The sequence below is a fragment of the Canis lupus genome, chromosome 18, assembly GCF_048164855.1.
Source record: "Canis lupus baileyi chromosome 18, mCanLup2.hap1, whole genome shotgun sequence".
NCBI classification, from domain to species: domain Eukaryota; kingdom Metazoa; phylum Chordata; class Mammalia; order Carnivora; family Canidae; genus Canis; species Canis lupus.
The window spans coordinates 28,987,281-29,269,461 of NC_132855.1; the positions used below are offsets into that span (position 1 = coordinate 28,987,281).

The following is a 282,181-nucleotide window of genomic DNA, read 5'->3' on the forward strand; positions in this document are numbered from 1 at the left end:
ATATCCAAAGGATGGGATTACTTTTATGTTTAGATCTTGACCATTGCCTTATCCACTTGGTCGGTTACGACCTCTTCTCGCTTTCTTATCCCATAGGAGTCCTTCTTTCTAAAATTTGGGGTTGAGAGCCTAGACTGTGATCTAGTTTTCATTCTCAATATTTAAGTGTATGTACCCCTCCTTTAAGTTCCTTCCAATCCCTGTGCTCATAGAATCAGAAAAATGAAATATATAATACAAGCATATACATACTCTCAGACATTGTAATAAAAATACATAGGTAGCTGATGCTCATTATTAGGATAGTTATGTTCCATAAAGTCCCAGTGAGCATTGAATTACTGAATATAGGACCATCGAAGTAGGAGAAATCTGCATATATATGTACATAGCTTTCATAGATTATAATTTTAAGTGCAGTAAACAACTTATCCCATAGATTTTGTTTTCTTTGTGGTACAAAAGAGAAAACAAGTTTTTAGAAGTGGTAAGCGACTCACCTGAGGCCACCTCACTGACAGGTGCTAGATTTGGGATTCAAACCCCATCTAACTGTCCCAGAGCCTGGGCTTCTTGCACTGCACTGCCCCCTATCCTCTCCACCCTGTGCTCATCCCTTCATATGAGAGCTGAAACCAGCAGGCAGAGTGTTGCTCTGTCCTCTTTCACCTCAGCTGGGAATGTGCTTGTTGGAGCCACCAAAATTTTCACCACCCCCTGGTACTGCGGATGACCAGCGTAGCATGTGCATATCGATTTTGGTGTTGCAAATGAATTTGAGCCAGTGGGCAAATCTACAAGTAGGGAATTCTGAATAAGGAAGATTGTACAAGGATAGAAAAAAGTTTAAAGTGTATAAAAGGGCATAAAGTGAAGAGCATATCTCCTTTTCTCCTCCATCCTCATACACCCACATTATCTCCGTTCCCGGCTCCCTGGTCCTAAGGGAACTGCTTTTATCAGTCGATTATTTGTCCTTTCAGAGGTATTCTTCTAATAGCATCTTGAACAAAATGAGTGGTTAGTGATAGGGGATCTGAATCTGAATCAAAAAACAAGCAAACATGGACAAACAACTTACACTCTAGGCCTTAGCTCCTTGCTGTAAAATAGAGGGGATTACGTTGCCTACTAGGCTGGCTGGGAGCATTAGCAGTTTCATTCACATGAAGCACTTGTCATGGTAAATGGTATGAGTGACATCTGTGAGCTTCACCCACAAGCACTCTGGTCTTCCAACTGTACACACTGCTACAGGAAGGTTCTGATCTTTTTATCCCATTGCCTATGATTGACCCATGTCAATCACATAATCCATGTTCCCAGCCTTGGGTGCAGTTTCACAGTGAAGAATATGTCTGGAGAAAGGTTCACTAACTGTGCTCATTCTGTGCATCTCAAACCAATACCCCTTCTAGTTAGAGGATTTGTGAAAAAAGTCATAAAGATTTTTTTTAAGGACTGGTGTAAATGAAGGTTTAGCTTCCACTACAGCCAAATCCTGAGATAGAGGACACATTTCTTGATTCAAATACAATGGAAAGTGTTGCTTCACCCAGGGTAAGTATCCAGTAATGCCTGAGTGTTTTTTCCTTCTTTCAAGTGGAAGTCTGTCCTTAAGTTGAGAATCCATTTCCTCCCAGGGAAACGAGGCCCTCTGCCTTTCTGAGTGAATTTCAGGCATTGATTCTGCTCAAAATGATCTATATGAAATTAATTCCCTCAGGAAAATCAAACAGCTTTTTTTACCCTAGAAATTATCATTATTTTTCAATTATACATATATTTTCACTTACTAGATGTGCCACTGTTGGCAAAGCCTTTAGGAAGGATTTCACACAGGAGATACCATTTACTTAAAAAAAGACAGGGCTTTATCTGATTCAAATATTTCATGGAGTCAATCAAACAGCATATAAGAGATGTAAAAAATGAAACAGAAGACCATGCCATGGAGAAATGAGTCTGTGTTTGAATCGTTTATCTGCTTAATGTTCCTGGGCAAAGCTCTCTTGAAGCTTGGTTGTTTCTCTAAGAGCTCTGAATACTGGTATTTTCTTGCTTTGTGTATCTTTGGGATTTAATTCCTACTGACATCAAAGGGAAAAATGATAGCATGATGTAGGTCAAGATTTTGTGTTGAGGAGAGTTTCAGAGGCTTGTTAAAGAAGATAAAAAGCACTTCTGTTTTCTCATTTGCTCAGGATAGTTACATATAAGAGGGAACTCAGATTTCTCACAGTTTTAAGTAAGAAATGGAATATCTAAAATATGCTTATGCTTTTTCTGTATCCTTAAGCTTTTTGTAAGTATGTAGCCCCCAAAATACTTGAGTTGAAATCAAGAGAGGCAAAACTGATTCTGGTCATTAAACAAGTCTCAAGACTTTCCGTTTTTGAAGTCTCAGTTTGAGGCTGAAGTTAGGGATGATGGGAGCCTTTTACTGCTTTGCTCCCCAGAATTCCTGACCACAAATATTACTGTGGGTACTTATTGCCTGCCCCCAGCACCAGGATCAAAGTGGGGAAAGAAGCAAATCATTAGATGCTGCCAACTTTATTTCTTCTGACCTAATCAGCTTCACTCCAGCTCATTCTTTCTTGGTAGTCTGTAAGCTCCGCTCTAATTATGCATAAATGCTTTCTGTTGGCAGACCTCGATGAGAGGAAGGGGATATTCTCACTTTTTCATTGGGCTCTGTTTATAACTTGGAAAATTAGTAGATGAAGCATTGTTTTGTTTTTCCATATCTCAATAAATTTGTTCATTATTCTGTGTTCCTCATTATAGTGTTTCCATCCCCTTTGCTCTTAATAGGGAAAAGAGTTCCTACCTGTGCCAAATGATGATTTCTTCTAATTGTGTCAGACTTAGCTGGGAAAAGACAAGGAAAAGGAGAAATATGGCTCTTGTTCCTGGGATGCTTACCGTTTGGCTAGCGAGAACGTGGAATTATTTGCAGTGATACAGAGGTGATAAATGTGGTTGCGGTTTAGGTAAGTGGTTCTCAGCCTGTTTTTCTGCCACACCATATACGTAAATTGAAGTTCACAGATGTGATGTACACCCATGGGTGTAATCATGGTTAAACACAATTCTTTAGGAAGTAGCTGTAACCCCACCCATACTTCCCTGTTTAAGAAAACATCAGAGCACAAGTGAATCGGCATGGTAGAGTTCAAAGAATATCCTTAAATTTCTTCACATTTATTTAAAAATGCCAATTGGTCAAATACTTTGTTACTTTGTCACTGGTAATGAATTACTTGCGACAGGCTTTAGGACTGACTGCCCACAGAGAAGAAGTTGAAAGGTGCTGAGTTATGTACTAATGGCCACTTGGTTTCATAATACTATCAGCAGGCTGTGCCCTGCAAAAAAATACATGTACACATACAAAGTTCTCAAAGAGCCTGCCAGTACCTCTGTCCAGGGCAGAGGGCAACCTACCAGCCTCAACATATTTTCTCGTGATTAACCGTGTTGGGGCTCTAGAGGAACTCTTCACATCTCTTAGCCTGTGTCTTTGATACTCTTGTGCTGGATGCCATGAAACTTAACAGCTCATGTTCCTGCTGTAAGAGAATGACATCTACCTGAGCTCCGAAAGAAGTTTGGTTAAAGAAGTGCTTAGATATGCCCGATCTATTCATTCAGGAACAAAGCATCACTTCTCAGTAGCACCTGCACAGCAGCCTGGCCATGTGACTTGTTTTGTCCATTGGAGCAATAAGAAGTGACATATGTCACTTCCAGATGGAAGCTTTGACAGCTACTGCGCCTGCCACCATTGCTTTTCTCCTTTGTCCTGAGAGTGGCACTTGCTTCCTGGGTTAAGGGTTGGCCTGCAATGAAGGAGGTGGAGAGTTCAATTAAAATGTGTCTGCAAAAAAATAAAAAAAATAAAAAAAAAATAAAAAAAATAAAATGTGTCTGCAACTGACATTAACATGAGCAAGAACTGAACCTTTGTAGTTGTGAACCACAAAGACTGGTCATTTTTTGCTTTGTTTTTAACCAAACATACCTTAGCTGATTGATTTATATGGTGTCACAGAAATACCATCCATTTTATAAAGTTTTAGTTTCGAGTTTGATCTGTCATGTTTCATGGACATATTCCTTAACCCCTAAGAAATTCAGTTTTCTCATCAGCAAGAAAGGAACAAAAAAATAAAATTTTCACCTATGCAATGAGAATATTGTCATTGAAAATATATTGTCAACTCAAAAAAATGTATAAGGAGCAGCTTCTCTAGAAGGGAAACAGTTTTTAGCAAGTGGCAGATCCTCGACCCACAATCCACCTCTGCTCCTGACTCACTTTGAGATCTTGCACTGTGTTACTTAAATCCTCTGAGCCAGTTTCTGAATATGTAAAAAGTGGGCGTGAAAACTAACTATGCAAGTTTGTTCAGTAGTTACTGTTTGAAAAGTGTCAATCTCAGCGCTTAGCATATGGCAAGAACTCAGTATATGGCAGCTGCTATCACTGTAAGAACGTGGGTTGTTCCACTCTGTTGTATATTCATGGTGTATAATCAACAACAGTATTCAACATTTTCAGCATTTACAGATTTAAAGTGTGTGGCAGCTGCTTACCTGGCTGTTTTTCTTTCCTCAAGTCTGATCTCCTTTAGAAGATCATCTTCCCATACTTGACCCTAGCACATAAAAGGTATTAAATAAACATTAGTTGGATTTTAAAAGATTTGGAGTTTAATTGTAGCTGTTCTAAAATAATAAAAGCTAAGAATTTGGGGCTTTATTTTTTTATCTTGTATTTCTCAAGGTCTGGTCTGAGACCTTCTGGTGTCAAAAATTTGAACAATGGGTGAAGTGGGAGTGGGTGGGGCAAACTGTTTGTGAAAATGCAGATTCCACACCGTGGAATCAGAACTCTGGGGGGCTTGATGCTTAAGGAATCTGGATTTTTAATAGGAACTCCAGCTGACTTCTATAAATATTGAATGTTTGACAGTTGCTGTTTCAAATGATAGAAAACTTATATGAAAATGACCTCCCCCCTTCACAGGTGTGCAACTAGAGAGCTTGCACACATGTGGATGCAGTGACCTCCGATCAGATTTTAAGAGTCAGTAGGTCTATGGTCGAAGCCAGGAATCTGAATTTGGAAGAAACATCCTTCCCTGTGGCCCACCTACCCCTACTCCAGGTGAACTGTTGCAAGTGTCTAAACATCAAGCTTTGATAAAGAGGAAACAAGCTTCTCTTTTAGAACTATTATGTTTTCTCTTTATTGTTTGGCTCACTGCCCCTTCCTTGTTGATTCTATATCTTTGCATTTAACTAGAAAGTGTTTGGGAAAAATTTAAAATTCTCTGTGGCTGATTGTACCTCAACTCAGTTGCAATAGTTGGGGAAACGTGAATAGTACAAGATTCTCCTGTGGTCTGTAGTTTTTGGGAAAGAGTCTTCCAAGTGCTTGGAGTTGACTTCACAAAGGTCCTGCCTTATTTGTAACTAGGCTCATATGTAGTTAGCATTAATAAATATGTCCTTACTTGAGATGGATCAGTAATGCACCCGCCCCAGGAGTTTGCTTAAGTGACATAAATCACAGCAACCATGCCCTTTGGTGCTCCCCTCGTCAGCTGCCCCATGGCTCCTTGAAGCTACCAGACTCCAAAGGAGTAGGCAGGAGGCTGTGATAGCAGTGGGGCTTTTAATTCAGGTTTGGCAAAGGGTAGCAGTGAAGTTCTGGAAAAGACTGAGTATTCATCCCTTCTGTTGGGACATTGCCTATATTAGGAGTGAGGACCCCTGGAGACAAGAGAGCATGTGAGCGGAGTTTCCAAGTCCCTGGAGCAAATTAAAGGCTAAATTTAAGAAATTTAAGTTCGTGACGTAAGAGCATTAAATGGCAATGCTGCGCTCTTTTGAGCAAGGCACCCTGTGTGACCACATGGGTCACAGGCCCCTGCAGCCTTCTTTGAATCTAGGGTTGAATCTTTTTTGGTCATCTCTCAGCAGCACAAAGGGAACTTTGGGATTCTCAGGTTTTTTTTCCACGTGTGATATACCTTTATTTACAAACTGCTTCCTTTTCTTAGGTTTTTAATTTTAATTCCAGTAGAGTTAACATACAGTGTTAGATTAGTTTCAGGTGTACAGTATAGTGATTCCACAACCCTGTACATTACTCAGTGCTAATCATGGTAAGTGTACTCTTAATTTGCTTTACCTATTTACCCCATGTCCCCATCCCCTCCGCTTTGGCAACCACCAGTTGTTCTCTATATTTAAGGGTCTGTTTCTTGGTTTCTCTCTCTTTTCCCTTGCTTGTCTGTTTCTTCAATTCCACATGGGTGAAATCATGTGATGTTTGTCTTTCTTTAACTGATTTATTTTGCTTAGTATTTTATTCTCTAGCTCCATCCATTTTGTTGCAAATGACAAGATTTCATTCTTTTTTTATGGTTGAGTAATACTCCACTGTGTTTATATACTGCATCTTCTTTATCCCTTCATCAATCATTGGACACCTGGGCTGTTTCCATAACTTGTAAATAATGCTGCATTAAACATAGAGGTACATGTATCCCGTTGATACATGTGTTTTTGTATTTTGGGGTATATGCCCAGTAGTGCAATTACTGGATCATAGGGTAGTTCTATTTTTACTTCTTGAGGAACCTCCATACCGTTTTCCACAGTGGCTGCACCAGTTTGCATTCCCACCACCAGTGTAAGAGGGTTCCTTTTTCTCCACATCCTCACCAACACTTGTTACTCGTTTTGTTGATTTTAGCCATTCTTACAGGTGTGATGTGATATCTAATTGTGGTTTTGATTTGCATTTCCTTGATGATGAGTGATGTTGAGAATCTTTTCATGTGTCTGTTGGCCATCTAGATGTCTTCTTTAAAGAAATGTCTGTGTCTTCTGTCCATTTTTAAATTGAATTATTTGTTTTGGGGTGTTGAGTTGTGAAAATTCTTTATATATTTTGGATACTAACCTTTTATCAGATATATCATTGGCAAATATTTTCTCCCATTCAGTAGTTCCCTTTTAGTTTTGTTGATTATTTTTATTTTGATGTAGTCCCAATTGTTCATTTTTGCTTTATTTCCATTACCTCAGGAGACACATCTAGAAAGAAGCTGCTACGTTCAATGTCAGAGAAATGACTGCCTGTGTTCTCTTCTAGAATTTCTATGGTTTCAGGTCTCAGGTTTAGGACTTTCATTCATCTTGAGTTTTTTTTTGTGTATGGTGAGAGAAAGTAGTCCAGTTTCATTCCTTTGCATGTAGCTGTTCAGTTTTCCCAATTCCATTTGTTGTAGAGACCATCTTTTTCACATTACATATTCTTGCCTCCTTGATGGTATATTAATTGACCATATAATTGTGGGTTTATTTCTGGGTTTTTCTATTCTGTTTTATTGATCATGCATCTATTTTTTAAAAAGATTTTATTTATTCATGAGAGACACATAGAGAGAGAGAGAGAGACAGAGACACAGGCAGAAGGAGAAGGAGAAGCAAGCTCCATGCAGGGAGCCCGATGTGGGACTCGATCCCAGGACTCCAGAATCACTCCCCGGGCTGAAGGCAGGCGCTAAACCACTAAGCCACCCAGAGATCCTGATCATGCATCTATTTTTATGCCAGTATCATACAGTTTTGATTACTATAGCTTTATAATATAACTTGGAAGTCTGGAGTTGCGAAACTTCCAGTTTTGTCTTTCTTTTTTCAAGGTTGCTTTGGCTATCTGGGGTCTTTTGTGGTTCCACACAAATTTTAGGATTGTATGTTTTAGTTCTGTAAAAAATGCTTTTCGTATTTTGACAAGGGTTTTGTTAAATGTGTAGATTGCTTTGGGTGATATAGACATTTTAGCAATATTTGTTTTTCCAATCCATGAGCATGGAATCTCTTTTCATTTCTTGGCATTGTCTTGATTTTCTTTCATCAATGTTTTATAGTTTTCAAAGTACACGTCTGTCTTTCTTGTCTTTGAGTAGGTTTATTCCTAGGTATCTTATTATTTTTGATGCAAATGTAAATGGAATTGTTTTCTTGATTTCCTGTTGCTTCATTATTAGTGTATAAGAATGTAATAGATTTCTACACGTTGATTTTGTATCCTGCAACTTTACTGAATTTATCACTTCTGGCAATTTTTTGGTGAAGTCTTTAAGGTATGCTCTGTATAATATCATGTCATTTGCAAATAGTGAAAGTTTTACTTCCTACCGATTTAGATTTTATTTTATTTCTTTTATTTTTCTTTGTTGTCTAATTGCTGTGGCTAGGATTCCAGTACCATGCTGAATAAAAGTGGTGAGAGTGGACATCCTTGTCCATTCCCGACCTTAGGGGAAAAGCTCTCAGTTTTTCACTATTGAGTATTATATTAGCTGTGGGTTTTTCATACAAGGCCTTTATTATGTTGAGGTCTGTTCCCTCTAGACCTACTTTGTTGAGAGCTTTTATCATGAATGGATATTGTACTTTGTCAAATGCTTTTTCTGCATCTATTGAAGTGATTATATGGTTTTTTTCTTTCTCTTATTGATGTGATGTGTCATGTTAATTAACTTGTGAATACTAAACTACCTTTGCATCCCAGGAATAAATCCCACTTGATTGTGCTGAATGATTTTTTTAAACATATTTTTGGATTTGGTTTGCTAGTATTTTGTTAAGGATTTTTGCATGTAAGTTCATAAAAGATATTGGCATGTAGTTCCCTTTTTTGTGGTGACTTATCTGGTTTTGGTATCAGGGTAATACTGACCTCATAGAATACATTTGAAAGTTTTCCTTCTTCTTCTATTTTTTGGAATAGTTTGAGAAGAATTGGTATTAATTCATCATTAAATGTTTGGTAGAATTCACCTGTGAAGCCATCTGGTCTGGGACTTCTGTTTATTGGGAGTTTTCTGATTACGGATTCAATTTCATTGCTTGTAATTGGTCAGTTCAAATTTTTTATTTCTTTCTGCTTCAGTTTTGGTAGTTTTCATAATACCCTCTTAAATTATTTGTATTTCTGTGGTGTTAGTTGTTATTTCTCCTCTTTCATGTGTGATTTTGTTTTTTGGGTCCTCTCTCTCTTTCTCTTGCTCTCTCGCTCTCTTTTTGATGTGTCTGGCTAGAGGACATCAATTTTGTTGTTTTTTTCCCCCAAAGAACCAGTCCCTGCTTCATTGGTCTGTTCTACTGTGTGGGTTTTTTTTTTTTGTTTGTTTTTTGTTTTTTGTTTTTTGTTCTATATCATTTATTTCTGCTCTAATCTTTACTATTTCCTTCTGCTGGTTTGGGGTTTTGTTTTTTCTTCTTTTTCCAGCTCTTTTTAAAGAAGACTTTATTTACTTGAGAGAGAGAGAGAGCACAGGCTGGGGAAAGAGGAAGAAGGAAAGAGGGGACAGACACCCCACTGAAAAGGGAGCCTGAAGTGGGGCTGGATCCCAGGACCCTGGGATCATGACCTGAACTGAAGGTAGATGCTTAATCAACTGAACAGGTGCCCCTTTCTAGCTCATTTAGATGTAAGGTTAGGTTGTTTGAGATTTTTCTTTCTTCTTGAGGTAGGCCTGTATTGCTATAAACCTCCCTCTTAGAATTGCTTTTGCTGCATCCCAAAGGTGTTTGAATTCTGTGTTTTCATTTTTGTTCATTTCCATGTAATTTTTTATTTCTTCTTTGATTTCCTGGTTGACCCATTCATTGTTTAGTAACATGTTATTTAACCTTCATGTATTTGTGGTCTTTCTAGATTTTTTTTCTTGTGGTTGACTTCTAATTTTATAGCATTGTGCTAGAAAAAATGCGTAGTATGACTTCAATCTTTCTGACCTTTTTTGAGACTTGTTTTGGGGCTAATATGTGATCTATTCTGGAGAATGTTCCATGTGCACTCAAAAAGAATGTGTATTCTGTTTTAGGATGGGATGTTCTGACTATATCTGTTAAATCCATCTGGTCCAGTGGTCATTCAAAGCCACTGTTTCCTTGTTGATTTTCTTTTTGGACGATCTGTCCATTGGTATAATGGGGTGTTAAAGTCTCCTACTATTATTGTATTACTATTGGTTATTTACTTTATGTTTGTTATTAACTATTTTATATATTTAGGTGCTCTCATTTTGGGTGCATAAATATTTACAGTTGCTATATCTTCTTGCTGGATTGTCCTCTTTGTGATTATGTAGTGTCCTTCTTTGTCTCTTGTTACAGTTTTGCTTTAAAGTCTAGTTTGTTTGATGTAAATATTGTTATCCCAGCTTTCTTTTGATATTTGCATCATAAATGTTCCTCCATCCCCTCACTTTCAATCTGCAGGTGTCTTTAGATCTGAAATGAGTCTCATGTAGGCAGCATATAGATGGGTCTTTTTTTTTAATCTACTGTATCACCCAATATCTTTTTATCGGAGCATTTAGTCCATTTACATTCCAAAGAAATTGTTGACAGATATATATTTTTTGGCATTTTACCTGTTTTGTGGTTGTTTTTAGAGAGTCTCAGTGTTTAACAGGTGTTGTGGAACAGGATTTCTCTTACTGTTCTTGCATGGATAAAGGAAAACAACTTATTGAACTAAAATAATATTGCAAATCAATATGTTTTGTTCTTTTGCTCTTTAAATTTTTGTTCTTTGTTTTTTTTTTGTTTTGTTTTGTTTTCATTTTTGTTATGAGTAATGATTACAAAGTGCTTTTAAAGGTCTAAGTAATTCTTCCCTCTCTGAGGAATTTTTTGTTTTTTTTGAGGACTCCCTGCAGAGTTAAATCTCATATGCCCACAGGGTCAACATGGTTTAATTCATCAGTTTCTATGAAGGGAGACCACATTCACATTTGATGTGGACATATAACATTTTCCACATGTGACCGCAAGGCAACCCAAATCCTCCACTGCAGGAGACATGATTATGAGTTTAAATAAACCCTGAGCAAACAGCAGGTGCTGAGGGTAAATAAAACTATGACTGGTAGGTTCTCCTTGCCCTTGAGGCTTCCATTTAATAATTAATATAATTTTGGAAGCCACTTAAAGATACTCCCTGGGCATCATATTGATAGAGCAATGAGATGTACATCTTGGTTTTCCTTGTCAACTTGAATCCACTTTGTGTGCTGTTTCTTGCAAAGTCAGAGTAACATATGATTTTGTGTCTTTTCAAGGGCATGTGGCTATGTGTGTATATGGTGTTCATTGATCCTAGTGTTTTCAGACCTTTTATTATGAATAAAGTCAAAAGAAAAGAATTGTGCCTGACTCTCTGTTTTGTGTACTACTTTTTACACTGCTTGAAATTGCTAGGATACCAAGTAGATTTATAGTTGGAGATGCTGAATGGCACAAAAATAGTCATCTTCAAAGAGAAAATAAATAAGAGAAATATTCTCAGAAACCTTTAGGTTTAGCAGAGATGTCTTCCAAGGGGGTTATTTTCTTCTGTTTGAAAAAGAAGCCAGAATGGGGGTGATTCTGCTCAGTTTTGAAGGGGTCTGACATGTTAGGAAGGAGAAAGTGCTTTGTGTTAATTATGTTTCCCTTCTTTTATTCTCAGTGTATGTTAATTTTGTTTCATTATTTCTTTATTCCTTATCCATATTACTTGCTATTATCTGACCTACTATATGTTTACTTGATTATTTGTCTATTGTATATCTTCCTCAGTAAAAAATAAAATTCATAGTGGCAGGGACCATGTGTTTTGTTCTCTTCTGTACACCTAGCACCTAGCAGAGTGACTGTTGTGACAAGAATAGTTGACAATAGCTAACATTTACTGACTGAGCCTGACAATATTCTAAAGCACTTGACATTTATGTTACTTGCTCCTCAAAATAGCCCTTGGAAATAAGCAATATTTCAATTCTCATTTTGTAAATGAGGAAACGAAAGCTTAGAAAAATGAAACAAGTTTCCCGAGACTCACAACATTGGTAAGTGAGAGGGCCATGATTCAGACCCAGGCTGAGTGGTTTCAGCATCTACATCTACCACCTTCCAAAGAAGCTTGGCTGCCTTTTTCCTGCTCCCTGCCTCCAACACATAGTAAGCTTTCAATACATATTTTTTTTGGATAGATTAATGTTCAACTGAAGTGTGAAAGTACTGTCTCCTTCAGGGGTGGTAGCCATCAAAGAATGATACAAGGCTGAGGCAAGTTACTGGGAGTGGTTTTTATTCTCAAGCAATCAGGTGTGATTTTTCTCAAAGACAATGTGGAAGCTATTCCCATTCTTCATGCCTGAGCTTCCCCTTTCATGTTCCATCTACCCTCCCCTCACTGATGCGTGGGTTGCCGGGGCAAGGGGCTGCTCTGGGTTCATAGAGACCAGCTTTGGAAGAAGCCTCTCAGGACAGATTTGTGCACACATATAGGTAACTCATTCCCCTGATGTTCTCTGAGTTAGCAGCATTGGCAGTGCCAGTGTGTCCACAGATCAGTGTCCTGGATCTCATCACAGGGTCCCACAAGTTGTTTAGTCCAAGAAATGTTTGGACTCCATTGACTCATGATGTATTTATTTAATGTCCTTCATAAATAGCTCTCTCTGGGGACAAGACTTCAAGTTCTTTTGTCAAACTAAATATGCTTTGAGATGTGTGCGTGTGTGTATGTGTGTGTGTGTGTGTGTGTGTGTGTGTTTAATTACTGTGGCTGGGCCGAAAAAGCATTTGCATCAGCCTTAAAAATAGTTCAGTATACAACATTAATTTCCTTTGTTCTCTGTTACTCTCACACAGCTGTTAAATTGTGAGAGTTGAATGGCAGTAAAGAACATTGCTTTAGAGTGTGTGTGTGTGTGTTTGTGTGTGTGTGTGTATGCATGTGTGGTGTGTATGTGTGCAGGCTTGTGCACCTAAGTGGGCAAAAAAGGAAGTGGAGGTATAAGCTCTATGGCATCTATGCTTCAAATGTCAAAGCACAAAGTTGTTGCTTCAGTTGGGATTGTTAAGCTTTGTAGCTTGTTAACACACATAGTAGAGGATCATTGTACTTTGCATACTTGGGAGTAACATATATCACTTCTACTTGGACATAAAGGTTGCCTTAAGAATCATGTTGCTCAACACAGAAGGCCTTTCCACTAATAAGAAAATGAGCAAAGTAAAAGAGGTCTTTATTTGTGGGTATGTGACAGGCTGAATCTTGCTTCTGTTACCAGGGATGTTGGTTTTATGATCAAGGTGTGATATATGCTCATAAAGGCTGAACAAAGAAATTTAATTTGTGCTTAATAATCAAGTTTTTTTATAAATATAGAGGATACTTCAGATCTCTTCAATACTTTCACACACAAGAGAAGTATGTAATAGTATAAAACTCACTTGGCAGTCAAGTACTCTTATTTCTTATCACATATTCTCATATATGAATTTGTGAGCTTGTATTTTGCTTAATATATCTAAAATAAGGAAATTCCATTCAAGCTTTTAGTTTATATCAGTGTTTTTGGTTTTTAAGCTATCTTTTTTTAACTCTGAAATTCTGGTACAGTGATAAAAGCCCCTTGGAGAGGTAGTTACAGCAGGCATGATTTATCTCACCATCAACTCTATAGGTTTTTGCACTATAAAATCTTGAAATATCTTGGAAACTGTGATGTTATATAAAGACTAATTATAAGGAGTAATGTATCTGATTTGAGTCCATGTTAACTATTTTTACCTGCTAAAAGAGGTTATAATGACCTTTGTACAGGAATAAATTCCTTCTAGATTATTATTTAGAGCAACATAGTTCATTAGTTATTTGCGACAAAATGGAAAAAAGGTATCTCTTCCCCCTTGGAGTCTGCATTTTTGTGAAGGAAATAGCTGATGGACAATAGATGTGATAAATAAATAAAATATACACTAAGTTATGTGATGAGTGCTATGACAAAACAAGGTAGTATGGGGAAAGAGAAATTAGGAATGGGGATGGAAGATGTATGGCAATTTAGAGTATGATGATCAGATTAGGTCTCCATTGAGAAGGTGACATTTGATCAAATGTTTGAAGGAGACAAAGAAACTCGTGTGGATATTTGGGGGAAGAGCATTTTTAGGGAAGGGCAATAGCCCAATGAAATGGTCAGTGTGTAAGCATACCCAGCATGTGTGAGGAACAGCGAAGAGGCCTATGGGGCTGGGGTGCAAATGAGTGAGTAATAGGAGTTGAGGTCAGAACAGAGGGGGAGTTGAGTTGTAGGATCTTTTTTTTTTTTGTAAGATCTTTTAGGTTATGTAAGGGCTTTGACTTTTACTCTAAAAGAAAATGGAGCCATTGCAGGATTTTGAGCTGGAGAATAACTTTATCAAGCTTGTTTAAAGGATAAGTCTGAGTGTACTCTGAACAGTCAAGAGTAGAAGTAAGGACACCAATTATAAGGCTATTATAGTAATTTAGATATCTTAGTTATACTGTAAAACTAGTTACCCCCAAACTGGGTTGCTTCAAACAATAGACATTTATTATCTCACAGTTTCTGTTTGTCAGAATTTGGCTAAGTTGGGTCTTCTGGCTTAGGGTTTCCCATAAGAATGCAATCAAGGTATCAGTTCAAGGCTTGATTAGGAGAGGATTCATTTCCAATTTTACTCACAGGGAAATCAGTTCCTTGTAGATTGTTGGACTGTGGTCTTTGATTCCTCACTAGATATTGGTCAAAGAATACCCTCAGCTCCTTGGCCATATGATCCTCTCCAGGACAGCAAACAAGTAAGAAGAGAGAAGGAGAGGGGCGGGGGGAGAGGGAGATGGAAAGTACAATGTTTTCAGACCTAATCTCTAAATGATACCCTTTAGTTTTATAACGTATTTGTTAGAAATAAGTCATTTAGTCCAGCACACACTCAAGAGGAAGAGATTGTACAAATATGTGAAAATTAGGAGGTGGAGATCATAGCCAGACATTTGAAAAGCTACTTAATAAACTAGGCAAGAGACAGTGCTAGAGTTTTAGCAGTGGAGGTGGTGAGAAGTTGTGGCAAAATACATTGAAAATCTTGGAGCTGTAATCCATGATCTATTCTGTCTGTGACTTCAGGCACCTTGTATAATACATCTAAGTTTTGTTTTTCTACTTTTAATTGAAAGTCAGCTTACTTACCACTATGCAAATAGCTGAAACTTAAAGAGTTTAAACAACTAGCTGAAGTTTGCATACCTAATATATGGTGGACCCTGGATTTAAACCCTGGCAATCTTTCTCTATAGTCTTATTCTGAAGAGGACTCTGGAAAGGATAAAGTATCTAAAACTATTAAAAAAATACAACATGCTATACAGATATAAGTAAATCATGGTCACTAATGTGGGTACAATAATAGAAATAGCTTAGTTTTAAAAATGTTCATTCCAAAAGTTAATGGTGATGTCAATTTTCCTGGGCAGAGAACTTGAGCAGTTCTGGGCAAAAGATGGAGCCCTTCTGCCTTTCCATGTGTCTTGCATGTGTTTCTGTGGGAGTGGAAGCAGAAACGAATTCCTGCTGTAGCCTGTTTCTACACAGTATGGCAGCACTTAGATGCTACCCAGGATAAAGCCACATGGATTTTGATCTAGAGCTCAGTAACTGGGGTTAGTGAAGAAAGAATGGTTGAGAACATATGAAAGGTTTGACTCAATGTGGGATTTCTTCTGTTTTTGACTAGAAGACGTGTAACCCTGACAAGGCAAAATGATCTTACAGGACCCTGCAGTGGCATGTGTTCTAATTCAAAGTGAAATCCACCAGGGGATAAGAAACTCAGTGTAGTAGTTTAGTGGCTGGGCCAGGCTGACTAGTTGTAGTCTGAGTAGAGGCAGGAGAGTATGCAAACTCACACTAATAAAACAGAATGAGGCAAAAGCCTTGGTGATAATTGGCTAATGGAGCCAATGGTGGCCATTCTAATATCAATGTAGAAATTCCAGTTTCCTCATAGGTAGTTCTTCATTGTAGCTTTATTTCCTTCCTTTTATCTCACACCATTTGTATCTTATATTTTATTTTATTTTATTTTTTTTCCCTTTTTTTTTTTAATTTATTTTTTATTGGTGTTCAATTTACTAACATACAGAATAACACCCAGTGCCCGTCACCCATTCACTCCCACCCCCCGCCCTCCTCCCCTTCCACCACCCCTAGTTCGTTTCCCAGAGTTAGCAGTCTTTACGTTCTGTCTCCCTTTCTGATATTCCCCACACATTTCTTCTCCCTTCCCTTATATTCCCTTTCACTATTATTTATATTCCCCAAATGAATGAGAACATATAATGTTTGTCCTTCTCCGACTGACTTACTTCACTCAGCTGTATCTTATATTTTGAAGGAATTTCTTGTGCCATATAGATGAGTATTGCTTTTATATCTAGTCTGACAATCTCTGCCTTTTAATTAGTTTTTAGATAATTTACATTTAATGTAAATGACAATACAACTGGTTTTAAATTTACCATTTTGCTATTTGCTTTTTTATTTGTACCATCTGTTCTTTCCTCTTTTTCTGCCTTCTTTTGGGTTAATTAAGCATGTTTTAGAATTTAATTTTATCTGTACTATTAATTTTTTACCTATACCACTTTTATATTTTAGAAATTATTCTGGGACTTATACACTTTAACTTAGTACCATTGAATTTCAAATAATATCTCTTCACATATAATGTATGACTCATAATAGTATACTATTACTTTCCTTTTCCATCCTTGATGCTACTGTTGTGATAAACTATTTCTACATATGTTAAAGACTGTAAAATATACAGTATTATTATTTTTGCTCAAATAGTCAATTATCTTTTAAAGAAATCAACAAGTGAGAAATGAGAGCTTTTTATTTACTAATATATTTACTATTACTGCCACTTCTCATTCCTTTACGTAGATCCCAATTTCTGTCTGGTGTGACTTTCCTTCTGCCAGAGAAACATTCTTTTAATGTTTCTTATGCTGTAGGTGAGGTGTTGACTCTCTCAGCTTTTGTTTTTCAAGAAAATCCTTTATATTGCCTTAATTTTAAAAGAAATTTTCACAGGGTATAGAATTCTAGGTTAACATTTGTTCACTCTTTTAAATTTTTTTGGTAAAAATACATATTGTAAAATTTACTATCCTAACCATTTTAAGTTTGTAGTTAATAGTGGTAAGTATATTTACATTTTTTTGGAAACAGATTTCCAGAACTTTCTCATCTTGCAAATCTTAAACTGTATGCCCATTAAACAAGAGTTTCCTCTTTCTCATTTTCCTCCTCCCCCAAGATCTAAGCCAAGCCCATTTTGTTTTCCATTTCTATGAATTTGACTACTTTATATATCTTTTATAAGTTAAATCATATAGTATTTGTCCTTTGGTGGCTGGCTTATTTCACTTAGCATAAAGTCTTTAAGGTTTGTCCATGTTGTACCATGTTGCAGAGTTTCCTTCCTCTTTAAGGTGGTGTAGTATCCTACTGTATGTGTATACCATATTTGGTTTATCCATTTATTTTTCCATGGACATTTGAGTTGCTTCCATCTTATGGTTATTATAAATAATGCTGCATTGAACATAGTTGTGCAAACACAAATTGCTCTTTGAGACCTTGATTTCAGTTCTTTTGGATATATGCCTAGAACTAGGATTGCAGAGAGAGGCAGAGACATAGGCAGAGGGAGAAGCAGGGTCTCCATGGGGAGCCCGATTCAGTACTCAATCCCTGGACCCTGGGATCATGCCCTGAGCTGAAGGCAGATGCTCAACTTCTGAGACACCTAGGTGTCCCTTATTTTATTTTTTTGAGGAACTGTCATATGGTATTTCATAGTTATTTCATAATTTTAAAATCATATCAAAAGTGCACAAGGGGCCCAACTTTCCCACATACCCACCAGCACTTGTTACTTTCTTTTTTTGTTTTGTTGTATTTAATAACAGCTATCCTGATGGGTTTGAGGTGATATCTCATTGTGATTGTGATTTGAATTTCTCTGACAAGTAGTGATTTTGAGCATCTTCTCATATGCTAAATGGCCATTTGTATGTTATCTTTGGAGAAATGTCCATTCAAGACTTTTCTATTTTTTAATTGAGTCATTTAATTTTTATTGTTGTTAAGCTGTACTTCTTTATATATTATGGATATTAACCCCTTATCACACATGCAATTTGCATATATTCTCTCCAGTTTGTAGGATACCTCTTCACTCTGTTGGTTCTGTCCTTTGATGAGCAAAAGTTTTTAAGTTTAATGTAGTCCTGTTGGTCTGTTTTTGCTTTTACTTCTTGTGGACATTTGCTTATTCTTTCAACACTCTAAGATGCTCCTTTCTTACCTTCTAGATTAATAGTTTCTGATGAAAAGTCTTTGGTATTCTTATATTTGTTCTTTGTATTTAATGTGTCTTTTCCCCTCAGGCTGTTTTTAAGATTTTTCTCTGTATTAATGGCTTTAAGAAATTTGATCATGATGAGGTACCTGAATAGCTCAGTTGGTTAAGTGTCTGACTCCTGGTTTTGACTCAGGTCACGATGTTGTGGTTGTGGGATCAAGCTCTACGTTGGGCTCTGCACTTGGTGCAGAGTCTGCTTCAGATTCTTTCTCCTTTTTCCTCTGCCCATCTCTCTTTCCTTAAAATGAATATATAAAATCTTAAAAAAAAAAGGAAGAAGGAGAAATTTGATTATGTTATCCTTTAATGTGATTTTCTTTATATTTTTCCTTTTTGGGTTCAACTCTTAAATTTGTGAGTTTATAGATTTTATCAATTTTAGAATATTTTCAACTATTATTTTTTCAAATATTCTTTCCATTCACCTTCCTTTTTCTTTAGAATTCCAATTACATTTATGTTAAAGCTCTTTGTATTGCTCCAGAGGTCACTTAGGTTCTGTTCATATTTTTACAGTATTTTTTCTCCATGCTTTTCATTAGTTTCTACTATCTTCAAATTCACTGATCATTTTCTTAAGCAGTGTTTACACTGCTGCTTATTCCATCTAACAAAATTTTTGTTTCAGATATTTTTCATCTGCTTCTACTATTTTTTTTCTTGGTTATGGTTCATATTTTCCTGCATATTCATGTCTAGTAATTTTTGTTTGAATCAGATTGTAGACCAGGTTCATCTATTTGAGTCTTTTTAAAAAAGTTTTTAAGAGCAGATCTAGAGTAGTCTTTTTACCAGAACTAATTTAACTAATTTAAATTTCCAAAGTGTGGCTTGTCAGTGGTCTCTACTGCATATACCTCATGTAGTCCATGAGGTCTCTGTACTCTGTCTGGTGGGAAGTCAAACTATTCCTGGACCTATGTGAACTTCAGAAATTGTTTAACTTCTAACTCCTGGTACATTTTCTATTCTTAGGTGTTATTTTTTTGTTCTGCCTTATGGTATGTAAGTACATATTGATATTCCATCATAAAACCTATTCAGATTTCTAAAACTTTTTCTCCGTGTAGCTCCCTTTTTTGTAGATATTCTAGGAGCATATTATACCCATCATGGCCTCCTGAACTCTGATCCCTGTCACCTCCACTCAGTGAGATTACAGTTTTGATTTCTACCCCCTGCTCAGCACTTTAGAAAATGCCCTTAGGCAGAAAGTCTTGACAAACATAAGGCTCATTTCATTTATTTACTTTTCTCTCTGAGATCACAGTTCTCTGTTGCCTGTTGTCCAGGTCTGAAAATAGTTATCCCTTATATTTTGTTTTGCTTTCTGGTTATTTACAGTGGCAGGATAATTCCAGACCCTGTTACTTCCTTATAGCCAGAAGCAGTTTTTCCTTAACTGTATTAGAAACTCTCCTCTTACAGATTTTTTGTACTTCAATTATAGGGACCTGGCAATGAGCCATTTAATAAAGAATATCTAAAAGGGTTGAACCAATCAATGAAGGCAAGAATTAGGTTGAACCACATACAATTGATAATATTTGGATAATTTTTAACTTATATGACTAATATGGTTTCACTTTATACATTTCTAATTGGATTAGCCAAGGAGAGCAGACTCAAGACTCAAATAGAGGCAATACATTTTCACTGTGATATCTCAGCCAAGGATGAATTCTTTGTGTTTTAAATGATGTTTGGGATTGTGCATCTGGAAATCTTGGGACACTTGTGTTGACATCATTCTCCAGACAAAGTATTCTGGGTTTGTCTTTGTGAACTTTGGGTTTTTAGGATTATCTGTGTTTTTTGTTTTGTTTGTTTTTGTTTTGAAGGAAGGACTCTTTCTCTGATTGGGTCTATAGTTGATTAAAGAAGTATATCCTTCTTCCTCATAGGCTCAATTGAGTTCTGTCCCAAGACAAGATGTTTATAAGAGGAGACTTCAGTCTTGTTCTCTGCAGCATAATTAAGCACTGTGACCCAATCTCTTTGATCTGGGGTGGGGCTCTAAGCAGGATTGTGGTTGAACTGTTTGTGAGGAAAATGTTCCAAGGACATGTGAATGTTGTTGGCTGTTGGATTTGTGGTTGTGACTGCAAAAAGGAATGGAGGATTTGGGGAACTATGATGGAGTGACAAGACTGTATTGTTGTCTCATGTTAAATGCTCAAAATGGTGAATTAAACTTCGTAATTAGTGCCACAGAAGATTAAGGAAAATCGAAGGTATTTTATTTACAGATAATTACCAGTTGTGGTTTTATTTTTACTTTTTCATAATTTCATATAATAGAGACTACTTCACATGTATTTATAAGAAAAGGTGTTTTATGGGTAACAGATTGCAGTGGATTTTATTCAGCATTATAGGATACTTGCTTATAAGGATTATTTTTTGAGGTTTCTTCAAAAGGTATGATTGAGATGACACATGACCCAGTGGGTTTGTCTTTGTTCTCAGAGTACAAAGACTCTGAGACTAATGTCACCCCTAAATGTTGACATTAGTGTATATCTTATAAGGTTGGAGAGAAGATTATTATCGGTTGGATTTTGGCCTCCAAATTTATATTTTGGAGTTCTAATCCCACTACACCAATATGTGTTCTTATTTGGAGATAACGCTTTTCCAGAGTAATCAAGTTAAAGTGAAGTCATTAGAGTGGGCCCTAGTCCAATATGACTGGTGTCCTGATAAAAATGAAAAGTTTGGACAAAGAGGTATATAGAGGGGAGATCGTATGAAGAGACATAAGGAGAAGAGGGCCATCTATGCAGCAAAGAAAGAGGCGTGGAAGAGATCCTTCTGTTACATGCTCAGAAGGAACCAATCCTGCCGATATCTTGATCTCAGATTGCTAGTCTGCAGGACTATGAGACAATAAATTTCTGTTGTTTAAGCCACCCCATGTTTGGCGCATTTTTATAGCAGCCCTACCAAACTGACATAAGAGTCTGTGCAGAACTATGTATTATAGACTACCAATAGTGACTATTGGTAGGAGGAAGAAGCATGCAAGGAGCAGTGGGCCACCATGAAATTCCTTGGACACTGGTAGATGGTTAGATTGGGTGGGTTAGCAGTCCTTGTTATTATCCAGTGTTTGGATGGATACAAATGCCACCTAGATTGAGCAGATAGGACAAGGCTGCAGGCCTAACCACAGGTTTACTAAGAGCTTATTATTTTGTGTTTGTGAGTGATTTAGAAGAAGAAGTAACTAAGACTCGCATTTTCTGTGTGAGTTTTGAGGGGATTTGATGGCTTCAAAAGAGATTCTTTGGAGTGCATAGATGGTTTGAAAGTACACATAGATTCTCAGAATTTTGCCATTGGCACTTAAGAAACTTAATATCATCCTGGAATAGGATTATTTTATATTCCGCTCTTCTGAAGCATTATGAAATGTATGGAACATGTGTAAATCTTATTTTAGTTAAATATTTATGACTTCTAATGCTCTACCCTATTTGTCTCTCCTCTCTCTCTCTCTCTCTGAATTATGTGGGTGACAGTGTAGATTTTTTTGATTCCTGACTCATCCTTTTACCTACTTGCTCTCTTTTTTTTTTATAATGAAAAAGTTTGCTGCAGTTGAAACTATCCCAATGTACAAAACAAAGAAGGAGATCCAAATATTACCTCCCAAACAATGAGATCGTTTTTTAAAGAGTGGAAGTAAAAAGTCCCAAGACACTCAAGTGAGCAAGTGAGTGAGGCAGCTGGAGGGGCCCCAGGCCTGTCAGCAAGTTGTTACAATTGATGCCCTTCCCCTTATTCTGACCATGGTGTAATTTAAAACTCACTTGGTTAGTGCTTCTTGACTTGATTACAACAGTTCCCAGGCTGTGAGGAGTTAAGCCAAAATGGTTTCATTAATTTGCCTTCTCCCTGAAGATTTTAGGCTTGCTGTTTCAAAGAAAGCTAGATACCACAACCGGCCAACTATTTGGTGAGAAGTTTCTCCTCTGGGAGAAAGCCGTTTGCTTAGATTCCAGTCTTTCAAATGTCAAATGTTACTCATCCCCTCTTGGGTTCTTGCAAGCATGTGTAGTCCTTCTTTTTTATTTTAATTTGAGAATGTTTGCTTCTACTAGTAGTAGCTCAGGGAACTTTTACTTGCTGTTTGAAATCTAACCCTGGTACACAAAAGTATGACTAATTCTCTTTACTGGAATTTCAATGTTTTCATCAAGGCCACAATTTCCATTTCCAATTTTATATAATAAGGGCAACATACCAACTGGCAAACACAATCTTTCTTTTTTGTTGATGTACATCAAAATATCTACTGTGTTACAATAAAAAGGGAAGTTTCATAATGGTGATTTTTGCAACTGAAAAAAGAACTGTGTCCAAGTGTATTTAAAGAGAGGAATGCTCATGATTTGAGTATTTAGTTGAGATATTTACTTGATAAAGTACTAAAGTTAACCTTTTAGCTGTGTGTATGTGTGTGTGTGTGTGTTTTGGTCTTCTGAACAGCAAAACATAAGGTTATCTCTAGGTGAGAGGAATGGTATATATACCGGAGTCATGGCCAATGGAAAGATTTTAGAACAAGATACAAAAATCATGCCAGGGATCCCTGGGTGGCTCAGCGGTTTAGCGCCTACCTTTGGTCCAGGGCATGATCGAGGAGTCCCGGGATCAAGCCCCACATTGGGCTCCCTGCATGGAGCCTGCTTCTCCTTCTGCCTGTGTCTCTGCCTCTTTCTCTCTGTGTCTCTCATGAATAAATAAATAAAATCTTAAAAAAAAATCATGCCATACCAATGACTTAGTTTAGCAATTATTGTAATGGCCAATGTAAAGATGAAAGAATATCAGCTAACCAAAACCAAATTTTCGTCTTTTTCTACAGCAATCCTTTATCACTTCCTTATGTTGTTAATGCTCCAAATATGGATTTTTGGAATGCTGTTGGGAAGAACTCATATCCGGAAGCTCTGGTGGAATGAGATGAGACTTACTCACCAGACAGCTCTTTTAAGGCAAGATCTGACTAGTTTCAAGAAAATATAGATATTAATTTGGGATGGCCTAAGAGTATCCCAAAACCTTTTGCTCAAAAGAATCACCTGGAGATTTAAGAAAGTGTAGATCCCTAGGTCCCATTCCCAGAGTTCCTTTTTCAATGGGTCAGTAGATACCTACATTTTTTTTTTTTTAAATAGGCTCCATACCCAGTGTGAAGCCCAACCTGGGATTTGAACTCATAAACCTGAGATCAAGACCTGAGCTGAGATCAAAAGCCACCCGGATGCCCCTGTATGATCTAATTTGTTTCCAGATTATTCTAGGCATAATCATGATAGAGAACCTCTGGCCCCAGCTGCCAGTTTGTGTAACTGTGGCAGCAAAGAAATTATTCTGAATTGTTGGATCACCTATGTAGGGTCTGCTGAATTTGGCATATAAAGGCAAAGCTCTTTTTTTCTTTGTTTAATCTATAGATCAGCCCCACATCTCCCATTGTTTTTATGGCTTCTTTGATTACTTGTGGAGTCATTCATGTGTCAATTGACAGGTGATCAGCTGAGATCTTTCTTGGAAAAACAATGTCCTGAACCTGGTTGAATAACAGAAACACCTGTGGAGCTACTTGAAAATATGTTTTCTCCAGACCAGAATCATGATCTTAGGGAGACGTCCAGACCTCCATTCTTATGTAAGTCTTATAGTCAATTCTGAAAAGCAATTAATTTTGAGAATCTGAGTTATACTAACAGGGAGAAGTGCTGATTGCCTGGTTTTGAGTACTAATTGAAGCTGAATTGCCTAAACAGAAATCATATTAATTTGATTAATATGATTAAATTGTTAATTTCCCTGTTTTATGATTAGCTTCTAATTAGCATTTAATTAGTAGATATTTACAATAGTCTTATATCCTAGTGAGAAGGGCAGGAGAGATCCTTAACATTCAAAGTATGTAAAAGCTTTCACATACAGTTTAAGGAGACTCTTCAAGTATGGGTAGAATCTGAATAGGCAGTGGAGTTAGGTACAGAGAATTCCGGGTGAGCTGAATGAATGAATGAAGTGACTGGGTTAGAGAATAGAATTCCATGCTCAGGGACAGTGTGTTAATCGAGCAAAGCATATATGATGGAAAATAGTGGAATGTAAAATTGCACAGAATGAATTGGGTCTGGGAAGTAGCTTGAAGTTTCAGAAGCTTAGGAACCATTGAAATATTTTTGTGTGTACACAGGAATAAAGTGCTAGCATTTTATTTTGGGAGGGTGTTCAGAAGTTGGCAAGGCAGGGCTGTGGCATAATACAAAGTGAGAAGAAGGAGCTTGATCTAGGGTAGTGGCTGGGGAATAGGAGGACTGATTTGGTAGACATATAGAAGTAGCCAAAAGAAAGCTATTTCCTTTGCAGCTTATTTGGACATTTTCTGTTTAAGGAAAGGTCATATCATGCAGAAAGCATCCAATAACTCTTACAATTGCAAAATAACTTTGATTAAATTGACTGCTTGTTTAAATGGTTGGCAAAGACATCTAGATGTAGCATTAATGAGATTTTTGATTATGTCCATGGGCAAAATTTTTTCGATTTAGTGAGTGTATAGTCACACTAGTTTGTTGTTTGTATAGCAAGCAGACAACCATTTAGATATTTGAATATATTGTGAATAAGCAGGTAAGAAAAACAAGTATAATTAACTTTAAGCTCTTTGAAAAAAAATTTATTTATTTGAAAGAGAGAAAGAGAGTGCATGTGAGCAATGGTGAGATGCAGAGGTAAAGGGAGGATCTCAAGCAGACTCCCTGCTGAGCATGGAGCCTGATATGGGGTTTGATCTCATGACCCTGAGATCATGACCTGAGAAGAAATCAGGAGTTGGACGCTCATCTGATGAGACACCCATGTACCCAACTGTAAATCTCTTTGACTAGTCTTTTTTTTCCATTATGCATAATGTTTGCAAACATTTAATGATTCTATACACACGGAGTAGTATTTGACACAGATTCAAAAGACAAAGATCCTGGCATTTCCTGGCTTCCTCACATCCTGCCCCTACTTGTCTTTAAGGAGCCATTTCAAAAATTACCTTGTGGGTGAATCTTTCCATGGATGCTCCTTCATTTGCTTCTCCTCCAAATTAATGGCTCCAGTTGCTCCTCACTCCTGTTCTCTCACTCCCAGAGTCCTGACACTGAAGGACTCAGTCAGCATAGGCCTTTGGCTCAAGGCAGCAGATGGGCTATGTAAAAATCAGAGGACTCCTTCTGCTACCAGAGTGACGTAAGGAGACTTAGACTGGCTGGGGTGGAACCCTAGAATCTGGATATCTTGGAGCAGAATAGAGAAGCAACGAGAGTCAGAACAGCCTTGGAAAAATTTGCTTTCAGATGCACACTTGTCAGGTCCCAAGTGTACAAAGTGATTGGAAAGTATGAAAGTAGCTACTTCATACAAATAGACTTCTTGTGCATTTCCACAAACATTCATAGGCAGATTTCGGAAATATACCACTGAATGAAGCTAGAATAGTCTTCGCCCTTACAGAGACTTGCCTCAAACTGAGGTCATTTTATGAAAAAAAAAAAAAAAAGCAAGTTTAGAATCTATACCAATCCGTTATGTTTTTGACCCTATACCAGTCATGTGGGAATAACTTGAATCTTGCTAGAAGCAAAGCGTTCCGACTTTATTAGATTCAATACTGTTTCTTCATGTCTTTAAATATGAAAATGAAATTGAAAGGTAGATATATCTGAGCACCGCAGATACAAAGTGCCACCTTTAAAACTTGAATAAAAACTATAGGATGGGATTTTCTAATGGCTCAGGGGCTTTTTCTCAGAATAACTGTCCAATTTCACTTGTAATTTTTGAAATTCTCTTCGGAAATCTCAAGAGTGCAGTGTTATTAAGTTCAGAAATTTCTTATTTTAAATCTCTCTCCAATCACTTAGTTTAAGTCTCACTGCAGTCATTTTAATCAAAATGTCAAAAATGGCTTCAGTTATTGTGAACAAAACAGGAAAAATAATTTCAAATACAATAAGACCAATTTGAATTTTCCTTAATGAACCATGAAAGCTTCTATCTGGTTGTGAGACTCTTGACTGAGTAACAGCTGGAGATTAGACTTTACACTCATACTTAGATTAATTGAATCTAATGTTAATGTATCTAATGTGGCGGCAGTTAAATAGAATTATAACTTGTCCATGTAATAATGCCTTTTGTCTTCCTGATTCATCTGTGAACTCTTTCAATTCCTCCTTCACTCAGGTATTTGCTCCTCCATGGGGAAGAGAATGGTAGGAGATTCAATCCCAGCAGCGTGCTCCTTTAAAGCTTAGGTTATTTTGGCAGGGAAACATTTGTTTCTTCCTGATCTATGCATCATTGTCTCTCCTAGAAAATAAATTCACTGGACATATAAGTGGTTTGCTGGAAGATTCATTATCATGGTGGTCTTTCTACTCTATACCTTGGCTACACGCTTAACTGGAATTCAAGCCTGAGGTTAGGAGAGAGATGCTCTTCCTTTAAGGATGTCTGACCTAAACTTATAGCAACTTTCCCTTAAATAATCAAGCTAAATTAATAGTTTGATATTTTTGAAAGAAAACGAAGGTTAAGCAGTTGAAGTTTCTGCTCTGAGAAACTCCCCAAACCATAAGCGCATCTAGCAGAAGTTTCATATGTTTTATCCTTCTCTTTCTGGAAGGATGTTTAAAAACTGGATAATACTGTATTAGAAGGGAAATTCACATTTTGGGTTTAGTTTCATAGTGCAACATCTGGTATTTATTATGGGTTCACCTGAGGCTTATTTTATTATTATTTTTCACAATACAGTTCCCAGTTTGAAAGATCATTTAAGACATTGACTTTTGACACTGTTAAAGCTCCTTTTTCCCTGGGCAGTACTGTTAATATCAGATATTTGGCTTTTTTTTCCCCTTCCAGTGCCAAAAACTCCCAGCAGATGTCATTGTAAGTCAGATTTGTTTAGCAAGACTTTTGAAAAAGAGCAAGTAGAATTGTTGCGTGTAGCAATGATATGTGTATTGGGTACTGGATTCACTTCATTCTAGTCTCACCAGGGTGGGGTTCTTATAAAAATGTAAAGAGACTCCTGGGATTCTTGCCTGCCTTTCCATAATGTGGGAGAATTGTTTTCCTTTGGTATAAATTAGAGAACAAAGAGCCACAGCCTTGCACCCAAATCTTTCCTGGGCTGCCCAGCTCAGCACGAACATGGCTGTGCTCTTTGTGGTACAAAAGGGCAGCAGGGGAGGAAACAGTTGCTAAAGCACATAGGTAGGAATCAAGGGGGTTGGGATTTAAGATGAAGCAGCCTCACTGATTCTAGACCCCCAAAGGGAAAATACAGATGGGCAAAAAAAGAGAGAACATGCTGGTGCTTATTGAAAAAAAAAAAAAGGCAAGAGTGAACTGCTTGACTTATTTCATGACTCTCAAATGCAGGTGGAGAAGTTTTCACAAAGGGAGGCCCAGACATAGTGACTTATCTGCTATAATGTAAATAAATGTGAGTCTAAATTCTCATTAGTTTCCACCTTAGATATATAGTAATAATGTTTTTCTAGCTTTATTGAGGTATAATTGGCAAAGTGGTATGTATTTAAAGTGTACAACATAATGATTTAATATGCAGATACATTGTGAAATGGTTACCATGATTTAGTTGACATATCCATGACCTTACATAGTCACTTCTTTTGTTGTTGTTTATAGTGAGGATGTTTATTTACTCTCCGCAAATTTTGAGTATACAATACAGTATTATTAACTGTAGTCCCCAGGCTATGCATTAAACCCCAGAACTTGATTTATCGTATAACTGAAAGTTTGATCTGTTGATCGATATCTCTGTTCTTCCCACCCCCAACCCTGACATACTGTTTTACTCTTTGTTTCTGTGAGTTCAACTTTTAAAAAATGTTTTAGACTTTAAGTGATACTGAACAGGATTTGTCTTTCTCTGTTTAGCTTCTGGTTTATGTCACGTGCCTTAATTCCTTGCAGGTTCATTCGTGTTGCTGCAAATGGCAGGATTTCCATCTTTTTATAGCTGAATAATATTCTATTGTGTGAGTGTGAGTGTGTGTACACACACACACTCACACACACACTACATTTTCTTTATCCATTTATCCATCAACATACACGTAGGTTGTTTCCATGTTTTGGCTATTATTAATAATGTTGCAATGAACATAGGAGTATAGATCTCTCCAAGAGTGTACAAGGGTTCCCCTCCCCTCTCTTCACATCCTCATTAGCATTTATTATCTCTTGTTGTTTTGATAATAGCCATCCTAACAAGTATGAGGTGATATCTTATTGTGGTTTTGATTTGCATTTCCCTAATAATGATGTCGAGCTTCTTTTCATGTACTTGGCCACTTGTATGTCTTTGAGAAGATGTGTATTCAGGTCCTTTGCTTATTTGTTAATCTGGTTGTTTTTTGCTTTTGAGTTGTATAAGTTCCTTATATATTCTGATATTAATACCTATTGGTAGGTGGTTTACAAATATATTTTCCATTCCATAGGTCTTTGCTTCTAGGAGGTTATACATTTGTTTTAGGTTGTCCAGTTTCTTGGCATATAATTGTTCATAGGCCTTTCTTAATGATGTGTTTTTGTGTTATTGTTTGTAGTGTCAACTCTTTCATTTCTTATTTATTTAAACCCTTTCTCCCTTTTCCTGAGTCTAGAGAAGGGTTTGTTAATTTTGATTTTTTTTTTTTAAAGCATCTCTTAGTTTTGCTGATCTTTTCTGTTGTTTTTCTGGTCTTTTTTTTTTTTTTTTGAATAGATTTTTTTCAAAAAGATTTATTTATTTATTTTAGAGAAAGAGAGAGAGAGGAGAGGCAGAAGGAGAGGGAGAGAGAGAATTTACATCAGACTCCCTGCTGAGCATGAAGCCTGATGCAGGGCTCTATCTCACCACCTTAAGATCATGACCCGAGCTGAAGTCAAGAATTGGAGGCTTAACTGACTGAGCCACCAGGTGCCCCTCTGGTCTTAATTTCTCTTATCTCTGATCTGATCTTTGCTATTTCCTTCTTTCTGCTGATTTTGAAATTAATTTATTCCTCATTTTTAGTTCATTGAAGTATAAGGTTGTTTATCTGAGATCTTTTTTCTTAATGTGTTTATCACTACAGACTTTTTTTCAGAAATGCTTTTGCTACATTCCATATATTTTGGTATGTTATGTTTTTATTTTCATTTATTTCAAGATTTTTAAAAAAGATTTTATTTATGTATTCATGAGAATACACAGGAGAGAGAGAGAGAGAGGCAGAGACACAGGCAGGAGAAGCAGGCCCCATGCAGGGCGCCCAACTTGGGACTTGATCCTGGGTCTCTAGGATCATGCCCTGGGCTGAAGGCAGCATTAAACCGCTGAGCCACCTGGGCTGCCCATTTCAAGATTTAAAAAATTTTTCTTTTGATTTCTCCTTTGACTCGGTTGTTCAGGTGTGTCTTGTTTGACTTCAACGTGTTTGTGAATTTTCCAGCTTTCCTGGTATTATTGATGTTTAGTTTCATATCATTGTGGTAAGAAAAGATACTTGATATGATTTCAATCAATTTGTTAAGACTTGTTTTGTGATCTAGTATATATATGAACTATCCTGGAGAATGTTCCATGTATACTTAAGAAGAACATATATTATGGTGGTGTTGTTGGATGGAATTTTTGGTATATGTCTGGTCTTCTGATTTAAAATATACAGATTCATGGTGTTTTCTGAACTCGAAGAGGGGAAGTCTACTTTTTAAAGCTATGTTACAGAATTTAACTTAGCTTCCGAAATCATTGAAGATATTAAAAATAGGTACATGTGTAATTCTAACCTTACAAATTAGTAAAATTATGAAAATTAGTGATGAGGTGATAACAAATTATATTTCCTTGGTTTGCTTCCATCAAATTTAATTCTAGAGTTGTTCCTGGTTTAAAAAATCCTAAGATAGGAAGGAACTATCTCGCAAAGGATAAAATTCCTTTTGAGGTTTTGAGGTGACAGTGGTGGAGGTGGCAATGGAAATGAAGAAAAGAAGATGGGAAGAGGAAGAGAAAGGGGAGAAAAGTAAATAGCTTGCTTACAAGTTGAAATAGCACTTCTTGGAATGTAGTGCATTGCACTTAGATTTCTTTAGGACTCTACTGGGAAGATATTTGCTCATTTGCATTGCTAGTTAAATAAAATAGAATAATAATAAGTGCTGATGATTTAAAGTTTAGATCTATACAAATCCTATCTAGCCATCATTTAAAAAGATTTATTTATTAGAGAGTGTGAGGGTGTGCACTTGCAGGAGGTGGAGCAGAGGGAGAGAATCTTCAAGTGGACTCCCCACTGAGCGCAGAGCCTGACGGTGATGAGGGGGGACCTCCATCCTAAAACCCTGAGATTATGACCTGAGCCAAAACCGAGAGTCAGATGCTCAACTAACTGAGCCACCTAGGTGCCGCTCCTTCATAGCCATTTTTAATTAAAACTTTCTCCCTCTCAAGCATCTGGTCTTATAAAGGAAAATGATGCAATCAACTTGAGAATGACGATTTGAAGGGACACTCATCAGAATAAATATATCCTGTGATAAACAGAGTAAGTGGAAAACCAAATTCCAATTACCATTCATTGTCCATCAGAGAAATTAAAGATAGTGGGTATGTGTAATTCATGTATCAAAGAAGGCAGCATTTTCTAAGAGGATAAGAGTAATTACTTCCATATAACTTAAAGACTTTTTCCATTGCTGAATTTAAGCATCTGGGGAGAATTCCCTGAGCAACTTAAGGCATATTTGAAGATGGGATTGGTCTTTGAGCTTCATGGCCACATGCCAAGGTTCTAACTGCCGCCTTTCCCTGTCAGTGAGATACCGCTTTGGGGTGAGATCTTACATAATCTTGGCAGAGAGCCCCTCATTTTCTGCTTCTGGGTGAGTTGCTGGAGCTGGATTGTTGGTATTCCTGGACTTTGTTCCAGCCTCAAACATAATGATCCTAGACAGTCTGGGGTGGGGAGAATGAGTGCTAGCTTCTAAAAACTATTTTGCAAGTCAGTCAGCTCAACATGCTGGAAAGGGTGCTGAGCTGGGTGTTAGGAAAGTTTGGTTCTTAACCTAGTTCTGCTTCATTGGGTGATCTTGGCTCCCACAATTCAAGTTGAGGCCTCCTTCTTCTAGGCTTAGAAATGCGGACAGAACTTTTAAAAGCTTTTTGGAGAAAAGCTAAACCTTAGTTGCATTTTCTTCTTCAGGAATCCCTTCTAGGGTTTTTGAAGCTTGTTTTGGGGGAAAAAAGTCAAACTGAGTGACATCTAAAATCCAGTTTATGTGTTACATTTTAGAGACCTTGATTCTAATACGTATACTGGCAATCTGCTTTGTCATTGAAGAAAACAGGGCAAAGATGGGCTGAATTTCTAGACCACAATCAGGACTTGAAGTGATAATAGAGCCTCAAGTAGTTGAAGTTTTGTTTATGTTATTTTTTTAATCTCCTCCTAAGAGATTCCCCATTTAGATTGCAAAGAATTTTTGCCATGTGATTTTAATGTGTTTGAAAAGATGAGACTCTGATAAATGAAGCACTGGCTCCAGATACAAAGCTGTTGCTGACCAGGCCACTCTGCATTTCAAAGAAGCCTCATATAGATTTTTTTCCCTTTTTTTTTTTTAGATTTTGTTTATTTATTTATTCATGGGAGACACACAGAGGCAGAGACATAGGCAGAGGGAGAAGCAGGCTTCCTGCAGGGAGCCTGATGTGGGCCTCGATCCTAGGACTCTGGGATCACAACCTGAGTCAAAGGCAGATGCTCAACCACTGAGCCACCCAGGTGCCCCTAGATTTTCTTTTTAACTTAAAATACTGTTATTCCAAGAAATGAATAGTAAATTCTCTGGGCAAAATGTAATAAAAGTCAAGATGAATCTACCTATGTTTCTTTTTCATTTTCTTTTTCTTTTTTTACCTGAAGGATTACAGGCATTTTGGTACCACCTTCCACCAATACAACTGCTACATGCAGTTTAAAAAGGAGAAAAGTCTGACTTTCTGTCTGCTGCTGCAGACATAATAATAGCGATGATAGTGTCTAACACCCCTAGAACCCTGTAGGTACCTGATGACCAAGCTCACCAGGCTCACTAAGCTCTGTAGTCCACATACCTTGTCTTTAATTCTCATAGGCTCCTGGTGAGGAGGTCTTATTATTAGCCATGCTTTACAGATGAGGAAACTGAAGCTTGAGAGATTAATTACCTTGTTTAAAATCTTCTAAGGTTACCAATTATTTTATACTTTTGAGGTTTTTTAAAAAAGATTTATTTATTTACTTGAGATAGGAAGAGGGAGAGAGAGAAGGCATGAGTGGGAGGGACAGAGGGAGAGGGAGAGAGAATCCTAAGCAGACTCCACATCAAGCAAGGAGCCTGACACAAGGCTCAATCTCATGACCCCAATATCATGATCCAGGCTGAAACCAAGGGTTAGATGCTCAGCCGACTGAGCCACCCACATGCCCCTCTTTTTTAAAATTTTAAGTCTACATTTACCAAGCATTCTTTTTATTATTATTATTATTATTATTTTATCATAAGTGTATTATTTAATCCCCATCACTGAATTTGTCCATTTCCGCCACCCATCTCCCCTCTGGTGACCATCAGTTTGTTCTCTATAGTCAATAGTCTTATTTCTTGGTCTGCCTCTCACTTTTTTCCTTTGCGTGTTTGTTTTGTTTATTAAATTCCACACAAGTGAGATCATACAGTATTTGTCTTTCTCTGCCTTATTTCCCTAGCATAATACTTTCTAGATGTATCCATATTGTTACAAATGGCAAGATTGCATTCTTTTCCATGGCTGAATAAGTTCCGTAGTATCTGTGTGTGTGTACACACACCACATCTTCTCTATCTTTTCACCTATCCATGGACACTTGGGCTGCTTCCATAATTTGGTTATTGTAACTAATACTGCAGTAAATATAGGGGTGCATGCATCCCTTTGAATTGGTGTTTTTTGTATTCTTTGGATGAATACCCACTAGTGTGATTGCTGGGTTCTAGGGTAGTTCTATATTTAATTTTTTGAGAAACCTCTGTTTTCTACAGTGGCCACACCAGTTTGCATTCCCACCAAACAGTGCAAGAGGGTTCCTTTTTCTCTACATCCTCACCAACACTTGTCGTTTCTTGTGTTTTTGATATGAGCTGGTGTGAGGTGATATCTCAATGTGGTTTCTATTTGCATTTCTCTGATGATGAGTGATGTTGAGCATCTTTTCATGTGTTTGTTGGCCATTTGTATGTCTTATTTAGATAAATGCTTCTTAATTTGTTCTGCCCTTTTAAAAATTGGACTATTTGGTTTTTGAGCCAAACATTCTATTGAATTCTATATCTCTTGCCTATAAATTCCCTTTCCCTTTTTTCGGCTGAGTATTTGCCATTGAATGGCTCCAGCTAGGAAGTGAGATCAAGTATTTTCATTTCCTAGTTTTCATGGAACTTATACTGATGAAGACAGTTGAGAAATAGTATGTTGCAAGTAATTCTTCAAAATATACGATTTAATGTGACCCAGTAAATGATTTTAAGTATCAGAAGGGTCCATTTTGTCATATGGACTAGATTTTAAAAGGGTTTATCCTATTCTAAGAAAATCCTATGTAAGAGACTCTATATTTATTCAAACAAAAAACGATGAAGTGGTTATTAATTATTCACTTTACAAAACATCTGCTTAAAAAGATTAATAATGGGCCTCTTGAATGTGATGTTCCTCTAACATATTTGGCACAATGATTTGGAATGGATTTAGAATCTCAGAATTACGTTTGGAGGGCGGGAAATGAATGTCTGGCTTTTGTGTTTATGAAACAGGGTTGACATGTTGATTGTGGGAACTGGGAGTAGATGGGAACTCTGTACTTCCCACTCAATATTGGTTTGAACCTGAGACTTCTCATATACAGTTTATTAATTTTAAAAATAAGAAATTGCCTTATTAGAATTTCAATTCTGTGACTTGATATTTGTGTGATCTTGAATGAATTATTTTATCTCTGAGTTTTTGGTGTTTATTCTGTAAAATGAAGATAATAATAGATTCCATACCAATATTGAGAAGATTAACTGAACATATCTATATACCTGTATCTATGTCTAATTTCCCGACTCATGCTGAGTACTCAAAGAGATTGCTGGTTCCTTATCCTTAAGTTACCTTATGTCACATGTGAGGGACATGGTGAGTTTAAAGCAGAACAAGACTGAATCCAAATATTCAGTCCTGTTTAATGCATTTTTCATAATCTCACACACTTCTGAGAAACCCAGCTTTGCGTGCAGTAAGAGATTCCTGTCTGTGCATGTTGTAACTTGTGTGACCTGCGTCATGGGGGATGCTCACCGAGTTGGTTGACAGAAGAACCTATTTGGTGGATTTCATTTGTTAAGATCAACTGTGGTAAATTGTACCAGGCACATTTTCAGGCCCTGTTCAGTTTCCCCATAATCATTTTCAAAAGCCTTAAGCTGTAAGGAGGCCTCATAAGCAGTGTGATAAGGAACAATAGAGTCTTCTCCACCAGAAAGCCTAACTGTGCTCCGTAGTCTGGGAGCAGACTTGAAGCCTAGTGGTTCTGACAGGTGAAAAGCTGTGCCCTTTAGTCATGGATGAGCCACTTCCAGAAAACGATAATTCACTCTATCTTTTGGATGGTTTAATTGCTTAACTGCCAGATGGTTTCTTCTGGTCCCTTCTAACTTTATTATTTTTATTCTCTAAATTGCAAGCACGACTATTCTACAAAGCAGAGGTTTTAGCCTTTTGGCATCAAGAACTGCTTTAAAAATCTGATGAAAACCATGGGCCTGCTCCTCAAAAGATACACGCACACACACACACACACACACACACACACAGCAACCTTTGCAGTATGTTTAAATTGAACTTCAGAGAGCAAAACTCTGCTGTAAAAAGCCTCAGGCATCAAGAATACCTACACACATGAAGCAAAACTAATATTGGAAAATAAAATAAATACCAAGCAGTTGCTTCTTTCTTTTAAGAAACTGAATCCCTAAAATAAGCCACCTTCAAGAAAAATATTGAAACCAAAGGATTATTTCTTACTGGAACTGAGGAGGATTGGTTTTGGGCTGCCTCATAGATCCATGTGTCAAGAATGATGAAGGGTCAGTTAGAACTGTTTCAGCAAAAGTGCACAAACAACGAAAAAACAGCAAAAATGCCTCACCTAACTCTAGCAGAACAAAGACAACCAATATTTAAAATATGTATTTAAATAATAATTCTTGAGAAAGCATAACTTTCTCTTTCCTTCTATCCCAAAAGGCTTACTGAGGCATTATTGGGGCTTTAAGAAACATGTCTAGAAAACACAGCACACACTGTAGCAAAATATCTGATAGGGTGCTTCAGGATGGAAATTTCCAGGTGGGAAACATGGGGTCAGATAAACTATTTGGTACATGTAACCACCTGGAAGATTGTTTTGAGAGGCTGTATGAGAGTGAGGCAAGAATTGGATATAGTTACATAGAAAGCTATTTTTCCTTGAAAAACAAATTTTTCTTAAGTGTTACTTTCTGGAAAAATAAAAGTGGTACATGAAGGAAATAATTACAGCCCACCATTTGGGATAACAGTGAACAGTTTAAACAGTCATGGTAATTTAAACAAAAATGAAGGCAGCAGGTAAGGATGCTAGTAGTTTTCTTTCATAATGAGAATTGGATAGATTACGCTTAAAATTGATAAATCAAGAAATAGCAGACATGCCATTCTTAGAAGTGTGTAAACAAAGTACATGGAAAAATATAGGCATTAAAAGTGCTTAGTTTTTGCACTGAGGTTAGAGAATCAGAAGTGTGAGGCAGTGAATAACCATTTTTTAATATGACTTTTTGAAAGTCATATAATGGACCTTTAAAAAACCCCAAGTTTTACACACACACACACACACACACACACACACACACACACACACACACAAAAGCCATGTTTCTGGACCTTCTTGAGTGATTACAAGTTCTGAAAATACTGAACTCCAGTTCAAGCCTGCCCAGACCTAAGAATTGGCTGCCGCCTGACAATGGACTTGTGTTCTTGATTTCCCTCCCTCAGTCATTCCCCCTCCACCTGGTGGCCTCCCTAACACTTTTGTGTTTTTCAGCCTTCCCTTCCATGAATGTTTTCGTGTTACTGTATGTAAAGAATGCTTACTTGAGGGGTGCCTGGGTGGCTCAGTTCGTCAAGCGTCTGACTCTTGGTTTCAGCTCAGGTCATGATCTCACAGTTGTCAGATGGAGCCCTGTGGTGGGCTCTGCACTCATGGGGGAGTCTGCTGAAGATTCTCTCTCTCTCTCTCCCTTGCCCCTCCCTCCATGCACTCTCTCTCTAAAATAAATAAATAAATCTTAAACACAAACAAAAGAACACTTGCTTGCAATAGTTCCATTATCTTTTATTCCAATTGCCATTTCTTCTTTTAGTTCCATTATAATTTTTAAAATTATATATTTTTAAATCATGCATATTGTGTGATCCTAATCATACAGTATTGTATCTCTAAAGCTGTCCGGAGGTATCTGGAATTGTGTTCACTGAAAATAACATGGGCTAATTTGGGAAGAGAGATAGGGGTGATTTATTGCTTTCTTACTCTGTGATTTTCTGTATTGCTTGACTTTCTTTAAGTAAAAAGACTATTATTTTTATAAAAAACAAAGTCAAAACTTAAAAATAATTTCATCCATTCCCTAATTCATTTTGAAGTTCTACTTGTAGGAAAAATATGTCTTTTTTCTTTTTACTATACCATGTAATTTGTTGTAGGACTAGTTCCTTACCAAGCTAAACCTGTAAGTTTTATCCAACTATATTTGCAAGTATGTAAACTTTCTGAGGTCAAATAGTGTGTGTGTGTGTGTGTGTGTTCATAGCTATACCCCAGTTACCTAAAGCAGTGCCAGGCACATGGTAGGCCTTCAGGAAACATCTTTTGAAAGACTAAATGGATAAAGAACTTGGAATATCTTTTATAAGAAATCATTTGGTAAAAAGTGTTTATAAGAAGTACACCAATGTTACTAAGTATTCAGCAGGCCCTCTTGAAGGAGCTCAAAATATCTGATAATTATATTTTCTCTAAGAACAGTTTTATAAGGCAGATATCAGGGAGTAGAATTTGGTTACATAACTAGCCTTGATTGTTGTTCCCTTCCAGGGCTGCTGACTAGGGTGAAATGGGTGTGGCGCACATTGCCTTTTCAAAGGAGCAGTGTAGGGAAACAATGACTCACATTGTAGTGACAAATAGAAATGACAACCCAGATCAAAAATACCTAATCTATTGGTGAACCTAACTGAGAACTACAAAGGGTGGCAGGGGAGTCACCATGGGCCTAGTGTTGAGTAGTTCCCAGAACCCATGGCTCTGACTTTGGCAGGATCCCTGATACCCACTTCTTTCTTCTTTTTTTTTTTTTAAACTAAATTATAGTTGATATACAATATTAATTTTCAGTGTACAACATAATGATTTGACAATTATATACATTATGAAATACCACCATAAGTGTAGTTACCATCTGTCAGCATACAAAGTTTTCAGAATATTATTGACTACATTCCCTTTGCTGTACTTTTCATCCCAATAACTTATTTATTTTATAAGTGAAAGTTCCCTGCTTCTGTTTATTCCTTAGGCTCTATGGACTGGATCAATTTCCCTTTTCTCTGTAAGCCATGCCTGGCTATGGGATAAGACCATCCCTGCTTCTTCCCTGATGCATGACATTCTCCTTGTCTCTCTGCTCCTATAACAGTTTGGATGCAAGAAAATGTGCTAGTTTAGAGTTTGCATTCCAGATTAGACAGACTTCGGTTTGAACCCTTTGCTGACTTATAGGTTTAGATTAGGCACTCAGTGTCCCGAATGCCTCTGTCTTCATCTATAATAGTATCTACCTATAGTATTATTGTGAGTGACTAAGTAAAAATATCCATGCAAAGCACTTAGAACAGTGTCTAGCAAACAGGAATCGCTCAAGCGTTAGCCACTGCAGCTGACATTGCCACAAGTATTTGTCTATACATTTGTCTCCTTTAGTAATGAACTTTGCCAGGACAGAGATTGTGTCTTAGTCATCTATAGAATTCCATTTGCCTGGAAACATAACTTGAGTGTAGGTGTTGGTCAATAAATCTTTGACTAATAAATAACCGCATATAGATAAATGTAGATAATATATGTATTCATATGTATTCACACATATGAATATATATAACATATATAGATACATGATTCTGAATGAGATAAAATGGCCTTTTGAAGCTCTAGTTTGCTTATGAACATGGATAGCATTATTAGAATACTTATGCATAGCACTATTAAAACCTTGATTTGAATTATATTAGAGATTTCCCCTCATCATAGTTGGAACTTTTCTAAGTTTACTTACTTCTGGCCTCAAGATACCTGGGTATCTTCAGGGCAAGACTCAATCCTCAAGAAAGGATATTGCAATTCCATGTGCCAGGAATGTCACTTCTCTGGGCCAATTTTGGATTAAGCTGAAGAGAGAGGATGAAGTGCTTTGGGACAACTGGGGGCAGGGATGTGCTGCTGGTCACTCCTTATTGGAATGTCTCTTCTATGTTGTTCAACTCCTCCCTAGGGCCAGATTGTTTTTATAGTAGGGAACTTGATGGGTAGTAACACTGACACAAAATGAAAACCCAAGAAGGTGGGATGGAAGAACCAATTTGGGGGGGAACAAAATTTAGCTATTGAAATTGTGAATCTTAGTTGATATTGTATTCAAGTGGATGTATCCAGAAGACAGGGGAGATAATAATATTATGGAAGTAAACAGGTAGCTGATGCCACCAAATGCCATGAGAGATCACAGAGGCTGAGGACTGAGAAAAGGCAGTGTGAAGTCATTTAAAGCTGTTTGAAGCCATCTCTTTCTGGATATTTGTTCATTTCTGGTGTGCATGTCATGCTGTATTATTGGCAAAAAAATCACACAGTCTAGTTAAGATAAGAGTTGGTTTTGATTCTACAAATAAAACCGGGGAGTTGAGAATATTTTATCAGGGATATCCGTAATAGATCTCTGTCTCTGCATCCAGGACAATGTCCATTGAATCTTATTCCATCAGCTCACCATCATCTTTTTACAACTTGCTGTTGGCACAGAAGTCAGCTCCTGGGGATGTAACTGGTGACTTTGATGAGCTCGTTTTCATTCATGTGCAGAAGTAATATTCAGCTATTCAAGTGTTAAGAACTGGGACCACTGGAGCAGACCACAAGTCAAAAAGAAAGAGGAAAAGGAAAAAGATGTGTAAAATTATAGCTGAAAGATTAAGAGAGGGTTTTGTGAAAATGGCAAGTTGGAATGGAGAGAGGGCAGCAGTGGAGGCAGGGAAATGCAAGGTACTAGAGGAAGCAACAGGGAATAAAATGCAAGAGGAGAGATGACGGAACGATATGGAGAGATTGGGAGCTTAGTGTGGAAAATGATACCATCTTCCTCTGAGCCTTGAGAGAAGGAAGAAATGGCACAAATAGAGTCAAGGCCATTCTTTAGTATCAGGACACTTGAGAAATCGTCACATTATTGCTATATAATTACGTATCAATAAGATGACCATTTTTTAGGTTATTATTGTGTGTCTCACACTGTGCTACTTTAATTTCCATGGCAATCATTCTGGTTGGTATTATCACCATTTTACAGGGGAGTAAACTGAGGCTGAGACAGAGTAAATAACTTGTTCAAGGTAAGGAGATAGCCCGAGCCCACACATCTGTCAGTCATCCCAATGTATCATTTTGCCAGTTAGGAAAATCTTTGAAGATCTGTTAAGAGCATGAAGTTCTTCCCTCTGATAAAAAAAAAAAAAAAAAAAGCACAAAGGCACATATACATCACATTTTACATGCGATTGCAGGAATTTCATGACCCACTGAAACTCATCTATGGACCCCCGTGGATGTGTTGACACCACATTATGAACAGTGAGCCAATTTTCAACAAAATAACCTTTAACTGTGTGTTCACTTTCCAAGTCATCACAATGTGATGCTATTCGAATGACATTTCTGTGGCTCCAGACATTTCTGGATTCCAGCTTTGCAACGTCCTCAGAACCCATTTATTGGCCACAAAAGAAAAGCAGTCCCAGTTACTTTTGTTTTCTCCAAACAGTATTTGTTGTCTTGCCTTGTTCATTATCTTTGGTTTCAAATGACTTTTGGCTATTTTCAAAATTGCAAACCATTCTCAAAGGATTCCATTCCATTAAAGAAATCCAAAAAATATGCAGCAGGCTCAGAAAGGAACTCTAAAGGGGCACTTTGGAAAGGAGTCTATCTGAGGTCAAACCTTGAGATAAGGAACTGTTCTCAAATACAACCATATGATAGCAACACGGGCTGTCTGTGGTCATTCTCTTAATTACAGTGTTCATAGCTCATGTATAAGGTAAGATACACCTTTTATAAATATCACTTTGAAAATATACTATATCTGATTATTATAAGTTATCTAGTAAAATTTACTGCTTCAAGAATTTTTTTTTTATTATTGGAAATAGAACTTTGTCCTTGTGTAGGTAAAATTTAATGTCACTTTGCAAATTGAATCCTTCAGTGAAACTGTGTAGAAATAGTCAATGTCACTTGGCCTGTTTGTGTCTATAATCTAGTTAATATTCAATGCTTCTGGGAAGTTACTGAATAACTATACCTATAATAATGTTTTTTAAAAATTGTTGTCATTTCTTGTGGCAATTTTGTGACACCCTCTTTTCTTCTAAAACCTGATTGAAATGTATCTATTTTAAAAATTCATTTTGTTTTGGGAGTATGGTGTTACTCCTTGGATCATTGAAAATAGTTCTAGAACTGTTCATTTAGACTCACTTTGGATGTCTAAGTTATCAATAGCATTAACTAGAAAATTGCTTCTTTCTGACCGCATATCCCTGTGGTGCTTAAAAAAGCCAGGTACCCTCTATTTTGTACATAAATGTCAATATGGAGGAGGGTATGGTTAAAATATCCACAATCTCGTCTTGTGCCCCATCCCACTTAAATGGTGACTGGCTCTGCCGATGTGTGTTTATACCAACTTGATGGGCTTCCCTTCTGGACTGGACTTGAGGGCTGCAGAGATGAGTAGATTTCTCATGTTGCAGCAGACAAATAGGGCACTGATTCTTACTTTTTTTTCATGCCCCCATACACCCATTCACAAGTTCTTATGGGGAACGTAACTTCATCAGTAACTAATTGTGGAGTTATTGATAATACTCCATGTGAACCATAGGGTTGTTTCAAGGCCAGATGCTTGTTCTTACAGTATCACTTTCCTTTTCATGGATAGAGTCATACTAGTGCACTGTGATACTATTGTCAACTACCATTGGCTTAAGAGATAAGTGGATGATGTCTTTCATATTTCCTTAGTACACTTAGTGTCGATTCTTGCTACTCAGGGTATGATCCAGGGACCAGCAACATCAGCATGACCTAGAGCTTTGTTGGAAATGCACAATGTCAGGCCCCACCCCAGACATATTGAATCAGTATTTATATTTTAACTAGATAACTAGGTGATTTGTGTGTATGTCAGATGTTGAGTAACACTGATTTAGATGGTTCTATATAAAGTCCTTCCTATACAGAGAAGTTGCAGAAAATGCTGAATTGCTGTATTTTGGGTGATGGATATTGGAAAAAAAAATCACAGCAGACTGAATAAACACAACATTTCCCTCTTTGGCAAGCATTGGGTATAAATATGTAAAATGGCTAAATTCTGGTATTTGACTCATTCAATTTAGCCTTTAGAATTGGTTATTTTCCCATTTCCATTGCTTTTTATGTTGAATTTGGGCTCTCTTCCGGCTCAAGTGGTGAAACTAACTAAGGCTCATCATCCACATCAACATTTTTAATTTGCTCCTCATGGAAACAAGATTTGGTGGTTTCATCTTATATGAAACCACAATTTTTATGAAGTAATCTAGTTTCAGCCCAAATCAAAGGCAAGGATTAAAGATATGACCAACTGACAAAAAAATATATGGTTAGCTCCAGATGCAATTGCAAATGCAAAGTGCTGTGTCTAAAAAAAACATTCCAAAACTGCAGAACCCTGAAGGTCTAGGTGGAGTTCCAGATAGCACTCTATTATGTCCTAGGCCATTGTTTGATAGAATGTGGAAGTGAACCCCCCCATCTCTCTTACTGTGCTGGTGGGAGAATAAATTGGTATAAGTCTTATAGAATAAAATTTTGGTAAACATGCATCAAAAAGCCTTAAAAAATGAATATTCTGTGATCTAGCAATTCCAGTGCTAAAATTTACTTAAAAATAATCATATGTATAGATTAGTAAGTGCAGTGGTATGTTGATTCTATGAAAATCTGACTACAGTATCTATAGGAAACAAAAAGAATGCTTCTGTTTGCCTGCCATTGGCACTCGTCCTTCTGCTCTCTGTAAACCCTACCCCCACTCCCAAGGCTTCCTCAAAGTAATTGAAGGTCTTTCAGTAAGTCATTTCATCCTACCTGGGGCTCATTTTACTCATTTGGACAAGAAGTTTGGGATAAAGGCAGTGTTTCTGTCTACATAGTATCTATGTAGACAATCTGGGTGAGAATCATTTCACCTGCTTGTATGAACTGCAGGTTCCTGGGCCTGAGTCATCACAACACCCCATGAAGGAAGGATTGTTTTATTTTTATTGAGAGGAAACTGAGGCTCAGACATTCATTGTATATTTGGAAAGAGGTAGTGCTGTGATTTGAATCCACTTCTACTGATTTAATTCCACTGCTTATTCTGTCACTCTAGGTGCTAAGAAAACAAGCAAATGGATAGGTGCTGTGTCTGCCTTTGTGAGCTCACATCCTAGCAGGGAGGATTTTGAGGACTATTGCCACAAACCCCACGTTGCTTCCTAAAATGACTTTTTTTGGTGAAAATGCTTTTATAAATCTTTAGTTTACTACCATGGAAATAGGTTTAGTTTTAGGGTTTTTTCCCCTTCCTTTTTTTTTTTTTTTGAGTTTTAGAAAGAGATTCTGTTCTCCAATATTTAGTATTCAATAGCTAATGAAAATACTACATCTCACTTTTAAGTTACAGACCTTTCTTTACTAGGAATGCATATTTCTCTGCTTGGAAAGATGGTGCTGCTATGAACAAGAACAAGTCTGACTCTTATTCTGTAGGTCATGTCTGCTCTCATCAGATCTGTAAGCCTTGCCTTTATTCCAGGAGACCTGTGGTTTTATGCCTAGTAGTTTCATCTCTAGTAGTTGTGGGTTTGGTATCGCCTTCAACTGTGCTGTTCTGTGTTCTACCTCCATTATACTTCCTGAGTATCTTTTCAACTGTTAGGAAAGAATAAATCTCCTTTAAAGCATTTATTAAAAAATTTTTATCCATCGAGCACCTCTTATGTGCCTGGCTAGCCCTGGGCAAAGCCATGGGGCCAACCCAGTGAACAAATCACCCAAGGACTGGTATCCTCATGGATTAAGAGCACTTTTTCAGCAGGCTACTTTAAAACTCTTTCCCCCTCATTTTGTTAAATGTTTAACTTCACTCTAAGATTTAGTTGATTATGAAAAAAATTAATTAAAGTTTTGTAATATAATCTAACTCATTTGAACTATTATAGTGTGCAACATTCTGTACAATTTAAAGCATTACTTCCAAAGAGGAAGACATGTATTAACTCCCTACGTTAAAACTGTGAATTAACTTTTTTTTTTTTTGTAAACAGACTCAAAGAATCCAGTTGCTTTGAAAATCCTGCCATGCTATTTAATGCTCTTTCAGTATATTTGATCTTCAGTTTTATGGGCTGCTTTGGTTAGTGATGGTAATAGCAGGGAATTATTGTACCCTTCAAGGGGATGAAAGGAAGAATGGAAATGATTAAAAGTAAGTTAGCTTTTCCATGCACAGGAGGTAGGAATAGTGAAGAAGCAACAATACATGCTTAAAATGATTAAGTAATTTACTAGGGCATTTTGAAGCCTCATTAAAAATTAACAAATTGATCTTAATGCATTGCATCTCATTCTTTTGGCAGGTTGCCCAGTGCCTTGAGGCTTTGGCTAATGGGCCCAGACGATAATCTCTACCAAATGGCAGTAACCTAACATTGGAAAAATCCTCTATCCTTTCTGTTAATTCTACTGATGTAAAGACAGAAAAAGGTGGGCTCTTAGGGCGATTTTCACAAATTTTTAACTTTAATTTTTGATTGCACAGAGAAGAAATCTACCAAGTTTTGCTACCATATCTGGGATTTGTTGCCTCATGATGAGATTATAAATGCTTTTGCTGAACATGTAAATTAGATCAGAATAAAAAGTCTAGATAGTTTTGAGCTGCTTAAATTCACCATAATGGCATGGGAAGTGCAAGACAGGTGAGGCAGCGTGGCCATGTTGTGACCCCATAGCAGGTTTAAGGGTTTAAGTCAGAGCTCTGGCCTTGTCCTATTCATTCCCGCTCAGGGACCAGCATCCTCTGGGTGTTTGTTGCACTCATATCAGCAAATCAAGGAGCTTATTGTGAATATCTGTTCTCTGATCAGTAGTTTATCTGCATAGGACACCAAGCTTCTCTTTTTTTTTTTTTTTTTTTTTTTTTTGCACCCATCATTACTTTTTCTGAAAATCTATGCTACCAAGAGTAATTGAATTAGAAAGATCCCTAAAAGAGTCTGATTTAAATCCATGCCTTTTAAGCATGTTTTTTTTTTTTTTTATCCCTGTTTTAGGCTATGGCTTGCCTAAAGACCTTGAACTAGAGCATGGAAGAGAGTTATACCATGTCTCCTCCATTTGCTCATTAGTTTCTCTCCCCTAAACCTTGATCAAATTCTTCTACCTTATTAATTTATTCAACCTGTGTATGCACACATACACACATTCAGTGTATCCTCTACTATTTCTAGTTATTCATTTATAAGTGGAGGGATAATTTAGTGATACTTATTTTATCTTATTATCTTTTTATCATAATAAATATACTCCTTAATCCTCATCACCTATTTAATCTGCCCCCTCTCCCACCTCCCCTCTGGTAATTATCAGTTTATTTTCTAGAGTTAAGAGTGTGGGTCTTGGTTTGCCTCTCTCTCTCTCTCTCTCTCTCTCTCTCTCCCTCTCTTCCTATTTTTTCCTTTGCTCATTTGTTTTGTTTCTTAAATTCCATATATGAGTGAGATCATTGTTTTTCTCTGAGTGACTTATTTTACTTAGCATTATACTTTCTAGCTCCATACATGTCATTGCAAATGGCAAGATTTCATTCTTTTTATGGCTGAATAATATTCCATTGTTTATACTATATCTTCTTTATCTATTCATCTATTGATCGGCACCTGGACTGGCTTTTGGCTGCAATAAACATAGGGGTACAAGTATCCCTTTGAATTACTGTTCTTATATTTTTATAAACTTATTTTATTATTTTTAAAAGATTTTATTTATGAGAGAGAGAGAGAGAGAGAGTTTGAGAAAGAGAGAGAGAGAGAATGAGCAGGGGGGAAAGGTAGAGGGAAAGGGACAAGCAGACTCCCCACTCTGCAGGAAGCCCAATACAGGCCTGGTTCCTAGAACCCTGAGATCATGACCTAAGCAGAAAGCAAAAAATTAATCAACTAAGCTAATCAGGCATCCCAGTATTTTTGCATTTTTTTTTTTTAGTAAATATCCAGTAGTGCAACTACTGGGTCACAGGGTAGTTCTATTTTCAATTTTTTTTTAGGAACCTCCATACTGTTTTCCAGAGTGGCTACATCAGTTTACATTCCCACCAGCAGCGCAAAAAGGTTCCTTTTTCTCCACATCCTTGCCCATACTTGTTGTTTCTTGTGTTGTTGATTTTAGCCATTCTGACAGGCGTGAAGTGATATCTCATTGTGGTTTTGATTTGCATTTCCCTAATAATGAGTGATGTTGAGCATCTTTTCATGTATCTGTTGGCCATTTGGAGGTCTTCTTTGGAGAAATGCCTATTCATGTCTTCTGCCCATTTTTAAATTGGATTATTTGGAGTTTTGGGGAGGGTATTGAATTGTATCAGTTCTTTGTGTATTTTGGGTACTAACCTTTTATCAGATATGTCACTTGTAGTAAATTCTCCCATTCTGAAAGTTGCCTTTTAGTTTTGTTTATGTTTCCTTTGCTGTGCAGAAACTTTATTTTGATGTAATTCCAATAGTTTATTTTTGATTTCCCTTACCTCAGGAGTCATTGAAAAAAAAGTTGCTATGGCTGATGTCGAAGATGCCAGTCTCTTAGGATTTTTATAGTTTCAGGTCTCACATTTAGGTCTTTCATCCATTTTGAGTTTATTTTTTTGTGTGGTGAAAGAAAGGGGTCCAGTTTCATTCTTTTGCATGTAGCTGTCCAGTTTTCTCAATACTATTTGTTAAGGAGACTTTTTCCCTATTGTATATTTCTAGTTACTTATTTTTATGTGGGTGGATAATTGGGGATACTTTTGAAGCAACCTTATGGATATGTCTTTGAAGCATTAAAAAAAAATTCCCCAATACTCCTAGTCAACTCATCCATACCTTATATATTAGCAGTACTTTTTCTAGTAGCATGCACTTTTGAGTATTTTGAAAGCTACCATTTTAGTTTTTTTTAAAGATTTTATTTATTCATGAGACACACACACACACACACACATACACACACATACACACACAGAGGTAGAGACACAGGCAGAGGGAGAAGCAGGCTCCATTCTGGAAGCCCAATGTGGGACTTGATCCTTGGGTCTCCAGGATCAGGCCCTGGGCTGAAGGTGGTGCTAAACCACTGAGCCACCCGGGCTGCACCCGGGCTGCCCGCATTTTAGTTTTCATAGCACTATTACACAACTGTCTTTTCCCACTCATATTTCATGGGTTTACATAAAATTTAATTGATCATACTTGATTAAAATAACCAGTGTGATTAGAATTTACAGTTCTGAGAACATAAACAAGTGACAAGACAGGTTAGGAGAAGTGTGCCCGGGTAGCAGAGGTGGGTGTAGTAGCTCTAAGTGCTCAGTATCCATGTGTGGGTTAATCTGGTGATATGATTAAGAGGAGATGCAGTAAGAGAGTTATAGTAACTGACATTTATGGAGGGTTTGTTCTGGGCCACACCCTGAATTAATCACTTAACATACAGTCTCTCATTTCATTTTAACTGCGACTATGAAGGTTAGGTATTATTATCCCCATTAATACAATGGGGAAAAATACCTCCTCTAACTACCTGGTCCAAAGTCACCACGCCAGCAAGTAGCAGAGCAGAAAAAAACTAGATCTGGCTGTCTCCAGAAACTTTCTTTTTAACCATCACTCTGTATTGTAATAATGCATGTTGACTACAACTCAAGGAAATTCACGCCTATAGAAGAGACCAATGCAGATATCACCAATGAGATCTCTACCTCAGTGAAGAACTATCACTTTTCCCTACTTGGTGTCAGTTTGTTACTATCCTGGTTACAGGAGTTCAGGAGAGAAATTTTGTTGAAGGAGCCTGGGAGACCGCAGGCAAGGCCTCTTAGGTTCTGCATAAAGGAGGCAAATAAACAAAATGTCTCCTCCTGCTCCAAGTTACTGATTAGAAAGTTTACAATTTCTGGAGTGAATGATGTCAGGTTTAATATATATGCAGGACTTACAAAAATTCTGCCAGCTGGCAAATTTCGAAGCTGGGAACATGGAGACTTGATAACAGACATTTGTTTTCTTGTGGTTTTTTTGTCCTGTTGCTCCACCTTGTTCAGTTTAAGTCTTTCAGTCTTGATAAAAGCTTTGATCTTTGATTAGAGAGAATAGTTAGGCTAATTAGGCAATGTTTGTGGGTTTTATTGGCGATCTAGGCAGTGATATGTATATGGCTAAACTGTTGGGTTAACCTGATTTCCCATATATTTTTTTTTCCACTTTTCCTACCTTCAGGAATTAAAGCGTACTTTAAAACTGAGTTTAAACTGAAAAATTGACCTTGACTTCATGACGCAAGTCTTAGAATTAAGCCAGCCATTTGTTTTGGGAGGCTGCTAGAGCTGGCTTGCTTGATCCTCATTCTGTTTAACGAAATCAAGGTAATCCTGGTTTAAAAGATTTTTGGAATCTCCTTTACCAGAATGGGATGCTCTTGCTCTTTCCTTAAAATATTTTGGCATTCCATTCCATAGAACACCTTTATCATCAACATATTTATTTTATACTTTTTGCATATTTTCATGCATGAAGAAATGACTTCTCTCCTTCTTGCCTCTGAGTGGTAACATAGATCAGCTAGTTTAGCCAGAAAGCCTCTCCCTCCTATAGTGCTGTGCTGGTGAAGGCTTAATAATAGGCTCTCCATGGAAAAAAAAAGCCAATGCCCTGACACTGATTGGTAGCATTTGATGATTTCCATAGTGTAAATACTCTCCTCATGGCCTATGTGAAGCTACCACCCTGACACCACTGAATGTGGGGTTGGGAAGAGATGTGTACAATCAGCTCTCGAGAGCTGGTCTGAGCCAGCTTCACCCCTTCTGTCCTTGAATAAAATAGTACAGTTGTGTGGGCTCACTTCTGACAATATCGGCCAGTGGGAAGGCAATGAAAAGCTTCCTCTTGCAGTACTTCCTTGCTGAGTTTTCCAGTTATTGCTCTATCAACTCTTTTACTTATGAGTTCGAATGCCCTTGAAAGAGAAGGATTTTGTTTTAGGGCTTACTTGTGCCTGAATGAATGTGCTTATATACACATATAAATTTATGGTAGAATATTTATATTTACATATGTAAATTGATTTTTCTTTTCTGTTTGTCTTAGGCTCTGGCTTTTGGTGTGAGCCTACCATGTATTCCTACTGTTTTCAAGGGTCTCTAGCCTTGTCTGTCCAACTGGCTCTCCTCAGCTTCCTGAGTAGTGAACTTGGTAATAAAATCAACTGAAGCATAAGTCAATCAGTTTCAACTTTCTTTCCCACTCTGTCCTCACAGATTTCCCTGTGCAAACTGTTCCTGTTGGTGAGGACAGGCTGCAGTGTCTGTGATTTTTTTGCAGAAGGGGCAAAACTATGCTAATGTGATACCAGCCCACAATTTTATGCAAGGCCTTCCAACCATTTGAACAGGATTCCAGGTGCAAGTAAGGTGATTCAAATGATCTTTTAATGACATAATGAAATAGGGTTAACTTTCTGATGCAGTATCTTCTGTTTTTCCTGTCATGTCCTGAAGCTCCCTGTATTAAGTTGTTTAACATCAGCAGGATGAAATCTAGAAGAATACTACCACCCGCTGGTCTTTCCTTTTCAGGACAGGATTTTCAAATTTCAGGTAGGTTTGCTCTTCTTGGATAAGCCTTTCATCCTTTTATATTTGGTACAGAGAAGACCACCGCCAAAATGATGCTGGCGGCTCACACTTTGATAATCCTGTCTGCCTCAAATGCCTAGAAATGATAGACGAGATATGGTAAGAGAAGAGAACAGAAAATAAGTGAGAAAAGACATGCCTGGCTCAAAAAACAAAATAAATATTTTGGGGGAACTCAAAATGTTCCAGAAATGCCCGAGAGTGAGCAAAGTGGATGCTGTTCTCTTTGAAGTTTTTCTTGAATGTTCCCTTCTCAACAAGCCTTTTCTGGACACTGAGCTAAAGCAACTTCGCTTTCCTCCCACCCGACAAGCACCACTCTTCTCCCTTGCTTCATTTTCATCCTTGCCATTTGCTTTCTGTTTTCTTTTTTTATTATTTATCTATTTAATATTTTATTTAAATTCAATTTGCCAATATGCCACTTGCCTTCTAACCAACTAAATATTTTACGAACTTATCATACTGTCAGCGTCAGGAGGGCAGGGCTTTTGTCTCTCAAATATTTGTGAGTGAGTAAATGAACAATAACACATGCAAAGTAGCATCTAGCAAAGTACTAGTATGTAGTAAATATTCAATAAATATTCTTGTTGTTATCATTATTATTACGATTATTATTACCAGAAGAGTCTTGATGCTGGCATGGTCTGATGTTTCCTACCTCATTTCTCTCTCTGTATCTGCCTCCCATCCCTCTGCTGCCTTTGCCTCTGTATTTACTGCTCTTTCTTCCTCCAATGTTCTTTCTTTTTCTACCTCTGTTCAGTATTGGATCTAGTGCCTTGAGCCTGTGGAGAATAGCAGAGGCCACGGCAGACAGCCCAGTTTCTCTGTTTGGGCTGCATGCAAGTGTCTGGTGGCTGGTAGGAGAGAGGGCTGGTGGGGGAATAAGAAAGCTCATGGCATGGATAGAGGAGTAAAGCCTCTTCTTATCCCTCCCCCATGCCCACAGGGTTTGATGTAGTGAAAATTGTTGAGGAATTTCATTTAGCAAGAGTTCTTTCAGCAACAGGCACCCCTGTGCTAATGGGTACTGGCCACCCACTAGTTGTGAGGAACCATTGCATTATAGATCCGGACTAGCCTTGGAACGTGCTCTGGTCTGTTTGCGCTGCTGCAGCCTTGTGGGACTAAACCGGGCTCTGGGGCTGGACAGGCTACTGTTTAACCAGCTCTGTGACTTTTTGAAGGTCACTTAAACTTTCTGAGCCTCATGTTCTTCAATTATAAAATAGGAATTATGCTTGCTTTGCAGGTTGTTAGGACATTGGGAATTTGGTCAGTTAAAAGCTTTTTTTTATTTTTATTTTTATTTTTATTAAGCCTCTACTATGTGCCAGACCTGTGTTAGACAATGGAAATTCAATAGTGAGCAAGAGAAATACTCTCTTTGCCCTCATGGGATTTCTAATCTGACTGGGAAAACAGATATTAAATAGTGGATGGCACAGAGGAGGGCCTCAAAAAATGATAGTTACCTTATGACTCATTTAAAAATGAGGGCATTGCAGTACCAAGAGGTTAAGCAATATGCTCCAAATAGCACTGTTACTGCTGGCAGAGTCAGAACTTTATGGCAAAGCCTACCATGAAAAGTCAAGTATCTGTCACAGAGGCTGGTGGTGGTGCTCAGAACCCTAGTGATGTCATTGGACCTTTTGATTCATTCTGAGGTAGCATTTCCTGACTGAAGTAGCTGGGTCCTTCCAGCATTGCCGGGTATTCCCAGGTTAGACTTCCTTTAGGTCAACTGGAAGAATTTAAAAGCTACATATAGTTCATTTTATGTGAAATTTGTTATGCTTTTATAGGTTCTTGGAAAATCTGCACAAATGTCAGTAACAGAAGTCAAGGGCTTATGTTTAAGTGAGCATCGATCTGTATCGACCACAGAACTGGTACTGACGAGAAGGTCCATTTTGTAATTCAGTGACTCTCACTAAAGGACTCACAGGAGAAATTTGAGAATTTAGAGCCAACAACAATTTTGCTTCCTCTTTTCCAACAATGAGAGCTATGTGAATAATCATGTTTGTCTTTTTGCACAGCCTGCCAAAAGTCTTGGACTCAAAATTCATGTCCAGTCACAGGGAATGCATAAACCCTTGAAGTTGGCAAATATTTTCCTTCTTGTCTGCTTGGTTCTGATATATCTTTCATTTCTATTCTTTTTGTTTTTTTTTTCATTCTATGTCCTGTAACTTGAGCTCATATGCCAAAATAAAGTGTTTAAAACTGCTTTCTTTTGTAGGGCAGAAATTGCCAGTATGGGACAAAAAATAGAAGCATTGAGGGTGGTAGTCAATGGACAACTGTGTTGGACAACTGTGTTGTCATAAACCTCTTCTACCAGGTATCGATAGACTGTTTTGCTGCTGATGGAGTGAAGTTCAAGGACCTATGATCTCTTGGTTGACCTGGATCTGATCTCAAAATGAATGCCTTCCAGTACTTTCCTTCTGTCTTTGTGTACATTTGCCGGCATATCAGATGAGGCATAACAGTTAAAAGCTTTTTCGGCCCCATATTTCCCGTTTATCAAGCTTTGTCAGGTCAGTTTAGTCTTGGCTTCCAGTATGCTTGCTGGGATTACGATTTTGTTCTCAGTGACCAGAGCTACCTTTACCTCTATTTTCTTTACCTTTGTGTACTAAGTTCATGTCAGTTTTCTGTAGCAAGGCATATTTTCTGCAGAATCGGCTCTTCCCTGCTGTTCTTATTGCTGTTGAGAAGAACAAATAAAACATTTGGACTCAGCTTTCAAATAGGAATAGATTTCTATCAAGTAAAGCTCTAAAAACAGCATAAAACTACCTAGACTCTCCCACCTCTCCAGCCTGGGGACAAAAATGAGGTCACAATAAAAATCACAGAGCAGCCAATTTCTGGCCCAGCACAATTAGGGATAGTGCTGTAAGCCAGGGCTTTTCCTAGTTGCAGGGGTTGCTGGCTTGCCCACAATCTGCTCACCAAAGCCCACAGATGATCTGTCTGTTTTTGCTTCGGGGGTCCTGCTGATCTCACTGCTGCTTCCTTTTCTCTATTTCTCCAGTGATCCTCCCCTGACTCGTATTCTTGGGAGCCCTTTTGAGGACAGTTTTTCTGGCACTCTGTCTGCCTGGCCACAGGACTGGCATTGTGGTTGTAGCCACTCCTCTGCTCCTGTTCCATGATCTCCACGGGCCCACTGATGAGTGTTATACCCAGTGGCCAGGCATGAAGCAGAAGAATATTTATCCTCAATTGACTGCAGCCCCTCTAGCATGACTACCCTTTCACTTGATCTGCTCATAGATTAATGGGGCAAGTGTAGTGACTGTTACATGCCCAAATCTGTTCTTTTACTCTTCCATATACTATGACTGCCTACTTAGAGACTACTTTTTCTTTGTCTACCCTGTAGCTAGCTAAGGCCATGGAACTAAGCTCTCACCAATGGAATGTAAGAGCTCCAGTATTTGGTTACTTACCTGAAAGGAAAGTGTCTACCTTGAGCATTAGCTTTCCTCCTTTCCTCTAGGGAATGTTATCCACAGTTATGAGAACTCTAGTGCAATACTACTCAAAGTGTAGTAGGCACCTGGAGAGTCCTGAGGCCCTTGTAGGAAGTCTGGGAAGTCAAAACTATTTTCATAATATTAGAGTGCTGTCTCTTTTATTGTTTTGCATTTGCATTCATGGTGGAAATGTACTGGCATGTGAAACCACTGGTATCCTAGCATGAATCAAGGCACTGAGGCCAACTGTACCAAGAATCATCACATTCTTCACAGACTTGCAGTTGCAACAAACAAAACCAAAAAAAAAAAAATGGCAGTTTCAGTTAAGAATGTCCTTGAAGAAGCATTACAAATAATCACTTTAATCATCCCTCTTGAGTACATGTCTTTTTAATATTCTTTGTAACAAAATAGGAAGTATGCATAAATACTTCTCATGCATATGAAAATATGTCATCTCAAGGGAAAGCACTTGTGTGGATTGAGTTTCAAGTTGAACTAAACACCATTTTTACTTGAAATAATGATTGACAAACTTTGTCTATCCAGGCATTTGGCATATATTTCCTTGAAAATCATCTTGTCACTTCAAGGAATAAAAAAACAGACAGTATTTATTACCAATTACAAAGTTTGAGTTTTCAAGCGATAATTTGAATTTGGGAAAATAGATATCTGCTGCCATGAACTTAAGAGTGTCTCAATTTTTAAAAACTTTTCTGATGAGATCAGTGGTGATATCAGTGAACATGATTTTCTAATATTGTGTAATAAAATATGTCAGCATTTGGAAGTTCTTTATAACTCATGAACCAATAATTTCTAAAGGGCCAATGTATGATGTTACAAAATCATGCATGGGTAAAAGACCCACGGGATATGTTAAACAAGAAATCTTGCTTGTTTGATAAATTTAGGTAAATGTATTCAGTCATATAATTACCACAACACTAGTGGATTTGATTTTACGTAACCGAGTATGAAAAGTTTACAGATGTTTCAGATGTTGTATTGCAACTTTAGAAGCTACTACTTGAGTTTTGGTGTAGTATCAAAGAACAATATTCACAGTGATCTGAAAAGGCTATTAAAATACTCTCTTTCTCATCTATATAGTTGTTTGAAGCTAGATTCTCTTCATGTACTTGAACTGAAACAACCTCTCGCACTAGATTGAATATAGAGTATCACCATCATCATCATCATCATCATCATCATCATCATCATCCTATCTCCTTATAAAGCGAGTCATTGAAGAGACTTTCAAACATATCAAATAATGCTGCTTTTTTACTACTTTTTTGAAGATGGTGATTTTTTTTAATTAGAAAAATTATTTATTTCTGCTCCTTTCGTACATCTTATTGTGCAGAAACAGTCTCACACATATCTGAATAATGTACTGTCACACTGTTTAAAGGCAAAGCACCATAGGTAAAGCTGATCAGAGTTCTCAGCTTATGGGATCTTGCTTCCTGATTTTACATTAATTTTTGAAAGTCAGAAATGTCATCTCCACAAAATGTTAAGGGGCTGTAAGAAATAATCACTTTATTCAATATTATAGTTGTGGAAATGGGAGTATATTTTCTTTAAGAAATGAAAAACTAAGAAGAAAATGCCACTAAACATCATTGGTGTGTCAGTACAGGCCAGCAGGAGAAATACTGTGAGAAGTTTGTCTCTTTGATACCAAGAAGACATTCTAGTTCAAGCTTTAATATGATTCCTATTTCTCACGAGATGCTTCTTTTCTGCTGCTTCACTCTTTTTCCATATTTCACATCAGAGGATTGGTACAGCCTTTAAAACTTCATTAACAGGAGCAAATCCAATATCCACGGATTTCTTGTCAAAAGGCATTTTTTAAAACCATCAGGTAGCCCAGCAGTTTCATTCTCATGAATACTCTAGCCATGAAAAAACTCAATAGGACACAGACGAATCCAATGAATAGAAGGAGAAATCTATTGAGTTTTGGAATGTTTGGTGCATTCAATCCGTCCAGGATTATGAAACCTAAACCTCTCATTGTAAACAGGAAGCTGGATGCAAGTCCTTCCATAATATTGTCCATTTACTCTGTAGGCCAAGAAAGCTACTGGTCTCTGATGTCCATGTTCATCAGTCATAGAACCAACACTTGGAGGTTCAACAATAACATCATAAATTATTCCTCCGGTGATGAGGAAGTAAGACACCACCACCAGAGCATACACCTTCATGGCCCACGGCATGTGCACGCAGGGCGGCTGCTTCAGCTTCAGGTTGGGGTATTCGAGCCCTAAGAACGGGACGCGGTACAAGGTCTCCATGTTGGTGGTGGCAGGGGTTTCTCTCCCGACCAAGATGGTGATTTTTTTATAACATAAGTTAGTTATGTTAGCACGTAATGAGTTTATTATGGTTTTTAAAAAGGAGTTAATAAATGCCTTAATAATTTTTTTAGTTCTAATTTCAAATACAGTAGTTATTATTTGATATTAATGATATAAACAAATCTATCTGGAGTCTTCAATAATTTTTCAGTGTAAAGGGATTCTGAAACCAAAACATTTGAGAACCCCTGAGCCTCATGATGGACTGAACCTGAAACATTAGAACACAGCTGTCTGCTTCCAGACTGGTATAAGAAAGAAGATATATCTCTATTTTGTTTGAGGCACTTGATATTGGGGATCTTTTATAAAGCACCTTGGCTTATATCCTAAAAGATGTATAGTGATCTAATGGATGTAATTAGAATCATAGTTCCCTTTCAACTGCCAGCCAGTGTCCCCCAAATTGAGCTTGTGTACCTTGACTCTTCCTCAGTAATACCCTGTACAATTCAGCAATGATTTTCTTTCTTAACTTTTTAGACAGAATCAATCTTGGGGTAATTGTTAGTCTGGCCATATCAAGTCAATTGTCCTTCTTTTGAAGGGACCTCAGAATTCTGAAATGGTGGATTTTTTAACAAGTCAACTGCCTATAACCACATTCTGTGATCTCTTTAACATAAGGTTTTAATCTGGATTTTGTCTTTGTTCTGTTAATGTCAGTGTGTTTGGTCGAGTTGTTATGGTAATCATATTTTTTTCTGAGACAACAATGAAGGCATGTGGTTTAACAAGTACAGGGTATCATTCAGGACAATGGAAGAATACTTGAATTTGAAATTTTCTGGGAAAATTCATCATTGCTGGTCATCATGTTTATAAGAAAAGTCCCTAGAATTTGGGAATCACATTTCACTGATTTTTCTTAAAACTTCACACAGTGGATAAGATGGATTTACTAAGATGTTTTTTAATGATAGCATTGCTGTCCTATTGCATAAACTCAGGTGTAAATAAACCGCTACAAATCCTGACATCTCAAGAGGGGAGAGATCTTTTCCTACTTTCTCTTTTTTATGAATCACGTTAGATTTTTTAAATTTTTGTTCAAAATATCATGAATGAATGCTCATTTTCTCCAAGATCAAGTCTATTACCCATTCTGAGCATCTAAACTTTTAATAATTTGGCCTCATCCTATACAGCTACTGGAACTCTTAGCAGGACAAACCCTCATAGGAAGAAAGAAGGGAGATGTGTAGATTCCTTGGCCTGATATTAACACAACTCTCTTAACACCCTTAACTCTCTTGCCCCCAGTCATACTCATGTGCACATAAGAAGCCTGAGTCAACTAAACTCTGCCTACTTTCAACCTGATCTAATAGCTTAGCAGTGTTGGAGAAAATCAAGCAACTGTGATGACATTCTTCCTTTAAAATTGTAACCACTTATCTCAAATGGGCAGCCAGCAACCCACTTCTCTAACACCTCCTCTCTCCCACTGAGGTGACATTGTTTCTCTTTTAACTTCCTCAGGTGATGATGACCTTGTTTCATAATTTATTTTAAAAAGGAGAGATAAAACTGACGTGTGTCTGCTCACACATATTTTACCTTCCCTCCTTTTATGATGGGAGAATTGTCCTCAGTTCCTGTCTAAGGACAACACTCCCTACTCCTGGTCCTATTGTTTGTACTCCTATACCATCCCTGAGAAATTGGAGAAAGCATGTCTGTGCTCTCCAGGAGACAGTATTTATCACACATACTCCCATTCATTGTGCCACAGATACATTGGCTTTCTGTCTTTTGACATTTCTATCTCAAGTCTCTTATATATGTCCTTTTCTCTATTAGGGATAGTATTCTTTTAGATTTCAGCCCAGATATTATCTGTTACCTCCTCAGAGAAGCCTTCCTTGATCATAGTACCTGAAATAGGCTTCTGTATCAATTTGCTAGGACTGCCATAATGAAGAGCCACAGACTGAGTAGCTTAAAGAACAGAAGTTTAGGGCAGCCCAGGTGGCTCAGTGGTTTAGCACCACCTTTGGTCTAGGGTGTGATCCTGGAGATCTGAGATCAAGTCCCATGTCGGGCTCCCTGCATGGTGACTGCTTCTCTGTCTGCCTGTGTCTCTGCCTCTCATTCTCTCTGTGTCTCTCATGAATAAATAAATAATATCTTAAAAAAAAAAAAGAACAGAAATTTATTTTCTCACAGTCCTAGAGGCTAGAAGTCTGAGATCAAGGTGTTGGTAGGGTTGGTTTCCTCTGAAGCTTCCCTCTTTGGGTCTTAAATGGGTGACTTCTTCCTTGGGCTATACATGGTCTTCTCTCTGTGTGTCTGTGTCCAGATTTCCTCTTCTTATAAAGATACCAATCATATTGGGTTAGGACACACCATAGGGATCTCATTTTAACTATCTCTTTAAATATCCTATCTCCAAATCTTATCATATTCTGTCAAACTAGGGGCTAAGACTTCAATATTAAGTTCTTGGGGGACAAAATTCAACTCATAACAGCTTTCCCTGGTAACTATCCCATTGTGGCATTTTTTCCATAGCATTTATCACTATCTGAATTTATGTTATTCCTCCATTTGTTTATATGTTTATCTTACCACTAGAATAGAAGCTCTCTGGAGGACCTTCATCCATCAATCTCCTCATGCCTAGAGCAGTGTCTAGCACAAAATAGAAGCTCAGTGAGTGTTCATGCAGTAACAGAACAGACAGAAAGGAGAGGGGAAGAACTATAGATGCTTTGTTTCAACGTGGTGAGGTTTTTGTACTCACTTCTGCACTATTGTTTTTAGTTCTCAAATATTCACTCTGTTAATATGAGTTATATGGCCTTCGAAAAAATGACTTATCTTCTCTGGGTCTCAGAATCCCCATCTGATAAGTGGGGTACATATAGGTTTATTGTGAAGATAAAAGTATTGTTTAATAAATATTAGTTGCCATTATAGGCAATTTTTAGTTTAAATCATCCTCACTGTAAGGAAGAATAAACCTATTTTCCTAGTAGTAGTGTAAGAGGTGAGGGATAGGGCTGATTTATACTTAAAGAATTGATAATCCTTCTCTCTAGTCTTTGTTATTAACAGCAATAGTCCTTTAACTTTTGGAGCAGAGAAGTTATATTTTATTTTCCAAAAGGTTTGAAGTTACCAGGATGTAAATGTGAGGGGAGGTGTGGATAGAGAAAAATCTCTGAGAAAGCTGGAGTGAGTGTAGGGGTGATAATTCTGATGTTGTCCCTGAGAGTGATATTGCCCCAAAGAGATCCTTGAAAGGACTGTTTTCTTCACCACTGGGAATTCCATCAAACTATGGAAAGGAGGCTAACTAAAAGAAAATAGGCCTAACATTATTCCTATTTTAGAATAAACTAAAGCTCAGTGAGCTGACTTGAATGAAAGTCCCACAGATGAACTCTAAGCTAAGTGCTCTTTTGATGACTTTATCTTGCCTTTCCCACACATTTCAGAAATCAATTGAATGGCAAAAGTGCTGAAACCGAAAGAATATTCTAGAAATCCATGTGGAACCTCTCAGAGGTAGATTTGACCTCTAATGTAGGGTGGGGTGACCTTGTAAATAGTTAAGAAATACAATGTTTATATTACATCAAGATTTTCATAGGCCCCACCTACTTTGAGGCCAATTTTACGCTCTAGAGACACACACTATTTCCTGCCAGCTACCCAAACAGCTTTGAAGTGATGGGCATAATGACTCATGGTCATGTAACATTCCTTTTAGACACATATCAGCGTATTTGTTATTACATTACTGCCTGAACACCCACAGAACCTCAGGAGATAAAATAGGATTAATGTTTAAGAATATAGTCCTACGCATTTCTATTTTATTCAAATCAAACTTTTGAAATGATCACTGTTGGGAATTCATTTTTGCTTCAAATAAGGATAAGGTAAAGATGTGTGAACAGACTGGTCCTTGTCTTTGGAGTCAAGCCATATTCTGGAACTGTTTTATTTGGAAACCACACCTAAGTCACAGCAAAGAAATTATCTGGCATGAATCACATGACCCAGCTTGCAAGTGTGAAACTGGAAGGAGTTGGCATTACACAGCAGGACATATAGTGGGTGACCAGGAGGTATCCTATAAAATGTGAGATAATAAACATGTGTTGTTTTAAGCCTCTACATTTCAGGATCGTTTGGTATGCAGCAATATAGTCATTATGTCTCCTACAACCCAAAGTAGTGAGTATTAGTATCGATAATGTTTGAGACAGCGTTCTAAGCACTTCATATATATTCATTCATTTAACAATCACAACAACTAAAGAGGTAAGTGCTATTATTTTCTCAATTTTACACATGAGGGAACTGAGGCAGAAAGATTAAGTAATGGCCAAAGATCACTCAGCTAAGTGAGGGTTAGAGTTAGCGCTTGGTTTAGATGCTCTAAATATTAAATGAATGAATAAATAATGTCTCTATTACTCTGCAAACTAAGAACATTAATATTTTAGGGGCTACTAAAACATTTTCCTTTTTTTAAGATTTTATTTATAAAATAAATATTCATGAGAGACACAGGGAGAGAGAGAGAGAGAGAGAGAGAGAGAGGCAGAGACACAGGAAGAGGGAGAAGCAGGCTCCATTCAGGGAGCACAACGTGGGACTTGATCCCAGGTCTCCAGGATCAGGCCCTTGGGCTGAAGGCAGCGCTAAACTGCTGAGCCACCTGGGCTGCCCAAAACATTTTCAGCATGTTAGCAAACTCTATGAAATTAATCAATGGATATGTAATGGACTCTCTCTGTCCATTTGGGTTCTGTGGTTGACATGAAATATGTATCCCTTAATCCACTGTACACTGTAGATATTATAAGTACTTGATACTATTTACTGTCTAGTTAAGGAAATCATGCAGAAGAGTCTGTCACTTGTCATGATTTGTGGTATGAGATTTACAGCCAAGATATGTGAATTTGACCATTTTATTGACCAAAATTACGAGCTTCAGCTGTAAGCAAATAATTCTTCCACCTTGAATAGCCGATGGGCATTTTATAAGATAATTATGATTTCAGTTTCTGCGGGGGCAGGAATCAGAGTATACTTAGATGGGTATTCTACATAACAAGTTGCAATCAAGGTGTTCCCCAAGGCTTAACTGAGGAAAAATTTGCTTCTAAACCCATACATAGATATTGGCAGGGTTTTTTTCCTCAGTAGCTGTTGGCCAGGGGTTGCCCCCAGTTCCATGCCATTTGGGTCTTTCCAACATGGCAGCTTGCTTCATCAAAGCTTATAACTTGAGAAACCAATATATTAGAATTGGCTAAGAAGACACAAATCAGTCTTTACAACCTAATTATGGAAGTGATATTCCATCATTTTGGCCATATTTGTTGATTAAAGTGAGTCATTAGGTCTATCCCATACTTAAAGGGACAATATTACACCAAAGTGTAAATACCAGGGGTTAGGGAATCATCTGAGGCCATGTTAGAGCCTACTTACTAGTTAGCTAGGGGTGGAGCAGGAAATAAATGAAACCTCTCAGAAAAGTGAACAGATGAAGTGGAGGCCCTGAGGTAGGTGAGCACCTGCAGGTGGCCTCTCCATGTAGCATGGTGACTAGTTTCTGAGATAGAGTGCTCCAAGGGAATGTTCCAAGAGAAAAAGGCAGAAGCAGAAGCTGCCAGGGGAAGGTGTCACTCATCTGTTCCACTGTGTTACGTTGATCAAAGCATTTTATAAGCCCATATCAGAGTTAATAAACTCTCCTTCTGACTGGAGGAGCAGCATGCTTGCATAAGAACTGGCAGATTTGGGCCATCCTTGGAAAATAACAACCACAATCAGTGATTTTAGCAAGAGTAATTTAGATTTGAGTTAAAAACTGTATAAGAAAGTGTGTACATACCTCTTTAAGAAACTTGGGTAGGACAGGAAGATGAGACTTAAATGGGTAACTGGAAGAAGAGAGGGTGAAGACAGGACTTTAAAATGATGTTTGCATCTTTGAGGGCCTGATCCTGTAGAGAAGAGCTTGAAGATTGTGACAGAGATGGGCTGGTAGATGAACCGGGTTTCTGAGAGAGGGGAGGGGAAAGAATTCAGAATGCAAATTTGGGGAATTGGGCTTTGGCAGGAGAACTTTTTCCACTGAAACAGAAAGCCAGGGGGAGAAGGTATGATTGGATGTGACCAACTTTTGAAGGCTGATGGCTCGGCAACACACATGATGCAGAAAAGAAGTGTGGAGGCCAAGTGGGAGAGCCCTGGACACTGCAACAGGGTAGAGAAGCAAGGAAGAGGGGACTAATCCCAGATGAAGATGCAACTGAATGCCACTCAAGGAAGGATTTTTGGTTTAATTTGTATGTTGCTACCTCAACAGGTTGTTGTATCACAGAGTTTCTTCTCACTGTATCACAGGAGATAGCACAAGGAATGTTTTCTTCAGTTGCACCATCTCTGTCCTATTGGACTTGCTCCTGAAGTTCAACTGAGCTGGATGAGACACGAAAAATCTCTTTCAGAAGCAGGACACTTGTGCTCGTCTCTTCACTATTTGTGCCCTTTTCACTTGTGGAATATCTTACTGGCTTCCAGATCAACACTGTGTCCTCAACTTTGGTTGAAGGCTTATATAAGAATTGTAGCTATGAAAAAATGCTGTACAGTATCTATTAACCATTATGATGTCCCTTATTTCTTATATAAGGCCCTGCAGGATTTACTTGTTCTGAATTTTGCTGTCAGAAGTTTTTGTCTTTCAAAGAAATAACTTATTTAATTTGTTGGATAATCAAACTGTTAAAGCAAACATTGTTTTTTGCCTTTTTTGTGTATGTGTGTATTGGATGTCAGGATCTAAGAATGAAATTTTTAAAAAGGATTTTATTTATTCCTGAGAGAGAGAGAGAGAGAGAGAGAGAGGCAGAGACACAGGCAGAGGGAGAAGCAGGCTCCATGCAGGGAGGCTGACGTGAGACTTGATTCCAGGTCTCCAGGATCACGCCCTGGGCTGAAGGCCACGCTAAACCACTGAGCCACTGGGGCTGCCCTAAGAATGAAATTTTGTACTGCACCACAGTATATATGGATGGTCATGGATAGAGTTTAAGTCATAAATTCTGAAGTTATATTTCTCTAAGTTATAGTTTTCTCATCACTAAAATGAGGTAGTTTTGGAGCCTAGCTCATAGGATTATTTTGAGGATTAAATGAATTAATACTTATGAAAGACTTAGTCTAGTGCTTGTCAAATGATTACTAGCTCTTTTGGTGTTAATTGTATCCTTCAGTTTACAGTAGCTGATTTGCAAATGTAGAACTTACCAGTTTTCTGGGCTCACATTTCTATAGTAAGCCAACATTTATCTAACATAGCCACTTTTTATTTCCATTTCTTTCTTCCAAAATATTTTCCACATTTTTTTTAGATCACCCTATTTACTTCTGCAGAAACTAGAGTAAATGGTTTTTTTTTTAAATTTTTAAAAAAATTTTATTTATTTATGATAGTCACAGAGAGAGAGAGAGGCAGAGACACAGGCAGAGGGAGAAGCAGGCTCCATGCACTGGGAGCCCGATGTGGGATTCGATCCCGGGTCTCCAGAATCGCGCCCTGGGCCAAAGGCAGGCACCAAACCGCTGTGCCACCCAGGGATCCCCGAGTAAATGGTTTCTAAGGAATCTTCCAGTTCTTTAATCATATACAGTTTATAATTCTTTTCAGCGGAGGTGTGAACAAAGGAGAATAATGTATATTCAAGGTGATATACAATCAGTATGAATGGTTCCAACTTAACATAGATGGATTCCTTATTTACTTTTGAAGTAGAAAGTGAACATTAATTTAATACTTGAGATCTTCTTCCTGTAAATGTTCTCCTTACTTGGTATGAATGGATAAGCTGAGCAAACAAAGGGTTTACTAACTCATATCATCTCATAAAAGGCAGGGTAAGAAAGCTTCAAAATTCTTGGCATCTAGGGATATAGAATCTATAAATTTAAACAAAAAATTATTATTTTCCATTAGCATGAGAAAAAAATCCAAGAGGATACACATCATTTGAGGCACCTAGTAATATCATTGTCACTTAAAACATTGTGTTGTGAGATAATCATTTGACTGTTCAAACAATGCTGATGACCATTTTTTCTAGAATTTTTTAAAAAATATTTTATTTATTTATTCATGAGAGGTACAAAGAGAGGCAGAGGGAGATGCAGGACTCGATCCCAGGACTCCAGGATCATGCCCTGAGCCAAAGGCAGATGCTCAACCACTGAGCCACCCAAGCATCCGTTTTCTAGAATATTGTAGAGAGAACTGATACATTAAGTAGAGGATTGGAACCGAGAAACTTGAGTGTCCTTCCAACTCTTACCATTCATGCTTTTATGATCTTGTCTTCAGAACACTGAGTCTGGAATTACTCACAGTGCAATGTTCTCATCTGAGAATAGGTGAAGCTTCTTGACTTCATCGTGGGACTGGGTGTCAGGACCAGCCCCAAACATGGGCAATCAGACATTTCCATCTGTATTCTAAATTAATCCCTCTGAGATCAGCTTAACTGTTACTTTAAAATTTGGCTCTAAGTATGCATTTTTTCATAGATCATAGTATATTTTTCTTCTATATGTAGCTTTATCATAAAAAAGGTTATCAAATCCTGGCCAAAAGTTGGGTAGGGTATGTGTACTTTTGCATGAAGTCAGGGATTTTTTTTTTTTTTCGGTTTGTTTCTAGCTTGGCACAAAAGAGATATACAAGAGGGATTTTTCTATCTCAAGCATCAGGAATTATTAACTGGCTGCCACCCAACTCTTTGAATCGGGCTGGGGTCTCCCTACCAGATTTGATGCTTCATTTTTACTGTTATGTTTATGTGGATATTTGCTCAAAGTTAAAGGCATGAATATGAATAGGGGAGGGCAGTTATCTAGAGTCTAGGGAATGGGTGCTAGGAGCAGCTCTTTATACCCTGAAACTGCCAGTATGAAAGTCACTCATTCAGAAAGGCCAGGATACTGTAATTTACCAACACTCCACTCCCATTCTGATCCTGGATTTGAAATGACAGACACACAGACATCCTGATCCTATGGCACAGAAAGAAGATACCTGATATAGAAGTGCCCAACATCCTGGTAGATATACATGAATACTAGAATAGTAGATAATCATTGCCAAGGATTTCTTTTGGTGTATAAGATTGGTAACCAAAATATGTTAGGAGCTTTCTCTTTTAGTCCTTGACAATCTCAAACTTACTGGAAAAAAATGGAGAAAAATGACTGAATTTGGGATTTCTTCTAATTCTTTTACTAGGCCACCAGTTTGTTTCCATAATTATAAATAATCTCCTATTGTTCCCGAGTTGTTTAGACTATAGCCTGGAAGCATTTCAATGGCAGGGACGAGGTTAACTACTTTTGTATCTTAAAGCTCTTCTCCAACAGTAGGTGTAAAGTAACTAAACTCTTGAGACACACTTTTTGATTAAGAAATAGGATTTATTGTGCAGCTCTGGTGACTTAGCGGTTTAGTGCCGCCTTCAGCCCAAGGCGTGATCCTGGAGACCCGGGATCGAGTCCCAGATCGGGGTCCCTGCGTGGAGCCTGCTTCTCTCTCTGCCTGTGTCTCTGCCTCTCTCTCTGTCTCTCATGAATAAATAAATAAATAAAATCTTTTCAAAAATAGGGTTTATTTCCAACTGTTTTTTCTTTAAAGATTTATTTAATTTTTTATTTATTTATGACAGTCACACACACAGGGAGGGGCAGAGACATAGGGAGAAGCAGGCTCCATGCACCGGGAGCCCGACGTGGGATTCGATCCCGGGTCTCCAGGATCGCGCCCTGGCTCAAAGGCAGGCACCAAACCGCTGCACCACCCAGGGATCCCTATTTCCAACTGTTAAAAAAATGATTAAGGACAACAATTGAGGTAATACAAATAAACTTTATTTAACACTTCAATAATTTTTTAAAAAGGTTTTTATTTATGAGAGAGAGACACACACAGAGGCAGAGAGACAGGCAGAGAGAGAAGCAGGCTCCACGCAGGGAGACCGATGTGGGACTTGATCCCGGGTCTCCAGGATCATGCCCTGGACTGAAGGCAGCGCTAAACTGTTGAGCCACCCGGGCTGTCTGTATTTAACACTTCAAGAAGTGAATAGTCTCCATTCAGAGAACTACAAAATGGAGTGGAAGGCAAGAAGCTTTTAAAGGATAAAGAATAAAGAACAAAGAAGAGAAAAACAGCAAATATCTGGTTGTCTGGGGCCATATAGTCAACCCTGTTTGGGTTGAGTGGGAACAAAAAAATAAGTATAGAGCTCAGAGTTAGCTTGGTGTTTGGGTATTGGTTGAAAGGATATTCTGCATTTCTGGTCAAGCAGAGCATTTACAGGGACACAAAAGTTGTATAAGTTTTGGTTAGCTGATGTGGCCTTCTAGGCAAGAGTGGCTCATTTTGGGTCCAGAAAGTTATTTTAACACAATTGATGCATTACAAATTGGAATTTTAGGTTCTACTTCTAAATAATATTCTAGGTGCTCTAACAATCGAAAAATATGGAATTGGGCTGCACACTTCTCTCCCAGTGAATGGTTAGTGTGTCAAAGTGAGGAGGGGGATGGGAGAGAGCAAGAATCAGGGAAGAGGCCCATGATGGGAATGGGGACTTGCTTCCCAGGGCCTGGCACATTCCCTACCTTCTATAAGGTGGCTTCCTGGTAGAGGTTTGTTGATGAATGAATGAATGTATGAATACTGAATTAATCTGGACAGACAAGTTGAGTTAGCTCCAAATCTTTCCTCTCTTTTTCTTGGGAAAGCTGAATTAAATCCAGCTGTTCTTTAGATTGCCAAGCCACTTTTGAGCAAGTTCCTTTCTATTTCTTTCATTTCTATTTATTTTCCCCTTGGGTGCTGAAGACATAAATGCTTCACCAATTATTTATTCTTTATAAGAGTTGGCCCTTTGTACTTGACATTTTCTTAATTGTTCACATTCTGCATATTTCCTTGTGTTTCCTAATGCTGTTCCATTCCCAGTAACATCTTCTGATGAGACTCTAGTGATGAAAGTGCAAAGGGGTTTCTTATTTGAGCCTTTTTATTTATCCTTTCCACATGTCTCTGCTACACATTTTCCCTAATACCAATTTCCTTATCTAAGCTGACCGCATCACTGACAATGTAAATGCGACTTTGAAGTTTCAAATGATTCGAGGTGTTATATCTCCTGCAGAACAAAATTTTTCAAAAATAGAGATGTGCAATCCGGCTCTTTCTCAGAAATACTACAAGGCTTTTAGAATGTGTGCACATCAGCCAGATTCACTGATCTAATGTGACACCTGACCAGCTGGGTGAGAACATATTTCAAATTTATACAACACAAGCAGTAACAACGTGAGCAGCCTCCTGGCACCACTAGATCCTGCAGGACCAACCATAGGAAGTAATACGGAGGAACTCAGAATGGGAGTAGCCCCTGGCAATAAAACTTTAGTCAGCATAACTTCAAAAGAAAATCCATCAGCATGAGAATGGATTTTTCTTAAGAAAAAGAAAAAAACACCCCATTGTAGTTTACAGTGCTATTCTATCATATCTTCCAGTTCTTGTTCACATGCTACTATTTAAAAAATACTAATGATTATAAGATAAATGGAACTTTATATCCCTCTGTCTTTTTTTCCCAAGTTTATTTAAATTCAAGTAGTTAACACAGTGTAATAATCATTTTAGGTGTAGAATTCAGTGATTGATCACTTACATACAACACCTGGTGCTCATCACAAGTGTCCTCCTTAATCCCCATCACCTATTTCTCCCACCTTCATCTCTCTCCCCTCCAATAACCCTCAGTCTGTTCTCTATCATTAGGTCTGTTCCTTGGTTTGCCTCTTTTTTTCCCCCATGTTCAATTGTTTTGTTCCAATTCCACATATGAGTGAAATCATTAGGTATTTGTCTTTCTCTGACTAATTTTGCTTAGCATAATACCCTCTAGTTCCATCCACACCATTGCAAATGGTAGGATTTAATTCTTTTTTATGGCTGAATAATATTCCATTATATGTATATTCTAGGTGCTCTAACAATTGAAAAATATGGAATTGGGCTGCACACTTCTCTCCCAGTGAATGGTTAGTGTGTCAAAGTCATCTTCTCTCTCTATTCATCTGTCAATGGACATTTGGGTTCTCTCCATAGTTTGGCTGTTGTTGAAAATACTACTTTAAACATGGGGGTGCATGTACCCCTTCAAATCTGTATTTTTGTATCCTTTGGATAAACACCTAGTAGTGTTAATTGCTAGATATTAATGTATTCTTTTCTTCTTTTGACCTTTATGCCATTACATTTTTTTATGTTATAGTTTACCTCGTTTTTGCTGTCATTTACCATATCTTCACCTTTATTCTTAAATATGCTAGCTAATATCATTATTACTACTGCTTAACTTCTGAATTACATTGCAATATAATGGACAAAACCAGCCAAAGCCGTATTCAAACTTCTGCTATTGGTCCTTCTCTTCCTTGTTCTTCTTCTCCTCATCCCTTTTCTTCACCCACTGCATTTTACCTTCTCTCTTTCTTTCTGGGGCACAGAATTGGATTGATGTAATGAGCCACACTCCTCAGTTTATAAGAAAATATCATAATTCATCTAGCCCCGGCCCTGTTTTATGACCTTGCTTTGCCTTGTCCTGACACTTGGATCCTGTTGACAAAATATCCTGATGTTCAGGTGGTCATTTTGGGTATTCCTTGACTAATCAGATATTTCAATGTTCCTCTTTCCTCCTTTTTTGGGGGGGAAAGAGAAAATTTCCTCATATTTTCCACTTCCATTGGATTGTGCTGGTTTTAGTGATTAATGCATTAGAAAAGTGGTTCTGAAAATTTAGTGTTTGCTATCACCTGAAAGGCTTGTTAAAACAGATTGCTGGGCCACACCCTCAGAATCTCTCATTTAGTAGGTCTTAGGTGGGGCCCAACCACTGGCATTTCCAGGTCATATTGGTAAGTGATGTTTGATTACTTTTGGAGAACTGCTTCATTAGAGGATTTCTAACTTTTTATCAAAACACAGGTGAAAGAGAATTGGAGATAATTTAAGGAAAAGTGACTTGCCTAGGGTAAAAAAAAAACAAAAAACAAGGATTTACTTAGTATATATACTGTTCTAAAGCTGGAAGTCGCTGCTGCTATCAGAAGCCATTTAGCCATATTTCATGAATCCAGGGAGGAGATATGTGCTTTCATTGTTTATTAGCAATGAGGCCAGGTTTTTCCTTTCATTTGAGTTATAAAGTAAAACCCTACCATAATCCTGTAAGAGAGTCCTAAAACTTAATTGCATAATGTGTAGAATTTTACTATTTCCACATTAATGAAATGGTAGGATAAAAGAGCCAAATGGTAGGATAGGAATGTACAGCCAATGGCCTCATGGCTAGATGTGTATTAATTTCAGGTCAGTTACCTGTGGGCTTCACAGTAGCATTTAGTCATATTTACTCCTTAGAATGGGGAAATAAAAAAAATACAACCTTGTAAATGTGGAATGCAAAAAATCATCTGATTTAGGCTAGCAGTGAAAAACAGGGAGAAGCAGTATCAGTGTGAGATGCATTTTAGGGAAAGTTAAAGAGATCTTCACTTATCCCTCTTCTACCTTTTGTAGTTTTTTCTTGCTACAGAAATTTATTACAAAGATGAAAAAGTGCACCTACGGTTAGACCAGGCCAGGTACATAGCAATGTTCAATAAGTATTTGCTGCATGAGTGAAAAAAACTAACAAAAAGAGGTAGATGTGAAACTCTGTGGGAGTAGAGAATGGAGTGATGACATCACCACTGTGTGTCTTTGTCAACGCCTGAGGGGACCTTGGAAAGTGATATCCTGCCTCGGATATCGTTGCAGGCACTCTATCTCCCAACCCAGACATGTGCAGTGATTAGATCTAAGTGTGTAGTGCAAATCTGCCTGAGAGCATGACGTGGTAAACTGTTAACAATCTTTAACATAGCAGTGGAAATTTGAGTTTCCTACCAAATGTGATAGAATCAGAACATTTTACGGAAGAAGGGAGATTTGAGGCCTGATGTATTTCCTGGGCAGGCTGCCCCCCATAAACTCTGAGTGTGTAGGCTCCTGGAGGAAAAATGGGATGCTCAGAGAGGGTGCACTGATGGGGCAGGAGCAAAATTTGCCTTCTTCTCAGGGATCAGCCCTGTTGTTAGGATTCTTTATGTAGGAGTCCTCAAATCCCCTCGAGGGACTTCAAAACATAGAGCATGGGAGCACCAGCCTCCATCTTCAGGGATTTTGATTCAGTACATGTTAATAGAATCCCTGAATTTGTTTTTTTTTAAGATTTTATTTATTTATTCATAAGAGACACAGATTCGGGTAGAGACACAGGCAGAGGGAGGAGCAGGCTCCACGCAGGGAGCCCAACGTGGGACTCCATCCCAGGTCACCAGGATCAGGCCCTAGGCTGAAGGCAGCGCTAAACTGCCCAGCCACCTGGGCTGCCCTGAATTTGTTTTTCAAACAAGTCCCCAGATGATGTTGATGCTCTGGTCTGGGGACCACAATTTGAGACCCATCACTTCAGTCATTTCTGAGTGAAATAGAAACTTTTCAGTTAATATTTTATCTTTAGTGGTGATGGTGAAAAGATTAGAAGTTACTGCAATATTATATTTTAAAGAATGGTTTTAATTGACTCAAATTTAGTAAAAATGTGTTAAAGACCTCCTGTTCCTTCCTGCAAGGCATATAATTAAATTTTAAAAATTATGATCAGGTCCAAATAACAAATTAAAAACTGGAGTTGTTTTAATTAAGAAAGAAGATTAACATTTGTTATATAGTTGAGGGTTGGGAATCCGAGGCTGTGTATTTTGGGGCTTTATTATATTTCAAGTTTAGTACATAATGATTTCCTCACTCCATTGAATTTCATTGGAAAAGGAAAACCACACTCGCTAATTGTAGCTAAAAATACAATGTGGCCAGTCCGTTTGTGTCTGTGCATGTGTATATGCGGGTGTGCATGTGTGTATGTGTGTGTATGCATGTGTGCATGTGTACACACATGGTCAGAGAGGCAAAGGAGACTTGTAGTATTTGAATAGCACAGATGTTTTAGATAAGTGTGAGTCAAGGTAAATATTTAAAATTTCCATCTTAGCTTGGGAAATCCAGCACACAATAACCAGAAGTTTTCTGTTAGAGTAAGCATCCTATCTTTCACATCCCTTTTATGTTTTAACAGCAGTTGCTTTAATGTACATCGACCCTGATTTTAATCTAAGTAGAATCAGTCATATTTATTTTCCTTTTGATAAACAGCTATGAGGAGAGGATGCTTTACATGAGTTTTATGACAGTGACAGTAACAGTAGTCATAACTTATGTTAGCTATCTATTTATTCAGGATATAATTTCATACAAAACTATTGTTTTCCTGAGTACCATAAATAAATCAAATTCTGTTATCAGTTCACTAATGTTATAAAGTCACTTTGAAGTACTCACAGAACAAATATTATTATTTCTATGTTACATATTGGATCCAAGGGATCCTGGACAATACAACGAATTCCCTATATTTACTCAGGCTAGGTTAATGTAAGAGCAAGAATTAAATTCAAGGAGAGATGATCCAATAATTTCAGCCAGTTTCATAACCAAAACATGTTGACTGCCTGGGCGATCAGTATGCAGAAGTAGGTGAGAAACAGGCGAAGAAGCCAAATCAGTTGAACATATTGTAAGCAAAAAAAATCAGTTCAAGCTAAATTAAGTGAGTGTTATTGTGGAGAAAGAAAAAAATCAAATCAAGGTAGTATAAAGTCATCCTAAGTCTCTATCCAGTATACTCTTCACTACACAAATATTTAGATATGTTAAGGGCTATAGTTTTTAAGGATCACATTTGCTTTTATAAAAGGGAATTGTGGGATTACTTAATTGGGGAGATTTCCCTAATAATGTATGTTTTAATACAGAATACAGTCACTCAATTAGCTGCTTCTATTGTGGAAAGAACATAAGAGAGTTGAACTTACTGTAGATTTAAAAGATAAAACAACACCCATCATAATGATAAAAATAAGGAAACTTCCAGATTTTAAAATTTGTATGTTTTATGTATTTTGTTTATTTTCAGAAATAAAGCAAAATCTTAGAAAACCAACTCAATGTTAACTAACTTAAAACAGACTAGAAATTTTAGAGTAGCGAAGAGGAAAGGCAGTATGATGGTCATGAGGGTAGGTAGTGAGCTATCCATCTGGCTTTAGAGGAAGGGTGCTTTTTGGATTGGCACTGAGGAGGGAAGGACATTTCTACAACTGTCCTCCAGCACAGGCACACATCTAAAAACCTCCACAGTCTATCAGGCCCCAGTGGACAATTGTAAGATTGGTGAGATCATCATTATTATTGTCATTGTTGCTGTTCCTGTCGCTGTTCCTGTTCTTGGTCTGCCTAGCAAGCTCTCCTGCTGTCTTGTCTCTAGCTACCAGAGTATGTAAGCCAGCTGTGGTCACTTCTGCTACCCCAGCTTATCGCCAGTCTCAGTAGAATGTGTGAAACAAGGAAAGTCCATGAGCATCCTGCCTTGTTGTCCATGGGCATGTGAAGCTAGGGCTACTACCAGTCACACCTCCTGCCAACATAAAAAGCCAACTTCCAGAAAAAGAGAGTGAAGCCAGCATATGAGGAGAAATAGTAATGAGCAGATATGAGAGATGAATGGAGAGAGAATCCAGGAGACAAAGAATCATTGGTGTGCTGTTTTTCTTCAATCTTGAGCCTGCCCTGGTGAACATCAACAATTTCCTTTTTTGCTTAGAGTTGTGTCTCTGTCACTTAAATGAAAACACTTAAATGAAAATAGGTCCTAACTCAGGTGTCCTTCCTAACTCCTACCTCTTACCTGTCATTTCAGCTGTGAACTGGTACTGGAAAAAAAATTTTTTTTAAGATTATTTATTTATTTGAAAGAGAGTGAGTGGAGTGAGCGGGAACATGAGTAGAAGGAGAGGAGCAGAGGGACAGGGAGAAGCAGACTCCCCACTGAGGAGGGAGCCCAATGTAGGGCGCCCTGGGATCATGAACTGAGCTGAAGGCAGACACTTAATTCACTGAGCCACCCAGGGGCCCCGGAAAATATATTTTAAATGCTAGTTTCTGAATATCCTTTCTTTTCACCAAAACTTCTATGGCCCTATTCCCTTCCGTATTGAGTCTATATTTCTGTGGTTAAATTTTAAAGACAAAAAGAATATTATTGGTGAGCTTCCAGACTTTCAAAACACTGAATGATCTAGGACACAACCTAGGAATAATTAGAACATCGAACACCCTAATCCATTTTGAAGACTGTAATAGGTTAGTCTCTGAGAGTGAATTCTTGATGTTGTCTAGTAGGAGGTGATTACCATCATTCATGACATCTGGGCTGAATCTAAATCTAAATTTTGGACTCATAGGAGCTCAATCTGCACGACTTGGGGAGGATGGGGCTTTCAGAAAAAACTGGAAGTTTTTCTATTTCAAGCTGTTGCAGACAAGAAAATAGACGAATTTGATAAAGGCCAGAGTTTACTGTCTTTACAAGTACACTTCCCAGGGGGTTCAGGTAGCTCTTTTGGAGAATTTTGCTATTCCCTGGACTTCTTTAGAGCAATAATGGAGCACTAGGGTATAGTTTCCAAATCTTTATCTGGTTTTCAGGAGCTTGGTTGGTGAGCACTCATGGAAATGCCTTCTTTAAATACAGAGATAGACCAGTCCAGCATGTGTTGTGCTATCATGATTTATTGCTTAAGTATCTGGGAGTTGACAGAGTGCTTTCTGCTAAGCAGACTTTCTTTCTTTCTTTCTTTCTTTCTTTCTTTCTTTCTTTCTTTCTTTCTTTCTTTTTTTGACCAATGAGTTTTATTTGAATATATTCAAATTCATGTTTTTCATTAATTTGCAATTAACTCATATCAAAGATGTTATTTTATAAGAGCAATTTAGCATCCATCAAACCTTGTGATTATTTTTTCTTATATACTTGACGATCCCTTCTGACTTCAGGAGACATTAGGCATGTTTTCAAGGGCAGAGACGCACTGGTGAAGATGTGGATTTGGCTCAAATATGAGAGTGGAAGGTCACAGTAAACCCTGAATAAAGAGCCACTCAAGTTTAATCGAAGGAGTAGTTAACTAGAAATTAGAGCCTGAGATCTGGTTTAGCTAGTTGTGAGATGATGAGCTTGCCTTGCCTTGATTTTCTTTTCTACATAATGGGAATCACAAGGAGTTGTTCAGAATATAAAAGGATATAAAATTATACAAACCTCTTGAAAGATGGGACACAGTTAAGTAGCAGTAAGCGCTATGATTCTTGTAGTTCACCAAACCTTTCTTCTTCAATGCTGATGGTGGCCTTACCTGAATTTGAGGCGAATGCTGCCTCTGCCATGCACTCCCTGAATTACAAGCAAACATGGGTCATGTTTCCTACTTCCCAGGGCCTTTATTTTATGCTGCTATTAATGCATGTTTTGCATGCATGTTCAACTGGATAAGCACAAGATTTTGAGTCAGAATTGCATATGTTTGAGACACAGAATTGAAGGCAAGTGAGTCACTTATCCTGTTCATTCCATGCTTGTATCCCTCTTTGGAGGAACATGGGGGCAGATAGGGAGTGACGTGAATGAACATGGGGGGTATTTGCTTATGAGGCATAACTATTACCTGTCGGAATAAAAAATGAGAATATTTTTCTTTTCAGAATCATATATTCAATATATAAATATATGCAATATAATCTAACAAATGCATTGGCATAATTTTTACTAAATATTATTAGAGTAGTAATCATTTGTCCTACTTTAGTTTTATCCTTATTACTCTTTTGAAAAAGAGCATCCTTTTTCTTATTAAAGTAGGAAGAGTCTCATGATGTCTTTTTACTCAAAAGGATCTTGAGAGTGGAGGACGAAGGTGGGTGTGGCTGCGGGGGAGGCTATGCCTGGGTTACACCTCACTACTTTTTGCTTGGGCTCCTACATGAGCCTCTGATTTTCCTGGTGCTCCTCACCTTGTTCCCAGTGAAACTACAGGCTGCTGCCGGAATTTTCCTTCTAAATTACAACTTTGATTATGTAATTCTTTACAGCATAAATTTACATGACTCCACACTATTAAGTTAAATAGGAATGTAACAAACTGATGTTCTGAATTCTCTAAAATATGATTTAAACTTTTTAAGACATTAGATAAGACGCTTTAGTTTTTAATGCTGTCGATTAGATTACTTGTTTTTCCGCATATATGGTCTGCTGCCTTTCTTTCAAAAGCCCTTTTACTCAAATTCTTCCTATTGAATGTCTTTATATTATGTAAATCTTATCTCAAAAAGCCACTGCATCCATGAAGTCTGTCTTGTTCTCCTGACAGCTTTTAGTGTAAATGAGGAAGACCTGGGCTCTGGTGTGATGCAATGTGAGCCTTTCACAGACAGGCCTGGAGCCAGTTATGTTTGTTATTGATAACCTCAGCACTGATCAAGTAGTAGGCCTACAACAAATATTTCCTGAACTGAAAATTGAGTTTGAAAGCTCTCTTCAACTTCTTTTTACTCACATCATTATTGCCATCCCTAGAATCCACCGCAGTCTTCCTCCACAAATTCTTCAGTAAGCTCAGCCAATAGCTTCCCTGCTGGAAGTTGAAGTTTGACTTCAGACTCTTATATCTTGCCTTTTGTTCCTCATGACTATTTGCTCATATGTTCGCTCCTCAAATTGCATTTAAGTTTCTTAAAAACACAGACTAGGTTGCATTCGAAGCACCTGGAGAGGACCCTGTTATAACTGGTGCTCAATTACTGGTCATTGATTGACTCATCCTAAGGGTCAGAGAAATGTCCTTAAAGGAAGAGACCAATTTTGTCATCTGCTGTGGCTGGATCTCCCAGAAAGTACAGATGCTGTAGGCCATTTGTAAAGAAGTGCTAGTGACTGGAAGACTAGAATCTAGCCTTGATTAATTCATAACAAATCCTTATTGAGCAAATTCTATTATTTTTGAAACAATTCAGATTCACTTAGACTACTTAATTTTAACTAATGTGGGTTAAAATTGAGCTAATTTGCAAGAGATTAGTAGGTGAAACAATGGAAAGCTCTCTGCTTTATCAAGAGAAGAGATGTACTATTGGATTAATTCTTCGTTGGTGGATGGTGCCTACAGTTTGAATAGCTGCACCAGTTGAATGGCAGGTGCATATCAGTATCCTGGGGGACTTACCATATTATAGTACACATTCCTGGGCCCTTACCCATCCTCAAAGTCTCTAATTCATATAGTTTGAATTGGGAAACAAACATGAAATTTGTGTGGAAAAGTTCCCAGCTGATTATGTTGTACATTTTCAGTAAAAGTCATTGGTTTGGAGCCTTGGTGTGCAAGAATAGGTTTTCTTCAGATGAGGAAAACTGGAACCAAAGATAGAAAGCAAAAAGCACTTGACTTTGCTATTTCTCTGTAGTTATTTATGAATAAATTATAGGTATATTGATGAACTTCTTTCACTTTCTTAGAATACCCAAGTTAGAATCAGACAAATGCACATTCCTAAGTGTAGAGCATAGGATATACTTTGTAAGTGGTAACTGATACAAGCTCTGAGAATTTAAGAGTTATTATTTTATTTTAAAAGAAGATCTTTAATATTTGTGTTCAGTTACTGGAGACTTTTGTGGCTTCACAGTGCCTTTCCAACTAGTCCTAACTTCTAGTCAAAGAAAAGGTGTGATTTTTCTCCTGAGGGCTCCCCATTGCTCTGTAACTCTTAATCATTCTTGCCGTTGCCTGCTGCCTGGCTGCTAAGCTCTTGGATTTGTTCTCTCTCTCTCTCTCTCTCTCTCTCTCCCTCTTCAGCTCTGAATTGCTTTTTAAAAAGAAAAGTGGTAGCTTTGGACCTAGGCTTATCACTAATTCCCTCATTCAGGGCCCCATTCAGTTTATTTAACTGTCTTCTTTAAATGGGCTACACACATTTTTAAATCTGAACGCTTAAGAATCATCAAACAAAGCTGTTTTTAAACAAGATTATGTAGAGGATATGTGGCTGTTAGTAGTAGGAACTCTGCTTAAAAATTTCTCAGGAAACCACAAGCATTCATCTGCAGGGAGGTACAACACTGGGTATTCCTCACATCTGTGCCATATGGATGGCTCTCTGTGAAACAGTCTCTCACTCAAGTCCTTTTGGTACTTATGTCCACTTAAATGGGGGTTCTTGAGTAGAATTTTATTCTAGGAGAGTGTTTGATCAGGACTGACGGTCTATGAACTTCCATTAGGTTGGTCATGTTCCAGCCACTGCGGGTGGATGTCAATCAGACATCTTACATGAGAAAGTTGAGGATGGAGGACTTCATACTTTGCTGGAGATCAGGATCACTGCTTGGTGCGCATTTCCTCTCTCACTCAGCTAAGTCACATCTGTGTGGCTTGCTAGTCCATGGTATTGTGACTTAAACCACAGACCATAAAGGAGCCAGATTCAGGGCATCTGTCCATGAAAGGTGCTATGATGGCATTGATGGCATACTAATGCTGTTGCTACAGCAACTAGGTAACATCAACTGATTATCATTTGGTGAACATAGGCATTTGCTTGCACAGAAATACACTGCCCCTGGAAACGTGGGCATGAACTTGCAAATCCAACAGGTGTAGTTAGGAGTTGAAATTCAATTAAGAAGTTCATATGACTCCCTCCCCCCCCCTCCCCCCCCCCCCCCCCCCCCCCGAGTCCTGCCTTCAACTTTGTTGATTGGAAGACTTCAGACTTCCAGGCAACACCTTGGGTGGATTCTATATACTTCTGGTCAGTTTTGATTACTCTAACTCAGCCCACTTTTCAGTTTTCCAGTTTTCCAGCTCACATCTAATCCAAACTCTTACATTTTTTTTTTTGCTCCATCTCTAAGGCCAGAGGACCCCCAGTGTTCTGGAATGGGGAAGGGAGAGAGCCTACATTAGATTTCTCCCACTTGGTTGATGATGTTTCTCTCTTGGCCTTTGGTGCCCCTTTGGAGCAGCATCTCACAGGGCAGCCTTTTCTTGGGGCACAAGTGTGTGGTCTCCCTGCTACCTCATTCTCTGATGTTGGAATCCCATATTTTCCAAAACCTCTTTGCACCCCCATCAGCACCTGCTGCCAAAATTCAGCCTTAGCCAGCACTTGGTAAACAGCTTTCTTGGAAGCTTCCATGAAAGACAGCTGGAGCACAGCTAATATCTGCATGGTCCTTTCTTTTGGCACTGAAGAAATCAAGTATCTTTTTCACTTCAATGGCATCCTCCTTCCACTATAATGCCATTCCCATTTCTTTCCTTTGCTCAAATAGGCAGAGGCTAAGCTTACCTACAAAGAGCAATCCCTTCTTATAAGAAAGCCCTCTTGGAGTTCCTCACCACCTTCTTAGCCTTTAAAGAAGAAAAGCACTTCCCCCACATTTGGAAGAGGGGGTGGGTTCCTTCTCACTTTGGGTTCAAGGCCAGTGTCTTCACCTCTGCCTTTGGTTCTTGTGTAGCAGTCATTCCAACCTTGCCTACAATTAGAACCATGCAGGCAACTAAAAAAAAAAAAAAAAGCCAACTGGCTAGGTTGGTGCCACAGCCCAATTAAATCATTGTGTCTCTGGGAGGCATCCAGGCATCAGATTCGCAAGCTTCCAGGTGATTCTAATGTGTAGCCAACATTGAGCACCACTGTGCATAGACTAGACGTAGGAGTGAGCATGAACAGGTCAGCCTGGTTTTGCCACCTCTTCATAAGACCTGGCAAGAGATGCAGCTGTTACAGGTGTCTGGAGGTGTCGATGGTCTTTTTAGAATGTGGATACTAGTGTCCTGTTTCCAGCTGTGGAACCTAGCACACCACTCTGGAAAAAAAAAATCCCCTCAGCTTCTTGTTGTGCAGCATGAAATGATGTCCTTGAGTACTCAAAGTGAAATGGAAAAGGGCCTCATTCCTTTCCTTGGCTGTGGCCCCTGTAAGGGAGGGGACCATAAAATTAAGGGGCGCCGAGTATTTGTGCTCTGAGTGCTCCGGAGGGGTGCAGGACTGGTGCAGGCAGCTTGCTTTCTACTCCTTCATTTCCAGGACAAATGAAAGCAGACACTGCATGTGGCTATTTTTGCTCTCCCTCCCTGTTTGTTTGTTTAAGGAATGCACAATGCTGGGGCTCTTTTGTTGTGGCTTCACTAAGCATGGTTTGCTTGTAGTGAGAGGCAGAGTGAGTGTGGCTTGAGCAGAGGGGAAATTCCTTCTGTGAAAATGAGAAACACAATCAACTCTAAAGTTTGTGGAGAAAAGAAAATACTTTGATACAGAGAAAGCAAAAGAACCTCAGTGACAGAGATTGGGAAAACCTCTCCTGGCTGTGTAGGAATAGAAATTTTAAAGTGGAAAGAAAATGGGATTTTAGAGTCAAGAATACTGTGTTCTGGTCTTGACCCTGCTGCTTGTTTTAGAGAGATAATGGTTTGTAACCTAACACGTAAAGTCTACATGAGCCGGCCTCGACACTAATTTTAGGCTTTCCCACCCAAAATGAGAAGTTTCTGAACTTCTCTGTACCTCAGTTTCCACATCTGCAAAATGGAGATCACAGTGGCACCTACATCAAGATTGTTAGGAGGATTAAATGAATGAATATTCTAAAAGATTCTATGTAAGTGGCTGTTAAGCAAAAAATAATAATTTAATTGGTGCAACTCATTGGACCTTCCAAGTTCCTTATCTCTAAAATGTAAAGGTGAATGTCTCTGAGTTCCCTCTTTCTGATATAATCCAATGATCTTACACAGGTTTGGTGCTTTTCACTTTCCTAGGTTATTTATTTCTTTATTTTTAAAGGTTTTATTTATTTATTGGTGGGGGAAGGGAGAGTGGCAGGAGGAGCAAAGGGAGAAGGACAAGCAGACTCTGTGCTGAGAGTGGAGCCCAACATGGGGCTCGATTTTACAACCCTGAGATCATGACCTGAACCAAAATCAAGAGTTGGTTGGCCAACCAACTGAGTCACGCAGGTGCCCCTCCAACGTTTTTTTAAAAAACGTAGTTGCAATGGATTAAATATTTGTGTCCCCTCAAAATTCATATGTTGAAATTCTGTCCCCCCCAATGACAGTAGTAGGAGGTGGGGCCTTTGGGAGGTACTTAGGTCACAAAGGAGCCTCATGAATGGAATCAGTGCTGTGTAAAGAGACTCCAGAGTGCTCCTTTGTCCTCTTTCTGCAGTGTGAGAACATAGAAGTCAGCAGTTTACAACCTAGAGGAGGGTATCGCTAGAGGATCCTGGCCTCTGATCTCAAACTTTTAGTCTCCAGAACTGTGAGAAACATTTTTTTTTATAAGCCACTCACTCTCTAGGTTACTTTGTCATAGCAGTCCAGACTCAGACAACCATTAACATCCAGAAATAGCTTTGAAACTAAATAGGGCAGTAATAATATTATTATTAATAATAATATACCAGAACTTTGATTTATTTAAAAAGTATTATGATAATTATTAAATAAAACTGATTTGCTATTCAGAAAGATTGGTTCTTGAGTCATAAACTGTTTATTATAATGGATAGAACATGAAATTATAGAATTGGGTGCTGATGAGGACAAGTCTGTACCGTGTTGTCCACAGTCTAACCATCAACTCATGACATCTGGCCTCATGACTTTGCTCCCACTGCTCTTACTGCTTGGAATGCTCTTTGTCTCTAACAGCACTGCAGAGAGAGGACTCTCCTTCACTGATCAGCTCACATGTCTGCTTTGTCACAGTTTCCTTGATTTCTTAAGTTGGAAATGACAGCTACCCTTTCTGGACCCCTTCTGTAACATGTATCGACTTCTCTTGTGGAGATTGGCAGGTTGTAGAGCTGCATGGAACAGTTTACCACATCATAACAAATGGACTTTAATGAAAAAAATTGGGGAAGAACAATTTGTGTTCAACTTACTTTTTACCCTAAACATTAAGTAGTACTTAGTGAGTTTTTTTCATGATAATCAAGATGCTCCCCTTCTACTGATGGTGGGATTCCTGCTTTATAACTAGGTACTTCAAACTATTCAAAATTATTTGGCTGCAGGTTCTGTAACAGTACATAGTTTTTGCAAATAGTTCAACTAGTTTGAAGTAAATTGAATAATATACTCAGCAAGATATAAGACCCATGTGGTATATGTATATTATACATATTTTAATGATATCAGGTAGAGTATGATTTTTACATACTTTTTCCCTCTCATTTTCCTTACAAATTAGAAGATATATTTGTGCTTGGGGCGAAGTTGTAGCAAATTTCTTGTTTACAAAAAAAAAATTCTGTCCTTAAAAAAAGAATTAACCACATTGGTTTTGTAATTTGATCCAATTTTTCTAGTATGCCAAAGTGATGTCAGTTGAATCATGCAAAAAGTTATTTTTTGTCTTATTAGTCATAGACACCAGGATGAAACTTTTTTTAATCAATAGAATTCTATTGCAAGGGAGAATGAATGTAGACAGCACAAACTTTTTGGAGATTCTGAAAAAAAGCATAAACCATTTTTTTCTGCTACTGAGTTTCTTATAGATCCATGGGGAAGCAGGGAGAAAATTCTATAACATTGATTCTCCAAATAGTTCCAATCTTAGGTGTGAAGATTCAGTTTCTGGCTGTGAAGAATCATTTATCTGCCCAGGAACAATAAATAGTTATTTTTTTTTCTCTGTAATTCATCGTTGTGAAGATGGTTTTAGGACCCTGAGCTCAATAGCTTGACAAACCCTCTGGATTCTGTTATGTTTTCCAGAATGCCCAGATTTAATATATATTTCTTAATTTAACTTGCTTTAAAATTTAAAAAAAATATTTATTTATTCCAGAGAGAGAGAGAGAGCACGCGTGAGGAGGATGGTGGGAGAGGGACAGAGAGAGTCCTAAGAGGACCCCATGCTGAGCCTAGACCCCCCCAATCCAGGGTTTAGTCTCACAACCCTAAGATCATCACCTGAGCCAAAACCGAGTCAGCTACCTAACCAACTGTACCACCCAGGTGTCCCTTAACTTGCCTTGTTAAAAGAAAAATTTATCTAAACATATGGAAAATATTTAAACACTACATAAAGGATATACAATGAAGTGTAACTCTGTTTCCCTCCTGGGTTGTCCCTTATACCTAATCTCCCAGCCCCACCTTGTACCTTCTCCCATCTCAGCACACAAGTGCTGTTACTGATGCCTCAGGTCTCGATTTAAATCAGAGGATTTTCTGGCTACCTGACTGAAAGTGCTTCCCCAAGTCACTCTCTCTTCAGAACACATTATTTTATTTTTATTATGACACTTACCACTACCTGACATTTTCTTATTTATTTATTTATGATCTGCTTGTCTCCCACTCCTCTTCTAGAACATGAATTCCATAAGAACAAGGAGTTTATCTGCTCAGTGCTGCTTGTTTTTTTCTTAGAAGTTCAAAGGGATCAGGGATACCAGAGAAACTTCTCTTTCCTAAAACAGACCATTCCCATGATTTCTGCAGGTCAGAGAAAAATCGTAAGGCTGGAGAAAATTGCAGAGAGATATTTGGGACCTTGTACCTGATAAGGTGGTAAGATGAACACAGGGTACTACCTCCCCCAGTGATTTGCTCATAGTAGACACTCAGTAAATATCTACCTGCTTCTTTAATAAAGGAATAAAAAATTACTATTCACCCCCCCACACACACACACGCACACACGAAGCGTGTCTAGAAAAGAATAAGTGTGCCTGTTAAGTGTTTGCTGAGCATTAAAATCCTTTTTTAAGTTTTATTAAGGTGCAATTGATGTACAATTAGAATCACTAGTACAAGGATATGTATGATTTGATGAGCTTTGACTAAAGTATATGGTCATGCAACAGCTACCATAATGGTGATACACAAACTCTTGTGCCCCATGGCAGTCAGTCCTCCTGGTGACCACTCTTCCGCTTTTCCTCACTGGAGTACCTTGTGTGAATTCACCTAGATAGAATTACATAATATGCATTCTGTTTTGGTTTCTTGTCACTTAGCATATATACTTTTAAAATTCATCCCCCTTGTTTGTACCTGGGTGGCTCAGTGGTTGAGCATCTGCCTTTGGCTCAGGTCATGATTCTGGGCCCCTGCAGGGAGCCTGCTTCTCCCTCTGCCTATGTCTTTGCCTCTCTGTCGCTTATGAATAAATAAATAAATAAAATCTTTAAAAAAAATAAAATTCATCCACATTGGTACCTGTATCAGTTTGCTCTATTTTGTTGACTAAGATTACATTTCGTGGATATACCACATTTTGGTAGTAGCCATGCGGGTTGTTTCTAAGACCAAGAGTTGTGAATGGTTTACCCTACTTGCAAGCTAACTGATTAGTCTGTCACTGTTTCATGGATCCTTTATTTATAATAAAGACATGAAATTCCTGGGCCACAGAGCAAGGACAATTTGTTACTCACTGTAACAGCACAAGCCAGAATCTTAGCATTTTTGCCTGTTTCCTCAGCCACTATTCCCACAGGTTGACATGTAGAGGGCCAGGCAATGGTTGCTTTATAATAGGGAAATCCTGAGCTTAGATAATTCAGATCTCTTATTTTATGGGCAGTAAGCCTATAAGCCTATATTTTGATCAAGAGGCAGACATCTTTACCTATTATTATTAATATTATATTTATATTATTTATCTATATTTATGATATTCATTGTATAGCAAAATATACCCATCCTTTCCTTAGAGGGGGAAACTAAATCTTTCAAGGCTGTTTGTTCTTTATGAGTCTACTATATGTGTTCTAGATGTTTGTTCTATATGTTCTAGAGATCATTGGAAACAAAGGCAGCCACTGCCTCCTCTATTCACAAGAACACAGGAGATTCAAGGGGAATTTTAGTGCTCAACATCCTGGTTTTGTCTACTGTGAATAAAGCTACCGTGGACATTAGCACACACATTTTGTGTGGACATGTGTTTGTATTTATCTTGGTGAAATAGCTGGGAGTGGAATTGAATTGAGTGGTTGGGATGTGTTTGGCTTTATAAGAAAATGCCAGGTTATTTTCCAAAGTATTATTTTGCATTGCTCACAGCAGTGTTTGAGATTTCCCATTGCCCCACATCCTCACCAGCAACTGCTAGTTAAAACCTTTAGCTCTTCTAGAAGGTGGGTTGGGGTTTTGCATTATGAGTTTTAATGTATTCTTTTCTGATGACTAATGATGTTGAAAATTTTTCATATGCTTTTTTCCATCTATATCTCTTTTGGATGAAGTATCCGTTCAATTATTTTGTTAAAATTGTGAGTTGTGGGCAGCCCCGGTGGCCCAGTGGTTTAGTGCCGCCTTCGGCTCGGGGTGTGATCCTGGAGACCCGGATCAAGTCCCACGTCAGGCTCCCTGCATGGAGCTTGCTTCTCCCTCTGCCTGTGTCTCTGCCTCTCTCTCTCTCTCTCTCTCTCTCTCTCTCTCTCTCTGTATCTGTCATGAATAAATGAATAGAATCTTTAAGAAAAATTGTGAGTTGTTGGTCATATCACGGAGTTTTGAGAATTCTTCATATGCTCTGGACACACTTTCCTCATTGGATATTGTTGGGAGATAATTCTCTTTGAAATTCTCATGTTTCTGCAGATTTTATTAGCAGAGAAACTGACTCCTATTATTCCTGACTATCTTTTTAAAAGTGGATTGTATAACAAAAAAGACTTAGACAATTGAGATAGTGTCTCCTTTTAGACAAGGGAAAATTTGCTAAAGTAGCAAAGAGTATCTCTCAGGTTCGCTTGCTGCTCTTTAAAAAAAAGAAAGGACTTTTTTGGGGACACCTGGGTGGCTCAGTGGTTGAGCCTTTGGCTCAGGGTGTGATCCCAGAGTTCTGGGATCATGTCCCACATCAGGCTCCCTGCATGGAGCCTGCTTCTCCCTTTATCTGTGTCTCTGCCCCTCTCTCTCTGTGTCTCTCATGAATAAATAAATACAATCTTTAAAAAAATGAATAAAATTTTAGAAATGGGCTTTTCTAAGCTTGGAGTTACTGAGGTTTGATGCAAATCTTCTCCATGTGCAGCATCCACTGGGGCTCAGCTGCATGTCACTCCCATAAGTGTTTCCTCTGCTGTGAGAAATAAAGTCCTTTGTGGTGCAGGAGTCTCAGGTCTTCTGGTAGAATCCATGAAACTGTGGCAAGCTAATGGATCAGTTGGCCAGGAGTATAAAATCTCAGACCTTCATAGCTCTTGATAGATACATGTTTTCCAAACATTTTTCTGTCTATTGGCTTGCATTTACATTTTCTTCATAGTGGCTTTTAAATATTTAAATTTGGATGGAATCTAATCATTATTTTTTTCTATTATAGTTCTTGCTTCCTGTGCCCTTAGGAATAAATCTTTGTCTAACTCAAGGACAGAAAGAACTTTTCCCTATATTTTCTTCTAGAAGTTTTATAACTTTAGACTTTACATATAGGCCTATGAGTTAAACTTTAAGTTAATTTTTACATGTGCTGTGAAATTTATTATTATTTTTGCATAAGGATATTCATTTTGTTCAGTACCATTTGTTGAAAAGATTATCCCCACTCTATTGAATTTCTCTGACATCTTTATAAAAAAATGAATTGATAAAAATGATCTACTTATATTTACATATTTTCTGTTCTGTCCCATTAATCTGTATGTATATATTCAACATATGCTATCTTGATTATTCTAAGCTTTATAATAAAGTCTTGAAATCAGGTAGTATAAGTTCTACAATTTTGATTGTCTTTTGGAAAACTATATATTCTAGATCATTTGCATTTCTATAGAAATTTGAGAATCAGCTTGGAAGTTTCTATAGAAAAAAGGTTTCTGGGATTTTTATTGGGATTGTGCTGAATCTTTAAATCTACTTGAAAAGAAATGACATGTTCACAATACTGAATCTTTTGCTTTATTAACACATTTTTTTTCAAATATTTATTTATCTATTAGATTTTATTTATTCATGAGACACAGAGAAGCAGACACACAGGCAGAGGGAGAAGCAGATTCCCTGCAGGGAGCCTGATGGAGGACTTGATTCCAGGACCCCTGGATCATGACCTGAGCCAAAGACACTCAACCACTGAGCCACCCAGGTGCCCCAAACACAATGTATTTCTTAATTTCTTTAGGTCTTCTTTAATTTCTCTCAGGAATCTTTCATATTTGCCGTTACACATTTTGTAAATATTTGTTTATTCCTAAACATTTAATATTTTCTGGTGCTTTGGTAAGTGGTAATTCTTTGCTTTAAATTTTAATTCCCAGTTGTTTATTGCTAGCATAAAGAAATACAATGGATTTTTATAGGTTGACCTTATATCTTGCAATCTGGGTAAACTCACTGATTTTAATAACATTTCTTTATGAGTAGATCCCACCAGTTTTTCTATATAGACTATCATATTTTCTGGGACTAAAAAGAAGTATAATTTCCCCAGATTTTGTATACATTTGATTTATTTTTTTTCCACTTTATTGTACTGGATAGGATCTCTACAATGGTGTTGAATGGAAATAGTGAGAGTAAACATCCTTGTCTTGTTCCTGAATTTAGGAAGAATGCACTCTGTCAGTATTTAGTGTGATATTAGCAGTAAGTTTTTCATAGATGTTCTTTCTTAGCTTCAAGATGTTTTCTTCTCAGTTTGCTGACAGTTTTTATAATTGAAAGGATGTTAAATTTGGTCAAGGCCATTTTCCGTATCTATTGAATTAATTATATGGTTTTTCCTTTTGTAGGCTTTAAGATTAATGAATTACATTGATGGATTTTTGAATGTTAAAGCAGCCCTGTGTTTCTGGAGTAAAACAAATATATAATGTTTTGTTCTTTTTATATATAGTTGGATTAAATTTTACTAAAAGTTTTGTTCAAGAATTTTGTGTCTATATTCATGAAATATATTGGTCTTTACTTTTTTAAATGGAATGTCTTTATCTAGTTTTGATGTTGGGTTAATGGTGCCCTCATAGAATGAGTGGGGATGTATCTACAATGCCCTCACCCCCCCACACACACACACACTTTATTTTTTTTTCCAGAAGAATTTGTATACATAGCATTTTTTTCTTAAGTATTTGGTAGAATTAATAAGTAAAACTATCTAGGTCTGGACATTTACAGGAATTTTTGAAACTATAAATTCATCTTCCATGATATAGGACTATTTAGGTTGTCTCTTTTTTAGTGAATTTTGGTAGACCATTTTTCCAAGAATTTAACCATTTCATCAAAGTTGTCAAAATTATTTCCATAAAGTTGTTTATAATCTTTCCTTATAATCCTTTTAATGTCTCTAGGTTATATCCCTACTCATATTGTTTTGGTAGTTTGTGTTTCTCTCTCTCTCTCCCTCTCTCTCTTCCTTCCTCCCTACCATTTTCACCACATTCCTCTGTCTCTCTATATTATTTCCTGCATTACTCATTATTTTTAAAAAAGATTTATTTACTTATTTCAGAGAAAAATAGAGAGAGAATGCAGGAGGGCAGAGAGAGAGAGAGAGAGAGAAAATCTTAAGTGGACTCCATACTGGGCATAAAGCCTGACACAGGACTTGACCTCAAGACCCTGAGATCATGACCTGAGCCAAAATCAAGAATTGGAAGCTTAACTGACTCTTAGGTGACCTAGAAAGAAACATTTTCATAGCACTGTTATGTGGAATACTTTAAAATTTATTGGAAATTTCCTCAACATCTTATGAGATATTGGTAATTTCCTTAACATTTTATGTTGTAAATAGGAAGAACTACTATTCTATAAATTTGGTATCTAGGGAATTACGAATTTAGGTAATTTTCCAAGTCTATAAAAGTAATCAGATTAGACAATAACCTTTGGGTTTTCCAGGTAAATTCATTCTCTCAATCCTGATTTCTGAGGAGTCACATGGGTGAAAAGCTATGTTTAAGAGATCTTTACTCTCCTGTGCTATTTCTCTGGGTGTATCATTTGGTTAAATTGAAACCAAGGTTACTCACAACTCCTTAATTTAGTCACAATTGATTTAAGTGGTCAGTTCACTATTCCTTAAAAAAAAAAAAAAATGCAATGGCATTGGGCTAGTCATGGGAATTAAGTGTGTTAGAAATACATCCTGTGCAGTCAAAAAGCCCTATTGTTGACATTATTCATCACTTACTCAAACTATGTTTTAAAGAGAAAGGAATTATTCAAGGAAGTTGAATATATATTATGTGTGTATATAAACACATATATATTTGAGAAAGACAGAGAGACAAGCTGTTTATATGGCAGTAGGGATTGTAGTGGTCTGAAGTAATAGTTTGTTTTTAATGCCAGGAATCTGGAAAGAAAATGAGGGCAACAGTGAAATTGGGCTTAAAATATACTTCATAATGATTGATTTGTTATGAAAAACTATTTTTCACTCATAGATGAAATATTGCCATCTTATGAACTTTATGGGAAGAAGATGTTTTATAATATTTCATACATGGAAATTATGGTTTTCTTCCTAGTAAATTTTCACAATAAAAGTCTGAAGTAGGTGTTTGCTGGCATTGATTCAGCTCCTTGATGATCCTATCAAAGATCCAGGATCTTTTTATCATTCAGCTCCATTGTTCTTATTTTGTTATCTTTTGCCCATAGGATTGCTGCCTTATGGTCACAAGATGGCTTCTGAAGCTTCCATCAACTAAGGATACCTTATTCAAGTCAAGAAGCTGAAGGAAAGAGCCATGCCTCTGTGTCTGTTCCTTTTTAACAGGTACACAAAAATGTCAGAAGCCTATTGGCAGACTACATCTCATGGCCAGCACTAGATCATGTGACTATCTCTAGTTGCAAGGAAGGCTGGGAAATGAAGGAACAAAACTGTTATGATTGACTCAGTCTAATCATAATCCATCACCTGAGTCTGAGCACATTTCTACCCTAAGGAATAAAGTGTAGGAGCTAAATATTGGGCAGCAACTGACAGTGTCTGTCACACAGGGGCATGCTTTCATCCTTTATTACTATGATGTAAGGAGTGCTCTTCTATTTAACACAGAGGTCTATTTATTGACTAAGAAAGAAATACACTGGGGGTACCTGGGTGGCTCAGTCAGTTAAGCATCTGCCTTCAGCTCAGTTCATGATCTTAGGGTCCTAGAATTGAGCCCCACATCAGACTCTACTCAGCGGGGAGTCTGCTTCTCCCTCTCCCTGTGTGTTCTCTCTTTTGTTTGCTCTTGCACTCTCTGAAGTAAAAAAATAAAATCTTTTTTTTTTTTAAAGGAGGGAAAGAATTACCCTGTACTTTAAAATTCTTTACAAATGGCAAAATGCCTCTGTGAAGTATCTTTATTTATTGAATTTCTGTTTCTTTTACATTCATGGAGGAAAATCTAACTAATTTGTCAAATATTTGATTGCAGATCCAAAATAAAGGGAAATAAAACCTACCCTTCAAAATATATAAATATAAATTTTCATCAAACTTTCATGAAAGCCAAAAACACTCTGAAATTTAATCTGCACAGTAGTTGTACAGGAAATATTGGTGCTTTCACTTGCTTAATTCTAAAATCTTTAACAGTGAGCAGATACCAAGATTTGGTGTCATATGTGTGTATTACATCATTTAATCATCAGGATTCTGAAGTAAATATTTGGAAATAAATTGAACGGATATATACTAAACATCCACTTTGTTTCAGGAACTGTGGTAGTACAATGGAAATAAGAGATACAAATTAAATCCTTCAACCTTACAACAAAATGACATGAATTTCTTAGTAATATAGGGTACAGAGTAGTCAAAATCTAAACAGTAAGTTGGAGTCTTTGTTACCAAAGACTACCAGATTTGATATGAAGAAATAGGTATAGGGCTAGCCAGTCCATTTTAAACAAAATAAATAAAATTAATGGACATCACACCAAAAACACTGTTTTTTCTAATTTGGGAATAAAGAGATAGAACAAATATTAGGTGATAGTATTTTCCTACTTTCAAGCCAATTGTTTGGGTATTCTAAAGGCATAGTTTAAGTTACATAGGCAAAAGAAATAATGTTGTTACATTTAAAAGGTATGTTCACATACCAGTTATATTCTCTGTTCATTCTAGAGGCATATGAGTGAAGAAAAATAAAATATCTAGGCTCATAAGCATTTATTTTGAAAATATGATGATCTGAACTCCATGATAAAGCACAGGCCTCAAAGCTCTTCTCATATCCATTTTAGAGATGTTGAAACTGAGTCTCAGGTCAGTCACTTGTCCAACTCCTCACAGGTAATGGATTCATGATGGGACTTCTGGCAATCCTAAGGCAGTGGGTAAACTTTCTAAATTAATTTTGTATAATTAGTATAGTAGTGCTTAACCTTGGCTCACAATGTGTCACCTAGGAAGCTTTAAAAACATATTAGAGCCTGGCCCCCACCATATTTCAATTAATCCAAATATATGGTTTTGGAGCCCAGCCATCATTATTGTTTAAAAACAAACAAAAAAACCCTCTTCAGGTGATAATGTTTTGCAGCTAAAGATGAGAACCACAAATTATGCTGTAGAGCTGAAGATATTATTAATTGAGTTGTTGAGTTAGGGTGATCCATAGTCAGCTGGTTCTCAAACATTCAGTCATGGGATATTTCCTGACTTGAATGTGAATATAGGCAAGTTCCTGTGTCTTATTTGAAGTATTGTTGTCATGAAGCATTATCTTTTCTAGCCATTCTTCTTCTATTTTCAAATGACTCAGGCTGAACAGTATACTTATTTCATGTTGCAACATGGTCCTTCACAAGGCTGTCCAAATGCCCCATTTATCTTTGTGGTCGTGGGCATGGCTTGGAAACTTAGAACAATGCAAGTCATTTAGACATTGAAAATATCATTTCTGGTAATGCTTCAGGAAGTATTTTAAAGTTAATTTTCATGTCCATAGTGCCCTCCTTTGTGAAATAGATTAAAAAGTGGCTATTGGCAAGAAGAGAGGAAAACTAGGTGGAAGGAACATGGACTAACACTGAGATCTATGTGATTAGTCTTGATTTAAATGCTGGAAATGACAATTATTGCACTTAAGGCTTTTCTAATTCTGAATCTTTGTTTCCTGGAATATTTAACATTAAGTGTGAAGACTTGAAAAAGAGTTCAACTCATTCTTTTTAAAGGAACTAAGAGTCTAATGTTCTTTCTCTTTCTCTCCTCCATCTTTCTGTCTCTCTCTGTCTCTGTCTCTTTCTCTCTCTTTCTCACACACACTCACAGACACATTCTTAATTTTAGATAAAATGGAGGAAAAGGGCAGAGATTAATTCTGTTAGGTATAGTCTGACTTAGGATAAATTGTCCAAATATTATGGTCATTTCCAGGCTGTCTTTACTCAAATTTTAGGTAGATTGCTTTTCATGGTCTTTGATTCATCACCTCTGGTCCTCAGTGGTTAAGATTTTATGTGTGAGTATGTGTTTTTAAAATTGACATCACACTCTCCTCCCCTGCCTAGAGCAATGTTGTTTTTCTAAAATGACTTATTTGAATACCAAACTCACTATTTATCAGGCATGGGACTTTGGACAAACTTCTTAATTCCTCTGAGACTGAGTTCATTCATCTCTAAAATAAAGGTGATGTTATCTATAGCTTACCATGGCTGCAGGAATTAAAATGAGACAATTTATGTAAAGCACCTAGTACAAAGTCTGTGGCATGGTATTTCCTTAATAAATATAATTCATCTTCTCTTCTTTCCCCTTCCCTCTATCAAAATATATTTACAGGAAGAACCTGATACCATTCATTTATATGTAAGTGAGAATTTTTTTCTTTTCCTAGAGTATTGTATAGAAGTAGATTTCTAATAATAGTAATAATAATAGTCACAATGCTTATTACATATACTTTGCTATGAGAGTTTTTTGTGAAATGACTTATCCTCTATATAGAAATTTAATGCCAATAAGTGGGGAAAGGTTATTTGTGTGTGTGGTTGGTTGGAGAAGTCACTCCATGCTTGCAGCTTTCTACTCTGTATATGGAAGTTGTACCCCAAGTCCCATTCAGTGATGTGTTTGTATAGGCAGCAGAAAATAATCATCACAGGATGACCAATCAACAAAGTTCTTTCCCAGCTAACTCAGGGAAAGATTAATCATGAAAATAAGGATCTATAAGATGCAGACTCTGGGAAAGAAATTAGAGTGGACTTCTATAAAGATTGTTACAAAGAAATAATGATAATCAGAAAAATGGAAAATAATATCTTTAGCCATTGGGTGCCCTGATAGATATAACAACACAGGCTGGAAGACGTGAGAAAATGTGTGCAAAGAAGTCTTAAAATGTCATTGAAATATTTCTCAAAGACATTTCTGCTGGGGCACTTGTCAGAAGTGCCCTACGTCTATTTTTCTGGAGACATGAAACCCTTTATTCAAGGACCTGTGGAGAGAATGCAGACAAGGCTTTAGATTCTGCATTCTCATCCTCTCGAGGGCATACCTTATTTACAAAGGGAGATTTAGATTACAGGATCCCATAAAACTTGGCATAGAGAAATAGAAAACAAATATTTATTCTACAAGGATGGGTTAGCAGTGTTAAGGTAGTGAGACCTACCTTGCACAACCTAAAAGAAGTTTATTGAGTTGTTAATGGGATGATGTTATCTATGATTAACAAATGTTAAGAAACTGCTGTCAGATTTCTGGTAAATATTTAACAACACTTGTGAATCAGACAACAGAAATGGAATAAATTCCTCCCCCCTTTCTTTCCCCACATCCCCCCACCCCAGCCCAGAGCCACATTTTTCTTTTAGCTCAACGTCAGAAATAAGGTATTATTCAAAATAAGATTTTTGCCCCATGGAATTGGTTTGTTTGTTTGTTTTTGTAATTGTGTATCCTCCAAGTTTCTGGGTCAGAACAATGGGGAAAGTGACATAACCTCGAAGGACCCTCAGGTAAGTTTGCTTCATTTTGTTGATTCCCATAAAGAAATATAATATCCAGTTTTTACTGAGAATACTCTAATGCTTTAATCCTGATTTGGACTAAGGAAAACTATGTCTTTTTTTGTTTCTTTTTCTCTGTCTATAATGTGTATATATGTATTTATCTGTGTGTGTGTTGGTATACATTTTCAAAAAATATTTTCTGCCTTATTGAGCTCCTGAACACCTAGACAAAGGTTCCCTAAACACATGACTGTGTTATATTGAAACTTTTCTTGGTGTCATTTCTACCTGATTAGTTTCAGCTCTTTAGTAGCCTGGAGGTGGTGATAATTGATATCACAGGGGTCCAGAATATTGGCACATGCTTTCAAACAAAAGATCAAAGCAGATTTCCAGAGAAGTTCCAAGTATGTTCTAGAACTGCTGGCAAAGATTGTCACATATTCATGATTTATTAACTGTATGTACACCAAATAAAACAAAGTAGAGATTTAGTGCTTGCCTAGTCATTAATTTGTTATCCACTTACACTGATAGAACACATTAATTAGATTAATGGGTTAATTGACAGATGTCTACTTTGCTTTTTGTGTTATAGGTGGTCCTCCTATATAGATGGCAAATGGGTTGTTCTATCCATGTGCACAATTCTTAGGGTGACTTTTGGCTTGTCTAAACATTGCCTAGGAATTGTTTATCATGGATGATTTAATACTCCTGAAGCATGTATACTATTAATTTCTGCTTAACAGTCTCCAACAAAGCAAACATTTACACAAAGAGGGTGATTCCCTTCTAGCTGCAGGGATAGACCAAGCCAGTGGTACCAAAATAGATATGACTGTGTTTAGGTCTCCAAGACTTTAATCACTTTTAATGACTGTGTAAGTCGTGTTAGGAGGAAGGAAGATTTGGTGTCCCTCTGTGGCTATGCAATATATCTTGCTTTTTATTTACATGGCTACAATAGAGGGGGTATGCTATGGCTTTTCCCCTAACTCCATTTACCAGCTTTTAGTAGAAAGCCATATTTGGTGTATTTAAAAACATGGAGAATAGGCCAAGGCAAAGGAAGAGGAAGGATGTTTGGACAAAAGAAAGCTTCCCACAGGAATTACCAAGATTTCATTCCAGAGAGGAAGTCTTTCTCATTTGCTTCTTGCTCATGGAAATCTTTTTACCTGCCTTGCCAAGTTCTTAATACTGATATCTGGGATGTATTAAGCAATACAGAAAATTTATTTATCAGTTGTGATTCATCTTGATTATGAAAGAGCAGAGAAATCAAAGTTATTTTCCTCTCCGGAAGGTTCAGGATGTGTAATGCTTAATGGCCTGTTCCCTACTTAGAGCAAACGCATTCATCAAATGTGATACACTAATTGATAAATCACACACTAGGGCCAAAGATATTCTGAGAAATTAAGACTCCCTCGTGACACTATAACTTGGCTCTGAATTTGAACCAGATAAACATCAGTTTTTGTTTAAGTGCCACATTTGAAACTAAGTTGAAATGTACAGGCAATAAGTGATCTCTTCATCTCTCACAGATATCACTGGATTTAGAGTAAGAAGCCTTGTGCATTTGTGGTTCCTCTCTGAAATCAGCATCCTTCCATAGGGATTTGGACCCAGTGGATTTGAATTGGGCTGTGGGATATGTTCTAATGGCTCTGGCTGTTGCAAGGAAAGGAGAGAAAAGCATGGAGCCTGCCTTCTAGAGAGCTCCTGGTCCATCCTTGCTGCATGGAATTGAACCTAAACCCTTACACCTCAGAGATGGCCACACTTGAACTGTTGGAACCAAACCCGAAGAGCCAGGATGAATATAATACACATGATCTGCAGTCGTGTTATTTATTTTGCTAACTATGAATCAGCAATGCTAGAAATACTTTTCTTAACCTCCTTGAGATCTGAAGAGCTGACTAACAGCTGACTCATGTCGCTAATGGAAGGCTTCAAACAAGTTACCTAATCAAGACAATGTATTGTGTGGTTTTCTATAGGAAAACAAAACATCTGGTACTTTTCAATTAATAATAAACTAAATTTAAAGACAGAGTTTAAAAAAATTAAAGGCAGATTTTTTTCTCTCTGAATCCTTTAAGTTATGAGGATATTGTAGTAATCTCATTTCTTTGTGAGAATTTAAGATTTTAGCTATCTTTATAGATAGCTTTTGGTATCTTTATCGAAATTTTCTAAATAGAGATATTTCCACCTCTTGTAAATGTCAAAGCCACACTCAGCTGTCTCCAATGTCCTTAGAGGTGCTTATCCCTTGATCACCATCTCATTTTTCCTACAGGGTTTGGCTGACCTTTGTGTGCTGAAACCTACAAAAACCAGACCCTGGTCAAGAGCGGTTAGACCATGTGAGCAGTTACCATGTGACAGCAGACCATACTTGCCAAGGATGGGAAGCAAGAACTTAGGGATTGTGGCAATATGTTTAATGAAGACGATTAAATCTGGAAATCAAAGAATAATGTATAGAGTAATTCAATTTTTTTTAGCATGAGCATTCTATAAATCTTAGTGCCCATGACCTCATACACTATAATACACCGAATCCTTCCTTTATCACCCGTACTGACAACAGCATAGTCTAATGAAAATAGGAGGACTTCAAGGCAAGAGTTCCAAGTGCATTTTTGAGCACTGGTCTGTGCTTTTGTGACATTTTGATACTTATATTACTTGAATCTCAGAGTCCTGACTTATAAGAATAAAAATCTCATATTTAAAATAGTTGGCAAGCTGAGTAAGTTTTTCTGGAGTTCTCACTTTATACATGAGGAAAGTAAGGGAAATGACAGCAGTAAAAAGGAAATAAAGAAGTGGAGATAAGTCTAGAAAATACTGTTTATGAGGAAAAGTGCAATACTGATTGTGACAACTGTAGCTTAGAACTGAGATGGGATGACTCACCTGGGAGAGGACTCTGAAGGCAGGCTGCTAAAAGAGCCCGTGATAGCCCAGCATTGGGGTCCAGATTCCCATGCCAGTGTGTGTGGTCTGATAATAAATGGGCCATCCCGATTCTATTTGCCAGAACCATCTGTCTCAGGACAGAACTCATCTTTGTGTATCTGGAAGAGTAGGCTTATACTCTAGGCGAGAGGACAGGTGGTTGGTACAGAACATTGCCCTATGCCAAGTTGGGAGTCTCAGATCTCGGGTCTGTGGGACCTGAATCATAGTTGGGAAGTATGCTGCAAAATATTCTTGGGATGGCCTTTTCTTTCTGCCAAGGCTGCACAAATTTCTATAAAACTGAGAGAAACAGAAGGCGTTAGATAGGCAGGTTCTTGGAAGGGGAAGAGATCACTTGTTAAATGCTTTTTGTTTTTCCAATTTTAATCTTTCTTCATGTGACATAATGCTCATTAATTTGTTTTGAAAAGTGGACACACTCTACTTAGCTGTCACAGAGTTATCACTGATCTGGCAGGAGTCCAGCCAAGGATGAATAACAGCAGTGTGTCAAGCCAGGGCACTGTTGGCTAAAGCAGAGTGAGTGTGGACGTTTCTGGAATCCATGGAGATGGGTAGGGCACAGAGTCTCTGAGGTCAGAGAGTTGTTAAGTGCCTGCTTCGTAAATAGGGTTAAATAATGATCCCAGCGCAGAATCTGTTTATATTCTACTGCTTTGTTACGGCCCATAGGGATGGATGCCAACGTACACCCTGCAGCCAGAAAGTTAAATATCTACAGGTGCAATTAATCCTGATCACCGAAACACTAAAATTACTTCAATTGGCAGGCCATGGGGAGTGCAGACCATGGGGAAGGAGATAGTCCAAATGAAAAGAAGGAATGCATAAAGTGTGTAATCTATGCAGAGGAAATTGAAAATTGATTATGTTCAGATGGTTCATGAAATGTTGATTAATTCCAACAATGATAGTAGTCAGTTGCAAGAATGATGTCCCTCAGCACATGTTAAAAACTAGTTCCCATGCACTGTGCTAAAAACTAGCTGAGCTAGTTTTAACTGGAAGGGTGGCTTAGAATAGTAGATTATCTGGAAAAACACCAGGGAAGGGAGAGTAACATAGGCAAAGATGGAATTAGGTGGGTAGACCAGTGGATGGAGAATAAGGAAGTTCTTTTCTCATTGTTTCTAATTTTAGTGAAATAGGAAACAAGGTCATCAGCTGATGGTGAGAGGGGGAAGGGTCATGGGAAGTAGGACCGGGGAAGGGAGTGGCAGAGAGAACAAGATCATTGGCGGTGAGGTGGGTCAAGGAACTGCAAAGCTGTGGTAACAAAGATTTCTGCAGGGATATGAAGGTCACAAGAACTGTGAAAAGACCAACAGTGGAGAGAGATAGTGAGGCACAAGCTAAACTCTTTAACAAATGAAGAACAGTCTGGAGGATCTCTTTAGTTGATTGCAACAAGAAGAAATAACTGAGTGCTATAATCGCAGGCATGACTTAGATTGCTGAAAGCTTTTTCTAGAGATGGAAAGAACAATGATCCGGAAGCAACACTAAAAGCAGTGACCACAACTATTGCACTTCCTGGTCTGGTGGCACAAAGGTTTGGAAGATAAAACAGCAGCAGGGTGAGAACAGTGCCCTCAAGGGCTTCCAGATTTCAGATGCAGCAAGAAGGTGCAGAGAACATTCACTTAGGATGTTGAGGATACATGGGAATTTTGCTGATGACAGATAGGGAGTGCCCGAGAACAGAGAAGATCAAGGAAGTTAAGTGTGAGCTACAAAAGTGGGGCAAATTAGGGGAAAAACAAAGCCGTATGGAAATGACAATCCGAATAATGATGGATGACCTGGGGATTTCATTTCATTTGTGATTTTTAGAATTTGAGTATAGTTGGCGTACAATGTTAACATTAGTTTCTAGTGTACAGCATAGTGATTCCACATCTCTACACCTTATGTCCGCTCATAAGTGTAGCTACCATCTGTCATCATATAAGGCTATTACAGTACCATTGCCTATATTCCCTATGCTGTGGCCTTTATTCTAATGACTTAACTGGTAGCCTGTATCTCCTACTCCCCTTCACCCATTTTGCCCATCTCCCCACACCCCTCTCCTCTGCCAACCATCACTTTGTTCTCTGTATTTATATGACCTGGGTATTTTATTCTAAAAGAATAAAAATAGAAGATATTCTATTAGAAAATTAGAAAATAGATTTAATAGAAAGTTTATATTAGAAAATAGATATTCTATTAGAAAATTCTATTAGAATATTCTAATAGAAAAAATAGAAGAATAAGAATGTTCTTATGAATATATATTTTTAGGGGGGCCTCTAAAGGCAATAAAACTTAGCTTTATCTTCATCATCATCAGACTGGTTCAGTGCTTATCACTTTGGATACATCCTATATTAGATTTGTTCTGTTAGTGTAGGGTCTATCTTCTGGAACATGTTTTATTAACATTGATTGGCTGGGCTTGAAATAGTCTCAGAGGCCTTTTAGTTATTCCTCTGTGTATGTGCGTGCATATGTTTGGTCAGTTTTATGGAATTATACATACAGTAACAACTGACATTCTCCCTTTTTAGTACAGTATTTTATGAGCTTTGACAAATGTGTGTACTACCAAATGAAGATCTAGAACAGTTCTAATGGGTTCCAAATTCCTTTGTGCTTAAAGTCATTCTTGTTATACATATGAGTAGTTCCTTTTTCTTTTTGAGTGTTATTCCATTATATGGGTTTAACACAGTTTATTTGTGAATTTACCAGGGGAACAACATTTGGGGTATTTTCTCTGTTTTTGGTGATTATGAATAAAGCCACTATAAATATTTATATATACATTTTTGTGGGAGTATGAGTTTTTATATCCCTTGGGTAAAAAATCAAAAAGATTGTTGGATCATGTGGTAAATATATATTTAACTCAAAAGAAACTGCAAAACCATTTTGCAAAGTGACTGTATCATTTTGCACTCTACCAGCAATGCATGAGAAACTTCATTTTCTTCTCATTCTTGTCAGTGTCGGTATTGTCAGTTTTGTGGGTTTTTAAAAAAAAATTATTTTTATGTTTTAATCTATCACAAGGGTGTGTAGTATTATCACATTGTTTTAATATGCACTTTCCTAATGAGCAGTGATGTTGAGCATATTTTCATGTGCTTATTTGCCATTTATTTTCGTATCTTCTTTGTTCAGATATTTAACTTACTTTTAAAAACTGCTTTTTTTTATTATTATGGACTTTTGAGAGTTCTTTACATATTCTAGATACAAGTTCTTTACCTAACATGTCTTTCAAAAATATTTCATTGAGTTTTATTTTCATTTTCTTAACACTGTATTTTGAGGAGCAAAAATTTATATTATAGATAAATTTCAATTTATCAATTTCTTTTTAAAAAATATTTTATTTATTTATTTATTTATTTATTTATTTATTTATTTATTTATTTATTCATGAGAGACACAGGGAGAGAGAGGCAGAGACACAGGCAGAGGGAGAAGCAGGCTCCATGCAGGGAGCCCGACATGGGACCCGAGCCTGGATCTACAGGATCACGCCCTGGGCTGAAGGCGGCGCTAAACCACTGAGCCACCGGAGCTGCGCTATCAATTCCTTTTTTTAATAGTATGACTGGTTTTATATGTGGCTGATCACTGCCTACCCCAAGTCACAGATCCTTTCCTGTTTTCCTCTAGGTATTTTATTGTTTGCAGTTTTACACTGAATTCTGTAATCCATTTTTAGTTAATTTTTGTGTATAGTGTTAAGATAAGGGTCACGGATTACTATTTTTTTGTATATTGATATCCACTTTTTCCGGCATCATCTGTGGAAAAGACAGATCTTTCTTTTTTTTTTAATTTTTTAAATTTTTATTTATTTATGATAGTCACACACAGAGAGAGAGAGAGGCAGAGACATAGGCAGAGGGAGAAGCAGGCTCCATGCACCGGGAGCCCGATGTGGGATTCGATCCCGAGTCTCCAGGATCGCGCCCTGGGCCAAAGGCAGGTGCTAAACCTCTGCGCCACCCAGGGATCCCAAGACAGATCTTTCTCATTCGAATTCCTTTTGTACCTTTAGTAAAAAATTAGTTGGCCATATTTGTGTAGGTAAAATTATGGGCTTTATTTTATTCCTTTGGTATAATTAATACCATACTTTTTTGATTACTACTGCTTTAAAGAAAGTTCTAAACTCAGGCAGTGTGAGCACTCCAACAGTATTTGGTTTTCCATTACCTGAATATGGTATATATCTCCATTTATTTAGATCTCATTTCATTTCCTTCATCAGATCTTGTAATTTTTAGCATTTGGATGTTGATCGGCTTTTATTAGATTTATATATCATAATTTAATGCTTTTTGGTGCTATTCTAAATATACTTTAGAAAAATTTTACTACAGTAATTTAATTTCCAGTTGTTTATTATAAATACATCAAAATGAAATTGAATTTATATATTGGCCTGGGTCTGTGCTATAGTTTTTGTGGACTCTTTTAGGATTTTCTTTGTTATCTGTAAATAGTAGCTTTATTTATTTTTGTTTCAGTTCTTATACCTTTTATTTATTTATTTTTCCTTATCTCACTAAATACAACTTCCAGTATGGTGTTAAATAGAATTGGTAAGAGTAGTTATCTTTGACCTTTTCATGATCTTAGAGGGAAAACATTCAGTCTTTCTACATTAAGTATCATTTAGCTGTACTCTTCGTAGGTGTACTTTGTCAAACTGAGAAAATTGTCTTTTATTTCTAGATGTCTGAGAATTTTCATGATTAATGGATGATTTTACCAAATTATTTTTCTGCATCTGTTGAGATAGTCGTATGGTTTTCTTAAGTCTGTTCATATAATGAATCACACTGACTGATTTTCTAATGTTGGACCAGCTCTGTAGTCCTAGAATCACCTCACTTGGTCATGATACATTATCATAGTTTGTATATAGGGCTGGATTTTATTTGCTAAAGTTTTGTTGAGGGCTTTTCCATTTATGTTGATGAAAGATACTGGTTTGTTGTTTTCTATTCATTTCAATTTCTTCATCTGGTTTTGGTATCAAAACCTCATAACAAGTTAGAATGTTCTTCTTCTCTAGTGTTCGGGAGATTTGGGGTATAATTCATATTATTTCCTCCCTATGTATTTGGCAGAACTTCCCAATCAGTTCATCTGGTCCTAGAGTTTTTCTTGTTGAAAACTTCTAACTACAAATTTAATTTCTGTAAGATGTATAATAATTAAATTGTCTGGAGACACCTGGGTGGCTCAGTGGTTGAGTGCCTCCCTTCGGTCCAGGGCGTGATCCTGGTGTTCTGGGATCGAGTCCCACGTCAGGCTCCCTGAATGGAGCCTGCTTCTCCCTCTGCCTGTGTCTCTGCCTCTCTCTGTGTCTCTCATGAATATATAAATAAAATCTTTAAAAAAATAATCAAATTGTCTGTTCGAGTAAATGTTGGCAGTTAGTCTTTCAAGGAGTTTGTCCCTTCCTTTTGAGTTGTTGAATTACTGATATTTATATCTCCTCCTTGTCTTTCTATCACTTCCTCTCTCCCTTTTTTCGGTCAGTTTGCTTACAATTTATTAATTTGATTCATCTTTTAAAAAAATCCAGCTTTTGGTTTCATTGATACTTTCCATTATTTTCCTTTCAAAATTTAACTGATTTTTCTCTTCTCAGTTTTATAATTTTCTTCTACTTGCTTTGGGTTTAATTTACACTCTTTCTAGTTTCTTAAGGTAGTAGCCAGATAACTGATTTGAGCCCGTTTTTTTTTCTTATACAAATATTTAATGCTTTAAATTCTCTTATGCCATTCTCTTTGACCCATGAGTTATTTATAATATCTATTTAATTTCCAAATGTATGGGAATTTTCAATTTTGTTACTATTTTCTAGATTACTTTAGTATAGGACAGACTTCATGTGATTTTAATTATTATTAATTGGTTGATAATTGTTTCCTGAGCCCAAATATGGTCTATTTTGTTGAATGTTCCTTGTGAAATTGAGAAGAATAGGTATTATGCTGCTGTTAGATGCTTTGTTTTGTAAATTCTAATTACTCAGGTTGGTTGCTAGTTTTGTTCAGGTTCCATATTCTCACTGATTTTCTTGCTACTCATTTTATCAATTACAGAGACAGAGGAATATTTAAATTTCCTGCTCTAATTGTGGATCTGTCCATTTCTACTCTCAGGTCTATACATTTTTGCACTTGCATTTTGAATCTTTGTTGTTAGGCACATAAACTTTTAGGATTGTAATGTTACTCTTTGACCCTAAAAATACTCTTGTTCTGAAATTCATTTTGTCTGACATTAATAGAGTCACTACATCTTTCTTTTGCTTAGTGTTTGTATGGCATAACTTTCCCATACTTTTGCTTTTTTTTTTTTTTCAAAATTTTATTTATTTATTCATAAGGGACAGAGAGAGAGTCAGAAGGAGAAGCAGGCTCCACATAGAAAGCCCGATGTGGGACTCGGTCCTGGGACTCCGGGATCATGCCCTGAGCCAAAGGCAAATGCTCAACTGCTGAGCTACCCAGCATCCCCCATACTTTTGCTTTTTAAAATGTTTTTATTAAAGACTATTTTTTTATTCATGAGAGACAGAGAGAGAGAGACAGAGAGAGAGAGAGAGGCAGAGACATAGGCAGAGGCAGGAGCAGGTTCCATGCCAGGAGCCTGATGTGGGACTCGATCCCAGGACTCCAGGATCATGCCCGGGCCTAAGGCAGGCGCTAAACCACTGAACCACCCAGGATCCCCTATACTTTTGCTTTAACTTATTTGAATCTTTAAATTTAAAGTGGTTTTTATTGTAATCAATATATATTTACATCTTGCTTTTTTTTTCTCTTCTAATCTAAGAATCTGATGTTTATTTAGTTTGTTTTGATCGTTTTCCTTTAATATAATCATTCATGTAGTTGAATTAAAATCTGTCATCTTGCTTGCTATTTTATATTTCATTTTTTCATTGTTTCATTTTTCTTCTTTTCCTGCATGTTTTTGGATGGAGTATTTTTTTTTTTTTCCAAAACAGAGAGAAAGTGTGCCTGCATACAAGCAGGGCAGTGGGGGGTGGGTGGTATTGCACAGAAGGGCAGAGGGAGAAAGAGAGAGAGAATCTTAAGCAGGCTCCATGCAGGTATGGAGCCTGAGCTGGACTCGATGTCATGACCCTGAATGTTTTTAAAATCTCCATTTTATATATATATCCACCATTATTGAATTGCATTTTTACTACATTTAAAAATGTTTTTTATCTCGTGCTATAGCTTTGGCAATATACATCTCTAATTAATTACAGTCTATATTCATATAATGTTATACCTCTTAATGTGTAGGTTTGAGAACCTTATCAACAGCATTACACTTTGACTTCCATCCTCCTGGCCTTTGAGTTTTTGTTGCTATAGCTTTTTACTGTTATATATTTTATATACACATGATAAATTTGTACTATTTTTCTTTAGACAGTCAATTTTCTTTTGGTGATATTAAAAAGGAGAAAAATATTTTGTGTTTATTTTCATTTTAACCATTTTCAGAGATCTTTAGTTCTTGGTATAAATCTAAATTTCTGTCTTAATAGTCTTTCTGCCTAAAAAACTTTTTACATTTGATAATGCTTTGTGTACTGGTAATTAATTTGCTCATCTTCATCTGAAAAACTGTTTAGTTTGGCTTCATTTTTGAAGGATACTTTCATTGTATATAGAATTTTCAGTTGCAATTTTCTTTTCAACATGTCTTCTTGTTCTTATACTTTCAGATGAGAGATCAGTTGGCAGTTTTACCTTTGTTCTTCTATATGTAATGTGGTCTTTTCTTTCTTATTACATGATTTTCTTTTTCTTTTTGTTTTTTAACACCTTGTACATATGTCTATTTTTAAAAATTGTATTTATTCTGCTTGGAAACCTCAGAGCCTCTGGGATCTGCACATTAGATATCCTTCATTATTTTTAGAAAATTCTTGACAATCATTTCTTCAAATATTTATTCTGTCCCAGTCTCTTGTGTCTTCTCTTGGGATTTCAACTGGTGTATGTTAGACCATTTTATATCATCTTGTAGCTCTGGGATACTCTCATTGGTTTCATTCACTCTCTTAGTCTTCTCAGTTTAATTTTTATTGAATTATCTTAACATTTGCCGTGTTTTTTCTTTAGCTGCAAGATGTCTATATAAGTAACCATTGAGGGCTTTTATTTGTCTTTCTGTGAATCTCTTTCTAGCATTTCCATTTGATCCTTCTTATAGTTTTCATATACCCACTGAAATTCAATATTTGTTAATGCATGTTGACCACCTTTCCTGATAGAGTCTTTAATATGTTTATTATAGTGATTTTAAATTAATTCACTATATTATGGCCCAACATATGGGTCATCTCTGGTTCTGTTGATTGCTTTTCCTCATATCAGTGGGTTGTTTTGTCCTTGCTTTTTCTATGTCTTATAAGTTTACATTGAATCGTGTATATCATGTATAGAATAGTAGAGAGTGAAATAATTAGTATTTATGCTTGGAAATGGGTTTATCTATGTTCTCCTAGGTTATTATTGTGGGGTGGTAGGTCAACCTACTCAGAAGTGAGCTGGGTTTAAGTTTGGTTGCTGCTATGCATTCATTCAATGTATCCCTGCCTACAACTTCCTCTTGCATTACCTTGTGTTTAGGGTGGGGTCCCATTTGCGGGTTTGTTGTTCTTAATGTTAATGTTCCACCCTTAGCAATTGACCTTCTCTGTGTACTGGCACTTCAGAGAGGGTTCCTCTTCGTTCTTGACACTCCCAAAATGGTACACTGCTGTTGCTTTTTATTTTGTTCTTGCTACCCTTGGCAAGAAATGTGTTCTTTGTTTTATTCATGGAGAATCATAGAGTCATGGAGAAGAATAACTGAAATGGAATTAAATTCTCCTTGCATCTGTAGTTTACAGGAGTTCCATATTTTCATTTGGCCTACTCTTGGATTTTAGGAATTCATTACAAAATTTAACTGGATGTTTCTCACCCACTTGTATGGCAGGCCTGGCTTTCTTCTGTTCTCACTAGTAAGCCCATGCTTCTATTCCCTCTCTCTTTAAAGATGCCCATCTCTTTTTAGGCTTTAGGCTAGCTAGATACCATGTGAACTTACTTCTCTAGGCTCAAGAAAAGTCAAGATTTATAGTTTATCCAGCTTCTTCTAGTTGATAGACTAGAAGTGACACTCTTTTCACATTTCTATATCCCGGAGAAGCCAAAGGTCAGTATAAGCTTTTAGGTAAAAGATTTTTCTTAGTATTTTCATTTGCATTCATAACCAGAATAGATGTTGAAATATTCTTATCTTGATTATTTTGATATTTATATTGATAAAAAAAACAGAGTTTAGCTTATGAAACTCTGAGCCCAGCCTATACAGTTTCAAAAAGGGGACAACTGTACATTCTACAAAAGGTGATTACATATGAAAGAACCACATCATTGGGCAATGAGCTGTCTCCATAGCCACTGGGGTAATCTGCCCCTATTTACTGCCAAATTATGGGCATAATGAGTCACAGGCACATTTCTAAATATATCAACAGCCTTGCAAAGTGTTTCAGGGGCACATCCATCAATTATGGTCATGAGAAAGGTCATAATAGTACAGGCTTTCATCACAATTCAGCTCTCCCTACCCAGTTTGCTTTGGGTGTGTTGAAATACTGTGATTGTTCAGTTAGAAGCAGCGTTCATTTTTGAGAAGGACTTACTGGAAATGAGTAAAATATCTGAGAGAGGCCGTCCCTTTAAAGGCCTACTTCCTTATTCAAAAGTTTTTTGTGTAATAAAAGTTTCTCAAAAACTCTTCTGTGAGATTCACCAACCTCATTCCTTCTGAGCTACTGATTAGAATCCACAACTTAAACTGAAGAAAAGATTAGCTGTATACTTGGATGCCAGCCATTTTCACTGAATTCCCCTCTTATATATTCCTATTAATAACACTGCTGTGTCCCTTCTTCCCACCATGGTGGGTATTTCTGTATCTTTGGCATCATTGGAAAATCCATAAAGTCCATTGACGTTTTCATGTGAATGTAAAATAGGGTGGAAACTTATAGAAAGCTACCTAAAAAACTAACCTTGGATAAAAGAAAATTGTTCTAAATTCTATTACTTTGAATAGTGTTCCCTTCCTACCAAAAATTATTATCCTGGCAATTTCCCACAGCCTATGTAAATAAACTCAGGTAACTGGAATCAGGAAATCAGAAAACATTTCAAAATTAAATATTAAAAGATCTTCTAAAGCCAGTATTCTTAATCCAGCAGTTTTGTATGTAATATAAAGCAGTTCATACTTTGCTTTGCTCATTTTTAGTCCAGAATCATGTGGATTTGTCAAACCTCAGGAGATTATTTATCAGAATGGTTAATTTCAATAATCTCTTTCCATCTTTGCCTACATGATAGCCTGAGTTTCTCCCTAAAGATGGAGGGTCATATTTTCCATGGACTATATAGATAGAGAAAGAATTCTAAAAAGAAGCCACACTTTTGTCTGCTTTTTGCAACCCATATATTTCCCCTTCTAATTAATTTAGAGGTCTTTCTTTCTTTCCTATTTTTTTTTACAGTGCTTCATCACTTACTGTTATTCATTCTCAATGTATTTACACTAACAATAAGTGATCAAGTTCTTAAACCACTAAGTTTGTGATCAGCCACATCTCTGTAAAAGTCTGGAACCACATCAGAAGTCTTTTGACACAAAAGTAGAACCTATTTATTTTGGAAGAAAAGCAACATCAGTGAAGACCAAACCATTTGGACATATTTTTGTTTGTGCTAGAACTAAATTAATCAAACCAGAAAAAATCGCCTAGCAACATCTGACATTAAAAAGATTCCATAATAAAAACTAAACCACATGGAGGATAAGATAGAAGACAGCCCACGCCTCCTCTAGATAAGAATCACAGTCTGTAAATGGAGCTGACTAAACCTTAAAAAGAGAAGATAGAAAAGAGATTAGAATTGATACAGAAGAAGAACTAAGATAATGTAAGTTAATATTCTTGAGTGCCTGCTAGAAATCATACCCTGTGCTAGGAGCATTAGATACATCTCATTTAGTTCTCACAAAACTGATTATCTTCATGTACAGAGAAGCAGACCAATTTAGTTAAAGACTAATCAACTCCTAAAGATCAACATCTATCTGTTTAGATTCTTGCTACATTTTTATCACTTATAAAGGAAACTAGGCAAATTAATTATCTCCAAACCGTAGCCAGAATGTAGTATTTTTTAAAATACATTTAAAGGATTCAAGTAGAGTTACTCAGAAAGTTAACTAGAAAGTCCAATGTTTCAAACTTTCTAATTGAGTTCTTTCTATTGAAACAAACACATTGGCGGTGGGCCATATTTAGGCAGATTCCCACAGAAGCAGCACTGATGCACAGAGCTGGCCACGGCTACCATCACTTAGTAGGGAGGGTGATTTTGAGAGTGAGAACTAAGAAGTGCCAAGATTGGAGAGTCTTGCCAAGTATAAACATTAAATCTTGTAAATAGCAGAATTAAAGTTATTTTTTTATACTGAAAAAAAAGCATAGAGATCAATATCATGTCATAGCAGAAGAAAGATGAGAGCAGCTAAAAATAAGTGAAGGGATTTTTAAGATGAGCATTCTACCGGGGCAGAGGATGGGGAATATATATGGACTAACATGAAGGCAGGCTTCAGTAGTAGATAGAAACTCAGCAGAGGTCAATACTTGGTGGCATAGATGACCTGGTTTCTGGGACATCTGGTTTATAGGACATTAATTTCTCCCTCTCTCTCTCTCTCTTTTTTTTTTTTTTGTGAGGCCATGGGGAAAGTAGGCATAAGTGAAATATGTGAATTTTGTGAGAATTTACAGTCCTGGGTAATCTTCATATTCAATATTTGTCACTTTATTGTTAATGAATTCTTTGTTATTTTGCTTCAAGAATGATTTGGCAAGCTGTATGTTGTTGGCCATATGGCAACATTCCTGAGAATGCTAGTAGAATATGCTAGAGAAGAAAGTAAAAACCTGTTTAGGACTTTTGAGTCTTTGACTATGATTGGCTTTCAACATGTGATCTGCCACGTTGTGGTTTGCAAAGTTTCGATATTTACATGGTTTTCTTGGTTAGTTACACTTTTGCTTAGTGGGTGCATATGTTTCTGTGTATGTAGTTTTTTTTTTTTTCTTTAAATCCTGTGTGCCATGATCTAAGCCACCAGCACCCTATACAGTTTTACCTTGCTGGTCCCAAGGAGTTGTGAGGCTCTGAACAAATTAAGAAGGAGCAGATAGCCCTACAAAGTTACAGCCTTCCTGGTATACTTGGTTCTAGTCACCACTCCCAACCTCTCTCTTAACAGGTTACTTCATTTTCCATAGAATAAAACTAGGCTTCCCTTCAGACTCTTTGTCCAATGTACATAGAAGCTTTCAAGAAGGTCATTCTATCCAGGGAAGGAAGCAAAGTCAAAATGAGATAGAGTGAGATCTTAGAAATGCTTAATGAGTTTAATTCTGCCCTTCAAACTTAGCAGGGGAAATATTTTGTCTCTCTTGGCAAATGTGGAGAACATTCTGTGTTCATCTTCATACTGAATTCATCAAGAATGGACAGACTAATGAATTGGCTCCCCTGAGAAACATTTGGCCTCACTTCTAACAGTATTATAAGAAAAATCTATTCTTCCTACTAAGTCTCCTCAGCTTTGGTCTTTCTTCATCCTACTTTGAACTTTCTCTCTTCTGCAAAATGGACCCAAACATATATCCCTCATAGATAAAAACACTTCACGCTGGGTCAGTGGACCTAGGGACACAATTCTCCCCTTCCTATACCACTTAGCATTATCTATAAGAACCCCTGGCAAGCTTCCTAGGTGCTTTATTTGGAACTAGCCTCAAGGAGTCCGTAATTCTCAAATCTGCCCTAAGAATATTATAGAGCAATCTTTAAAGTTTATCAAGATTTGTCTTCCAAGAGAAATCTAGTAGTTAAGATAGTCTTCTAGCATGTTTTCTAAAAATTACATGGGATATAAAACACATATATTGTCCTCATGGGTAAAACATATTTTTACCTTTATATAAATAAGTAAAAATAGTTTTTTGCAATTAGAGATCCAGAGAAAGTTTGTCCTTAAAAAGGAAAAAACTGACAACATTGAAAAATGTTCGGTCATATTGTCTAAGAATCCTGGGTTGTTTCTTTTTCTCCCACTTTAGTTATTTGTTTATATTATTTTGTAATAATAACACTTAACATAAGATCTACACTCATCAAAATTTTAAGCATACAATACAGCATTGATAACTATAGGCATTATGCTGTACAGTAGGTCTATATAGCATCTTGTATCATCTTGTATAACTGAAACTTTATACTTTTATTAATACTGCTCATTTGTCCTTTTCTTCAGGCCCTGGCAACTACCATTCTACTCACTGCTTCTGTGAGTTTGACTATTTTAGATGTCTCATATAAGTGGTGTCATGTAGCAATTGTCCTTCTGCCTGGCTTATTTCACTTAGCCTAATGTCCTCAAGTTCATCTGTGTTGTCACAAATGGTGGAACTTCTTTCTTCTTAATGCTGGATAAACATATATATTGTATATATGTACCATCTTTTTTTTTTTTTTTGCGTTTTTATGTTGGACATTTAAGTTGCTTCCATGTTTTGGCCATTGTGATTAATGCTTTAGTGAACATGGGAATGCAAATTTCTCTTCAAGAGTCTGATTTTAATACTTTGCATATTTACTCAGAAGTAGAATTGCTGGATTGTATGGTAGTCCTATTTTTAGTTTTTTAAGGAATCTCCATACAGTTTTCCATAGTGGCTGAACTGATGTGTATTCTCACTGATAGTATACAAGAGTTCCCTTTTGTCTACATACTGGTTTTAAAAGTTTCTCAGAGAAGAATCATCACAGTCTAGTATAACTTATTTCAATAGAAACTTAGGTATTTTAGAGTAAATATTTGTTTTGTGGAAATTACTTTGAAGCTTTACATTTAGATAGATTTTCTGCATGCAGTGGTTGCTTTCTGGAGAACCTTTCTGAGAAAGACTTATTTACAGCAGGACCAGCTGTATGTCGGTTTTTGGTCCAGGCAGGGTAGAATGGGAAAATATGTGGTTTGGTCTTGTCCGTGACTGCATCTTTGTGCATACTTTTGCTTCTCTTTATTAGTAGCACATTGTCACCTCAACAGTAATCTAAGAACTTCACACTGAAGTGCCAGAGATAAGATGAAGGATAGCACAATCCTGTCAGCATAACTGTGGGTGCCATGGCCCCTCTTCAAGTCAGAGTCTGGACCTTTATTATTCAGACCCACCTCTTCCACCTCTGGTAATAAGTGGCTTTATTACTAACTAAAGATTTCTCTGGAACTGTTTGTGTGTGTGTTTGTGCATACAGATGAGAAAATTGAAGCCTGGGAAATGTGAGGAAATGGACTGGTGCCTGTGATCTTCACACCCAGATGTTTCATAGGTAACTATGGCTTCTTTCCTTTTCATATTCTTCACACACAAACACTCATGGAGAGTAAATTTGTTAAGCACAGCATCACAGGAATGTTAGTTTTCTGTTTACTTATTGCAAATTGACCAGGGGCTAATTCCACCTGGAATCTTAAAATTTCAAACAACATTGAGGAAGTAGACTGAGGGCTTGGTTTGGTGAGGAGGACATGCCCACCAAGGAAGACCCATTCTTGTTGTCTCTAGACCTTCCTTAATCCCTGCAGCTGAGGATCTTCTGGAAAATGTCTAATTACATTGCATTCCTTAGTCAGTGACAATCCTTTGTTTCAGAAGCAGATACACTGTCATGTTGATAATAAAGGACTTTATAATGATGCTTATAAAGGCTACTCATTTTGTTCCTTATTATAAAAAGGAGTAAAACTTCAACTCCAAAAATTTAGATAACACTGAAGAATGGAAAGAGAGACAGACTACAATCTCTCTAGCCAGAAATAATTTTTATTAATACTTTGGTGACTGTCCCTGCAGTTTTCTTTAAAAAAAAAAAAAAAAAAAAAAAGGTCTCTCTTTTTCTTCTTGTCTTTCTCTGCGTGCATGCATGTGTGTGTGTGTGTGTGTGTGTGTGTGTGTGTGTGTTGTGTATGTAAAGAGAAATATTTGTCACAGTGCTTTGTAGCCTCCTTCTTTCATCTTTAGCTCATTATGGACATTTTCCCATGACCATAAATATTGCTCTATAACAGTGATTCCCAACCAGGCAGTTTTTACCCCCCGAGGACATTTGGTAACAGCTGAAAACAATTTTTGCTTCTGGCATTCACTGGGTAGAAGCTAGGGATGCCGTTGAATGTACCACAGTGCACAGGACAGCTCTCACAACAAAGAATTATGCAGTCCAAAATGTCAGTAATTCTGAGACTTAGAAACCCTTATTTATAATATTATTTAAAGTAGCTACCTATTATTCTATCCTAAGATAGAATTACTCATTGTTCCATTATTGGAAATTTTGACTGTTTCCACATTTTTTTACTGTTATAAACAATCTGTTGAATATTATCGGTCACACATATTTGTGTATACTTCTGTTTAGATGGAACTAGAAAAAACTCTTTGACATGAAAATTGGTAGATCAAAGGAAATGTATTCTTTGTACCTTTAACTACTGTTTTCAATTTTTTTTTTTTGTGGAAAGATGATTCTAATTATTAGTCCCACTAGTATGATATCCCCTTCTTTATGCCTCTTTTGTTAGTAGAGTGCACCATCTTAGATTGTGTCCTAGTTTATTTGAAGTGACTTTTTGGCTTTTGCTCCATTCTTACAAGATCCATCAGAGCAGGACAGGAAAAGGCAAGTAGCATCTCTGAGGCCATGGCTTCACTGTCTGTCCACTCACGGAGAGATGTGGGGAACAAAGAAGGCATATGTAGAGGTTTGTGAGAATCTCATTAATTTCAAATCCACCTTTTGACTCAAAGGATTGAATGTCTAGACTTTGCTATGGTCAATGGGCAGGAAGCAAAATGTTTTGACCGGAATTTACATACAGGCATTTATTAAACCAAAATCTAAATAATCAGATTAGGGGTATATGTATACAATGGAATATTACTCAGCCATTAGCAATGACAAATACCCACCATTTGCTTCGAGGTGGATGGAACTGAAGGGTATTATGCTGAGTGAAGTAAGTCAACCAGAGAAGGACAAACATTATATGGTCTCATTCATTTGGGGAATATAAAACATAGTGAAAGAGAATAAAGGGGAAAGGAGAAAAAATGAGTGGGAAATATCAGCGAGAGTGACAGAACATGAGAGACACCTAACTCTAGAAAACAAACAAGGGGTGGTGAAAGGGGAGGTGGGTGGGGGGATGGGGTGACTGTGTGATGGGCACTGAAGGGGGCACTGGACGGGAAGAGCACTGGGTGATATGCTATATGTTGGCAAATAGAATTCCAATAAAAAAAATAAATCATCAGATTAAAATAGACTGACATATATCAAGAGCTCAACATAGAGCTTGAAACATAGTAAGTGCTCAGTACATTTTGTCTCTTATTACTATTTAAGGCTTAGAACAATAAAGTCCTCTAACTTATCAAAATTTTCTCTATAAGTCCTACAGCAAGTTCATACCAAACTTCCTTACTTCCTTGGTCATTATTGATTATTTTATTTTTTGATTATTTTCTTGGTAATTGATTATACTTTTAGGCCTTGGAGGCTTCATTGCTAAGCTCAGACTCAAATCACTGATATATGTTTCTGAGCTTGAAAAATGTGGATCAGCTTTTCAAAAAACTTTCTCCTATGACAGCGCATCATATATTTACAAAAAACTAAGTGAATACAGATATGTTTTCCTACTACAGATTCATCATTTAAAAATTATTTCTTCAAATCATTAATTTACATTGTACTCTAATTGTTTTTCTTTATGTTTATCTTCATTAGGAACCAGGCATAGGTGTATTATATTAATATTGACTGAAAATTCATTTTGGTATTAAACTTTTTTACATATAGTATTCATAGTATTTTTCAAAGTGTCTCTTGGCCTGTACTCAGATGTCTGTAAAATGCCTTTTTAAAAGTTGCCTAGAGGGCAATATGCTTCCAGTTTCCACTAAATTCAAAACCCCTTCAGAGAATGGTTCTTGCCTTTTTATCTCTATACCCAGTGCCCAGCACTTTACCTGAAGTATCTTAAGTGCTCAAAATGTTTATTGAAACAAACCAAATATGATAAATTCCTCAGCATCTCTAATATCACACCTTATAAAAGTTTAAATAAATTGGAGAAAAATAGTTTAATTTTCCTTAGGTCATTGAATCAATCTTTCTATTTCCTCCCTCCCTCCCCACCTCCTTCCTTACTTCTTCCTTCCTTCCTTCCTTCCTTCCTTCCTTCCTTCCTTCCTTCCTTCCTTCCTTCTACCTACCTCCTAAAAAAAAAAAAAAAAAATTGCTACATTTCTGGGGTTAGTTAGTGGAATGTAGTAAAAATTCACAATAACTGATTCTTTGGTTGTTTTAAATTTAACCAGCTGTGTTTACACTTGATCTCCAATATCCTTTTAAAGATACTGTTAAATATCTGGTACAATATCCACTGGTACAATTAGATACCTGTTAAATATTTCAATGTACATATGCTATTTTTCCTTAGAGGATGAGGAAGCACTGACCACACACACAGGCCATTTTTTCCCTCAGTGTTCCACTGTAGATTCTTGTCATTCCTTTTAGAATATTGAGCCAGCCAATTCCAACAGTTTAAACTATTATCAGAAATATTGCTTTGCTAACCTTGCACAATAAACAAGGTTTACTTTGCATGGCTGAGATTGTTGGAAGGGTGTTGTTCCCTTAAAGTAGCTTTATTAAGGGATATTATTAGTATTTGCATGTCACTGGAAGATTTTTCAGTTGCCATTTGCATCTCTGATAAAGTATATTAACATTGGGGCCTTTGAACCCCAGTACATTCTCTATCCACTGCCTAACTATTAAGTATGTAGAAACCCTGCTTGGTGCAAGACAAACATTGTGCAATTGTTAGTCTCTTTAGGATGGTAGCCTGTGTACTTGTCCTATTGGTGCCCTTATGAAAGGAATGCATTCATGTTTTGCCATCAAGCACCATACTGGCCATTGCTTCCATAGGTACCCTTTGTCAGGTTCCTTTCTAGTCCAATGTGCTTATAATTTTTCAAAGTCATGGATTCCACTAAATATCATGTAATGCTTTTTCTGCACCTATTGGAATGATTAAATGATTTATCTCCTATAATCTGTTAGTGTATTGAATTATTGATTTTCTTATATTATGCTAACCTTCCATTTCAGTCCAAATTAGTCATGATATTCAGACTTCTATCTTCATTGCTGGATTTGGTTTGCTAGTATTTTATTTAGGTGTATCTATGTTCAAGAGTCAATTTGGCCTCCAATTTTCCTTTCACTAAGAGACTTATTTTTATCTCAATTTTTTACCAGTGTCAGAGATTAGGAGAGTAATATTCTTTGTTTTTCTGTTTTCTGGACTACTGTTTGTTGAATTCATATATAGGGGCTGTAAAATAATTGGTTGACCTTGCCTGTCACATCATTTGGTCTTGCTGTTTTCCTTGTGGGATGACTATAAACTACTGGTTACTTACTTTTAATTTTAGTGTTTTAATATTTCTCTTTGAATTGATTGTATTGAATTATTTTTAAAAATTTATTCATTTTATTTTTTTATTTTTTAATACATTTATTTTTTATTGGTGTTCAATTTAACAACATACAGAACAACACCCAGTGCTCATCCCGCCAAGTGCCCCCACCAGTGTGCATCACCCATTCACCCCTACCCCCCGCCCTCCTCCCCTTCTACCACCCCCAGTTCATTTCTCAGAGTTAGGAGTCTTTATGTTCTGTCTCCCTTTCTGACATTTCCCACACACCTCCTCTCCCTTCCCTTATATTCCCTTTCACTATTATTCATATTCCCCAAATGAATGAGAACATATAATGTTTGTCCTTCTCCGATTGACCTACTTCACTCAGCATAATACCCTGCAGTTCCATCCACGTTGAAGCAAATGGTGGGTATTTGTCTTTTAATCTCTGTCATTCTGCCCCCTTTCCATTTCCAATATTTATGAATTTCCCTTTGTTTTCTTGATGAATCTTCTCAGTGTTTTCCATTTATTAGTCATTTATTAAAAAAATCTCTAGACATTTGATTATCATATCTTTTCTATTTAAATGAATACATTTCTGTCATTAGTTTCTTTTTACTACTTTTTTGGGGGTTTGTTATGTTATATTGTTGCTTAGTTTATTAATTTTCAAATTTTATATTATAAAATTTCTTTTTTTTCTTTTTCTTTTTTAATTTTTTTATTGGAGTTCAATTTGCCAAAATATAGCACAACACCCAGTGCTCATCCCATCAAGTGCCCCCCTCAGTGCCTGTCACCCAGTCACCCCCACCCCGTGCCCACCTCCCTTTCCACCACCCCTGTTCGTTTCCCAGAGTTAGGAGTCTCTCATGTTCTGTCTCCCTTTCTAATAAATTTCTTTTTTTCCTAAAAATATTTAATTTACTTATTCATGAGAGACCTAGAGAGAAGCAGAGACATAGTCAGAGGGAGAAGCTGACTCCCTGTGGGGAGCCCGATGTGGGACTTGATCCCAGGTACCCAGGATCATGACCTGAGCCAAGGGCAGACACTCAACCACTGAGCCACCCAGGTGCTCCTATTATAAAATTTCTTAAGGCAATCAGTGTCTAAGTACTACTTTAGCTATGTTCCACAAGATTTGATTTGTGCTACTACTGTATTTTATTATCTTTTAGCTCTAAATATTTTAATTTCTATCATGATTTTTTAAAATTTATTGGAAGTAGGTTTTAAATTTCCCAATATATAATGGCTTTCTAATTGCTTATGAATTATTGTGTTGAAGTCAGGTCTGCATGATATAAATCCTTTAAAATTTTTTTTGAGGCTTATGTTTTATAGATTTATCTTTATACATGAAATATTTATTAGGTATAATGGATTTTGTTTGTCCTTTGGATTAAAATAAGTAAATATGTTGTTCAAATCTTCTATAGCTAGATACTTTTATCTGTTTTATCTAATAATTACTAAGGACATTTTAAAAATCTCCCACTGTGGTTATAGATTTATTAAATATCATTTTGTAGTTCTATAGATTCTTGATGTATTTTGATTGATTTATAAAAGAAACCAGATGTAAAAAGCTGTATAGTATATGATTGCATTTATATAAAACGTCTATAAAGCAAATCTGTACAAGGAAGACACAGATAAATTGTGCCTGGAGGTGCAGCAGATATTAATTGCAAATGGTAGATTTATCAGCTAAACATAAGCCAAAAGTAAGGTAGATTAGCTAAAGTAATAAAAGATAACATAGATTTTAAATATAAAACATTACCAGAAATAGATCTGATATAATAATAATAAATTGAAATCATTAAGTAGATATAAAACTTCTAGACTTTTATGTAACTAATGATATCTACATTTAACTCAGCATAACTTTTTGACATTTATCCATTTTGTACCAAGTTGCCTCTTTTCATTGCTGAATATTATTCTGTTTCTGACTGTTTAAGATCTCCTCTTTGCTCAATGTACTATGATAGTATTATTTATCATGCTTGAGGTTCAGTGGGATTTGTAAATCTAAAATTCTCCAACTTCTACAAAATTCTCGGTCATCACCTTTTTGAATACTGACTTCCACCCTATTCCCTCTTTTTTGCATTAACTGGAACTCTGATATGTATTAATACTAAGACTTCTTATTTTATTCCTCACATCCTTTAACTTCTCACCATATTTTCTATCTCATTCTATTTTCTGGACAATTTCTTTAGATTTTTCTGTGAATTCAGTTGTGTCTCATATTCCAGTTTTAATTTGTTTTTAAACTTATACATTGGGGATCCCTGGGTGGCTCAGATGTTTAGTGCCTGTCTTTGGCCCAGGGCATGATCCAGGAGTCCCAGGATGGAGTCCCGCATCGGGCTCCCTGCATGGGGCCTGCTTCTCCCTCTGCCTGTGTCTCTGCCTCTCTTTCTCTCTCTCTGTGTCTCTCATGAATAAATAATCTTTAAAATTTTAAAAATAAACCTATAAGTTGAGTTTTTATATCCAAATTATATTTTTCATTGGTAGAAATATTATATATTTCTTTTTCAGAACTGCCTGGTTATTTACTTAATTATACACTATTTTTATTTTCTTATTTGTACATTATTTTTATACACTTACTTTATATTTGGTGTCAGATAATTCCAATGTCTGAAATTTTTGCACAGTTTTTGCTATCTATTGTTTCTGGTAACTCTCACTCATGCTCCATTTCTTCATATGCATGGTGATTTTTTTATTTTAAAATCATGATCCTTGATTTTAGTGAATTCTTTGAGGTCTGACTATAAATGTATTGATTCAGAGTGTGTTTGCTTTTGTTTGTTTTTGGCAAATTTGATTTATAATTCACTCAAGTGGTAGAGACAGATAACTGCATAGGGAAATGATATTACCCCTATCAGAAATGAATTTTTTTGTGACTTCTTTTGTCATTTTCATGTTATGTAAATCTAGGAAAGCTAACATTGTACCAAAATTTTGCCTTATATGAACTTTTTAACTTTTGCATTTCTTATTTAATGTTTTTAGTTAACAGAAAGAAGATATTTAAGATGTTAGGCCAACTGAAGGGGTTTGAGGCCAAGTATGTACTGGTAAATGCCTTAAATAGCCAGTATTGGACATCTTTAACTAAAGGCCAAAACTTGATGATGAGCTAATGAAGCAGACACTTGTCTCTCTACTTTATAGGGCATGGCTAATGACTGCAATGTCCTCTTTATATCCTGCATGTTGTAATGGATGATGTCATCAGAAAATCATCTCTTTCTGCAAGGAGAGGTATTAGCCCTTGGATGTTACTCAACCCACAAGCTAATTAAATCCTTATCTTCTTTGTCTTTTCTTCTCTTTCCAAAATTATATAAACCATTTAAATATAGTATATAAATATTTTATAGGCCTTATGGTTAGGGACATCATATGACCAAGTGGTTTCTTCCACCCACTTGCCCATATATAACAAAAGCAGTATTTTATACATGGATTGTAAATTACATTTTACAGTAAAAAGAAGCAGAAGGACAGCATTAAAGCTAAGTTAAATTCACAGCATTTCCTATTAATTGCTTTACATAAGACATGTATTTTAGTACTTTTCCAGTACATTTCATGCTTTCTTCTAGATGAAAACATTTCTATGTTTAAGGTGCTATCATTATCTGTGGATTAGGGACTACTAAATTTATACATTGAAAGCCAATGCTGTCATATATTGTAGTTGTGATTTTAAAACAACTAACGCAAGTGATTTTCTTCTAGTAAGATCTTTCTTCCAAATAACCTAATTTTTTTGTAGTGTGAATAAAATAAATGTCCCATTTTTGACCTGGGAATTCATGTTACATATCTTACCCAATGTCATAAATTTTGGAGGCATAATTTCAAAATCTGTGATTTCAGGAAAAATATTTTGCAACGTATAGTTATTCTTCGCAATACTTGTAGTAGTAGATAGGGGGTTGAGGTCTGGGGGACTCTGCCTGTTATGGCATCCCAAAACTAGTACTGAGGCTCTGTGTAGAAGTTGGATGTAGTCCTAGTTCAAATTCTTTTCCCCAGACCAAAGGAATATGTCCATTTAATATATGTTTAAATTAATTCATGCACCTGATATAAAAAGGAATAAAATATTTCAGATTCTTAAAGTTGTTCATTTTGTATCATTTTTGAATGAATGATCCTTACATGGCAGCATAAATGTTTAAGCATGGAAAATCTTATTCTATATAACTAGGGTACCCAGTGAAAAGGGATTTATTTCTCTTTTTATCCACTTAGCAATATATTTGCTATCTTTTTGGTGGGGGTGGGGAAAGGCAGGATACAGATGTTGGTCACTAGCAATTTCAGCTCCTAAAAATGAAAGCCCAGAGGCCAAACGATCTTGGGTTAGAAACAGTCACCAAGATTGACACCTCATTTACACAAATGTAGTCAGGCATCCACCACCACCACCAGATCTTTCCTTTTTTAAAGATTTTATTTTATTTATTCATGAGAGACACACACAGAGAGAGAGGCAGAGACACAGGCAGAGGGAGAAGCAGGCTCCATGCAGGGAACCTGATGTGGGACTCGATCCCGGGACGCCAGGATCACACCCTGGGCCGAAGGCGGCGCTAAACCTCTAAGCCACCCAGGGATCCCTCACCACCACCAGATCTTAAATAAAACTGAAATATTCTGTCTGAATACAGATACTGGGGCCTGGTATGTTATGGTTTCAATTTAGCAATATGAGTGGAGGTGAAGGTAGTTTAACTATGACTTGAATAGGGAGAAGAAATGTTCTTCTGAAAAAAGAAGATACTGTTGGGTTGCCATGCACAGAGGATTATTTAAAACGGATTAAGCAATACTGTGAGGAATGTACTGTACCAACTGTGATTAGGGCAAGTTCCTCTATTTAATCTTCTAGCTCTGCAGCTGTATCTTTCATAATGGTCAACAAATCTATTAAATTATTTTTAGAAAATCTTTTCTTTTTCATGGTAGCATCTCTACTTTTTTACGACTTCCTCTCCTACTCTTTCCCCTCAACACTCCCCTACCCCATGTCTTGTTTCCATTATCTTCTCTGTCTCTTTGAGGGTATATTATATGCTTACTGTCAAATCTTGTGTTTAGTCTATTAATTCTGCTCTCATAGATGTTAGACATAAGTTTTCTTATAATGATTATGCTCCTAAGATGCCACATTGCTCTTCTTTCTGAGTTCATATTTCCCTGAGCACATTAGCTACCTTAGACAGTGATGTGTGAGGAGATCCTCTTGATGAGTTTAGTTGGTGGGGTGGTAGTGGTTGTTATTTTTCTCTAGGAGAGTTTTCTTTTAGGAAGGCCCCTGGGATGTGGAGGAGGCCAAAGTGGGAGAATTGGAGGAGGAAAGGCTTAAGCGTGGAGAGATTTGCTTATTCATGTTGTTAGTCCTTTACTTGGTAGGCAAGCTAGTGGTGCCTAATCAGATTCCGCCACTTATCCAGCAGGAACAGGTTTGGCTCCTGCTTTCTTGACCCGAGGTGATGTTAGGTAGGGCAATAATCTGCCTGGAGAAAAGGAGGACAGAGAAAAGACACACAAAAATACCTCTCTGCCCTCTGTACTGTGTCCTTGAGTCTCAAGTCTGAGTTCTAATGGAAGAAGCTGAAAAGATGGGAGGTTGTGAGAGATAGGAGTATGGCTGCTGCTTGATGACTCAGTGGTGTGGCTGGACCTCCCATGCAGCAAGGAACAAGGAAATGTATATTCCTGCAACACACACCACTACTTCCTGGTTTTTTATCAGTAAATTGGTTCTTGAAAGGACTCCCTCCCCTATTTCTCTGCTTCAGTACCCTCACCTGAATAACGTAATCTATCCGGTCTGGAATGAAAAAAGAATTCCAGAAAACTTTTCCTTGGACCCTTACCTTCATTGTCCCATGGTCCACAGAGGGTGGATCTAGTGGATCTTTTGTGTTTCATTATCTATGTTCCTGTCTGATGAGTAATCCATTTTATTTTTGAGGCAGCTGATGTGGCATTTGTATCAACAGGCAGTTATAAAAACCAAGCATCTGTAAATCCTTCTGATAAATATTTGCGAAGTTTCAAAATCCTCAGGTCTGATCAGTGTAAGTCAGTCTGCAAGACTGTCTCCTAAGAAAGCCATCTGGAGACACAGTAGCACTTTCTGGCCATGGGAACTTCCCTATGGAGGTGGGGGGTAGGGAACTCAAAAGAATCTTCAGCAAAGATAATAGAACTTTCAAAGAAGGCAGAGAGTTTCAGACACTGATAGTAAACTTGACTGAGATCAGACAATAAAAGCCTCACTTTTGAGAGTGAGAGTTGGGGGATCAAAAGCCTGGCTTAAGTCCAGCCAAACAAGAGTCCTGAAGAGAAGTCCCTGAAGTTTACTCTCCTGTTCTTATAGGACAGAAGCAAAACTCTTTAGAAAGTATTACTATCTAAAAGGAAAAGGAGGAAAAATTTAAATGAAGGTTATGAAATTTATAACTATAAATACGCAAAAATATACCTTAAAATAACTAGAACCTTTGGGATGTTTCTCTGAGTTTTGAACATGAACAAAAATATCCCCCATTTTTATTCAAACTCATTAGCTAAAAAGTAAATAAAATAGAAATAAAACTCCAACTGGATCAACTAAATGGTCAGGACACAGTAATATGAGATAAGAAAACAGCTTAATTTTTCTTCTACCAGTTTTGAAAACTTCTCTGTCAGATATTCCTTCCTCACATCTACATGGTATTTTCTGGTCACTTTCAGTTTCATTTTTCAGGTATTAAAGGAGCAGTCTGACCTAAATTGAACTTCTCATATCTTCTCATATCCTTATATCTTAGAGCTTTTCCTTTCCCCTTCGTCCTGCCCAGAAGGTTGGGAAGGGACGTGTTGACTCTTCTCTCTGTTTTGATTCATATCTTCCCAACTTACCATCCCTTGCCTCTGGATCCTTCAGGGTTGTATGGGACAGAAGAGTAAGACTTATGGGGCAAAAAAAGAGCCTTCTTTATTTAGCTGTTGCTGCTTGGCGATCTTACTCAGCCGTCACTTCCTCTGTGGCATGGCAGCCTCCTAACGCTGGCTCTTACTTTAATAGGGCACCATTGTGTGTACGGTGTTTTTATCATCAGTATCCTACCCTTCCCCCATCCCTGACACTGTAAAGACTCTTCCTGTGAGACATGTTCTCTCTGGCTAACCCATTTCATCTTGTTCTATTTGCCTCATCTACTGGTACCCTCCATTCCACAGCTTTACTTGTACTGGGGTGACTCAAATGTGGCAAGTGACAGGTTATCTTGGGTAAAGCTCCTCAAGGTTATTCAACCCAGTGGCCTCCTATAGGCTTCAAACTCTGGTAATCCAGTCTCCCTCCTCTAAAAACTTTATCTATTAGTATCTTGAAATAGGGGCACAAGTTTCTCCAGGCTAGGAAATAGAAGGGTAGCAGGGGTATATGTATGAGAGCTCAGCAGTCTCCCATATCCAGTCAAATCCCATAAAAGGTACAATTTATATGAGTGGAACAAAGCATACACAAACAAATTGGAGACATTTACATTGTTTTAGTACAATATTAAGCCCAAAATGTAACATTAAATAAGTTTTCGTTGGACAAATATGGATGGGATGGGAGTGTGCAAAATCAAGATGACTAAACATTTGATGAAGATTAGTTTTGAAGACAAATGGATGCACTTAAGCCTCAACTGAAACTACAATAAGGTCTGTCTTCTATACATGCCTACAATGAAGATTCCTGATTATCAGTCTGAATCTATACAGGGGTTCCTGATTAGGTCAATGCAAGTATTTCAGTTTCAAGAGTTGAGAATGTTTTTCTCTGAAAGGGCCTGTAGATGTCACTAAAGCAAATGATTCTTTTATCCTTGATTTGATAGTGGGGTGCAAAACGCCCACAAAAAGAGTAAAAAATGCTATTTTTGTAAAGACTATCTATGCTGTTACATTAATAGCATCATACAACATAGCAAAATACCACTACAGTCACAGGAAGTTTGCAAATTTTCCTTCCATTTTACAGCTGTGATTTATTTTAAACTATGAAAATATACTCAACAATACTCTTTAGTTTATAGCAGGGAAGGAAAATGCCCTCCTCCATTCTCTCTTCCCCCACAGACACCTCTTTCAGGGCTAGAGGCACATCCTTTCTCCTTCACCATTAGAGACAGTGTCCTCAAGCTAAGAATATTGATGCCTTATGAAAGAAAAAAAAAATTGCAGAGGCATTGACTCTGAAAGAACAAAGGTGGAGAAAACATTTTAAAATGTGCCCGGGGCAGCATTCAGTTTTAAAAGCATTAATTTTTTCCCCCTGCACTGTTTTTAAAGACAACTATAAATTTAAGTCATGTAGAAATTTTGATCCCTCTCCTTTTAGCCAAAGAAACCCAGTGCAAAGTGATAAATGAGGAACTCCATCTTTGAACTTTCATAGCCAGGGAGAGGATTTCATAACATGATTTAATAACATTACCCAGGAAGCATGTGGCACCTGTATTTTCATAAGAGTGGAGAGTATGCTTTCAGCTGGGACCATATTCCGTATGTCATTCTTCTCATCAAGAGGCTACAAATTTCATCACAGGATGGCCAAGGATGAGACCTACTGAAAGAAGAAAGCTCAAAGAAGAGAAATAGACAGAGCTTTGGGGCCATGTTAGTAGAGTGTGAACAGTCTTTCTTATGTTAGCAAGAATTTTGTAGGCCTCTCTGGAAAAAGAATCCTCTTTAGAAAATTATTGTACTTAAAAAGAAATCCAAGCAAGTATAAAAGCAGACATGGAGAATAAGTCTGCTGAAAATAAGTTGTGTGTTAATGAAAAATAATTCAGGGAAGAAGAGACACAAAATAGTGAAAGTTATCTGTCGATTCTAGAAGAAAAAAAAGTCCAGACAGAAGAGAGACTACTCTTTTTGTTTTGTTTTGTTTTTTGTTTTCTAAAACTAATTTTTATTTTTATTTTTTTATATATTTATTTTTTATTGGTGTTCAATTTGCCAACATATAGAATAACACCCAGTGCTCATTCCATCAAGTGCCTCTCTCAGTGCCCGTCACCCAGTCACCCCCACCCCCTGCCCACCTCCCTTTCTACCACCCCTAGTTCGTTTCCCAGAGTTAGGAGTAAGAGAGACTACTCTTGCGTTATTCTATAATAAGTATTATTACCCATTCCATGAGGGGAAGAATTGAACATTGAAAATTGTATATTTCTTATACTTTGTGATGAATATATTTCCAGATAATATATTCAGATTCTAATTCTAAATAAGGATTTAAGCATTTTTTACTGATTCAATTTCTGTCTTCACAAAGTCCTATGTTGAGACGCCTGGGTGGCTCGGTAGTTGAGCGTCTGCCCTTGGCTCAGGTGGTGATCCTGGGGTCCTGGGATGGAGTCCTGCCACAGGCTCACTGCAGGGAGCCTGCTTCTCCCTCTGCCTATGTCTCTGCCTCTCTCTCTGTTTATCCCATGAATAAATAATAAAATCTTAAGAAAAGAAAAGAAAGTCCTATGCTAAAGAACTCTATCTGGTATAATTACTTCAAGATATTTGAAGAGAATGGACCCTATTGGCATAGCCTCATCATGATTCTCGTGTCCAGACTGGAGAAAAATAAAGAAACATTATTGTTTGCAAAATTCTGTCTTAATGAGATTTATGCTTATAATTATTTTCTTTTTGGTGATATTACTACAAAAAATTATTCCAAATTATCCAATATAGTGAAATTAGAAAAGTATTTGTTAGAAGTTTCTCCAAAAGTTAAACATATAATTATCACATGGCCCTCAAGTCTACTGCTAGGTATATATCCAAGAAATCATATATCTACATAAAAACTTATACATGGCTGTTTATAGCAGCATTATTCATAATAATCAAAAACTAGAAACAACACAAATGTCCATCAGTTGGTCATGGATAAAATGTGGTATATCCATACAATGAAATATTATTTGGTAATATAAAGGAATATAGTACTCATGCCTGCTATAATATGGATGAACCTTGGAACCATTATAATGAGTGAAACCATTCAAAAAGTATTGAATGATTCCATTTAGATGAAATATTCATAATAGGGAGGTCTATAAAGATAGAAAGCAAATTAGTAGTTGCCAGGGTTGGGGGTGGGAAGAAATATGGGGGTGTTTAGGAAGTAACTGGTTATGGAAATGGGGGCTACATTTGGGGATAATGAAATGTTCTAGAATTAGTGATAACTGCACAACATTACAAATTTATTTAAAAATCCACTGAATTGTATACGTCAGCAGGGTAAACTTTATGGTGTGTGAATTATATCTCCATTTGAGACAGAGAAAGAAAGAGCGAGAGATGGATTGTTTGGTGGGCATCATGGAATCAGTTTGAGGTTCCTTTATTAATGCACCTAGGAAGGGAAAGTTTCTCATTTGCTCAATTCATGAGTAAAACGGTCATTGATAAGATTCTCCTTCTCTCCTTATTTTTTCTTACAAGGGTAGAGAAAATGTCTGGGAGACATGCAATATATTTGGGTAAAAAGAGGAATGTAGTCTTTCATTAGTCACTCTGAGAAGGACCATGTTTCTCAGTGAAGGCTGATCAGTGACTACAAGTGAGTCACTGCCCAAAGTAGAAAAGAGTCACATTGAATTTGGGGGATAGAGGGAATCCCAAAATAGACAGTGGACTCTTAACTAAACAGTAACACAACTCCCAGGGTTTGTATGTATATGCATGGAAATTATATGGGAAACCAATGAAATAATTGTTTCTGTGTTTGTGTTTGTTGGGAAGAATACAATATAGCCCAAAAAGTCTTGATAAATCACTCTTAAAAACTACAAGTAGTTTAAGGACAATAACATAGTAATAAAACAAGTTAAAATGACTTGTGCAGTAAACTCTTCTTTCCAAACAATTTGAAGAAGTTACATTCAGGTCAAGACAATCCTATCACTCCATATTGTACTCTAGTGGCTCTGGGGAACAATGTGCTTCTGAAAATCTAATGGGTTTTTGTAAGGTAGCAAAGCCTAAAATATGCTCCTAACTATAACACATGATGTTCAATCTAGACTGATGTCCTAAAGTATTTTCTTATTGACCTGGGACTTCCTCTGGGTTTTACCATGTGCTGTTGCTCCTCCAGCGCTGGATAGAGTCACATGATTTTGCTTTTAGGTATCGGGAGTAGATGAATTAGTAACTATATCTGTGATGATACTTATTTTCATGTTTCTTTCACGTCATCCTTACTACTTTTTAAAAATACACTTGAAAGGCACTCAAGCATTTTTTTCTCCTTCAGGAGCAAAATAATAAATTCAAGAACAAAATTTTTACAAAATTAGTTGTGCCAAAACTCCTTAAAAATATTAACTGAGTTATCCCTTTTGTTGCCCAAGGATTTAAAGTAGCTACAACTTATTTTACTGTGCTAATATCAAAAGATAAAATAGAAGTCATACAACAAATAAAGGCATAAACAATAAATACATAAATGCATATATATGCAAATACAAAGAAAGGAAATAAAAAAAGAAATATTAGGTTTTTGATCCAATAATGATTTTGATAGATTTTTGCCAGACATCCAAAATTTTTTTCTTCTTTTATTTAACACCAAACAATACTTCTGGTTTAAGATGGTAGACTTAGCACAAGCATGTCTATTCCCTTCCCTCTTGAAATCCCAATATGTGATAGCAAAGGAATCAACTTATAAAATGGAAAGAATGAGAGGAGAAAATTATTGAAAAAGATTCCAGTAAATTTCTAGAAGATTCAAGAGAGATAAAACTCTATTGATAGATTTTTAAAAAGTAAATCATTGCATCCCAGAATACACAGGAGGCAATGCCATAATAAAGAGAAGGCTGAACTGTAAAGTGGAACTACAGAGAGGATCCCTGAGCAGGAGGGATAAGAACACAAATGAGATGGAAAACCAGACTGGGAGATTAATTGAAAGGCTGACCATTGAATGAAGAGTAGGATTGCAACATTCCTTCCTGCCTGCCCTTTCTCGCCCTTAACTGGGTGGAGCTCAGGCATTTCTAAGCAGCCTAATATATATCTTGAAGGAAAAAAAAATAAAGAGACACAAAACAGTAACAACAAAGCAACCCTAAAGTCATTTCTCTAAAGAAATCAAATGAACTGCAATATAACATTAAAACCCTCTTCATGCTGGCATTTGGAAGCTCTATCCTCATCCCAGCCTAAATGCCTTCTCTGTTATAGCTCATCCTAATATGAAGCCTGTTAGTAGACTAGTTCTGCCTATATGCACTGAGCTTTGAGCCAGGCATTATCACTGTGTGGGAGACCTACCCATAAAATTAAAATATACAAACAATAACTTAGGCAAATACAAAAAACTCATAGTTTTTATTAGAAATTCAACCCTCCCCTGTTCTTTATAAAACATCAGCCAGAGATCATAACAAATTATGAATAAAACCAGAAGCATGAAAGAACAACTCAAACAAGAACATTTGCTTTAGAAGAAACACAAATTATTAGGGGAAAAGAAGAGAACTTCACAATAAGCTATTTCTCATCCTAGAAAACATCAGAGGCTATTGCCTGTAGAAATAAGAAAAAGAAGCTATAAAACAAGGAATAATGGAAAACAAAAAAGGAATTTTTTATTGAAGATATGTCTGCAAAAATTCAACAGTTATGAAGATGAAATTAAGAAAATCATAAAAATAGAAGATCTTAAAAATGGTAAGAATAATAAAAAAAAAAGAACATGGAGGATCAATGCAGGAAGCCTGACATTGACCCAGTAGGATATCTGAGGGGAGAAGAGGACATGGAGAAAAATGGAGGGGAGGGTTGACGATGAAAAAAAAAAAAATCAAAGAAACTTTCCAATGTTTAAGCACAAGAATTCTTTAGATTATAAATACCCAATGAATTTCCAGAATGATACCAAAAAAAATCCATACCTAAATTTTCAGAACACAAGTAATTAAAAAAAGAACTTAAAAGTTGGGATGCAGGGGACATGTCATATTTATGATTCATGAAAATGAATCACGTTGACGTCAGACATCGCACCACCACTTGGTCCTAGACACAGTGAAACAATGAATCTGGAGCTCTGAGGAAAAATTCTAGGCTTAGTCACAATGGCAATTGAGTGTGATGGTAAAATAGAGCTATTTTCAGACTTTCAGAAACTTCTAAGGAGGTTACTTTTGAACCTTGCCAAATTTATAAACTTTTATAAATTCTATGGAGGTTACTTGGAAGATTTGCTCCAGCAAAACAAAAGTGACAACTAAGCAAAGGAAAAACACCACGTGGGGGTGAGGGCAGGGGTGGGGGTTAGGAGTGGAATGAAGAACTAACCAGGCATAATTTGAAAACAAATCCTAGTACATCAATTATATGGACAATCTAAAAAGCTATTGGTCCCAGGTGCTGTCAGGGAGAATCATAACAAAGACTGGCAAGCCTGTTAACCAGAGTAAATGCCTAGGGTGAGAGGAAAGGTACAGAAAGAACCAAAGACAACAGCAAAAAACAAGGCTGCAGAGTTGAAGGAGAGAAGTTAAAATTTATTCAGATTGTGCAGGTTTTCTATGACTAAATGCAGGCTAAATATAAGAAATGAAAAAAAATAAATATAAGAAATGAAAATCGTTGACAGGTAAAGGTATGTGTTAGTAAGAATTACACTTGAAAGCATGTGACCGCAAAAATCCAAAATTAACAGTGGCTTAGAAAGATATTTGGTTTTCTTCTACAAACCAAGTACAGTACTTAGAGTCCTACTAAAGAATTTCCATGAATTCACCAAAGCTCAAGACTCCATATAGCCTTTTCCTGTGCTCTATTAAGGGAGGATATGCCCCTTGCCAGGACCGTGTCTATTTCACCAGGCAAGAGGGATAAAAATAGAGGTGAAGTGCATAGTCCTTCCTTGGTGGGGATTGCTCCCCCTCAATTGTATCTTACTGACTAAAATTTGGTCACATGACTATACCTAAGGGCAATTGCTGGGGGTATACCTGCTAATATTTGGGGAGGCTGAGGGAAGCTATTTTTGAAGGAAGAATGGAGAACAGATAATTGGGGACTATAGAGAGCCTTTCCACAAACCCAAAAGAAAAATCCTTATAGGCCTTAATGGCCATAGTTTATTACCCATTACATTTCCTTTAAACCTTCTATTGTATTTGGACAAAAATTCTAATTCAAAGGTATATATGCTCTATGGCGTATGTGTGTGTATATATATATACACACACACACACACAACAGAATATTACTCAGCCATAAACAAGAGTGAAATCTTGCCATTTGCAATGACATGGATGGAGGTAGAGAATATAATGCTAAATGAAATGTCAGTTAGAGAAAGACAAATAGCATATGGTTTCACTCATATTTGGAGTTTAAGAAACAAAACAAATGATCATAGGGTAGGGGGGAAGAAAGAGGCAAAGCAAGAAACAGACTCTTAGGTACAGAGAACAAACTGATGGTTACCAGAGGGGAGGTCAGCAGGGACAAGTTAAATGGGAGATGAGGCTTAAGGAGGGCACTTGCTTGTGATGAGCAATGAGTGTTGTATGTGAATGCTGAATCACTATATTCTATAGAAGCAAATATTACACTGTATGTGAACTAATTGGAGTTTAGATAAAAATTAAAAGAACAAGAAAAAATTAAAAAATGAAACCTCATTGTATCTGGGTAGACATGGAATGCAAAGGTCTTTAGAGAATAAATAGATTTTCAGAAGGGTCCATGAATTGATTTGAGTACCAAATATTTTCATGAGATTAAATGATATCTTACACATTTAGGTATTACTACTTTCCACATGGAGAATTTCTGACTCATGAAATAGAATTTCACTTAACTGAATTCACTGTAGTTCATTGTTGTATAATTTATCAATGGATACTTGTGTAATTACTGTTATCATGGTCGTAAGGGAGGTGGATTGTAGTTTAAATATATGAAAATTTCTAATTTTAGAAAAGCCAATCTCACCCTAAAAATGGTTGGGAACCATTCTTACCAGATTTCTTGTAAAGATGTATTTGTGTGTTGCTCTTTTTTGGTTTTGTTTAATAAGTTTTGCCTTGTTTTCCTTTTTGTCAGGATTCTTTCTTATAATTTTTACTGTCATGTTGCAATGTTTCTATTTCTATTATGATTTTTTATATTGTTTTCGGAACAAGGTGGATTTAAACACAAAATCTGATAATGGCTTTCTCTCTCACCATAGCCAGGTTCTGGCTACTGGAATCAGACTTTCACGTCCAGGAATTCAAAAAGCTTCTCATCAGGTGTAAAATTACAAAAGACTCCTCCAAAGGGTGTCAAAGAGGTTAGTTCCAAGTTGGATTGGCAGTGGACTTTGGATGTTTAATTGTAATTTGAACCCATATCCAATTTTGCCCTCTTCTTTGAAATGGCTTGAAACTTGTCCTGAGACTCCAGCTGATTTCTGGTTTCTAGTTTCTTGGAATTAAGGTTTCCTTCAGGGTTTCTCTCAGTATTCACTGTCCCCACAATTTTGCAGTGCCTTAGGTTCTTCCAGTAAATTTCCACCACCTAACTGACCACATCTTTTGAGTATTTCATTTTTCTTCCTCATTTCTTCATTTTTATTTTCTGGCTATTTAATGTTATTGTCATATATGGTCAACACTTTGAATCCTGAGTGGTACCTTTTGAATGGTACTGTTTGCTTTGTCTCCCCCCCCCTTTTTTTTTCCTATGATAGGTGTGAGATACTAAGTCACTCCCCTCCCCCCAGGGATTGTCAGTTCTCTTTTACATTTATTTTTAGCCCGCTCTGGGACTTTTAAATCCAGACTTCCTCTCAGTTAATCCTGTGTTTCTATGGATTATCTCATCATCATAACCAAACATAACTGCCAAATATACAATCTTCATCTTGGCCGGGTCACTCCTCCTGAACTTTTATTAGCTGGACTGAGACCTTTGAAGTACTAGTTCCTCTCTCCACTGATGGCTGCTGGCAGAGATCCAGGCTGTCTGAGAATGGTTGGGGGATGGGCAGGCATCACTGCTAAATAGCTGTGGCATCATAAACAGTGCAGGTTTACCTTGCCAAACACTATATGTTGACTCTGTTGGGCTCCCAGAGTGATGGTGAGGCTATTGAAGTAAGTTCGAGGTTGTGAAAGATTAGGCTACAATCAGATACTTAAGATGGTCCTTCTTTGCAGAGTATGCAAGAAATTTTTAAAGGGAGAAATGGTTGTCATTCTGTACAAACTGCAGATTTCCTTTTGGCTTGAAGAATTTGACATTGATAGTGATTTACCAGAATCTGTGTTGATGGACCCAAGCTGAATATAATCTGAAGTATGTAGTAGTTCCAATCATCTCCAGAGATTAAGAATACAGGACACATAGAAGACACAATAATAAGAGGAGGGGTCATATGGAAAGAGACATTTAATGTAGTGTTAAATGTCTATAATTTATATCAGGTCGGTGGGGAGCAGGTCTTGTTAGGTTAAGTAATAATCCAGGTGCTTATCAACAGTGCAAAAGTCCAAAGAAAGCCAGCTGATTAGGAAGTCCACACTCCACCAGTGGCTAATACAGGTGGTTTTTTTTTATTATTACATTTTTCATTTATGTATTCATGAGAGACACAGAGAGAAAGGCAGAGACATACGCAGAGAGAGAAGCAGTCTCCCTGTGGGGAGCCTGATACGAGACTCAATCCCAGGGCCCCAGGATCACGACCTGAGCTGAAGGCAGATCCTCAACCACTGAGCTACCCAGGTGCCCCTAGGTGTTTCTGTTTTTATGTCTCAGTTAACAACCAAAAGGGAATTAATATAATAATTGTCAGAAATTAGCTTTTATTGGTGAAATTGGCAGCTTATTAATAATTAAATTAATTATTTAATAATTAAATAATTGATAATTATTAACTGCTTAGTGAAATTAAAGGTTTTCAAAAAATGATTTAGTTTTGGGGACACTCTGCACAATTCTATGAATGTAGAGTAAGAAACCAGCAAGGCCTATACTCTTTATCCATAAAATAATGCCTAACGCTTCATCCTCAATGGTCCTTTGGCCAATCACTGGTTAAAGATTTCAGGTTATCTGCACTTGACTACTAGGATACTAGGTCCTGCTTCCTGGAGGTTGTCAGATCTTCCTTCACTTAATGTTTCACATATGTGGTGGTCTGACCAGTTAAAAAGTACAGAAGTGGCATTTTAGTGGAACTACAGTACAGCTGTTTTTGTTTTTGTTTTTTGTTGTCTGCTTGTTAATGAATTTTGCTTAATAATTGTAAATATGAAAAAATGTTTTAGGAGACGTGCTTTCATTGTAACCTAGTAGATCACTTTGCTAAATGGTTAACTTCCAGACTGACTTCAGAAAACATAATATTCTGTATTGGCTCTTCCTATCATTTAAAATGTCTATTATTTTGAAAAATAAAAAATTGTTTTCTTAAACATTTTTTTACTTTATTGTTAAGGGAGAACATTATTTTTAAGTGTTATCCATGTGTATTTCCACGTTTGCCAATGCAAAGTTCATGTTCTTTGTTGATTTATCTTACAAATATTTTACCTAGTTGTTTTTTACTATTAAGGTTTCTGGGTTTGTTTGTCTTTTTGATTGGCAGAATTTTGAGCATTTTAGATCTTTAAATCTAGCAAACTGTTCCTTTGTTTTTGAGCTTAGGCTTTTTTTGGTTTGTTTTTAAGAGTCTGTTAAAGAATTGCTTTATTAATACAAAATACGCAAACTATTAAGTGCTAAGAAATTATAATATCTAAGTCATAGCAAACAGGTGGCAATTCAACATCCAAGGTCGACAGAACGCTGAGAGACTGCAACAGATTAGACTCCCAGGATAAAGAAGACATCTTCAGGGGTGAAGGGGGGCCCAGGTGCAACAGCTTTTCAAGTTCCCTCTCCTCATCAAGGATCATGAGAGGCACTCCATTCAAGGGGAGGTGATCCCATAATCAGACAATTTGCTTACATAAGTTTTATTATTTTTTATGATGTAATTTATTATCAAGTTTTTTCTTCTTTTTCTTGCATTTGACTTTCATCATTCTAGAATTATTTAAGAACTATTTATCAAACAAATCTTCCACTTTATTCATGTTGAATGCCTTATTTATTACATATTTAATTCTTACATGTTTGATGCTACCATGCTCTTCACATTATTAAAACTTTATTATATAATGTTTTAATATTTGATAGGTTTAAAGTCTCTTCACTCATTACTCTTTACTCTTCTTTTTTCAAAATTTTCTTAACTCTTTAATCATTCATCTCTTGTATATTAAATCTAAAAATATTTTTTAGTTCCAAAAGAAGCTTCTCTTGAAATTTTGATATGATTGCTTCATATGTATAAATTGATTTTAAAAGAACTAACATTTTAATAATTTATTTTGTCATCTATGAACATGGGATATTTCACTAGCTATCTGTTTATATGAATAACCCAGAAGAGATGTACATGTATTTAAAGGCTATTTTCATATATTTTGTGTTCTTTTGTTATTGTGGTTTCTCCATCTTATTTTCTAATGATCTCCTGCTGATTTGCCAAGGAGTGATTGCTTTTCATATTTTATCTTGTGTCCATCTGAGTTACTGAACTTTCTTATGAAATCCAGTAACTTTTCAATAGATTACCTTGGATTTCCTGGGTAGAGAATTGTCTCTCTTTTCCATACTGGAAACTTCTAGTTCTTCCACATATTCTATGTTATTATCTGAAATACCTAGGAAAATACTAAATGTTACTGGAAATTGTGAACATCCTTTGTCTATTCTGGATTTTAATATATGAAGACTCCTAATAGCATTTATCTATTAAAGAAATGGCTGTTGATTTTAAGTAGGTTGATATTTTTGCACATAAAAAAATGTCTTTAACCCCAGTTTTTAAAAAAGATTGAAAAACAACAATGGGGCTGACTTCTACAAAAAGGACTTTTAACAGCTGTTTTGAGATAATCAAACATTTTGTATGTTTGTCTTGGGTCTTATGATAGGATATGTCACATGAAACCATTCCCAGTTATCAAACTTCATTTATTCAAAGGGATGTTTGGAAAGTCAAAACTCAATGAATCCCAGAATACATAACAATTTATTAAATTTCTTGAATAAAGATCATAATGTTACATATTTTTAAAAGTGAATTTTACCTAAATGTTTTTCACTTTTATTAAACAGCCCCTCAATCATATTATAAATCTAGAAAACAAACAGTTTTATTCTTTTTTAATATTAAGACTGAGCTTTCCCCTTTATTTATTTATTGCCTCAGGCTCAGAAATGGATATTTAGTTTGGAAATATTTTTCTCTTTTCAATTATATTTGAAAATTTTACTGTTTTACAAAATGACTTGCTAATGTTTTTCTTTCACATAGCTATTCCTTCTCATATTGGTTTCAGGAAATTATCTGTGGCCAGGGCTGTTTTGTTATTTTTGTTAGCATGTGACTCACGTCCTTCTATCTTCCTTCCTTCATTTGGTTTTAAACAAGCTTAAAAGGAAAGTTCAAGGGATTGTTTATGCAGCAATGATAACAATTAAAAAATAAATGTACAAACTTTGATAATAAAAGAATCATTTAGCTAATAATTTTGGGGTTTTTTGTACAAATGTATTATATGTAACCAAAGTATTTTGTAAACAGGGACTTAAAGATTGTAATCTCTTAAAATGAAATTTGTAGGCTGAGGTTAATAGCACCTTTCTAAGGGCAGCCCAAATTAATCACATTTTTCTCATGGATCAGATTTGTGTCCCTTTGGTTAGCATTCTATGCACATTCAGTATAAGTCAATGAGAGACAAAATAGGTTTTAAAAAGTCTCTTCACTAGACTGTATACCTGGGATAATCTGAAGACTCCATATATTTCTATAGAGTACAAAATACAACTCTTTAATACAGACATTTGTGCCATTCTACATGGACCAAATTATCTAGAAGACATTCATTCCATAGGTAAACTAAATATTAGTAGCTGGCATTGAACATGATATCGATTAAACCCATTATGACTCTGGGGCTATGAAATAGTCATGAGCCTGAACAATTACTTTAAAAAATGGGAAGTTAATCATATCATGAGGAAAAGAAATTCAACACTGTTATTTGTTTTTTATCGGATTAAAGTTTATATTGAAAAGAACAATAATAACAAGTTCAGAGATACCTTGTCATCCAATGGAAAGAGTAAGAGAAGACAACAAATATCTGCCACTTATCAATGTAGTTGGACAAGTTAAACTCACTCAACTTTAGTTTTCTCATAGATAAAACAGGGATAATAACCATCTCATAAAATTGTTTTATTTCATGAGTATGTTTGTGTGTTTTTCTGGTCCTTTGGTGTTCAGAGAAGTTCTCGATCATTGCTGTCTGCATTACCTGGATCTGGGTTAGAAATACAAAATACCAGTCCCACCTAGACTCACTGAATCAGAATCTGCATTTTAACAAGGCCTCCCAGAAAGCTCCTTTGTACATTAAGTATAAAAACACTGCCCAGTCTAGCATAGACCATGCATGGGATTGTGCTCTATTAATGTAGTTTTCTTCCATTCAAATTAAATGAATTTTACACATGAACTTGCCTCCTCTCCTACATTTAACAACAACTATAATCACAAAATACAGGATTGTATATTCTATAATTTGACCTTATTTCTGCTAATTCTTTTATACTGAATATATGTGATTCCCTCTTCTTTTTTGTGATTTGTGCTTGCTTCTTGAAACAGGATGCTAAAATTGAGTTTTGAAGAAGACACCAAGACAATAATAAAATAAAAATAAACGTGGATTATAAAAGACAGATCATAAATGCAGAATTGACCACTTCCACAACTCTTGGGCCCACTACCAGTTGGATGATAAAGAACTGAGTGTACTTTAGAAGAGTGTGAATTTAGGGCAGAAGGTATCTTTGAAGAAAGCTGTGCTGTGAGTCATACTCACTTAGAGGCAGAGTGTCTGCTCCCCTTCATCAAACCTGATGGTGAGGAGACTTCCAAGGGTACATATGAAGCTTGATATTTGACTCCTACATTGGGGCTTTGTGTGGTCTGGCTCCCAGCAGGTATATTCAGAGGGCAAAACCATACTACCTGCTGTGCTGGTGAGGGAGCAAATAGAAGAAGTAATGTTGGGATTTTCCTGTACATTTATAGTTTCCTGGGCAAGGGATTTAAGTAATTAAGGATTTTAAGTGTTTGCCATGGACCCAGTACTGTGCTGCCAAGTGATTCTCCAGAAACAAAAACAAAAATAAAAGGAATGCTCCTATGACTCCCCATTTGTAACATTTGTCTACTTCTGTGGTGTAAATATCACTATTATGACCAATTTCAAGCTAACCACATGACGTCATTGAACATGGGAGTTGGAAGGAAATGAGCACAATCTGCTCTTGTAAACCTATAGGAGCTGGCTCTCCAGCATACCCACTGAAGAGAAAGAGAGAGAGGTAGGGGAGCGGGGTTGAACTCCGTCAGTAAGATGGAGAATTCACAACCAGTTGGAGTAATGGTATACCCTCTCAGAGCAAAAAAAATGACAGTTGAGGCAGCTATTCAGAGACTCTTCAGAAACTTCATCAAAAATGCTCTTTGAGAGAGTCAGCTTTAAAAATTTGCAGGTCCAGATGATGTGAAGCCTGATAACAACAAGATGGTCCAGTATAATCTTACCTGTTCTCTTTCCTCACCACCAACTACTGAAAGAAGCAAAAACAGACCAGTGACCTGGGGGAAGCAGGCCCACACTGGTGGAGGAAGGAAGACTTATTAAATCCACTTCAAAATTTTGATTACCATCTTGGACTAGACATTCTAATTACTAAATTCAATTTTTATTTGTGTTATAGTGACCATAGGACTGTTTATTATCTAAGAGTAAGCACATGAGTTCTCATCTGGTGCTAGAGGAAATCACCTGTACTGAATAAAGTTTAGAGGATGATTGTGGGAATAAAAAATTTCTATTTCAATTAAATCATGAATTATGCTAGTTCAACACACGAGCTACACACATACCTTCAAGTTCTACCTTCTAGATCAAGACTTAACCTATGGGTCAAACTTCATGTCATGCTGAATGTATCCTGACACTGCCTTAACTATCAGGATGTGTTTTGTAGCATATTATATAGTAAATCTCTAATATGCTCTTGTGAACTCTTACTCTTTTAAATTTTCTGAATTATATCTATTATATATAATTTATGATGGATACATATATTTCTCTGTATATCTGTGTCTCCTAACATCAACATAATGCGTGTCCCAGGAATTCTTAGAGAACTAGCAATATTATTTCAATGCTCTTTGAATAGGAAGTTAGATCCCAAGACTTTGTTCAGGGAAATTTCTTTGCACCAAGGTTCATGGGAAAAAACAGACAATGACTATATTGAAGGGAGAGCAAGAAAGATTTTGTTACTTGTTCGGAGAAGGAAAGAGAATATATACAATGAAGGATGGAGAGAATTCAACAAATTGAAGAGAACTGAGATTACATGAAGTAAAAAGTCACTGCCATCCTTAGTGAAGATATAATCAAAGGGAATTTTAATGCAGGTGACACTTACTTAATTTTAAATTGATTTTATGGCTGGTACATATATCCTTTTCTGCTCTCTATTTCAGAAATCATTTAGCAGGTTATTATGCCTTCAAATTTTTATTGTGTTGGATTATTTACTTTTGTTTTGTAGAAATCAAAAAAGGTGTACTTCAAGTTTGTGTTGGGACTAAAGAGAAATAGCAGGTGTAAAAGCAGAATTTTAGATCTACAAAATGAAGCTCTCCATCCTCTCTCCCCATGGCTCATTAAATTTTTTGAGAATATAGGTAGGACTTTTTTATTTCCAAAATACATGGATCTGTTTGGAGTGAAGTGGTAAATCAAATTAATGGGGCATTGTGCAGCAGACATTTGGATTGCAGAAAAATCTCCTGTTATTTCCTATGTTTATGTTTTGGTTTGTGTTTTGACAGTTCTTCCCTTTGAAGAAGACATCTAACAGACTTGTAAATCCCCTGCATACTTCACAGCAGCCTTTTTCTTAACTATTCTTGAGGTCAAAGCATTAGGAATTAGGAGACAGTTTTCTTGGGAAAAGCTTAGTTCAGATATCTTGAGTCATCAATTAGAATGACAAAATCTTTGAGTAGCAAATTAATGGCAATAAATAACTAAATCAGCTGTCCATGTTAACAATAGGAAACAGTGCCTACATCTGGATATGTACTGTGTAACATCAGTATCTTCACACTTACAAAAATTAGGAATTGATGAGCTGGAAAACTCAAGTGCTCTTATGCACAGTCCAACAAAGTTAAGTTGCTTTAAAATATTAAATTATGTACCATAAAGGAAAAAAAAGACACTTTTTTTCCTAGTAGGCTATTCAGTATTTTAATGCTAAAAATGAACTTCCTAGATTAAATTTGCTTCTTTTCTACCTTCTTCAAAACTTTTTTTCCTTTTACATATATCTGTATTTTCACTTTGACATAGTCAATGTCATCTAGTAGAGGTCAAGAAATAAGTTAAATGGAAATAAGGTATGAATAATTGCATTTCTCATGTGTTTAGTGACTATATTTATGAAAGAATAATAATTTGAGTACTTATAAAGAAAGAGATTTCAACTGACAACACTATTTAAAAATGTTAAAATCCACTCTACATGTAAAAGATCAAAATAGTCCACAAAAGAGAAGCAAAGCATTAAATTGGTAAATGAGATAAGTACACTTTGGATTTATGAAATTGAGTCCATGTAATTCTTCTAATCTCAGACCTGGTTGTTATTTTATATTTATATTTTGAGGGAGAATGCAAAAGAGACATTATTCATTGCAGGTAGTATTATCTTCTAATAATGAAAGCTATCATTTTCTTGCTTTTTGAAATGTAGCATAAGCATTATCTTATACCTAACAATCAACATATTGGTATTATTTTTCACTAAGTGAATTTGTGCTTACTATTTTGGCCAATATCCCATCTTGAAGTTAATAATACATTTCAAACACACAATTTGGAGACAATCGCATGGTATTAACATAACCAACAGAAAAATGTCTTAATTGCTTGGTTGCACTGATATTTGTTTATTTCCAACATAACTCAAATCTGACATTTGCAAAGAGACCAAACTCTAAACATCTGTGGACATTCCCTACATCTATTTCTGAAAATAATCACTGTGCATCTATAGTTTACAACTATTGGCATAGAATCTGATTCTTCCAGTATTTATATATTGTAATTCTTCCAAGCTGCCTCAGAATACATGAATCGTCAGTATTTGAGGGGATCAAGAACTAAAGGAGAGAGTTAATGGATAGGAATTGGTAGAAAGTTAAAAGCTTTCTTATTGGAATGAGATGAAGGATTTTAGAACCTAGCAACAAAAAATGAGTCAGGTTAGTGCTATGTCATTTAATTGTTCCTATTCTATTGTAGGATACATACCATAAAAATATGAATCCAGCTTAAAGGTGAAGAATTGAGAGTATAGTAGCAGTTTATAAATATTCAAAGGGTACACATGTCATGAAAAGGCAATCTTTAACATAAAACATGAAAAAAATTGCACAACTTGAAGCAGAGCCATAAATTTAAGGCAAATGAAAATGTTACTCAAGAATTTAGAAGAAAAGTTGTTTCATGAATATCATGTCTTAATCATTTTGACTTGACATGCAACAATATATGAAAGAATATAGTGTTTCCTCTGTGTACATCCCAAGTCTCTTCTTACTCTTTAAATATTAAAAAGCTCTGGCCTACTCAGAGGTGTAACAGCAAAGTGAAAGACATTTGAGCCTCACAAAGCTATACTGTAATAGATTAATTGGGCACCTAATCACAAAATATTCCTTATGAACAGAAAAAAACTTTTTGGAAATACGGTTCTAGTGTTACTAGAGATGTTTATGGAAGGGGACAGTGACATTTGAAGATGCTTCATAACTAGGTAATGCTCTCTGTCTTTTCTCCCCTGAGATTGCTTGTCTCAAAAAAGCATGGAGCAAGCAAATGAGCTGGTATGGTGAGATCTTACATGTGTCTACCTATAAACTGTTTTGTCCTTACCACAATTATGTCACAGTAACAGCCAATGTTGGTTACAAGCTCCATTAGATATTCTATCCTGAGCAGTTAGGTTAAAGAAGAAGCCCCCATCATTCAGTGTCAATTCAGCCATACCTGGATTTTGTAGCTGTACTTAACTACTGTTTTGAACTACTCTTTAACTACTCTCCTGAACTTGAAGTGCAAAAAACATTCTATACATTACATTAGAAGAATTTCTGTGTCTTTAAATTATAGTATGAAAGGTTAGGCCTCTTTTTTCAACATTATCTGATATAATTTCTTTCTTATGAAATTTGCAGTGTGTTTCAGATATCATTAAATGGTAATCATGCTAGCCTAGGGAGTCTAGAGAATTCAGAGTTAATATTTTAAACAATTTAATATGTTGGTGACAAATAATTGCAAGCCACCTAATATTTCTGAATGACAAATCTGTCTTATTAAAAACATACAAATCATTTTTTGTGACTGGAAGGTAAAGACACAGTTTTTCCAAAGTCGGGATGTACAAACTACTGCTGGCAAGTCCAATCTGGTCTTCCAAACTGATAATAAAATTCTACTGGAACACAGCCATGCCCACTCATCTAGGTATTGTCTACGGCTGCTTTCGTGTTGCAATGGTAAAGCTGAGTAGTTGCAACAGAGACAGTATTGTCTGCAAAACCTAAAATATTATGTATCCCTTTACAGAAAAAAAATTTGCCAACTTCTGCTTCAAAACAACATTAGAGTGTTAGTTCTTTAAGTTATAAGGTGAAGAGGAAAGTGAACGCAAAGTTATCTTTAAAATTTGATGTCTGGATTCCATTTCTGCCTGAGCCATTCTTCCATTGGTTTTAAACACAAATTTTGCAGCTGCATTAAGAGTTGGCTCTGGGCAGCTCTGGTGGCACAGCGGTTTAGCGCCGCCTGCAGCCCGGGGTGTGATCCTGGAGACGTGGGATCGAGTTCCCCGTGGGGCTCCCTGCATGGAGCCTGCTTCTCCCTCTGCCTGTGTCTCTGCCTCTCTCTCTCTCTCTCTTTCTCTCTCTCTCTCTCCCTGCATCTCTCATGAATAAATAAATAAAAAATCTTAAAAAAAAAAGAGTTGGATCTTACATTAAGCTCTCTTACACCATATTCAAATTCTGTTTCCATAATTAAGGCTAAAGTTGGTTAAGTGAAAGCTGAAAGCAGTCTTATGAGGCTCTTGGCAGGGTTCTTATGGTTAAGAGTATAGATATAGGAGAATTGCACCTAAAACTTGGTGAATCCTAATGTAAAACACTGATGAAGGCAGAAACCTCTCTCAGGAAGTCACCAGGGAATCCACCCAACATCCAAAGGTGGTTTGTTGAGGGTCCCTTGACCCATCAGAGACATCCCAATCCTTAAAAATCTAGGCATTCTAGTTATGTTCTTAGACTTGGAGGTGGCTTTAGTGAAGTTCAGACTGAGTGAGCAATAGTCACTTTAACATGCCTGAGAAACATACATATCAAGGGGGAGAGTAAGCAAAGACAAGTTCACTATTAAACCTTCTGTGACCCATTTGTCTTAGTTGAAAATATAAATAAGGTTTCTATTAGTTACCATTCAAATTGCTATAATTCTAAGTCGTTAAATGTTTTTCTAGTTAACTCACAGTTACCCCAAGGAAAATGGTCCACAATAGAACAACCCTCTAAATCCCAATCATTTGTGTAGTTTGGGAAAATGTCATTAATAATTCTATTCTGATTATTTAAAAGAAGTCACAATTAGGTTGGAACCGAATATATACAGAATTTATAAGACCTTTGAATTGATATCAGACATCAACATAATCATATACTTTATAAGAGATGTATGACTGAGGACCCACAAAGATAAAAAAAATAGGAACTGAAGTAGAAAATCCAGTTTCAAAATGAACGGAAGCTTAATATCATGCAGAACTTTTTGCAAGACATTTTGTAGCAAAGTACATGGCCCAACTACAACAAGCTCATAGGACTCTATGGTATGCAGTCTTTTTATTTTTAATGATTCATGATTTTATTTTATCCTTTTTTATTTTATTTTTTTAAAGATTTTATTTATTTATTCATGAGAGACAAAGAGAGAGAGAGGCAGAGACACAGGCAGAGAGAGAAGCAGGCTCCACGCAGGGAGCCCGATGTGGGATCTGATCCCAGGACTCCAGGACCAGGCCCTGGGCCAAAGGCAAGCACTAACCTGTTGAGCCATCCAGGGATCCCCATTACCTTGTTTTTAAAAAAGATTTTATTTATTTATTCATGAGAGACAGAGAGAGAGAGGCAGAGACATAGGCAAAAGGAAAAGCAGGCTTCGTGCAGGGAGCCTGATGCAGGACTTAATCCCGGAACTCCAGGACCATGCCCTGAGTCAAAGGTAGACGCTCAACCGCTGAGCCACCCAGGCATCCCTATTTTATCCTTTTAATGTCACTTTTTTATTTAAAAAACTTCTATGTATACTTTTTTTGCTATTGCATTTCATACACTCTTATAAGCTGCCTGAAATTTTGGGGAAAAGGTAAGAAATTCCTAAGTGAAGTAAAAAAACATTTTAAAAATAGGTATCCCAATTTGCCAAGTGTTTCACTCATAAAACCAGAAAAGTAAAGAAACTCAAAACTGAAATATAGAAGAATTAATTTGCTATTGGCAAATGGTTTTAGATAGGTTAATATGATAGGCCTTTGCATTACAAATTTCTCTATGGTATAGACAATGGAAAATGCCATGTGAGACTAGTGATCACTCATCATAACCAAACATATAATAGATACCTTACATAAATAATCTTAGCAAATTGTTCAAAGAATATGATTATTATTCCAATTTTATAAGTGGAGAAATTGAGGCTTACAGCAGTTAAGTAATATGATTAAAAGTTGAGGAGTAGGGTCCACTTTCCAAAGTTTTTAGAGAAATGGGAGCTCTATAGTGGGAGCTATGGCATAAATTACTCCATATTCACTCCAGCCTTCAGGAGATCTGGTTTTCTAAGAATCATGGTAAGTTACACCTGACAAATTCCTAGTGGGAGCACCTTATGTTTCCTAAACCAACACCTTTCTTATGGATATTATAATTATTTTACTTAAAAGTTTTGCATATAAATTTATAAGTGAGATAGTGCTACAGTTTTTATTAATTTCTAACAGGCTTTTCTTTAGTATTAAAATAATATCTTTATCAAATGATTTGGGAATATTTCATTTTTTATGATCTGTAATGATATAAACACATATAGACATTGAATTGTCTGTTTCTTATTTTTTAATTTTTAAAATCTCTAAAGATTTTATTTATATATCTATTTATTTTAGAGAGAACATGTAGGGGAGAGTGGGAGAAGGGACAAAGTGGGAGGGAGAGATGAGCCTGACTCAGGGTTTGGTCTCATGACCCTCAGTCTCATGACCCTTGGTCTCATGACCCTGAGCTGAAACCAAGAGCTGCAAACTCAACCAACTGAGCCACCCAGGTGCCACATGTTTGCTTTTATATTTTGAAGTATAGATGGAACTAAATCATAAAACCAACTCATCCTGGTATCTTTTTAATAAAGGAACTTAAACAAATATTGCAACACCTTTTTGGGGAATGGCATATTCATACTTTATACTCTTGGGTTCAATTTTGTACTTATATTTTAGGGAGATATATTGAAAATAATATATGACTAAATAACTTTTATCCTAATAATTTTCATATCAGGAAATGTCTCAGTATAGTTCATTACATTGAGCAATTTAAAGACCAGAAATCCAAATGCCATGGAGTAAATAACTGTGAAAGTAGCTGTCATTTGTACCTTAATACCTGTTCTTCACAAGTTCAATGGTGATAAAAAAAATCTCAATTTTAGCTGAGTATGTGGTTTCTCAGAATAAAGAATGTATTTCAGACTTCCAATGGCTGGTTCCACACGTAAGGAACTTGATGGTTGCTACTCTATCCTGACAAGTAGCAGGCTAAAAGATTAACAACTATACTTGGATCCATAAGAGATGGGAGGTCACAGGGCACACGGCAGTCCCTGAGATTGGAGAGGCAGGTGAATAAGGATGCTGCCACTTATCTGAGCAGACTCACGAGTAGAGCTGGCTGCAGGAACCAGTGCTGAGCTATAGTAGAACTGCTAGAGGTTCAGTGAGGACAAATCTGAGAGTAAAAAACTCCAGGTTAACTGAATTATAGCTCCTCCACCCCACCATTGGCAATGTTGTGAGATTTACTTCTAGGAGCTTTGCCAGGTTCCTAGAGTAAATATCAGAGAAAAATTCCCGTATGCTTTTGGCAGGGGGAAGAGCAAAGGAACCATTTTGAAATTGGCCAGAGCACTCTTTTTTTAAAAGTTTTTTTAAAGATTTGTTTACTTATTTGAGAGAGAGAGAGAGAAGGCACTCGATGTAGGCACAAAGGGAGAGAATCCTTCAAGCAGACTCCTCACTGAGCTCAGAACCTGATGGGGGGCTCCCTCCCATGAGATCATAGCATGAAACCAAGAGTCAGATGCCCAACCGATTGAGCCACCCAGGTGGCTCAGAGCACGCTGTTCTTAACAAGGGCTCCACTCACAGGAAACTAGTTAACCAGAGCCTACCAGATCTGGAAGAGAGGAAAAATCCAACTCCTGCCCACTAAGGCCATCCTGACACACCTAAGCAGGAGAAAAAAACTAAGATACACTTGTGAAGTTCACAGCCCAGAGGCACAGTAGCCAGAGACCTAATCACAGAATTGTAGAACACTACCCCCTTCCCTTATTCCTTTTACTCAGTATATCTGGCTCAAGAAAAAAATTATAAGGCATTCCAAAAGGCAAACAAACAAACACAAAAACTGCCTGTAATTAGAAAAGACAAAGCAAGCATCAAAACCAGACATGGCAGATACGTATGTTGAAATCAGGCTTGGAATTTTAAATAATTATGATTAATGTGCTAGGGTTCTATTGGACAAGTAGCATGTAAGAACAGATGAACAGTGTAAGCAGAGAGCTGGAAACTGTAAGAAAATACAAAAATTGTAAAGATTAAAAAAAAAACACTAATCGAAGGACGCCTGGGTGGCTCAGTGGTTGAGCATCTGCCCTCGGCTCAGGGAGTGATCCTGGGATCCAGGATCGGGTCCCACACTGGGCTCCCTGCAAGGAGCCTACTTCTCTCTCTGGCTGTGTCTCTGTCTCTCTCTCTGTGTCTCTCATGAATAAATAAATAAATCTTAGAAAAAAGAGAAGTCCAGGATTTAAAAGAAAAAACAACACTCACCGAAATGAAGAATGCCTTTAACAGGCTTATTAATAGACTGGACACAGCTGAGGATGGAATTCCTGTGCTTGAGGTTATGTTAATAGGAAAGCAAAGAGAAGAAAGACTGAGAAACAGAACAGAATAGGCAAGAACTGTGGAACAATTACAAAAGGTGTAACATAATGGGAATACCAGAGGAGAAGAGAAAAAGAGACAGAAGAAATATATGATATAATAATGACTAAGATTTTCCTTAAATGAATGCCAGGGACCAAACCACAGATCCAGGAAGCTTAGAGAACATCAAGTAGGAAATGCCAAAAACTACACCTATTTTGCACTCTAGTTGCAACCTACAGAAAATCAGAGAAAGAAAAATCCCCAAAGAAGCTAGAGAGGGAAAAAAAAGATACCTTATCTATGGAGGAACAAAGATAATAATATCCAATTTCTTCTCAGAAACAAGAAATACAAACAAGAAGAGAGTAAGTGAAAAATTTAAGATGTTGAGAGAGGAAAACAAAATAAAACAAAAAAAAAACCCACCAACCTAGAATTCTGTGAAATTATCATTCACAAGTGAAGAATAAATAGAGACTTTCTCAAATAAAAATTGAGGGAGTTTGTTGCCTGTAGACCCACCTTTCAAGAAATGTTAAAAGAAGTTTTTTAGAGAAAGAATAATAAAAGTCAGAAACTCATATCTACATAAAGGATGAGCATTGAAGAAGAAATACATGGAGGTAAAATGAAACCTTTTATTTTTAATGGCTCTAACAAATAAGTTTGTTCAAAATAATGATATCAGTGATGTATTTCATTGTGTATGTTAGTGTAGATATCTTCTGTGTGTGTATATATATTTATATGCTTCTGTAGTCCTATATGTAAGTGAAAAGAATAATAGCAATGATACAAGGAACAGACAGCAAGAATTAGGGTTATTTTGTAATCATAAGGATTCACATTACCTGCAAAGTGGTATTGTGCTATTTGAAAGTAGACTTGGGTTAGTTCTAAATGTATGTTACAAACTGCAGGGCCACCACCAAAAAAAGTAAAGAAAAGTAAAAAGAAAAAAAATGATATGCTAAGAAAGGAGAGAAAATGGAATCCTATAAAATATTCATTTAAAACCACAAAAGGCAGGAAAAACAGAGTGGAAGACTATATAGCCTCCTAGCATTTAGGTATGCCCTTCTGATGAAGTTCTGACTAGCGTAATGCAAGCAAAAAATTGGAGAAGGCTTATCAAAAGAAGGAAACTTGCCCTTTGAATCTATATCTTCCTAATGGCTGGAGTTAAAACATGGTGCTTGACCCTAAGGCAACGTAGCACCACGTGTCGAGGTGCAGAATAATAGGATAGAAGTAAGTCCCAATGATTGTGAGTTTTTCATATCAGTCCTTGACTTAATATATTTATACAACACAGAAAAATAAACTTCATGTTTTAGGTGACTACTACTTTTGGTTATCTGCTCCTCAGAGGTGAACTTGACCTTATATAATACTGGAAGGGACTTATAGAACTGGAAGGGACTATAATTCAGCAACTGTTAAAAAATAAAGTAGAGAAAGAATAAAAAATAATTTGAGTGAAATAAAGATCATTCACCAGAAACCAAGAACTAATATCTTTCTATATGGTGATTTTCTAAAATATTTTTCAATTAAAGTCAGAGACTAGGTTGACCACTATTGCCATTGTATTGATGGCCCTAATAAATATAAACACACACACACACACACACACAAGAAAATGTTAAAAAAAAAAGTTTCCTTTATGTTAGCAATAAAAATGTGGAAATAAAATGGAAAACATTTCATTCAAAGTAGTAATGAAAAATACAAAAATACTTAGTGGTAACTTTAGAAAGATTCAGAGCCAGTTGTAAAGAATTTTATTAAAATTCAGAATAAAAATTAATCTTAGTAGAAGGCATACTTATTCTTGGAAGGCCTTCCTGATAACATAAAAACATCAGTGTTATACAAGTATATAGATATAATGTAATTCCTACTAGAATCCCAACAGATTTTTTTGTAACAGATTGCATAAAGTGATTTTTAAAAAATATGTGGAAAAATTAATACCCAAGAATAGCTAATTATATTTTGGAAAAAGGAAAAATTATTAAAGATAAGGGAGTTACCATACTACTTATTAGAATACAGAATAGAACAACCTATGAAATTACTGTGGTTTTGGCATACGCATAGAAAAACAGATCAATAGAATAGAGAATCAAGAAGTGATCCCCATTACATGTAAAAAAGTATATTTTAACTCAGAGAAAACTATATGGTTTATTTATTAAGTTGGACTGCACACTGACTATCCTCTTGAAATAGAATAAAGTAGGGCTCTTAATTTCCATCTGTTTCATACCACACTTGAGTTCATTTCTGTAAATACTCCAGTCCATATTTTCAAGCTCCCTCATTCCTCACAAACATCTAATCCTTGGCTATGTCCTGGGCAAGAGGTACATCCCCCTGAAATCTTATCTGCCCTCAGAAGGATGAATTCAGGGAAGAGACCGTCATGGAGCCCATTTGGGCAGGAATTCTGGGATCCTAGTGCCTGTAGCACAGTCCAGATTGGTGTGGGGGAAGGCAGAGGAATGTAGAGGGGGCCTGGCCCTTTGGCCCTTCAGACTACTTGCCCCATTAGAAGGCACATGTCAGCAAGGGCCAGGTCAGTGCTTCTTAAAGAGCATGAACGAGGGCAGGGTACCTCTTGCCTATGTCTTAGCTCAGTGGCATCACCATATTATTTTTCTTTCTGCCACCACAACTGCAAAACCTCCTTCATCAGCCAGGATCTAGAAGTAAAGATAACTGCGAGTAGGAATGCAGCTGATTTAAAATGGAAATATATCACAATCAAGAAATAAATCATTGCTGTTTATATTTTGGGGTCATTTGTTACAGCAGCACAACCTAGCCTTTCCTGAGATATATGTTTGTCTATGTGTATGCACACGTGTGTGTATATATGTTTATGATCATATAAACATATAAGTTTTAAAAGAGTTTTTAACATGGGTTGCTGGTCAGGAATGTGTATAGAAGTTGGGAGAATAGAATGAAATGGGAAAGGATAAGACGGACCAAAAAATAAAAGAAGGAAATACTAAGAAAACAGACGTCATGTTTAAAAAGCATGTAAGATATAATATCATTTATCTAAAATGACGTAAGTCCATGGGTATTTGTGCATAAGGAGACCCATGAAAAGATGGACACTAAATGTTAATGGTGATTATTTCAGTGTGGTGGGATACCAAGTGACTTTCACTTTCTTGCTTAGAACTTTATCTCATTTGGATTTTTCTAAATGATCCTGTTATTGAAGCAGCAAGAGAAAAACAATGAAGCCATTCTACTTATAGAGGAAAAATGGGATGAAGGCCGAAGAATGTGAGCCAGCTTCTTTCCTTGAATGGAACTGCCTGACTGCCTTCTGGTCTCAAGTCCTGCAGCATTTTTTCCATGGTAAATTGTGGTTTTTCCCCAGAATTTACTCAGAGTCCAACTGTTTTATATAAATCATGAAGTTTTCTCAGTTTCCTCAAATGGATTGGCTAATTTGTGAGAGAAGATGACCACTGTAATTCGGTTTTTCATGTGTACTGTCCACAGGGGCATATTATCCTGATGCTGAGGGGATATTTTTTGGCTTGTATGCTGGTTGGGTTGCTTAGCATAGAGGGCTCATGATGGTAGTCAAACTCTCTTTTCAGACTGATTTCACAATCAGAAGATTTATATTGGGTGGGAATTCAGGAATTAATCATGGTGATCTGGAAGAGATATTATAAAACCCCTAAGAGGGAAAAATATCTGTCAACATTCCTTACTTAGGGGCCTAGATTGACCTCCTAGTTGCAGCCTTTTAGTCAGTATTTCTGCTTGCCACTTACAAAAGTTGGGTAATATTTAAAAGAAAACAAGAATGATATCTTAAAGTAGATGATAAAAATAACCAAGATAACATAATCAAATGAAACAGTAAGATAAAGTGGTATGAAGTAAGCACTATAAAGGGGCAAAAATAAAAATCAGGGTTAAAAAAATATGGTGAAAGAGATGAGACAATAAAGATTTGAAACAAAAAGCTAAAAGAAAATAAAACTTTGCATTTAAAAGAAAATAATGTAGTACAGGAACAAACTAAATTCATAATATAGAATATATGAATTAGATTAGAGAATATAGTAAGAAGGGTTAGAATAATATACGAGGACAGAACCCAGGGATTAACTGGGACCCTTCAGGCTGAGGCTGCTTCAAACATTCCCTGAGCTCCTGGCTACCTTCTTCTCGTTAGGCTGGGAGTGTGTTGGTGGGATTTCTGGGCTTTGAGACTCCCAGATGGATAGTTTCAGGAGAGCAGAGACCTGAGTTTTTGGCCATCAAGCTCCCTTCTGTTTTCTGCCGATCATGACCCCAGTTGACACTTCCAGCCAGGCAAAGGTGAACCCAATAATTTCCCAAACATATGACTGATGCAACCTTTATTTTAACACATACTCAAATATTTGCTAGTTTCTTTGTACTTAGCACTAGTTTCTTTGGGCAAAGGGAAAGAAGACAATGAAACTTCAGTTTAGAAAAAACCCCTAAAGTTTACAATTAGCTCTTACTCCCATTTTCAAAAGAGAAATCATTCTACATAATAGACCCTCCCAATTTGTACACTAGATTTAAATTACCTCTGTGCCATTACCAGTTCATTTTACAAAGTTATGCTGTTTATTTCACATATGTGAAGTTCTTAAAAATCTGATTTCTCTCCCAGTCTCTACTATGTAACACAAGTGGCACACACTGATTTGGGTCTCAAAAATCTATGACTAATTTTAAGCCTTGAAGTCAGTGGTTTTGTTTTAGTTCTTTAAGCAAGAAACCTTGAACTTTTCTCAAGTGGAATTGATATTACTGAGATATGAACAATGGCCAAGCTTTTTCCTGCTTGGAATAGCTTGAGATCATTTTATTTGATCAACCTGCTATGATTATGTCACAAGCAATATGACTGGAAATGAACAAACGTCCTTGAATAAAATTTCACCTTGACTTGATTCTCATTTGATGAAACCTGTTTTAGTAAGCCTACGTGTTGGACATAAGCAGTGCCACATGCATGTATTTCCTATAAACAGGCAACAGATGGTAAACATCATATTGAAAGCGACATACAAGAACAAATGTGGTTTAGAAAGATCTTGAAATTTGAACAAATTTGATAAGTCCTGTTGTTCAGTAGGAGAAGGCCAGAAATGCAGCTATTTGAATTATGCATTTAATATTATCTCCAATTCATTAATTTCTGAATTAATGATTACCTTCTTTGAGATAAGATTTCAGCAATATAATCTATAATACCTCCCCAGAAGTAGTTATTTATTTAAGAACAACAAATTTAGGATTGTCTTTTAAGAAATAGCTATAGTTAATATTTCAGTTCAACATTTCAAACCTTGGATGAGCTTATCTCAAAATAGTCCTAACTGACTTAAACAGGTTTTGAGGTCTTTGTTCTTTTTTTTTTTTTAAGATTTATTTATTTCTTCCAAAGAGAGAGAGAGAAAGACAGAGAGAGAGAGCGCACATGCACATGTAAGAAAGAACACAGTGGGGAGGGGCAGAGAGAGAGGCAAAGAGAAAACCAAGCAGACTCCCTGTTGAGCACAGAGGGCCACTCGGAACTTCATCTCAAGATCCTGAGATCAGATCTGAGTGGAAACCAAAAGCCTGATGCTTAATGGACTGCACCACCCAGGTACCCCTTGAGGTCTTTGTTCTAAGTGGTGGACCTTTGTGAAACTGAGGAAACAATAGGGATGGTGGTGCTACCATATAGACTCCCTGCCAAAGCTGCCCAGCAGAGCTCTGGAGCTACTGGAAAGAGCTGCAGAACTCAAATATATAGTGAAGGGTCACCTATGCTGCCACCCATGCTGGACATTGGCATTCTTCTATGTCCCTACTCACTTTGCTAAACCAGGTTAACACGGATCTCAGATGCTTCTGAATCAAGCATGCTTAAGAAACCACATGCATTTCTGATTCCTACGTGCTTTGGGGAATGGTATTGTTAACATTTATTTCCGATTCCCTTCCATTGCAAGTTCTTGACACTGGTGGTAGACTGACCATGATGGTCCAGCTTACTCTTTATTAGGACATTATTGAACTCAGACAAAACAGCACACTTCCCATGGGAAGCATTTAGCTGTACAGCATACTCAAAACTGTTGTTTGAACCCTGGGCTCCTTTTCATGTCTTTATTTCAGAGGAAGTACTTGGAAGAGTTTTCTATACCCTGAAGCAGAACAGAGCCTTCCTCTGGAATTATAAGTGTTACAGGTGTCACCTGTAACTTCCCTGCTTTGCTCAATGAACCTGGATTGTGTCAAGGGTTTAGAAAAGGTCCATGCAATCTCTGGTTTCCTGACTTAACTTTTCGTCCCCAAATTCTGGTCATCCCTTACATTTCACATAATCTCTCTACAAAATGATAGTTAATATTGACCTTCTCCCTCTTTTTGATATCATGTCTATATTTCCATGCCTGTGTGCCACTCTTGCAGACAGTGCATTGTCTTATTTGACAGGCAGGCACTGAACAAGGCAAGACTGTGAGAAAATAGGTCAAAACGGTTCAATCCAACATAAATTAATTCAACCCAGTTCTAAATTTAACAAACCACATTCAAAAGGATTCAATCAGATTAGAATAATTAAAACTTACCTTTTAAGCAACTATCACACTTCAAATTGGAGATCCATTTCCTCTTCATCTGGTTTCAGTTCTGGTCAAGTAGCCTGTTTAATATGTAATAGGAATAAATCAGAGAGGAATGTTTTCTTCTTTTGGCACCTTAAGACCTTGTAGTTATGAAAATTATTTACTCAAAAGTTTATCATAGTTAAAAAATCAATTTTGAGCCTAAGATAGTAATTTCATTTCATGAAACACCAGATGAAATAGCTTGATCACTCAATTAGGAAAAGGTGATCTGAAATCTTAGAGAAATATAGATTAGAAAATATATACCTCTTCCAACCTTATTTCTTTGGATTTCTCAATTTAAAGGTAAAATCATCCATGTCTGAGAATATGAAGACAAAAAGCAGCATAACTTTAAAATCCAATATTATTAAGGGAAATGGGAAAAGAAAAGAGAATGTGGAAACTATGCAAACTATTTCCATGTGAAATGTAGTTCTTAAACTTCCAAGCTTTGACCTACACTTCTCAAAATATCTAATCAACAGCAGAATATATATATTTTTAGGTATCAATTTGTTCCAAAGTCTAAAGAAAGAAATCTTTTTCTATTAAAAGGATAAAGTATGGTGCAAAAGTCATTTTACTTTCAAGCAATGGTTGTATCCAGGTTTTTTTTTTTTTTAACTTACCTAAACATCTTCTCATGCACCATGTTTTTTCAATCAGTTTTTGGCAACCTATCTTAAATTGAGAATTGAAACTGTTCCATTGAAGGCTCCCAGAAAAGAGAAAATGAAAAATTAAGTGCTGATTTCAGGCTTTATTGAAGTTTCTGCCTAAATCTGCTTTTGAGAATTAATAGTGCCAAAGTTATTTCATTTGTGACTTATTTACCATTTGGCCATAATGAAAGAATAGAAATAATTATCTTATCACATCTTTGCCTCCAGGGCCAGTAATTTCCCTTCAATGAGTGCCTCCTAAAACAATATTTTTTTTCAGAAAAGTGATGTTTATATTAGAAAGCAGATATTCTCTTGGTCTCTACTGGAGATGTCTTTTCACACTTAATGGATGGACGACACTTAAACTTTGTGCTGTCTTTTGTGAAAAGCTTAGTACTTTGGGTACTTTTTGTATACTGTGCAAAATGATCAAGTTATTGTGTAACTCACTGCATTAAGATGTGGCCTAAGTAGTGAAAATAAATGGTATCACCATATGAATCTAAGTGATTTGAGGGCACATGCCTTGGGAAGGGAGAGAAAACTATATATTATTGAATCGGAACATTAAGAGATGGAAAAAATCTTTGAGATCATTCAATCCAAACATTATATGTTCTCATTCATTTGGGGAATATAAATAATAGTGAAAGGGAAAATAAGGGAAGGGAGAAGAAATGTGTGGGAAATATCAGAAAGGGAGACAGAACATAAAGACTGCTAACTCTGGGAAACGAACTAGGGGTGGTAGAAGGGGAGGAGGGCGGGGGGTGGGAGTGAACGGGTGACGGGCACTGGGTGTTATTCTGTATGTTAGAAAATTGAACACCAATAAAAAAAAAAAAAAAAAAAAAAAAAAAACAAACTTATTTTAGTTAGAGTCAACAAACTTAAAATCTAGATAGTTTTGGGTTGTGCTCCAAATCCCACAGATTGTTTAAAGCAAGAATCAAGCCCAGCTTTCAGAGTCCTGTTCTGGAAATGAATAAAATAAATGTCCGCAGTGTACTTTCAAGCAAAAAGGAATCTCCAAAGTTGTTCAGTTGCCCACAAGCACTGTCAGTCAAGGTCTATATTGTGAATATCATGATTCAGTTAGAAAAAAACCACTTCTGTTTTCATTTGAAGTTGGGCCACAAATACTCAAACATGCGGTTGGCAAAAAGCTAAATTTCCATCAAAGAATTGTGTTTTGTTTAGCTGATTTTTCCCATCTGATCCAATGGCCAAGCCAGCCAATTCTGAACTTAATTTAAGGGCAGTATTGGATAGCCCTAGATGATAGTGATAACAATTACTACACATGATTTGTGAAGCTTATTACAATTCTTTGTGTTGAGTTTCATCCTTGGGATATGGCTAAGGCAATAGTTTTCAACCTTGGGTGAACACTGTAATCATCTAGGGGGCTTTGAAAATACGTCTGGGTTCCAATCACAGAAATTTTTATTCTATTGGTTGGGGATACAAGATGGGCATCAGATTTTATTTTGAAAGCTCTCTGGGTGATTCTAATGTACAGCTAAGAACCACTGGGCAAGAAAATGTGGTGAATGACATTGTTAGCTGGTTGGAGCCCTTGGAAGTCTCATCTATTGCTCTGGTCTTCTTATGAATCTCTGCTTCTGCTCTTATGTCTCAAAGCTAATGTGCTGGGCTACTGTGTTGGGAATCTCCAAAGTAGTGGGTGATTCCATTTCTTCTTTTGACCCTTAACAATTCCCTACCTGAGGAGCTCCTACTTGGATTCTAGAATTCTCCTGTCCTAACAGAGCCAAGGTGTGGGAGAAAGTGAGTGAAGACCAAGTCAACTGATATGTTGGGTCAGAGTCCCTCACGTTCTGCTGCTTAGCCATTAGCAGGGACACACATTGATATTTTGCATGTACTCGAAGTCAGCAAAGCAGTGCTGTGACATACCCTTTTTAAATTTCTTTTAGGTGCATCTAGGTGGCTCAGTCAGCTGAGCGAGCATCTGACTCTTGGTTTCTGCTCAGGTCATGATCTCATGGTTCATGGTATTGAGCTCTGCCCTTAACAGGGAGTCTGCTCGAAGATTCTCTCCCTCTGCCCTTCACCATGCTTGTGTGCGCTCTCTCTCTCTAAAATAAAAAAAAAAAAAAGAAATCCTTTAGACCTTGAGCACAGTTTGCTGTTGTTTTGTATATTATTATTTTGCATGATTTAGGTACCTAATTATATGAGTGATGAAAAGAAAAATGGATAATGTGACAAAAATACTTAAGGGGCTTGCTAAATTTTTCCCTATTCTGAAACTAACCCTAGAGTAATATTTCTGTTCCATTTGCAAAATATACTCCTCTACACTACTCTAATTTTACACTAGCTAACCTCCATATTAACTATAATGAATAAATAAGAATCCTAACTTTAAAGCTCTCTGGATAAAGTTACCCATGTGAGATGGGGCTCAGTTGTATGTCAAATCTACCCTTGCAACTTTCAAGTTGGAGTTGTACTGAAATCATGTTGTGGTTCTTTGTGGGTTTTTTTTTTGGCTCATAACATTTTATATTAATGTCACTTCTTTACTATTTGGCTGTCTCCAAACTTCTGGTGCTGTCTCAGTTTTGGTTTCCAACAGTGTTATACATGTCACATGAACTAGTTTTCAATTAGAGTATCTCAAACGTATTTTCTAAATTTGGGATAAAACTAAGATTGTTGTTGTATTGAGGTAATGACAATGAAGTTGCTATGCAAGTAATTATAATGATTATAAGATAATTAATCAGTTTCACAGGTTCTAACAAACCCAATGACCTTTCTCTAAAACTACTTTGTAATCTTTAACTTTTCTGAAATGAAATTTATAGAACCTACAAATCTATATCTATATATACACATACATATACACACATATAATTTAAACTAATATAGATTTAATATACATTGATTTAAACTAATACAGATTACCACAATATAAAGAAACATGAAATATAAGAAAAGTGCCTTATAGCAAAACCATACATATACCAGTATGTAAATGCACAGCCAGCCACTATTTCACTAAAAAATAAACACAGTCTCACATATTTTCCAAAGGCACCAGAATAACTGTCTCTCTTTGAGAGGCATTGCCTGTGACATGTCCTTCTTACTATCATGCCCAATCTTGACTCTCCAAAATTCTTCATCTTTTAGTTTTCAACCTCTCTTACTTTCCACCAACTTTTGGTTTTTCTCTTTGCACAGAAGCAATAGATTTGTTGCTCCAGCTGCTTCTTCCACTGCTGGTAGAGAGGATAGTTTCTTTTTCACACTGGGGTTTGATACCATAACAGCAATGATACTATAAGAGAGTTTGATGCCATAATCACTTCTAGAGAAAATGCCACTAAAAAATGTTTATGTTCTTAGCTTTCCCTGGTCTGGCTTAGTATGAAAGAGCTGGGGACATTGGTTTCTATGTGAAAGTCCCCATTTCTTTTGGTAGGCTTCTGATTTGATAGCTCTTAGCTGTAGCAGTTCTAGGCGGCCCAGTCTGTTAAAATTTTAAGTCTAAAAAAAAAAAAAATTTAAGTCTGCCTTCTCTGACACAAAACAAACTGATCTGTTATAGATTGAAAGAGAATACATTTGAGACCCATGTGAATTACTGTTTTTCCAAACTATTTACTCATTATATATTTAAAGGTCACCAGGACACATCAGTGTTTCAACTTTCTGGGAATTATTCACTGCTGGTAACTTAAATGAGGCTGCCCTGTTTTTCATTACAAGCTGGTATTTTTAAGTCTGTAAGTTCTGAACTTCTAATGTAGAAGCAGAACAGAATAGCTTGGTTTCAACATTCTGAATCGTGGCAAGGAGGTTTCATATTCCCAAGATGACCAGAGGAACCGGATGTGATGTTATCCCCTTTAGTAACCAACATTATCCTAAACAAGAGCTTCATATTTTTACCACATTGGGCAGGATCTGCTGGGTCTAAGTTGCGTTAAACCATCGCCAAGTTTCTGTTTGAGCAGGATAAAATGATCTCTTACAATAATTTATTTTTATTCTCTCTTTAGAAACACTGTTATTTGATGGAAGAATAAACAGTGTTTAATAGTTTTCTCCACATGGTAGGATCATGTGTGGTTTCCATTTGTTTGATTAGGCTTTGCCAGATTTTAAAACTGTCCTTATAAACAAGATTCTCTTTATAATTAAAAAGAAACCTGCCACATACTATCACAATTATAATCAATACTGTTAATTTTTTTTTTCAAATGAATATTTTATCATAGTTCTGGGCAAGGGTCTTGAGGAGGAAATTTGCCAAGGCTCTTGTGCTTCTTATACTTTAATATGCATAGAAATCATCTGACGTGTTATTAAAATGCAGCTTCTGGGGGCGCCTGAGTGGCACAGTTGGTTGAGCATCTGATTCTTGGTTTCGGCTCAGGTTGTGATCTCAAGGACTTGAGATCGAGCTCCATGTGCTCCGTGTGCTCAGTGTGGAAAACACTTGAGTTTCTGTCTCCCTCTGCCTCTGCCCCTCCTGCTCATACTCTCTCTATATATAAATAATAAATAAGTTAATCTTCAAAAAAATGTAGACTCTGATTCAGTAAGTCTGAAATCCTGCCTTCACCTTACAAAGTCCTTGGTGATGCGCATTCTGACGCTGCTGGTCTGATAACCACATTTTGAATGGCAAGTTCTGACCAGTGGTTTCAAATTTTAGCTCCCCTGAAAACCACCTGGAGGGCTTGTTAAAAGTGCCTATTGCTGCTCAGCCCTACCCCGCCCTGCTGTTTCTGATTCAACAGGTCTGGGGTTGGGCATGAGGTTTTGCATTTCTAAGCAAGTTCCCAGGTGAAGTGGATGCTGCCACAGGAATTTAGTGATCACACTCTGGGGCCCTGTTAAACCAAATCTGCTTCCCAGACCACAAGAACCTCAACATCCCTGGGAAGCTTGTTAGAAATGCAGAATGTGAGGCCCCACTCAGGACCTACTAAACAAAACCCCACATTTTAACAAGACCCACAGGCGATTCACACGTTAAGATTTGAGCAGTACTACCTAGACTGTCTCTTAGTTCCTGTAAGTCAGTGACTCTCAACTTTAGCCACCCGTTATAACAAACTGTGGAGCTTTTAAAAATCCTGATGCCTAGGCCCAACCTCAGAATAATTCCCTCAGAATCTCTGTCAGTGGGACCAAGACATCATCAGTTTCTAAAATTCCCCAAGGGATTCCAATGTGCAGTCAAATTGGAGAACCACACCGTAGATGACACCAGAGAACGGAAAGGTAGACATCAAACACATGAAGCATTCAAGTGTTCCATTCCATTTCCCTATTGCTATCCTGCCAGACAATGTGGCATCAGCCACTGGGTGAACGGGAAACATTTGGGGTCAGGGCATTAAGTTGCTTTGCTACCTTGGATTTTAGGAACCGACATACACATTGTGGCTCTGTTGCCTGGCTCACTTTTCTCTAGCTTTCTCATATGCAAACAGAAGCTAACTAATCTTTTATTCTGTCTCCTCTGGGCTAAGACCTTTGAAATATAACCCTCTGGCATTTAGGTTGTTGTGTCCCTACTTTCATTCAAAACTGTTGTATTCTCTTCTCTGTTTGGATTTTAATGGAACAGAAAGAGCTCCTGCATGGATAGAGTATACCAAGATGCAGATTAAGCTACTTTAGAGAGATAAACAGCACATAATTTAACAGACACAAGAGATGATTTGTGTGACAGATTAAGTAGAATAAAACGCTATCCATATATAGGTCATTTTCCCTAAAAGCATCGTGTGGTCTTGTGCAAGGCATGTGAGCTGCAACACTTGCTATTATAAGTCTGTCCTAATATTCTCAAGCCTTTAAACCTTTTCTAGGCCAGCCAAAGGTTTGTGGTTGATTGTTGATTTTGGAAGAAATTCATGCATTACTCACCTACGAAGAAGTGCTAGATTTGTTATGTCCAACGGTAATAAAGATTGCTTTTAGTTCTGGATGATGTTTCTTAATTTTATATTCCAGGAAAGGGTGAAGTCCATTTCTATGTACGTATCATGGGGATTTCTGTATGCATAAGGGCCATGATCTGATCTGTTCTGAAAAGAGAAGCATAGTTTATGAGGAGAATGAAATTTATTTTGAATTTCTCCTCAGAAATGAGGAATATGTTTGAGAGTTTTCCTCCTTTGTATCTTTGTCAACGTTTTAATTTATTTAAAGCTTTTTGATTCAACTTCTGTCATCTCTCATACTAAAAATTCCCATAAATTTGCTACCTATCATCTGAAGTAGAATTCTTCTCACTTTTCCATTTCCTTACCCTAGTGAGGCAGGAATTTGTTGTTCTTCATCCCTCTCCTGTCTTCTTGATTCTTGTCCACAAAGGAGGCCTCTCGCAACACCTCCCATATCTCCATCATGTGGATCGCCCCTGTCAGGATGCGCTCCCTCCTGTGCTTTCCTGAGGGCAGCAGCATAGCTACACACAGTTCCAGAGATGGTTTTGACTGAGGCCAGGAGATGGTCTTCTTATTGGTTCCTCACATCTTTTTTAATGTACCCAGGATTGTACTGACTTTTGTATAGGGTCTTGTTTTCATGGGTTTACTCTGTTGTGCATTTTGGATATTTCAGAAACAAATTGATTCCTCCCAGGTCCCTTTCCTAGCTGTCGCTTAGAGTCCAGTGTCATCACCCTGTAAAGACAAAAGGGATTATTCTTCCCTAATTCTATTACTTAGATCAGTCAAATTAACCAAGTAGTAACCATATGGTCCTTTTCCCATGGCTGATGGGACACAGTCACAGTTTACCAAGGAGGAGAATGAAGTTGAATGGTTGTGTAAGAGATGGATGAGTCCACAATACCCTTTCATCACCCATAGGTACTATGTTTTGGAGCAGATCTCTAGAACATATTCATGTAGCATAACGGAAACTTTATAACCATTGAACAAAAATTCCCCATTTTCCCCAACTCCCCACCCTTGGAAACCACTACTATATTTTCTGCTTCTATGAAGTTGAGTATTTTAGATTCTTCATGTAGGTAGAATCATGCAATATCTGTCTTTCTGTGACTGGCTTATTTCATTTAGCCTACCTTCCTCCAAGTTCATCCATATCACAAATTGTAGAATTTCCTTCTTTTTAGAGGTAGATTAATATTCCATTCTGTGTATATACCACATTTTTTTAAAGATTTTATTTATTTATTCATGAGACACACAGAGAGAGAGAGAGAGGCAGAGACACAGGCAGAGGGAGAAGCAGGCTCCATGCAGGGAGCCTGATGTGGGACTCTATCCCGGTCTCCTGGATCAAGCCCCCCGGCTGAAGGTGACGCTAAACCGCTGAGCCACTGGGGCTGCCTTATATATCACATTTTTAAAGCCCATTCATCCATTGGTGAATACTTGGGTTGTTTTCATATCTTGTTTACTGTGAATAATGCTGCATGAACATGGGAGTGCAGATATCTCTTCAAGAGCCTAATTTCTATCCTTTTGGTTAGATATCCTGAAGTGGGATTGCTTTTCTTCATATGTCAATTATATCTCAATAAGGCTATTAAAATATATATATATATATATTGTATAAGGCTATATAAAATATATATATAAATTCTGATGCATGGCTTTGAGGCTAAGGGTGAGAGAAGAGATACAATGAATCTCTGAGAGAAAGGATCAAGAGGTGGAGGGAGATTGGGTGCATGAGTATTGCCATCACATTTCAGTGAATACGAAACCCCTGCCAGGGAAACTCTGCCATTATTCAAAGCTGAGAGCCTAGAACCAGCTGGTAAATACCTGGTTAAACACTCTTACCTCATATCTCCTAAGACCTTTCTCTGCCAGGCATAAAAACACATATCCAAGATCCATCTTAAACCATTCACGAAACATTACAGGGACATCATTTTGATAGATTGAAAGCAAAATCCCCACCATACACATTATGGAGAAACCTTAATAGAACAATAAACCATGTAGTCTTACTACATGGAAGACTCAAAAATAAAGCTTCTTAGGCAATACTCCCTGCCTCCTCCATAAATGTTAGTAAATGTGTAACAATCATGTTGGGGTCAGGCATTGATTTGTAGCATTTGTTATTTCTGTCCGATGATGACTCCCATCATGGCTGATCTCAAGCTACTGGGGAGAGAAGTTCACAATAGACTATTGCAAGTTGCTATGAACAGGCCCAGGCTCAGTACACCACTATATACCAGCTACCAAAATATTTGTGATTTTTTGGGCTTCCAAATCTAATTTTCCTTTCACTTTCAAATAACACAGAGACTGACTACTCACAGGTATCTCAAAGATATATTTTCCCTGGCAGATGTTATCTTCAAAATTTACTGCTGTACTGCTGTTTATTTCAGGAAGGTTTTAGAATCATCTTAGGAATCTCCAGTAAAGTGTATTTTCCCATCTGGCCAGTATTCCTAGAATTCCTGCAAAATTCTGAGGGGAAAAAAAAAAAAAGCAGTACAGTTGGCATCCAAAAGCATATTCAGGAGTTAAGGTGCAAAGCCTAAATAAACCGTAAGTCACAGTACTAAGAATGTTTAAGACTGATTTGAAAATCATCTCAAACCATGTTTCTCAAAAAATGTTTCTTCTTGCTAAATCTATGTCTGTTCATAGCTAGGAAAACTAAATGGAAATGGGATGATCTTTAGAAATGTTACATCTTCTACCCCCTAGTTGAAACTACAAAGTCTATCTGTGAATATTTACCTGAGTCAAGCTTTTGTCCATTTTTGCAATCTGTAATTTCACTGCAATAATTTTTTGTTTTTAAAAATCTATTGTAATATTCAATATGTCTTCTTAAATATATATGGCCTGTTCTCTCTAGCCATAAAATCCTAAATGTTTGGGAAGGAATGGAGAGCAATTTGACAGATTTCTACTCACATCTCTACTGCTCATTGAGAAGATGATCTAAAGACTGAGCATCCTGCCAGTAGTCATCTAACAGAATAGCTAGTAGGGGCAGCCCTTTTCTAATTGTAGAAACAAACACCACCCTCTGGTAAACTAGACTTTATATTAAAATTTTTCGTGTACATTTAATGATGAAAGAAATTGAAGAGGGCACCAAGAAATGTAAAGACATTCATGGATTTGAAGAACAAATCTCATGGATTGGAAGAACAAATATTGTTAAAATGTCTATACTACTCAAAGCAATCTACATATTTAATGCAATCCTTATCAAAACACCAACAGAATTTTTCACAGTCCTAGAACAAAAAATCCTAAAATTTGTATAGAGTCACAAAAGCTCCTGAATAATCAAAGCAACCTTGAAAAAGAAAAACAAAGCTGGAAGCCTCACAATTCTGGACTTCAAGTTACATTACAAAGCTGTAGTAATAAAGACAAGATGGTACTGGCACAAAAATAAACACACAGATCAACAGAACAGAATAGAAAACCCAGAAATGAACCCACAAGTAAACTGTCAACTAGTCTTTGAAAAAACAGGAAAAATATCCAATGGGAAAAAAGAATGTCTCCTCAATAAATGGTGTTGGGAAAAACTGAACAGCAACTTGCAAAGGGATGAAATAAATGCAAAATGGATTAAAGATCTAAATGTGAGACCTGAATCCATAAAAATCCCAGAAGAGAACACAGGCAATAACTTCTTTGACATCAGCCACAGCAACTTCTTTCTAGATATGTCTCCTGAGGCAAGGGAAATGAAACAAAAATTAACTATTGGGAGTTTCTGCACAGTGAAGGAAATAACAAAACCAAAAGGCAACCTATGGAATGGGAGAAGATATTTGCAAATAACATATCTGATAAAAGGTTAGTGTACAAAAAGGTTAGTGTAGAAAATATATAAAGAACTTATAATACTTAACACCCAAAAAACCGAATAGTCCAATTGAAAAATGGGCAGAAGTCATGAATAAACATCTTTCCAAAGAAAACATACAGATGGTCAATAGACACATGAAAACATGCTCAATATCACTTATAATTAGGAAAATACAAATCAAAAGTATAATGAGATACATCTATAGAAGGGCTAAAATCAGCAATACAAGAAACAACAGGGGTTGGCAAGGAAGTGGAGAAAAAGGAACCCTCTTGCACTAATGGTGGGCATGCAAACTGGTGCAGCCACTGTGGAAAACAGAATGGAGTTTCCTCAAAGAGTTAAAAATAGAACTACCCTAGGATCCAGCAATCACAGGACTAGTATTTACCCAAAGAATACAAAAATACTAATTTGAAGGGATACATACACCCTGACATTTATAACAGCAACTTCTATAATAGCCAAATTATGGAAACAGCCCAAATGTTCATCGATTGATGAATGGATAAAAAAAGGTGTGCATTTATATTATATTTATTATATTATATTATATTATATTATATTATATTATATTATATTATATTATATTATATATGGGACTACCCCTACCAGCTATTCTGTTAGATGACTACTGGCAGTGTGCTCAGTCTTTAGATAGATATATATAACTCAGCCACAAAAAAGAATGAAATATTGCCATTCGCAGCAACATGAATGGTGCTGGAGAATATAATGCCAAGTGAAATAAGTTAGAGGAGGATAAATAGCATATGATTTCACTCATATGTGGAATTTAAGAAACAAAATAAAAGGGCAAAAGAGAAAAAAAAGAGAGAGAGAGACAAACCAAGAAACAGATTCTTAACTATAGAGAACAAACTGGTGGTTACCAGGAGGGAGATGGGCAGGGGATGGGTGAAATAGGTGATGGGAGTTAAGGAGTGCACTTGCAATAAGCACCAGGTGATGTATGGAAGCATTGAGTGATACACTGATGTTAACTAACTGGATTTTAAATTAAAACTTCAAAAGGTAAAAAAATTATATTTAATTAAAAAATTGATATGTACTTTTATAATATTTTATCCTTTTGAAAGGCAAAATCCTTTGAAAAGTAGTTCAGTAATTTGGAAAGTAAAAAACAAATTGTAAAGTAAAGCATTCAGCTTTAAAAAAAGACTTATGGGGATCCCTGGGTGGCGCAGCGGTTTGGCGCCTGCCTTTGGCCCAGGGCGCGATCCTGGAGACCCGGGATCGAATCCCACATCAGGCTCCCGGTGCATGGAGCCTGCTTCCCCCTCTGCCTATGTCTCTGCCTCTCTCTCTCTCTCTCTGTGACTATCATAAATAAATAAAAATTAAAAAAAAATACAGCACTATTTAAAAAAAATAAAATAAAAAAAATAAAAAAAATAAAAAAAGACTTATGTTCTAATACAATGTGTATGGCTAGGTAAATCTCTGTCAATAGCCCATACACTTGCATAGAAAATTAAATACATTAGATAGATATTCCGTGGAATATATTACATGTAGGTTAAACTAACATCAACAATGCATTGAAATCTCCGACCCCACAATAAATACCCATTCTTATCTGAGCAGGGTAGTATGGAAGTCCTAGGTTGTCAATAAAATATTACGTAGAGGAATTCAAATCTGCTTATTGTTAATTAAATGGCATTGTTTGGATCTCTAGATTCTTGGGGGATACCAAGTTAAATGAAATGAACAAGACAAATTACCTAAAGTAATACACTAATTTCAAATATATGTATGTATATATTTCATAAATATATTTCAGAATAACCAAGAAGCAATGTATGTATTCTACTTCACATAAGACCTAGATTTTGCTATTATTTCATGTATTGGCATTTGAACATGTAAAGTGTAAATTGTTCTTATTTTAACTAAAGTACAGGATGGGTGAACTCTCATAAGAAGGTTGTGGTTAATACTTGTCTAGATGTGAGTTTTCCATTACACCACAGTTATTTTGCTAGTTAAAACATTCTTACTACTAGGGAGAAAAAAATTTAATGGGTGAGCAATATATTTTATGTTGTTTTCTAATGAATGTATTCTGATTCTGGTTAGTCTTGCCTTAATAGAGATGACTTCTCTATCAGCATAAGGATGGTAGAGTTTCACTGCAATATTTTGGGGGAAAATTTATGCCTCCAGGTTTGGCATATTTTCTTACTGAGACAAATATTCCTACAATCATTTTTGACAACTCAGTTTCCAGCAATTTGTAGGTCACATTACATCTCTCTTTCTATGTATTTAAATAGATGTCCTTCCTTCAGAGTTGAACAAACTGGAGTTTCAATTCTAACTCTGTTCACTTACTTACTGTTGACTTTGGACAAATTATGTTCTATTTCTAAACACTATTTTTCAAATCTAGAAAATGGGCCCAGCAATGTCTGCCTTGTAGGTTTGCTATGAGGATTATATGTAAAAATGTACATAGAACATTTAATTCAGCCCTGACACTTAGCATATAATAAATTACATATACATATGAGCATAAAGGCCTAGAGCTGTGCATAGGGACATACATATAGGCATATATGTACATGGAAAAATAGATATTAACATAACCCCACACACATATGGGATTTAAGCCTCTTACATAGTCCCTGTTCAACTTGACATATTTCCCTGGGAATCCTTTGATAGCTTTTATAGTTTAACTGTCATCAGAGAGCATGTGAACTGGGGAGGACAAGAAGGAGAATACATTAATTTTTTCATGATCAGAAAAGAATACCTATTTCCTCCAGGCATGACAGCATGTTGTAGGACAGTGACTTTTTAAAAATTTGATTCCAGCAAACTTGTTTTGTAGAGTCTTATATGTCCAGTGAGCAAACAAGCTCTATTTGAAAAGTGATCATCATGTCTAACCTCATTTTCACAGGTGGAAACCGAAACTTAGGGAACTAGAAAATTTACAGTTGAGGTTTCACACATTGAAACTGAATACAGAATCACTTGTCTTTTATGTTGACAATGCTGAAAAACTCATTTCTTGGTATGGCTCGCGTGATCATAACTCAAAAACATTTTGAAGACAATGCAAACCATCCAATCTGGAGACAAATGGAATATGTTTCTAAAGATGAAATATCTTCCAACCTATTTAATATTTAATTGGAAGCATAGAAACATACCAGAAGTAGTGCAAGATTTAACCACTTTGTTTCAAAGGTCATATTGGTGGTAGATTAATTAGTATGAACTTTGTGAAGATAGGCACAGTGTCTCAATATTTTGAACTCTGACCAATAGGAAGCAACTTAGAAATTTTTATTGTGAACACCTAGAATACTATCAGTTCTTAATTACTGTTTGAAGCATTTAGCATTTGCTGAATAAATGTTTGTGAAATTAAATTTGAGGGTTGTAGTCATGCCAGGCCACTTAGCATATGGTAGTGATTTTTGCAACATCTATGATCATAAATTCTCTAACATGAAGCAAAGAAAGGAAACAATAAACAGGATAGGGAAAAATTTATCTCACCTCTGCCTTATTCCATAAGGTACAACATACATACAAATATAGAAAATAGAAATATCACAAGCAAAGGAATCACATTTGAAATGTCATTAAAAGAAAGTATGTTTGCAATGTGTTTGGGCTCAAGTTTTACTCTTGCCAAAATCAAACTTCTTGTTTGAAAGATAAAAGCCTTATTTTTCAAATGACCTCAACTGCAGCCAATCTCTACAGAACAATTAGTGACCAGTAACAGTTTAATGGATTAATATTAGTGAATATGAAGTATATGAGCCTGAGTCTTCTGAATTCCCATTTGATTCAAAATGAATGGGAAAAGAGACCTTTCATTAATATCTTTCCATTTTTTTATGACTTCAGTTTTATAAGTAGCCTGCTCTGTAAAAGATCAAAAATGTGTCTAAATTTGCATATCCTCGGTCAAACAGTCATTCATTGCTTCTGCACACATTCATTGAGAACCAATGGTGTGTCAAGGCAGTAAGCACATATTATTTAGGAGCTGACACAATGGGCTTCAAAGCACTGACATTCAAATTAAAAAAAAAATGTTCTCTTAATTCTTTGTATCTTCTTGTCCCTCTACTTTGTGTGGGCATGACTGCTATTGCATGCCAACATGCTAGAGTGATGTTAGCTCAATTAGTCATCATCATGCAAGCAAGACAATAATGTAGTTTACCTTCCATCAGTTCTTTGGATAATTCTGATATATTTGTTGTATTTGCAATTACATATACTTTATTTTTCTTCCTTGTTTTGGTTGTAGTCTTAAGGACTTTATGTTAAATAATTATATTTTAGTTTGTTTCATGCATTATATGGAATTACAGCAGATGTCTCATTAATCTGTGTTGGCTTTCTATGACGCTTAACTTCTTAAGTGGAAGAGATCACATAAACTCTAATGAACACTTGCAAATGATTGAGTGCTGATATAAACATTAGCAGTACTAGAGGTTGCTCTTGCTATGAGTCACTCTAAGGATCACAGATATTTTTTATGTTTTACAAGTGCTCTGAAAAACCTCAAGTGTTAGAAAAGTTGAGACATGGCCCTTTTAGAAATAGGAAAATTAGATTGATATTCCCCAGCTCCTAGGACAAAAATACAGGCTGGCCCTACTCTATGATCACAAAAACCCTAAAAATGATCAAATCAATTCCTTCATAGGAACACCTGTAGGAATATTGTCTTAAGAAAGTAAACAATGCTTTATAATATAAAGGATAAAGGTAAGCTTTTATGTACTCCTGAGAAGTTGGATCGTATCCCTGTGACTCATTTTGAACGAATTTAGACTTTGGGAATCATTATATAGCACATACATTGACTGGTTGTAGTTAATATAGATAGATATTCTATAAGCTTATATACGTTAAACTTGCAGGTGAAATTTAGTAGCTAGCTAGTGGGTAGGTAGAAGGTGAGAAACTTGGATGGAGAGGGATAATAAACCTGGAGCAAAGAACAAAACATTTTTCCCAAAATTATTGCACCACAATCCACAGTATTACATTTTATCTCATGACCCAGTATTACGCATACAGATACACATATTTATAGCTGAAAAAGGAGTAACTACACTTAATACAATGTAAGATATGCTTTGAAAGGTAAAAGATTCTTTTCAGTGTTTTCTATTCTGTTTCATATCACCTTTGAAAATGTCATATCTATTACAAGATAGTGGTCATAAGTTGCAGTTTGATAAACACTAAAATTGAAGGTCAGATCAATCCCAGAAGCTGGTAGTGGGGGTAGGGCTGGGAAAGTGTGGGAGTAGGGCCATGGAATGGGGCCACTGAGGCAAGTATTACGGAGGTATTTGTCCTAACATACTGACCCTTTGCGTACATGAATTGTATGAGCCACCTAAAATGTTGCACTATTGCATGTCACTACATGTCCTAGTCCCAGCCCTGAGGGCCAGAGGAATTTCATTAGGGGATGAAAACATGGAAGAAAGTTATCAGAACTAGGAAGGTAAGTGACACCAGGAAAAAAAAAATTGAAGACAGGAAAATGGAGCAAAGATTTTAGGAATAAAAAAAAAAAAAAAGATTTTAGGAATAATGGTAGGTCAGATCACCCAACAGGCTATATTTTGGAGCAGATTATCCCAGAGGGCAAATTCACGTTAGGTTCAAGCAAAGTGTGGAGCTACAAAATCAAGAAGTTTAACCTGGAACGTCTGAATCTTGCTATTGTCAGTGAGCTCCTGGTTGGGATGAAGCACTTCTGGTTTGGGTAAGAATTATGTGTATAGAGCAAAACTCTAATAACAGTGGTCTAGCATACAAAAAGCTTCTTTTTTTAAGATTTTATTTATTTTTTTATTTATTGAGAGAAAGAGTGTGTGTGTGCTCACAAGCAGAGGAAGGGGCAGAGGAAAAGGAAAAAGTAGACTCCCTGCTGAGCAGGGAGCCCTGATGTTACAGGACCATCATGACCTGACCCCAAGGCAGACGCTTAACTGACTTAGCCACCCAGGTGCCCCAAATATAGAAGGCTAATTTTCATCATGTAGCATCAAGTCCAGAGGTGGGCAGTCTAAGACTGGTGAAGCTGCTTTAAAGATGCCATCAAATCCAAGCTTCCAATTGCACCATCCTTAGCCCAGACCTTCATCTTCATGAAAACAAGCAGTCCACTTCCACTCACAAACCTCCACCTCCAGGTCACAAACACATCCCAGTTAGTAGAAAGAGTATTCCTAGGAGGAGAGAAGGAAGGGAGGAGAAAAAGTGCAGAGGAAGGAAAAGGAAGAAAGAGAAGCTATACTTTCCTAGAAATCTTTAACAAATTCATCTTGAGTCTTATTGACCAGAACTGTGTTGTCACACAGCTACTCCTAACTGCAGGAGTGAGGAATGCTGCTCTTTACCTGGGTACATTTGCTGCCCCCTGCCAAATGATGAGATTCTGTTAGACAGCAAGAAGTGGGGGGGCACCTGGGTGGCTCAATCAATGAAGCATCTGCTTCTGGCTCAGGTCATGACCTCAGGGTCCTAGGATCAAGCCCTACGTTAGGTTCCCTGCTCAGTGAAGAGTCTGCTTCTCTCTCTTCCTCTCCTTCTGCCCCTCCTCCTTGCTCAAACTCTCTCTCAAATAAATAAATTAAATAAATAAATAAATAAATAAATAAATAAATAAATAAAATATTTTTCTAAAAAAGGCAAGAAGGGAAGAATAGATAGGTATTGTCTGTCACATAGAAAAGAGGCTAATCCCAGAATGACCAAACCAATCACCTAATTGAGAGCACCTGCTAATGGAAGAAGTATATGTTTTCCTTCCTATTTTCAGCTGAGAAAACTGAGGCTCAGAAGGCAAGCCATGTTTCTCCTGGGCACCAGACTCAGGAGGGATAGTGGGAATATTCTATGTTTTTCCTCTTTCCTACTAGATAACCCACTCAGGTTGTTTTCTGAATCCATAAGAAAAGTGAGTGTGTAGTTGAGGAAAAATACACACAGACAAATACTGTGGTGGTGTGAATAAAGAGAATCACAGTTGGAAACTGCCCTTTCAGACCAATCTTCTAACTTTCGGGTTACACTTAGGGTTTTTCAACTATACATCTAGGGCCTGCTAATTTGTTGTTGTGGAGGCTAACCGGTGCACTGTAGGATATTTGGCATCATCCCTGGGCTCTATCTAGTTATAGACTCCCCTCCCCCAATTCCCTACCAGTTGTGACTACTAAAAATGTTTCCAGACATTGCCAGATGACTCTTGGTGGCAAAATTGGACCTGGTGAAGAACCACTGGGTTGAAATATAAACCTTGGTAGAAGCCCATCCTGGTGGATTTGCTGATAGAGAATTTTTCCTAAAACTTAAGGAATAGGAATAGGAATAGGAATATATGCAATAGGAAACAAGACCAAATGAGAGCTGGAGGGGGCTCTCCAGTGTGTTCAGGCCTGCTTGACTCCAGCCCTGAGAGTGCATGATGAAGTAAGTACTAGGCTCCGTCTTTTAATTGGAAGCCTAGTCTTAGGGAAAGGAGAAGAGCAGGGAAGTATCATATGTCAGAATCTGCCTTTGAATCAGGGCTGACACAGAGCAAGAAAGAGTAGCAGAAACACCAGAGGAGTGTTCTCCCTTGGCTTGAGATTTTCTGCTCTTCTCTGGGAGTCACGTTTTTTTTTCTTTCTTTCTTTTTTTTTTTTTTTTTTTTTTTTTTTGTGTGTGTGTGTTTTTTAACATAATCATTTCATCTGAGTTGGTGAAGCAGTAAATAATTAAGCTTATTTATTTGTGACTGGTTCAAAGAAGCCTCCAGAAAACCTGATCCCATCATTCTAAAGCAGCGAAGCTAGGCACAAAGGCGAAGCCTCATCAGTGTAATGTGCCAGATGAGGGGCTGGGATAGGACTGACCTGAATTATTCATCCTTGACATCTGGAAGGTCCATTTGGCTTTTGAAATTTGATTATATTTTGGATTAGTGTACACTTTGTTGTCAAATGTTTCTAAGGCCATGATTAACTATTTAAACACTCCGCAAATTACTTAAATCCTCAGCTAACAAGTTTATCGATTTAGGCTGTGGACAGTGGCTACAAATAGACCTATATTTCTTACATATTCTCTCTGCCGAACCAAGTTTCCCTTTTTCACATTTTTTTCTTTTCTTTTAGTTATTTTTAAACTCCTTTGATCATCTACTTCCTGCTCTCTTTATTTTTGCTTTTTTTTTCCCCATTGAAGTTACTGTTACTCACTCATGATGCTATACTGTTCTAGGGGTTTCTACCTGTTGGTCTGTGAAGCCCTAGGCAAGCCGTGGATAGTCTTCCCTGGGGTCCTTGAAACCATGAAATAATATGCCGAATTTGTGAGGATGGACCTGCTTTTGTCTGTCTTTTTGCTGTCTGCACAGCAGTCCATAGACCTCCTCAGATTCCCAAAGGGTCTTTACTTAAAAATGGTAAGGGTCACTGAGGAACCTTTGCTCCAGGCTTTCAACCTAGAAGGAAGGGTACATGTAGGGGAGGTTCTGCCACTCGGTAGGTTCTGTGCCTTGTTTCCTCATTTAACCCACACAGCTTCTAGATGAGATGAGTGTTGTTATTGTCGTAAATAGTTGAAGATGTGAAGACTTGGAGAGACTGGATAATTGCTGAGATGACCCAGCTTTCAAAGTGGCTCATGGGTCAGAATTCAAGTGGCTGTCTTCCAGACTGCCTTGAAAGTCTTTTTTAGGGCTTGAGTAATATTGAGCAATTGATAATCAGGCTCAAGTTAGAGACAAGGAAAGAAATGGAGAGAGGACACATAACCCTCTGCCATGCCCGAAGGATGTGATGAGCAGGATGCAAGTGGGCCATGATCAATTTCCTGGAAGAAAAAATGACTAGAACAAAAATATTCTCCATTACATTAATATAATATTTTAATAGTCTGCACTATAAATATTTTCTGTACTTCTTAGTGCTGTGCTAACAAAAAGTGCTATGCCTAACATAAAAGGCTGATTTCAGTAGATATTAAAGAAGGGATTCATAATTCAGTTTCACTAATTTGTAGAAAACTCAATCTTCTTAAACTCTGTTTTTAACATTCTTAAATTTATTTTAAAATGTATTAAGCAAACCATTAAAATATTTAATACAAACTAACTGTCCAGTATAAGGTAAAGGTAGGTTTTTTTGTTTTTTTGGTTTTTTTTTTAAGATTTTATTTATTTGAGAGAGAAAGAGATAGCTACAGATAGCCTGGGTTGGGAGAGGGAGAAGCAGGCTCCCCATTGAGCAGAAAGCCCAACGTGAGTCTCATTGTGGGCTTGATCCTAGGACCCTGAGATCATGACCTGAGCTGAAGGCTGACACTTAACCACTCAGGTGTCCCAGTAAAGGTGGGTTTTAAAATAGTGAGCCTTAACATTGTAATTTCAGGAAATGATCTCAGTGCATGGGTGGTACAGATAGATATTAATGCCATCCCTGGAGAGGAAGAAAGAGGAGGGAAAGAAGACAAGGTAGGAGTCTCTGCTCTTCTCCCAGAGCACTTCCTTTTCCTGCAGGAAGGAGCAAGCAATTCAAGAGGCTATAATGGCTTGGGAGGGACCCATTAGATGTCACTAATGGAGGGCAGTAGCCTAGTGACCTGCTGAAGGCTCTTGAGATCCTATCTGAGACACTGAGTAGTAGCTTCTCAGCCCCTTTCTTTAGCAATAAACTGGATGGATTAATAATAGCTGCTACTTTTGAAATTGTGATAATTAAGTCATAACTCATTTAGGGCGCATCATACAGTGCTCAATTAACTTTAGCTATATGATTGTCAATACCCCTGCTGGTGATGGTGTGGTTGGAATATGAAAGCGTTCCTTTTCCTGACACCAACATGAGTCAGTGTTGGCTTTGTTATAACTTAACAGGTAATTACATTTCTGTGAAAGGCAGAACCAGTGCAAAAAGAACTGACTGGGGAAATGCATTTACTCTCTATATATCATAAATATTATAAGTATCATAATATATATAATATAAATAATAGAGTTATATAGTTAATATAATATAAAATAATATAATGAATATATTATAAATAATATAATGTGTAATATAAAATCAAACATGAAACTGGAGACACTAGATTCCTCATAACAGTTTTTAAGTTTCACCCATGTAGGAGACGAATAGTTGAAAGATAATCTACTATAGTTCAGGTACTGTTTCAAATACCTGGATGTACTAAATTTTTTAAAAATTTTATTTATTTATTTATTTATTTTAATTTTTATTTATTTATGATAGTCACAGAGAGAGAGAGAGAGGCAGAGACATAGGCAGAGGGAGAAGCAGGCTCCATGCACCGGGAGCCCGATGTGGGACTCGATCTCGGGTCTCCAGGATCGCGCCCTGGGCCAAAGGCAGGCGCCAAACCACTGCGCCACCCAGGGATCCCAAAATTTTATTTATTTTTTTAAAGATTTTTAATTTATTCATGAGAGACACAGAGAGAGAGAGAGAGAGGCAGAGACACAGGCAGAGAGAGAACAGGCTCCCCACAGGGAGCCTGATGTGGGACTCAATCCCAGGTCCCAGGATCTCGCCCTGAGCCAAAGGCAGATGCTCAACCACTGAGACACTCAGGGGTCCCTAAAATTTTTTAAAATAGTGGAAATTCTTTTGAGGAGAGCTGCTGTTTCTGGAACTAGATACTAGGGTGGGAATTCTGTAAAACAAATATTTAGAATTTTAGTGTCACATGGCTGCACAGTAAAATGAAAGTACTCCTTTAGGAATCAGTAAACTGACTTCTCTTTTGAAAAGAACATTATTATGACTAAATTCTTCTCTCCTCACCCGTAAAAGGAGTAAATCACAAGAAATCCATAAGCAGTCCCCATTCCAGAATTCCATGATTTTGGTATTTTAACTTAGGTGATTACTTTAACAATAAGGATATAATTCTCTAAAAGAGGTATTGAATACATTAAAATTGGCCTGCAGACAGAAATGTAGAGGTCTCATGTTCCATAACACCTTTGGTACTGTTGATACATAACTGGCACAGTTGTCTACCATCACTTTTTTTTCCTTACCATCAATCTTGGGACCAATAATCTATAAATACCAACATCAGTTTTTGGTGAGAGACAGAAGAGCCTACAAGTACAAAGACCATACTTCCACACTAGGCTGCCAGTAGAAACTTCCAATTTGCCCATTTGTCCCATGTGCTCTGAAAGAAAACACTGTAAGCTGGTATAGCATTCATTTTAGAGAAGTATTCAGATAAACAACAGCTTGATTATGATAAAGATAATGACTTTTCATTGCATGTAATCTTTCATCTGAAAGAACTTAAAAGGATTCCTTTATAAGAGGAAAAAAAAATCTATCTGGAAACTTAGTCAAATCTATAAGGTGTTATACCTAACGCCTTTTAAAAATTGTGATATAATTCACATACCACAAAGTCACCCTTTTCAGGGTACAATTTAGTGGTGTACATAACATTTTAAAATGAGGCAATTTAAATTGGGTTTAGCACACAATAGCCACTTCATCAATATTTGTTCCTACATCACTCCATTTTGAATTTGAAACAGATGAAATGAAGGCACAAGAGGCATTTGGGGGTGGCTCTGTTCTCTCTTGCCCCTCTGTCTAGTTGTCCTGGTGCTCACGAGAGTAGATTGTATCCATGTCTCCCTAGCTCTGTATTTATGGAAGTCACCTTGGTGGTTTGAAATGGCCATGGAAGCAATTATAGTGTGGAAACTGACCAGTTCTACAGATCAGTTATGTTCTGTTGTTTGAGAGCTGATCGTTAAACATTCACCAGCACACACTGATAATGTCTATGAATGTCTTCAACGCTAAATGTTACCATTATTCAGGGATATAGTAAGTGCTTGGTCTCTTTGTACTGGCCTAGAAAGTTAGCCAAGTTCTTATCTATTGGAAACAGAGACTCAACTGGTTAAATAAGACATTCTTAACTAGCAAGTTGACTTCTGTGTGACTGGTATGGGTAAAAAAAAAATCCACATAACATAAAATTTACCGTATTAACTGTTTATAAATGTACAGTTAAACAGTGTTACATGTGACTTGCTTTTTTTGTCTTCTATACCATTGTGTGGTGGAGGATGAGTGTGATTATAAAATGTTTAAGTGGTTCATGATTTCATCTGTAAGAAGATGGTTAAATTGTATTTTGATCAGGCTTATGATTTCACAATTAGTTTTTGATTGATTTATATCTGGCTGGTCTTTCAGAATCCCTTACAACTGTTTTCACATCAGGCTTACTCTTGGTTACTGGGGATCCTGTACCTCCTTCCTAGAGCGTTTCAGTTATGTAATTCAGCTTTAATGATTCCTGCAGTCTCTCTCTGACACTCAAATCCAAATCTCAGATTTCTAGAATAGGACTGAGATTCACCAAGCTTGGGTTCAAAAGACAGTTAGTTACATGGTTCCAATTCTGAGTCCATGGCAATCATTTTGAATGATGTGCTGGTGGAGGCAAAGTTCAGGATCTGTTCCTTCATGCAAAGTGATTCTGGGCAGTTAAAGAATCCAGTCTAATATAGTGTGCTTTATATATTAGATTATGATAAATAAAATATTGAGTTAAGATAGTTGGTATTTTACCTACAAATGTCTAGAATATTATAGTGTATATAAAATTAGCATAAAATTTCTATAATCTTTAGAAGACAGAAGAGGGTTAATTAACATAATTCATTTGAGACTACATCTGGCTAAAATCTTTGTTGTACAATTATAAAACTAATTCCTTGGATTTAAACAGGGACTGTTCTTTGACAGTTGCTGGTGTGAGTTAAGCATTAACACATGTACTCTCATATTGTTCAAATGAGAAGAGGGTTTCAGATTTTTTTTTAAGTCTAACTGACCCAAATTTTTTAAAAAAATTTTAAGTAATCTCTACAACCAACATGGGGCTCAAACTCATGACCCTGGGATCAAGAGTCACATGCTCTAACTGAGCTAGTCAGGCACCCGTTTTAGATGTTTTTTTAATCCCACCGAAAGGGGACAAATTGTGATGGAAAGAGTTAAAGTGAATAGTTTCCAGGCATGCAACAATTTACAGTGAAGTCTGTAGTCTCAAGACCTGTGCAGGCATTTCCTCAAAAGGCAATTAAGGTATAAGAGACAAAGAATACAATTTGGCACCAAGATTTGGACTATGAATAACTCATACCATTTTTATACCACTCACTAGCTGTGTGATCTTGAGCATGTTACTGAGCTTTCATTTCCTGTCCATAAAACAAGGAGAATGATATCTATTTGATAGAGTTGTATTGAAAATTAAGTTCTATAATATGTATGAATACCCTTGTGTACTATAATATTTTCAAAAAGGTAAAATATTAACACTTTTACTCAGTTTTTATTTAAAGCTTATCTATTTACCACCTCACATCAATGAGAATGGGGAAAATTGGAGAGGATGTGGAGAAAGGGGAACCCTCCTGCACTGTTGGTGGGAATGTGAACTGGTGCAGCCACTCTGGAAAACTGTGTGGAGGTTCCTCAAAGAGTTAAAAATAGATCTGCCCTACGACCCAGCAATTGCACTGCTGGGGATTTACCCCAAAGACACAGAGGCAGTGAGATGTCAGGACGCATGCACCCCGATGTTTATAGCAGCAATGGCCACAATAGCCAAACTGTGGAAGGAGCCTCGGTGTCCATCAAAAGATGAATGGATAAAGAAGATGTGGTCTATGTATACAATGGAATATTATTCAGCCATTAGAAACGACAAATGCCCACCATTTGCTTCGACGTGGATGGAACTGGAGGGTATTATGTTGAGTGAAATAAGTCAATCGGAGAAGGACAAACATTATATGGTCTCATTCATTTGGGGAATATAAAAAATAGTGAAAGGGAATAAAGAGGAAAGAGAAAAAATGAGTGGGAAATATCAGAAAGGGAGACAGAACATGAGAGACTCCTAACTCTAGGAAACGAACTAGGGGTGGTGGAAGGGGAGGTGGGCAGGGTGGTGGGGGTGACTGGGTGACGGGCACTGAGGGGGGCACTTGATGGGATGAGCACTGGGTGTTATTCTATATGTTGGCAAGTTGAACAGCAATAAAAAATAAATTTATAAAAAAATAAAAAATAAATAAATTAATTAATTAAAGTGCAGCTCTTTTTGTGTATAACCAAGCATTTACATATTCCTAATGTTTACTTATTACTTCATCAACCTTTTTTGGCACTCACTATTTGGCAGATACTGTACCAGACCATTGGGATACTGAGCTTCATCTAAAATGATATGTGCCCTCAAGTAGCCAAACCCAAAGCAACTTGTTATTTAATCTAAGTAGTTACAACATTGCTCATATTATAAAATCATGCCTAAAAAGCACTAACCCCAAGTCCATAGACACCAGGTATTTGCACAGGATCTTCAAATTCAATGGGCTACAGATAATGTATCTTCCTTCTGGTGAAGCATATAATAAACAGCTAACTTGAGAGATGGCCTTTCCTGGAAGGATATTCCTGGAGGAGGGTTCTTTGCAACACTGAGTTTGGGTAGACCTATCTTCACCTCTGACTAGATATCTTCTGTATAATACATGCAAATTTTAGCTCATCAGAAACCATGTTCTTTTAAAACATAGGTTTGGTTGTATGAGTACAAATATAATGCATTGAAGCGGACACTGGTACACTGTGATTTGCCACCAGAACTCCCCTTTATGATTAAAAGACTTCTATCTCCAAATTCTTGGAGTGCCACAAAGTGTTACAAACTGAGTGGCTTAAACAATGGAAATTTGTTCTCTCATAGTTCTATAAGCTGAAAGTACAAAATCAAGGTGTTGGGGAGGGGAGGTATTGAAAGGGCATGGTCCCACTAAAGCCTCTAGCAAAGGATCCTTTTTTGTTTCTTGCAGCTTGGGGAGCCCTAGGCATTCTTTGGCTTGTGACAGTATAATTACAATCTCTGTTTCTGTCTCCACACGGTAATCTCCTCTCTGTGTCTCTGTTTCTATATTTGTGTCCTATTTTTCTCCTTTTATAAAGACACCAGTCATATTTTATGAAAGCCCACCTAAATTTAGTATGTTCTCATCTCATCTCATCTCATCTCATCTCATCTCATCTCATCTCATTACATTTGCAAAGACTCTGTTTCCAAATAAGATCTCATTCATGGGTACCAAGGATTAGGACTTGACTATATCTTTGAGGTGATACAACAATCTATAACACCTGATTATTTATTTATATTATTCTTATTAAGAAGATGTTATACTTTTGGCACATGGTTCAGGAAAATTCACTTCCGTGTCATCATATTCTCCTGATTGAATATATGGTCAAAAAGAAGGCAGTGGGCTTACACAGTTTATGAAACAGCTCAGAAAATGATAACCTTAATTAAACTCACTGAACTGTAGAGTACAAGCAGAATAAGTCTTCTCGGGTTATCTGGGTGGCTCAGCGGTTAAGAGTCTGCCTTCGGCACAGGGCGTGATCCTGGGGTCCTGGGATTGAGTCCTGCATCTGGCTCCCTACATGGAGCCTGCTTCTCCCTCTGCCTGTGTCTCCTCCCCTCTCTCTCTCTCTCTCTCTCTCTGTCTCTCATGAATAAATACAATCTTTTTTTTTTTTTTAAAGAATAAGTCTTCTCTTCTAAGGACCAAGAACATATCTTGAGCCCTCTGCAATGTTGCATCTCAAAATAAATAAATACAAACGAGTGGATCTACAATAAACTAAAAAGCTTCTGCACAGCACAGGAAAACATCAACTCAATGAAAAGGCAACCTATGAAATGGGAAAAAATATTTGCAAATACATATCTGATTAGGAGTAAATATCCAAAACATACAAGGAATTCCTATAATTCAATAGCAAAACAAACACCCCCCCGCCACAATTAAAAACTGGGCAAGGATCTAAATAGACATTTTTTCCAAAGAATATCTTCAAATAGCCGATAGGTAAAAAAAAAAAAAAAAAAAAAAAAGTGCTGAACAGCAGTAATCATCAGAGAAATGCAAATCAAAACCACAGTGAGCTACTCCCTCATACCAGTTAAGATGGCTAATCTCAAAAAGCCAAGAGAGAACAAACACTGGGGAGAATGTGAAGAAAAGGGAACCCGGTGTACTGTGGTGGGAATGTAAACTACCATGGAAAACAGTATGGAGGGTCCACAAGAAATTAAAAATAAAACTACCCAATGATACAAAAATCTCACTTTTGGGTATATATCCAGATGAAATGAAGCCATTGATCTTGAAGATATATCTGTATTTTCATGTTTATAGAAGCATTACACACAATACTCAACATACAGAAACAGGCTAAGTGCTGATAAATGAATGAATGGAGAAAATGTGGTATATCTATATAATGGAACGTCAGCCTTAAGAAAAAGGAAGGAAATCCTATCATTTGCAATAACATGAATGAACCTGGAGGGCATTATGCTAACTGAAATAAGCCATACAAGGAAAACAAATACTCATGGTGTTGCTTACATATGGAATCCTGAAAAAGAAAAAGAAAATTAAAAAAAAGAAAAGTTGAACTCAGAAAAGGAGTAGAAAAGTGGTTGCCAGGACTGGGAGGTGGGGAAAAGACAAGGAGATTGGCAAAAGGGTATAAACTTTTAGTTATAAGATGAATAAAGTCTGAAGATCTAATGTATAACATGGTGTCTATAGCTAATAACACTGTATTATATAATTGAAATTGGCTAAGAGAGAAGAACTTAAATGTTCTCACACGCAAAAAAAAAAAAAAAGATGTAAATGTCCTTATTGTTCATAAACGTTACAAGGCACATTCTAGAGCTATTTCATAGTGTGGTCTTTTGAACTATGGCATACAAAAACAAGTGTCAACACCAGTAGGCTACCGCCAAAAGTGGCATTTGGTATGGGTATGGTGGAGGATGAATTAAAAAGCTACCATAGAACCAGCCACAGCAGAAGCTTCCCCTCGTAGGGTCACAGGAGCCCCTTGCATCTAGGCTCTCATAGACAATGTGCCACTTTGTCTCTGGGACCTCTGCCTGGTGAGAGCAAAGGCTGTGACATCTGGCTTCCAGTGCTTAGATGTGATCTTTCTTCTTTTTTTCTTTGTCTTTTCCCCCATAAAAAAAGCAGCAATGAAGACGTCCATTGAGGGGGGAAATGACATAAAACATTACTAATGGAAATAAATCAGTTAATGGAGAAGAGAAGCTGATCTGGAAACCAAGGGATACCATTGAATGTAAAGTGAAATCTTATGCTCATGAAAAGTAAAACTTTGTGTGTTTTTGTTTTATGTTGTTTTGTTTTGTATTTTGTTTGACTTTTTTAGGGGATATATGATAAAGTTCCCTGTGTTTGATGAAAATAGAAATTACTTTATAAAAATTAAATGAGGTATAAAAGAAGAACTTCTAAATCTGGAATCCCCCCAAGGTAGATATAATGAAATGTACTGAACCTTGAAATAGGATGCCAAATAGAAATTATTGTTATTATATGATTATTTTGTCATGGCGAATAGTGGTCATTAATGGTGACAGAAAAGGCAAGAACTTGACCTTTAATTGTGCCAGATGGTTGTAAAACTTAGAACATCTTCTCATATGTCAAAAGAATATCTGTATTCTAGACTAGGAGTTGATGATATGAATTGACAACTTTGGACTCTAATTTAGTGTGAAATTTTTTTAATCAAGAAAAGATCCATTGCAACAGGAATAACTGGCTCATGGTGCATGAATACATAATTTGAACCCCATTTTAATACAAGTGAAAATGAATGAAAAACATATGGATTACATCTTTCTCCAAATATCCATCTAAAAAAAAGAATATGTGCTTGACAAAATGATTGAGTGTATTTCAAGTTACAAATTCACATACCCACACATTCTGGTTGGTTTAGCCATTCCAAATGGATTTCATGCTTCTATTTGTGGAGTTTGTTTTCTGTCTTTTATATACTATAAAACTTGTCTTTATTTTAGAAGCACTACAAACCTCATTTCATGATAGTTAAATGAATTCAAATGTCTCTTTGCATTCCAGCTTTTCAATGCTATGTTAAACCTAAAAGGAATGGAATTCCTATTCAAAATATAAGGAGTTTTGGAGTGTTTTAACCAACACAACTCCTTATGCCTATTCACCTGCAAAGTCTACTTGCTTTAGGTAAATTTATTTATGGTTTTTTGCCTGATAATTCCAACTCCATCTTCAGATACTTTTCTCAGGCTTTATCTGTGCTGATAACAATTTTTTTCTTCATGTCTTTCTTTGGTCTTCCAATATGAAAAGCATTCTCTATTCTATTACTCAAATACTTCCTAAAATATTACTTCCTCAGTAGAATTTTTTAAAGCTATATAGGAAAGTAAATTTATTGTTGCAAGGTTACTTTCTTTTGAGGGGACAGTAGAGGTGTCTCAGGGAGATTCCTGATTGGTTTAAGACTCCATTTCTGGGAGGGCTGAAACTTTAATTAAGTTAGCCCTCAGTTTGGTGATGTGAGGCTTAGCATAAGTGACTCCATTTTGGAACCGTTGTCTTATTTTTACACTTGTTTGGTTACTCTTAACAAAGAAATTAGATTAATAATTATTTCAATGTGATTAATATATTTCTGTTCTCTTTGTCATTGCCTATGTGTTATTTATACTATATTAGATAAGCTAGTAATACTTCTTATATTTAAATTTAGTAAAAACTATGTGAATATAACTTCTAACAAAAATAGGCATTGTTTATCTTATATAAAAATGATCATTAGTGATCAGATACATATTTTTCTTTTTATTAATTATCATGCTACCTGTAAACTCAAAATGATAAGGATTCCAAGTTTTCACTGAAAGTCAGATGTGTTTTCACTTTGGACAGCAGCTAGGAATTTGCCTTGTGGCAATCAGATGATGGAGTTAGTTGCCCAGAGAGCACCTGCTGGAAAGAGGGAGAGAGGGAGTCAGGGCACAGGTGAGAAAGGTGGGCTACAGCAGAGTCACAGGAGGAGACCTGCCCTGCCTCCTGCAGGACATATGAAGTGCTCCTAAATAGTGAGACCACTTCAGAGCAATTCCCAGTATCTCAGTGTCTCAGCTGTATGCCCTTGATCAGGAGGAAGTCCAGGCTTTCTTCTGGAGCTCTCTTTCCAGGGGTCTGATGTTTGTGCATGGGACGGGCAGAGGAGGAAGAGGTCTTGCTAGGTCCTTAGCACTCACTGGTCTGCGCTGCACTCACCATGCCTCTGCCTATGATCCTTATTGCTCTCAGCATTAAAGCTGGTCTCCTGTCTCTAGGTCAACCTCACCTTTCTCTGCACCCTCCCGAGTCAGCTGCTGTTGATCTCTCAGATCCACTGATTCTCCAGGGCTTCTCACTATCTATGGAGAATGGAGAGAAACTTTCTTTTAAAAAAAATATTTTATTTATTTATTCATAAGAGACACAGAAAACAGAGAGAGGCAGAGACACAGGCAGAGGGAGAAGCAGGCTCCATGCAGGGAGCCCGACATGGGACCCGATCCCGGGTCTCCAGGATCACGCCCTGGGTCGAAGTCGGCACTAAACCACTGAGCCACCCAGGCTGCCCAAGAGAACTTTCTTCCCTTCACATGACTGCCTTTTTCCAAGAGGAAATCTCATGGTAGGACTGGAGACCCTCAACTGCATAGAGTTTTACTAGCAAGGTAAACAAGAACTCTGGACAAGAAAAGGAGGGAAAATTGTTATGGGGTGGTGGTGGTGGTAGGTGATTTCTATTGTGCCTAAAACTACTGCTTTATCTGATTTACAAGTCTACCAAAAAAGACTTTATCTTCCCATCTTCACAGTCAGATGTTTTTTTCTTTCATTCTGATTTTCATTTTTCCTTTTCCTGGGGCCCTTTGTTGTTTCTCTTCTATGCACCCTGCCAGTTAGACAGGCCCAAAGATAACAGATTTGTTAACGATGAGCATCACAATCACAAAGACCGATAAATTAGTGTGACTCAAATATTGGGGCATCTGTATATTATCTCCCCTGAAGTAATTGCATTAAAAATAAGGCAATTATTTTAATAATTGATTAAATTGTTAATCAGTTGTTGATTAAGATTAATAATTGATTATATTAATGATTTAGTGGTAGATGTTAACTAAACTTGTGGTAATCATTTCTTATACATAAATCATTATATTGTACACCTTAAACTAATACAATATTATATGTCAATTCTCAATAAAACTGGAAAAATAAAGCAATTATTTCTACCTTCAAAGGCACTTATTCTTTAAAATACTCAGAGTACAATTAACAGTAAGGTGACATATTAGATATAGTTTCTGTGAACCATTCCCAAGTTTTGTGTCCTTGGAGAAGGACACAGCATGCATTTAAAATTTAAGAAAAAACTGTAGTAGTTATTTCAAAGATGTTCTTAGGTAGTATTTATCAAATAGCTATGCTCTCAAAAGAGACCTAAAAAGGGCTTTTTACTCGATTTCTCCTAGCCTAGTTTTGTCTCTTATTGTTTATTAAAGATCTATAGAGGTAAGCTGGCTAAATGAGAGAAATCTCAGTGTTTATTTTGCAATCCTGGGATGTTTGTAATATGTTTGTAAGGGTATTTGTTTAAAAGATTGTGTTGGAACTATTTAGGCATTTCGAAGAAGGTAGTTTTGAGCAAAGAACTATGACTATTTATTCTTATTCCAAAGATAGTGAATTACTGATATGAATGTAAAATTTCCAATCAGTTGGCACACTATTACTATGATTCTTTTTTCCATACAAGCAAATTACATGTGAAAGTAATACATTATTTAATCCTCATTTTAATAAGCCATGTTGATGACAAAAATCTCATCCATCCATTTATTCATTTCTTTAAGACTACTTCTTAAGCACCCACTATATGTAAAGTACTGAGGATATAAGGGGGAGAACTTGTCCTTGACTGCAGGAGACAGCCTGGTAAAAAGAGATATTTGATAGTGTGGGATGTGTGCTCTATGGGGGTAAACACAAGACATTATGAAATCACACAGAGAGGCCTAATTCTACCTGGACAGGAGATGGTCAAGGGCAAGGAAGGCCTGTTGGAGGGGTTGCTCTCCAACAGATGGTTGGAGTGAATCAGGCTAACTAATGGGTGGGTAAAAGGTCGGGGTGTTTCTGCCAGAGAAAGCAGTGTCAAGTGGGAAGTGGTAGAGTTCACTGAGAGACCTGCATTCTTTATTGTCTAGAGCTAACTGTGTGTTTGTTGGGGGATTGGACAAAAGAGAGTTCAAAAGAGGGGCAAAGGAATGGTAAGAGGTGAGACTGAGTTTTAAATAGAGGCTTAATCCTGAAAAGTCTTATGAAGACATTCTAAGAAATTTGAACGGCTGTGTACAGTGGTGAGGGATCAACACAGAATGTCAAGCTAAGAAGAGACAAAATAATAGTTATTATTTAGAAATATGACTCTGTTAATGAAGACAATGGAGACTTTGCCCATAAGTACCAGCTACCATAAGATATGTAAAATGTAAAGTAAAATACATTCAACCAAGACTAGAATTCCCTTAGATTGTTCAATATTTAGACTATGGATCGGTTCTTAAGTAACAAATCAGTTTTTCAAAGAATCAAAATAATTTGCATTGGGCTTTAACAAAACTGAAGTTCATCTCTCCCTCCTTCCCACTGCTTAAAAAAATGAATCAGTTTTGGACATTTAAGCACTTTTTTGCTTTGTATTGTTTTTCTCCTTTTGGCTATGAGTAACTCAGTTTGTATAAATTTTTTTTTAATTTTTTTTCTTTATTTATGATAGTTACACACACAGAGAGAGAGAGAGAGGCAGAGACACAGGCAGAGGGAGAAGCAGGCTCCATGCACCGGGAGCCCGATGTGGGATTCGATCCCGGGTTTCCAGGATCGCGCCCTGGGCCAAAGACAGGCGCCAAACCACTGCACCACCCAGGGATCCCCAGTTTGTATAAATTAACAATTTGTCTTCCTTTAAAATTAATATGTTAACAAATATTTGGTGGGATAGTGTCAAAAAGGCCAATTAGTTCCTAGGAGACACGTTGTCTGACACAGTCTCATCTCACTTTATAATTGGAGAAATAAGACATACATGTAGAAAAAAAATCCAGAATAATACAGAATAATTTGTGACAGATATCAAATAAGTGGAACTGACATGAAGGATGATTAGTGTCCAAAGAAACACTTTGGTCATGACATAAGAGAAAATAGATTATCTTTCATTCAGCAAATATTTATTGAGAACCTTTTTTAATTTTGGCATTCAGCTAGACAATGCACCTGCTTTCATAGAGTTAACTTTCTTTGAAGGAGATAGATATGGTAAATATAAAAATAGTTTCAGATAATAATAGGTTTCATTTAAAAATATGAAATAGGACAAGGTAGACTGAGAGATCTAGGTACTAATTATTAAGGAAGGTCTCTCTGAGGAGGAAACATTTAAGCTGAACACTGACTCTCAAGAAAGAGCCAGCCATGATCTGTGGTGAGAGAATTCCAAGCAGGGGCACCAGCTCATGTAAGATCAGTTCAGGGTGTTCAAAGTTCAGAATGGAGGTAGTGTGGCTGGAGAGGATGTAATGAGCAAGGAGACTAGGGTAGAAATTAAGATTGGATGTGTTTGGATCATGAAGGATGATGGAACTCAAGGGAGAAGGTTTTTAATTTGTTATACATGACATGGAAAGCCATTTCAGGATTTTATGCAAGGCAGTGGAAGAATATGTTTGTCTATTAAGACAATTTGGCCAGTGAATGGAGAAAAGGGAAAAATCCAGCTGGGAGTACAACGAGGTCAAAGATGTGACCACTGGTCTTAGCATTGTGAAAATCACCATGACCTTGGAAGAGCCATTTCCCTGGGGAAGCAGCAAATGAACTTCCACACTATTTGGTCAGAGAGAAAATACAAGATGAGGAAGTAGAATCTGAGAAACACATCTTTGTGAAAGTAAGCGGTTTAGAATATGGTCTGTTAAAATAGTATCACCTTCCACTTAAAAACTTGGCAGACTATAGCCTACTTCACAAAACAACGTGTTTGAAAGCAATGGGTTTTTAAAGTTGGAACTTGAGAGATGATCTAACTCAACTCTTTCATTTTATAGATGGCTTAAATGGGGTCTGGGGAATTTAACTAGTTGCAGACACAGAGCCAGATGCCTGACTAGCAGTTTGCTGGGGTGTTTGTTTGTTTTACTATCCCACACCACCACTAATAAAAACTAGCATTTATTGAGTGCTTACTAGGTGCCAGGTACTATTCCAAGAACTTTACTTATATTCATTAATTTAATCATCATACTAAGCCTATGAAGAAAGTTCTATTAAAATCTCCATTTTACAGCTGAGAAAGCCAAAGCCCAGAATACTGAACTATGAACTATCTTGTCCAAAGTCATACAACTGTAACTTCTGCAGAGCCGGAGTTCAAAACCGAGGTACTTAGATTCAGGAGGCCACATTCTTAACTATGCTGTTCTATTTATCATTCCATTTAGTTCCAAGCCTTAAGACTGTATTTCAAATGAATATTTGCATAATTAACCATGTTACATTTTTGAGGTCTCATTACATATCTAATTTCATTTAACCTCAGTACATCCTACCATTATTCTTTATAGAAAACACTATGTTTAAAGTTCTGCTTCAGTTTTCTTAAGTTTTATTCTTTTTTGTGCATATGGCGGTAAAAGTACAGGTGGTCCTCGACTTACTATTTTTCAACTTTATGATGTTGTGGAAGTGATATGCATTTAGCAGAAATCATACATTTGATTTTGAATTTCCTGGGCTAGTGATACACTGTATGATCCTCTGTCATGATGCTGGGTAGCTATAGCTCCCAGTCATGTGATCGTAAGGATAAACAAAGGTACACTTAACAACTATTCCGTTTTTCACTTTTAGTATAGTATTCAATAACTTACATGAGGTATTCAACACTTTAGTATAACATTGGCTTAATGTGAAATGATTTTTGCCTAATTGTAGGCTAAGTGTTCTAAGCATATTTAAGGTATGGTAGGCTAAGCTATGATGTTTGGTAGGTTATGTGTGTTAAATGCATTTTCAATTTATGATGGGTTTATCGGGATGTAACCCCATCATAAATCAAGGAGGATCGGGATCCCTGGGTGGCGCAGCGGTTTAGCGCCTGCCTTTGGCCCAGGGCGCGATTCTGGAGACCTGGGATCGAATCCCACGTCGGGCTCCCGGTGCATGGAGCCTGCTTCTCCCTCTGCCTATGTCTCTGCCTCTCTCTCTCTCTCTCTGTGTGACTATCATAAATAAATAAATTAAAAAAATAAATCAAGGAAGATCAATAACTACCATATTGATATAAAATCATTGCTCACTGAAACAAACTATGAAATTGATTTGCCATTAATTGGCCACTGAAAGAACCTCATTTGAGAAGATAATAATGTAAGAAATCATTACTCATGTGTGCTTGCCTGTCTGAACTTTACCTCAATCAGGTTATTTATTAAATTGTCTCTTTCCAACATTTTAATTATAAAAGAAATAAGATCCTCTTTTGGGGGGAATTGAGAACATCTACCATATGGTTCTAGGCAATAAAAATTCAACGTTTTTCCTAAAAATAAATAAATGGGATTTTCTCCTTTTTTTAACCTCTTAAATAAAAAACAAATGAATTTGTGAAATTTCAGGAAACAATATTACTTCTTTCAGATCCCTTGCTTTTTTAAAATCTAAACTTAAAGATTCAACTGGATTTTTTATTGAAATTCACCATGCTCCCCTCACAGCTGTGGTCTCAAAATATCATTTCTGCATTTATTGTAGCCCATGGAATAACTGCATAGAGAAACCACAGAGTCAATCAGACTCAAAATGCCCCAAATCCTTCCTGCTTTGGAGTTTTCCATCTTCAGATCAAAGCATTTCATGCCCGTCAGCAACTTTTTAATGCATTTGCTCCTCATGTGCAGAACTTCCCTTTTAAAGACTCTCCTTGGCCGACTTCTCTGATGAAGTTGTCTGCTTGCCAGGAAAGCAACATTAATACAGAAGTTACAGAGGGGCCTTCAGGTCCCCTTTGACAATGACCTGATGTTTCAGATAATGTCCAACTTCAGGTGTGGAGAAACCACTGACTGGTCTTTGCACTGGAGCAAAGGAATTAGTTTTTAGCGTATGCCAGCTGTGAAGATAACAGAGACAAATATAACCTGCTTAAATTAGAAGATCTTTTAAGAAGAGAATTAACGACACACTAGAAGCAATTACTGGAATCTATCAAAATAATGTCATGCCGTTAATACTGGAATTAAGAGTGGTTTTGTTTTAGTTGAAGCTTGCATACATTTAGTAAGGTTGAAAAACTTGGAAATGTTTTTTTCTTTTTTCTTACCATCTTTTTTTAAAACCCTGAGTTTATTTGAACAGTCTCAATTGCCTTCCTTTAAGGAGAGGCAAAACAATATGTGTAACAATAGATTTGGAAAACAAGAACTGAAATTCCCAAGGGCGGTGATCTTTTGGAAAAAGTTAATATTCATGAGTTACGGGAAAGTGACGAGAGCCAACACATCACCCTTCTTTGCTCCAAGTGTTCAACTCTGCCTGCAGCCAAACCAGACCTTATAATAAAATCATTATTACTTTTAAAAGAGAGGCTGGAAGCAAGCAGAGGTTATTGAGCTTTTATAATCTCAACAATAACAAACCTAGGATTTATATTTGTTTACCTTAAGCTCTTGCTAAGTCTTCATGTAAAACTTCCATCTATTTTTGAAAGCATTTTTTTCTTTTGTCAGATCATAGTATTGCTGTACTCAAAAATGGGGTTGAATGAAATTTGGCCCAAGTATCCTTCTTTCATTTTTGTCTTTGTCCTAAATCATATGCCAACATTCAGTTTCAACATTTGGTTGATAATGAGTGAACTTGCTAATTTATTTATTGAATGTTCATTCTGTACCAAATTGTATTTATAATTATACAAAGTGTAGAAATAATCTCTTGCTTTTCTCAGAAAGTTCTATTCTAAGAGTGCTAGATGAAGTAGATCTAGGTCACCCTTTGTGCCTCCACATGTTTCCTTCCTTTTTTTAGGAGGAGAGTTACAGTGTCTGAGATGATGGGCACTTTTGGGAGGAGAATTTTATGGAGGAAAGAATGAAGAAGTGATTAGGAGGGAGAGCAGGGCTTGGCTTGGCAGTGTGGGAACTCAGTACATAGTGAGAAAGAATCTCAGTTTTATGTACAGTTCCTCCAGAAATAGACATATAGCCTTGAGTTTTTCTACTTTGTTCTGACATAACAAAGGAGAATATAGTATATTTGCAGGACCACTTTCACAACATTTAGTGTTTTCGTATAGGTACTTTTTTATTCGTTTGATGGATCTGTAAGTCTAAAAAGTACAAAAAGCTCAAGTCTACAAATAAAAGCTTAAAATTATTAGTGAATCTCATTAACAGGTGAAAAAAGATGTAGCATATAAGATGTCAGGTGAGAGTGACTCCAAACTAATTGCTATACTATATGACTAGTAATATAGCATATATTTTCAGCAATTAGTGAAGAGAGCAATAGAAAACCTAAATATTTAATTATGGTTTGTTTTACTAGAATGGAAACTGCATGTCTCTTCTAGTATGTCAGCCTTTTAAGGCTTCACAAGTTATAGTTATATCTACATACATACATATATTTCCTTCATTTTGATTATTCAGAAAAGTAAGAAGAATTAGGATAACATACAAATCATTTTAGCTATGTTGCTAGAAAAGCAACTGAAACATAGCAGGGATATTTTCATTCTTTAAGTGATAGGAAGTCTGGAAACTATTGGTTTTAAATGTGTAAAGTTCACTGTTTTAATTCCTTTACACATTACAGGCAATATGTTAGAAACAGATGATTTCAAGAATGGTAGCAAGTTCAAACTTAGTAGTTAACATTCTGTAGAGTTGACTTTCAATTTAATCCAAACTCTAAGGAATCTTGACATAAGGCATATCTTTTTCCCATGCCCCACACAGGAAGCCATGGCCACAACAACTATTCAATGCAAGTTCCCTCTTGAAGCCTAATAATAAGGAATTGATTTTTCAATTCATGAAATATTAGTCCTGTCTTCCAAAAGGCTACCTAGAAATGTAAGGAAGAAAAGTTGCAGTTCTTTCTAAACCTAGCTAGCTGCCTCTGCTCGGATAAAATGTCATCAAGTATCCAGTCCCTCTCTGTCAGGGCTCCTGGTAGGTCTCCAGGGAGCAAATCCATCCCAGACCAGCTTTGTCTGGATTACCAAAGCAGAGATGGTCTATTGGTAGAGTTAGGTGGTCCTTCCTTTCAATTATGTTATCCTTGTTCTTGATTTCTTTTCTAGAAAAATTACTAATCACAATATATAGTCCTTACTTTTTCAGGAAGATGCTGTGAAATGAAATTTCTCAGGCAAGAAAACCTATCATAACTCAGATTTCATTAGTCACTTCTTTGCAGGAAAATCATTGACATCTTCTCTATCAAATCAGTAATGTTCAGTCAGGCCTTGTTTTCCAGGATGAAGGTGAAATCTGTTTGGAGGTGAAGTCCTATGATTTAAAATAATAATGAAGCTCATGAGCATTTGACCAAGAACTCACTGCTGACACTAGGACAGTTTATTTGAATTGCTCTGTCTTTGATTAACCTAAGAACTCATGGTGCTTTTTTTTTTTTTTTTTTTAGCTTCTTCAATAACTGTAATTAATCACAGAATTTTGGCATTAATCTTTCCACCATGGCCAAGAATACTCTTTGAATGAATGACGATTATTTCTTTGTGTTAAGTTTCTCTGCCCCAAGGCTATCAAAATTTCATAGTTGAGTTTCTCCACATTCTTCAAAGCTTTCTCTTTCAACTTTTGGCTAAAAACAACATGACAGAACAGGATTCATTATCTGGGTCTATGAGTTAATCTGCATTCAAATGCCTGGTGATTATAGCACTTAAACCTGTTAATCAAAGCTCTTGGCTTTTAGAGAGAGTATCTTTGAAAGTTGTGCTTATAAGAAGAGTTGAAAAGACTGACTTGATCTGAGCACTTAGTCCAGGCAGCCATCCAACCACATCGACTGCTGGGCTAGGGTTAGCCCCCAACAGAACAGCTGAGTTTATGAAATGGGCAAAAGGAGTCAAAAGATCAAAAATAGTATTTATTGTTTATTTTATTGTTCTGGGATTATGTTTCTAGATTACTGTGAGATAAAGGGGTTTTTATCCCTTTTTGCACTGATATCTAGAACTTATTTCCCAGCTAAGGTGGCAGGATTTATCTGGTGAAGGTTCAGTATTTTATGTCAGGCTCTTAGTTAAACGTCTCTGTGTAAACTGAATCTCTATCTGCAACCCCCTTTCATCCTCTTGAAATGGAAATCAGCCATAACTCCTCTCTCCTGATCTTAATCTCTTTGTCTTTGTTCGGCAACTAATCATCACAATTATTGCTCTTTCCACTCTTTTGTTCTCCAATTTAGCTTAACCACTCCTCAGTTCCTTTCTCCCTCTTTCATCATCTCTCCTAGCTACCTGCCCTGCTCTCATAGTTCTTTTTTTTTTTTTAAAGGCCTGATCATTTTTCATGCCTCTCCTAGTTGTCAGTTGGCACAAGGACTCCCTGCTTCCCTAAAGACTTCTCAACATAGAGAAATACATGATAGAAGAGAAAGGGAAATACAGACAAGCAATTTAGGGACTGGAGAAAATTCAAAAGAAAGTTGCAAAGCCAGTGGGAATGCTTTAGAGAAAATAAAGTAGTTTTACTGAGACAGAGCCAATGGGAGCTAAAGATTATTATACAGTACATTGTTGAATTATAATATCATGTAAGTAAAACCAGCAGACTAGTCCCTAAAATGACGGTATGTGGGAAAATACAGTCTAATTGTCATAAGTTCTGTGTTGTCATGGTAAAACATGTTTTGGTGAATAGGAATACAAGAGGTAAAACCAGATCCAAATTTAAAATGACCCAAACATACATGAAGATAAATGGGTGGAAAGCAGAATAAATCCTCTACAGGAATTGAGGTTCATTGTGTTTTAATATCACTAATTTGGACGATTGCCTCAGCCTGATTCATATGATTTTGCAAGGGTTTCTAGGTCCATGTTTCTCACCTGACCATGTGAAGTATTCTCATTCATTATTTTTGTTTCACTCTGTTACATGCCAGGTGCTGGGGACCTAACGATGGTCTGAAAATTAACTGAATATCTCCCTGTGCCAGGCCTTATATATTTGTTAATGTAATTAACCCTACAACTACCCTAAGAAGTTAGTTATATTATCCCTGTTCTACAGAGGATAAAGCCAAGGTACTTGGTGGTAAACAAGGTCACATACTAATAAATACTGAAAACTGAACTTCAATTCAGGTTTATCTGATTCCGTTGATCAGACATTTCACTAACTGTATATATTTACCATTCTAAATCCATTATTGGAAACCATGATGTCCTGCCAAGAGATGTGGGGTTTTCAACATCAATTCCAAGAAGGCTTAGGTATATATGATATAAAAAAAAGAGAGTTGTAGTAATTTGAATGATGTCACAGGATCAACAGATTATGAAATCTTTATTCATTTACATTAAGCTGACCCTTTTAAATGTGATGAGAAGGCTAATCAGGGTCATCTTTCCTGGGACTAGCTTACTTTACTTATTGGCTATCTAAAGATCTGTCCTCTACATTTATGTACTTAAACACCTATGGGAAACCTCTTATATAGGGCAATGTGACAGGCAATGGGGATATAAAATAAATGAGAAATTATCTCAGACTTCAGGGTCTTTTTAGTCTCAGGGAAGGAATAAACATGCAAATAAATGCAAATAAATTTCATAAAATTTAAGAAACAATTGTTTTTTGGATGTATTATTATTTTATCTATCACTGAGGAAAATAAGATGTCAGATAAACTCTGTCATTCTATTGTAAGATTCTAATGTGCATAGAGATCCTCCTTTATTTCTATGGGGTTATATTCCAATAAACACATCATAAATTGAAAATATCATAGATTGAAAATGCATTTAGTACACCTAACCTACCAAACAGCTTAGTCTAGTCTACCTTAAATGTGCTCCAAACACTTACATTAGCCTATAGTTGAGCAAAATCATCTAACACAAAGCCTTTGTGTAATGAAGTGTTGAATACCTTATATATTTTATTGAATACGATACCTAAAGTGAAAAACAGAATGGCTGTAAATGTATCAATTATTTACCACTATGGTGGTGTGGCTGAATGGAAGCTGTGGCTCACTGTGGCTGTGGATCCCCCACAAGAGGGGATCATGCCAGAGACTGCTAGCCTGGGGGGAAAAAAATCAAAATTCAAAATTTGAAATACAGTTTCTACTAAATGCATACCACATTTGTACCATTGCAATGTTGAAAAATTGTTAAGTTGGACTATTATTAAGTCAAGGATCATCTGTATTAGAATCAATTAAATGAAATAAGTGCCATGCTATGTGTAAAAGCATTTACAGTGATGATATTAGGGCTGAGATGAGGATTCACAAAGAAGAGAATCCAAAACTCTTTGACCTCGGAATGGAACTTGTAAAGGTGAGTAGGTAGTAATGCAGACAAAAGATGTGAAAGATATTCCACGCAAGAAATAGAATGAATGAAAAAGCGTGGCTGTCTAGCTGGGACACAGCCAGGCGTGCCCTGGGGCGATAAACAGGCAGGGAGACAAGGCTGCTGGAGCACTGCTAGTGGGCCCTGCAAGGGGTGACTGAGGCAGTGTGGTTGCCAGTGCGGCCCCCGGGGTGCGGGCTGTTTGCTAAGGGGTCTTGTAAACTGTGCTAAGGAGTTGGCCTGGTGCCAAATAGGAGCCACTGAAGAAATTCAAGCAGGAAGTCAAGTCTATCTTGACATTTTTTTTTCTTTCTTCCAGCCCTTCTGGCAAGTGGCTTCCCAGATAGCTGCTTTTATAACAAATCATTGCTGTCTCAGACTTCCATCATTATTTGAACCCCACTTGCTTCGTCGTTATTGACTTTCTCTTGACTTATGTTATATGGCATATTTTCTCTATTAGGCTGGGTTCTTTGAGTGTAGTGGTGGAATCGTAATGTCTTATTAATTCTGTATTCGTATCTATTTTGAGTTCAGTCTCATGGAGATGACATAACAAATAATAGGACAGAATTTTGCTTTATGTGTATATACCCTGACCTGCCTCTGAGGAGCAATCAAGAGACTAATGTCCCCCTCTGTGTGTATGTTCCTCAGTGTGATAGCTAGGATCCAAGTGGTCCCTAGTGGCCCCTCACTCCTGGTGTTCACACCCACATATGGTCTCCCCCAACATCGTACCAGGATTATAGTCCATGTGACCAACAGAATACAGAAAAAGTGCTATGTCATTCCAAAATTAGGTTGTAGGTGACTGTGATCACCACCTGGAGCTTGCTCTCTCTCTCTCTCTTTTTTAATCACTTGCTCCGGGGAAAGCAGCTGCCATTTCATGAGAACCAAGAGAACACCTGCACAGCACATGGAGAGGTACGTTGTAGCAAGGAACAAAGATGCCCAGACAATAGCCAGAGACACGAGTGATCCCAGGAGTGGGTTGGCCAGCCCCACGTGACTGCAAACCTGCCCAACAGCTTAACTGCAACCTCAAGAGAAACTCTGAGTCAGAACCACCTAGCTCAGAGGCTCCTGGATCCTTAACGCATAGTAAGATAGTGATGATCTCCTGTGAGACATGGATTATTATTTTAAGCTCCTAAATTTAGAGCTAATGTATTAGGCAGCAATCTATGATTAATATACTTAGTAAATGTCCTTCAAATTTTATCTGAGTGGAGGTCTTAGGAGAAAAGAGTTGAGGACTCAGGTTTGGAAAACAAAGGAACTTGCCATCAGATTTCTGATAATAAATGTATATTTTGCAATTCTTAGCTTACTTTTAAGGTAGAGCTAGGTCAAAGTTCAGATGTTGCTGTTCAGCGATTTGTTGCCTTAAATGCACAATGATGTATATAGTGCCCTAGGACTTAGTTGCAAGAAAAGAAGACCCAGCTGTGAAAAGAGAGCTAAGATTCTCCCTCTAGGAAGTGAGTTGGTGCACTAGCTTTGTCACTTACTATTTGGTTACCAAATGGGGAATTTATTTTAATCTCCATTAAATTGTGGTTTCCACACCAGTCAAAGAAACGTAATAATTCATACTCTGTATGTCTTGAGGATTAAATGAATTAGTGTATGTAAAAGAACTTTGTAAACCACAAGACACTGTCTGAATAAAGGTTTTGTGCAAACTGTGCTGCTGACTCTGTATAGGCTGAGCAGGCCCAGAGTACTGGATCAGCAGAAGGATGGCCATTTGGCAGTGCAGACATTCTCTCCTGAGGAGGCTTTTGGCTTGCTGGTGACTTGGTGCCAGACAAATGCAGGCCAATCAAAGACTTCTTGGCTTACCCTGGCTCCTTCCAGGCTTCTCAGTCTGTAGCCCTCTGTATGAAATGTGACTTGGGGAGGAAGCCACCATGAGAGATAAGAACAGCATATGCTCTTCTGGGGGTGAACTTGATTTCATCACTTACAAAGCTAGGAAAATTGGGGGCTTTACATGAGGCAAGGAAAGAAAAGCGTATATGTATATCACAAAGGGAATTCCAAATGTATTACTGAGACTGATTTCTAAGATGGAATTATAAAAACAATGGACAAATAAATTCACATTTGTGTTAAGCTTCTAAATAATTACATTCAATTATTCATGGAATAGACCCAGGCTTGTTTTAAGATCTTATGTATGTATGTATGTATGTATGTATGTATGTATGTATTCATTCATTCACTCATTCATGAGAAACATACACACACACAGACAGAGAGAGAGAGTGAGGCAGAGACACAGGCAGAGGGAGAAGCAGGCTTCATGCAGGAAGCCTGATGTGGGACTTGATCCCAGGACTCTGGACTTACACCCTGAGCCAAAGGCAGATGCTCAACTGCTGAGCCACCCAGGTGTCCCAGACCCCAGCTTGTTTTATCATCCCATTTCAAAAATGAACATTTTCTACCTTCAATTTCGAGTATACATTTCTTGTAATATTTATAATTTACAATACACTTTTTCCCCAGCTGTATTGAGATATAATTGACATGTAACATTACATAAGTTTAAGATCTACAATATGATATATGTATATGTTTCAAAATTATTACCACAATAAGGTTAGTTAACATCTATCATCTCACATAGTTATAGTTTTTTTCTTGTGATGAGAGCTTTTGAGACCTACTCTTTTAACAACTTTCAAATGTGCAATATGGTATTGCTAACCATGGCCCAGATGCTAAATTTTACATCCTCACAACTTGTTCATCTTATAACTAGAAGTTCATACCCTTTGACCACCTTCATCCATTCTCTCCACTCTGTAACCCCCATTGACAACCACTAGTTTGTTTCTGTTTCTATGAGCTTTTTGTTTTTTTAGATTCCACATAAAAGTGGGATCACACAGTATTTGTTTTTCTCAGTCTGACTGATTTCACTTAACATGATGTTCTCAAGTTTCATACATGTTGTCACAAATGACAGGACTTCCTTCTTTTTTATATTTGAATACTATTCTTCTGTGTGTGTGTGTGTGCGCGCGTGTGTGTAACATTTTCTTTATCCATTTATCCATGATGAACATTTCAAACATTTCCATGTCTTAACTATTATAAATAATGCTGCAATGAACATGGGGGTACTTGAGATAATGATTTTATTTCCTTCAAATATATATCCAAACGTGGAATTGCTGGATCATATGGTAGTCTTATTTTTAATTTTTTGAGGACCCTCCATGCTGTTTCTATAGTGGCTGCACTAGTTTACTTTCTTACCAACAATGTACAAAGTATCCTTTTATTCCATATCTTTACTAACATTTGTTACCTCTTGTCTTTTTGATAATAGCCATTTTAACATGTGTGAAGTTTTATGTCATTATGGTTTTGATTTGCATTTCCCTGATGATGTTGAGCACATTTTCATGGACCAGTTGTCCATTTGAATGTATTCTTGGGAGAAATGTCTAGTCAGGTCCTTTGCCCAGTTTTAAATTAGATCATTTGTCCTTTGCTGTTATGTGAGCTCTTTACATAATTAGGATACTTTTTATCAGATATATGGTTCACAACTACTTTCTCCAATTCTTTAGGGTTGCTTTTTCATTTTAATGATCATTTCTTTATGCTGCACAGAAGCTTTTCAGTTTGATGTAGTCTTTGTTTATTTTTGTTTTTGTTGCTTGTGTTTTAGGTATTTTACCTAAAAAATCATTTCAAGATCAATGTCAAGAAGCTTTTTTTCTGTTTCTTTCTAGGACTTTTATGGTCTTAGGATTTACATTTAGACCTTTAACCCATTTTGAGTTAATTTTTGTGAGTGGTATAAAATGGGGTTCTAGTTTCATTATTTTGCATGTAAATATCCAATTTTCCCAACACCATTTATTGAGACTACCTTTTCTCTAATGAGTATTCTTGGCTCCTTTGTCAAATATTGGTATATGCATGGGTTTATTTCTGGGATCTCAAGTCTGTCCCTTTGGTCTGTGTTTGTTTTTATGCCAGTACCATACTATTTTGATTACTGTAACTTTGTAGTATAGTTTGAAATCAGGAAGTGTGATGCCTCCAGTTTTGTTCTTCTTTCTCAGGATTGCTTTACCTATTCATGGTCTTTTGTGGTTCCAACTGAAGTTTAGGATTTTGTTTCTACTTCTGTAAAAATACCATTTAAATTTTTATAGGGATTGTGCTGGATCTGCAGTTGGCTTTGGGTAGTGTGGATATGTTAATAATATTAATTCTTTATAATACTTTTTATAAATATTAAATGTTCCTGATAAAATTTTTTCTTTGTAACCAAATAATGACTTGCTTTTATTTATCAATGGCACTAGAATTTTTCTGGAGGCCTGGAATCTTTAAATCATAAATATGACAATCACCTCTCTATTTCCCAAAAGAAATGTATTTAAAGTATTCTTGTCTGAGGCCTATTTCTTTCTAAAGGCTTTAGGACATGTTACTGCATGACTTCTTTAGCAGATACTGTTGGTACCCTACTCTTTTCCTCTAAGTGCCCATATAGTTAGCTTCTTACTGTAAACCTTTGCAACCCTCTGCCTATGAGCTTTCTCTGGTCGGAAGAACAGGCTCAGCTCATACATGTGTGGAGAAGTCTGTAGGATCTGGGTAGCGAACATCCCTGGAAGCAGCCCCGAACAACCCAGTGATGGGAACTGGTAGAGAAATACTCCAGCTTCCTCCTGTCTCAGCTGTAACATTCTGGAGTCATGTTTTACCCAGAGGGATTGAGCTCTAGTTGTCTAGAATGGTAACCTATTCATTAATATATTCTCTACTGGCTTCCTTTCTTCCCCTCTCCTACCAGGGCTTCGTAAGTTCACTTCTCAAACTATAGACTCATTATCTCAGAGTCTGATTTTAGTGGGGAATCCAACTTAAATGCTGCCTCAATTAAGCTTTCTAAAAATACTTCCAGCCATCTCCAAATTACACAGTTGCATGTTCCTTACAATGCAAATAGTTACATGGGAAAATGTGCCCAAATGCCATTTCAGAAAACTTCTTCAAGAGTTTTCCAAGCCAGAGCAGTTTAGCAGAATCACATTTTTCATAGATATCAGTTGACTGTATAATAAAACAAACACCTTTTTTCTAAAGAAAGGTTTTTCAAATTAAATGAAATATGCTTATTACAAGAATTTCTACATCTTGTTACATAATAAAAGGTGTAACTTTTTCTAGGCACCTTTCATGACTTAGTGTGCAATGCCTTTCCACCTCTCCTGATTCTGATGAGTATCAGTTGCTTCACAGACACATCTGGGCAAATTGTGGGAGAGAAGGAGATGTGGTGGTGGTGGTTCCTGTATTTGTTAGTTTCTGATGCCATTAGTTGAATGGTAACTTGACCACATTTCCCACTAGCTGGGAGCTAGTGGTAGAGAGCAGCAGCAGATTTGTTTGCTGGCAAAGAAATTGATTTCTTTGCTACCCTCCTCATTTAGATCAAATAATTCTAACAATAATAGAATTGAGGCAAGATGGAGATCAGCTTTCATTTTAGAAACTTGTATCATTTATTTTTGAAAATACAAAATATTACCTTTCATTGATCATCAATTGTTGCTTACTTCCTACATATATAAATGTCTATATATATATATATATAGATAGATATTTCATTTGTTTTAGGTCAAATTACCCAGGACAGGGACTCAGAGACTCAGAGACAGAGGTCTGTATGGGTTGTAGTTTGGAAACAGGACCACCAGGGAGTGCAGGGAGCCACGAAGGCTGAACTGCAGTGCAGAGGTTTAACAAAGACCTCAGTGTCATGAGGAGCTCTGGAGCTGATGGTCCTTCAGAGGTATTTTTAATTGAGGCCAAAGGGGAGGTTGTTCTTCCACCCTGTATCAATCAGTTGCTAGATGCTGATGCACCTGTGAGGGTGCATAACCTTACTGGTTCCCTCCAACTCAGGGAAATTCCTATAGAGGGCTGGCTCTGAGCCAAACAGCCAGTAGCCTCTGCCCCTAGTTGGTGGACTGGATGACACATGGCAGCATCCACCACAATCACCAGTAAGTATGCATGTTGCTCAGTGTGTGAAACTGCTGTGCAAGAGAACACAGTATTTTGTTAGGCAGATATGCTGAGTGGTAGTAGACAAAGTAGTTTGATGATCAAGTTTCAAATCATTACAATACAACAAATATACGTAAAGCCAAAGCTATGTGAATGATAATTTAATTTTTTCCCAGTTGACTCAGATGGAAGAAGAAATAATGCAAAATGTAGACAGCCTTAACAGATTTCTTAGCAAGGAGAAGCACAGCGGTGCAGATTAATAAGGTGCTGACTGACAGATAATAGATGACTGCTTTGTCTTACAGGATTACATTCTAATAATATCACTGCACTGGTCTCTGTGTCATTGTTTGTTTTTTGGTTGCTATTGTTTCTCTGGCTAATCCAAGGCTGGTTACTGGTGTCTCTGGGAGGCAGACATTTAGATGATGGCTCTCTCATGGGCCTTCTGAGACAGAAAGTCTCTTGGGTAGGTAGGTGGGTTGACAAAGGAAGCCTGCCCGCTGAGTAATTCCCAGACCTAGGTCATACCTTCTGCTTCCCTCTTTGGCCCAAAGCTCTCTCAGTTCCTGTGATACATTACAAGGGATCTTGCTGCTAGTTTCTCTTACTCTCAGGGCTGCCCCTTTGGGTGAGATATGAACAATGCACCCATTAGGTGCCTTCTCCCTATGGTGTTTTCAGGAAACTCACCCCTTCTTGTGCAACAGAAGAAAGAATGGGAAATGTTCCACTGCTGCCTTCCCCACCTGGATGTCCATTTTTTCTCATTCTCTAGTACACATAGATCACCAAGTCAGCTACAAAAACAATTCTGGGATAAAGGGAAATTTCCACTCAATATCTCTGTCTACACGTGAATTATTGTCTATCAATTAATCCTTAGCACTTAATACAGGGTCTAAGGAACTGAATAAATATTGGTCAAGTGAACAATGATTTAGTTGTCTGACAACTCTTTACAAGAAAATTTTTGTTAACTCTTTTAAAAGATATTTATCAAGTCAGACCCAAAATGCTCCCATTCTGTCTTGTACTATTTTCATTGGGGAACAACATCTGCTCCCCAACCCCTTTATAAGGCATATTATGTACAATAAGATTGCAGTGAAGTCACCCACAGCCTTCTCTTCTTTTTTGGCCAACCTACATCGTTTCCGTGATCCCTTCCCCTTAAGTTTGGGTTTCCAACGCTTTAATCATCTCTCTGCTCTCTTCTAGATCCAAATGTCCCACTTATTTTTAAACTTGTGGAGACCTAAATGGAAATCTATCATAACGATGTTGTAAAAGTCTGGCAGATTTTAGGGGAAACCAACATCTGTTTGGTCCCTCCTCATTATCTTCTTGCTTCCTTTTCATTAAGGGATTCTTAGGAGAAGCTATAAAATTTATTTTTAAAATTAATTCAACAATTACCCTTCTATTTGTATGCACACACTTCTTGTGCAGAAAATGGATTCACAGCTGAGGGATTTTTAAATCTCAGAGACATAAGCCTCTGTGCAATATATTTAAATGTCCTGCACATCCATTCATAATCTAAATGCAGAATATTAGGCTTTGTAATTTTAAATTTTTTCTTAAAATTTTTTAAAATTTAAATTCAATTTAGTTAACACAATTTAGTGATTCATCAGTTGTATACAGCACCAGTGCTCATTACATCAGGTGTCCTCCTTAATGCCCATCACCCAGCTACCTCATCCCCCCACCCACCTCCCCTCCAGCAACCCTCAGTTTGTTTCCTATAGCTAAGAATCTCTTATGGCTTGCCTCTCTGTTTTTATCTTATTTCATTTTTCCTTCCCTTCCCCTAAAATTTTCATTTTTGTGTGTTAACGATGACATTGTTCTGGATGAATTATTTTTCAACTTAAAGATATGTTTGTTGTTTTTCCTTGAACCTTTACTATGATCTTGGTATAGATCCACTGAATAAGAAAGAAAATAACTGTTATCACATAGCACTTACTGCGTGCCAGGCAGGTGTTTTAGATGTATTAACATATTTAATCTTCATAAGAACCTAATGAGCCAGGTACTATCATCATCAGCCAGGTACTAATGAGCCATCCCCATTTTTTAGATGAAGAATTTGAGGACAGACAGGCTAAAGACTTGCCAAAATAAAACAGCAAGTGAGGTTCAGAACTGGGGCTTGAACACAGGAAGTCTAGCCCTAGAGTCTATGCTCCTAAGGCACACTGCCATATATTTATTAGTATAGGGATAGACTGGCCCTTATATAGAAGGTGTCTTGTTATCAGTGGTCTTCAATAAACACAAGCAGAAGCTTTCTTTGTGTTTAAAGATGATTTTTCTTATATTTGAGTACTGATGCTGGTTTGACTAGAGAAATGACTCAGTATCATATTACCTTTACTGGTATACTCTTCATTGCTCTCTTACATTAAGGAAAGTTTCATTTTCTTTTGATTTGAGAATGTGAATCCTGTGCTTGCTAAATATTGGTAAATCTAACTTCCTTTAGATTAAATATTGAGTTCATCTTGCCATCACCAATCACAAATATAACCTCCAGGAGCCCTAGCAATCTGCTCCCAGCCGCTGTGATGTATATCTTGGGTTACCCACAAATATAGAAGAGGGCTTGATCTTCTCATCCCAAGTATAATTCATTTCAGAGTCTGTTTTCAGAACAGATGGTTCTATTGTTACCATTAAGGTCTTCCTGTGGGGCTTTTGGAAACTACACTGCCTTTTCAGAGAACATCTGGGATCTTTCCAAGAGAACTGTCTGAACTGTTAAATTGGTGGTGGTATGTTGAGACCACTAAACTTGTTCCAGTTCTGGCTATTTGGGTTGTCCTTTATATGTTACATTTAAACTTTAAAGAAAATAATTACTTGCTAAAGAAAAAGAATCACATCCCGACTTATTTGGACTAATAAATTGAATATAATATTCAAACCTGCTTAAAAAAAATCCCAATCCCACAGGTGCTATACTCATTTAAGAGGGAATTTTATCAGAGGATACCCGTGGGCCTGTTTCTAAACATGCCTTTGTCCTTACTTTGTACATAAAACAGGAAAACACTATTCACAATCATATTTAGGCTTTTTAAAGAAATTTCAGTCAAAATTCTTTAGCCACTCCCTGATATTATGAAATGTTCCCTAAACCAATGATTTCTCTTTTAAAAATATTATATGCATGCAATTTTATAGTAGGATCTGTGTATATTAGGAAATATTTAAGTAATACATACATATATTTCCCAGTGTGCCATGATTTTAAAGGAGCCAGAGCAAAATATTAGCAATATTCATCTCCAAGGAAGTGGAATGGGGGCTATTGTGGGGAGATGAAAACTTTGATTTTTCATTTTATTCATTTCCTCCAATGCTTGGATTTCTTTTTAAACTCTGTGCATGTATCTTTTGTAAGTGATTATCTGAGCAGTGAACTTATTGTTTTTATACATTTTCCTATCTCAAACAGAAATAGTATTTAAAAATGCTAAGTGCTTCTGTGATTCTCTTACAAAGTTTCATTGCTCAATGTATTTATTTATTTATTTTAAAGATTTATTCATTTATTTGAGAGAGAGAGAGCACAAATGGCAGGGGCGGAGGGAAGAGAAAGAGAGAGAATCACAAGCACACTCCGTGCTAAGCTGAGCATGAAGTCTGACATGGGCTTCATCCCAGGAACCTAAGATCATGATCTGAGTGGAAACCAAGAGTTAGACACCTAACCGACTGAGCCACTCAGGCGCCCAGTCATCACTCAATGTATTTGGATAGTTGGTTAGTTTGACTTGGAAAAGGAAAGATGCCTGTCTTATTATTTTAGAATCTTAACACTGAAAGGATCCAGCCTTATCGCTTTATGATAAAGAACTGAATTTAAATGAAATTGAATTTACTTTTCCAAGTTCATACCACTAGTGAGTGGCAAAGAACAGGATGTAGAATTCAGGTCTCCTAACTTTATCCAGTACTTTTCATGTGAAACCACCCCATATTCTTTAAGTATAAATTATGTATATTTTCAAAATAGTATTATAATTTGCAATTGTAAAAATCTGCACGTATATTCCATTAATTTAATTTTACCTTAAAGCTCTTCTTTAGAAGAGGTAAAAATACGTGTAAAAGATAAATATCATGATCCATAGGTCAAATGAATTGCAGTCACCTTAGGTAAAGTATTAAGTGCTGGAAAATACACTGAGTTTAAAAAGATGGTGCTCACTTAAGGGAAAACTCATTTTTGACGGATGTGGGATTCTAGATGAATATAATGACCTCTTCTAATGATTTATATGATGCCATTCTTCTGTAAGGATTGCAAAGAGACCTAATTAGACTGCATGAAAACTTAATTCTAAGTATCTTCCTATTAAAAAATTAATAGGTAGGGATACATGTATTACTCTAAAATCTTGATATACTAGATGTTTCATTCAAAGACTTTGCAATCATGAAAAGAAAAAAACTCAGATACGTCTAGGCTACAAGGAAGTAAAAATCATTAAAAAAATGATTAGCACTGATGCTCAAACCTAATTCAAAGACAGACCCTATTAAAAATACACCATAGTAAGGGAGATTGTGAAATCAATGAATATTCCTACTGAAATCATAATCTAATTATTTCCCATTGCTATTTACAAAAGGGTTCAGCTCAGCACTTAGAATCAGTGAACGGAGATGTAGGGTCCCTGGTGTATCCTTTTCCTCTAGTTGTGGCAACAAATGTAATCTGCAACTTGAACAACTGACCTCTACCAGGTGAAGGAATGTCTCAGAGGAATACTTCCTTTCCATATAGAAGCAGTGACATAGCACTGAGATGGCACTCAGGGAGTATTTGCTTAATAAATTAATCAGTACCTGGTACTGCTCCCCCCCGCCCCCTACACTCTAAATCCATAAGTAATTTTTGAAAGTCTTAAGAAAATTTATATTTTACTTCTTTCCATTCTACTTTTTTGAACTGGAAATACCTAAAGAAAACTGGAACCTGGATAATTATAGGCCAAATTCCTAGAGGAAAAAGATAGTGTAAAAGAAATTACTCCTTATTTGTCACTGCCTGGAAGTTGAATTTTTGTGATAAAATGAATTCTCATTATTTTACCATTACCTCCTTCCTGGAGAAGATTGCCATTGCTAGTAACTTTCATTTGTGTTTTTTCCCACTTATTATGCTCTAGTAGAATGATCAGTGATAGGTTATTTTTATTTTCATTCTACTTTTTCATAAGTGGAAATTGAGGTTTTGGAAAATTAAGTAACTGGCCACACAAAGAAGTCACTGCATCAAGAATAGGGCTGATATAATAGGTTTAAAGAAGAACCTGGATAAGGAGAGGTAGATGCTGAATCAGTGGAATGTGAGACATTATTGGCACTGAGCAAAGAGACAAGCCCAAAAGAAAGAAGGCTGACTCACCAGGAAGTGGAATTAGCACAAAAGGTCAACTTTCTCTCACAGATAAAGGAAAACTCACAAGTCATATCCCTGACATGATAAAAACAAAGCTTAAACACTTTGGCAAAAACATGACATGTCCAGAGTGCAACTTTTCTAGAAGAGTTTGAGTAAGATTTTGGGTAAGCTTTAGTTATGGGACAGACATCTTTAAAACTGGGTACCCACTGGGTCCCCAGGCAAGTTAACAATTCATTCTAGATCCCTTGTCACATCTGGATATCACTAAAAGTAAAGAGAGAAATATTTTAGGAGTTTTCATTTCAAAACAAGCAAGCAAGAAACAAAGGGAGAATGAGAGAGAACTATGTGAAAATAATAATGCAAAATTATTTTTAGCTGCAAAGTGTCATTGCTACCATTTAAACTAAGGAATAGCTCTTCTAATATTGCTGCCACAGCTCAACTCATTACAACTCAGGGTTGGGATGTTAGAGAAAGAGAAGAGCTAAATGTGAAACTCTTCAGGAGGATGTGGGGAAACCATTAAAATTCATTGGTTCATGCAGTCCATTAAAACATTTTCCAGCCCACTTACTGAGGCTATGGAAAAACTGTGAACTCCTATTTCTCACTCTAGGATGCGGAAAGTTTAAATTACAAGAAGATGAAAAAGAAGGAAATGACAAAAGGAAAACCATGATTTAGTTATGGCTAATCTAAATTTATTGGCATTTTTCAATTTAAGAATATACAGAGAAGATCAAACAAAAGGATTGGGAGGATACAAAACAGCAATTAATTTATATACCAGAAGAAGAGGAAAAGAGAGATCTTTTTTAACACTTAAAACAATGAAGTGAAACACTAGTGTAGACTGCGCTTCATTTATTTACTCACTGTAACAGTATTTGTTGAGTAGGCTCTCTACATAATGCATGTGCCTATAAAAGAACGCAAAGTGTCACTTGACCATTCTGAACATGCCAATATCAACTGAAGTGGAAACTCTATCTTAGCATTAGAATTTCTACAAGTTATTGTTTCCCCTGCTCTAGGCACTGTGAAAGACTATATATATTATATGTAATATTATCATTGAATTTCTCTAACTGCTCTGTGAAGCAGGTATACTAACAGGTAGGGAAACTGAGGTTTACAGAGAGCAGTTCATCTAAGTTCACATGTCTAGTATATAGAGGAGCCAATTTTTAAGCCTAAGTATAAGTCTCCTTAATGCAGAGCTCATGCTGTTTCTACCATGTCATATTTTCTGTCACCTCCATCTTACCCAAGAAGGTTTTTGTAGTTTGATAAGAGAGAGGGAACATTTTCTTAAGACACAGAAACCAAAGGCAGTACTCTTAGGAGAGGAGGGCTAAATAAGAGAATTTAAGATGTCAGCATGGAAAACAGAGAGATCTAATGTGGGCACCAAGCCCAGTGCTCAGTATTTTCATAGATGTTCAGTGTATGATGATGATATTGCTAGAACACAAGGAGGTGAGAGAAGGCAAGCTTAGGGTGAATGGATAAACAATTGGCTATGTAGAAAGATGTTTCTTTTCCTTGGAAGTCTATAGGGGTCTGTGTGAGCTCATAATTTCGAAGGAATGAAGGGAAGGATATATAACTGAGGTCACGCCAGAGATAGGGTTCCCACAGGTATGGAAAAGAAACATCTCATCAACATCTCAGGGTTGGAGGCATGATGTTCCAAACTCCTCAAACAGAGTTCATCCTTACCCTTTAGTCATGATGTGAGAAGGGCAAGGCTCTTTAAAGATTTGAGATTTTAAAGTTTAAGGTATGTATATTCTTTATAATTGCTTGTTTTAACATTTATTAATATTAAACTTGTAAAGCTGCCTGTGTGTAAAGGTGTTTGATGGGGAGAAAGTCATTGTCTGGCTTCTTATCTTCTCTCAAGCATACAGGGATCATAGGAGGCTATTCAACATTATGAATTTTTAGCATCAATCTTGCAATAAGTTTTTCTTTTTCTTTTTCTTTTTTTTCATGACACACCAAAAGGATTTCAGGGCATTCACGATGCCCTTGTACATATTTTGAGAGAAAAAGATAGACATTTGAATTTAGGGAACACCTTAAATATTTAGAGATAATAGTTTTGATTACACAGATTCTTGAGTGAGCAGCTTCTACTTAAATATCATAGGTATAGAAAGAGGCCACGAAGCATAAAACTATAGGTAATATTAAATAGAAAAAGTTTTTTTTTGTAAAAATACTTTTCTTAAGGTATCTTAACATGTCTTAACCATGCCTAAGCCTGTCTTATCAAAGCTACAACTAGAAAATCAGCTAAATTTTTTCAGTCTACATTTCAAATGTTTCAATGCAAATATTTCTAGTGTGTACTTTCTCGTCTCTTTCCCATATATTGGTAGAAAATATTTTTCTTTTTTTTTTAGAAAATATTTTTCAAAGCATATGTGTAAGTATTTCATGATTCCTTATTAAAATACAAAGTCAAACATTATTTTCACCTTTCCACAAGTAAAAAATGAATAACTGTAAACCTAAATTTTCTAACTATAGAAGAGTATAAAGAAAGAGGAAACCAAGTCACTATCCAAAGACAATAATTCTGTATATATCCTACACAGCTGTTTGTGTGTTTTGGGGAATGGAGAAGGGTGATAAGCTTCAACTAAACTTTTTTATTAGGCTGCCAAGATCATAACATGTACTATTCTTGTCATTCCCTGGGACTATTGCATGGTCTAGAAAATTCACAGCAATGTTCTACAATCTGTCTGCATTTCCCCAGAAAAGAAATGATTATTTCCCCCCTACAAAGTAATAACCCCTTTCAAGAAAATAAACAAATAATTCTTTATGTTATAGATAAGACATACAATGACTTTAGATTGTCCAAGTTTACTCTGTATGGTTTTTGCATACTCACAATTCATAGATGACTCCTTATTGACCTAGCAGCAACCTCTCACTTCCAACTTTGGGCTTGGTTCCCAGATTCCTGGTCTCATTTTTCTTCTAGGTAAGATGCACCATGATATTATTTTCCTACTTAAATCTGAAGATACCAGGAAGGTAGATAGAGGCTAATTATAGCTTGTTCTGAAATAAGTTCCCATGTACCCCTCTTCTTTTTTTCAGTTTTATTTATTTAAGTAATCTCTATACCCAACGTGGGGCTTGAACTCATAACCCTGAGATCAAGATTTGCATGATCTTCCAACTGAGACAGCCAGGTACCCCTCATGTATCCTTCTTTTAAAAGAATCCTTTAACTTAGGCATTTAGCTGCGCAGCCTTACGTTCAACAGTTACTTAGGCAGGTATTGGTTTTCCTGGTCCTTGCTCAACCTGATTTCTTATGTCCATAGCTCTGTTCTTGGATTTATGCTTCATTTGCTGAACTATGTTCACAAGTATGTGTGTATGTGTGTGTGTGTGTGTGTGTGTATTTACATCTGTAAACTTGAGATTGGCTAGTTTTTGTATAATACCTGTTAATGCCTCAGAACAGGTGTTTCATGAAGTATACTTTGAAAAAAAATATAAGTTTACTAAATATATTTCGACTGAAAGTATTGAGATTTCTTAACCCAGATTTGATTTCATTATTAAGAGTAAACTTTTTGTGACTGAAGAACCCTCATAAATATTGATTCAAATGGGTCCTAAACAACGGAGATTAGGACTATACATTCACCTTACTAGAGGATATTTCAGTCATACATTGCCCCCTGTCTTACCACATTGCTGAGTTACAGACAAGTAATAGAAATAGGAAATTAAACATATTTCACCTAAGGTTTTAAAGACAAATAAAACAAAAACTTCTCAAACTGTCAGGATAAGCTGTATGTTTCTTAGTATTTCCTATACTCCACTCCCCCTGCCCTCCATAATAGGTAAATTAAATCACAGATATGTATATAGGACAAAAATATAACACTTCCTCTTTTTGTGAACCAATATGACCGCTTTTATGGTTCTGTATTATAAAATTACTGCTGTTACCAATTAATAAAAAATGAGAAAATAACGTTTGGGTAAGAGCAAATGCTAAAGAGTGAGACCAGAACTCTAGGCCAGAACAGCAACACTATTCTGTAGTATGACTTCCTAAATAACTACTTTTCATTTACAACCAGAAATTTCTACTCCCCCCCCACCTCTACTCAGTTACTTGTATTAAAAATTCATTGCCAGATGTTTCAATCTATAGTATGAGGGTGTTTGAAGAAACCATAAAAACAATGAAATCTATTCTGGAAACAAAGAGTCAAATTTAAATCTCTTATTGGATATTGATTACATTAGATTTTGCTAGATATGGAAAATGAATACAAGAGCCTTCCCTTCATACCCCAGAGTAGCCTTGCTACACTTGCTGGAATTGAGAACTTAAAACTTTGGTTTGGTTTCAGTCTCCACAATGAACACATATGGATACACAAATGGCTTCTAAGCCTTTTGATGTTCACTAAGCGGAAGGAGTGGGGAGCTGTTTCCTGGAAGAGTATGGGGCACCAGGGAGCATTAAGGAAAGAAACAATGGCAGAGGAAATGTCAGTCTTTTGCACTCATAATGTTTCTATGAACAATACATTTCATAAGTTTTGGGGCCTTGAATGGACATGTTACAGGTTCCAGTCCTGTTCCCACCACTGTCTTGGGGACTATACATAATAACTCTACACTTTAATATTACACTTGAAAAAACAACCAACATTGTACCCACTTCCCCTAGTCACCTAATGGGGATACTGGATTGTTTTGATTACAGACAACATAAAAAGCCTTTTGGAACATTTGCAGTCAGAAGATCTATTAAAAGGTATGATTGTCTCAGGCCTTATTCTTTCCACCCTCCAGTTCCCCCCATTAATTATCTCCTTCTTGATGATAGAAAATACTGGAGAAAAGTAAAGAACATAACAACCCTCCAGATCTTCATCTACCAGAATAACCTGTGTTTAATTTTCAACACGTATCCTTACAGTCATATAAATATGTAAACATATTTTGTTGAAATAAGAATTAAAATTGTGTAAATTATAACAAATGGAATAGAGATGTTAACTTAGCACAGTTACACAAGCAGAAATCTATTGTGGATTTTGCTTCTCACAAACTGCGAGAAGCAAACAACTACACAAATGTTCAATTTTTCTATCTTTAGGCACAGTAATACTTTACAATAAATGGATTTTATATTATTCAAACATTTCACATGTATTATCAAGCTTATACCATCCCAACCCTTGGATTATTCCAAAGTTACAGAAAGAGAAACCTGGGGAATGCCTTACTCAGAAATTCATACATAAACTGTTCAACTGACAAGTTCCCAGTCAGAGTCCATTCTGTTCTTAAGCTTATTACCTTAGGACTTTCAATGCTGAGTATGGTTGAACAGCAACTAATAAACTAGCAATTATATACCACCTAGAATGTCCAAAGAAGTGTGTTAGAAACAAACAGTATCAGACATCATCCCTAAAACCAAAAAGGAATGACTCCTCATCTTATTATAATTTTAGAGAAGTCTCTAAGGAGAATTATTCCATACTCAACCTCCATTGTGACACTCAGTTAATTAAACCATTCCAGAATGAGAGTTATTTAAATTTCAGGTGTCCCCAGTTCTTCCCATTCTCCTCCTGTCTGTATTTAGAGCTATATATAATTTCCAATCCCCTTCTTTTTTACTAATAATTACCAAAGTTGAGCAGCCCGGGTGGCTCAGTGGTTTGGCGCCGCCTTTGGCCCAGGGCGTGATCCTGGAGACCTGGGATCGAGTCCCACATCGGGCTCCCTGCATGAAGCCTGCTTCTCCCTCTGCCTGTGTCTCTGCCTCTGTCTCTCTCTCTCTCTCCCTCTCTGTGTCTCTCATGAATGAATAAATAAAATCTTGAAAAAATAATTACCAAAGTTTTTATTAGTTGAGCATTAAGCTCTTGGTAAAACTCTGTATTTCATGTGCTTAGCATTCTAAGAACATTATCCTAAATGTTTATCCTTTACATTTAGCTCTTGATATTTGTATTTCTGGTTAGTAGCTATTTGTCCTCAAAATCCCATCCTCTTTTTCCTCAGCATATGACCTTCCTATTTGAGATTACATTTCTCAGTATTCCATGCTTTTACCTTTGGGTCCCATTGCTGAAAACTTAGTCACATGACCAATGGGCTGTGAGGGTAGCAGTCAAACCTCTGCATGCCAGACTTTCTTAAAGAAAATTGCTCATCCTGGACTTCCTCTTTCTCTCCCTCTATGCAGGCTGCCTGGATATACTGAGACCCAGCTTTGTCCTTATGATTGTGGAATATATCCTACGGAATAATCCAGCAACAAGATGGAAGGTATCCATGCTCCTTAATGGCTGTGAGGAGCAAAACTGCCCACTCAGTTTCCAACGCTCACCTTAAAACATTTACATGAAAAGCAGGGAAACAAACCTCCAATTTAACCTATTATTTATTTATTTATTTATTTATTTATTTATTTATTTAATGAGAGACACAGAGAAAGAGAGGCAGAGACACAGGCAGAGGGAAAAGCAGGCTCCCTGCAAGAAGCCTGATATGGGACTTGATCCCAGATCCCAGGATCATGCCCTGAGCGAAGGCAGATGCTCAACCACTGAGCCATCCAGGCATCACTTTAGTTTTACCTTTTTAAAAGGTTTAGTAATTTTAAAAGCTTTATATTTGGAGATCTCTCCTTTCCGATGCTTAGCCCTTATCTCAGCTAATAAATAATTATTGGCTTCATTATACAGATCAAGAAAAGTGAAGTTCCCAGGGGCAAGTCACTCATGTCAGGATTTTTCCAGCTTCTGCTTCTTTTCAGCAGAGCATATTCCCACTGACAACAAGGAGTCCCATTAAAATAGGGGCAGAACAGAACCAACTGGGCCCAGCCCCTACAGGATCCACTCAAAACTCTCTAATCTCTCCACCTCTGAATCGCAATTGAGCACCCTTCTGTTTCACAGCTCTATTGAAGAGGTCTGCTTTCTCAAACAGCCTGTCCTCGTGAGAAGTTCCAAAAAGGGCTTGCAGGGTTGCAGGTTATGTGGCATCACCCCGGCTCATCTCAACACCTCTGACAAACACTAGTGAAAGAAAGGATTCTTTCCGCATGAGTTCTCATCAGTCTCTGCCTTTTAAGGAGTGTATTTTTTTCTTACAAAAGAAATCCATCATCTTGTTCTACAAATGAATATAATTATTACCAAATTTGTGTTCTCCTGACCAAATAACACAGCCATGAAAAGATAAGCTTTAGGAAATAAATGAGTAGGTCTTTTCTCTAAGTCAATTAGACAAAGACTTTGAGAGTAAATCAAGACAAATGGGAAGCCAGCTGGAGGAAATCAAATAGGCAAAGCAGGTGGGTCAGCCTGTGGTTGGGAAGGATGAAACAACATGAGGCATTGCACATTTACACAAAAGTGAGATCTGTAACCTCTGTCTGGCTTTGAACTGAGCTAAGTGCATGACTTATTTAAGAAGACCTGGTAGCCAGGAACTGGTTGAACTAAGAGTGTCAAGACCAATTCTGAAGACATTTTCATATGCTCCTCCTGTTTTTATGAGCTCCGAGGATTGCCAAACAGCCAGTGGCAGATGGTCCTTCATCTAGGTGTGATTTTAAATTATGTCAGGGATGGCATGATTGACTATTTCCCAAGAAAAACCAGAAGAAATTCTTGTAAAAAAAAAAATGCCTGTGTTGTGTTGGGTAGCTCTAAGACAGGCAAAAGACCTTTTTGACAGGCTGTTCCTTATTAGGACAAAAACAATACTGGGCCAAACAGCTCTGAACGGCTACAATATATATCTGTGGACACTAACAGGTGTAAAAGCTCAAAAATCGAACCACTACCTGGAATACATACGTTAGGCAACATAATCTTGTATCCGGCAATACTATAGGCTTTTCCAGAAAAGGCTGCCTTGCTATTGTGGAGAGAAATTTAGATATCACAATTGAACCCATTTTGGCAGGGTTCATTAAGCCAAAAATAATTGCCTCCTTCATCTTGGGCCTCTAAAAATTCTTCTGAAGCTGTAGTCCAAGCATGCAAACATACACACACACTAAATAGTGCCAGGAGTCTGATTTCCAGTAATGTTTGGCTAATATTCCCAGAGTCAGCCTCTCCTGATTTGTCACACAAAAAGATAAAAACCAACAAAAGCTACCAAAAACTTGAATGTTTTGAATCTGGGAGCTCTTCAATTTCAAGATGGATAGAATGGGACTGAGTAATGTAATTGGAAGCCACTGATGCCAGGTCTTTGCAACAAAGCATGCTGCCCGGCCTGAAGAAAGTAAAGAAGTCTACATACCATTTGTCTTTTGGCTCAAAAACACTAGAACTACACCAGTGAAAAAAGTGAGCAGCTGTTTTCTGCATGGGTGTACTGCTTGACATAAATGTTCAGAGAGCCTTCCATGCCTCAGGTATACTCACTACCATGAACACAGCTCTTCCTATACAGATCAGAGACTGATGCTCCTAGAAAACAAGTTGAGAGAAGGGAGGTTTGCCAAATTTAGCCAATACTAACAGGATGGCCAGTTAAATTTGAATTTTGCATAAACTACAAACAGCATTTTAATATAACTGTGTCCCTAAGAGCAAGCAGGGACTACAAATAATTTTATTTTTTTAGTGTAAGTACATCCTAAACACTGGTGGGACATATTTATGCTTAAAAATTATTTGTTGTTTACCTGAAATTCAAACTTAACTGGGCATCTTGTACTTAATCTGTCAACTGAAGAAAGGGAGGGAAGAGAAAATGGCATTATCTCATTGCATTATGGAGATAATGATCCCATAAATACAAGTGGTGTAAGTTGGGGTAAAGACACAAGCAGCCCTTGTAACAATTCTAACTGGATGTTATAAATTTACATTTATTAAACCTGTCTGGAATATCATCACCCAGGAAGGATAATATCCCAGACAGCTCAATACAGACAGAATCACTACATTAAAGACTACCTCTTAGAAACTAAGAACTGGGCTAGAAGGAACATTTATCGACCTGCCTTCTAGCTGATTTATAGCTAGTTTCCAGCAGACACTGAATGTCATGTAAGAAAATCCATATGCCTATCAGGTAACATTAAGTCTGACCACAGCTTATTTCATTAAGAGTAAAGAAAGGAAAACAAAACAAGGGAAAATGTATTTTGGAACATGGAAAGTGACTACTATCCCAAGAACTTAAGAAATTATTTTTTATACTGCTTGACATAATCAATAGTAGCAAAAGAATATGAAGTCCATGAAACGAGAGCCAGAAGTTAAGAGGCTGCACTAAGAAGCACTAAGAAGCTATGTCAGATAAAGAAACTTGGGGATTTTAGAATTAAATACAATAGGAGTAGCTGAATTTTTATTGGAGTCACTGAAGGAATTAAATATGTATAATGTTGAATCAGAATTTAAATATGCGATGTTGTCTCAGAACTTATTAGGAAAATCAAAGAATGAGAAATAAAAAATGAAGAGATGATATTTGAAAGGATCAAGTTTCGAGAATAAACAAGCAATCTAAATTAATTAAAGAGATAAAAAAATGATTGTATCAGATTTGCCTTCTGCAGCTATAAATGCCAGAAGAGAGAGCAGAGAAATATCTATAAAATTTTAGTAAATATTGGTCCACCGAAGTCTACATTTACCTAAATTATCCTTATTGTGTGAAATAAAAAGGACATTCTCACATACGAATGATGCAGAAAACATCACATGTGTACACATCACATTTATTTCTTGAAAATAAATTTCGTGGAGAAATTCAACATGTATATAAGAAAGTAATCAAATTAAGAATTCAAATGTAAACATGTCCTGGAGAAAGTGTCTTGATGCTTTCCATAATCATCCAAAGAATACTGTGGTGGTGAAGCAGTGTGGTTCTCTAAAGCATGAGCATTATGGGGGGACATCTGAAACCACCAGTGATTAAGTCTCATTTCAGATTAACTAAATCAGGAAATCAGAGCAGGAGTTGTAGAAGTGGACACTGCAAGTTTTAAAAGCTCCATATTGGGATCCCTGGATGGCGCAGCGGTTTGGCGCCTGCCTTTGGCCCAGGGCGCGATCCTGGAGACCCGGGATCGAGTCCCACATCGGGCTTCCGGTGCATGGAGCCTGCTTCTCCCTCTGCCTGTGTCTCTGCCTCTCTCTCTTTCTCTCTCTGTGACTATCATAAATAAATAAAAATTAAAAAAAAATAAATAAAAGCTCCATATTTGATTTTCATGTATAGCCAGGGTTGAGACCCATCCTTTTATTTTTTTTAATATTTTATGATTTATTTGAGAACATGCATGTACATGAGTGAGAGACAGAAAGAGAGAGAGAGAGAGACAAGTTGGGGGGCAGAGGTGGGGGGGGACGGTCAGTGAAGAAGGGTAGAGGGAGATAAAGAAGCAGGCTCCCAGCTGAGCAGCTAGCCTGAGGTGGGGCTCAATCCCATGACCCCAGATCACGACCCGACCCGGAGTCAGACGCTTAACCAACTGAGCCACCCAGGTGCCCAGAGACCCACAGATTGAAGCTCAATCTATGTGGACTAAGTTTACTCACTTTACAGACTGCTATGATCATAGTTGTACCAGCAATAAAAACAACACCCATCCCATATATTTGTCATTAGCATAAAATTACAAAATGTACAAGCCATTCATCAAAGGAGGCTTATACAATTTCTAGCAACAGCACAGTGTTACCATTCTTTTCTGAGAGTGGCAGTGTGTACATGGTATTTGCTTGTCATGTGATCATAAACAAGTGTCTTGTTGTTAAGTTGGTCTTTCTCCCATAACAGATCATGAAATTTGATATAATTCCAACCACATTTCAGTTCTATAGAGAGCCAGCCTCCAAAGGATCTCTGAAATGTGGCCACTCCCATATCTTTATTTTTTAATTTTTTTTTTCACTCCCATATCTTTTAAAGCAAATCAGTCCTACTGCTCTCTTCACTGAGTCCTTGCCCAGACTCACTTGGACCTAACACAATGCAGCCCTGCTCCCTCCTGCTTCTGCATCTTTGCTCTTTTCCTGGTTCACACACCTGCCATCCCCTCAAAGCCTAACTTATCTTTCATCTTCCCTGCACTTTCCTTATGGGTCCAGCTCTCAGAGACCTTCCCTAACACTCATATCAACTTTGCCCTATTCCCCAATACCTACCTTATAAAATGGAGTTCCCTATATTATTTATTACATTGCATGGATTTGCCCTAGGTAAACTTTAATTTCCTGTGGGTGGTGTAGGAAGAGAGAGTGATGTGGAAAGAATACTTAAAGGTGCACAAAAATGTTCAAGATAAGATATTGAAATGACAAAGAAATGGGATTCTAAAATGAATATACAATATTGATTCAATTATAGAAAACTATTTAAGGCAAAGACTGGAAAAATAAACTAAGGGGCTGGCAGTGGTTATCTCTTAGTGGTCAGATTATGAGGCACTTTTATGTTTTCTTCATTCTTTTCTCTATTTCCCATGACCAATATTTCTTAGTTATATAAGTCACAACACATTTTCTAAAGAAAAAGAACTGTGACACAAAGTGGCATATGCAACAGAATCAAACTTTTCAGAAAACTTGTACTATAAAAATACAAGAGAAAAGTGTAACAAAAATGTTAAAATATATACAAAAGAGGATATATGAATGGTAAGTGGATACATGAAAAATTTGCTGTGTCATTATTTACCAAGGAAATGCAAATTAAAGCCACAATGCAGTATGAGAACATGACTCAATTAAAATGTTTGACAACACCTAATAATGGCCAAATGTGTCTCTATGTTTAATGATGGCAGCAACGCTGATAATAGAAGAAAATTGGGAATTATCTATCTAGCCCTATAGGAATTTTTGGAAAATTATTATATCACTTCAAAACAGGGCATTTTACTGCTAGTGGCAGTTATGTCTTAAGAGAACTTTATTTTTATTAATTTTTTTATTTTTTTAACTTATTTTGCTTAAATTCAGTTAGCATATTGTGTATCATTAGTTGCAGATGTAGAGTTCAGTAATTCAAAAGGTGCATGTAACACCCCATGCTCATTGCATCATGCACCCTCCTTAATGCCCTGTTTTGAGGGAATTTTAAATGATAGGTTAAAAGCTTACAATATAATATTGAGAAAATATGTCAAATGGCAACAACGGTTAATCTGTGGTGGTGGTAGCAGACAGCTAATCTTTTTTTTTTCATGTTTTTCCAAATGTTAGTATATATTACTTATATTAGAAAAAAAGCATATTTTAATATAACTTGTTTCTAGAATACAAGTACAATTACTTCAGCTAAAGAATTCATTATGAATCAGTGACACTTTCTATTGATTTGCGAATAACTTGGAATTCTGAGGCAATAGCTTTTCTTGATATATTTTGTATTTTTGGTTTAATTATTGATCCGTTTAATATTTTATATTGCAGGGGTACTCAAAATGTGATGTGTATCCCTGGCAGTTCCTGGATTCAAAAGTATTTTCATAATAATACTAAGATATTATTTGTTTTTTTCCATTGTATTGACATTTGCACTGATGATACAAAAACAATAGTGGAAAAAACTCCTGGTGCTTTAGTGGGAATCAAGGAAGTGACCCCAAACTGTACCAGTTGTTTCTGTTTTCTTTGCTACCATATACTCACTATAAAAAAGAAAAAGAAGACAAAAATATTTACCTTAGAATGTCCTTGAGGAAGCAGTAAAAATTACTTTACTAAATATCAGTCCTTGAGTGCATGTGTTTTTAATATTGTCTGCAACACAGAAGGAAATAAACCTAAAGCATACCAAGTATGATGACTGCCTTAAGGACAAGCACTTGTGCTATTGATTGAATTCTAAGCTGAATTGTCACTTTTGTCATGGGACACCATTTTTACTTGAAGGGGTGACTGACAAAGGGCTATGATTATTCAGAGCTGTATATTTGACAGACATTCCCTTGAAAATGATCAAAGTGAGCCTGTTACTTCAAGGAAAACGAATGGCAGTATTTTAGTCAGTGATAAAATCTGAGCTTTCCAGTGGAAGAGTTTTGGGAAACTGGCATCCATCACTATAAGCTTAACAGCTTCCCAATACTTAAAGACTTTCCTGATATAATCAATTTAATATCACTGAATGAGATTTTTCTATGTTATATGATGAAATGGGTCAACATTTAGAAAAGCAACATAACTCACTGAACCAACATTTTCCAAATGACCAGTACATCATGTTACAAAGTTATGCATGGCAAAAGATCCATTCAAAGTGCAACAGAGACCAATGGTCTTTGATCTAATGAAGTAGAAAGAGTTTACTGACAGTTTCAGATTCCATACGGCAATTAACTTTTAAAAAGCTATTATTGAAATACTCCCCTTTTCAGCCACATTTGAATATAAGGTGGATTTTCTTTAGATGGTTCAACAAAAATAACATATCACAACAGATTAAGTGCTAAAGCAGGTATGATAACTCAATTAAGTTATTCACATAAACCCCTGATTGGGTTTACAAAGCTGTGAGTTTAGAAGCCCCTCAGGTGTTGTTCAGATGAGTGAGAATTACTAACAATTTTCTGGTACCTATATTCAACAAGAGAAACTGCCTTTTCTAACAAAATTATCTTAATGAGGCTTTTTCTCTGTTGTCTTACCTATCAGAGAGAAATAAATCATTTGTAAAAATTTATTTTTTGGAAATCATCCTTTCGTTGTTGACCTCCACACCCAAAAGACATTATTTCAGTGTATCAGTCAGGATTATGTTTAGCAGTATAAAACCAAAATTACAATGAAAGACGTTAATGTTTCTTACGTAAAAAGAAGTTCAAATAGGTCTTCCAAGGCTGGGACAGTGGTTCCACAATGTGGTCAATATTCTGGGCTTGCTACAGCTTTCTGCTTTGCCAACTTAGTGTAAGATTTTAATCTCCATGTTTGCAGGACGGCCACTCTACCATCCTTGCTCCAGGCAGGGAGGGCAAGGCAAGGACACAGAAAGCGCTAGCCTCAATGAGTTTTGCATCTCATTGGCCAGAGCCAGGTCGCATGACCACTCAAAGCCAAAAGAAAGGCTGGGAAATTGAGTTTTAAGTCTTACTGTCCTGTGGTAGTGACAGGCAGGGGAGAAATGGATTTGAAAAACACATTGGATCAGCCAGTCCAAGTGTCTGGCTTTTGAGTAATAATGGCTCTTTCTCAGTGGAAGAAAAATTAGAAACTGACAACCCTCAGGAAAAATCGAGGTAGGCATATACTTCCTCCTGGGTGAAGTAAATAACAGTGGCATTGACAGGGTGGCCAAAGGTTATGATATTAACTACAAAGCATACTATGTTGAAAAGTAGACAGTGAATGCAGAACTTGTATTCTTAAAAACAAGAGGGTGGGGGGAGAAAAGGAGCCAGCCTGTAATTTTCCTTGCAGGAAAAAAAAAATCATGTTAAGATCAATAACCCAGTTACTAATAGCAAATTTAGTATCTGCCAACCTTCTTCATTATGTGGTCCACTACTGTAAGGAAAATAAAAGAAAGGAACACTGAATGATGTTCGTGAGCCTGTCCTAAATAGGAGCAGTCATCTGAAGATGATATCACAGATTCATAATCAGGAAGGCTTCATTCCTCCCACACTCCTATTTACTGAGCACAACTCTGTGGCTGGCTCCTTACAGTTGGAATAAAGCAAGAGTAAGCTATCATCTCAGAGAACTCAACATTCCAGTGAAATTTCCTCTGAAGTTTTGCCCATTACTTCACCTACAGGAGGTTGATGAGCCAATTGATATGAAACCCTATAGAAAATAGTTCTGACATCAAGATTTCTGCCTGTATTTTATATACTTTTCTAGCTATAAAATACACTCTGCCCTACAGTTAAGGCACTGAGTACATAATAAATGACTTAGTGATTCTTATTGGATAAGAGCCTGGAGATCATTTTCTTTAAGCCAAATTATTACAAATTATGTCAAGTAGGAGGTAGAGAGGAAAGCAATATAACTTTGCTTAGAACAGGTTAATTATTATTTCGACACCAGGAAGGAGATCGAGGAGCAAGCATTAGACTGGAAGTTTTCTTTTGCTGAATTGACTAAAGAGTATTTTTTTTAATGTTAGCTGATTCCTAATTTATCTAGTCATTTCTTTATTGTTGTTTCCGATGTTTGTGTGCTCTACCATAGTATATCCTCTGGTATTCCTATTCATTTTATTTTTTGTTGAAGTACAATTGACACACAATGTTTGCCTTAGTTTCATGTGTTCACTCTAGTTGTTTCACAAGGGTATACATTATACTAAGTTTGCCACAAGTGTGGGTACCATCTGAGAAGTGACAAAATTTTATCTTCTTTCTAGGAGGAAAGAAGAAATTGGATACTTTCTTCAGTTTTCCAAAATTTCAGTGGTAGAAAGTAATTATATATATATTATATTATAATCTTATATATATATATATGCATATATATAATGCTTTATCATCTGACATATTTTTCTAAGTCTGGCTTTTAAATTTTTTAAGCCAAAATTTATTTGAAGTGGTTGTTAAGTGTCTTGATGAGTTTTTCTGGCTTGGAGTCTACTGTTAGTCCCAAATAAAACCAAATACCTACTCAGATCTTTTTAACGGTTTACCAAGATTAAATACTCTCAAACTGTAACATTTTTGTGGGTTTGACATTCTAAATTCTGCTTTCAACCCTAGAAGGTCTTTAATCTGGGGAAGAAGGGAGAAAGAAGTTTCTGGCTGTATGTGACCATTAGGGGAAGTCAGAATAGATATATTTTAGCCATGTTCTTTTTAAATATCCAGCTTTCCCAACCCAAGTAGTCAATTCTGGTCCTGTATAACTTTGGGCCAAATGGGTTAGCATTCAACATTTTAAATAATTTATAGAAGTGGAATATAACTGCACATCTGAATCCTTTATTATGAAAATTTTGTTTTTGTTTTTGGAAAAAACGCAGATCAATTAAATATTTTATTGGAGAACCTTTATGAATATCAATTATTTTCATTTTATGTTTTTGCTGATAGGATTTCTGGTTCTGGGTCCTATTTCTCTAATGAAACAATTTTCCACCTGAAACTTTCTTTCCTTCATTCTTTACTTGTTAGTTCTATTAAAGTCCATACCTCTATAATAAAGTTTAACCTTTAATTTAAAAAAATCACTTTGCTTGTGTGTAAAAGCCAAAGCATTGTAGTATAGATATCAAATTTAAGTAGAGTGAAACAGTTTTTAAATGCAGTAGTCCCCCTCTATATGCTGGAGATATGTTCCAAGACCCCCAGTTGATGCCTGAACTATGGATAGTGCTGAATCCTATATATACTGTTTTTTCTTATACATCCATATTTATGACAAAATTGGATTTGTGAATTAGTTAGGGTGAGAGAGTAACAACAATAGTTCATGATAAGATAGAACAATTATAACAATTTACTGTAATAAAAGTTATGTGAATGTGGTCTCCTAAGTACCTGATTATCCTGTACTAACCCTTCTTTTTGTGAGGATGTGGGATGATAAAAATGCCTATATGGTGAGGTACAGTGAGGTGAATGGTGTAGGCATTGTGACTTAACATTAAGCTGAGGTGTGTCATTAGAAGTCATCTGTTTTTAGGGCGCAGTCGACTGTGAGTAACTGAAACCTCAAAGAGTGAAACCAAAGATTAGGAGGTCTATTGTACAAAGCAAAAGAGAAGGGGAGAAAATATAGTCCTGAAATGCAGAAGATCTGACCTTTGTCCCAATTCTGCCATCAATCATTAGTCTCCCTTTGTTTTCTCATATAAAAAGCTAGGATTTTGAAATAAAGTATCTATAAGGTTTTGTTTATTTCTACAATTCAATAAATCTCCTAAGTATTAGAGAATAGGGTATATTCTATTAATATACCCTTATTTTTCTTTAAATCTTTACAGGGCAGATAGCACACCAATGTTTTCATGACATCGTGGGATACCCTACAGTTTACAAACTTACATATCACATGTTATTAGATTATTATTTATTATCTTTCTAGGCATATCTTCTGCCAGACCTAACTGTAAGGACTAGAACAAATTGTTTCATGAGAAATGCTTCCTTTGAACAAAGAGGAAGATTTGTACTTCTAAAATATTTGTAAAATATATGGCCTATTAAATCTAAAATCTAAGCACACTTAATATTATTAAAAGTGTTCAGCTATTCATGAAATTAAAAGGAAGTTACACCTTGCGGATTAGAAAGAAATGTATAAATTTTGCAAAAACCATACCATTAACACCATACTTTTTCATTAGCTTCGTATCAAAATACAAATTTATCCAGGACCTCCTTGAGGCAACATCTGTTCCATATTTACTTTACCATTAAAGGTCCTTTCAGGTTTCTTAAAACCGACTTCTAAAGATCAACTTGATTTCATAGAACTAATTTCCAACACTGTAAAACAAGGCTTCTTTTGTTGAATTTAAAGTCTACAGTACTTAGATTATGGAAGTGTGTTTTTAATGAAAAATTTCATAGGAGGTATTTGAATCATTATTAATTTCAGAATATACCAACAGGGACTCTCTTAGCATTTCCCCCTTCATTTCTACACGAAAGTTATTATAATGGTTTTATTACTTCTCTAATGCTTTATTATTTTTCCCCTATTTCTGAGTTTCACTCTAACATATTTCTCACCTCCAACCCTCTGAGGTGATTAGACTTCATAATTGCTCTCTGGGGCATCTTTATTTTATCTTTAACTACTCTTGCAAGAAACACACACACACACACACACACTCATCCATAAATACAAACACACAGGTGTCATTCCATCACTTCACAATCCTTTCATTTTGTTAATATTACTCTATTTCTTCCATTTGTTTATTCAGTAAACATTTATCAAGCACCTTATATTGGGCACATAAATATAGTGAAAATAAATATTACATGCTTTTCCTTTAAGCAAAGTGCAGTCTAATGGCTAAGACAGATGTATACTAAGTATTACAACGAATCAGGATTAGGTGCTAGAAGTGAGGTTAAGTGCAGAGTGCAGATGTAAATCAGCACTGGAAGGATAGCTAGGAAAACACTTTTTTAATAGAAAATAAGAGTGAAGGCAGGGAGCTTTTGCTACCACATATAGAGCTGGGACCAAGGATTTTCTTTATCCTCAAGGGAAGTCAGTTTATTCTCCTACAGTGCGTGCACCCATACACAGGTGATTATTAGAGCCTTCTAGCTGTACAACTCATTCATTCTCATTCCTCAGATTCAAACCATTTATTCCCATTCCTCAGAAAGAAAAAAAAACAAAACAAAAACCTCCCTTAACTTTGGGAGTCTTGCTATCTGGTTACCACCTTCCAGAGTCCTCCTTGCTGCTGTTCACCAGTACCCTTGTCACACTTCCACACTTATCAGGGACCTTAGCACTCTGGCCACTTTCTTTCTTGCCTCCATTTTCCCAACCAATTTCAAAGTCAATGTAGACAAACTCTGCATGGTTCCCCCAACTCTTCAATTCCAGGGAGGAGTACTGCGGAGCCCTCCCACCTGAATCGGTCAGCTCTGTCCTGTTTCTTGTTCTGGATTCTTAAACTCTTGGCAATTCCTTCCTTAGCTTCAGATTTCTCGGTCCCTTATTTTCACCCCTCTAGTAATTTGACTACATCAAGACCACCGACACTTGACTCTCCACTTTCTTTCTATCCTTCCAGCCTTTCTTCTTTTCTTGACTTGTGTCTGCCTAAACCCCAAAGACTTCTTAATTCTTCCCTTGAGCCCATGTGTGCCTCTCGCAGCACCTGCTGAGGAAAACCCAAAGCTAAGCTTTCTCTTTCTCGGCCTCACAGAAATCACTTTAAACTTCTACCAGCCAGTTTTCTCAATGCCCTGACTTGCTATTTCATTTATTAGTTTCAACAAATGACTGAAATTCAAATTCATAAGTAAACAGTGACCATCAGACCAGCACTGCTTTGACTTCTTGGTGTCCTTCAGCCAACATCTTCATGTATCATTAGCTGTCCCCTTCCATTTCTGTGGGAAGAGACATACCCACCTCTGGCCAAAGCTGTTCCCTCTGCCGTCAGCTGGGTCTCATTTCTGCCTATATCCTCAGGCACCTTCATCAATCACCTTCTCTCTTCCTGTAGCCTCTCATTTTTAGTATATTAACATAGTCCAGTTTCTCTCAGGTAAAGAACCAAACCCCTTTCTGATTATGGTTCCTGCTCTACCCTATTTCTCCCCCTTCTCCTTTCACACCTAAGTGTCCACCAAAAAAGAGCGACATGCACTCTTAACTTCCACTTCCTCACCTCTCCTTTATCAGTTTTTATTTTAAAATATTTTATATGTATAAAATGATATGTATGTATAAGATATGAAGGATAATTAAAATGTATCCACAGCTCAGCTTAGGAAATACCATATTACTGATGCCTTTAAAATTAGCTTGCATTTCCCTTTTCAATCCATCCTATACCACTACAATCATAAATTTTTGCTGTTTTTCATTTGTTTCTCTATGATTTACATATATCTCCATAATGTATGATTGATTTTATATGTTTGGATTTTATATAAAATCTACAATACTTCCTGTTAGTATTTCTCTATGAGTTGCCTTGTTTGCTATTTATTTTTCCACATTACTTTTGCGCACTTCATCTATTTTGATAAACAGAGCAGCTGTGGTTCATAATGTGTTATATCATGGGAATTTACTGTAAAGAGATGTTATTTCCAGTTGTAGCTATTATTACATTGAACCACATGAAATTATAGTTTTTGTAGTTTAAAAAATTTTGATTTTCAGTATTTGTTGTGGTTTATCCTACACAAAAAGTTCTGCTGCAAACATTCTTGTACATGTCTTCCTAGGCCATGCGTGAGAGTTTTTCTAGGCCAGGGTAAATGTGGAATTCATATCTCCAGCTGCATAAGCATCTTTATATTTACTACATAATGTCAAATTATTTTTCAGATTTATTTTCCAGTTAGTATCAGTACCATCAGTGCCTAAATTGCCCTATTGTTTCACATTCTTAACATCACATGGTATAACAGGAAAATATTGCAAATCTATTAGGTATAAAATTATAGTTCATTGTTTTAAAAAAGTTTTTATGAAGACTTAAAAAATATTCTATTTACTTAGAGAGAGAGAGCATGCATGGGACAGAGAGGGGTAGAGGGGAAAGCAGGTTCCCAACTCCGGGCTGGATCCAGGACCTGAGAGGTTCATCACTGAGCCAAAGGTGGGTACTTAACCGACTGAAACACCCACGTGCCCCTAGACTTTACTTTTTTTTTTTTTTTTTTTTTTAGACTTTACTTTTTGACAGCAGTTTTAGGTTCACAACAAACTGAGAGGAAGGTATAGAGATTTTCCATATACTCCATATCTCCACACTTGGATACCCTCCCCCATTATTAACACTGTCCCTCAGAGTGGTACATTTGTTGTAAGTAGTGAACCTACATTGACACACCATAGTCACTCAAAGTCTATAGTTTATATTTTGTTTCGCTCTTGGTGTTTTATATGCTGTGGGTCCTGGCAAATGCATAATGACATGTATCCATCATTATGAAACACATGCAAAGTGTTTTCACTGTCCTGAAAACCCCACTGTTCTCTACCTATTTGTCCCTTCTTTTTCCAGCCCCTGGCAAGCACTGATCTTTTTACTGTCTCCATAGTTTTGCCTTTTCCAGAATGTCATATAGTTGGGATCCTACACCTTTTCAGATTGGTGTTTTTTATTTAGTAATATGCAGTTAAGGCTCCTCCATTTTTTTATGGCTCAATAGATCATTTCTTTTTAGTGTTAATATTCTACTGTCTGGATGTACCTCAGTTTGTCCATTTACCCACTGAAGGACACTTTGGTTGCTTTCAAGTTTGGGCAATTATGAATAAAGCTGCTATAAACACCTGCCTGCAGGTTTTTGTTTGGAAATAAGCTTTCAGCTTATTTGGATAAATACCAAGGAGTGTGATTGCTGGGATGTACAGTAGAAATATGTTTAGTTTTCTAGGAAACTGCCAAAATACCTTCCAAAGTGGCTGTACCATTTTGCATTACAATGAGCAATGGATGAGAATTTCTGCACATTCTTGCCAGCATTCGGGTTTTCAGTGTTCCAGACTTTGGCCATCCTCATTGGTGCGTGGTGGTGGTATCTCATTGTTTTCCTCCGCATTTCCCTGATGGCATATGACGTGAAGCATCTTTTTATATGCTTATTTGATCTCTGTATATCTTCTTTGGTGAGAAGTCTATTAAAACCTTTGGCCAGGGCACCTGGCTGGCTCAGTGATTGAGCGACTCCCTTTGGCCCAGGTGGTGATCCCGGGGTCCTGGGATTCAGTCTTCCATTAGGCTTCCTGCGGGGAGCCTGCTTCTCCCTCTGCCTGTGTCTCTGCCTCTTTCTCTGTATCTCTTATGAATAAATAAATAAAACCTTTAAAAAAAAACACCTTTGGCCCATTTTAAGTGGGGTTGTTTATTTTCTTATTATGATTAGGTCTCAGAGTTTTCATGTCTTATGTCTCTGCACGGTAAAATTCACAATGTGTCTGTTTTTTTCTCCCACACTTAAGTGATACAGGATGACTACAGAAGACTGGACTTGGAATTTACCACCCTCCCCCCCCCCCCCAAGTCCCTTGGGTTCTGATACAATCTCAGCAGGTTAGGCTTTGGTTAACTAATTTCTCCTGAGGTTAGGCCTTGTTAAGAAGCACACAGATGAACTGGTTTATTTTTATTTTTATTTATTTATTTTTTTGAACTGGTTTATTTTTAAATGGTTCCTTTTCTCCTCCCTGCTGCCAGAGCACGATTTTTCTCTGATATTTATTGTAGGAACTAGGTCGAGCACTGAGAAGTAAGTGTTATAGTATTTTGGCCCTCCCCATGACTGGGTTTCTTGGAGTTTTTAACTCAGAGTTGTCTACCCTAAATCTCTAGCAACTCATCAGTTATAGCTCAGGCTTTACTACCCTGTCCCTGGTTCCCATGGTGGTTTCCACTAGTGAATCTCTACTATCATAAGTAGCTACACCTTTTATTTTCCTACTTCTTCCATCTTGGGTGCAATAGTCTCCCTCGTCCTCTTTTACTGATCCAAGAAAGACTGTTGATTTTCCATTCTTATCAGTTTTTTATCTGTTATTAGGATTGAGTGGCATTGTTCAAGCTTTATATGGGCAGAATTGGCTTTACTTGTTCTGGTTTTTTGTTTTCCTGATCTGTAATGAGGTTGCATACTTTTCACATTTGAATTGGCTGTATATTAATAGTCCCATTTTTCTACTTAAAAATTGTTTAGTAAGGATTATCTATAAGCTTTGGATGCTAAATTGTTTTCAGTGATGTAGTTTACAAAATATCTTTCCAGTTGTGGCATATTTTTTCTTCAATTTTTAGGGTGTCTTTTGATGAACACCATAGCGTTCTTGATGTTAATGGAGTCCAACTGACCAATCGTTTTCTGTAGCTTTTGTTGTTATTGTTAAAGAAATCCTTTCCTGCTCCACAGTCAGGAAGATATATTTCTGTTTTGCTATGTAACAATTTTTAAGTTTGGACTTCGGCAATTTTTAAATCTACTTAGAACTGACTTTTGAATATGATATGAAGTAGGAATCCACTTTTAGAAGACATAGATACCAATTTTCAGGGCACTACCTATTGAGTAGTTCATCTTTTCTGACACATCTCAATGTTGAATCTGTTCTGTATCATGTTTTCTTACAAGCTTTGGTTTAATACAGGGGCTGCTCTTCACTTCTACTGGTCTATTTGTCTATTTCTGCACCAAAGAAGACATGATATACATTAGGGTAAGTCTCTACACTTCATTTGTATCTTCTTGACTCTAACCCTTCTACTTAAATTTCAAATCAGTCTTTTAAATTTCAAGGAAAATCCAGTTTAGAATTTGAAAGAAATTTCATGGACACTATATTAATTTTGGGATAACTAACATTTAAAATACTCGGTCTTGTTATTTATGAATATGTATATTTCTCAACTTGGGTATTTCAAAATACATTTTAAAAAATATAGATGTCTCCGTAAAAGGATTGACCATCTTTTGCTAATTTCTAATTACCTATGTTTGATTCTACAAATTGTGTTTTCTGTTTAACTTTTGTGTATTGATTTTAAGTAGTCACTGAACTAAGTAAGCTCTTATTAATTTTGATGATTTGTAGCTTTCTTTTGAGAAGGTAATCATGTCTTGTGCAAATGACATTTTTTCTATTCTTTTCTATTCTTACATATTTTATTTCATTTTCTTATTTTCATGTGATTTTTGTCTCCTTATTTCAATGTTGAGAATGGTAAAAGTGGGCATCTTTCTTTTATTCCTCTCTTGAAAGAGAATGATTTTTCCATTTTACCAATGAGTATGATATTTCCTACGAAAAGTTTGTAGATACTCTTTGTCTTGAGTTTCTTTGAACTTCAAGCTTGCTGAGAATTTCTAATATGAATGAATATTGTGTCTATCTTATTTGCAAATAAGTAAGTTGATTTTATGAGTTTTTACTGTTTCATTGTTCATTTATATTAATAATTTAAAAATGTTAACTAGACTCTTTTTTTGATAAAGCCAACTTAGTAAGTTGTATTTGTGTTTTATTTATTTTTTAAAGGTTTTATTTATTTATTCATGAGAGACACAAAGAGAGAGAGGAACAGACACAGGCAGAGAGAGAAGCGGGCTCCATGCCGGGAGCCCGACGTGGGACTCGATCCGAGGTCTCCAGGATCACACCCTGGGCTGAAGGCGGCGCTAAATCGCTGAGCCACCCGGGCTGCCCATATTTGTGTTTTAATATATTGCTGGATTTAGTTTCCCAATATTTTAAGGATTTTTGTATCTATATTTATAATAGAGACTGAACCTATAATTTTTCTTTTGAAACTTTCCTTATTGGGTTTTGGAATCAAGATTATAATAATCTCATAAAACAAGTAAAAAGGTGTGTCATTTTTTTTATTTTCTGGAAGAGGTTATTTGATACTGGAATTATTTGCTCCTTGCCTAACTAGTAGAATTTGTTGCCACACTGTAGACATGGGCTTTTTTTGTGAAAAGACAACAGTTTTAATTTTTTTCAATGCTTATAAAATTCCACAGATCTTCTAGTTCGTTCATAAATTCATTTATGTAAGAGATAATTTTCCAGAAATGGACCAATTTCATATAAGTAATCAAATTTAGTATTGTCTACAACATTTTATGATCATTCTAGCTTTTATTTCTTCTGAAGCTTTGCTAATATTGTTTGTATCCCCCTTTTTTCTTGATCAATTTTGTCTGAAATATCTGTATATGTTTTTATAATATCAGATTTGTTTTTGTTGTTCTCCTTATTATATCTTTATTTTCTACTTAATTTCTGGTTCTATATCACCTCCTACTTTCTGGGTTTATTTTGTCAATATTCTTCTAAATTGAGATGGCTGCTTGATTTTCTAATATAAAAGCCTTATTACATAAGGCTATAAATTTCTCACTATAAAGTATTTTATCTGTATCCTACATGTTTTGATAGAATTTTTCATGATTATAAAATCTTCTAATATTTATCTGATTTTTGTTATTTAGAAGTGTTTCTAAAATATTTTTATAATCTTTTTATCAATGGCTTCAAACTTAATTTTATTGTAGTTATAGAATGTTATTTATAGTAAATGTTTCATATTTGTTAAAATTAGTTTTAAAGCTATTTCATAGTTTCTTTCCATAGGCAAGTGTCATGAGTGCTTGAAAATAATGTATTGTCTCTAATTGTTTTGTATTTTATTCTACATAATACAATTAGTTAAAGCCTGTTTGTATTCACAGAGTCTTTTACAACTTACTGATTTTTTACAGGAGGGAGATGCTATTTGATCTATCAATTGCTAAGTAATATGCCTCAAAATCACCACTATAATTTATCAATCCTTCTCTGCTAATTTTTATTGTAAGCATTATGAATTGTGAAATCTGGTGCATGGGATTTCTTTATCATTAGGTAATGACCCTCTGAGAGTTTTTATCTTAAGATCTATTTTATCTGCTATTAATATAGGCATATTAACTTTTATTTACTCTTTCACTGGAAAATGTATATTTTAGATGTATTTCCACTCTCTTATTTTATGGTTTCTATTTATGTTTGACACAGTTTAAAATTAATCTGTGCCTTTCTGTACTTCATACAAGGACATTAGCATGTTTTAACTCTGATCGTGCTCTTTCTGACTTACTTGCTATTTTAGTTCTGTTTTGGTTATTTTTTCCCCAAACTCTCCTGATGAAAACACCCAAACTTGTGTCATGCCCTTTCATAATTCTCTCCCCTTGAGTGTAGGTAGAGCTTGACTTGCTTCTAACCGATAGAATATTGCAAGAGTAGTGGGATGTCACTCCCTTGATTAGATTACATTATATGGCAAAGGTTATGGGATAACATATCAGTTATTGTGTTACACAGACTGAAGGGATTTTCTTTAATAACTTGAAGAACTTAGTTGCCACATTGTGAGAGGGCCTATGAAATGGGATGGCCTCCAGGTAACAACCAGTAAAAGGTCTCAGTCCTTAGTTGTAGAGCCTTAAGAAAAATAATTCTGCTAATAATGTGAAGGAACTTGAAGTGGATCCTCCATATGAGAACATAGCCTATTTGTGCCTTGATTGAACCCTGTGAGACCCCAGGTCAGATAACCCAACCAAACTATGCCCACCCTCATGGTCCTTAGAAACTCAGGGATGAGCCTTGTTTGTTGTTTTAAGTCAGTAAATTTGTGGTACTTTGTTACACAGCAACAGAAAACTATTATGCTCTAAATTTACACTTTGTTATTGTCTTACAACATTAATATTTGTTTAATTTCACTCACATTTATCACTTTATTTGTTAATCTTCTCTTGAACTCAGTTTTTCTAAAATTTTTTCTTACTCTTGAAATATGTAGTATGTATTTCAGAATCTCTTAATTTTGTTTTCTTGAAATGATGTTATAATGTACAATTCTAGGTACATAGCTATATATATATATATATATATATATATATATATATTTTTAACTTTTGACATGGTATCACAGTTTCTGGTCTCCATTGATTAGAATTCAGTTATCATTCCAGTTGTTTTTTTTTTGGGGGGGGGGTAATGTGTTTTTCTCTCTGGATTTTTTATTTTTTAAAAAGACTTTATTTATTCATGAGAGACATACAGAGAGAGGCAGAGAGATAGGCAGATGGAGAACCAGGCTCCCTGTGGGGAGCCTGATGTGGAACTCAGTCCCAGTACCCTGGGCTCACAACCTGAGCCAAAGGCAGATGTCCAACCACTGAGCCACTCAGGCATCCCTTTCTCTGGATTTTTAAAAAATATCTTTTCATTTATATTCTGCAGTTTGGTTAAGACTGAGATGATTTTGTTTCAAATTATCTTTTCTGTTTCTTTACTATTTCTTTTTAGAATTCTGATTCGACTTATGTTACATCTTAACATTTTATCCTTCAACTGTTTTTATGTTGCTTCTCTGCCCTCTCTTGGGGCCAGGTGCTTCAGATCCATATTCCAGCTTACTTATTCTCTCCTCTGTCATGTCTGAGGCTAAAGCACACCTACTGAATTCTTATTTTAACTATTGTATCTTCATTTATATATGTACAAGTTATTTTCTATTTTTATTTCAACTGCCCAGTTATCTTTATAGTCACTTCTTCCTTATTTATATATATTGTATATATCTATATTTATATCTATATGTTTACTTTAAGCACACTGATCTTCTGAATGTACAGTTGGAATATCTGAAATATCTGAACTGTTGCTATATTTGATGTTTGTTTTTGATGACATTTACTCCTTCATTGTTTCCTTTTTTGTTTTGTACATTTAAATTCTGAGATGATTTAAGGGCTTTGTATGAGGAAATTCTTCGAGGCTTGGTTTGAAGGTTGATTCATCTAGAGAAAATTATTTCTCCTGATGGGCACTTGGGGAAGCTTCAAGCCTGGGACTGCTGAGTCTTTCAGACTGTGCAGGCAGCGAGATGTGGAACCCTGACCTGTATGAGGATTAGCTCTGGCTTATGAATTCTCAAAGGACATTTTGTTTATTTCTTTATTCGAGGCATATTTTATTTTGTCTGCTTTTTCTTTTTTTTCTAAATCACACTTTTACTGGAGATTCAGTTCTTTATAGGTCTTACAACTGGAATCCAACTCTCCCACCAGTGCAGACCTGAGTTTGTCAAGGTCAAAACCAAAGCTCTAAGTTACTGGCACTAACAGATGATTTCATTGCTTACAACTCTTTGAGTTGGTTTTTCCCACAACTTTTGGCCTCTGATGACTGCTAGTTTCTCATACTCCCTCCAACTCAAACATTTAGGAGCTTTGCAGCAGGATCGTTTTTCAGGATATTTACTCTGCCAATATTGTTGGAAAAGGAAGTCTCTGTCTACTCTTCACCTTCCTGTAACCAGGGTTTGCCCTTAGCATTTTGTAGAATCTACCCTTGCTCGGGTCACCAGTGACATCATAATTCCTAAATAAAGTAAATTCCTATCAGGTTTTTTCTCACCTTGTAGCCTTTGAAACTATTGTCCACTTTCTCCATTAATCATTTTTCTTCCTTATATTATCAGAAGCTCCTTCTTATTACATAGGCATATACACACAGACATGCAGACACACAAACACACACTAACTCAGCATTTGCCATTATCAACCCATAGGATTTTCTTTTCTTTTCTTTTTCTTTAGAGTTTTTTTTTTTATGATAGTCATAGAGAGAGACAGAGAGAGAGAGAGAGAGAGAGAGAGAGACAGGCAGAGGGAGAAGCAGGCTCCATGCACCGGGAGCCCGATGTGGGATTCGATCCCGGGTCTCCAGGATCGCGCCCTGGGCCAAAGGCAGGCGCTAAACCGCTGTGCCACCCAGGGATCCCGGATTTTCTTTTCCATACTGCTTGCTATCCTAATAAAGTCTACCAAGAAATATTACCAAAGCAGGGAAAATTTCCCAATCCTTTTTCTGTCCAGTGGGTATTGGACATATATCTCAACATCTCTATTTCTTATTATTTTTTAAAGAACCATGTGTCTCTCAAGACTGCTCTGTTATTATTCTAAAAATGCACCAGCCCATCTTAGAATTTGCCTCTTGCTTAAAATCCTATTACTTGCTGATTTTATTGTACTTCTGCTTCACAGTTGATTGATTTGCTTCAAATTACTCGTGGATAAATGGCTATCTGCCATTTTTTATGGCAACTTTCCAATTCTATAGAAGCTATACATGTCAACTTGAATAAAACTGCTATTGGAATAACTAGGCTAGAAGGTTCTAGAGTTATAAATGACTTCACCACTAGAAGACCAAAAGTTGAGGTCTACTTTTTAGCCACATCACTGAGACAAGATGCAGGCTCATCGGTGACTATAGAGCAATAACTAGTAAAGAGGATAGCTTTGTGTCAATCTGAACATCCCAATGAGACTTGCCCCTCCACATTTTGTAGTAAAATTTCCTTTTAATTAGAATTTTATAGACAATTAAAAAAGAAGAATTTTATAGATAATGTTTAAATGATACTTGTTTGGAAATGTTACCTTTATTTCCACAAACACAGAGAAAGACTGTCAGTGAACATCAGAATAAGTACTAGGATCTGTACTTACTGCCTTAGCCTTTGGCAAGAACCTGGTGTGAGGCCTGTGCTGAGGAAAGCCCCCTCTGCACCAGAAGCAGATATACTGTTTCCCCTTCCTCTCCAACTCCTTGCATCCAGGCTCCTTCACTGGTTCCTGTCCTCTAAATATTCTCTTCTCCAGTAGGTGTTCAGTAATGATCTCTCTTCATACCATCTGATCACCTTATGAGGAGATCTTGACATTAATTACCAGATTTGCCCTGGTAGACTCCTACAGGTGTATTATTAACTTTGATACTCATCTGAGTTTAAGGTACAATTTCAAATTGTTCTAGGTTATGTCCTTTAAAAAGCACCTAATATTCAACATGACTGAAAGTGAACTCTCTCCCTACCCGTTAGCTGTCCATTCTCTTTACACCAGCACTTAGTAAAATCTCTTACTAGCTAACTTCTTTCAAACTGCTCCATAACATTAAGGAAAGCCTAAAAATGGCCAAGACTTAACTAATCCTGTGTCATTAGTTGTAATTTCCCACACAACTTCAATATTTTCTGACATGAGAGATGTTTCCTTCACATCTGAGTAAAGAAGTTAAAAATGTTTGTATTTTCTAAATTCCTCTTTACCCTGAGGTTTTACTCTCAATTCTGAGTTTAGAGCAAAGCTCCTCACAATGGAATATTGCTAAATGCCTTATTATAAAGAAACATTAATGTATATATAAAAAGAAATTATCTCACTAGAATTGCTACATTTGAGAAAAAAGATCTGATGATAAAGATGAAAGTCATTATTAAATCTATAACTAATGTAGACAGAGGCAACAAGAAATAGGACCCAAACTATGGGCTTCCCAGAACCTAGAAACCGACATCTCTCTTACTTCCTATTTGAGGTAAAAGAAAGCAAAGGGATGTCAGTCTTTAGGTTGTCATGGTCAAAAGATAAATATGAGTTGTTGTTATTTTTAAATCAATAAAGAAATTTCCATCACTATTTTGGCAATTCCCCCAACCAACCACTTCCTCTCCTAAGTCCAATTGACAGTTCTATCTTCTGAGAAAAATAGGTAAAGGATGTTTCCAGGAGCCTCTGTTACTGAGGTTGCCCACATTCAGCATGGGAAATAACTGAACCACTGAAAAATCTATTCCTGAGAGACAGAAGTAGAAAATATTTACACAGATAAGAAAAGAGAAGTTGAGGTATCATGGGGGTGAGGAAACTCCAGAAACTTCCTCATGGTAAAACGAAATAAAATACAAATGTGTGCCACTGTAATGGCAAAAGCCAAGACCAGCCTTTTTATAGCCACCTCAGAGAATATCTTCATTGCCAAGTGTTCAGATATTTTCATCTTCAGCACCTGGGGCAACAGGAAGGGTGTATGCAGCCCTTTTAGCGGCACCCTTTGGAAGGAAGCTGGATGTGCATTTGAGGACAGCTTATCATTTCCCTTTTTTGCAGATAGGCAGAATTCAGTGACCTTCCATGTAGCTTTTTAAAATTTCATATGAGAACAAAATAACAAAATGATGATACTTCTTTCATATCTATGTTTTGTTTAAGGTCTGCCTTGGGAGAAAATGACCCAAGAAGTAAATAGTAATAAATGTGCTTCAAGGCAAAAAAAAAAAAAAAAAGTCATTGTAGTCTCACTATTTATCCTATCTAATGAGATGGATTTTAACTTTGGCATCCAGGTTACTAGGTCTTATTTCTATGTCTAGTGTTGTATTGTGTAGATGTTGAACAATAGGTATGTATATATGTGTGTGTGTGTGTGAGAGAGAGAGACAGAGACAGACATTTTTCAAGATGCTTCCATAAATTAACCAGCTTTTCAGTTGCAGTCTGTAGATGTTGGACTGGGTGCCCCTTTGATTGCTATGGGATACTGAGATGGGCTGTAAGGAAGAAGCAAAAAGTTCTGGTATCTGATCTGATCTACTACAAGAATTACAGTCTCAAGAATAATTTAAAATACTTGGAAATTATATCCACTTTTTAGGCCATGCCGGTACAGAGTGAAATAATTCTTTTGAACATAATAATTTGTCACTTTAGTTGTTAGTATACTAATATTTCTTGTTAGGTGATTATAAGATATATGAAGTTGTGCTTCATGTCATGTGTGAGATAGTTTGATTAATCCCTCTAGGACCTCTGAGGTCAGTTCTATTTTTTTCTCCATTTAAAGGTTGAAGACACTGAGATATTTAACGATTTGCCCAGTCATTCAGCAAATAAGTGGTTAAGCCATGATTTAAATAGAAGTTGCCTGACCCCTAAACCTGAGATTTTAAGCTCTGCCTCAAAGGATCTGTTTGATTTACATGTATTAAACTTAAAATGGAACCATAGAGACAATTTTGTATTTAGAATTTAAAAACCTATACTTATTATAAAAGTACAGTAATGGACAGTATATCCTAAAGCCTTGCCTTTTAATTGACTGGACTAATTTTCCTCTGGGAAAGTTATATTTACTGTCATTTGGTGGGGGGCGGGGGGAATGATACTTTGATTCTGTCACTAGTGCTTCCTCCTAAAGACATGTGTCCAGAAAGGGATTTGAAGTTGAAAAATGTTTCCTTTTTCCCTAAGGCTATTCCATACACTCTTCTAATTAAATGGGAAGGTTTTATGTTGTGATATTCACTTATTTCCTTCTCTTCTCAACTAAAAAGGATTTTGGAGACAACCAAACAGGATCTGATACCAGAATAGGCTCCTTGTCATTCAACATCTTTGAAAATGATGTGTCATGAAATGTGATCATTACCCTCAAGATAAAATGACTTGGGGCCAGAGACACAAGGGAGTTCTATTTCTAGTTTCTTAATCCATAGTTTCAAAACTTAGCTTTTGTATATCTCTGTAAGTGGACTTTGAAAACAATATCATGTTCTTTGAGGTGGCTAAGAAATGAATGATTATATGAAAGAAAAAGGGACTTTCCTTTTCCTTAGATAATGAAATAGCAATGACTATCTTTTCATACACTCATATGCCTGCACACACATGTTCCAGCTTCTATTGACTCTCCATGATATATATCACACATACATATACACAAACACTTATAAAACATTTAATTTTTCTGTGTTGAAGTCACTGTTCTTTTTAACATTCAAAAGTGGTAAGCAGCAGTAAAGATGACTTCCAAATTATAGACTTCTAACATTTCTGGTAGTCAAAGAATGTGGAAATCTGGAAAGCCCCTCAATGGAAGCCACAACATGGCAAAAACTATGCTTTGAACAACTGCTTCTCAGAAAATATTCCCACACATGTTATGACAGGGATTACCTAACAATATGTAATGAAAAGAAATAGTAATGTTACCTGATTAACCTTAGAAAAACAAGAATGGGGAAATGTTGCCCCAAGGAACAAGCCAAGAGAGAAGACCATAAAATTCACATACATGCAGGGAGAATTCCTTTATGAAAAGTATACTGAGAAGAAATGAATAATTGCACCTAAAATTGGCCATACAAGTGCATGACACACAAATACAAATAATGCATGAAAGCCAGCCTACCCTGACTTTGAGAAAATTATAGTTCTTTATAAAGGGAGAAATTCCTGCAAACTACCCCCTAAAATTCTTTTGTCTAGCTTTCCTCTCTTTTAATTACTTTTTGGCATTTTATTTGCCATTTGAAGTGTTCCAACACAGAAATATTTTAAAGACATGTGAAGCATTTTAACATCCTGATTGCAGAAAGTACATGTCACATCTATGTTGACATGTGTACATGCACACTTTTACATCTTCCTGCTTTGACCTTGTCCTCTGCTTCCACCATATACCACTCAATAGCCAGAATAATTCCTTAAATAGAAGTTGTATCTTGCCTATTCTGTGCCCTCTTTGCTTTCCAGTTATACTCTGCATCAAAGACCAATCCTTCTCTATGACTTTTGAGGTCTGGTCTTATCTGGCTCTGTTTATCTCTAGCTTATGTTGTTTCACCCAACTCTTTGCTGGTGATCTTTTACCACTCTGGTTTCCTGGCTGTTTTTCCCATAGGCCATGCTGGTTACTGCCTTTGAGCCATTTGTCAGCCTGAAATCTCTCTTTATGGATGACTCTACATTTTTCCTAGTTACTTCTTCAGAAAGGCTATCCCTAATCCTTCAACTGAAAGTGAATTACTCACTACTGTTCTTTCCTGATACCTTGTTTTCTTAGTTTATAATAATTAAGTATGTATTTCTGCTAGAAATCAATTGAAAGAAGTCAGGATCAATATCTGCTTTATTTTCTATTGTATATTCAGAACCTGTCACTGCATTTGATAGCAGAATATTTGTGTGTACAGTAATGCTACTTACTTTTTTTTCAAATAAAAATTGTTTTGGCTTCTAATTCTCCATTTCACCTCCAATTACCTCCAGATATCTCACAAGAATCTTTGAAGTTACAGTGAATTTTATAATGAAGTGAGGCAACATTTTTGGTCCCTATAAGACCAAAAAAAATTCATCTTTATCGAAAGATGGACACCGAGATGAATGGATAAAGAAGATGTGGTTTATGTATACAATGGAATATTACTCAGCCATTAGAAATGAAAAATACCCACCATTTGCTTCAACGTGGATGGAACTGGAGGGTATTATACTGAGTGAAATAAGTCAATCAGAGAAGGACAAACATTATATGGTCTCATTCATTTGGGGAATATAAATAATAGTGAAAGGGAATAGAAGGGAAGGGAGAAGAAATGGGTAGGAAATATCAGAAGGGGAGACAGAACATAAAGACTCCTAACTCTGGAAAATGAACTAGGGGTGGTGGAAGGGGAGGAGGGCGGGGGGTGGGGGTGAGTGGGTGACAGGCACTTGGGGGGGGGCACTTGACGGGATGAGCACTGGGTGTTGTACTGTATGTTGGCAAATTGAACACTAATAAAAATAAATTTATTATTTTAAAAAAAGACCAAAAAAAAAAAAAAAAACAACCAGTAAGCTAAGGAAACATCACTAGAAATGCAATTTTTCAGAATTCTAACTCTAAATTTTGGTCAGTATCATCATTATGATTTTCTGAGATATGGTTGGCAGGATCAGTCCAAATCTTAAAACTCTCATTTTATTATACCATGATGACCATTTTGTCCATAACTGGCACCTACATTGGCTCCCCAACTCAGTCTGGTAATGCACAAGTAGAAAATGAAATCAGTCCATTTGTTGGTTTGTATTGTGCAGATCAGGATGCAAGTTTGCCAAATTCCTCACTCTTTGCTAATTATTTTGGTGTCCTATTGATCCTGCCTTTCTTTAGCTTTAGATACTTGACAAAGTAACTTTTAAAATGTCATGTTTCAAGATGTTCACGGTGACGGCTGCTATTTATTAAGGCCCAGAAAATATCTATTGCTTAAGCTTAATATAGCTCTGAAGAATGGTAGAGAATATTTGCATCGCTTCATTGAAAAATGTGAGTTAGATCACTTTACATGTTTCATTTGCCATATTAATTCACAAATAACATTCCTTGCTCATTGTGAACATTTTTGAGTGAGCCTTTGGAAAACAAAACAAAAAACCCCAACTCTTGATATACTGCAGATCCATTCTTTGAATGGCTTCTCTTTCCAAACACCATCTTCTAGCTCTTCCTCAGTTTGTAGCTTGTGCTATTGCCAGGTCTCCCACCATTACTAGTTCCTTAGTCATTGATTATTCTCTTGTGGTAAGTCTACTTCTCCAGATAATGGTGCAAGTTAAAACAAAACAAAAAAACCTAGTAGAACCTTAAGCAGAATCTTTAGGCAGAATCTGGAGCACAGCATAGTTTGTGAAGCTACATTTGTTAACAGAAAATTTTCATCATCTTAGATGGTTGAGAAGACTCCCAAATGATTGTTTACATTAGTGAGTGTGTATTTCAGTTTCTTAAAGCCAGACACATAGGTTTATTAAATTTGTAGCAGGGCAAACAAAACAAAAGGCAAGATACTGACTGAATGAAGCGTACTACATTTTGGAAAACAAACAGCAACAAAACAATAGTCATTGTGTAAGCAACAAATTATTAATTATTATGAAACTTGTGAACTTATAGGTAAATTATACTTAGGAAGAAAATTATGTCAGTTAAGGAACATGTTTCACAATTTTAGTTTGGCAGAATGCTTTTCAAATGTTAGTGATTGCTTTTTTTTTTTTTTTTTCCTATCCAAGGGTATAGAAACATGCACTGGTTCTTTGAATTTATAGGAAAGTAGAAAGAAAAATAGTTTATTAGTGTTGGATGCTTTTGTGCTTATGTAACAAAAAAAATCTGGCTGAAATGCTTTGGCAAGTATGCAATGCATCATATAGTGTAATAACTTACGGTGTTTGGAAGAAAAATAAAAGCTGCTAAGATATTGTGGTTTTGAACTTGGCAAAAGAGTTGTAGAATGAAACTGGCCTATGTACTTTCACAAGAACTTTTACAATGGATAACAGACTTTCTAAGTGCTGTACGTAATGAGGTGATAAGCAACTTACTACACTGAATCCTACAATAACCTTTTAAGGGCCTTATATTAAGAGAGTCTTAAAGGGAGATTATTTTATAGAGAAAGGTCCCTAGAAACATGAATAAATCAACCTCTTAATGTAGTTCAAGAAAGTCATATTTTAAGTTATATTCAAGAGAGATTGCAATATAGCAATATTTTAATTATTTTAACATTGATAAATATTTAGTGAATACTTCCTATGTTCTGGTGTCTACAGAGGATGCAAATATTAGTAGAAAAGACAGACCCTGCTTTAGTAGAATTTATGTCCTCATGGCCTCCCATGAAGGCAAGTGGCCATAACAATTCTATAGGCAAAATGAGTTTTATAGGAGAAGTAGAATATTCCTCTTTCAGGTAGTGGTCAGGAAAAGGCTTTGTTAGTATCACTCTGTAATCTGCAGGGAAGAGCTAACTATTCCCATGCTCATAAGCACCACCAAAACACAAATTAATCAATAAAACCGCCTTCTCCAAAGACAGAAAAATAATATGACAATGAGTATGGGACAGAAAACAAATTCCTCAAACATGTTTACTTAAGATCATATAATAATGAGTGGAGCATCCATTCATTCTATGGGAGGATGGAAGAGTTTAAATCTTTTTGTGTGCTCTCTTCCATCTCCTATCACAGACGTGATCTTTATGGGAGTGTCCAGTGTTCTGAAGCAGCAGCTATGATAGGATATTTTGGAAGTGGAGGTAACTCTTACTCTTGGTATTAGAATAAAGGGTTGGGGGCTGTTGGTGGGATCCCACACAAATCTCCCCACTCTGTGTGGAGAGCACAAGAGAGCTCAAGATTTGTTATTAATCCATATCTGGAAATCAGAAACCTAATTTTTTTGTTGTTTTTTTTGAAGTGAATCCCATGAAAACAACCTTCAGAAATCACGCAAAGATTGTGTCATATGCCAATAGCAGCTCATAAACGATTTTAGGATTAGGCATCCCAGCTGTTTCTCCTTAGGTGCTTTATGAAAGAGCTTTTGAAGTTAACCTTGAAAGTCACAAAAGATTTCAAATGGTAAAAATAGGAAGAATATTCTAGAAGGAGGAAATCATATACAGGTATACAGAAGAATGGGGCAGGTTGGGGGTAGGGGTAGTAGAATTGGGGGGAGGGAAATGTTTCAAAAGAGATAATGATGGAAAGAGAGGTTAGGGTCATTTTGAAAGCTAAGACTAGAAAGTTGGGACAAATATGTCAGGAGTTAGCATGTCTCCAACATTTCTACCTGTCATCCAGTTTATAAGTTCTGTCTTTACTGGGTGGGGAATTTTTTTCAATTTTTAATATATACTTATTTTCATCCAGGGTTATTTTTATTTCAGGGTCATTGATGTATACATAAAATCAATTTTACTGTGCTTAAATATACAATTCATTGATTTTTAACAACCATCATTATAAATTTATAGGACATTTCCTCTGTAACAAAGAGCTTTTTCTTGCTCCTTTGTGGTCTTTCCCCTCTCTGTCTCTTTCAACCCCTGATAAGATTCCTCTCTTGATAGTTTTGCCTTGTCTACAATGTTCTATAAATGAAATTATAGAGTATATATATGTATTCATATATATTTTTTTTGGTTGGACTTTTTCCTCTAGATTAATGCTTTGGATATGAATCCAACTTATTGTATATACCAGTACATTCTTCTCATTGCTGAGTAGTATGCCACTGTATGATGTACTTCAGCTTGTTAATGCATTTACCAGTTGATGAACATTTGAGTTGTTTCTAGTTTTTGGCTATTATAAAACAAAGCTGCTATGAACATTTGCCTCTAGGTGTTTTGTAGAAATATGTTTTCAGTTCTCTTGGTTTAATACCTAAGAGTGGAATTGCTGGGTCATAAAAGCATATACTTAACTTTTGTAAGAAAATGCCAAAATATTTTTCAAAGTGGCTTTACCATTTGGTATTCCTATCAGCAGTGTGTGAGAATTTTCAATTTTAGAAAATATAATGAATATGTTTAAGGTAGTGTTAGAAGTTATTTTTCTTATCATGTTTTTGTCTAGTTTTGGCAAAAAGGAAATGCTGGACTTAAAAAATAATTTGAGGAGGGAGTCCTCCTCTTCTATTTTCTGGAAGAGTTTACCTTCTTCCTTAACTGTTTGGTAGAACTCACCACTGGGGTCAAATATACCTGACTTTCTTCTCCAGGAAAGGTGTTTGTGCTTTTTTGTTTTGTTTTGTTTTTTTCAATTTTATTGAAACAGAACTGACACACAGCACTGTGTAAGTTTAAGGTGTGGAGCATAGTGATTTGACTTATATATATTACAAAATGATTTCTACTGTAAGTTAACATCCATCATCTCATACAGATAGTTCTTGTGATGAGAACTCTTAGGATCTTTTGACTTAGCAAGTTGCAAATGTATCACACATCAATCAGTGTTAACTCTAGCCTTCATGGTGTGCATTACATCCCCAGCACTTACTTGTCTTATAACTGGAAATTTTTATCTTTTGGCCACCACCCTCCAAATCTCCCATAGGCTGGAAATCTTGCAGGGGGGAAGGGAACAGTTGACTGTTCCTGTCTTGTGAAACACCTCTTTCTAGCTGCATTTGCCAGTGGCCAAAGGAGGGCAGGGGAAAGAAGATGAAAATGAAGGGAAGTACAATTGATGGAGAGTACATAGTAGAGTACTGATACCCTCTAGTTATGGCAGATACAAAAGCTGACTTTTCCATGAGAGACCAGAGTCCTTTGAACCCTGTATCTCTCACCTCTTAGACTTTGTACTACCTTTATCTGGAGCCCTCTGGGCTTACACACGTCCTCAGTTTCTGTAATGGATATTTGTTGTATTTGCAGCCAAAAGACCTCTTCCTTTTCAAGAGAGCTTACAGCCAGCCACCTATCTAGCTCATAGAAAATATGTGTCTTTTATTAATTATTGGTTGATTAATTATTGGTCTCTCTTTGCCTTCTCAAAATACTGCCAAATTTTTGCTCTGGGCTATTCTTAAGCTGGTCCCAAAAATAGGCTTGTCCTTGTCCCCAGACAGAGGTGTCCCAGCCCCACACTCCAAGAAAAACACTACAGATTCTCCAAGTGGTTCTACAAAAGTTCACTTCACTTGATTTAAGATGAATAGGAAGGATTCCTTTCTTCTCCCCCATGGGAGAAATAAATAACACATTTACTACTTGATTCAAAGTTATTAATCATTGCCTTCTTCATTCAAGGATTCATTCTCTGTATCTGGATATAGATGATCATTTGTTCAATTTAGCATGTGCTGTATAGATGGTCATGCCTCTCCATTTAAGGTCTCGGGTTTCTTGGCATTTAATGGGTTTTAGGGATCTCTGCTGAATTTTGACAACAAAGTCTGATTTAACTACTTTTCCATACATAAACAGGAGATCAAGCGTTTATGAATGGTATTTCTGTGATCCACTTATGAGTTGCTTATTTGGAGCATAAATAAGGTATTCACTAAAATCACGTATACCCATCATGCCTGAGGTCTGGAGAAGGACTCAAAGCCCTGTTAATGTGGGTTGTAGTTATTAATATTTAATATACTAAATAGTATTTTTATAACAAAGAATTATACAAGCACATATTTCATTAGACATCAGAGGAATGACATTATCACATGTCATGGAGCCTCTGGAAAACTCCATTTTGCACTTGTGAGAAAACAAATGAAAAAGGTAAATAACATCTTAGTATTATGAAAATAGTTTGACATAATGAACCTACTGAAAAGTATCTCAGGAACTTGCCAGGGGCCCTGATCCTACTTACGCATTGTTTGTCTATGGTAAAGGCTGGGATTGAGGAAAGAAGCACCATATTCAGGCAGCCCAAGTGGAGTTCTGATAATGGTTAAGAGAAGAATGGGTAATGGGAATAGAACAATCCATATACAGTGCTTTGAAAATGCTACATCATTGGAATAAAGGTATTTTTTTCTTCATTTACTGAATAAATGTTTATTAGTCAAGCATTGGAATGTGTTTTCTGCTTTATAGAGCAGATGATACAGTAAACAAAGACACAGGTTAATTTGAAATCATGAGACCTTTGAAGGAAAATTAATTTGGATAAAACATGAATGTAAAACTCTAGGATAGAATGTAAGCTTCACAAGATGGCAGCAAAAGATTAATTTTTCAGAAAGATTATGGAAAGATGATGGTATCATTGCAGGATACATAAAAAAAAAAAAAAGCTTGTAAATATACTATGGGAGCAGAAAACAACAGGCCCCACTATATTGCTCAAAGGGATTCCAGCCCTAAATCAACTCAACCTGGAAGTCAGAGCAAGATTTTAGGGGAAACAAGATGGAGAAAGAATTCATATCATTTTAAATCATAAATTTCTCTGGAAATGAATGTCTTACAAATATAGAGCACAAATGCACACAAGGAGAATGAGTCATACTCTGTACTGTGAGAATGAATTTTGGTAACTTATACTTCAAATGAAAAGTTCTGCCAACAAATTGCTGATAGAATTTTTCTGCCATTAAAGAGCACTTTCTTTGAGAAAGACTGCTGACTACAAATCATTCAACAAATGTCAGAACTAAATTGATCTTTCATCCATTGTCTCTCTAAGTACATAGTCTTTATGTATTTATGTGGGCATTACAGGTATACATTTGGGCATGTGTTTTATGTGGGAGTATTTTCATAATTATTTACACCATGATTAAAAATAATCTGCTCTGTCTAGGTATCTAAATATGAAATTATGATTTAATTTTATCTAATATAAAATTCTAATATAAAATTCTAACTTTACTGGGTCATAAGAAATCTATTTTCTCCTCCATTCTTAGGAGTGTATGTATCATTTTGATTTCAGACTCAAAATATTATAGGTTTTTTGTTTTGTTTTGTTGTTGATGAGGAATGAGGTTTTTCCTTCATTTGCTTACCCAGAATTGTTAATCCACTTTTGGCAAAATATTTTGCCTTGCATGGCTTCTTCCAATAAAAGAATGTGGGTAAAATATTTGGAGAACTGGTAGGAATAATTAAGGGCTAAAATTAATTATCGGAAGTTTCTTTTGTATATGTGATGTGATTTTGTATAAAATAACTTCGTAACAAAGATTTTAGAACTTACACTCAAGGGAGTATTGTACCTTCAAAATAATCACTAGAAGATGATGCTATCATCTCAAAATATTTAAATATGATCTATTGCTTTATAGTCACACCTAATAAAATATGCCATATTAGTAAAAATTACATATTGTCCACAAATGTTTATAATGCTCACATTTGAACTAGACACATTGCTGAGTTTAAAATCCTCTGTACTCCAAATAGAATATTATTAAACTTTAACCTAAATATTTCTTAAAATCCTGAAGTCGGTGTTCCAGTATTAGTCATGTGGCTTTTATCTTGTAAAAGTTTGTCCTAGTTTAGCATGCATGTTGAAGCCACTGTGACTGAACAGTGCTGTAACCTAAACATTTATTTGCTACAGCATGAGATAATAAAAGGAAACTCAAAGAATGACAACAAAACTCTTGCCCACTGCATTACATATTATTTTTCTTAAAAAAAATATATTTCCTCAGGTATTTCGTCTCTTGAAAGAAATGTTCCATTTTCTCTTAAGTCAAAGCCAAATATGTGACATTCAATAGGACCCTGCTCCAGCAGCAACAACTCTTGGTAACTGTGACTTTAGTTTGGTTCATCGAATCACAGCCAGTGGCAGAAAACAGACATCCCAGGCCAAGAATAATAAGCTTTTATATTATGTCTGGATTCTGTAAGGCTCGTGAGCTCCCCCACAATGCACATATATGACTAAGAGGTCATGGTGTTAATTGGTTAAATATCTAGAGAAAATACATTTTTTCTCAAATGATGATTTCTCAATTATAATATCAAATTGGTAAATTGAGTAGAGGTAGAATAAGAAATATTAAAACAACTAAATATACTTATTTTAAAAAAGAAATAGAAATATGTGATAACTGAAGAAACAAGGACTCATAGATTTAAAAGGTGTAGAAGAAATCACAATGGAAAAAACAAAAGTTTAAAATTTTATAAACTTTAAAAGAACTTGTATATTTCTGGAAATAACTGAAATAGATTGCTAAACTATCGAACACAGACATGGAATGTAGCAATTCCGACGGATATATTATAATCCGTTCTGGAGCTGTTCATTTAAGCTGTTTACCCACGATAATATTTACCCATGAAATTAACCAATAAAAGCTAAAAAAAAAAAGAAAAAAAAAGAATTCAGACTTAGTCATATGTAGTCACAAGAGTACTTCTCAGTGACTGCTCCAGGAACCATAGTTTTTAAAACTCTTTTGGAAAACAATTAGGTAATATGCATTGTAGACCCTCAAATGATCTTGTCTTTTGACCCAGCAATTCACTTGGATTGATACTTTATCTCTTTAAAAATTGCTGGGCACCAAATGATCATTACAGTGCTATTTTCAATGACAAAGAGAAAAGTAACTTAAATGTCAATGTCTGAAGATGGTTAAGTAAATCATGGTGAATCAACATGATGGAACAGTTTGCTTCACATATTAAAAGATCTGTGAGTGTTTTAGAGAGCACAGTTATCTGCAGCTTGCCTTTTTCAAATCCGCACTTGTTAGTGGTTTGTCCTTAGGCGAAATGACATAACTTTTTCAAGCACTTAAAAAATATTAGCTATTAGTACACTTAAAATATATAAAAGTTTATATTTTAGCCAGGTCATGATAAAAAAAAATCCTGGAAAAGAGGCTGAAAGTAAGTAAACATCAAACACTGTAAATAGATGTCTTTGGTTGGTAGAACAATAAGTGATCTTTGACTTTATATTTCTAACATTGTAGACATGATATTTCTAACACTGTGTGTTTTTTAAAAGAGGCGAAACTATTGAAATATTTGATTTAAGAAAGAAGGGCATTGTATTTGCCTTCATGAAGTTAGGAATTCAACAGAGGACTGTGGTAAAGAATAAAAGGAGTCATCATTTAGGGCTGAAATTAATACTAGGAAAAAGACCATAGGGAACTGAGCCAGCAAGGATGGAAGAGATACCTACAGGGAAGGTAGTCTTTCACTAAGGCCTAGATGAATTAAGTTTTAGTACATGCGAAGATCTAGTTTTCAGAATGAGAAAACAATGAAGCAAAAATAGGAATGTGAAAGGAAGAACTGCTGACAAGTGACTCTGATTGGTTGAAACATAAGATATTTGAAGGGATGAGAATGCAAAGGCTATCTAGAATCCATGGTGGAAGTTCTAAATGATGAGCTAAAAGGTGGGACTACATTGGAAGACAATTCAGTGTATTTAATTTTCTTCACCTAGAGAAGGATAGATGAGGTTTTAACTCTGGTTGAAATAACAACTGCTACCTAAAGATATTTAACCATAAAATAAAAAAAAAATATTACTGTCCCCCCTTGATAATTCACAATGAGTAGGCTTCTCTGGTGAACTTGGTCACACAAGCAGCCAACATCCTCTGGGGTCTGCCAGCATCCAGCTCCCCCAACCCTCTCTGTGTGTACCCACATATCGTGGTCTCTCCTCTGTCTCATGAATAAATATTCCTTCCCACTTGTCCAGCTTTGGTCAAGAAACTCCTTGGACCTACCACTTGTCTTTTTGAGTGTAATGCTGATTTTACCCAGCACATTTTCTGGTTCCACCTTTGTCAGAGCAGTCCTCCATAATTATGCTTGCTTTCTTTAAGACCTAGAAATTCTGCCTGTTTTTTTTTTTTTTTAAGATTTTATCTATTCATGAGAGACACAGAGAGATAGGCAGAGATACAGGCAGAGGGAGAACCAGGCTCCTCACGAGGAACCGGATGCAGAACTTGATCCCAGGACTCTGGGATCACGACCTGAGCCAAAGGCAGATGGTCAACCACTGAGCCACCCAGGTGCCCCAAATTCTGCCTGTTATACTGCCTTGAGATCACTCAATATTCTTGTTGGGAAATTATTTTTAGTAGTTAACCCCATGTTTGTGTTCAAGATTAAATTATGATGCTTCAAAAAAAAAAAACAAAACTATGATGCTTCTTGGTGTTCTCCATGCATAATCTTTTACACTCAGTCAGTGCTCAACATATCCTTTTAAGTGCTTTTTTTTTTTTTATCAAGTCGGTGGATTACTAAGCAACACTGGATATATGAGAAGAACTCAATCTATCTGATTCTGTTTCTGCTCAGGTCTGTCAGGAAATAGACTTAATTTTCTCATTGAACACTTACAATTTTCAGATGATATTAGTGTTTCTGCAATTCCTATTGAAGAGTTTCAGATATTTAGTAATACTTTCCAAACACTATAGCCAAACCAATTTGGTTTCTAGACTCAGAGGATTTTTTTTTTCTTGTATAATCTCTAGATGTAAAATGAGATCTATATTTAGAATATAACTGAACTTAAATGCATATTTGCAAATTAGAGCAACCCATTTGGAGACAATTAAATTCATCCTCAGTTTTGCAACTAATAAAGAAAGATACATAAAACTAACAAGAGAGATCCACTTGACAGTGGGAAGATAATTAAATGCATGTCATAATGAATGCCCCAGAACAATAGTGAGGCTTACTGCTGATCACTTTCCCTCAATGCTGGCTTGATACAGATATGCACATGAAATATTTGTAATTTTAAGTCAATTTTTACATTACAAATAGCATGAGCAAGGATTTTTAAATGACAATACTCAGAGATTGGCAAGGATATAGCAAATGAGCACTTTCCTACATCATTAGTGGGAATGTTGATTGGTTCCATATTTCTGCAGCATAATTAATTACGTATTGCCAGAGGCTTCAGAACAAGCATATCCTTTAATATAGCCATTCAACTTCTAGGAATTTTTTCTAAGGAAATAATCCTGGATGTTCACACCAGTATAGCTATAAGATGCTTATCACTGCATGGTTAACACAGTAAAAAACTGGACAAGACCAAAATGTCCTGCAACCTTAGAATGATTAAAAATAATTTATGACATGTATATACCTAGAAACACATAGCTCCTGGATATGGCTATATCATATTATATCACATAATAATCTGGGAAAATACTTTTTGACACTCAACAATGTTCATGGTATGGTCAGTTCCAATGAACACACCAACAAATTCTTCCTAAAAGACAGAAATGTGCCTGACATTGTTTATAGACTTCAAATGTATCAGCTGATATAAAAGTGTTGAGAGACATAATACAACCACAAATAAACTTGGGGCTATTGTTAAGGACTATAGAGAAGGTAAAGCAGGGTGATGTGATTGTGACTGGAAGCCTGGGGAGGGGCCACTTTGTGTAGACCAGTCAAGGCAGGCTTAGCCACAGAGGTGACATTTGAATGGAATCCTGAGTGAGGTGGGCTCATGTAGATCTGGGGAAGAACATTCTAAACAGAAGTAACAGCAGCACAAAGGCCTTAGGACAGAATGAGCTTCTAACCTCTAGAAATATGTAGAGCATAAGTTAGCTAATAATGTTTATTTCCTATCGTTGGAATTACAAATTTGTTTTTATTGTATTTACCTTACCTGTAATATTAATACATAATTGACATGGATTAATCTTTAATAAGAAATAATAAAAGGTAACGTAATAAAATACCACTTTCATCTGCATGTATTAGGTGGCAGTTTTCCAAGATGGTTGTTTGTAGTAACAAAGGTAAGGTCTTAATCTAAAAAACAATTGGGACATGCTTTGTCAACTATATGATTAAAACAGCCAATTTTATAGATCCTTCTTACCTTGGCCTGCTGGGTGTTTTTTTGGAAAGAATTCATTTAACCTAGGCAAGTATTCTATGGAAGCATAATGATAATTTAAAGTTGCACACTTACTAAAGAAATTAATCTAGACACTCATGATGGCACTGCACAGACTAGGACAAATATATTTTGGCTCAAAGTTAGGATAAATGAAAAGCATCCCACTTACCTAGTGTTAAAATCAAATAGATATGGGGGCAACAATCCTTCACACATGACTTCTAATAACACGAATCTGCATTTAATCATGCTATACATGATCTTACATATAGCACCAATTGCCAGGAAGAAAAAAATAGGACATCTGCTTTCTATTGATTGTATAGGGAGCAACTCACTGAATCATCACATTTCTTCCTAGTGAAATAAGCACTTTGGTCTTTGGTCCATTTTCTGATAAGAGGTTAATAAATAATCCAAGGGAAGATACACATTTGAAATCACACTATATAGTTATTCTGTTTCTTTTTATTTCGATCAATTTGATTTAACCTCTAAACATTGGTTGTTTGCTGTGGCAGCAGAGAGAAATGTGATTAGAGCCACACAGCTGGTTAATTTACTAAAGATGCAGAAGGTCTATGGAAAAAGAAGCTATTTCTCTGCAAATAATTTAAAGTCAACATTGCAAACTTTCTTTGGCAAAAGAAGGAAGAGGCTTTGACCTCTACAGGGCTAAATTTTTATGAGCAGTTGCACCCCAAAATTAAAATGAAGTGTGTGTGGGATTCAGATTAAGTACACCTTTGGGGATATGGTAGAAGGAGAGAATGATGTTTTGGAGGAAGACCAGGGAGGGAGAAATCACTCTCTGCAAATTTTCCTTTAGTTTGTCTCTGCCTAAGGGATTTTTAGGATTTATCCGATCCTCTGAAGTTCTATCAGACTTTACCTTTTAATGAAAAGCAGGATAGACTTAGAGTCCTAAGGGGCTCACTTGGAAGGAACTTTAATTAAAATTGAAGGATTGTAAGAACATTTATATTAAACATGTCAGTCCACTTGGTTTTCTTTCAGATGCATCTGCTGCTAAAAAAAAAAGTTTTTTAACTTCTCAGGAGATATTATGAGTCTGTGGTTTAAAGCAGTTTATAAAACAGACCTGTGTGCTTTTTCTGTAGACCAAAGGACCTCACAAAGTCTGGGTAGGACAGTAATAAGGAAAACTGTTAGTTTGGATTACATGTAAATCAAGTTAAAATACATCAGACTAACATCCTGAATAACAAAAGAAACCAAGTATTTAGTATGACTTTGAAGTGCCAGAGAGGGTCATTGCTGTTAATACATTATAAATGGAAAAGATTTGCCCTTCAGAGGGCATGATAAAGATACGGTGTTCTTCAAATAGTGGACATTGCAATCATAGGATCCTTAAACAAATTGATTATTTGGATCTATTTTTACAAAAGTTACCAGGGAAAAGTCACTATTCAAAAAACAACTGTAAATTATCCAAAAAATTTAAAAGAATCAATCAAAATAGTTCGAAAACGTGAGCAAAATAAAGTAGTAAATGGAATAAATTAAACATCGAATAAGAGTCCATTATTGCAGATTCTGCCCTAGATGTGAAATCACTGATGAATTGGTGATTTTTGTGTGTTTCTATTAAAACAGACAATCCTATGAGTGATTTATAATTCTTTTCCCACACCACCCCCAACTGAAGACCTTCTATCAGTGAAAAGTCACTGATAGTCACTCAGCAGAGCAGCTCTGGACAATTGTATTATGCATTGAAGGACTAACTGCATTCATGATTAGTCTTTTGATAGTGTAATTGTACCAAAACATATAGACAACATTCTTTAAAATAAATTAATAAATACACAGAATCTGTCTGTGAGCAGGTTCATTCTCTAAATCTCACAGGTGAAAAAACCACCTCCAAACATAGCATTTGTCTCAGGTATACAATAGTGATTCAATATTTGTACATGTTGTAAGATGATCACAGAAAGTCTAGTTAACATCCAACACCACACATTGTTACAATCATTTTTTTTTGTAATGAGAACTTTTAAGAACATGTTTAAATACATAAGAGAACTTCAAACTTGAACAAGATATAATTTTTTTTGAAAACTAATAAAGCCCAAATCCACAGTTTTAAACTACAAGTTGAAAATATTTTTGGAACCTTTCAATAAAATAAATGGGAAACTACATACTCCTCTTTTGAACTATCCTAATTTGTCTTCTTCAGGTTTATTAAAGAACTAAGGGGAAATGTAGATAACATTATTATAATAAACAGAAGCAATGATTAGTAAAATTGAGACAAACTATTTTGACATCTAGAAGAATATTGCAACAAAAATTTTCTTAGGTAAACTTCAGTATGTTTCTAAGTTGTAAAAGGCAGTGACCTAACTCTGGGAAACAAAGGGTTTCTTTCGGAAAGGGAGATGGGTTGGGAGACGGGGTAACTGGGTGGCAGGCACTGAAAAGGCCACTTGATGGGATGAGCACTGGGTATTATACTATATGTTGGCAAATTGAGTTTAAATTTTAAAAATGTTAAAAAAAAAAAAGGCAGTAAATGACTAAGAATGTGTTTGGGCTGTGGAGAGCCCTCCCCTCCCCTAAAACACTCACAAGCAACCCACGCCTCATGACTTCAGAAATGCACTAAGAACCATGGTATCAGTGTCAAACAGTGGACCAAATATTAGTAAAGTGTAGGTTGTTCTCTATTCATATAAAAACTTAAATTTAAGATCCGTTATTAACTTTCTGTAACACATTGGATCCTTTGGTGCATTACCTGGGAGAGAACAGTATTTGACTAATGCTCTTCAGGTGTTTTCTTCCTTTAAAATTCTAAGATCTAAGATCAAGTCATTCCAACTCTTCAGTCCATGACTGATTTATGAGGCTCTGATGCAAATAATGTTAATTATTCATCTGGTTGACATGGCTTCTGTGAATAATGATCAACTCTGCCTTAATATGAATACTTAACATTCGTCCTTTTGTCTCTAGGAAAGAAAACTAAAATGCTTGGCTATTTCCTATGTAGTTTGCCTAAACCCTTCACATTTCTCCCCATATTGGAAGTATTTGGGGTATATATACTAACGTATATTAATAGACATTATTAATAGAAATACACTACCCATGGAGTATTAGCATATTGAAAGAAGCATTGGAAGAAAGTGCTTTGCAATAATTCTTAGGATTTACCTATCATAAAACCTCTAAACTAAGAGCTATGTGATTCAAAAAGAGCAAAACACAGATACGCTGCCCAGTGGTTCTCAGAACCCTAGAGTACTCAGTGTGACTACATGGTTGGGGCCAAGAGACTGACGCTCATTTAGTTGAACTTTATGATTGAACTTAATATGGTTAAATATGGCTAAACAATGGTTAATCATGGTTAAATAAAAGTGGTTAATAAATTATATTTCCACTAATTTCCTTTTCACTTTGTCATGTTAATCATTAAGACAGGAAGTGGTGGATGTAGATAGAGATAAGAGAGCCTATGTGCTAATGTTTGGTAGAGAGAATGTAAGAATGCTTCAATATCTGACACCTTGCATAACTTTCTTCCAAATTACCTCTTTAAACTTGACAGTTAAAAAAATAAATAAATAAACTTGACATTTGGAAAATTCCATAATATTTAAACCTAAAACATTATACATTTCTATAGATGTAATTCAATTGGTTTAACGGCCATTAGATACAATCCTAAGTAAAAAGCATTTAAAAGTAAGGGCAATTTTCATTTGTGAATTCACTTGAATTCACAGCCCTGTCACCAGGACCATTTCTCCCACCTTCCCATGGATTTCCTTTCATATAAGAGTCATGGAAAGTTTTAGATGACATGTTGCTTCAGGTAATGCTTGGCTACAAAAGAATTCAAACTTTAATTCTTAATATTTAGTAGTTTTCATTGCTCAGTCAAAGTTAAATCTACCTGCTAGTTTAAAGAGCTCCATTATTTTATGAAGTTAATCCCCTAAGTGGATAATTATTTATTTTATAATTTGAGGCACAATGATCAAGAAATTTAGAGAGCCATGAAGAGAAAAGAATGTGCTCTACCAAGTATGTCTTGTTCAATTTTTTTAACTTTGGAGAAAAAATCTAAAATATTCCCAGAAGTATTAAACAGCAGTAAATATCAGCTTAAGAAACACCTTGTGAACTATATGGCAAATAGAAAAAATAATAAAAACTGAAGTTGCATCAATTCTGGAAATGACAACCAAATGAAAAGTATTGCCATATCCTTGTAAGAACAATGCTATGAGGGGGAGAGAAGGAAGGCAAAACCAAGGCACATCCACACACACAGAGGCATCTATACACACAATGAGTCATAACTCACTCATATTCCTCCGCATGTGTGTATATTCACATACTTCTAAATGTTCTCCATTTAGCCAAATTTAGCTATATACTTTGTATAGGACTATTCTTTTAGCTATTTCTCTATGTCAACAATTTATACAAGATTCTTCATTCTGTCAAAAATATACAGACCGAAGCTCTAGAACACAGACCACTCACAATTAATAGGCCATATGCACTTTTATTCTTCCAGTTGTGTCTTGACTGAGATTGATTCTATTTGTCCTAAACCTGTAATTACAAACATTACAAATCAAATTAATACAGTAAGGAAGAAAATTTACTGGGCATATGAAAATTTGGTTAAACTTTTTGGGGCACCTAGGTGGCTCAAGTCATGATCTTGGGGTCTTGGGATCCAGCCCTGCTCAGCAGAAGTCTGCTTCTCCCTCTTCCTTTGCCCCCCCCCCCTTACCCGCCCCCCCCCCCCCACCGCTGGTGCTCTCTTTCTCACCGACTCTCTTTCTCAAATAATGTTTAAAAATCTTTTAAAATGCTTTGATAAAGGGAGTCATTAAAAAATACTTTGGTGGTGGGATCCCTGGGTGGCGCAGCGGTTTGGCGCCTGCCTTTGGCCCAGGGCGCGATCCTGGAGACCCGGGATCGAATCCCACATCGGGCTCCCGGTGCATGGAGCCTGCTTCTCCCTCTGCCTGTGTCTCTGCCTCTCTCTCTCTCTCTGTGACTATCATGAATAAATAAATAAAATCTTTAAAAAAAAAAATACTTTGGTGGTGCCTGGGTGGCTCAGTTGGTTAGGCCTCTGACTCTAGGTTTCAGCACAGGTTATGGTCTCTGGGTTGTGGAATTGAGCCCCATATGGGGCTCTGTGCTCAGCACAGATTCTGCTTGTCCTTCTCCCTCTGTTCCTCCCCACACTCGCTCGCTCTCTCTTAAATAATTCAAACTCTTAAAAAAATAATTTAAAAAATACTTCTGAATGAGGGTGAGCAAGAAAGTTGTTAGTGATCAGGGAGGAAAGCAGTAACATTTCTAGAGAGATTCTGCACTGTGCTTTCTTTGAAGGTGTCTCTGAGTTCTCATTCCATTAAAAAAATGGGTTTGGGACACCTGGGTGGCTCAGTTGGTTAAGGTTCCAACTCTTGGTTTCTGCTCTAGTCATGATCTCTGGTTTGTGAGATCAATCCCCGCCTTGGGCTCCATGCTCAGCAAGGAGTCTCCTTAAGACTCTCTGCTCCTCCCACCTCTTCCTGCTTTCTCTCTGTGTCTTTCTCAGATAAATAAATCTTTTTAAAAAATATAGGTCTAGTAACTAATTGTTGATATAATAGTTACAAGAAAGTGACAAGTGCCATCTTTTGAGAAGGTAAATTTCTATGTCCAAAGACAAGGGCTTGGCTCCATATCAAAAGATCAATTAAAAGATGCACATTTATATGTTTTATGTTAAAAAAAAACAAGCTATATATACATTATGTTTTCATGACTTTCTGCATTTCACTGCATTTTTCAGTTAACCAATTACCTATTAGTCTGGCTCTCATTATAGAAGAGTGCTTCTAATGTAATTAACTTAAGCTGGTTTCATGTGCACAAAGCACTTGAGTCAACTTACAAAGACAGATGTTGTAAAAACATGTATAACGTTATATATTTAAGTTGTACATAGACGTTAGGTAAAAGTATAAAGTCAAAGCTCAAATTTCAAGGAAGGAGAAAAAGGGAGATAGTAGTAAAGCCAGTTTTATTTAGTTCTGAGATATGGGTCACATTAGCTTTCTAACTGCTAAAGCAAAGAGAGAAATTGACTGCAAGATTCATAGTATCCAAATTAAAAGAAAAATGGAAACACATTAGTTGCTCGGCAAAGCACAGCTTTTTCTGACATTGAGAAAGATCTGATAAACAGCAGGCCAATCTGGAATGGTTGTTCGGATACTGCAATACAGTTGATATAAAATACATTTACAAAGTGCATGAAAACCCAAAAGAACTTTATGCACGGCAGTGTCAATCTCCAAGATAACCTCATACTAATAGCAGCTCATCCTGGATCACTTAAACACTACCAGGAGCAGTTCATGGCTTACATGGATTATCTTCTTCCCAGCAATCATAGGGGGTAAGTGTTACCACGAATGTCTTCTTAAAGACAAAAGTGGGAGGCCCAGAGGCCATGGTTGTAGGACTAGCAAGCAGAAGACCAGCTCCAGGATGCCAGATCCCCTCCCAGCCACGCCCAAAAATCCATACCACTGAGCCCTGTCCTTGTACAGTGTCCCTCAGCTGCTTTTGCTTGCAATTATAACCAAACCTGCTGGCGTATTAGAATCACCTGGGTGTTTTTAAAAACTACTTTTTGGCTTTACCCCCAGAGATCCTGATTTCAGTTTGGGAAGGGACTTGGCATCAAGTATGTTTTCAAATCACTTTAGGTTGAGGACCTATGGAGGTGAAGCAAACACTGTTCTTAGTGATAAAAGACACTTTGCCAAATAAGCATCGTTATCTTCATCTTCTGGGCTGCATTGCAGGATGTGACCTAATCCTCCCCTCTTCATTCCTCTTCCCTTGCCACCAAAGTACAGATGAGTTCTGCCTTTGGCTCAGGTTGTGATCCTGGGGTTCTAGGATGGGGTTCACCACAGAGAGCCTGCTTCTCCCTCTGCCTGTGTCTCTGACTGTCTCTGTGTGTCTCTCATGAATAAATAAATAAAATCTTTTAAAAAACAAACACACAAAAAACCCCCCAAAATACAGATGAGTGAGTAAGCTAAAACAAGTGAAGTTGTTCCAGTCTTATATTTTCCTTTTTGGTTGGCATTGCTAAGATCTAGGAATGACTCTTAGAACCACCTTTCATCTACTTCCATTCACTGGGGAAGACTCTTGGGGAGGAGAGAAGGGAAGGAGGGGGGAGGGAGGGAGGGAGGGAGGGGAAAGCTGCTTGCTTCAAAGCCTTCATCCCACTCTTCCTCCCTCCTCCCCAACCCACCTCTCAGTCCTGGCCTCAGATACACTAGGGGTTCTGCGGCTGCTTAGCCTGTCCTGATTTTTGGCAGCTATCATTAGAATTGATAAACTTATACCATTTCACTTTTTTAGCTTTATGGCATTAGTCACAATTCCTGATTAACACAAAGTTTCCTTCATTAGTCACAATTCCTGATTAACACAAAGTTTCCTTCATCATTCTGTTGCATTAATTTTTAGCCAATGTTGAAGACTTTTCTGGTTTTCTGTTATGTACCATTATGCTATGTACCAATCTTTAATTAAAGATTCAAAATTAGAAATAAGATAAAAGGTAGCTAGTCATATTATCAAGGCATGTTTTGTTTATCAGGGACAGATTTACTTCACAAGCCTTAAATAGTAAGCCATACTAAACATTTCAAAAGTGAGTCAACTTAGAAAACTGTTAGTTGCTTCCAAATGTTGGGAGTACATTTATTACATGAAGAAATCAAGGAAGGGGGGAAATGATTAAAAAAATAAATAAGATCAAAAATTGGAAAATTAAAATAATTTTATTTTTTGAGCTCAAAGAACTCTAAAATAGGTTTGGCCTTATTAACCTCAGTGCTTTTCCTTATATTCTGCAGTGTCCAAATATATTACAAAAGTTAAGATAAATCATATAGAAGTGACTGAATCAGTATCTGGCACATGGTAGGTGTACAGGAAATATTAGCTGAGTATGATTAGAGGTGGTGGCAGCTGTGGGGCAGCAGATGGTATTCAGTGGGAGGCGATGGATGTCATCCCCAGCATAGAGGTCTGAGAGACAGGCTTTCCCTCTTTCCCCAGTAGAAGAGAAGGGGTAAGGGGGCCCCTTTTACTCTGGCTCTGTGCCAGGGCCTCAAGCTAGTAGTATTAGCTACCATAAATAACTTGGGTTGACATATACTTCTAGGCCATCACGTTTTAATAATGTTAGAGAATCTATGAACATGAAATGAGTTTTTAAGTACTTAATATGTGTTTTACCTCAGAGGTCTTTTAACAGTGAGATGACAAATCTAATAACAAGTGGTTACTTTGGTAAATTATTGTTGTTGAGCATTTGCCAAAAGGCATATACCTGATAAATTGCCCTCACTCTGCCATGTGCTCTCTTTCTCTCTCCCTTTTGTCAATAGAGTATTAGTAAAACATTTTCATTAATACTGCAGTGAGAAAGCCTCTCTCAAAATCATGTGGAGCATATCATAAGCTGACCTACTGTCACTGGAATTTAGCTAGCCAGATGGCTGAGGAGCCTGGAGTAGGGGAAGGGGAATTTATCCTGAGGTGATGCTTGTGCATGTGCACTTGACATACAGCTGAAGATGTTTCACAACCCAGCTGGATGGTCCCGGATCTACGGACCTGTTGGAGCCTCCACACAGCTCTCATCTCCCCTTTTCTAAATGTGTACTGATGACAATGGAGAAAAGCATTGATTTCTTCCCACACCCCACCACAGCGGCAAAGACTCACCTAGATAAGGAATCTGAGATTTTACTTAGCTGATGTTTGTGCCAGTGAAAAATGAAATACCTTGAATTCACCATTTGACCAGAAACAATTGTGCCTAAGGGTAACAATGGTCTTTCTAACCTAAAGCCAGTGTGTGACCCCAAAATGCAGAAGAGCCTTTCAGATCTAAAACCCTTTCAGATCTAAAAATCACATAACTCTATGTTTTAAGTTAGTTTTTTCCAATGTAGAGTTATTTTTTAAGGCAGTGGTTTTCTTTAATTTTGTTTTAAAGATTTATTTATTTATTCAGAGAGAGAGAGAGAGAGAGAGAAAGGCAGAGACACAGGCAGAGGGAGAAGCAGGCTCCATGCAGGAAGCCCGATGTGGGACTCAATCCCGGGTCTCCAGGATCACACCCCAGGCTGCAGGAGGCGCCAAACCGCTGCGCCACCGGGGCTGCCCAAGGCAGTGGTTTTCAACTGGGGGTGATTTTGCCTCCTAGGGGACATTTATCAATATCTGGAGACATCTATGATTGTCACAACTGGTGATATGGTACCGTAGGCATATAGTGGATTGTCACGGACTGCATATCTGTGTCCTGTCAAGATTCATACGTTCACATACCTCATTCATTCACATTAGATTGATGGTGTTTGGGGATGCATCTGTGGGAGGTAATAAGGTCATGAAACCCCTCTAATGGGATTAATATCCTTACAGGAAGAGAAATCGAGCTAGCTCCTATTCTCTTTCTGCCTTGTGAGGACACAATGAGAAGATATTAGTCTTTAAACCAAGAAGAAGGCTTCTACCAAAAATTCAGTCATGGAGCACCCTGGTCATGGCCTTTTGGCCTCTAGAACTGTGACAAATAAATATGCTGTGTTTAAGTCATCCAATCTATAATACTAGGGAATAGCACCCTAAACTCAGACACGGCTAGAGCCCAGAGATGTTGCCAAACATCCTATAATGCATAGAGCAGCTCCACACAACAAATGATGGATCCCAGAAAGTCAACAGTGCTGAGGTTGAGAAACCTGTAAGGGAATGCATGTAGGAGAGAATGATGTGGCTTGGGGAAAGAAACTTGTTGTGAGAGAGAGCTAGCACTTGTACTTCCTGGCAGCATTTTGCTAGTTGCCTAGTTGCAGTTTTGCAATGTTGATTTTTGCTCAAGAGGAAGCAAAGCATGCTCAGACTGAGTGGGAGATGCAGATGTGAACTGTCTTAATTTTGAGAAGGTTCCTCTGCCAAGGACACACAGGAGTCCAATTCATGTACTTACACAAATAGAAGACATTTAAATGATCCATCCTCTTAGTTTCACTTTTTCTCTGAAAAGAGCACTCACAAGAAATTTTCTTCCCCTTAGCCATAGCTAAAGAACTCTCTCATGGGAACTTCTTACCATATCAGGAGATAATAATTCTCTATGGGAAAGTATTGCAGACCTTTCTGCTAGAACCTCAGGTCCATGCACAACAGGCCAGGCTGTTGCCTATAAACACTTGATAGTCAAAAGCATAGGCCAGCAACTTGGGTGCCACCTGGGAGCTTGTTAGAAATGTGGAATCTCAGGCCCAGCCAGGACCTACCAAATCAGAATCTGCATTGTGACAAGATCTAGGAGTGGGGAGTTATTGCTGCACACATAAAGATCAAGAAGCACTGCTAGACAATCTTCATTTTGTGCTAATGAAGCCCTATTTTTTTAGAATGTGAGCAAAATGGATTTGACTCTTATCAAAATATGTGGGCATTTGTTTATGACAAGTTATATTAGGCAAGCTGGTTTACCTTTTAAGCTGTAGTGTTCTCATTTATAAGAAGAAGGAGGGAGGATGAGAGGGTCTGTAAGTTCTTTTCCACTTCTGACATTGTAGGAAACACATTTCCTCCATTGTAAATGTAATTTATAACTGAGTTGTCCTGGTGAGTGTAAGCTTGAGAAGAAGAAGGTTTCTGGCCATGCATGCACAGACCCATGTTAATTAATAGCCACTGAATTCTTATGCAAAATATTCCACCTCTAGCCTTGAAACTGAGCCTACTGAAGTGGGGTGGTGGTGCGCCCCTTAGTTGGCACTTAGGCCTACTTTTTCTAGATTCTTTCTAGATTCTTTGCCTCCTTGGTTGCATGAACATTGTGGATAAATTAATCCATTACCAAGTACCACCCCTGTCCACAGAAGCAGGCTCTGCCTGGGGGAGCTCGTCAGCGATGCCTACTTGTTCCTGGTTGCCTCACTTGAGTCTCAAAGCAGAAATGGCCCAGTTCCTTTTATCTAGCCAGTATCATTTGAGAGCAGAAAGAATGGATACAGATGTAGGAATATCTTTCAGCGCAACTTACAACAATGAAAAGTTCTGCAATTCAGCTTCTTTCCAGAGCTACCTCTGAAGAGTAATTTGAGAAGGTGGAATTTTGCTTTTTTGTGTGCACAGTTCAAGAGACTGCAAGATCACAGCCATGAGCCAAATCACAGCCACCACCACATCTCCATTCCTGTGAAGTACTGGCAGGGGGGATTCTCAAAGTTACTTTTTTCTCTAGAAAAGATGAATTAATTAAAGCAGAAAAAAATGTATTTTGACTATAAACTAGTTCATACCAAAAAAAAAAAAAGTTGATTGTGCAGGTAGCCAGGTACATACTGCTCTGTGATCTGGAGATGGAAATAATATCACATTTCTTCACTTCCCAAATCGACAGAGAACTCAGCCCAGCTGCTGGGTGCCTCAAGTTTTAAATCCTGTCCACAGATGGTTCAAGAACTCAGGGGGCTTGTGTCTTCTGTGGCAGGTGGTGAGGTAGACCCGGGCTGGCATCCAGGCTGGGTGGCTCCTGCAGGCCTGGAGCTGTTCCTCAGGTCAGGCTCTGCTCACACACATTGTGGCTGGCCTTGAAGCCCAGATGCATCCAGCTTCCTTCTTGGGCCTGTGGGGCTTTCCACAGATTGGTTAGTCTACTCTTACTGTCCTATAAGGAAGAGGTTGGACCTTTGAAAAAACTAGCCCTTCTATCCTCCAAGAAGGAGAAAGTTTATCTTTTATTCCTTGCTAACATGACCCAGTAGCCAACTCCTCATGCCCTTCTGTGAACAGGACACATGCAGGAAAGATAAAAATGCAGGTTACGTACCCAGGAGGGCCAACTGCCTGGCTTAGAATGTGAATTTCAGAACATTCTCCCACTCTGTAAGCAGAGGAAGAGCTGTTCTTGAATCAAACAGGGAATTTAAAAAACATAGATGCATCCATAGGGGAGCAAATCTGTATTTTTTTAATAAATTTATTTTTTATTGGTGTTCAATTTACCAACATACAGAATAACACCCAGTGCTCATCCCGTCAAGTGCCCCCCTCAGTGCCCGTCACCCATTCACCCCCACCCCTCGCCCTCCTCCCCTTCCACCACCCCTCGTTTGTTTCCCAGAGTTAGGAGTCTTTATGTTCTGTCTCCCTTTCTGTATTTTTTTTTAAGATCTGTGGGTGTTTCAGGTGCTTACCTTGGCTTGGAAATCCCCACAGGAGGAAGAAAGCATGAATTAAAAAACCAACTACCCAAGTGGCTCTGCCACTTACTATCCCTATAAAATCAGGCACATAACTCTACATCTCTGAGGCTGTTTTTGTTTTGTTTTTAAGTATGTACCATGTGTTATGGGAAAAAAAACCCACATATCCCAGTCTGTCTTCTATCATAATGGTAAAAATTATAGACAGTAATTATTAATGCTTGGCACATTTTTAAGCACTGTAGTAGGATTTGCATTGCTACAATCTTTGAGAACAATTTGGCAAATATCTTTCAATACTTTACATATCCTCCGATGCTGGTATTTCAATATGAAGAATTGATCAAACAGTAATGTCTCCAAAAGCATACAGAGATGTACACATAAAGATGATTATTTCCACATTGTCAGTAAAATAGTAAAAATTATAAACCTAAATTCCCACTAATAGGGGACAGATTGGATAATTTGTGGCATATGCATAACATAAATCACTACTCAAATTCCTAGAAAGGAAAAATTGAATTATATGTACAATCATGCAGTTGACAATGCGTTAAGTGAAAAAGCTTCACACATACACGCACAGTACGTGGAAATGATTGCTTATGAATAAAAAGAATTCTTAGAAGAGTGGTTAGGGAGGAAGATACTTTTACCTTATGTTTCATGCAGTCCTTTACTCTGAATCTTTTTCTTTTTTTGATATATTTTTTATTGGAGTTCAATTTGCCAACATATAGCATAACACCCAGTGCTCATCCCACCAAGTGCCCCCCTCAGTGACCATCACCCAGTCACCCCAACCACCCCCTTCCACTACCCCTTGTTCATTTCCCAGAGTTAGGTGTCTCTCATGTTTTGTTACCCTCACTGATTTCAATAGCAGGTACAACTTTTACAAACATGATTAATGTTTGGCCTTTTATATTGCACATATATTTTGTAAGCTAAAGCAAATACTGAAGAACAATTCTGATTATATTACTAATCCTACAGTTTTATAATGAACATTATCATTGTGAATAATTTATTGCCCCATGGCCTCCCTTCTTGGTATCTTTATGAGTAATTGTCTCCCTTTGAACTCATTCTCTTTGCCAGGTGATTTATTCTAGCCAAGATCGACAGAGCAGAGCGAAGAGTTTTTTTACTAATTTTATGTGGCCTGTTGGAAAAGAGACAGAGACAGGATTTAGGTTGGACTTCTCAGACAATTCTACAATTTAATTCCATTTTCTGGACCATCTCCAACATTGTGCCCTTCTGAAAATCTCCTACTTCTACTAGTGGTTTTAAGGGCAATTGCCCAACACCACCCCCCTCCCAACCCCTCGGGGGACTATATCTGGAGAAATTTTTGGTTGTCTATTTGGAGGTGAGGCTGTTATTGGCATCTACTATCTAGAGACCAGGATGCTGCTAGGCATCATAGAGTACACAGACCAGCTGTCCCCACAAGGAAGAAATATCTGTCCCCGAAAGTCAATAATGCCATAAGTGAGAAAACTTGCTGCACATCAAGACAAAAGGGGCATTCATTTTAAGCTGTTGGGGAAACTCTATGTTAGCCTCATAAAAGCCAGCTTCTACCATTGATAACTATCTCCCCACCCCAGGATTATTGAGATGTAATTTACCAATAAAATTATAAGATATTTAAAGTATACAGTGTTAGGATTTGATGTATATATGGATTATGAAAAGATTCTCCTATTAAGCTAATTAATGCATCCATGACCTCATGTGTTTACCCTGATCCCCCCTTTTTTATGAGAACACTTAAATTCTACTTTATTAGCAAATTTCAATTATAGAATACATTATGATCAGGTTTAGTCAGCATGTCATACATTAGATCCTCAGAACTTATTTATCCTATAGCTGAAAGTTTAGACCCCTTTATTAACCTCTCCCTATTTCTCATACACTCTAGCCCCTAGCAACCACTTTTCTACTCTTTGTTTTTGAGATTGACTTTTTTAAATGAAACATATTGCAGTATTTATCCTTCTTTGTCTGTTTTTTTTTTTTTTTCCCTTAGCATAATGCTCTTCAGGTCATCTATGTTGTTGCAAAGGACAAGATTCCTTTTTTAAGTTTGAATAATATGGCATTGTATTAATAGAACATATTTTCTTGATCCATTCATCCTTCAACAAACAGATTGTTTCCATACCTTAGCTATTGTGATCCCTTCTACAATGAACAAGGGAGTATAGATATCTCTTCAAGACTTCAAGATAATGTTTTCATATCTTTAGGATATATACTCAGAAGTGGGATTTTTGAATCATATGATATTTCTATTTTTTTCTTGAAGAACCTCCATATTATTTTCCATACTGACTGTACCAATTTCCATTCCCACAGTGTATAAAGGTTTCCTTTTTTCTACATTTTTGCCTGTATTTGTTATCTATTGTCTTTTTGATAATAACCATTCTAACAGATATAAGGTGATATCATTATGCTTTTGATTTGCATTTCCCTAATGATTAGTGATGTTGAACATCTTTATCTGTGCCTCTTGGCCAACTATGTGTCTTCTTTGGAAAAATGTCTGTTCATGTCCTTTTCCATTTTTTAATTAAGCTTTTTGCCTTTTTTGCTATTATGTAGTTTGGATATTAGCCCCTTACTGGATATGGGATTTGCAAATATTTTCTCCCATTCTGTAGGTTGCCTTTGAATTTTGTTGATTGTTTCCTTTGCTGAGAAGAAGCTTCTCAGTGTAATATAGTCTCACTTGTTTATTTTGCTTTTATTGCCTTTGCTTTTTTTCTTTTTTAAAAACTTATTTTATTTAAATTCAATTAGTTACCATATAGTGTATCAGTTTTAGATGTGGAGTTCAGTAGCTCATCAGTTAAATATAACACACAGTGCTCATTGCATCACATGCCTTCCTTAGTATCCATCACCCAGTTACCCTATCCCCCCACCCATCTCACTTCTAGTAACCCTCAGTTTGCTTCCTGTAGTTAAGAGTCTCTAATGGTTTGTCTCCCTCTATGATTTCATCTTATTTTATTTCTCCCTCCTTCCCTTTATGATCCTCTATTTTGTTTCTTAAATTCCAGATGAGTAAAATCATATGATTATTATCTTTTTCTGATTGCCCTAATTTGCCCAGCATAATACCCTTCAGTTCCATCCACATGGTTGTAAATGGTAAGATTTCATCCTTTTTGACGTCTGGATAATATTCCAATGTATATATGTACCACATTCATCTGTTAATAGCCATTTGGGCTCTTGCTGCCTTTGCTTTTGATGTCAAATCCAAAAAATCATGTCAAGACTGGAGTTGAACTTACTCCCTGTTTTCTGCTAGGAGATTTAAGGTTTCAGGGCTTTTCATCTTTAATCCATTTTAGTTGATTTTTATGTATGGTGTAAGATAGGGGTCCAGTTTCATTCATTTGCATGTGGATATAGAATTTTCCAGCACCATTTATTAAAGGCACTATCTTTACCCATTGAGTATTCTTAGAACCCTCATCAAATATTAGTTGGCCATTTATGCAAGGGTTTATTTCTGGGCTCTCTATTCTGGTCCATTCATCTACTGGATCTATTGTCTGTTTTTTTACCAACGCCATACTATTTTGATGACTATAGATTTTTTTTTTTTTTTTTGACTATAGGTTTTAATGTAGGTTGAAGTCAGGGAGCATGATACTCCAGGTTTTTTTTCTTTCTTAAGATTTCTTGGCTCTTCAGAATCTATTGTGATTCCATGAACATTTTAGGTTTTTAATATATATTTCTGTGAACAATGCCATTTGGATCTTGATGGAGATTGCATTGAATCTGTAGATTACATTGGGTGGTATGGACATTTAAAAATATTAATTCTTTTAATCTATGAACATATATCTTTACATTTATTTGTGTCATCTTTAATTTATTTCATTAATATCTTATAGTTTTCATTGTTAAGATATTTCACCTGATTGGTTAAGATTATTCCTAAGTATTTCATTCATTTTGATGCAATTATAAATTTTATTGTTTTCTTAACTTCTTTTTTTAAATTTTATTGTTTTCTTAACTTCTTTCTTAACTTTTTTTTGATAATTCATTGTTAGTATATAGAAATGCAACTGATTTTTATAACCTACAACTTTACTAAATTTGTTTATTCGAACAATTATGGGGTGGAATCTTTAGGGTTTTCTATATGTATACCTTGTCTTCTACAAATTTTACTTCAGATTTTCTAATTTGGATAGCTTTTATTTATTTTTCTTGCCTGATTGTTCTGTCTAGGACTTTCAGTGCTATATTGGATAAAAGTACCAAGAGTGGGCATCCTTGTCTTATTCTTGATCTTCTGGGAAAAGTTTTAGCTTTTCATCATTGAGGATGATGTTGGTTGTGAGCATGTCATATATGGTCTTTATTATGTTGAGATATGTTCTGTGTATACTCAGATTATTGAATGACTGTATCATGAAAGGATGTTGTATTTCATAAAATGCTTTTTCTGCATCTATTGAAATGATCATATGATTTTTATTTTTAATCTTGTTAATGTGGTGTTTCACACCGATTTATGAATGTTAAATAGTTTTTGCATCCCTAGAATAAATGCCTCTTGATCATGATGTCTGATCCTGTTAATGTATTGTTGAATTCAATTTGGTAATATTTTATTTTATTTTATTTTATTTTATTTTATTTTATTTTATTTTATTTTTTAGTTTGGTAATATTTTATTGAGGATTTTTGCATATATATGTTTGTCAGGGATATTGGCTTAAATGTACTTAGAGTCTCTTTATCTGGCTTTAGAATCAAGGTATTGCCCTCTTCATAAAAGGAGTTTGGAAATTTTCTCCTTTGGTTTTTGGAAGAGTTTGAGAAGGATTGATAGTAATTTTTCTTCGAATGTTTAATAGAACTCACCAGGGAAGCCATCTGGTCATGGATTTTTATTTGTTGAAAAGTTTTTAATTATTGATTTAATTTCCTTGGTAATAATTGGTCTATTCAGATTTTCTATTTCTTCATGATTTAGTCTTAGTAGGTTATATATTTCTAGGAATTTATCCATTTCTTCTAGGTTGTCCAGTTTATTGGCTTGTTCATAGTAGTCTCTTAAGAGTTTCTTGTATTTCTATAGGATCCATTGCAATGTCTCCCCTTTTCATTTCTAGTTGTATTTACTTGAATCCTCTTTCTCTCTCTTTTTGTTGGGTCTGGGTAAAGATTGGTCTATATTGTTTGTCTCCTCATAACCCAGCTCCTAGGGTCATTGATCTTTTCTATTGTCCCTTTAGTCTCTATTTTATTTATTTCCACTCTGATCATTATTTTTTCCTTTTACAACTTTGGGCATAGTTTGTTCCTTCTTTTTCTAATTCCTTGAACTGTAAAGTTTAGGTTGTTTATTTGAGATCTTTTTTTGTTTTGTTTTGTAGTGTAGATGTTTGTCTCTATGAGCTTTCTTAGAATTGATTTTGTTACATTGCATAAATTTGGTATACTGTGTCTCCATTTTAACTTGTTTCAAGATATTTCTTATTGCACTTTGATTTATTTTTTGACCCACTGGCTTCTAGGAGCCTGTTGTTTAATTTCTAGGTATTTGTAAATTTTTGCGTTTTCATCTTTTTTTTTTTAACTTTTTAAGATTTTTTTTTTGAGAGAGAGAGAGAGAGATGTATGAGCAGGAGGAAGGGCAGAGGGGGAGGGAGAGGAAATGAGTCTCCAGCAAACTCTGCCCTGAGTTTGGAGTCTGATACAGGACTCAATCCCACAACCGTGAGGTCATGGCCTAAGCCAAAACCAAGAGTCGACTGAACCAACCAGGTGCCCCTTCAGTTTTCTTCTTGTAATTGATTTCTAGTTTCTTAAAATTGTGATTGGAAAAAAATGATTGATATATGTCAATATCCTTAAATTTATTAAGACTTGTTTTATGGCCTCACATAAGATCTATCCTGGAAAATGTTCTATGTACATTTGACAAGAATGTGTTCTCTTGCTTTTGAATTGAATTTTCTATAAATATCTATTAGATCTATTTTAGTGTATAGAGCTTCTTTCTTTCTTTCTTTCTTTCTTTCTTTCTTTCTTTCTTTCTTTTTCTTTCTCTCTTTCTTTCTATTTATTTGTCTATTTTAGAGAGATGGGGAGAGTGAGCCAGGGTGAGGAACAGAGGCAAAGAGAGAGAATCAAGAGAGATCCCTGAGCAGACACTCTCCAAGGATGGAAGCTGACATGGGACTTGATCTCAGGACCATGAGATCATGATCTGAGCTGAATCAAGAGTCAGATGCTTGATTGACTGAGCCACCCAGTTGCCCGAATCTTTATTTTCTATCCATTATTGAAAGATATTAAAGTGCCTCACTATTATTATATTATTATTTATTTCTCCCTTCAGATGTGTTAATATTTGCTTTGTACATTTAGGTTCTCCTATGTTGAGTGCATAAACCTTTAATAATGATATATCCTCCAGATGAATAGACCACTTAATCATTGTGTAATGATCTTTGTTGTCTCTTGTTACAGTCTTTGGATTAAAGTCTTTTTTGTCTGATATTAATTATAGATACTCCTGCTTTTTTTTGGCTTCTATTTGCATGGGGGTATCTTCTTTCTCCCTTTAGTTTAAACTTATGTGTGTACTTAAAGCTAAAGTGTATCTCTTGTAGACAGCATATAGTTGGGTCTTATTTTTATATCCATTCTGCCACTCTCTCTCTTTATATGAAGTAATTATTGATGGTATGGTCTTACTGTTGGCATTTCGTTAACTGTTTTCTGGTTGTTTTATAGACCATTCATTCCTTTCTTCCTTTCTTGCTCTCTTTGTGATTTGGTGATTTTTTTTATAGTGGTATGCTTAATTTCCTTTATCTTTTGTATATTTACTTTAGGTTTTTGCTTTGTGGTCATCCTAGGGCTTACATGAAACATCTCGTATTTATGGTAGTCTATTTTAAGTTGATAACAACTTAACTTTGAGTGTATACGAAGGCTCTGGATTTTAATTCTCCCTTTGTATGTTTTATGTTTTGATGTCACAACTTATACATGTTTACCATGTGTATCCATTAACAAATGATTATAGTTTTAGTTATTTTAATATGTTTTTACTTTACGCTAGAGTTATAAGTGATTTACCTACCACTTTTATAACACTAGAGTATTTTGAACTTAATTATATATTTACATTTACCAGCGAGTTTTATACGATCATATGTTTTCCTCCTACTAATTGGCATTCTTTTGCTTCAGCTTGAAGAATTGTCCTTAAACCTTTCTTGTAAGGCCAGTCTAGTGGTGATGAATACTTTCAGATTTTGTTTGTTTGGGAAAGGATTTGTCTTTCAGTTCTGAAGGACAGCTTTGCAAGGTTGAATATTCATGTTGGCATTTTGTTTTTCCTTTCAGCATTTTGAATATATATTGTTACTCCCTTCTGGCCTGCAAAGTTTCTGCTGAAAAATCTGCTGATAGTCTTATGAGGGTTCTGTTGTATGAAAAAGTTGCTTTTTTTTACTTCTGTTTTTAAGATTATTTCCTTCTGTTTAACTTTTGACCATTTAATTATAATGTATCCTGGTGCAGGTCTCTTTAGATTGTTTTTATTGGAACTCTGTGGGATTCCTGGATCTGCATGTCTGCTTCTTTCCTTAGATTAGGGAAGTTTTTAGTCACTACTTTGAGTAAGCTTTTTGCCTCTTTCTCTTTTCTTTGTAGAAACTTTATTACGTGATGTTGATCCACTGGATTGTGTCCTATAAGTTCTGTCAGCTATCTTTACTGTTTCTCATGGATTTTTCTTTTTGCTCCTCTGGATGAATTCTACTGCTCTATCTTCAAGTTACTGAGCCTTTCTTTCATTTGATCTAGTCTGTTTTTGAACCACTCTATTGTAATTTTTAGTTCATTTATTATATTCTTCAGCTTAATGGTTTCTGTTTGGTAATTTTTAATATTTTCTGTTTCTTTGTTGAAATCCTTTGCTCATGTATTGCTCTTTTGACCTTGGCGAACGTCTTTATGACTGTTATTTTGAATTCACTCTCATATCAAGTAAATTACTTATATCTGTTTCATTAAAAATCTGTTTCTGGAGATTGATCCTGTTCATTTATTTAAAACATACTTTTGTTTTTTTAATGTTGCTTGACTCTCCATAGGTTTCTGTGCATTAGATAAAATAGCCACCTTCCAGGTCTGGACAGAGTGGTCTAAAGTAGGAAATGAACTTCATTTGGCAGCTTGGCCCAAGTTCTCAGTTTTCTTTTAAGCTTTGTGATTGTCCAAGGTACCTTTTTTTTGTTCTTAGAGATTCCCAGTTGTTGAAGGTATGCCAAGACTCATCAATGTCCAAAGGAAATGATTGCCTTCAGTGCCCAGATATAGATTAAATGGAAGCTGGAACCTCAAGCAGCAGCTGAAGATGTACATAGTTAAGTCTTTTTCAGGGAAAAACCTGGAGGTGGGTGTTTTATCCTGCTGTCTGTGTTCTGGACTCAGGTATATAGCCACAGGAAGGTGATCCTGACTTGGACCTGGACTTGTAAATGGAAGCCCCATTAGCTATTAGAGAAGGTATACCAGGGACTCATCCCTTAGTCAGAAGCTGGAGTACAGACATGTGTACAGACATGTGTACATGCTCCTTCTAGGGAGATACTGGTGACTTGGAGCAGGCTACAGGTAGTAGGAGAGGTGTCTGGAGACCAGAGTTTCCCTGGTCTTTAGGGATGAATACAGCCAGCCCCTATGTGTGTGCTATATTAGAAGCCTAACTCTTAGGCAGCAGCTTTCAAAGTTTGCAGATGGACCATTTTAGAGAAATACTAGGAGATGGGCAATTTTTCCTGCTTTCTCTGCATTGAATCCTAGAGGGAGTGCCCTACAGCAAGTGCTTGCACACTGTTAACAACTGCTCCTTTCTTTTCTGTTGTCTTATGGACACAATCATTGTTGGCTTTTAGAGCTACATGTTTCGGGGCCTGCCCCTCAGTTGGGAGTCTTAAAAGTTGAGTACTAAATGTTGGGTCCAAGCCCTGTGCTCCTCAGGGAGAAGGTAGGGATTTGGAGTTCGCTCCCAAATGTGTGATGTTGTGTCAGGGGTGGAGTGTATGGCAAGAGTGTATCTCAACCTTTCCTACCCATTTTGATGTTGAGATTTTCTCATTTGCCTGATGTGTAGGAGTTCATTCATTTCTAGGTTTCTTTTGTAGGTAATTCCTCCATCACTGGAGATTTGATGTGTCTGGGGTGGGGGGAGAGGAGGGGTGGGGAGAATTCAGGAGCCTCCTGCCAGCTTGAATGACCTCTCCATTCATAAATATCTTGATGGTTTATGTCAAACCCTTAGACACTCATGGATTTTTAACCAAAGCAATTAAAGAATATTAAAGGAATTGAATACTTTAAATGCATACACTGGCACCATTATAAAAACAAGAAAAAAATCATCTGTCATGAACATCATTGAAATATCATTACAAATTGAACTACGAATGTTAAATGATCTCCCAGTATCACTTATATCTGGTACCACAGCATGTAGTGATTAAGTTAGTCAGAATTGTTTTTCTTTATTTTTTCACACTCTTTTTAAAAGCAATCATTCCAACAAGTAAAAATTAATTTGATTAGGATAGGAACATATAAAATAGTATAGCATGAAAAGAAAAATAAATAATAGCAGTAAAATAAATAACAGCAGTAAAAATATAAATCAGAGAAGGAGGTTAATGTAAGTTAGGGAGAGGTAAAAATGTAACACAAATGTGCAGGCTATAAAGGCATAAATCATTGGCCTTATTGTTCTCTGATTTGGTTTTAAGTTTCCTGGTGTTCAAAATAAAAAGAAAGTCAATTACAGTTTGATGAGGAGAAAACATGCTGTTTTCCTAGTTCTAACACTAAAGAAAGCATATGGATCCTTTTTAAGGAACTTAAATACATCCCCTACAGTAAATGCCATAATATATTTCTTAAAACTGCTTTCCCTAGTACCCCTCAACAAAAACTAAGATCAAAAACACCAAAAGAAAACTCAGTTAGATTCTCTCAGCAGATGGTCGAAATAATAGGGCTAAACTACAAAGAGTTTTTTGATGGTCAGTCTTGACCAAAAGAAAAATTTAGAATATGTTTATATGTGATACAGATAAGAGCCCATACAATGAGTAATTCAGGTGCAAAAATAACATTAAACTCTCCCACTAGGGAAAAGCTGGATTGGGGAATCTCTGTGCAGAGAAATGGAAGATAAGTTTAATGTAAATGAGTACAATATAGGTATTCTAATCATATACATAAAATAAGGACTCTGAGCCACAGGACCAGTCCAAGAGAAGAACCTGGGATCTTTTACCACAGCTCAGATTTTTCTCAAAATATTTTCCTTGGAATAGCTAGCATCATGTGATGAACTCTGAAAACGGTTCTATTGTCAAATAAGTTTGGAAAATAATACACAGCAGTTCCAAGTCTTAGATAATTAAGATGTACAGTAATACATTAGAGACCTGTAATCCAGAAATCTGATTAACTTTTCTTTGCCTAATGTCTCCAACTTATTTGGTCATCAAATCCACATATTAACATCTTGTGTGACTAATATGCTATAAAATGCATGTCAAAAAAATCTTGTAGTTTCAGAAGACATTGACTCAGTGTGCTATTAAGAGTAAAATAGCTTTAAAAATGTCATTGTGAAGAATGTTCTAGGAAATGAAACAATAGACATTAACTCAAAGCTCCTGCACACCCACAGCCAGAATAGGATTCTGGTAAATCTACTTCAAACAAGTATACGATGCAAGTATGGCTTCCTCAAAATACCAAAAAGCTAGTGAAAAATTGTATATTGAGTATCTAGAACATGGGAGAAAACCAGAAGTCAGAGTTCCTTTCTATACTATTAAATCTGGTCATTATATGGTCTCATTCATTTGGGGAATATAAAAATTAGTGAAAGGGAATAAAGGGAAAGGAGAGAAAATGAATGAAAATATCAGTGAGGGTGACAAAACATGAGAGACACCTAACTCTGGGAAATGAACGAGTGGTAGTAGTAGGGGAGGTGGGCAGGGGTTGGGGTGACTGGGTGATGGGCACTGAGGGGGGCACTTGGCAGGATGAGCACTGGGTGTTATGCTATATGTAGGCAAATTGAACTCCAATAAAAAAATAAAAAAAAATCTGTTTGGTAAGTTGATTTTTTAAATGAATGTTTAAATGCTGTCATTTGTAAATTCAAGGGAAGCATGGGAATCTACTATCTAAATGTTCTCATAATTTTGTTTCATTTTTTAAAGATTTTATTTATTTTTTCATGAGACACAGAGGGAGAGAGAGAGGCAGAGACATAGGGAGAGGGAGAAGCAGGCTCCATGCAGGGAGCCTGATGTGGGACTTGATCCTGGGACTCCAGGATCATGCCCTGAGCCAAAGAGAAGTGCCCAACTGCTAAGCCACGCAGGTGTCCTTCATACTTTTGTTTTAAACTGAAATGTTCTCATAACTTTTTCAGTGTCCAGTTTGCAGTTAAGGACTTTGATACATACACAAATATAAGAATAAATTTTGTAAATAGCCTTGGTGCAGAGGCCTACATTAATTTTCCAGGAATGATTAAATTCCATCAAGAGTGAAGAGCCATCTTGAACTTCCTAGCTGATATGAATGTTCAGTGGGAGACGTTATAGTTCATATCTCATTTGAGTAAAGGTGTGAAACCTCCTGAATGATGGATGAGTCAAATGGTCAAATCATTCTTAAATCTGGTGTTACTTGCAAGACACTTTAAGCAGACCAAGCATTAATTATCACCTATTCTAACCTCAGTTTCCCCAACTATAGGAATAATAGTCCTTCAATAATAATTCTTAAATAGGTTCCAAAGCAGTAATCCTGTGTTGTTATCTGAGAATTAACCCAGTTTAGCACCTGACCTTCAAGGGAACTTGTAGCTGCTTGGTTCATGTAGTCAAACCAGTAATTCAACTCTTATGGTATCCTATCAGAGGCCACCCTAAAATATATATATTTTTAAAGTTTCAATTTATGAAAAAAAAAGTTTGAAGTTGGAAGACAAATGATTTGAGCCAGAGTCTTTGATGCTACCAGTTAGTAGCTGTGTGTGCTGAAAATCTTGTTTGGATTCTATCTTTCCCTTAAAAACTCACCTTATAGTATAGTAGTCAGAATCAATTTTGAAAATGGGTGTGAAATTGCTATGCAAATAAAGCATTGAACAAATGTATGCTGCACTGTGTTCAGAAAAAAAGAGCTTTACTGACAGTTTTGGGTTGCTTACTCTATTTTTTTTTTAAATTCTATTTCTTTACTTGAATATATGTTATCTTACCACTTATTCTCTTAAAATGATATTTTTTTAGACTGTATGACTTGAAAGGTTTAGGTACAAGTAAAAAAATTGTTTTTCACACATAAGCATTTAAGATACATACCTGTAAAAGGCATGTTCAAAATAGTTGTGTTAATTTTAAATGCAGAACAAACACGTAAGGACGTATATCTGACTCTACTTGAGTAATGTCTAACTTACTGAAGTAAAGCCATTTTCCTCCTAGGAATTAGGCCAACTTTTAGGGTTGTTTGGAAAGACCAGACACATTTATCAGGACCCTTCTTTAGAAGCACATGCAGGACTGTAAGCAATGTATTTCCTGGCTTCTGACATGAGCAAAACATCTGGAAAAGCCAAAGCTATAATGAAACTGTGAGTTGGCTGTGTTCTTACACATTTCCTTGCAATGCCAGCACAAGGCTGGAGCCCATCAGGCACCACTAACATCCTCATAAAGTGGAGGTCCTTTTGTAGGCCCAGATGTATCTGAGGGTGGAGAGGAAGGATGGAGAACACTGCCAGATTTTCCTGATCCGCACCCCCCCCGCAAAGTCCAGGGAGAGATAGGAAGAGCAGCTTTTCTATTCTTCTCTAAATATGATTTTAATGGAGAAGTCAGTATTTTCTTTCCACTGCCTCTCTTGCCTTCTGAAAATTTTTAATCACCATATTAGTTTTCTCTTGGCTTAAAACAGCACAAATGTATTATCTCGCAGTATTGGAAGTCAGAAGTCCTAAAATCAAGGTGTCAGTAGAGTTGACTTCCATCTGAAGACACCAGGGGGGGAATTGGTTTCCTTGCCTTTTCCAGGTTCTAGAAGCTGCCTTTATTCCTTGACTTGTGGACCTCCATCTTCAAGGCAAGCAGCAGAGGATCTTCAAATCACACACTCTCTCCCTTTCTCCTTTCTCTCTCATTCACCTCTGCTTCTGTTATCATATCTTTTTCTCTGACTCTGACATTCCCAACTCCCTCTTACAGAGATTCATGATGATACTGGCTCCACTGAGATAATCCTTTCCCCAGGTCCTGATCTTAATAACATCTGGGAAGACATTTTTGCCATCTAGCTTGGGGATTCGAATATGAACATATTCAATAGGGTGCAGGGAGGAGGGCAGCATTATTCTGTCTACTAGAACCATCTTGGTCATTTTGATTGCTTTTTAAAATGCTTTTATTGGGCAGTGCAGGTGGCTCAGTGGTTGAGCGTCTGCCTTCAGCCCAGGGTGTGATCCTGGAGACCCGGGATCGAGTCCCATGTCAGGCTCCCTGCATGGAGCCTGCTTCTCTCTCTGCCTGTGTCTCTGCCTCTCTCTCTCTCTCTCTCTGTGTGTGTGTGTGTGTCTCATGAATAAATAAATAAAATATTTTAAAAATAAAATACTTACATCATGTGTAAATAGGAACAATTATGTTTGCCTCATGGAATATAGAGAGTCATTGAGAAAACCTGGATTAAGCAATGCAGCAAAGCCCTTGAAAGATGGCTGTTAGAAAATGCTACACTTTGAAAGTCCTCTTAATTTAAAAGTGTAAAGCCCATATGCTTGAGCCCCTACTGCCTGTGTGACCTGAACAGACACTCCTTCCTATCAGTTTCCTCATCTCTGTGTAATTGGGTTTTTTCATCCACCTGTAAGAATGGGCTCACAGTGCCACCCATTTATTTATAGGAGTATTAAGGCAATGTTCTCATGTCTCCACACATCAGCTCTCAAGTCTTCCCACTGTGCAGTGGTCCAGCAAAGAAAACAGATAAATCTGTAGGATAGGAAACAGTAGCATATATAAGACAACTATGATTGAGAATATTAGAGAGGCCAAAACCAAAAAATTTCATGGACAATACAAGTAATTTCATATTAGCAGTATTAAAGAAAATGATCATGAAGAAAATATCAGAGCCTCTAGAAAGGCAGACAGGATTGAAGCCCTTATCCATAGTCATCATCACTTTATCTTAAGGCATTACTTCTATGCTGAGCCAGTTTATCTGCTGTAAGTGCTCCTAAGTTTTATTGGGCAACATTTTATTTTGCCTTATCCCTTGATTCTCTCTGTAGCAGAAAGGCCAAATGGGTGACAGCCACTGTCCACATTCTTCCAATATGTGAAACAAATCTGTCAATATTCCTGGGCATGAGGGATTTGATCGTTTCCCTTTTTTCTCTTTATGGAACTATAAGAGGCAGTGACATGGAAAAGTGGACATGGACTGGATACTCAAATTATCCCACAATAGTCTGTTCTAAGGCCGAGATTGGAGACTGGGGAATACAGTGGGTGATCCATGCTTGACTCTTGTGCTTAATGATGACAAGTCTTTTCTCTGTTGATATTTTTTTCTTATTTTTCAATAGCTTCAAAATTTGAATGGAAAAGGTGCTATTTATTTTTTCCTAATACTTTAAATACTTTAGTCTATCAAACTCTGGGGTTTTTTTGTTTTTGTTTTTGTTTTTTGTTTTGTTTTGTTTTGTTTTTTTTGCATAGAAATAGAATTGTAGCTGGGCAGATGGTTGCTACCAGGTGTGACCACATAACTATGATTATGGGTACAGAATGTGGGATGAATTGATGTGTGTAATTTCTGACTTACTTTCTCAAAGGTCCTTGGCCTGGACAAGTTCCTTCCTTTTCTTCTTCCTGGTTGGAAGAGGTAGTGGCTAGAGTATATTGAGGATGGAAGGGTTGCCCCACCCATCTGTGGCTTTGTGGAGCAAGCCTACTTATATTAGACCATTGTCTATTTTTTACCATTTTTGGTATTTTTGTTAGAACTGCTTCATCTTTAACATAGCTAATACAGATTCCAAAAATAATAAGAGCTAACGGTTCTTTAACACTTATTATCATAAGCCAGTGACTATGCTGAGCACTTTATGTGTATTATTTCATTAGTTCTCCTAAAGATCCTATAAGGTGAAGTCATTCTTTGTATATCCTTCTTTTTACAGAGAAGGGAAGTAAAGGCAGAGAAAATTTAAATGAGCTCTTTATATCACACATCCAACAGGGGAGCAGAGCCAGAGTTTAAATATAATGTGCCCTGGAATAGTACATTAGGACAGGGACTTGGGATAGAGTGTTAAAGTCAGGGTTTCCAAACAATTTCCAAGGAGCTTTAGACTAATGTATTTTGAGGATAGAGAATATTTCTGGTCTACCATGTTATCCCTCTCAAAAAACAGTTGTCTCTGCAGTTAAGAATGGGGAGGCGGTCAAGCAAGGAAGGTGTTATGCTTGAAAGAACAATCAGAACCAGTCATAAGTGATGGAGACGATTTTCTGTGGGTCTCTTGTGTTTCTTCACATCTTACAGAAGGCACTGACTGCTTTTGTTCGAACAATCTTTTCAAGATGTTTGTATAGTGAGGAGCCTTTGAAGATACAGGTAACGTCTTCCTGTAGAGCAAAGAGTCAGGTATCTCTAACACCATTAAAGAAGATTTGGATTGCCTCCATTCAGGGTTTCTTTCCTGTTAGTGCCTGTGAAGAGGTTTGCTGCTCTTGTGGAGAACCAGCAGACAGAATAGCTGCTGCTATTGTAAGTAATAAACTGTCCTTGGCCTCTGGCACAGGTATGCCATGTCCTTCTGCTAGCAGTGATAAAACTGGCTGGCTCACTTGTTAGCTTGAATGTAGGGTCAACTCTCAGACTACTCACAGTTCTTGACAATAAAGTAAACGTCCTGCTTCTAAGGACAATGACTCCATCAGTATTCAAAGACAGCTAGTCTGGATTTTTTTTTTTTACATCAGTTGATGCATTAAGAAGGAAGGGAAGTGGCTTAAAAGGCAATAGAAATTAATACCTACAAAAAACAGATACTCACTTAGAATTCATGGTAAATTCTAATTATGTTAACCTAATTCTACAGCACAGATTTCAGTATCAGTTCTTTTTTTTTTTTTTTTTTTTTCAACAGCACATGAGAGACCAGAGAGAGAGAGACAGAGACACAGACAGAGGGAGAAGCAGGGTCCACGCAGGGAGCCCAATGTGGGACTCGATCCCAGGTCTCTGGGATCCGGGCCTGTATTCAAAGACAGCTAGTCTGGATTTTTTTTTTTTTACATCAGTTGATGCATTAAGAAGGAAGGGAAGTGGCTTAAAAGGCAATAGAAATTAATACCTACAAAAAACAGATACTCACTTAGAATTCATGGTAAATTCTAATTATGTTAACCTAATTCTACAGCACAGATTTCAGTATCAGTTCTTTTTTTTTTTTTTTTTTTTTTCAACAGCACATGAGAGACCAGAGAGAGAGAGACAGAGACACAGACAGAGGGAGAAGCAGGGTCCACGCAGGGAGCCCAGTGTGGGACTCGATCCCAGGTCTCTGGGATCCGGGCCTGGGCTGAAGGCAGAGCTAAACCGCTGAGCCACCCGGGCTGCCCTTCAGTATCAGTTCTAAATCTTCATGCCAAAGTCCCCAAATTAGACTTCAATACACTGTCAACAAATAGGTAGTTTAAAACATTTTAAAGATATAACATCTTAAGAGAATGGAGTTGAGAATAAATTCAGAGACATTTTTCAAACATTGGGATATTTAGCATTACCCGAAACTATAATTCTGAATAAAAGAAAACAAAAATTTTCATATATCAAGGCTAAAAAGCGTTTTTGAATATTCTGATTTTCCTGGGTGGAGGTAAAACCAACTTCTTGTGTTGGGTAAAGAATACTGGACCAGAACTCTAGATATGTGAGGTCATTTTATCACCAACTATGAGACTTGTACAGAATAGTCTCTGGGCCTTTGTTTTTTTGAAACCTCAAACAGGGGGCAAGAAATACATCATCTCAAAGATTAACATAGAAGTTATGCAATCACAGACTCTCAGAAGGAAATTTAGTAGCGATAGGGTATATGATACATGAGAATTTTGAATTATTTTCTCAGCATAAATTCGAAATGATCATTTCTAGAGACAGGAAGATCATAAGATTTCCAACTCAACTATTTTATCTCCAAGCATCCATCTACCTATCTATCTATCTTTTCTTTTCTTTTCTTTTCTTCTTTCTTTCTTTCTCCTTTTTTTTTTTTTTTTTTTTTTTTTTTTAGAGAGGAAGAGAGAGAATCTTAGGCTTAGTGCAGAGCCCCCAACATGGACTCAGTCTCAAAAGCCTTAGATCATGACCTGAGCCAAAATCAAGAGTCAGACACTTAATTGACAGAGCTACCCAGGTAACCCCAGGCATCTTTAAATAATGGCCTTCTTTATATTAAGGTAAAATCTATGAACTTGTAACTTTTATCATTGATCATCAATTAACTTTTGTACTATAGACAACAAAAGTATGTTTTTTTTTTCTCCCATGTTAGTATATTAGTTATTTGAAGTAGGCAGTCATATCTCAGACCATTCTTTTATTTTCCAATGTCTTAATCCCTGATTCCTATTTCTTCTGGATGTGAATTTGTGTTCCTTCACAGTTTTAGTTGGTCTTAAAATGTCAGCTGTTTTATGCAAGACTATATATGTCAGACACTACAAATAGAATTCTATCTTCCCTCCTGAAAAATTTCACTGGAGGTAGAGGGCATGGTGTCAGAAACCGATCCTTAGGGGCTGTGGATCCTGCCTAAGATGGTAGTAGTGGGATTAGAGGTGGAAGAAGGAATCCAAAACTGGTTCTGCCTAGCGAGTTTTAAAAGTTTAATCTCAACAGCACAGCAAAGCTAAATAGGCAGACAAAAATTTTATCCAAGCAAGTGTTGATATCCTAAAGTTCACATATTATGAGAGAAGAGCAGTTCACCTAATGAGGTGATTTTGCTTCTCAGGTGGGAGTCAGAGGGTCAATCAGGATCCCTAAGACCATGTAGCCTGGGCAGCCTCCATACTCTAATAATTACATCATAAGACTATGGGGTTTTTTTTTGACATGTTAACGTACATGTAAATCATCAGAGATGCTTGTTAATAGAGTGAGCATGGAGTGTCTTCAGAAATCTAATTTTTATAGCATTCCCCTTATGATATAGATGCAAAGATGGCCCATGAATACCCTGTAAAATACACTATTACTGGTTCTTTTGAAATCAGAGACACCAAGTCCTTAAGGACATAGACCATAAGTGAGGGACACCTATGGGTTCCACCAGGAGGGAGTCAAATAGAAACTCTTAAGACGGATGCTTTAGCTTCAACCTAGAACTTCTCCCTATAACACCGCTTAGATAAATGCTTGTTGAATGAATGATTCCTTGCTCCCCCTCTCTAATCACTCTCAAATCCTTCTTAAAAACATGTTTTTAATTTTAAAACTTCTTTCAATCTCTATAACTGGTTCTCTCCTACACACTCCTTTCCTATCTCATGTAGATTTTTCTCCCCTAGTCTGCCTTTTCTTGCTGTGGGTCAGCACATCATTCTAGCTGAGTTATTAATTATGATTTCAATCAAAAGTGTCTAAGATCTTTTAAGTATAGAAGCAAAAGATTCCATTGTCCAGTGGAACTGACTACTATGGTGATGGAGAGGGAGAGATGTGAGGATTTGAGTTTAGGCTACTAGAAGCATAGAAATGGAGGTACACAGAAAAATGATGGGAGAATCACTAGAGTTGTAGAAAATGGTTCATTCAGTTTTGTTCAAAGACAACTTAAAGTGCTGGTGGGATATTTTAAAACTATTTATTGTACAGAATATATGATGGAAAAGTTGGGGCAGGAACTCAGAAGAGAGGTCTAAGCTACACATTGAGTCATATACATTGAGTCATACACATGAGTCATACACATGATTGAAATTATAAAGAGAGATAGGTATAGAGAGATGAGGAAAATGGACAGAATGAACTTTATAAAGATATCTATCTGTAGAGTAATAGAAAGTGGAAGAGAGGGACCAAGAGTAAGCAGAAGTCAAGAAAATCTAGCACAATCTTAGAGAAGCCAAGGAAAGAAAGTATCAGGGAAGATAAACTTTGAGACTTAATAGCACATTTGTACACATAAAATTGGAATTAGTAAAATTCAGAGTGTAAAGATTTAATAAGAGGTCTATAATGAAGTAAAGGAAGCAAGCTATATCTAGCTGCTCTATTCAGATGTAATGAAAACAAAACAATGAGATAGTAGTTTGATTTCTTTTTCTTAGGAGAAAGTGGATTATGCTTGTATGCTGAAGAAACAAGTGCACCGAAGATGTGAGAAAATAGAATAAGGGAGATCTGGGAGGATGGTTGAAGGAAAAGTAGAAGTCAAAGAGTAGAATACTGAAGTTTCCATGAGACTATTTTCAGGCAAACTAGAGATACTGTAGCTAGAGAGAAGATGAGAATGCTATTGAGTAGGGGTGCAGTAGATATTAGAAAGATGGGTTTGGGGATCCCTGGGTGGCGCAGCGATTTAGCGCCTGCCTTTGGCCCAGGGCGCGATCCTGGAGACCCGGGATCGAATCCCACATCGGGCTCCCGGTGCATGGAGCCTGCTTCTCCCTCTGCCTGTGTCTCTGCCTCTCTCTCTCTCTCTGTGTGACTATCAGAAAAAAAAAAAAAAAAAAAAAAGAATGAAAGATGGGTTAACTGAGACAGAAGTCTATCGAGGTTTTATATAAAACAGGTCCAGGGCATCTGGGTGGCTCAGTTGGTTAAGCATCCAACTCTTAATTTCCATTCAGGTCAGGATCTCAGAGTGGTGGGATTGAGCCCACCCAGCACCGGGCCTGCTTAAGATTCTCTCTCTCCCTCTGCCCATTCCCTCATCCCACACAAGCCCATGTGCTCCTCTGAAAGAAAAAAGAAAGGAAAAGGAAGGAATAAAAGAAGGGAGAGAGAGAGAGAGAGAAAGAGAGAGAGAGAGAGAGAGAGAGAGAAGGGAAGAAAGGATGGAAGGAGGGAAAGTGCAGAGTGCTATTTTTGCTTCACTTGTCTAGTTTCCAGCTCCTGTTTTCCCAGTTGGAGAGAGCTGCTAGCTCTATCTTTGTCACATGCCATGTGCTGGCTAACAGAGGAAAAAGGCAGAGTAGGTTCCTTGCTGCTGCATTAGGTCTCTTTAAGCAGCCTTTCGGGCAGTATCAGACAC

General features: G+C 36.7%; 1 protein-coding gene and 5 long non-coding RNA genes across 8 annotated transcripts; 3 read left to right on the plus strand and 3 right to left on the minus strand.

Annotated features, from left to right (window-relative positions):
• Positions 1-3,188: 3,188 nt before the first annotated feature.
• On the minus strand, positions 3,189-25,723 carry LOC140608921 (uncharacterized). The gene is made up of 3 exons (XR_012010920.1): positions 25,412-25,723; positions 4,603-4,664; positions 3,189-3,845 (listed from the first exon to the last, which is right to left on the minus strand). It is a non-coding gene; the product is annotated as an uncharacterized lncRNA (long non-coding RNA).
• Positions 23,877-52,059, plus strand: LOC140608924 (uncharacterized). Its single transcript, XR_012010924.1, has 6 exons — positions 23,877-24,013; positions 44,534-44,660; positions 48,428-48,573; positions 49,468-49,615; positions 49,708-49,806; positions 51,660-52,059. It is a non-coding gene; the product is annotated as an uncharacterized lncRNA (long non-coding RNA).
• Positions 50,934-233,328, minus strand: LOC140608922 (uncharacterized). Of its 3 annotated transcripts, XR_012010923.1 has the most exons (6): positions 233,153-233,328; positions 158,717-159,092; positions 158,332-158,492; positions 154,333-154,514; positions 151,706-151,779; positions 50,934-52,570 (listed from the first exon to the last, which is right to left on the minus strand). It is a non-coding gene; the product is annotated as an uncharacterized lncRNA (long non-coding RNA). The 3 variants fall into 3 exon arrangements; XR_012010921.1 differs by lacking the exon at positions 154,333-154,514; XR_012010922.1 differs by lacking the exons at positions 154,333-154,514; positions 233,153-233,328 and adding an exon at positions 160,716-160,865.
• LOC140608920 (oligosaccharyltransferase complex subunit OSTC-like) lies at positions 55,203-55,686 on the minus strand. The gene has a single exon (XM_072783891.1). It carries the CDS (start codon positions 55,661-55,663, stop codon positions 55,316-55,318), a length of 348 nt encoding a protein of 115 aa, XP_072639992.1. The 5' UTR covers positions 55,664-55,686; the 3' UTR covers positions 55,203-55,315.
• On the plus strand, positions 57,851-62,365 carry LOC140609504 (uncharacterized). The gene is made up of 2 exons (XR_012011322.1): positions 57,851-61,964; positions 62,067-62,365. It is a non-coding gene; the product is annotated as an uncharacterized lncRNA (long non-coding RNA).
• LOC140608919 (uncharacterized) lies at positions 91,631-95,265 on the plus strand. The gene is made up of 2 exons (XR_012010919.1): positions 91,631-92,776; positions 95,085-95,265. It is a non-coding gene; the product is annotated as an uncharacterized lncRNA (long non-coding RNA).
• Positions 233,329-282,181: the final 48,853 nt, after the last annotated feature.

What these genes read in the sequence shown, in the direction of transcription:
- LOC140608920 (XM_072783891.1), bottom strand. Translation starts at nt 55,663, where the DNA reads ATGGAGACCTTGTACCGCGTCCCGTTCTTAGGGCTCGAATACCCCAAC.